At 41.7% G+C, this 267170-nt stretch overlaps 7 protein-coding genes across 14 annotated transcripts; 4 read left to right on the top strand and 3 right to left on the bottom strand.

The window, feature by feature from the left end:
• Window positions 1-25466: 25466 nt before the first annotated feature.
• On the top strand, window positions 25467-25842 carry LOC126938369 (mitochondrial import receptor subunit TOM6 homolog). The gene has a single exon (XM_050762491.1). The coding sequence runs from the start codon at window positions 25487-25489 to the stop codon at window positions 25709-25711; it is 225 nt and encodes a 74-aa protein (XP_050618448.1). The 5' UTR covers window positions 25467-25486; the 3' UTR covers window positions 25712-25842.
• A 6977-nt stretch (window positions 25843-32819) lies between these two features.
• SMURF2 (SMAD specific E3 ubiquitin protein ligase 2) lies at window positions 32820-148678 on the top strand. Of its 2 annotated transcripts, XM_050762418.1 has the most exons (19): window positions 32820-33296; window positions 83219-83257; window positions 91569-91677; window positions 96464-96597; window positions 99450-99515; window positions 104022-104106; window positions 106667-106750; window positions 109632-109834; window positions 112077-112161; window positions 118390-118548; window positions 126177-126372; window positions 128650-128753; window positions 132531-132645; window positions 134574-134752; window positions 135594-135731; window positions 138916-139036; window positions 143161-143362; window positions 144624-144699; window positions 145012-148678. In XM_050762418.1, exons 1-19 carry the CDS (start codon window positions 33245-33247, stop codon window positions 145109-145111), a joined length of 2247 nt encoding a protein of 748 aa, XP_050618375.1. In that variant the 5' UTR covers window positions 32820-33244; the 3' UTR covers window positions 145112-148678. The 2 variants fall into 2 exon arrangements, with proteins under 2 accessions (XP_050618375.1, XP_050618376.1); XM_050762419.1 differs by lacking the exon at window positions 83219-83257 and having other exon boundaries at window positions 33140-33296.
• Window positions 148679-154471: 5793 nt separating this feature from the next.
• On the bottom strand, window positions 154472-182927 carry CEP95 (centrosomal protein 95). Its single transcript, XM_050762379.1, has 18 exons — window positions 182803-182927; window positions 181208-181336; window positions 179676-179783; window positions 176597-176707; window positions 173820-173925; window positions 169023-169221; window positions 166064-166176; window positions 165746-165875; window positions 164689-164842; window positions 162610-162749; window positions 160915-161007; window positions 159940-160072; window positions 158958-159127; window positions 158773-158847; window positions 157250-157402; window positions 155660-155806; window positions 155294-155365; window positions 154472-154806 (listed from the first exon to the last, which is right to left on the bottom strand). The coding sequence occupies exons 1-18, from the start codon at window positions 182819-182821 to the stop codon at window positions 154630-154632; spliced, it is 2229 nt and encodes a 742-aa protein (XP_050618336.1). The 5' UTR covers window positions 182822-182927; the 3' UTR covers window positions 154472-154629.
• Window positions 182928-183018: 91 nt separating this feature from the next.
• On the top strand, window positions 183019-190262 carry DDX5 (DEAD-box helicase 5). 2 transcript variants are annotated; one of them, XM_050762443.1, is made up of 14 exons: window positions 183019-183162; window positions 183683-183869; window positions 185072-185237; window positions 185590-185686; window positions 185795-185928; window positions 186040-186105; window positions 186336-186477; window positions 186559-186719; window positions 186806-186978; window positions 187334-187444; window positions 187657-187718; window positions 187807-187866; window positions 189103-189327; window positions 189556-190262. In XM_050762443.1, exons 2-14 carry the CDS (start codon window positions 183826-183828, stop codon window positions 189957-189959), a joined length of 1845 nt encoding a protein of 614 aa, XP_050618400.1. In that variant the 5' UTR covers window positions 183019-183162; window positions 183683-183825; the 3' UTR covers window positions 189960-190262. The 2 variants fall into 2 exon arrangements, with proteins under 2 accessions (XP_050618400.1, XP_050618401.1); XM_050762444.1 differs by lacking the exon at window positions 183019-183162 and adding an exon at window positions 183264-183431.
• A 2538-nt stretch (window positions 190263-192800) lies between these two features.
• On the top strand, window positions 192801-212231 carry POLG2 (DNA polymerase gamma 2, accessory subunit). Its single transcript, XM_050762457.1, has 8 exons — window positions 192801-193478; window positions 196902-197028; window positions 197151-197256; window positions 198940-199113; window positions 204112-204252; window positions 207057-207137; window positions 209592-209692; window positions 212028-212231. The coding sequence occupies exons 1-8, from the start codon at window positions 192917-192919 to the stop codon at window positions 212191-212193; spliced, it is 1458 nt and encodes a 485-aa protein (XP_050618414.1). The 5' UTR covers window positions 192801-192916; the 3' UTR covers window positions 212194-212231.
• Window positions 197923-198944, bottom strand: LOC126938368 (ATP synthase subunit f, mitochondrial-like). The gene has a single exon (XM_050762490.1). It carries the CDS (start codon window positions 198383-198385, stop codon window positions 198059-198061), a length of 327 nt encoding a protein of 108 aa, XP_050618447.1. The 5' UTR covers window positions 198386-198944; the 3' UTR covers window positions 197923-198058.
• MILR1 (mast cell immunoglobulin like receptor 1) lies at window positions 210880-243480 on the bottom strand. 6 transcript variants are annotated; one of them, XR_007720061.1, is made up of 11 exons: window positions 243301-243480; window positions 243167-243208; window positions 239593-239862; window positions 234785-235069; window positions 231691-231801; window positions 226919-227008; window positions 225973-226029; window positions 225809-225877; window positions 224750-224830; window positions 213175-213233; window positions 212322-212562 (listed from the first exon to the last, which is right to left on the bottom strand). XR_007720061.1 is itself a non-coding variant. In XM_050762478.1 (10 exons), exons 1-9 carry the CDS (start codon window positions 243353-243355, stop codon window positions 224778-224780), a joined length of 1032 nt encoding a protein of 343 aa, XP_050618435.1. In that variant the 5' UTR covers window positions 243356-243480; the 3' UTR covers window positions 210880-212562; window positions 224750-224777. The 6 variants fall into 6 exon arrangements, 5 of the variants coding, with proteins under 5 accessions (XP_050618435.1, XP_050618439.1, XP_050618438.1 ...); XM_050762478.1 differs by lacking the exon at window positions 213175-213233 and having other exon boundaries at window positions 210880-212562; XM_050762482.1 differs by lacking the exon at window positions 213175-213233 and having other exon boundaries at window positions 239593-239782; window positions 243301-243357.
• Between the last annotated feature and the right edge of the window lie 23690 nt (window positions 243481-267170).

Below are 267170 nucleotides of genomic sequence, written 5' to 3' on the forward strand. Positions count from 1 at the left end.
GCAAATTCAAAGTATACTACAGATACATTTAATTCATTTTGTCATGCGCAGCGATGCCTATTAAGGGTATTTGTTGCATTGTTGATTGGTTAGCAAAAGACTGGAAACAACCTACTAAGGGATTGGTTAAGCAAGTTATGATGCATCCAAACAATTTGCAGAAGCTGATTGTGCACAGAAATGGAATAAGAAAGCAACATGCAAAAAAGGGTTTCCATGCAGTAATACTGGCTAGTTGCTAAAATTGTCTCTAAGCAGGAAACTGAGACAGGATTGAGAGGATGTCTTTTCACTGTTACTCCTTTGCATTTTTTTGATTATTCAGTGAAATATATTGCCTATGCATAAAAAAGCAAATCATATTTATGTTTTGCAAATTCAAAACAGAGACTGCCAACGGTGGTACTGATCTTTGAGAAGATGCCCTTGAGTGGTTCTTTGTGGTTAGGTAGACGCAAGGTAAGGGTTACCCCATGTTGTGGAGAAGGGTGAGGCTACACCACCCATTGTCCTTGGAGCATACCACACAAAAGTTGTTGGGGAGGGGTTGGGAAAATCTGCCCTTATGAGGCTTAATGGTATTAGAGTCTCTCTGGTAGACTGAGCTGATCCTCACTGAGGTCATCTGAAGGACATAGGGGCCTGGAGGGGAGACTCATCAGGGTGCACCTGGGAGGGACTGAGGCTGCAACTCCTGGGACTTGCCATTGTGTGGAAATGAGCAGGGGTGCCGTCCTGTGCCCAAGTCACTGACAGCCTCTTCTCAACTGTGACCCTGTGGGAGAGCAACCCAGCAACACCCACTAGTCAGGCCCCTTTGGAGATGGACCCATTTTCTCTTTGGAGAAGCCTCTTGGGATAAAAGGAAGATGTCCCCTGAGTCATATTTCAGTTATTAAGGAGATGGGCCCTGATTTTTGTACCTTTTACTGGAGAAGAAGGAAAAAACAGTGATGCTTAAATAATATTGTGCTTAGAAACTTCCTACCTAGTACCTTCTACATGTGTGTTATTTATTTGAGTCAGGTTCTGAGAAATGGGATAGTGGAACTTAAAAATATAGACATTTTAGGCTGGGCGCAGTGGCTCATGCCGGTCATCCCAGCACTTTGGGAGGCTGAGGTGGGTGGATCATGAGGTCAAGAGATGGAGACCATCCTGGCCAACATGGTGAAAAATTAGCTGTGTGTGGTGGCACATGCCTATAGTCCCAGCTACTCGGGAGGCTGCGGCAGGAGAATTGCTTAAACCCAGGAGGCGGAGGTTGCAGTGAGCCAAGATGGTGCCATTGCACTCCAGCCTGGCGACAGAGCAAGACTCCATCTCAAAAAAAAAAAAATTAAAAAAATTTTAAGAAATTTTATGTGTGACTTTTCCAAAGAGTTGCATAACATTAATATATTTTCAGAAATGTAAAAGATGATGAGTTCTTCCATATGAAAACTTGTACATGAGGCCAGATGCGGTGACTCACATCTGTAATCCCAGCACTTTGGGAGGCTGAGGCAAGTGTATCACTTGAGGTCAGGAATTCAAGACCAGCCTGGCCAACTTGGTGAAACCCTGTCTCTACTAAAAAGACAAAAATTAGCCAGGCATGGTCACAGACCCCTGTAATCCCAGCTACTCGGGAGGCTGAGGTTGGAGAATCACTTGAGATGGCATCACTGCACACCAGCCTGGATGACAAAGTGAGATCATGTCTCAAAAATGTTTTTATCTACATAAGCAGAATAGGCACAAAAAATTATCTAAAATCTTTTTTATTAAATTAAATTAATTTTTTTTTTTTTTTTTTTTAAAGACAGAGTCTTTCTCTTGTTGACCAGGCTGGAGTACAATGATGTGACCTCAGCACACTGCAACCTCTGCTTTCCCAGGTTCAAGCAGTTCTCCTGCCTCAGCTTCCCTAGTAGCTGGGATTGCAGGTACCTGCCACCATGTCGGCTAATTTTTGTACTTTTAGTAGAGGTGGGGTTTCACAATGTTGGCCAGGTTGGTCTTGAACTCTGGACCTCAAGTGATCTGCCTGCCTCAGCCTCCCAAAGTGCTGGGATTACAGGTGTGAGCCACCACGCCTGGCCCTGGGCATCTTTTTAAACTGTAGGCACTGATTCAGTAGGTCTGAGCTGGGGGCTAAGACCTAGCACTTGTCTAATGGGCTTCCTCTGACGCCAGGCTGCAATTCTGCACCATACTCTGAGGAGCAGGTTCAAGACCAATGTATCTTCTGCCATTTCAAACTACTCAAAAATCCTTTCTCCTACCTCAAGGTCTGTCTCAGTGTAATTCCAATTACAGCCCGACCACACTGGTCCTGGCTACTTCCTATAGAACCACATGGAACAAATTTAATTGACTGGAACTTGATAGCCTACCAGGTATGTTAAGGCAGCTAGCTGTTAGGGTTCCCCGAGTTTTCTTTTCTTTTTCTTTCTTTTTTTTGACAGTGTCTCGCTCTGTCACCCAGGCAGGAGTGCAGTGGCACAATTTTGGCTCCCAGGTTCAAGCGATTCTCATGCCTCAGTCTCCCCAGTAACTGGGATTACAGGTGCGCGCCACCACGGCTGGCTAATTTTTGTATTTTTTTAGTAGAGATGGGGTTTTGCATGTTGGCCAGGGTGGTCTCAAACTCCCAACCTCAAGTGATCTGCCCACCAAAGCCTCCCAAAGTGCTGGGATTACAAGCGTGAGCCACCGCTCCCCGCCCCCTGAGTTTTCTTTCTCAGCTTCTCCAAACATTCCTTGTGGTGCATGACTCGAAGTCCCTAAACGCTTTGATTCCTCTCCTCCTTGTCCCATTTACAGTAAAGCACCCAGAACTGAAAGTATTACTTGTGGCGTGGGCTGCTGGGCTGCTGGCAGCAAGTCACCATCATGTCCTTCATCCTCAGTGCAATTCTTTGGCCAAGAGCGCATGTCACTAGAATGACTCATACTGAGCCCATTGTCAACTAAAAGCCTGAAGTCGTTTCCACAGAGGCTGTTCTTGACTCAGACCTCCCTCAACTTCTACTTCAGCAACTGATTCTTTGGATCCAAGTAACCCTAGGAAACTCTGTTAAACTCCAGTTTTCTCACTTGAATTTGGCCTGGGGTTGTTCCTGATGACATCGGAGAGAGGTGCTCTGACCACAGGAAGGGGGCAGTGTTGAGTTAAGGAACCCCTCTACCATTAGGACCAGTATGAAGGTGTCATTGCTACTTGCAAATCACATCTTTATCTGCTTCATTTAGGGATCCTGCTATTGATAATTAGACATCTTTTTTGTTTGTTTGTTTGTTTGTTGTTTTGTTTTATTTTTTGAGATGGAGTCTTGCTCTGTTGCCCAGGCTGGAGTGCAGTGGCACAGTCTCGGCTCACTGCAACCTCCGCCCCTAGGGTTCAAGCAATTCTCCTGTCTCAGCCTCCCGAGTAGCTGGGATTACAGGCACCCACCACCACACCCAGCTAATTTTTGTATTTTCAGTAGAGACGGGATTTCACCTTCTTGGCCAGGCTGGTCTTGAACTCCTGATATCATGATCTACCCACCTCAGCCTCCCAAAGTGCTGGGATTACAGGCATGAGCCACCATGCCCAGCCAACAATTAGACATCTTAAAAAGAAAGACTCTCTAGCAGTTGATGATAACGCAGAAGTTTTTAGTCTTAGTTTATTGAAGTGACCCTTCTAACTCTGTAATCACTTATCTTCCTCTTCCCATTCATCTAATATGGGGTGATATAATATGTGATATTATCAATATAATTCTAATATATGCTTTTTATGGAAAATTCAGAAAACATCAAAGCTAAATGTGAAAATTTGCCAGGGAAGGTGGCTCACCCCTGTAATTCCAGCACTTTGGGAGGCCAAGGCAGGCAGATCACTTGAGGCCAGGAGTTTGAGACCAGCCTGGCCAACATGGCAAAATCCCATCTCTACTAAAAATACAAAACTTAGCCTGGCGTGGTGGTGCACACCTGTGGTCCCAGCTACTTGGAAGGCTGAGTCAAGAGAATCACTTGAACCCAGGAGGCGGAGGTTGCAATGAACCAAGATTATGCCATTGCACTCCAGCCTGGTCGACAGGGCGAGACTCTGTCTCAAAAAACAAACAAACAAACAAACAACAACAACAACAAAAAAAAGAAAGTTGAAAAGGAAAATCTCATATGATGCTATCATCTAGTGGTAACCACTGTTGACATTTGGTACATTTCTTTTATTTATTTTATATTTGCATATTTTATCTTGCTAAAACTCAGTATCTTACCTGTTTTAACAATAGATGTTCATTATAGAAAAAAGTGGAAAATGCAAATATGCCAACGAAGAAATAGAAATCCCCATGGTCCCATTATCTAGAAACAACCTCTAATTAAGTTTTGATGTGTTTCCTTTAAGATGTTTAAATCAGCTGGGTGCAGTGGCTCACGCCTGTAATCCCAGCACTTCGGGAGGCCAAGGCAGGTGGATCACCTGAGGTCAGGAGACCAGTCTGACCAATATGGTGAAATCCTGTCTCTACTAAAAATACAAAAATTAGGGCATGGTGGTGGGCGCTTGTAATCCCAGTTACTTAGGAGAGCCTGAGGCAGGAGAATCGCTTGAACCTGGGAGACAGAGGTTGCAGGGAGCCAAGATCACACCACTGTACTCTAGCCTGGGCGACAGAGTGAGACTCCGTCTCCAAAAAAAGAGTTTAAATCTGCATATATAGTATATTTTTCTGTTAAGAGATGAATTTATACAGTAATACTATATCATGAAGGTTTTTTTCCACTTAACAGCATGTTGGAAGCATGTTTTAGAGAACGTTTAGTGAACTGACTCTATATGTTTTTACATTGTGAAGATTTACTCTATAAGACTATTATTTCGCCTCTATTTAGAGAAAGTTGCTTGTTTTGGCAATCTCTCTTTTGTTATAAGTATTCACATGAGCCAAGTTCCACTTTCAGAAATGCTATGGGCCAAGCTTCCTGCTGTTCATGAATTCATACATAAAGACCATAAATTTCAGCCGGGGGCAATGGCTCATGCCAATAATAGCTACTCAGGAGGCTGAGGAAGGAGGATCATTTGAGGCTAGGAATTAGAGACCAGCCTGGGTAGCACAGCTAGATTCCCTCCGTCTTCTCTTCTAAAAATAAATAAATAAATAAATAAATAACTGTGGTGGCATGTGCCTGTAATCCTAGCTACTAGGAAGCGTGAGGCAGGGAGGATGGCTTGAACCCAGGAGATCGAGGCTGCAGTGACCTATAATTATGTAATTGCACCTCAGCCTTGGCAATAGAGCAAGGCCCCACTCTCTATTTTTTTTAAATGCTGTAAATTTCTGATTGAGTTCATAAGATGAAATACAACTTGCTTGTGTCCACTGCCTTTTCTTAGAAATTAACTCCAAAGGCCAGGCGCGGTGGCTCATGCCTGTAATCCCAGCACTTTGGGAGGCTGAGGTGGGTGGATCACCTGAGGTCAGGAGTTCGAGACCAGCCTGGCCAACATGGTAAAACCCCATCTCTACTAAAAATACAAAAATTAGCCTGGCATGGTAGTGCGTGCCTGTAATCACAGCTACTCAGGAGGCTGAGGCAGGAGAATTGCTTGAACCTGGGAGGCAGAGGTTTCAGCGAGCCAAGATGGTGACACTTCATTCCAGCCTGGGCGACTAAGCTAAACTCCGAATAAAAAAAAAAAAAAAAAAAAAAGAAATTAACTCCAAAGTGTTTTAAATGCCTACATACAGTATTTAAACTGTGTTTTATTTTGTTTTGATTTTTTGAGACAGGGTCGTACTCCTGGTGGCGCAATCTCAGCTTACTGCAGGCTCCACTTCCTGAGCTCTGGTGATCTCCCACCTCTGCCTCCTGGAGTAGCTGGGACCACAGGTATGCACCACCACACTCGGCTAATTTTTTGTATTTTTTGTAGAGATGGGATTTCGCCATGTTGCCTCGGCCTCCCAAAGTGCTAGCATTATAGGCGTGAGTCACCACACCCAGTCTTTAAACTGTTAGTGATAGCAGTGAATGAGTTCAAATGAATTCAGAAAAAAGACATGTAGATTAGACCACAGTGTTTTTGTTTTTGTTTTGAGACGGAGTCTCACTCTGTCGCCCAGGCTGGAGTGCAGTGACCGCAATCTCAGCTTACTGCAACCTCTGCCTCCCGGGCTCAAGCAAGTCTCTGCCTCAGCCTCCTGAGTAGCTGGAATTACAGGCGCCCACCACCATGCCTGGCTAATTTTTGTATTTTTAGTAAAGATGGGGTTTCACCATCTTGGCCAGGCTGGTCTCGAGCTCCTGACCTCATGATCTGTCTGCCTCGGCCTCCCAAAGTGCTGAGATCACAAGAGTGAGCCACCGCGTCCCGCCAGTGCTATATTTTGTACTATCCTGGTACTTTCTTTACTTACAAGATGCTAATCTTTTAAGTAATTATGGAATCTTATAAATAATTGTAAGATTATAATCTTACAAGATTATAATCTTGTAAGTAATTATGGAATCTTGTAAGTAATTTTAAGATTACAATCTTACGAGATTATAATCTTGTAAGTAAAGAAATGCTTATACTGAGGGGAAACCCCCTGGCCCCTATAAAGATATCACAAGTCATTCTGGAGAAGATCTTTAAAGATAGCACCTTGAAAATTAAGAACATTCTATTCGTTTCAAGTTTGATGGGGTTTGGTACAAATATTTACTTTACCAGGATAGTAGAAAATATGGCGCTGGCCAGAAGCGGTGGCTCACGCCTGTGATCTCAGCACTTTGGGAAGCTGAGGCGGGTGGATCACCTGAGGTCAAGAGTTCAAGACCAGCCTGGGCAACATGACGAAACGCCCTCTCTACTAAAAATACAAAAATTAGCCAGGCGTGGTGGCGTGGGCCTGTAATCCTAGCTACTCAGGAGGCTGAGGCATGAGAATCACTTGAACCACGAGGCAGAGGTTGCAGTGAGCCGAGATCGTGTCACTGCACTCCAGCCTGGGCGACAGAGTAAGTCTCCACCTCAAAACAAAACAAAACACACACACATATATATGTATGTATATATTATATATGTATATGTTTGTATATATATGCTTTGGTCTCTTGATTGCCATATGGAATGTGTTTTTTGGTTTTGGGGCAGGCACAAATAGACTTGTTGGAATCTTGTCTTAGGGTTTAAATATTTGGCTTTCAGATGCCCTCTTTGTGCAGCCCTATCCCAGTCTCAATCCATTGACCATGGTGCTGCTTTCTACCTCTCTGTACTGGATCCATGTCCTATCTCTTAGCCTCATCTTCTAGCTCTGGTTAAGAGTACTTGTCCCGGCCGGGTGCGGTGGCTCAAGCCTGTAATCCCAGCACTTTGGGAGGCCGAGATGGGCGGATCACGAGGTCAGGAGATTGAGACCGTCCTGGCTAACACGGTGAAACCCCATCTCTACTAAGAAATACAAAAAACTAGCCAGGCGAGGTGGCGGGCGCCTATAGTCCCAGCTACTCTGGAGGCTGAGGCCAGAGAATGGCGTGAACCCGGGAGGCGGAGCTTGCAGTGAGCTGAGATCCGGCCACTGCACTCCAGCCTGGGCTACAGAGTGAGACTCCGTCTCAAAAAAAAAAAAAAAAAAAAAAAAAGAGTACTTCTCCCTTAGGAGCCTAGGTGATGTTGGCTGGAAACAGACCAACCTATTGAATACCTCCCTGAACTGCAAACATGGGAACAGGGCATTTAACGTTGTTGCATCTGTCTTTCTGTGGAATGAGAAAATAAAATTCCTTTTTAGTTCAGTCCTCATTCAAAAAGTAATTTTTGCTAGATCCAAACAAGGCCTCAAGAGGCCTTAAGCACTTCTTTTTTTTCACTTTTGAGGTGGAGTCTGGCTCTGTCGCCCAGGCTGGAGTGCAGTGGCATGATCTCGGCTCACTGCAACCTCCGCCTCCCGGGTTCAAGTGATTCTCCTGCCTCAGCCTTCTGAGTAGCTGAGATTACAGGCCCACACCACCATGCCTGGCTATTTTTTGTATTTTTAGTAGAGATGGGGTTTCACCATGTTGGTCAGGCTGGTCTCAAACATCTGACCTCAGATGATCCTCCCGCCTCGGCCTCCCAATGTGTTGGGATTACAGGTGTGAACCACCATGTCTGGCCGCCTTCGTTATTTCCCTCCACTCTTGGCACTCTGTCCAGCCTCCACACACACAAGCCCAGCCTAACCTGCTAGAGGGTGAGGGACCATGTGGAACCAGCCCATGTGTCCACCAGGGGCTACCTTAGACCAGCCAGTCCCCAGCTGACCAAAGATGCATGAGTGAGTCCAGCTGAGACCAGAAGCCCAGCCCAAATTGCTGACCCATATAATTGTGAGCTAAATAAATTACTGTGCTTTTACTTGCTCCATTATGGGGTTGCTTGTTCTAGGGAGGCTTGGTGACATCACAGGGTTTTTGTTTGTTTGTTTGCTTTTATTTTTATTTGTTTGAGACAGGGTTTCACCCTGTCACTCAGGCTGGAGTGCAGTGGTGATTATAGCTCACTGCAGACTTGGCCTCCTTGGCTCAAGCAATCCTCCTGCTTCAGCCTCCTGAGTAGCTGGGATTACAGATGCAGATCACTATATCTGGCTAATTTTTAATAGAGACGAGGTGTCACTATGTTGCCCGGGCTGGTCTCTAACTTTTGAGCTCAAGCCATCCTTGCGCCTTGGCCTGCAGAAGTGCTGGTATTACAGGCGTCAGCCACTGTGCCCAGCTTATCTGTTTTTAGAGATGGGGTTTGGCTCTGCTGCCCAAGCTAGAGTGTAGTGGTGTGATCATAGCTCACTGCAGGCTCAAACTCCTGGGCTCATGTGATCCTCCCTCCTCAGCCTCCTGAGTAGCTAGGACTACAGGTGCAAGCCACCGTGTCCAGCAACATCACAGGTTTTATAAGTGGCTCAAGTTTAGCTGAGTTTGAGCAAGCTTTGGAGCTATTCTTTTCTTTCCAGACCTCAGCTTTCCCACCATAGTACTTTAGTGCATTGGTTGAGGGAGTGGGTGCTGTAGTCACAGACCTGGGCCTGCCTGAATCTAGTCTCTTCCATTTAGTAGCTTTCACTTTCCCCTCTCTGACTTATTTTCTTATCTCTAAAACATGGAAACTAGTATCACCTGGTCATGGTACTTGTGTTATGGTCATATCACTTGGTTGCTTATTCAATATCCATTTCTGACCCCCATATTTTCTTCCTACCAGAGCCCTGATTTTCTTCAGATATTCATACAGCCTCTACGGGCACACCCTTCCATCACCCACATCCTCTACATAGCCAAGATCAGTAGAGGATTCCTGATTACTCAACTAATCTTGGAAATTCCATTCCCCTTTCTAATAATTGAGAGTGAGCCCATGATCAAATTCTGACCATTAAGACATGAAAGGAGGGCGGGTGTGGTGCCTCATGCCTGTAATCCCAGCACTTTGGGAAACCGAGGTGGGAGGATCATTTGAGCCCAAAAGTTCAAGACCAGCCTGGTCAACATAGTGAAACCCTGTCTCTAAAAACAATTTTTAAAAATTAGCTGAGTACGGTGGCACATGCCTGTAGTTCCAGCTACTTGGGAGGCTGAGGAAAGAGGATCTCTTGAGCCCAGGAGATCAGGGCTGCAGTGAGCTATGATTATACCACTGCACTCCAGCCTGGGTGACAGAGTGAGACCCTGTCTCAAAAAATAAAAAACTGAAAGGAAACATCGTGGTATGGAGGAGCTTCTGGGAATGATCTCTTCATCTTAAAAAGACAGAGGAATAGATGATCTGTTTCTTCTGAAGACTGTTTGGTCTGGATGTGTGACTTGGAATTGTAGTCACCATTTTGTGGTCATGAGGGGAGTGAATTGAGGGCAAAGCTCAAGCCCCAAGAAAGGAAGAGGCATGAGGTGGAAAGAACCTGTGTCCTTGAACAAATCAGGAAAGCACTGCCACTCCAACCACGGAATCAACCCTATCTTAAAACTACTTGGGGCTGGGCACGGTGGCTCATGCCTGTAATCCCAGTACTGTGGGAGGCCAAAGCAGGTGGATCACCTGAGGTCAGGAGTTCGAGACCAGCCTGGCCAACCTGGTGAAACCCCATGTTTACTAAAAATGCAAAAAAGTTAGCTGGGCGTGGTGGCAGGCGCCTGTAGTCCCAGTTACTTGGGAGGCCGAGGCAGGAGAATGGCGTGAACCCAGTAGGCAGAGCTTGCAGTGAGCCAAGATCGGGCCACTGCACTCCGGTCGGGGCGACAGAATGAGACTCTGTCTCAAAACAAAAACAAAAACAAACAAACAAACAAAAACAAAAACAAACCCAACTACTTGGTATATGAGATGTTCTACGAGATGAAAGCATTCTAAATGATACATCCCTTGGCATAGCCTCTGGCACATAGTAAGCCCTCAAGAAATATGAGCACTTCTTATAATTATATTGGCTTCTTTCTTTCAACTATTAAAGGGTTTCAGATTTTATAGATTTTGGAAAAATACTTATTGAATCTTACTGATCCTTCCAGATTTGGTAGTTTTCTCTTTGCTTATGGCTGTAGTTCTAGAGCAGGGGCGGGCACCATGCCAGTGAACCAAATCTAGCCCACTGCCTGCTTTTGTAAACAAAGTTTTACTAGAACTCAGCCACACCCATTCATATATGGCTGCATCTGCATTTCAGTACCAGAGTTGAGTAGTTGCCACAGAGACTATGGCATACAAAGCCTAAAATATTTATTACCTGGCCCTTTACAGAAAAAGTTTGCTTTTTGGCTGCCCCCGTTCTGGAGCAAATTCTTCACCTCTTCAATGCAGATTCACATGGGAGGCCGGGCACAGTGGCTCATGGCTGTAATCCCAGTACTTTGGGAGGCCGAGGTGGGCTGGTCACTTGAGGTCAGGAGTTTGAGACCAGCCTAGTCAACATGGTGAAACCTTGTCTCTACTAAAAATACAAAAATTAGCAGGGCGTGGTGGTGTGCGCCTGTAATCCCAGCTACTTGGGAGGCTGAGGCAGGAGAATCACTTGAACCCAGGAGGCGGAGTTTGCAGTGAGCTGAGATTGCACCATTACACTCCAGCCTGGGTGACAAAGTGAGACTCTGTCTCAAAAAAAAAAAAAAAAAGATTCACATGGGGATCTAGTTAACAATGCAGATTGCAGCTTCCACCTAGAGATTCTGCTTCACTGGATATATTAATTAGTTCTTCTCTCTCTCTCTCTCTTTTTAGACAGGGTCTCGCTCTGTCACCCAGGCTGGAATGCAGCAGTGCGATCAGGCTCACTGCAGCTTCAACTTCCCATCCTCAAGGGATCCTCTTGCCTCAGCCTCCCAAGTAGCTGGGACTACAAACACGTGCTACCATGCCTGGCTAATTTTTTCTATTTCTTGTAGAGACAGGGTCTTGCTATGTTACCCAGGCTGGTCTTGAACTCCCAGGCTTAAGTGATCCTCCTGTCTTGGCCTCTCAAAGTACTGCAATTACAGGCATGAGCTGCTGTGCCCAGCCTAGTTGAAACTCTTATGGGCTGGTGACTGAAAACCTGACCCAAACTAGGTGGAGGTTTTATGAATGACTTCCTACAGGGCCTCCCATGGGAAAATCAAGATCAGATTTCACTCTATCTCTTGGACCCTCTTGGTCTGTGTTGATGCCAATCTCAAACAGTGTCCGCCACTGAGTGCAATGATCCAGTAGTGTCCGTCCTTCTTCTTCCATGTCCAATAGGAAAGGGGTATAATTTTTGTCTCAACATATTCTTTTTGTTTTTAATTCTTTTTGTTTCAACATTTTCAGTAAAGCTGGAGAATCACTGTGATTGTCAACCTCAGCACTGAAAATGTATCCTAGAAAGCAATGGAAAATTCTCTTCTTACTTTTCGTATTTTATGCATCGTCTCTTTGTTGGTTATCTGTCTTCCTCCACTAAATTCAAGCTCTAAGAACAGCGCTCAGCAACTAGTATATTCCTTTTTTTTTTTTTTTTTTTTTTTTTTTTAAGATGGAGTCTCACTCTGTGGACCAGCCAGGCTGGAGTGCAATGGCGCAATCTTGGTTCACTGCGACCTCCGCCTCCTGGTTCAAGTGATTCTCATGCCTCAGCCTCCCACCACATCTGGCTAATTTTTTTTGTATTTTTAGTAGAGATGGGGCTTTGCCATGTTGGCCAGGCTAGTCTCAAACTGCTGACCTCAGGTGATCCACCCACCTTGGTCTCCCAAAGTGCTCGATTACAGGCATGAGCCACTGTTCCCAGCCCCTACTATATTCCTTTTTTTTTTTTTTTCTGATTTGCATCCCTGTCTAGTCATCTGTCTGTATGTAGATCACTGATGATTACACAAATGAGGATAAGCAGTATTAATTGAGCTCTTTCTCCCTCTAATGTTTCTTATCTCTGTGGTGGAAAAAGGGAAAAAGAGGCTCTGATGGGAAGTTGTCATCATGCCTGAGGAAGCTGAAGGCAGGCCGACTGGAAGAAGGGCATTCTATGTGACACTCCCATACCCTGGCACCCTAGGAATGCATCTCAGTTTTTTTTTTAGACAGAGTCTCACTCTGTCGCCAGGCTGGCATGCAGTGGTGCGATCTCAGCTCACTGCAACCTCTGCCTCCTGGTTCAAGCGATTCTCCTGCCTCAGCCTCACAAGTAGCTAGGATTACAGGTGCCCGCCACCACACCCCCTAGTTTTTGTATTTTTAGTAGAGACGGGGTTTCACCATGTTGGCCAGGATGATCTCGATCTCTTCACCTTGTGATCTGCCCACCTGGGCCTCCCAAAGTGCTGGGATTACAAGCGTGAGCCACTGCAGCCGGCTGCATCTCAGTTTTATAATGCTGGGGATGCCTGTCTACCCTGTACATCAACCCACCCCTGACCCACCCCCAGCAAGAACATCACGGTCTGGGGTGGTCCAGTCTCGTCCCATCTGGTCCACCCAGGCCATCTGGTGGAACTCTCACTGAAGGATTTGAAAGCAGCCTCAACGCGGTTCCCCTGGGGTCACCTCTAAAAGGCCAGCCTGGGGAGGGTGGTGGGACGTGAGAGGGGGCTTCCATCCCAGAGCTCCCTCGAAGGTGACAGGCAGCCGATGAGAGATACTGAGCCAGAGACATCTGCCACAATATGGATCTGGGAACCCATCAGTCCCCATGCGTCTCCCATGGCAGGGCTTGGAAATCCCACCGTGGGAGTCCAGCGCCCCTAGTACATCCTTAATAAACATCATTTTTGAATGAATAAATGTATAGGTATATTTATTTTAAAATTGGAGTTGGGGTCATTCCTCACATATATTTTAGTTTTTTGCTTTTTAAAAAATTATATATGTATATTATTAACATTCCCTTATGTCACTAAATAAATGAAGTATGAAAACCTGTGCAGAAAGAATACATGCCAAATTTGTGTTGGTTCTTTTCTCTAGGAAGTCTAGGAAGAGAGAGAGGGAGGAGAATTCTCTTCTTCTTTTTTTAATATAAAAATATCTGAGAGGCCGGGTGCAGTGGCTCATGCCTGTAATCCTAGCACTTTGGGAGGTTGAGGTGGGAGGATCACTTCCAGCCAGGAGTCTGAGACCAGCCTGGGCAACATAGTGAGAAAGAACATTTGAAAAGTAATAAAATTAGCTGGGCCTGGTGGCACATGCTGGGAGTCCTAGCTACTTGGGAGGCTCAGGAGGGAGGATTCCGTGAGCCCAGGAGTTCGAGGTTACAGTGACCTGTGACCATGCCAGTGTTGTCCAGCCTGGGTGATGGAGTGAGATCTTGTCTCTATTAAAAAACAAACAAACAAATTATATACATATACAAATTATATACATATACATATATATTAACATATATATATATATCTCACACACACACACGAAGAAAAAATGTCTTTGGGAACATTATTTTCAATGATTACATAATAGTTTTTCAGGCCGGGCGCAGTGGCTCACCCCTGTCATCCTAGCACTTTGGGAGGCCGAGGCGGGCAGATCACCTGAAGTCAAGAGTTCAAGACCACCCTCGCCAACGTGGTGAAAATCTCTCTCTATTAAATATACAAAAATTAGCTGGATGTGTCAGCACGCACCTATAATCCCAGCTACTCAGGAGGCTGAGGCAGGAGAATCACTTGAACCCGGGGCGCGGAGGTTGCAGTGAGCCAAGATCACACCATTGCACTCCAGCCTGAGCAACAACAGCAAAACTCCATCTCAAAAACAAACAAACAAACAAACAAAAATATTTTTTTATACAAGTATACCATGTATTTTAAAACCAATCTCCTTTTGTGCATCTAAATTGCTTTCACTTTGTTGTGCTTGTAAACAGTGTTGGATGAATATCCTTATATATGTCTGTATTAGTCTGTTCTCACGCTGCTATAAAGATAGTATCCGAGAGTGGGTAGTTTATAAACAAAGGAACTTTAACTGACTCACAGGTCTGCATGGCTGCGGAGGCCTCAGGAAAGTTACAGTTATGGTGGAAGGGGAAGCAGGCACCTTCTTCACAAGATGGTAGGAGAGAGTGAAAGTGCCATTTATAAAACCATCAGATCTCGTGAGAATTCACTCACTATCACGAGAACAGCATGAGGGAAATAGCTCCCATGATCCAATCACCTCTCTCCCTCCACATGTGGGGATCATGATTCGAGACGAGATTTGGTTGAGGACATGAGGACATGGTTTCATACCAATGTCTTTGTGTAGATCTCTGATTATTTCCTTAGAATAGATTCCTAGGAATGTAACTTTACCATGTGCTTTGATATTTATTTACAAATTCCTTTCCAGTAAGGTTGAAACTAACTCAGTGGATAGGATTTTAAACACACAAGGACAAGTTTTAATAAAGGAATGGCCACTGGGGGTCCAATACCAAAAACGACTACTTAGAAATCTAGAAATTCTAGTCTGAGTGTGTTTATGCACCTCTGTAGGTAAAGGGCCCTTCTTGCTTCATAAATATCTCCACAGTTACAGTATCAGCTTTCCCAGATAATGGATGCAATTAAATATTCTCCTCTGTCATTTGGAAAATATGAAATGACATTGCTTTCTAATGATCTTGACATTCATCGATTCAGCTGTTAGTGAATAGCAGGGGGAGTTTGCTTCTTACTCAATTCTGGAAGTTTCCTGACATGTGGAAGGATATTAATTAATGGAATACTTCTGACCTCTCACCGCCCCTTAGTTCACTCAGGCCTTGGAAAGATAGAACAACTTTCCCCACTGTGGATTTTAGAGTTTCTCTTGGTACCCAGTTGCTTACAGAGCTCTTTGTCTTTTCTTTACTTCCTCCATGCTGTAGGTCTTACCGGGATGAGCCTCCCATGATAGAGGCCCCGGGGAAGTCCAGCCCTACCTCAGGGGAGGCCTGAAGTTTTTATCTGGAATTTGGCGGGGTGCTACCTTAAAGACCCTACTAACGAAGAGGATGTATTCCAATAATTGACTTTATTGTCAGAGTCTGTGATCACAATTATACACACTATAAGAGGCATCTGAGTGTCTTTTCTTTTTTTTTTCTTTCTCTTGAGACAGAATCTCACTCTGTTGCCCAGGCTGGAGTGCAGTGGCACGATCTCTGCTCACTGGAACCTTCACCTTCCAGGTTCAAGTGATTCTCATGTCTCGGCCTCCAGAGTAGTTGGGATTACAGGTGCCCACCAACATGCCCAGCTAATTTTTGTATTTTTAGTAGAGATGGGGTTTCACCATTTCAGCCAGGCTGGTCTCAAACTCCTGACCGACCGCCTCAGCTTCCCAAAGTGCTGGGATTACAGGCGTGAGCCACCATGCCTGGCCCTGTCTTTTTTTTTTTTTTGAGACAGAGTCTCGCTCTGTCACCCAGGCTGGAGTGCAGTGGCGCGATCTTAGCTCACTGCAAGCTCCGCCTCCCGGCTTCACGCCATTCTCCTGCCTCAGCCTCCCAAGTAGCTGGGACTACAGGCACCCGCCATCACGCCCAGCTCCAGTCCTGTCTTTTAAGATGTAAAAAAAAAAAAATAAGCCTAATTTTCTTCATCTAGAGGGAGGTGAACATGGTAGATGATCTCTGGTGGTTCTCCCATTTAAAATTCTATCATTAATTAAAATGAATGAGGCCAGGCACGGTGGCTCACACCTATCATCACAGCACTTTGGGAGGCTGAGGTGGGCGGATCACCTGAGGTCTAGAGTTTGAGACCAGCCTGGCCAATATGGTGAAACCCTGACTCAACTGAAAAAAACAAAACAAAACAAAACAAAAAACACAAAAATCGGCCAGGCATGGCAGCAGGTACCTGTAATCCCAGCTACTTGGGAGGCTGAGGCAGGAGACTCCCTTGAGCCCAGGAAGCAGAGGTTGCAGTGAGCCAAGATCGCACTACTGCACTCCATCCTGGGCAACACAGTGAGACTCTGTTGCAAAAAATAAAATAAAATTAACAGAAACGACAAAACTAAGTAATATATTATCAGACACATTCACACTATAATATAATTTATGAATCAATTAAGTAGTCAATTACATGATGTAAAATACTCATATTATATGCTTTCCTGTTTGGATACGCCAGACAGATGGGAAAGCAGGTGCCTACTTACTGTCTGAGGGTGAGAGGAGAAACTGACCTCGATGAGACAAAAGGAACCTGAAAGATGAGAGCCTTGAGTTCTTTGGTACAGGCAGAGCAGAGGAGAAGGAGGAAATAAGGCTGGAGGTGGGCAGGGGCCCGGCAATGCTGGAAATGCCACACAAAGCTCTTTGGACTGGGTCCTGAGGGCAATGAGCAGCCACTGAGGAATTTTAAGCAATGCTTTGACATTGACCCACGGGCTTACGAGTCATGTTGATCTCATTCTGGCCCATATTCTCTGCATTACCCATAAAGACTGCATCGTACAAATATTTCCACTTCTCCTCCCATCTCGCCCTTAGAGAACTGTGTTGTAGCTACTACAGTTTGTATTTTGAGGATGATTGGATATGACTTTTTTTTTGAGCCTGCTCATGTTGCTCAGTTGTCCAAAGTAGTTGCAGTCGAGTGATGCCCGAGCTCCCTTCCCCCGGGGCCTGGGCTGCTACCTCATCCTGAAAAGATGTGTTGCTTCATGCTATCGTCTTACAGCAAAACATGCATAGATAACTTTTCAAATATTTAATTGTAATACTTCCGTGCTTAAATCACCAAATTGGCTTTGGAAAATATGTAATCTCTTCAAATTACATTCTCTTTTATCTCAGAATTCAAAATATAACAGGCTGGTGTGTATACTTAAAATGGGTGCATAAAATGGCCTAGAGTTACATGATTTTCTATTTTTTTTAAAAAGTACAGCATTATAAGTGCAACAAAAAATGAAAACCAGTTGCACAATGTGTTTTGTTACCTGTATCGTATGTGAAAAAGTATGGAAGAGACTTAGAAGTATTCATTTCCCAGGGCTCCTGAGACAAAGCACCACAAATTGGGTGGTTTAATACATAAAACAACACAGTTCTGAAGGACAGAAGTCCAAAATCAAGGTGTTGGCCAGGCCATGCTCCCTCTGAGACTTTGAGTAGAATCTTAGGTTGACTCTTCCTCGCTTCTGGTGGTGGCTGGCAATCCTTAATATTCGGTTTGCAGCTGCTTCACTCCAGTCTCTGCCTCTGTCATCATATGGCATTCCTTCTGTGTCTCTCTGTCTTCACATGGAATTTTTCTCTTCTTAAAAGGACACAGGGCCAGGCGCGGTGGCTCACGCCTGTTATCCCAACACTTTGGGAGGCCAAGGCAGGCAGATCACTTGAGGCCAGGAGTTTGAGACCAGCCTGGCCAACATGGTGAAACCCTGTCTCTACCAAAAATACAAAAATGAGCTGGGCATGGTGGTGGGCACTTGTAATCCCCGCTACTTGGGAAGCTGTGGCAGGAGAATTGCTTGAACCCGGGAGGCAGAGGTTGCAATGAGCCAAGATCTTACAACTGCACTCCAGCCTGGGCAACAGGGTGAGACTCTGTCAAAAAAAAAAAAAAAAAAAAAAAAAAAAAAAAAAAAAAAAGAATACAGTCATATTGAATTAGGACTCACTCTAAAAGCCTCATCTTAACTTGATTTTAACTCCAAAGGGCCCATTTCCAAATAATGTCACATTCACAAGTACCAGGGATTAAGACTTCCACATATCTTTTTGGAGGTCACAATTTAACCCATAACAGAGGTCATCTAGCCCACCTCTCTACTGCACACATGAATCTGCTGTACAAGCTCTGTCTAGTTTTAAGACTTAGGCACAGGACATGATGGTCAATGTAAGGCAAAACCAGGCAGGTGTGGTAGGGGCTGAAAGAAAATCTTAACACTAGATCGTTTCATTCTCACCAGGGTGAGATAGTTGCTGTTGAACTGACCTCGCCATAGAAAATAATTAGAGAGCTGGGTGGGTAAGGTAAGGCCTGAGGGGTGAGGTAGGCAAAGTCTGATGTTGGGCAGAGTGCAGAGCCTGCCAGTGGCAAATCTAGCTTGTGTGAAACATTCTGAAGGTACATAAGTGAATGGTCATTACCTCTAGGTCACCACAGTCCAAAAGACATATAATGAGAGTCACATTTGTAATTTCAAATTTTCTTGTAGCCATATTGAAAAAAGTAAAAGAAATAGATGAAATGAGCTTTAATTACTATATGTGTGTATGTGTGTGTGTGTGTGTGTGTGTATACATATATATATATGTATGTATTGGATATATATATATATTTGAGACGGAGTCTCACGCTGTACTCTGTTGCCCAGGCTGGAGTGCAGTGGCGAGATCTTGGGTCACTGCAACTTCTGCCTCTCAGGTTCAAGTGATTCTCATGCCTCAGCCTCCCGAGTAGCTGGGATGACAGGCATTCGCCACCACACCTGGCTAATTTTTTATATTTTTAGTAGAGACAGGATTTTACCATGTTGGCCAGGCTAGTCTCAAACTCCTGACCTCAGGTGATCCATCCTGGGCCTCCCAAAGTGCTGAGATTACAGGTGTGAGCCACTGCGCCTGGCCAATATTGTATTTTATTTAGCCCAATACAGGTATATCAAAAATATTATCATTTTAACGTGTCATCAATATAAAAATATTAATAAGATGTTTTGCTTTTTTCTCCATACTGAGTCTTCGAAATCCACTGTGTATTTTACACTTGCAGCCCATCACTAGCCAGGTTTCAAGTGCACACTAGTCATATGTATTAGGCTGCTCTAGATTGTAGAAGGGCCGCACCTTGGTGGTGGGATCCAAGCCATGGGCTGGGTTGCAGGCGACAGTCCAGTTCTGGGGAAGAACATGAGCAGGAGCAAGACAGACAATCAAGGATCTTTGGGGATGAGCTTAGGACAGATCTGAAAAGGAAAAGGGGTTTCAAGTGGAGACAAAATAAATGCAAAGAACAGGGGTCCACTTAAACTTGCTTAAGTAAGGGACAGAATGGTTATTTACTGGGGGCCCTCTCGGAAATGGAGTGTGAGAAGTATGCCTGAGCCAGGAGAACTAGCAGGGAATCTGTTAGTCATTCTCTTTGTCTCCCTCTTGAGAAGTCTCTTAGCTTCTCTCTGTCTGTCTGGTTTGTCAGTCTCCTTCTACGAACTCATTTCCTTTTTTTTTTTTTTTTTTTGGAGACAGGCTCCTGTGATGTTGCCCTGACTGGTCTCGAACTCCTGGTGTCAAGTGATCTTCCCACCTCGGCCTGCCAAAGTGCTGGGATTACAGGCGTGAGTCACCATGCCTGGCCTTCAGTTCATCATTTATTTATCTACTTGGAAAGACCTGGGCCAGGTGCGGTGAAGGGTTGAAGTCCAAAATCAAGATGATGAAATCATCCAATCACCCAATCACAGAAGCTAGGGTCACATTTCCTACCTGTGTCTCTGCAGATCTGGGCTCCCCCGTGCCAGTTGCCAGTTGCCTTCAGCCTTCTCAGGGTGCTGTTTTTTGTTTTTTGTTTTTTTTTTGTTGTTGTTGTTTGTTTGTTTTTTTTTTTTAGACAGAGTCTCAAAAAAAAAGCAGGTAGTCCCTACACACATCCCTTCCTGAGGAAATCTGCCCTTGCTTATAGCTCTAATACGGTGTCCCGGGCTCCATCCCTAGAGATGCTGATTCCATAGGTTGGGGTGGGGCCCATGAATGTGCATTTCTAATGCCACTGGTGCAGAGAACCCACTTTGAGAACCGCTGCCTTACAGCAGGGATAAGCCCGGGTAGCTGTGTTTGTACTAAGGGAGCTTGGCCTCCACTGACTGAGCCAAAGGTGTGTGGCTCACCAAGAAGCCAGTGAAATTTTCTCTCCTTGAAACATGAGATGGGGACACTGGGAGACTGAACTAGACACGAGGAGCTGAGTTGAGAGGTCCTAGAGTTGGCAGCTGAGAAAGCCACTTTAAGACTACAGGCCAGGTGTGGTGGCTCACGCCTGTAATCCCAACACTTTGGGAGGCTGAGGTGGGCGGATCATGAGGCCAGGAATTCAAGACCAGCCTGGCCAACATAGTGAAACCCCATCTCTACTAAAAACACAAAAAATTAGCCGGTGTGGTGGCGGGCACCTGTAGTCCCAGCTACTTGGGAGGCTGAGGCAGGAGAATCGCTTGAACCTGGGAGTCAGAAGTTGCAGGGAGCTGAGATCTCGCCCCTGCACTCCAGCCTGGGCGACACACCGAGACTGTCTCAAACAAAACAAAACAAACAAACAAACAAAAAAACAAAAAGACTACAATAAGGTCTTTTCATTTCTTTCTTTTTTTTTTTTTTTTTGGGAGTCTCAATCTGTCACCCAGGCTGGAGTGCAGTGGTACAGTCTTGGCTCACTGCAACTTCTGCCTCCCAGGTTCAAGCGATTCTCCTGCCTCAGTCTCCAGAGTAGCTGGGATTACAGGTGTCTGCCACCACACCTGGCTAATTTTTGTATTTTTAGTAGAGATGGGATTTCACCATGTTGGCCAGGCTGGTCTTGAACTCCTGGCCTCAAGCAATCTACCCACCTCGGCCTCCCAAAATGCTGGGATTACAGGCGCACATCACCGTGCCTGGCCAAATTAGTGATATTTTCAAAATGAAAGAAAGTTAACTTTTAAGCAGTGGTATAAATTGCTGAGCACTTGATGTTAGCCTCTTCCATGGTGGATAAGCTGTATTAAATTTGAAATTTACACTACAAAAATAGCTTTGCAGGAGTACAATTATTAACATAACCTTACCTCAGACAGATTTATTATTACTGGAGACAACTCTTGTATGTAAAAATATATATTAATGGCTGGAGCAGAAGAAAAAATACCAACCACAGATGGTAAGCATTTTCTTGCAGAGTCACATCACATTTTGACATTAGCCCTGGAAAACAGAAAAATGTTTTAAACAAAAGCTTTGACATATTCTGATAACCATGTGTAGATTTTCACTTATGGTCTCTGACGCTGTCATAAAGAATACAACTTTAAGTGATTAGTAAAATACATTAATGAAAAAGTTTTTTTGGTAGGCTGGGTGCAGTAGCTCATGCCTATAATCCCAGCACTGTGGGAGGCCAAGGCGGGAGGATTGCTTCAGCCCAGGAGTTTGAGACCAGCCTGGGCAACATAGTGAGGCTCTGTCTCTAAAAAAAAAAAAAAAATCAACAGAGTATGTTGCCATATGCCTGTAGTGTCAGCTACTCAGGAAACTGAGGAGGTAGGATTGCTTGAGCCTGGGAGGTTGAGGCTGCAGTGACCCATGAGCACACCACTGCACTCCAGCCCGGGCAACAAACAAAACAAAAACCAAACAAAAACTATTTTCTTAGAAAATGCTATTGAATGAGTTGCTGTTATAGCATTTCAATGGACAGTTCTATTACATTTCATTTATGGCAAAGGATTAATTGTATTGATATAAAATAGGTGGTGTCATATTTGAGACAGATACCTAAAACAATGATTTGATAAAACATGAACAAGTCTCCTGAAAACAAATTAGAAGTCATAAGGGAATAAAAAGGATTTGAAAAGATTTTCTGCAATTTTTATACCCATCAAAGGCATGCGCATGCACAATTTACTTTCGAAGTAGATTTCCATTTTAGGAAGAGAGTAGAGGGTGAATTCCCTAAGAATTGTGTCTCTCCCATTTTTTTTTTCTCAAAAATATATCTATAAGTGTTGCTGTGATAAAGCAATTGGGTGCATTTAATGCTGAAAGTTTAGCTTTCCTTAATACTGTAATTTAGAAGAGTGTAGTTCATTTTGTTGTTGTTGTTGTTGGCTTAGAACAACACACTTTTATTCCCTTTGCAGTTCTGGAGGTCAGAAGTTTGAAAATGGGCTTCAATGGGCTAACATCAAGGTGTCAGCAGGGCTGCCTTCCTTCTGGAGGTTCTAGGGTACAATCTGTTTTCTGCCTTTTCCAGTGTGTAGAGGCCACCTACATTCCTTGACTCATGGCCCCTTATTTCACCTTCAAAGTCAGCAGCGTAGCATCTTAGTAACTTACTTTTTTTTTTTTTTTTTTTTGAGACAGAGTCTTGCTCTGTTGCCCAGGCTGGAGGTGCACTGGTGTGATCTCGGCTCACTGCAACCTCTGACTCCCAGGTTCAAGCAATTCTCCTGCCTCAGCCTCTGGAGTAACTGGGATTATAGGCGCACGCCACCATGCCTGACTAATTTTTGTATTTTTTAAAATAGAGACAGGGTTTCACCATGTTGGCCAGGCTGGTCTTGAACTCCTGACCTCAAGTGATCTGCCCGCCTCGGCTTTCCAAAGTGCTGGGATTCCAGGTGTGAGCCACTACACCCGGACTTCTTTCTTTTTTTCTGGTTTTGAGACAGAGTCTCAGTCTGCTGCCTAGGATGGAATGCAGTGGCATGATCACGGCTCACTGCAACCTTGACCTCCATGGACTCAGGTGATCCTCCTATCTCAGCTTTCCGAGTAGCTGGGCCTATAGGTGCATGCCACCACTCCTGGCTAATTTTTTGTAGATACGGGGTTTTGCCATGTTGCCCAGGCTGGTTTCAAACTCCTGGGCTCAAGTGACTCCTCTGCCTCGGCCTCCCAAAGTGCTAGGATTACAGGCATGAGTCACCATGCCCGGCCCTTGAATGGTTTTAAAGTGTTATTCTTATCTGAATATTTGTTGTAAACAACAGGATTTAAACTTACAGGAAAGCCTAAATATAAACCTCTGCACGTTAACCCTATATACATTTTTCAATGCTGTCACTTACATATTTGAATGTACTGCTTTCAACTTCAAAACAAGCAGTCTCCCCCAGGTCTCCCATCACGTTCTGAAATCCTAACTTCTATTACCTAATACAAGGCTACAAATTATGTTCGTTGGGTGGTTGAGAACAAAGCATGTGCCATAAAAATAAGGCAAATGTGAATGTGTACATTTGCTAAGTTTTGTGCCACTGTCTGGCCTCTTAAATTGTGGTAGCAGCTATCGTTCACATTGATATAGTACATTGATATTGATATTGTTCACATCGTATGGGTCTGGGGGAGAGAGAAAGGGAGGCAAAGGGAGAAAGAGACAGAGAGAGAGAAAGAGTCAGAGAGCGCGTGAGTGCCCAGGAGGCAGGAGAGAGGTGAGTCCTATTGCCCCCAGAAGGAAGCTGGGAGCTTCTAACTGAGGCTGCACCCCCACTCACGTATATATTTGTAGTACAAGGAAGCATTTCTAAGGGACCTTGTTCATTGCTTTGCACAAAATAGCCGCTTAATATTTGAAATCATGCAGACTGTGTTGTCTGATCACAATGGAATCAAACTAGAAATCAGTAACAGAAAGATAGGAAAATATCGAAACACTTGGAAATTAAACAACACACTTCTAAATAATCCAATGGTCAAGGAGGAAGTTTCAAAGAAGAGCAAAAATACAGAATTTGTGGAACATGGCGGAAGGGGAGCTGAGAGGGAAATTTATAGCCATTAAGGTATACATTAGAAATAAATAATCTAATAATAAATAATAAATAATCTAAGCTCCTGCCTTGAGAACCTAGAAAAAGAAGAAAAAAATAAATTCCAGGCGAAAAGAAAAAAGAATATGGTAAAGACAAGTGAATATACCAAATAAACTGAATATAGAACCTAATTCATAAAATCAATACAAAAATTTGATTTTTTTAAAAGGATAAAATAATTGGCAAACCTCTCACAGGGAGAAAGAAAGACACAAATTACTAATGTTACAAAATAAAATGAAATGGACTGGTGCGGTGGCTCACGCCTGTAATCCCAGAACTTTGGGAGACTGAGGCGGGCGGATCACTTGAGGTTAGGAGTTTGAAACCAGCCTAGTCAACAGAGTGAAACTCTGTCTCTACTAAAAATACAAAAATTAGCCGGGCATGGTGGCGGGCACCAGTAATCCCAGCTACTCAGGAGGCCGAGGCAGGAGAATCGCTTGAACCTGGGAGGTGGAGGTTGCAGTGAGCCGAGATTATGCCACTATACTCCAGCCCTGGTGAGAGTGAGACACCGTCTCAAAAGAAAAAAAAGAAGAAGAAGAAATGGGAGATATATATTCTACAGACATTAAAGAGATAATTAGGAAATACTAAAACTAATTCTACATAAATTCAACAACTTAGATGAAATGGACCAATTCCTCAAAAAAATGAAAATAACCTACCACGATTCATCCAAAATATAGTGAATAATAAGAACAGCCCTATGCCTATTAAGAAAATTAAATTTGTACTTAAAAATTCACAAACAAGGAGTTTCCAGACCCAGATGATTTCACTAGAGAATTCTACCAGTTACAAAATAATTAACACCAGCCGAGCACAGTGGCTCACGCCTGTAATCCCAGCACTTTGGGAGTCCGAGGCGGGCGGATCATGAGGTCAGGGGATCGAGACTATCTTGGCTAACATGGTGAAACCCTATCTCTACTAAAATACAAAAAATTAGCTGGGCATGGTGACACTTGCCTGTAATCCCAGCTACTTGGTAGGCTGAGGCAGGGGAATCGCTTGAACCTGGGAGGTGGAGGTTGCAGTGACCTGAGATCGCGCCACTGTACTCCAGCCTGGAGACAGAGTAAGACTCTGTCTCAAAATAAATAAATAAAAAAAAAATAAATAAATAAAAATAATTAAAACTGCTGGGCATGGTGGCTCATGCCTGTAATTCCAGAACTTTGGGAGGCAAAGGTGGGCGGATCACAAGCTCAGATCGAGACCATCCTGGCCAACATGGTTAAACCCCGTCTCTACTAAAAATACAAAAATTAGCTGAGCATGCTGGCACGCGCCTATAATCCCAGCTACTTGGGAGGCTGAGGCAGGAGAATGGCTTGAACCTGGGAGGCAGAGGTTTCAGTGAGCTGAGATCATGCCACTGCACTCTAGCCTGGGCGACAGAGTGAGACTCCATCTAAAAAAATAATAATTATTATTATTGTTGACATCAATTCTACCTAAACTCTTTCAGAAAATAGAAGAGAACATTGCTCGGGTTCCTCCACCCAGGCCCATGCAAAGCTGCCTGCTATGGCTTCCAGCGGGGTCCCGGTGAACGCTGCTGGCTGGGCTAATGAAACTCCGGAAATACTGGACAACGTGGGAGATTGGCTTCGGGGCATCTACCGCTTTGCCACTGATAGGAATGACTTCCGGAGGAACTTGATACTAAATTTGGGACTCTTTGCTGCAGGAGTTTGGCTGGCCAGGAACTTGAGTGACATTGACCTCATGGCACCTCAGCCAGGGGTGTAGCCAAGTAGACAAATGGAATCCAGTGCTGAACCCGAATCTTCCAAAAAACAGCCTACAATCTGTGACCACCACAAGATGTGCCCTGATGGTAGCTGAAGTTTGATTCAGATGGGCACTTTTCTTCCCTCTCCCTGCCTAGTTTCCTTTTGTTCCTTCAGTCCACGCAGAGTTCCATTCTCTGGTCAGCAGACAGGCTTAAGCTAAATTGTTGCCTCTGTTCTATAAAGTTCTGTACATAGTTCCCAAACTTCTGCAGGGGGTGATCTTTGCTCTTGTCCTGAGAAATAACAGTGCTGTTTTAACAAACATTTGAAATAAATACCGCACACAAAGGCAAAAAAAAAAAAAAAAAAAAAAAAAGAAGAGAACATTGCTCAATTATTTTAAGTAGTATTTACTATGACACCAAAACCAAAGAAAACACACACAAAACAGAAGAAAACTGCCAACCAATACACATCATAAAGATGCAAAATCCTTAACAAAATATTAGCAAATATAATTAATCAATATATAAGAATTACACAAATGACAAAGTGGGGTTTATTCCAAGGATGCATAGCTGATTGATATTTGAAAATTAATCAGTGTAGTCTACCATACTAAAAGGCTAAAAAGAAAAAAAAAGAATCATGTCAGTTAATTTCAGAAAAACAGCATTTGACAAAATTCAACACCAATTCATAATAAAATTCAGATAAAATAGGCATATGGAGAGAATTTCCTCAATTTGATTTAAAAAAACTGCCAAAAAATTATAGTTAAAACTATAAAGTGCTGGGATTACAGGTGTGAGCCACTGCACCTGGCCTTCTTTCTTCTTTTTTTTTTTTTGGTTTTCGAGACAGAGTCTCAGTCTGCTGCCCTGAACTGCAGTGGCATTGGAATGTAGTGGCGTGATCACGGCTCACTGAAACCTTGACCTCCGTGGGCTCAGGTGATCCTCCTATCTCAGCTTTCTGAGTAGCTGGGCCTATGGGTGCATGCCACCACTCCTGGCTAATTTTTTGTAGATAGGGGTTTTGCCATGTTGCCCAGGCAGGTTTCAAACTCCTGGGCTCAAGTGATTCCTCTGCCTCGGCCTCCCAAAGTGCTAGGATGAGTCACCATGCCCAGGCCTTGAATGGTTTTACAGTGTTATTCTTATCTGAATATTTGTTTTAAACAACAGGATTTAAACTCACAGGAAAGCCTAAATACGAACATCTGCATGTTAACCCTATATACATTTTTCTATGCTGTCACTTACATTTTTTAATGCACTGCTGTAAACTTCCAAACAAGCAATCTCTGTCTGGGTGCGCTGGCTCATGCCTGTAATCCTAGCACTTTGGGAGAACGAGGCAGGTGGATCATGAGGTCAGGAGTTCAAGACCAGCCTGGCCAAGATGGTGAAACCCTGTCTCTACTAAAAATACAAAAATTAGTTGGGCATGGTGGTAGATGCCTGTAATCCCAGCTACTTGGGAGGCTAAGGCAGGGAATTGCTTGAACCTGGAAGGTGGAGGTTATAGTCAGCTGAGATTTCACCATTGCACTCCAGTCTGGGAAACAGAGCAAGACTCCGTCTGAAAAAAAAAAAAAAAAAAAAAAAAGCAGTCTCCCCCAGGTCTCCCATCATGTTCTGAAATCCTAACTTCTATTACCTAATACAAGGCTACAAATTATGTTAGTTTGGTGGTTGAGAACAAAGAGTGTGCCATAAAAATAAGGTAAATGTGAATGTGTACATCAGTTTGCTAAGTTTTTTTGCCACTGTCTGGCCTCTTAAATTGTGGTAGCAGCTATTGTTCACATTGATATATTACACTGATATTGATATTGTTCATATCATATATATTTCTAGTACAAGGAAGCATTTCTAAAGGACCTTGTTCATTGCTTTGCACAAAATAGCCACTTAATATTTGTTGAATGAATTGCTGGCACTATCTCTGGTGTTTTAATTTTTATTTATTTATGTATTTATTTTTGATATGGAGTCTCACTCTGTCACCCAGGCTGGAGTGCAGTGGCGCCATCTTGGCTCATTCAACCTCTACCTCCTGGGTTCAAGAGATTCTCCTGCCTCAGCCTCCCGAGTAGCTGGGGATACAGGCATGCGCCACCATGCCTGGCTAACTTTTTTATATTTTTTTTAGTACAGACATGGTTTCACCATGTTGGTCAGGCTGGTCTCGAACTCTGACCTCAAATGATCCACCCGCCTCAGCCTCCCAAAAGTGCTGGAATTACAGGTAGGAGCCACCGTGCCTGGCCTATCTGGTATTTTTAGTATGGTGTCAAGAACTTCATATATTTTTTGGATCACTTTAATTGTAAGGTTGTATCCAGACTGATGAAATGCTCTTGGAGGTAACTATCCTGAGAAGCGACTTCACTGATGCATTAAAAGCAGTGACTGGCACGAAATAAGGATTAAAGTATATTAATCCAAAACATGTAAAATTGCATTAATGTTTTAACAAACTAAAGCAAAACTAATAAATCACATAAAAAAATTCTCACACTATTTTCCTTAGTAGTTTACATTGTGCTACATACTTTTGCATGAATATGCACACAACTTTTCTTCTGTTTTTAAACTTTGCATTACATATAAATTCTTTCATATTATATGATCCTCATAAAAATTGTTGGTTAAATGGCTGCATAAAAAACTATGCAGTTGGCCGGATGCAGGGGCTCATGCCTGTAATCCCAGCACTTTGGGAGGCCGAGGCGGGCGGGTCATGAGGTCAAGAGACTGAGACCATCTTGGCCAACATGGTGAAACCCTGCCTCTACTAAAAATATAAAAAATTAGCTGGGCTTTGTGGCACGTGCCTGTAGTCCCAGCTGCTTAGAGGCTGAGGCAGGAGGATCACTTGAACCTAGGAGGCGGAGGTTGCAGTGAGCCGAGAACACGCCACTGCACACCAGCCTGGCAACAGAGGGAGACGCCATTTCAAAAAACAAACAACAACAACAAACCCAAAAAACCATGCAGTTTATGGATCATTATGCTGTTCCCTCATTTCTTTTTTGTTATTAATGGAATTTAGCAAAGAACATCTTCTGTACTATTATTTATTTTTCAAGAATAGGGCCGGGCATGGTGGCTCACGTCTGTTATTCTAGCACTTTGGGAGGCCTAAGCGGGCGGATCACGTGAGGTCAAGAGTTTGAGACTAGCCTGGCTAACGTGGTGAAACCTCGCCTCTACTAAAAATACAAACATTAGCTGGGGGGAGTGGTGGGTGCCTATACTCCCAGCTACTCGAGAGGCTGAGGCAGGAGAATCACGTGAACTTGGAAGGAAGAGGTTGCAGTGAGACAAGATCGCACCACTGCACTCCAGCCTGGGTGACAGAGTGAGACTCCAACTCAAAAAAATAACATAACGTAACGTAACGTAACGTAACGTAACGTAACGTAACATAACATAACATAAAATGGTGGTTGAATGAATCTCATAGTAATATTTTGATGTGTAAAGAATGGTACTGCTGGGCATGGTGGCTCATGCCTGTAATCCCACCACTTTGGGAGGCTGAGGCGGGTGGATCACAAGCTCAGGAGTTCAAGACCAGCCTGACCAACATGGTGAAACCCCCATCTCTACTAAAAAAAAAAAATAATAATAATACAAAAATTAGCCAGGCATGGTGGTGGCTGCCTGTAATCTCAGCTACTCAGGAGGCTGAGGCAGGAATCACTTGAACCCAGGGGGTGGAGGTTGCAGTGAGCCCAGATTGCACCACTGCACTCCAGCCTGGGCAACAGAGTGAGACTCCGTCAAAAAAAAAAAAAGTCCTGTTTTCATGTCCAATGCTATTTTCCTCAAATACTTTTATACCTGAATGTATATAACTGGTTTTACATAAGATTCCCATCCCCTAATGTTCTGCCTTATCTTTCCCAAGTTCCATCTATTAATTTGGTGATTCCCTACATGTTGTCATTATAACTTACATATATACCCCTTTGGGGACATAAACATATCCCCAAGGGAACAGAAACACATAAACTTTTTTTTTCTTTTTTTTTAAGCTTTCTAACCCAGTCATCTCTGAAATCTGAGCCTGGACTAGATAAGGCCACTCACTTAAGAGAGGCCTTCAAAATGACTTTCCTATTAGGAGTATTCTGTTTTTGTGTGTGTTTGTTTTTTTTGAGGTAAGGTCTTACTCTGTTGCCCAGGCTGGAGTGCAATGGCATAATCATGGCTCATTGCAGTCTCGACCTCCTGGGCTCCAGTGATCCTCCCACCTTGGTGTCCCAAAGTGTGGGGATTATAGGCGTTAGCCAGCATGCTCAGCCCCTATTCTGTTTTATTTTTTCAGTTATTTTACTTCATTTTAAACGTTTACTTACTTTTAAAAAAATAAATGTTTACAGTCAATGTCAATGTTTAACATGGCAAGGAAAACAATAAAATGAACATCCATGTACCTGCTTAAAAAAATCATTACCAGTATATTGATTTTCTTTGTATTTTTGTGATAGTCTCAGTCTGCTGCCCAGGGTGGAATGCAGTGGCACTGGAAAACAGTGGCGTGATCACAGCTCACTGCAACCTTGACCTCCGTGGGCTCAGGTGATCCTCCTATCTCAGCCTTCCAAGTAGCTGGGCCTATAGGTGCATGCCACCACTCCTGGCTAATTTTTGTAGATGTGGGGTGTTGCCATATTGCCCTGGCTGGTTTCAAACTCCTGGGCTCAAGTGACTCCTCTGCCTCAGCCTCCCAAAGTGCTAGGATTACAGGCATGAGTCACCATGCCCAGGCCTTGAATGATTTTACAGTGTTATTCTTATCTGAATATTTGTTGTAAACAACAGGATTTAACCTTACAGGAAAGCTTAAATACAAACCTCTGCACATTAACCCTATACACATTTTTCTATGCTGTCACATATTTGAATGTACTGCTTTCAACTTCAAAACAAGCAGTCTTCCCCAGGTCTCCCATCACGTTCTGAAATCCTAACTTCTATTACCTAATACAAGGCTACAAATTATGTTCGTTGGGTGGTTGGGAACAAAGCGTGTGCCATAAAAATAAGGCAAATGTGAATGTGCACATCAGTTTGCTAAGTTTTTTGTCACTGGCCTCTTAAATTGTGGTAGCAGCTATTGTTCACGTTGATTTCTATATGTTTGTAGTACAAGGAAGCATTTCTAAAGGACCTTGTTCATTGCTTTGCACAAAATGACCACTTAATATTTGTTGAATGATTTGCTGCCACTATCTCTGGTATTTTTATTTTTATTTATTTATGTATTTATTTTTGATATGGAGTCTCGCTCTGTCACCCAGGCTGAAGTGCAGTGGTGTGATCTCAGCTCACTGCAACCTCCCATGTTCAAGCGATTCTTGTGCCTCAGCCTTCCTAATTGCTGAGACCACAGGCATGCACCACCACGCCTGGCTAATTTTTATATATATATTTTTTAGTACAGACAGGGTTTCACCATGTTGGCCAGGCTGGTCTCGAACTCCTGACCTCAAATTATCCGCCCTCCTGGGCCTCCCAAAGTGTTGGAATTACAGGCATGAGCTACTGTGACCGGTCTATCTGTGGTATTTTTAGTGTGATATCTAGAACTTCATATACTTTTTTGGATTACTTTTAATTGTATATCTGTATCCAAACTGATGAAATGCTCTTAGAGGTAACTATCTGGAGAAGTGACTTCACTGATGCATTAAAAGAAATAACCGGCATGGAATAAGGATTAAAATATATTAATCCAAAACATTTAAAATTGCATTAATGTTATAATAGCCTAAAGCAAAACTAAGGAATCACATAAAAAATCCCCCACGCTGTTGTCAGTAGTTTACATTGTGCTAGATACTTTCACATGTATATGCATACAACTTCTATTCTGCTTTTAAACTTTGCATTACATATACATTCTTCCATAGTATATGATCTTCATAAAAATAGTTATATGGCTGCATAAAAAACCATGCGGTTCCTGGACCATTATGCTGTTCCCTCATTCCCCTTTTGGTATTAATGGAATATAACAAAGAACATCTTCTGTACGATTATTTGTCAAGAATAGGGCCAGTGAGGTGGCTCAGGTCTGTAATCCCAGCACTTTGGGAGGCCGAGGCGGGCGGATCGCTTGACGTCAGGAGTTCGTGACCAGTCTGGGCAACATGGGAAAACCTAAATGTCTCTACTAAACATGTCTCTACTAAAAATACAAAAATTAGTGGGGCGTAGCGGTGCACACTTTTGGTCCCAGCTAGTCCAGAGGCTCAGGTGGGAGGATCACCTGAACCCGGGAAGTTGAGACTGCGGGGAGCCGTGATCGCACCACTGTAGTCCAGCCTGGATGACAGAGGGAGACCCTGTCCAAAAAAAGAAAAAATATTTCTAGCAGTACAGTTACAAGGTCAAAGGATAAGGCGCACATTTTTAAAAAAAAATTTCTCCTCCTGAGATAACGAAATACAGTAGTGTATTAACAACTCTTCACACATTACTCTCCAAGGTTTATCTTGTTAATCTTTTAAGACGTATCATCGCCCTATCCTTGGCTGCACCTGAAAAGAGCGGGAGTCGGCAGGTAACCCTATCTCCTCCACCAGGTGAGTTCCGGATGGAGGTGTCAACTACAAGACTAGGAGCAGAGCACTCCTGGGGTTTTGCTGGAACCATCGGCGTAGGAATGCGGTCTCTTCCCTCGTCCGAAAGACGCTAAGTTCCCGGGAGGCAGCGGACTCGGTTCTAACCTTCCTCGCCCCAGTCTCTAGGAGCGCCCTGGACGCAGTGGGCGTCTAATAAATGCAGTCGGCGCTGTTGGGACAAAAGCTCTCCCTTAAGTGGACCGGACACTAAATCCCTCCAGGTGTCACAGAGCTGCCGCGCCCGCCGCCACTTTGCTCCCTGCCTGCTCCCTCCCCGCGTTCCTCGTGGGACCCTCCGCGGCAACTTACACCCTTTCTGACAGCCGGTGCCCGCCCGGGGCACCCTGCGCGCGCCCGACGACCCCGCCCTGGCCCCGCCCCGCCCCGCTGGCCCCGCCCCGCCCGCCGGCCCCGCCTCCCGTCTCCTCCCCGCCCCCTGGAGCAGACGAGTGGCGGCGGCGGCCCGAGGTCCCGGGTCCCTCAGACAAGAGGGCGGGTGGAGGAGGAAGCGGCCGAGCCCAGAGTCCTGCTCCGGCGTCGCCGAGCACCGCCCGCCTCAGCCGACCAGCCCCGTCGGCTACTGGGCCTCGCCGAGACGAGAGGAAGGAAAGGCCGCTGCGCCCGCGAGGAGGCGGCGGGGGCGCGGGCGGAGGCGGCGCGGGCGGCCGCGGCTGCCGCTTTGTTGTGCGGCCCGGGCCGAGGAAGGAGAAGTGGGAGGAGGGGGGAGCTCGGCGTCCCGCTCCCTCCGCGGCTCATGGCGACGACGCTCGGCACATCCGGGACCCTCCGGCCGTGGCGGCCGCGGCGCCGGCTGCTCGGGCCCCAGCCCCGGCCGCTGTGGTGACTCCGCCGCGCCTCGCCGTCGCCCCCGTCCCCGTCCCGCCCGCCGCCCCCGCCGCCGGGGACATGTCTAACCCCGGAGGCCGGAGGAACGGGCCCGTCAAGCTGCGCCTGACAGGTGAGGGGGGGCGGCGGGCCGGGCTGGGCAGCCGCGGGGTGGGCGAGCTGGCGGGGGGTGCCTGTGGCCTTAGGAAGGGCCAGGGTCGCGATCAATGGTGAGTTGGGGGTCGGAGGAGTGGGAAGGCCTAGTTCAGGGAGAGTAATTGGAAAACCACTTGCTCCGGCTTGGGCATTCTTTAAAAAGCCGAGGATGACTCGGGGCGGGGGGTGGGGGTGGTCTTTTGTGGAGGGGAGGATACACCGGTTCGCATCGCAGGCGGATTTACAGGTCGGAAAGTCTTGGTCAAGGAGCCCTACGCTGCCTCCCGGGTCTCGGGGAGCAGCCCCTGGGCTACCGCCCAGGTGGGATCGTGAAGGGGATGAAGAGCTCCCGTGGCGAGGATTATTGAATCCGGTTGCTGACTGCGCGCAGTAAACACTCCTTAAAGATGGAGCGCTTAACGGGAGGGTGTGCGTGTGTGTTCCCGGGTTGTTACCTTGCACACCCACTTATGCCCGCATGAAAAACCTTTACTCCCCGCCGCCGGCCACCGCTGCCGGGGCCACACACCTTGAACTCACGTCTCTCTGAGGAGAGGAGACAGGTTGACTTTTCCGGTGTGCCTGTCTGATCCGACGGCTCGGGCTCATTGTACACTGTGTTTTGGAAGTGTTTGATTGTAGGGTGGCATGTTTGGGGTTGTTCCTTGTAGGCCGCAGAACTCGTGTCTCACTTCTAACTCCCGACCTGCTTTAAAAACACACTTTTTTGGGGGGAGGGAGGGGGTACATTTCTAAGTATGTCCTCATACAAACTTTAGAGCAAACTTTGTTACTCTCCCCACCCTCCCCCTTCCTTTTTCTAAATGGAAAAGAATGTCCGGAGGGGTTGTCAGATAGAAGACTACACTTACAAAGTGTTTATGATTCCAGGTGCATGAAATCTTTAATATTACAGGTACGTTTTACTTACAGTGCCATTTTTGGTATTCTTACATGGACATGCCACCCCCGTTTTAGGAGCACTTGTATTTGGTTTGAAAAGGAATTGAAATCACATCGTTATCCTACCTTCACCATTTACCCCTGATAAATTGTCCACGTTTATATTCGGGTGAGTGGTGAGAAAGATAATTTTCCGTAGAGGATTTGTGTGTGCGTGCACGTGTACGAATCAACTGTAATTATGTTTGCCCACACTAGACTTTGAGATTTATTTGGACTAATTTTGTAGTTGAATGCTTGTGTGTCACATCTCAGTCCACTGGCTGAACTTGCTGGGTGAAACCTTGCAGTGAATTTGGTATTTGAGAATTTAGCTTGAATGTATGTTGGCTGCAATTTAAATAATATATTACCTTCATGACAGTTTTCCTTTCCCTAGGGAAAATTGCAAGGAATCATTAACTGAGTGGTTCTTAATGGAAAACCTGGATTGCAGGATACTTGTATTCCCCCTTCTCCCCCGCTCTCCCCCATTCAGTGTCCTTATATTGGGAGGAGACAATGGAAACCTTTATAGGGGATCTTTGTTGCTTTCGAGTTTATCTGTTGCTGTTGCTATCTGGAGTCAGTGATCGTGGAAAGAACATGTGATCCCAGGTGTGCAGAAAGCATCAGAAATTGGCTGTTTCCATTTACTTTCCTCTGGGCTATATAGATGAGGGAAAAAATAGGGATTTTGATTTTCTTCAAATAAAGTTAGTTGAGGTTTTTAGTATGACTCAGTAGATCTTAAAGTGTTTATCTGTGGTTTCCGTACTACCTATGATACGTTATAAAAATTTATAATTAAAGTTTGTTAAGAGGAAAGATTATGCTTATATTTTAGGGGAAGAGGGAATATTGAACTACATTTATAGTGATTTTGTTTCAGGTTTTTCTGAGGAGTTTTAAATACCCTGTGTCCTCTTAATAGTAAAAACAGTTTGAGGTACTCTGAGTTTCTTACAACTATTTGTCTCTGAATCGTTTTCTCTCAAAATTTGACAAATATTAAAAACATTGTCCTTCCTTCTTTGGTTACAGTGGAGTCTCTTCTGTTTTGCCAGGAAAGTTAACATTTTTTTTTTTCCATTTTTGTTCATCATTTACAAATTAGATGGTATAGATTTTAGCAAATAGATCTCAAGAGCTGGATTCAATTAGCAGCTTTTTAGGACATAAACATTAAAGGGTTAGATGGAAAAGATTGTTTTGACTGACTGGATAAATGACGGGGCTGTGTTTGATGTGCGTCCAGGAATTGGTCTGGAGCTGGTGCCCAACTTCTCAGTCCATCTTGAGAAGCCAAATAAAATATTTAACCTAGGCCTCATTTTGTTTAAAAAAAAAGTTGATTCTTTGTTAAGACCTTAAGAAATGTTTGGCGTACCTTTAGACTAAGTGTTTAACAGTTCATTTAGATCTGGGTTCCCTAATAGAGGAAAAAAAATCACTTAAAAAAAGACAGATCTCACAGTGAATTTATATTTGGTTTACAATACCCTTGGGCTATAAGGTGTTTTAAAATTATTATTCTTTGCTTTAAGTTAATACCATATTAGTATTTTAAATTTATAGAGTACCTTTGATTTCAAGATGTTGTATAAACTTTAGTTAGTTGATAATAACCTTATTGTGGAATTGCCCCTTTACTGAAAGGTATAAACATTTCTTACATGGTGACGCGCGCACACACTCACATACACTCACACATACACACACTCACACACTCACTCATACACACACTCTCTTTCTGAACAAGAGGAAATATTTGAACCATGAGATCTCTGCTCACAATTGATATTAGACCTTTCCACATATTATTCTTAAAACCACAATCAGTGAACTGTTTGGTATTTGTCAATGCTAAGAAGGTGGGGCTAATTTAATAATTTGATCCCAAATTTTAGATTCCTCAGGCAACTGGGGGTTAGAATCCGATTTCATCCATCAAGCTACTTCTGTTCTTTTTTTTTTTTTTTTTTTTTTTTTGAGACGGAGTCTCGCTCTGTCACCCAGGCTGGAGTGCAGTGGCCGGATCTCAGCTCACTGCAAGCTCCGCCCCCCGGGTTCACGCCATTCTCCTGCCTCAGCCTCCCGAGTAGCTGGGACTATAGGCGCCCGCCACCTCGCCCGGCTAGTTTTTTGTATTTTTTAGTAGAGACGGGGTTTCACCGTGTTAGCCAGGATGGTCTCGATCTCCTGACCTCGTGATCCGCCCGTCTCGGCCTCCCAAAGTGCTGGGATTACAGGCGTGAGCCACTGCGCCCGGCTGCTACTTCTGTTCTTTATGACACATTAACATACGATCATTGAAATGGGCTGTATGGTAACACTATCAACTTCAACTACTATTTCTATAACAAATTTATTACAAAATGTATAATTTCTGTGTCATACTTATATGACTATCTGATACAGGCTTTTCTTACAATGGTTTGGATAGAAAAATATTCTTTTTTTTCTTTTTTTTTTTTTTTGAGACGGAGTCTCGCTGTGTCGCCCAGGCTGGAGTGCAGTGGCCAGATCTCAGCTCACTGCAAGCTCTGCCTCCCGGGTTTTTACTCCATTCTCCTGCCTCAGCCTCCCGAGTAGCCGGGACTACAGGCGCCCGCCACCTCGCCCGGCTAGTTTTTTGTATTTTTTAGTAGAGACGGGGTTTCACCGTGTTAGCCAGGATGGTCTCGAACTCCTGACCTCGTGATCCGCCCGTCTCGGCCTCCCAAAGTGCTGGGATTACAGGCTTGAGCCACCACGCCTGGCCTATTTTAGCCTTTTTTGGTGAGAGTCTTAAAGATGTAGTATGTCCTCCTCTTTTCAAATAGACCATACTTAGTAGAACTTAATGTTTTATTCATGATTCAATATAAAATGAATATAAATTATTGTTTTGTTGTAATATGTAACGTGAGGATCTCATTAGGGCTTGTAGAGAGAAGTATTTCACCCTGGCTAAATGGTGATAGGTCGTTTGTTTAACTTTGTTCTTACTAGTTTTTCTCTTTGTCTTCACTTTTGTTTACTGATACTTTCTTTGTCTAAGAATGCTGAACCCTTGAAATACGCCATTGTAATCAGCATTGTACATGTTTCTGTGTGATTGACATGTATTGAAAGTTTAAGTGCCAGATGCTGTGTTAAGTTCATATCTATTACCACTTTTAATTTTCATAGTAGCTCTAAGTAGTAGGAGAAACTGAAAGTTGGAGAAGTACATGTCACAACCAAAGTTGTCTAGAAAGCTTATTACAAGTTTATTAGAATTTGTGTGGAAAAATAAAATTGACACATTCTGTTCACTTGGAATCGCCCTCGCCCCTAGCAATACTTGCCCATCTTTTAAGGCTCAACTCAAAGATTACTGTTATCCCTAGAACCTTCCCTGACCTGAGTTGAACTGTCCTCTGTGACTCTAAGAAACTCTTCTTCTAGTATCAGACCTAACCCACTGATGGGCGTTTATTGTTCCTATGCTTTAAGTGCCATGAAGTTAGGATCCTTGTGTGAGCATGGATTAAGACCTTTTTGGCATTTTATTTAATGAATGCTGGAGAGCTATAAAGCGTTCAGAATAGTTCTGCATGTGTTCTTTATGGCTAACGCATTGGGTGTGAGTGGCAAGAGGTGAGGCTCTAGACAGGGACCAACCTAGTTAGGACCTTATTGTAGTTTGCCAAGATGTTTATTTTTTTTAAGGTGGTGGGAACCATTGCAGGATTTTAAGCTTTGATATATATGCTGTTTAGACACAATCTGGGAGCAGTATGGAGGATGGACTGGAATGGGAGCCATGAAGACTGGTTTTAGGATAACTGGTTAAGAAGATTCAACAGCAACAGTCGTTCAGATTTTTTTCTTGTTTGAACATTTATTTCCATATTTTTTATTACAAATAATTACTGTAAACATCTTGGTGTAGGTAACTTTGATTTTTTTAAAAGGATTTTTTTTTTTTTTAGGATGCTTCCATAAAAATAGTATTACTGAGGTCAAGTGTGTGGATATTTTTAAGGTTTCGTGTTTAATTTTTCCTTTAGACTGCTTCTTAAAAGAGTTGGGCCTATTTAGAGCAGCAGTAAATAAAGATGTCCCTTTTTACTATTCTGTTATAAGCATTAGCTAATTGCGTTTTAAATTTTTTGCTAATTTTGTGGCATGTGCCATTTAAACATTCATGAAGCAGAATATTTTCCTGTTTACTAATCATATTTATTTTCATTGACTTGTTTGGCCTTGTCCTAGTTATGTTAGAGCCTTAGTGCTTTTCTTATTGATCTACCTGAGACTTACAAATATATTAATCTGTTGTCATATTTGCTGCAAACATTTCCATGGTGAATTATTTGTCTTTTAATATTGGTCATTGTTTGGATATGTAGAAATGTGTTATCTTAGGATTCAAAATCTGTCCAACTTTTGTTTTGTTTTTCCTGTTCTATACTTGGAAGGCCTTATTTTTCAAGAAGTTTGATAAATAAGTACTTTATATTTAATGTTTTTTAAAAATGGTTTAATAAACTATTTCCCCTTCAATTGCTATTTAGCCATCTTGTCATTATTTATTAACCAATTCTTCCTTTCCACAGTGATGTAGTATCTTTTCAGTTATGTTAATTATGATTGTCAGATATATCTCTTGTTCAGTGCCATACTGTTTTCATTATTGTAGCTTTATAATTTCGTTTAATATTCTCACTAGGCCAGTTTTTTTAAGAGGTGGAATCTCGTTCTGTCACTCAGCCTAGAGCATATTGGTGTGATCTTGGCTAACTGGAGCCTCTGACCCCTGGGTCCAAGTGATTCTCTTGCCTCAACCTCCCTAGTAGCTGGGATTACAGGTGTATGCCACCACTCCCAGCTAAATTTTTTTTGGGTTTTTTTTTGGGTGGAGACGGACTTAACACCATGTTGATCAGATTGGTCTCGAACTCCTGACCTCAAGTGATCTGCCTGCCTTGGCCTCTCAATTTTTTTTTTTTTTTTTTTTTTTTGCTATTTTTATTTTTTTCTTCCACATAAATATTAAACTTGTTAAGCTTAATAAGAAATTTCATTGGAGCCAGGCGTGGTGGCTCACGCTTGTAATCCTTGGACTTTGGGGAGGCTGAGGAAGGTGGATCATCTGAGGTCAGGAGTTCAAGACCAGCCTGGCCAACATGGTGAAACCCTGTCTCTACTAATAATACAAAAATTAGTTGGGCGTGGTGGCACATATTTGTAATCCCAGCTACTGGGGGGGCTGAGTCATGAGAATCGCTTGAACTCAGGAGGTGGAGGTTGCAGGCGAGATCATGCCACTACACTCCAGCCTGGGCGACAGTGAAACTGTGTCTCAAAAAAAAAGACATTTCATGGGGATTATCATTAGAATTGCTTTACTTTGGGAAAAAGAGATATCTAAGTTTGTGTAGTTTTCTCACCCAGGAGCATGCTATGTTTTTACATTTATTTAAGCTTTGGCCCATATTGCTCAGGATAGTTTTATAATTTTCTTCCTGTGTTTGAATTTAATTTCAGATAATTTATATTTGTGTGATTTACATTGTGTTTTCTAATCCTTGTTATTGCTTGTATTTAGGAATGCAGTTATATGTATTTTTGCTTGATTAGAACAATTATGGCTGGGCGTGGTGGCTCATGCCTGTTATTCCAGCATTTTGGGAGGCCAAGGTGGGAGAATCACTTGAGCCCAGGAGTTCGAGACCAGCCTGGGCAACATAGTGAGACCTCATCTCTATATTTATTAATTTATTATTATTATTTTTTGATACTGAGTTTTGCTCTTGTTGCCTAGGCTGGAGTGCAATGGCACCATCTCGGCTCACTGTAACCTCCACCTCCTGGGTTCAAGCGATTCTCCTGCCTCAGCCTCCCGAGCACCTGGGATTACAGACATGTGCCACTACACCCAGCTAATTTTGTATTTTTAGTAGAGACAGGGTTTCTCCATGTTGGTCAGGCTGGTCTCGAACTCCTGACCTTAGGTGACCCACCTGCCTCGGCGTCCCAAAGTGCTGGGATTACAGGCATGAGCCACCGCGCCCAGCTGATGGCTAGTTTTTTAGGTATCAGTGTTTGGTACTTGTTACAGTTGAATGTTAACACTTAAAATTTTTCTTTTCTCTTGGATTTCTATCTAACATATAAGTAGTTGAAGAAAGTGAGCAATTTTATTTCATTAAAATTTTTTTAAATATGAGCAATCTTCTGGACAAGAATAGTTTCAGACCGACTGTTTTAGAATAGCTTCTGATGGCGTTGACTACCTTTTTTTAAAACCACATTTGATATTATATTAAAATGTGTCAAAAGATAATCTTAGGTTTGATTGGCAGTTTGGTTTGGTTTTACACGAAAATTGATAGCAGACATAAAGTTTAAATTTTTAAATAAACCTTGATGATTCATTTTTAGGGAGGAATTACCACATGCATGATTGCAATCATGCAGTGCTCTTTCCATTTCTTCCCAAAAATTTCCTCTTACCTCTTCATCTCCAGTTGTCTTCTTCAGTACCCGGAACTTGTCAACCACTGATCTGTTTTTGGTCACTATAATTTTGCCTTTTCTAGGATTTTGTGTAAATGGAATCGTACCGTCTGCAGTCTTTTGGGTGAGGCTTCTTTTAGCATGATGCTTTTGAGATCCATCCATGCTGAATATCAGTACTTCATTCCTTTTCATTCCTAAGGAATATTGCATTGTACATCAATTTGTTTATCCGTTTGTAAATATCTGCAGACATTTGTTGTTTCCAGTTTTTGGCCATTACTAATAAACATTTGAGTACATGGCTCTTTGTGAACATGTTTTTCTTGCCCTTGGGTAAATGAGTGGAATTGTTGCATCATACGGAAAGTATGCATTTTAACTTTTAAAAAATCTGGGCGGATTGCTTGAGCCCAGGAGTTTGAGACCAGCCTGGGCAACATGGCAGAACTCTGTCTCTACAAAAAATACAGAAATTGGTCAGGTGTGGTGGCCTGTGCCTGTAGTATCAGCTACCCGAGAAGCTGATGGAGGATTGATTGGGCCTGGGAAGTTAAGGCTGCAGTGACCTGTGCTCACACCACTGCATTCTAGCGTGGGTGACCCTGTCTCCAAAAAAAAAAAAAATTTTTTTTTTTCAAAGTTTTACCATTTTGCATTTCTACCAGCATTGTATAAGTTTCAGTAGTTCCCCAACCAGCTTTGTATGAATTTTAGTAGTTCCCCATCCTAGTCAGCACTTGGTATTGTCTGTCTTTGATTTTAGCCATTCTAATTGGTAGGTACAGATATTTCATTGTACTTTAATTTTTACTTCCTTTATAACCTACAGTTTTAAGCATATTTTAATTAACTTATTTATTGTCCATGTAATCATGGGTGAATATCCAAATCTTTTGTTCATGTTTTAAAATTGGATTGTTTTCTTGTTGAGTTTTGAGAATTATTTAATTCTGGTTGTAGGCCTTTTATGAGATGTATACTTTGCAAATATTTTCTCCTAAACCATTGCTCCCCCTGCTCCCCTAAAAGATGTCCCAAAGAGAAGAAGTTTTGAATGCTGATGAAACCATTTTTTCCTTTTGTGGTTTTTGTGGTTTTTCTTTTTTTTTTGAGTCCTAAGTCTTTTTCTAACCCAGAGTTCTAAAGATTTTAGAACTGTGTTTTCTTCCGCATTATTTATAATTTTAACTCATACATTTAAACTTATTTTCAAGTTAATTTTTTAATATGCTGTGAAAAGTAAGGGTCATGATTTTCATATGGATATTCCATTTTTGTAGCACTATTTGTTGAAAATACTTTTGTTTCCTCCATTGAATCGTCTTCGCACCTTGGTAGAAAATCAGTTGACAGGCCAGGTGCTCATGCCTATTCTTTGGGAAGCCGAGGCAGGAGGATCACATGAGGTCAGGAGTTCTAGACCAGCCTGGCCAACATGGTGAAACCTCATCTCTACTAAAAATAAAAAATTAGCCAGGTATGTGGCAGTCGCCTGTAATCCCAGCTACTTGAGAGACTGAGGCAAGAGAATCACTTGAACCCAGGATGTGGAGGTTGCAGTGAGCCGAGATCACGCCACTGCACTCCAGCCTGGGTGACAGAGCACGACTCTGTCTCAAAACAAACAAACAATCAGTTAACAGTATACATAGAATTCTATTTCTGGACTCTCTTCTGTTTTCTTTATGATTCTACCCTTTAAGTTTATTTTTAACACTATGCTGTCTTGATTACTATAGCTTTAAAATAAAGTAGCTTTCAAACAAATTGAGTCTTTGATTTAGGATCTTGTAATACTTTGGAGCCATTGTTTAATTTGTTCAACCAATAAGTATTTATCAATTTTGATCTGTGACAGATATTATGTTTATTATGTGGTACCATGAATGGAGATATAAGAAATCAGAAAAAGCCTAGATTGGGCCCTGTAGTTTTCCTTTCAGAATTTCTGTTATGAACCTTACATTTCTTAATTATTAGTCTTTTTCATCTCTTACTGATGTGATGAAAGAGGATTGCAACAACCAGGACTTAACAAAATTTACCTGTTTACCAGCAGTCCCCTCAAATCATTTTTGGCAAAGGTAGGATATAAAGAATAAACATATCTAAAATGTGGCCACAGAAAAGAAGGGAGGTGATTGGTGTGTTAGTGTGGGTTGGGTTATGAGTATTTATCATTTTTGCTTGTATTAGTATTTTTGTGACAGGGTCTCTGTCACCCAGCCTGCAGTGTAGTGGCATAATCAGAGCTCACTGCAATCTTGAACTGGGCTCAGATGATCCTCCTGCCTCAGCATTCTAAATAGCTGGGTCTGTAAACGTGCACCACTGCGCCCAACTAATTTTTTTATTTTTTAATTTTTTTTTGTAGACATGGGGCCTCACTGTGTTGTCCAGGCTGGTCTTGAACTCCTGGCCTCAAGTGATCCCCTGCCTTGGCCTTCCGAAGTGCTGGATTACAGGCCTGAGTCATTGCTGCACCTGGCCTGTTTTTACTTGCATTATTTTATGTGTGTATTTTTTCTTTTCTTTTCTTTTCTTTCTTTTTTTTTTTTTTTTTTTTTTTTTAGATGGAGTCTTGCCGTCACCCAGGCTGGAATGCAGTAGCAGGATCTTGGCTCACTGCAACCTCCACCTCCCAGGTTCAAGCAGTTCTCCTGCCTCAGCCCCGCAAGTAGCTGGGACTACAGGCACATGCCACCATGCCCATGTAATTTTTATATTTTTAGTAGAGATAGGGTTTCACCATGTTGGCCAGGCTGGTCTTGAACTCCTGACCTCAAATGATCCACCTGCCTCAGCCTCCCAAAGTGCTGGGATTATAGGTGTGAGCCACCACACCCAGCTTTATGTGTATATTTTTTTTCTACAAGGCAAAAGAAAGGAAGAAACTTAATTTTATTGAAATGTAAGCATATGTGTGTGTGTGTATATATATACACACACAAAAATATATATATTTCTGAGACAGAGCCTTGCTCTGTCACCCAGGCTGGAGTGCAATGGTACGATCTCAGCTCACTGCAACCTCCACTTCCCAGTTTCAAGCGATTCTCCTGCTTCACCCTCCCAAGTAGCTGGGATTACAGGTGCCCACCACCACGCCCAGCTAATTTTTGTATTTTTAGTAGGGACGGGGTTTCGCTATGTTGGCCAGGCTGTTCTTGAACTCCTGACCTCAGGTGATCAGCTCATGTTGGCCTCCCAAAGTGCTGGGATTACAAGCATGAGCCACCGCGCCCAGTCAGCAGATTTTTTTTTTTTTTTTTAACCACCGTGCATTCCTGGACACTGTCACAAAGCAGAAATCCATAATGTAGATCTTATTTTCTATGTAAGATATACTTAGTAATTTTTTTTTTTTTTTTGAGACACAGTCTCACTCTATTGCCCAGGCTGGAGTTCTGTGGCGTGATCTCTGCTCACTGCAACCTCAGCCTCCCGGGTTCAAGCAGTTCTCCTGTCTCAGTCTCCCCAGTAGCTGGGATTATAGGGGCCTGTCACTCCACCCAGCTAATTTTTTATTTTGAGTAGAGACGAGGTTTCACCATGTTGGTCAGGCTGGTCACGAACTCCTGACCTCAAGTGATCCACTCACCTTGGCCTCCCAAAGTGCTGGGATTACAGGCATGAGCCACCGTACCTGGTCATTTTATGACAGGTAGTTTTATGAGAGGTAGTCAGAATGTTGTGGAGAGTATAGAATTGGAGGCAGAAAATGTGGGTTCGTATCCTAGTTATGCCACGTATAAGCTTTTTGCGTCTAAACAAATCACTTATTTTCTCTGTGCTTGTCCCTTTAGTTATAAATGCATGCTTAAAATGACAGTGTTAAAACCAGGTGTGAAAATACCCCCAAAAAACCCAAAAAACAAAAACCCAAGTGTGATGGTGTGTGCCTGTAATCCCAGCTATCTAGAAGGCTGAGACTGGAGGATCGCTTGAGCCCAGGAATTCAAGACCAGCCTGGGCAACATAGCTAGACATGGTCTTAAAAAAAAAAAAGGCAAGTCTTATTTATTTTAGCAATATGATGGAAGAATGTACATGAAAGATACTGTTAAAGGTGTAAAGTTTTTTGTAGACATACTTTGTCATTTTTGACCACAGATTTTGTTTTAAAGAAATTGGTCAAAACCAATTATATTTTATAAGAGCAGGTACAGCATTAATAATGATTAATATGTATTTGTTTAAATGATACATGTCTTTTAAAGTAAGCATTTTGGATTGAAATCCTAGCTAGGCAAGAAAAAAAAAAGGCATAAATGTCTTGTATACCTTGGAATATCAGCATATCATGAAGTATTCATATAATGAAATATAATTAGGTATTTATATTTCAATATTTTAATCAAATGTTTTCAATATTTTATTTTTGAGACGGAGTCTCGCTCTGTCACTCAGGCTGGAGTGCAGTGGTGCAATCTCAGCTCACGGCAACTTCTGCCACTCTCGTTTAAGCAATTCTCCCGCCTCAGCCTTCCCAGTAGCTGGGACTACAGGCATGCACCACCATGCTTGGCTAATTTTTTGTATTTTTAGTAGAGACAGGGTTTCACCATGTTGGCCAGGTTGTTTCTCAAACTCCTGATCTTAAGTGATATGCCCGTTCCAGCCTCCCAAAGTGCTGGGATTACAGGCATGAGCCACTGCACCTGGCCTCAATATTTTAAATATTTAAAAATATATTTTTATAAACAATTTTTATCTTAATATGGCAGACATTTAACCGATTAACTGTACTTCTCTGTTCCTTCCATTCCCCAGTGTTTGGTAAGAAGTAGAAGAGCTTTGGGGAATCGTTTGGATGGCTCAGGATTTTGGGAGTTGGGTTGTAGATGGGGGAGCTGTTTGGATGAAGTCTTTATGACTCGATAAATTCCCCTGTAGCATGCTGGCACTTTCAAAAGTAGCCTGTAGCGTCACCTCTTGCCAGTAGATGGGGGTATTTTTGCACTGATAGATGTCAGGGTATGTAAAAACCTGTAAAACTGAAACCCAAAGTTTAAATGAGTGTACTTGGAATAAATGGTGTTGAAGAGTTAGAAACTGAAAATTTGACTCCAATGTCTAATGAAAAATCATACTTTAGTGTGAGCTTTCTTATGTAAACTCTTTAAATGCTACATGTTGTAGGAGTAGATAGTAGAGCTGCAAACATTAGTAATTAGTTCTGTTTTTATTTTTGTGATTTTTGTGTCATCAGGCTTTACATGTAACTTTCTTCCTTCAGTGAAGAAGAAAAGTTCTTCTTTTCTGATTGGTTGGTAAGAGTATTCAGAATTATGTGAATCTAATACCATAAATAAGGTTGATAGAGATTTTTTACAGTTGAACGTGGGGAATTTTTGTAAGGAAAGAAGGATGGAAAAAAAACTTAAAAGTAAAACGGCATTTGATACATTCAAAATACCATCTCTAACATAGTACTGGATACATAGTACTTCAATAAATTGTGTGTGTGTGTTTTGTTTTTTGTTTTTTGTTTTTGTTTTTGTTTGAAACAGGGTCTCACTCTGTCGTTTAGGCTTATGGCTCACTATAGCCTTGACTACCTGGGCTCAAGTGATCCTCCTGCCTCAGCCTCCTGAGTAGCTGATATTATAGGTATGTGGCACCATGCTGGTGTAATTTTTAAATTTTTTGTAGAAATGGAGTCTCATTATGTTGCCCAGGCTGGTCTCAGACTCCTGGCTTCAAACATTCCTCCCATCTTGACCTCCTAGAATGCTGGAGTTACATGTGTGAGCCACTTGTGAATTAAAGAATGATGAAATTGAAAATAGGCTTTCGTGATCCCAGGGACCTCAGTTGAAACAAATAAGATCTCTCTTTGTGATGTCATTATTGAATTAACTAACATTTATACCTTAGTAAGTTCAACAACATTAAGTTATAAAGATACAGAACTGAAGTATCATTTGTCAATATTTGACTTGATGGATAGAACTATTTTACTACACTCTGCAAATTTTGCTTCTTAACAAAATGAAGATCACTAACATTCACTGGAATAAAATCTGTTTCTGGATTATCATCTAAGGAAAGTCACATGTAAGTAGTCTGTCAATGTTAGGAAGATAATTCAACATTTTTTTTCAGAGCTCTATGGTTTTAAGATATTCTCATTTATTGTGTCATTTAATTACTAATGAGATTTTTTTTTTTTGAGAGATAGGGTCTCACTGTGTTGCCCAGGCTGGAGTACAGTGGCATGATCGTAGCTCACTTATAGCCTGGAACTCCTAGGCTCAAGCAGTCTTCCTGCTTCAGCCTCCTGAGTAGCTAGGACAACAGGCACTCACCACTGTGCCCGGCTAATTAAGAAAAAAAGTTTTTAAGGACTGGGTCTCACTGTTGCCCAGGATGGTCTTGAACTCTGGGTTTCAAGCAGTAGTCTCACTTCAGCCTCCCTGGTAGCTGGAATTACAGACATGAGCCACTGTGTCTGCCAAGGTATCTTTGTAGGTAATCTGAACCAGTGAAAGTGAAATGAGCACCTTTTATCTGACAAAATTTGTTCCCTGAATCTTTTTTTTTTTTTTTTTTTAGATGGAGTCTTACTCTCATCTGGGCTGGAGTGCAATGGCGTGATCTTGGCTCACCGCAACCTCCCCTTCCTGGGTTCAAGCGATTCGCCTTCATCAGCCTCCCGAGTAACTGGGATTACAGGTGTCTGCCACCATCACGCTTGGCTAATTGTTGTATTTTTAGCAGAGACAGGGTTTCACCACGTTGGCCAGGCTGGTCTCAAACTCCTGACCTCAGGTGATCCATCTGTCTCAGCCTCCCAAAGTGCTGTGATTACAGGCGTGAGCCACCGTGCCCGGCTACTCAGCATTTTTTTTCCTTTTTTTTGAGACAGAGTCTTGCTCTTGTCACCCAGGCTAGAGTGCAGTGGTTTGATCAGGGCTTACTGCAGCCTGGACCACCCAGGCTCAAGTACTACTCCTGCCTCAACCTCCTGAGTAGTTGGGACTATAGATACATGCCACTATACTTGGCTAATTTTTTTTTAATTTTTATTTTTAGTAGAGATGAGGTTCTGATGTGTTGCCAAGGCTGGTCTCAAAATCCTAAGCTCAATTGATCTTCCTGCCTTAGCTTCCCAAATTGTTGGGAGTACAGGCGTGAGCCACCATGCTTGGTCCTCCACTTTTAAGACATAGCTGAGACTGGGCACAGTGGCTCATGCCTGAAATCCGAGCTCTTTGGAGGCTGAGGCAGGTGGGTTGCCTGAGCAACGTGGCGAAACTCCATCTCTACAAAAACTACAAAAATTAGCCTGGTGTGTGGTGCGTACTTGTAGTCCCAACTACTTGGGAGGCTGAGGCGGAAGGATGGCTTGAGCCCAGCAGGCAGAGGTTGCAGTGTGCCGAGATTGTACCACTGCACTCCAGGAGTTTGAGACCAGCCTGGGCAATATGGTGAAACCCCATCTCCACTAAAAATATAAACATTAGCCAGGCTTGGTGGTGTGCCCCTATAATCCAGCAACTCAGGAGGCTGAGGCAGGAGAATCGCCTGAACCCAGGAGGCAGAGGCTGCAGTGAGCTGAGATCACACCACTGCACTCCAGCCTGGGCCACAGATTGAGATTCAGTCTCAAAAAACAAACAAAAAACGTAGCTGAAGCATTATCTCCTCTGAGAATTCTTCCCAGGCTTCCCCAGGCTGAGTTAGGTGTTCCTCTCTATTAGTATCCTGATAGGAAACAAGTAACACTCTTACTTTAGGTCAAAGAGTGTAATGAAGGGAGTATTTACAATGGTATGGGAAGGGTTACAGGAATCCAGCAAGGAATAGTGCAGCACCTAGGGACTAGCAATGCTAGGAAGTTGCACCATATTTGGCCCAGCAAGGGCAAAGTAAGAGGGTAGTTGTAGGAGTCCAGAGAGACCCTGATTGTTGCTTCTCATTTATTAAACCCAATTTAAAGCCAGAGAACAAAGGAGCCCAGTTTATGTGGTACATGACAGCAGCCTCCTAGGGCATAGGGTAAAGGATGGAGAATAGATCTGGAGGAGTAAATAGAAAACAAAACATCTAGCACACCCTTATTTATTCTCCTATATTACTTTAGCATACTTCTCATTATATTACTTAATATATCGATTTAAAATTCAATTTAAGGCCAGGTGCAGTGGCTCATGCCTGTAATCTCAGCACTTTGGGAGGCCAACACAGGTGGATTGCTTGAACTCAGGAGTTCGAGACCAGCCTGACGAAACTCTGACTCTACCAAAAAAACAAAAATTAGCTGGGCATGGTGGCGTGCCTGTGATCCCAGCTACTTGGGAAGCTGAGATGGGAGGATCACTGGAGCCCAGGAAGTTGAGGCTGCAGTGAACTGTGATGGTGCCACTGTACTCCAGCCCAGGTGATAGAGTGAGAACCTATCTCAAAGTAAAAAATAAAGGGTAAAATTCAACTTAAGCCTGGATAACATGGTGAAACTCCACCTCTACAAAACATACAAAAAAATTAGCCAGGCGTGGTGGTGCATGCCTGTAGTCCCAGCCACCAGGGAGGCTGAGGTGGGAGGATCTCTTAAGCCTGGGAGGCGAAGCTGCAGTAAGTCCTGAGTGTGCCACTGTACTCCAACTAGGGCGACAGAGGAAGGCCCTGTCTCAATAAATAAATAAGTAAAATTCAACTTAAAATTGGTTGGTTAAGGTTTTCCCCATAGCACTGTGAACTTCTTTATAGCTGTAGAATCATTCATACTAATATTTGCATACACACAGTGCTTAATAGATCTGTTAATTAAATGAATAAAAGTTTTAGAAAGGGATGGCTGATAAACATAATTTAAAAGGCCTGTCCTTCTTAGTGGTAATGTTTGATAACTCTTGATTCAAAAGAGAATAAACTTAATTTTTGCTTTGTTTGGTAGTTTTGATGCTTCTGCAATAAATGACTCGCTCATTTTGTTTCAGGAGAAGCCAGGGATTAATTTAGGCCATAATAAATAACTACTGTATTTAGTGGGATTATATGGTGTAAGGCTCTCAGTTGACTACTCAGTGGCCTGATAAATATATTTATCCATTCTCTTTTGCTATGGAAGAATCATGATGCAGGTTTGACTACTCAGTGGCCTGATAAATATATTTATCCATTCTCTTTTGCTATAGAGGAATCATGATGCAGGTAAAGAATCTGTAGAGATTATAAGGCCAATTATGTTGACTTTAGGGAGAATGTACTTTGCTTTCTGTGAGTTATAATATTACATGGCTTTTCCAGATCCCTTAGGTACGTGGAAGCTAGAAAATCGACCTGTATTGCTAACCAAACAGATTCTTCTCCTCCTCCCAATTATTTACATGAATTATCATATATTTGCTAGAAAAGGCTTATTAGAATTGCTGCATAAAAAATGACCCCAGGGCCGGGTGTGGTGGCTCACACCTGTAATCGCAGCACTTTGGGAGGCTGAGGCGGGTGGATTGCCTGAGCTCAGGAGTTTGAGACCAGCCTGTGCAACACGGTGAAACCCTGTCTCTACTAAAATACAAAAAATTAGCCAGGTGTGGCGGCATGCACCTGTAATTCCAGCTACTCAGGAGGCTGAGGCAGGAGAATTGCTTGAATCCGGGAGGTGGAGGTTGCAGTGAGCCGAGATTGGAGATCGTGCTATTGCATTCCATCTGGGGTGAGACTTTAATAGTTTTATTATCTCCTGGTTTCTGTGGGTCAGGGATTTGGCAAGGGGCTTAATTGGGTCGTCATTTTGGCCCAGAGTCTGTTGTGTGTTTATTTAGATGGTGGCTAGAACTGGAATAGCTGGGGGGTGACTTGGCATATCTCTCGCTTCAGGTCATGTCAGAGCCTCCATGTGGTCTCTACATGGACTGGTTTATGGCAGCTTTAGGGCAACTACACTGCTAACATGACTGACTCAGGGCACCAACAGGACTTGTCCAAGGAACTAAGTGAAAGTTACATGTCCCTTTCTGACTTAGCCTAGGAAGTCCTACCTGCATTCTATTGGTTATAAAACAAGGTAGTTACAGGCTATTCTAGATTCAAGGAGAGGGAACATAAACTCCCATATTTTGATAGAAGAAGTTTCAAAGAATTTGCAGTCATTTAAAAAATTGTCACAGGTGTTGGCAGTGGCAGCAGGTGCTGCTACTTTTTGTCTTTTTTGGGGGGGTTGGACTATTTATTCTTTGATATATTAATCTAATGGATAACAATTTTCAGCTTTTATAATTTATTTTGTGTTCTACCTTTGAATTTCCAGGAATTTTATTACAGAGCACTTAACAAATGGCATAAAAATTTTCAACAGCCTCTAGAAGAGTTACGATAGCTTATTAAAGTGTAAACTCCATAAATTATTTTTGTAAAGGATTAGAAAGGTCATAGAGAAGCAGATTGGTAAAAAGAAAGCAGACGCTATCTGAATAAAATAATTTATAGAGCTTAATTCTTTAATTTTCTGGAATTATTTTTGGAATGATTTTTGTATTGAAAAAATATTATAATTCAAGGTTAAGAATAAAAGGATGTTAGTGCTTCCCTGTAGGGTCTGCATTATTTTTCTCTTTTCTTTTTTTTTTTTTTGAGATGGAGTCTCGCTCTTTTGCCAGGCTGGAGTGCTGTGGCACGATCTCGGCTCACTGTAACCTCCGACTCCCTGGTTCAGATGATTCTCCTGCCTCAGCCTCCTGAGTAGCTGGGATTACAGGCACCTGCCACCATGCCCAGCTAATTTTTGTATTTTTAGTACAGATGGGGTTTCACCATGTTGGCCAGGATGGTCTCGGTCTCCTGACCTCGTGATCTGCCTGCCTTGGCCTCCCAAAGTGCTGGGATTACGGGTGTGAGCCACTGCGTCCGGCCTCATTGTTTTTCTTTAACCCGTCTACAATCCATTCTCCACAGTGTAGCTTCATGCATTAAAAAAAAAGTAAACTGGATTATTTTACTTCCTTGCTTTAACCCTCCAGTGTCTTTCCATTATACTTTGAATGAAGTAGACACTATTTATCCAAGACCTTATATAATCTGCCCCGTTGACTGGGCTTTCCTTTGCTCATTATGCTTTGGTCACGTGGATTTTCTTTTAATTTCTTGAAAACCCAATCTCTTTTCCACCTCAGGGTCTTTATATATATACTTTCTTTTGAAGGGATTTTCTTTCTCTTGTTTCTTCTTATTTTTCTGTGTCAGTTGTATTATCTCAGTGTTCCTAGCTAGTCTTTCTAAAGTAGTCTCTACATCCATAATATCATGTTAACTTCTGAGAACCGAACACAATTTCTTTTAATATTCATTTACCTGTTTATTGTCTTTTTAAAAATAAGCTTTTGATTTTAGAATAGTTTTAGATGTATAGAAAAACCTGTAAATCTAAAGATCTGTAAATCTGAAGATAGTATAGAGTTCCTGTATTTCTGCGACCAGTTTTCCCTATTAACTAATCTTACGTTAGTATGGTATATTTGTTATAATTAATGAACCAATATTGTTACACTTTTATTAACTGAAATCCATATTTATTCAGATTAGTTTTTACCTAATGCTGCTCATTGTGTTTTAATCCCTACTAGATGGGGAGCGCCCGCAGGGCAGGCAGGGATTGTGTGCATGTTTCATTTGCCTAATGTAATGCCAAACACTAACGGGTACTTGGGAAGTTATTTCTTGAATGACTGCTGGAAAGAGGTCTTAGAGTTTATAGTCTAGCTTAAACTTCCCCATTTTAGGTGAGAAAATTGCTTAGGGAGGCATATGTGTCTTCTTCGACTCCCATGGGTAGTTCAAGGAATAGCTGGTATTAGACACCACATCTTATGATATCTAGTTGCTATTATCTCTTTGAAACTAATGAACCTTAATTTTTTCTTTTCTTTTTTTTTTTTGAGATGGAGTCTCACTCTGTCACTCAGACTGGAGTGCAATGGTGCGATCTCAACTTACTGCAACCTCCACCTCCAGATTCAAGTGATTCTCCTGCCTCAGCCTCCCAAGTAGCTGGGATTACAGATGTGCACCACCAGGCCTGGCTCATTTTTGTATTTTTAGTAGACGGGGTTTTGCCATGTTGGTCAGGCTGGTCTCTAACTCCTGACCTCAGGTGATCCACCCGCCTCGGCCTCCCAAAGTGCTGGGATTACAGGTGTGACTCACCACGCCCAGCCTGAAGCTTAATTTTCAAGACCCAATCTGAGGGTCTGGAAGGGACCCTAGCAATGTATTTACTTGGTTAATTTTTAAAAAGTTTTATTGGTATATAACATATGAATGAGAAAATTCATAAATTTTATAAGTGTGTAGTTTAAGATTTTTTCAGAAACTGAACACACGTATATAACCAGCATCCAGATCAAGAAACAGAATATTGCCAGTAGGTGGTCACATATCTTTGAAGAATTTGCAAATGTAAGTCGTCTAAACCACAGTCAGCTAAGATTGCTGTCTTTTTACCTGACTTCCCCTTTGTTATACTTTTCCTTATGTTGAGTGGCATTGGAATGGCTGTGAGCACTTTTGTGGTCTGGCTATGGGGAAATTGACTCGCAGATATATTTAGTTGGATTTTTGCAAGATGTGTTTATTGATTCACAGCCTCTTTGTGTATAGTCAAGGTATTACTAGCCATCCCAGTATGGGAATGGTTTCTAGGAATACTCTGTCTGTTGTGCTAACTCATGGGGCATTGTGACATAAACCTGCATAGCTAGAGGTTGTCTAGCAATATGAATGTGTCCCTGTGGCATCTGGCACCCAAAGTGTGTGGTTAATAGAGGAAAAACAAGGTTTGATGTCAAAAGCCAGTATGGGGAAAATTCTTTAAGATTTTATTATAGCTTTATATGAAAGAGACTTGTTAAGAATTTTCCCAGGTTTGACTGCAGTCCTAAAAGTTTATATAACATTATTGATAATGGTCCTGTGCTAAAAGAAAACTCTTCTAAGCCATCAATAACAACAACAGGCTGGGCGTGGTAGCTTACGCCTGTAATCCCAGCACTTTGGGAGGCTGAGGCAGGGAGATCCCTTGAGGTCAGGAGTTTGAGTCCAGCCTGCCCAACATGATGAAACCCTGTCTCCAATAAAAATACAAAAATTGGTCAGGCGCAGTGGCTCACACCTGTAATCCCAACACTTTGAGAAGCCGAGGTGGGTGGATCACTTGAGGTCAGGAATTAGAGACCAGCCTGGCCAGCATGGCAAAACCCCATCTCTATTAAAAGTATAAAAATACGTGGTGGTGTGTTCCTGTAATCCTAGCTACTTGGGAGGTGGAGGCAGGAGAATCACTCGAAACCAGGAGGTGGAGGTTGCAGTGAGCTGAGATCATGCCATTGCACTCCAGCCTGGGCAACAGAATGAGGCTCCGTCTCAAAAAAAAGATAAAGAAAAAAAACTCATGGGAAAGTGTGGTACTGGTATAAAGATTGAGATATATAGATCAATGGAATAGAATTGAAAGTCCGGAAAGAAACTTACAGATTTGTGGTCAGTTGATTTTTTTTTTTTTTTTTTTTTTGACAAGGGTGCCAAAACCATTAAATGGAGAAAGATTAGTCTTTTTAAAAAATGGTGTTGGGGCCGAGTGCTGTGGCTCACACCTGTAATCCCAGCACTTTGGGAGGTCGAGATGAGTGGATTGTTTGAGGCCAGGAATTTGAGACCAGTCTGTCCAACATGAATGAAAGCTCCGTCTCTACTAAAAATACAAAAACTAGGCAGGAATGGTGGCGGGCACCTGTACTTTCACTTACTTGGGGGGCTGAGGCAGGAGAATCTCTTGAACCTGGAAGGCGGAGATTTTATGAGCCAAGATCGTACCACTGCACTCCAGCCTGGGTGACAGAGCAAGACTCTGTCTCAAAAAAAAAAAAAAGGTAGAAACACAAGACTTTGGATTGGATTCTGTCAATTTAAACAAAAATCTTATTTATTTATTTTTGTAAAAATGAGGTCTCACTCTATTGTCCAGACTGGTCTCGAACTCTTGGGCTCAAGAGATCCTCCTGTCTTAGCCTGCCAAAGTGCCAGGATTTCAGGTATTAGTCGCTGCACCTAGCCTAGACTCTATCAAAATTAAAAATATTTGTGTCTAGGCCGGGCGCGGTGGCTCAAGCCTGTAATCCCAGCACTTTGGGAGGCCGAGACGGGCGGATCACGAGGTCAAGAGATCGAGACCATCCTGGCTAACACGGTGAAACCCCGTCTCTACTAAAAATACAAGAAAATTAGCCGGGCGAGGTGGCGGGCGCCTGTAGTCCCAGCCACTCGGGAGGCTGAGGCAGGAGAATGGCGTGAACCCGGGAGGCGGAACTTGCAGTGAGCCGAGATCGCACCACTGCACTCCAGCCTGGGGCACAGAGCAAGACTCCGTCTCAAAAAAAAAAAAAAATTAAAAAATAAAAAAATAAAAATGTTTGTGTCTAAAAGGACACTAACAAGAAAGCTAAAAGATAACTCATAGAATGGGAGAAAATATTTGTAAGTTATACCTGATAAGGGTCTAGTATACAGAATATATAAAGAACTTTTTTTCTTTTCTCTTGTTTGAGATGGAGCCTTGCTCTATTGCCCAGGCAGGAGTGCTGCGGCAGCGTGATCTCAGCTCACTGCAACCTCCACCTCCTGGGTTCAAGTGATTCTTCTGCCTCAGCCTCCCGAGTAGCTGGGACTACAACAGGCGCATGCCACCATGTGCAGCTAATTTTTTTTTTTTTTTTGAGGCGGAGTCTGGCCCTGATGTCCAGGCTGAGTGCAGTGGCATGCAGTCTCGTCTCACTGCAACCTCCACCTCCTGGGTTCAAGCAATTCTCCTGCCTCAGCCTCTCGAGTAGCCAGGATTACGGGTGTGTGCCACCACGTCCGGCTACTGTTTATATTTTTAGTAGAGATGGAGTTTCGCCATGTTGGCCAGGCTGGTCTCGAACTCCTGATCTCAGGTGATCCACCAACCTTGGCCTCCCAAAGTACTGGGATTACAGGTGTGAGCCACCGCACCCAGCCATAAGGAACTCTTAAAACTCAACAGTAAAAGGAGAAACAATCCAGTTAAAAAATGGGTAACTAGCCAGGTGTGTTGACACATGCCTGTACTCTGAGCTACTTGAGAGGCTGAGGTGGGAGGATCCCTTGAGAACAGCCTGGGCAGCATAGTGAGACCACATCTCAAAAAAAAGGGCAAAGGGTTTGAATAGACAGTTCTCCAGAGAAGACATAATGCATGGCCAAAAAACTCATGAAAAGATGCCCAATATCATGAATCATTGGGGAAATGAAAATGAAAACCACAGTGGGATACTACTTCACGCCCACTAGAAGGGCTGTAATAATGGAAAGATGACAGATGTTAGCAAGGATGTGGAGAAATTGGAACCCTCATACATTGTTGGTGGGAATGTAAAGTAGTTCAACCAGTCTGCTAAACAGTTTGGCAGTTTTTCAAAAAGTTAAACATAGTTACTGTATGACTTGGCAATTCCATTCCTAGGTACATACATAAGAGAACTGAAAATATATGTTCACAAAAAATCTTGTACATAGTAGCATTATTCGTAACAGCCAAAATAGTTGGGTGGGAACAACTCAGATGTCTGTCAACTGAATGGATAAACAAAATATGGCATATCTATACAATGGAATATTATTCAGCCATAAAAGGGAATAAAGTGCTGATGATGTATGCTATAGTATGGATAAGCTCAAAAAATTAGGTTGATTGAAAGAAGCCAGACACAAAAAGCCATATTGTATAATTCCACTCTGCAAATCCATAGAGAGACAAAAGGTAGATTTTCAGGTTGCTAGGAGACCGGGAAGTGAAGATGGGGAGTGACTGCTAACAGGTGGTATGGGCATTGTTTTGGGGTGATGGAAATGTTCTGAAATTAGATATTGGTGATGGTTGTACAGCACTGTGACTATGCTAAAAATTATTGAATTATACAGTTTAAAGTGATTTTCCTGTTATATGACTTCTATTTTTTATTTATTTATTTTGAGACCTAGTCTCACTCTGTCGCCCAGGCCAGAGTGCAGTGGTGTGATCTCGGCTCACCGCAACCTCCGCCTCCCTGGTTCAAGCGATTCTTGTGCCTCAGCCTCCCTAATACCTGGGATTACAGCTGTGCACCACCACGCCTGGCTAATTTTTGTATTTTTAATAGAGAGGGAATTTTACCATGTTGGCCCGGTGGGTCTTGGACTTCTGGCCTCAAACGATCCACTCATCCTGGCGTCCCAGAGTGCTGAGATTACAGGTGTGAGCCACCATGCCTGGCCTTATGTGACTTTTATCTGGAAACAAATTGGAAAAAAACTTGTCATAACAAATATTATTATTATTAGGTTATGACGTTTGTAGCTTTTGGCAGTTTGTTAAAATTTATGATTTTATTTTCTCATTCTAAATTGAATATTGGCTGTCAATACCCAATTCTGTGCTCTTAGAGTGGAGCCCCCAGACTCTGTAAACTCCGGGCTTCATGAAATCTGAATGCACCCAGGATATATATTAGCATCAGATAAAAATCATTCAAGGACTGTGTCTTCTTTTTAAGCATGAAAATTTAAGCTTGAATTGAACAAACATGTTTATTTCTGCTCTGTCCCCAAGCCCCGTTCACAGCGGGTAAGGGAATAAAAACAGCATAAATTTATAAGAGCAGAAAGAACAGGAGACAGCAAATAAGTGGTATAAAAAAACTTCAGGGAAATGGAAAGTAGTTGGAGTAGATTAATTAGCTGAGAAAGTGGAATATAAAATATTTGCAGAGGCGGATACCAATTCCTTGCATGATTCTAGCCAGTTCATATCACATATCTCTAGAAAGACTCAGGAATTGAAGGTACCAGGTATCTCTGAGGGTGCAAGCAAGATGTGAAGCTGAAAGCAGGAAATGGTTTAAAGTCAGTGGAAAGTTCTATGCATGCCTCATCCTAGGCAGGCAGATGAGTATTCTTCCCCAACCTCACAAAAAGTCAAAGATTTATCTTGTGGAGAAAGCCAGACTGCCTGCAGACCCAGGTATACCTGGTGCTGTGGAAGGTGGTAAAGAAATGCCCACCTGAAAATGAGGGGATTGGCTACATCTTTAAATGGTGAAGCTCTCAGCCCCTTTGTATTACTTAGCTCCCAGAACGCTAGCAGCCAGTTATTCTTTTTTTTGTTTTGTTTTTGTTTTTTGTTTTGAGACAAGAGTCTCACTGTCACCCAGGCTGGAGTGCAGTGGTGGAATCTCGGCTCGCTGCACCCTCCAGCTTCCAGGTTCAAGTGATTTTCGTGCCTCAGCCTCCCAAGTAGCTGGGATTACAGGCATGCACCACCACACCTGGTGAATTTTTGTATTTTTGAATTTTTGTAGAGACAGGGTTTTGCCATGTTGGCCAGGCTGGTCTCAAGCTCCTGACCTCAGGTGATCTGCCCACCTCAGCTTCCCAAAGTACTGGGATTACAGGCATGAGCCACCACACCCGGCCTATTTAAATTTTATGTTTTTACAGTAACTTCGTATGGAGAGTGTAAAACTCTTCACAACATTTTTTTTGGGGGTGGGAGGCTAATCTCATCGTAGTTGCCTGTGTTTATAAGTCACCTCTAAATAAAGTTTAGAATTGAAAGTTGTTTGGTGTTTTCAGCATATTATTGAAGGCTCAGAATTGTAGGGACCAGAATTTTACTGAGTCTCTAGTACCTCTAATCAACTGAAGTTACTGTAAGATAATTCATGTTATGTGAAAAGCAAACCAGTGATGCTAGTTGAATCCTGGAGTTTAAACTTGCAACCAAGTGAATATGACACATTTAATGGTTATTCTTACTATATTGTATTGTAAATATATGGTAAAGGAATTTATGTAAATATTTATTTTTACCCAGCTAATAAACATTTTCACCTGGGATGGAATGATACTGGGGTGGGTAGGGAGGGTTTAGTGGAAAGGGAGTGTTCTTTCTCTGTTTTTGTTTTTATATTTTGCTTTCTCTTTGAAGTTGTTCTTTCCTCTATTTGATTTTGAGGGACCCTGATTGACTCCCAGTACCTGGATATAGAGGAATCTATAGGTTTTTATATATAGAGGAATCTATCTGTTTTGTTTTGTTTTGTTTTGTTTTTGAAACAGGGTCTTGCTTTGTCACCCAGGATGGAGTACAATGATATGATCATGGCTCCCTGCAGCCTCGGCCTCCTGGGCTCAAGCCTCCCACTTCAGCCTCCCAAGTAGCTGGGACTACAGGTGCGTGCCACCACGCCTGGCTAATTTTTGTGTTTTTGTAGAGACAGGGTCTCCCCAGGTTGTCCAGGTTGGTCTCGAACTTCTGGGCCCAAGCTATCTGCCTGCCTTGGCGTCCCAAAGTGCTAGGATTACAGACTTGAGCCACCACACCCGGCCTCTACCTTCTGTTGTAACAATAAATACTGTGTATCCCTATTTGCAAAGTTTTAAGAAACTCTTTACCTAAGTCATCTCACTTAATCCTCAAAATAATACTCTGAAGTAGGCGAGTACAAATATTATATTGTCATCAGAAAACACTGATCTCAGAGAGGTTAAATCGTTTGTCCAAGGGCTCACAGCCCTTCTCTTAAGTGTGGGAAGCTGGAATTTGAAGCCAGATGTGTTTTATTCCTGTCTCTAAGCTCTGTGTTACATGGTCTTCCTAAATTGTTTAGGTCTCTTGACAGAAGTCTGGAGGCCTTTGAACAAGTTTTTTTTTTCCCCCAAGTGGTTACTTGTCTCATTTTCCCCTTCAGCTGAAAAAAGGATATAGGAAGCATTTGTAACTTCCTTTAAGACCAAGTTTTATGTCAAATAGGCTGAGTATGTGTTTTGAATTAAGAGAAGTCCCCCAATCGCTCTTTCCCACAGCTGCCCTGAACATAAGTCAATTGGAAATGGATTTGGTTTAATCGGCACACATTTCCTGGGAGGGCTGCTATTAGGAGTATGTAGGGGCATGGTCCGTTATTAACCATGTGGTGTGGATTGCACGACACTTTGGCCAGTCTAGCTTTGGACATCTGAGCTAATGGATAAATTAGTGATTGATGTGCCAAGTCAAACTTCTGGAGATTAAAATTTAGCTTTGCTTCCTCCCACCCACCCCTTTTTAAAGAGAGGCGGTGGCTTATGCCTGTAATTCCAGCACTTTGGGAGGCCGAAATGGGCAGATCATTTGAGGTCAGGGGTTCGAGACCAGCCTGGTCAACATAGTGAAACCCCGTCTCTACTAAAAATAAGAAAATTAGCTGGGCGTGGTGGTGGGCGTCTGTAATCCCAGCTACTTGGGAGACTGAGGCAGGAGAATTGCTTGAACCTGGGAGGCAGAGGTTGCAGTGAGCTGAGATTGCAACATTGTACTCCAGCCTGGGTGAGTGAGCCTCTGTCCCACCACCCCCCCACACACAAAAAAGACAGTCTTTAGAATAATACTAGGGTTATGGGTGGTTAATAGATGTTGAGAGGCAGATATGATAGCCACGTGCAGCTTTGCTGACCCTGTGTTGCTGATCCTCTCTGGTGTTTAATGAGCTAATCTATATAACCTGCATAAGCACTACGTCTGAGAAGTAGTAAACGCTTAATGAATATTAATTATTGTGTAAATATTTCTTACATCCAATAAAAAGTGTGAAAATGAGGGCAGAGGTGGAATTAGGGTCATGTCAAATTTCCGGTTTTTGTTTGTTTCATGGTGTTTTGTTTGTTTCATGGTGTTTTGTTTTTTGGGAGGGCATGTCTAAGTGCATTTTGTGTTCTGAGAGAGGAGATTTTAAGAGCTGGGCTGGTTTTCAAAGATGACCAGTCAAGGTGTGTTCCTCATCTGTGAAGGTTAGTTAATTTTCCCCTGTGGACTCTGGAACTTTGTCCTATTAAGTACTCTTTTTATCTTCTTTCAGAATTTAAATATCCACACGCGTCTCTCATCTTTAAAGGCCTTCGTTAGCCCATTTTCTTTAACCCCTGCATTTCTTCATTTCAGGTCTTTTACAAACAGTAGCCTACTCTCATGTGTATCCTTGTTTTCCTCTTTCTCTCTCTCTCTCTCTCCCCCCCCTCCCCCCTCTCCCCCCCAAACCCCCCTCCCCCACTGCCCCTTGCCCCTCTCCACCCTCCCACCCCCGGCCCTCCCTCCCTTTTTTTGACCCAAGTAGCTGGGGCTACAGGCATGAGCCACCAGCTAATTTTAAAATTTTTTGTAGAGATGGGGTCTTGCCATGTTGCCTAGGCTGGTCTTGAACTCCTGGGCTCAAGTGATCCTCCTGCGTTGGTCTCCCAGAGTGCTGGGATTACAGCATGAGCCACTCCACATGGCCTTCACCTTTCATTTGTGCACTAACCCAGCCTTTGCACAGTACTCTTATGAAGCTGCTCTTAGGGAGGATACCAGTGCTCTAACTGATGAAATGGAGACTTTTCTGACTTGACCTCACCACTGCATTTGACTAATAGTTGCATTTTAAGGACTCTTTAGAGATAATTGAGTGCTGGTTGAAAGTAGGGCCTTCAAGGATATGTTTTAAGTTCTCCCCAATCGTATAGTGCTCCCCAGTCATATAAAAGACAGCGCTTAGCTGGAGTCTTCAAGAAGTTTGTATAGCAACTTGTTCTTATCCTTATCAGTTCAACTAATGAGAGGCAAATTCTGAGAGGCAAAATTCTTAAAATTTTCTAAGGATAGTTTTAAAACCTTTTTCTGCTAAGTTTGTTTCAACTCTGGGTGCACTGTCATTTGTCCCCTTGACCCCAGTAGTTGTCCCCAGTAGAGCCTTTAAATTTTAGGTTTCACAATATTATAGTTCTGCCTTACTGCTTACCCCTAACCTGTTGCACCCGTTTGGATGTGATGGCAGGAACTACTTTCTTGTGTTTTGGCCAGTTAGCTGTCTGCACGCTTGTAGAGTAACAGGCTCTTTTTCTTTTGTAGCATTTAATTTGAGTAGGACCTTATATTTTTAGAAATTCCCAGTTAGCTGGTAATATCTCAAATGAAGTGGTTTTTTTACTTGATTAGGGCATGAAGATTTTTAAAAATCAGAAGCCTCTTATAAATAAATCTCTTCTAGGATTTTTGCTAGCCACTTAATTTGAGACAGAGTCTTGCTCTGTTGCCCAGGCTGGAGTGCAGTGGTGCGATCTCAGCTCACCACAACCTGTGCCTCTCGGGTTCAAACGATTCTCCTGCCTCAGCCTGCCAAGTAGCTGGGACTACAGGAGTACACCACCATGCCCGGCTAATTTTTGTATTTTTAGTAGAGGTGGAGTTTCACTATGTTGACCAGGCTGGTCTTGAACTCCTGACCTCGTGATCTGCCACCTTGACCTCCGAAGTACTGGGATTACAGGCGTAAGCCACTGCTCCTGGCCTCCTTTCTTAGTTCTTAAAGGATGGTTACTTTTCTAGTACCTGAATGATTTATGGATTCTACATCCCCCCAGGACAGTTCTTTTCTCTACCAGTCATAGGAGGTATTGTTAGACTTTGAATGAGTTGTTTAATTTGAAGAGACATATGATTTTTAAAAAATTTGTTTAGAGTTCTTGTACAATATTCTGTTGTAATTCATGTAAATAATCTATTTGCCAGTCCACTGACATTCTTCCCACTAATCTATTTCTGGTTTTAATCCATTGAAGGAGGCTGAAAAGGCCATTTAGGTCTGCCTCTAGGTCTATAAAAATATTGCCTAAAAGTTTCTAAAATCTTCTGATTATAAATGACTTTGCTTGCAATTTAGAATTTTGGTGTAATCTACTTTGGTAAGAAAGACTTTGGGGATGGTGTGAAGCAGATACTTTTCCTTCTACTTGTTTTGTTTTAGAGACAGGGTCTGTCTGTTGCCAGGGTGGAGTGCAGTGGTGTGATCGCAGCTCCCTGCAGCCTCAAACTTCTGGGCTCAAGCTATCCTTTTGCCTTAGCCTTCCAGTAGCTCGGACTACAGACACACACCACCACGCCTGGCTAATTAAAAAAAATTTTTTTATAGAGACAGCGTCTCACTATGTTGTTCAAGCTGGTCTCAAACTCCTGGGTTCAAGGGATCCTCCCACCCTCACCTCCCAAAGTGCTGGGATTATAGGTGTACAGACACTTTTCTTAAACTTCCCTCTGATTAGTGATACCTGATCTGCATTAGGGTTCCAACCTGTTTTTTGGAACCATCTTTGACCTTCTTAGGGAAACTAGTAGTCTGTAAGTTTGTGAGGTTCTGGTGGGCATGGGAGTATTAGATATGTAAAAGTTTTCTAAACTCCTCAGAAAACTTTCGGTCTTTTTAGTGGGCGTAGGGATTTTGCCTGAGGCTAGAGTTTAAAAACAGCAGCCTGGCTTTCTTTTGAAGGGTGGGGGTAAGTCCTTAATGGAAATTGTGGGATTATCTGTCCCATACTGCATGGGTGCTCAGTAACAGGGGAGGAGATAGGACCATGATATCTAAGGCAGGAAGATGTGAGGGAGCCTTGTGATGATCAATTGTGAGAGTAGTGTGAGGTCTTCATCTGAAGAGTCAGTACACTGGGATCCTAGCAGATAAGATAAAGGCTGAGCTTTCAAGGCAGGAAGTCACAAAGAGCTACCCTTTCTTTACCTCTTGCTAGGGAATTCTTCAAGGAAGTTAATTTTGAGTTATTGAGCCATTAGTTGTCTTAGTGTGAGAGTTCAAGAATGTAGACTATTGCTTTGGGGGTTTTACCTCCTTTGGTTCTAAGGCATTGTGGGGGTGTAAGCCCTCGTTGAAATTGCAAGTTCCCCAAGGTGGCCACTAATTTACATAATTTACAAACTATCCTTGGTATAATTTTGCCATAGTATTTATTAAACATATATATGAATTTGGAAGCGTATGTCGATGAGCTTTTGAGTTTCTGTAAACCCTTTAAAGTATGTGTATTGTATAAGTACATAGTTTTTCTTAGATTTTCAAAGGAGCGCTTTACCATCACGGTGATGGTAAAGCGCTCCTTTGAGTAAAAACTCATCCCCCTAAAAGTAAACAGCCATTATTTAAGGCTGTGGTTTTCAAAGTCTGGTGCTGAGACCAGCAGCATTGGCATCACTGGGAATTTAGTCATGGGGCCCCCCTCTAGACCTACTGAATTAGGAACTTGAGTTAGGACTCAGCAGTGTGTTTTAACAGGCCCTCTAGGAAGAGATAGGATACTTGCTAAAATTTGAGAACCCTGAGAACCATGACTTTAAGGTGCTACAGTAGATATACACCAATGAATACCAGTTCTACATATGTGGGCCCATAATTTACACTGTGGTAATTTGCTGGTGTCATAAAACAGAGATCTCTGTTGAATACAAAATTGTATATTAGAAGCATGTTCATGTGTTCTTCTCTGCATAGCAATTTTTTGAACACATGTCATTTTTGTTAATATTTAAGATTAGGACTAACATTTGAAAACATTTTAACTTGTAAAATGTTAATGATTTGGGGATTTAACACATTTGCATTTTTGCTTAAGTGTGCTTTTTGGCGTATGACAGTGCTTTGGTAAGCACTGCGGATTCCCTTTATCTTCAGACATTTTTGGTTGCAAGTAACAGGAAAGCGACCCATTCAGACTAACTTAAGCAAAAAGAGAAATTATTGGGAGGATATAGTTTTGGTACCCAAAGGGGAAGGTATGTGGCCTGGCTTTGGAGAGACAGGATCCAGAAACTGGAAAGCCTCAGGAACTGAGATTATTTCCAGTGGCCCCCTAGAGTCAGGAGAACCATCCTCTTTCTAAATGCTTATGCTTCCTTCTGTGTGGAGGCACTGGCTGTCAATGCTAGCCAAGAGAGAGGATCTGACTGGCTCATACTGGATGTGGCAGCTGCTTATATTATTATTATCCAATTAGCAGTGGCCAGTGGGTCAGGATCACATACTACACATGTGGCCACAGATCACTTATCCTCTATGGCTCATACTCTCTATAAATGCTATTTCATTGAGGCAATTATTATTTTCTTTCTTCGTTTCCTTTCCTTTTCTTTCTTTCTTGCCTTGCCCTGGCTGGAGTGCAGTGGCACGAACACACAGCTCACTGCAGCCTTAACCGCCTGTGTTCAAACGATCCTCCCACCTCAGCCTCCTGAGTGCCTGGGACTACAGGCATTTGCCACTACACCTTGCTAATTTTAGAAAGTTTTTTGTAGAGATGAGGTCTCACTATGTTGCCCAGGCTGGTCTTGAACTCCTGGGCTCAAGCAGTCCTCCAGCCTCAGCCTCTTGAGTAGCTGGGACTACAGACATTTGCCACCAAACTTTGCTAGTTTTTAATTTTTTTTTTTTTTTTTGTAGAGGCCTGGTGTGGTGGCATGCGCCTGTAATCCCAGCTACTTGGGAGGCTGAGGCAGGAGAATGACTGGGACCTGGGGGCTGGAGGCTGCAGTGAGCTGAGATTGCACTACTCCACTCCAGTTTGGATGACAGAGCAAGACTCCATCTCAAAAAAAAAAATTTTTTTTTTGTACAGATGAGATCTCACCATGTTGCCCAGGCTGGTCTTGAACTCCTGGGCTCAAGCAGTCCTCCCGCCTCAGCTTCCCAAAGTGCTGGGATTACAGGCATTGGCCTCTGCGCCTCACCTAAGGCAGTATAATTTATAGCACTTTGATATCCTATTAAGATTGAAGTAGAACTCTATTGTAGGATTATCAGACTTGCTTTTTAGTCAGTAGTGAGTCATTTGTTGTAGCTTTCTTTTTGCATGTGGTAACTTTCTCTGAAAAACAAGCCATCACAAATTAGTGAATATTGTATCATAAAGTTGTTTAGTAGAACCACCCCATTATAATTTTAGTTTATTTTGCATATATATGGATAAACTATGGAGGGAACCATGTCTTCACATTATCAAATATATAGAGACAAGACAATTTATGTTTAACTTAAGCTTTTTCCTATCTACATATAGATTTGTCAAGGATTTTGGTAGGTTTTAGATGCTTTGTTTTACATACATACTAACTAGGTGTTTTGAGGGCATTATGTCCAATTTGGTATCAGTAGATTTTTGTCAGTATAATTTTTCTTCTGCTGCTAATGTTGATAAGGATTTGGCATTATGCCTTTCATTTAAACTCTTCATAGCAAGTTAAAAATGGTAATTTCAATAGAACTCGGAAAAGGATGATGTAAATGGCAATATGCCATTATAGAAAGAACCTAGGAAATGTGATGTATATTCCTTTGCACTGGAAATTTTACTGGGGAATACTTAACAAAACTTCTGGCTTGCAATGGAGTAAAAGGGAGGAGCAGTGGAAAAAGGAAACTTTTTGTTTACTGTAAAACAATGCAGTGAATTAGACACAGTGGTGTTAGAACAGGAGTCTAAACATGAGAAATCTAGGCAGATTCCATTGGAATGGTGAGTTATGTTATGACTCAATCTGGAGCCACCTTCTGGAGTCTCATAGTTTCAGTGTTTGTAGTAGTTATTGAATGCCTACTGTACATTTTTTTCTAGACTCTGGGGATACAGTGGAGATCAAAGTTATATTCTTGATGTCATGGAACATAATGATCTAGTGAAGGAAGACCTTAGGAACTGAAGGGTTCACTGGCTTAACTGTTTATATTTGAAAATTTTGGGTCTTTATGGATGTTTAAATTTGATAATTCCTAGGGTTGCTTGGAGAAATGACTAATTCTGAGGCCAGGGTAGGGAACTTAAATGATCCTAGAGCATTTTCCAATATTAGAAAGTTAGAAAGAGCTCTCCCTTTCCCCTAAGTGATGGAAGTATGTCAAAGGAGCACACGAACCAATTGAAAGAGCTCCCAGTGGCCAAAACCGGAAAAATGTGAGCAATAAAATAAAGTAGTATTGGATTTTAACCCAAAGTACAAAACAAATATTTATGAGTCCATACTGATATAAATTATTAGATACAGAATAGACAAATCTCCCATGCAGAATAAGTCCAAACAATTTATGTAGTTATCCCACTCTTAAGGAGGTATAGTATAACTCTCTAGTCCTTACGTGTGGGTTTTGCATAGTGACTTCCTTCCAAAGAGTACAGTATAGAAAGGGGGAAAAAAGAGGAATTTTACAGTGGAAAAACTTGACAAACACTACTTTAGCTAGGTCAAGGTTAGTATCAACAGCGATAAATCATGTTGATAGTATGTACCCTTGATATGATGTTATGAGAATGATACCTTTACCTTTGTAGTCTTCCTCCCAACAACTCCTAAACCCCGTCTAATCATAAGAAGTTAGACAAATCCCAGTTGAGGGGCATTCCACAAAATACCTTACCAATGTTATTCCTCAAAACCGTCAAGGCCATAAATAACAAGTCTGAGAAACAATAAGAAAGCCAGAGAAACTGTTACAGCCACAAGGAGCCTTAGGAGATGTGACTAAATGTGTTACGGTGTTCTACAGTATGTAAAAAGTAAGGAAATCTGAATAAAACATCAATTTTAATTAATAATGTATAATATTAATGTATAATGTATAATAATGTATTCGTTCTTTAATTGTGACAAATGTCCCATATTAATGTTAGATGTTCATAATAGAATGAGTTTGGATATATGGGAACACTGTACTAACTTTGTAACTTTTCTGTAAATCTGAAACTATTCTAAAATAAAAAGTTTATTACATTTATGAATTCCATATTAACCCAGGAATTATTTCAAAAATATGTAGTTATATAGAAGTATTTTCTTACACATTACAGTGCTTTTTATTTTTTAAAATTTATTATTATTATATTTTATTTATCACTTATTTTGGGGACAAGGTCTCACTCTGCCACCCAGGCTGGAGTGCAGTGATGTGATGATGGCTCACTACAGTGCCTTTTATTATTATTATTTTTTTTTATTTTTATTTTTTGAGAGAGAGTCTTACTCTATAGCCCAGGCTGGAATGTAGTGGCGCGATCTCGCTCACTGCTACCTCTGCCTCCTAGGTCCTGGTTCAAGCAATTCTCCTGCCTCAGCCTACTGAGTAGCTGGGTATGGCATGTGCCACTATGCCCAGCTAATTTTTGTATTTTTAGTAGAGATGGGGTTTCACCATATTGGCCAGACTGGTCTTGAACTCCTGACCTTGTGATCCACCCACCTCGGCCTCCCAAAGTGTTGGGATTACAGGCATGAGCCACCACGCCTAGCCTATTATTATTTTTTGAGATGGAGTCTCGCTCTCTCACCCAGGCTGGAGTGCAGTGGTGTGATCTCGGCTCACTCTAACCTCTGACTCCCAGATTCAAGCGATTCTCCTGCCTCAACCTCTCAAGTAGCTGGGACTACAGGTGCATGCCACCACACCTGGCTAATTTTTGTATTTTTAGTAGAGATAGGGTTTTGCCATGTTGGCCAGACTGGTCTCGAACTCCTAACCTCAGGTGATCCACCCACCTCAGCCTCCGAAAGTGCTGGAATTACAGGCGTGAGCCACCGCTCCCAGCCTACAGTGCTTTTTTATAGTTGCAGTTTTCTTTCCTATTTGTGTTTGTGGCCTGTGTTTTCAAATTGAGCCTATTTGGAAAGCTAAATACCTTTGCACTTTGTTCTCTTAGTAGATGGTCAGGTATTTGACTACAGTTTTAGAGTCTGGAAGAATGCAGAAGATATGGAAGCTTATCTTTGTTTACACTGTTGCAGAAACAAGGCAAATATAATTTTAGAACATTGTGGGACAATGTACTTTTCTATTGTGAATGAGAGAGAAGGCTCAGTGAGATCTGTTATTAGGTGAGTAGTTGGGCACTAAGGAATGGATAAGCAGAGTACTTATGAATAGTGAAGGAAGCCATCCTGATTTGAACATAAAGACTTACTAGGTAAGGGGAAGCAAGGAGTGAGCTGCATGTATCCTTTACCTTTTAGTTTGCTTATCCTTATAACTCATCAGTGGTTTTCTGAGAATTTTCTTTGATTCAACAAGTATTTGCATATTATGTTTAAGATATTATATAATAAACTGTAGGAGAGCTTTATAGCTTAATGGGACAGAGGTAAGACATCACATGAATAACAAGCAAAATGAGAAAGCACTATAATAAAACAAGCAGAATCCAAGTGTTGTTGGAGGTTCACGGGAAGGAAGAGATCAAAATCAGACTCAAAAAGAGAGTCAGAAAAGGCTTCACAGACATTTGATGAATGGATAAGATTTTAAGGGCCAGTGATTGGGATAACAGCATTTAAGGCGGGAAGAACATTATGAATAAAGGCAAAGGCAGAAAAGTCCTGGACTTATTTGAGGGAAGAGGATGAGCTTGTCAGTCTAGGGGTTAATGAGTGAGAAAACAGGAATCATTGGCACTGTCTGAGTGAAGGATTTATAGAAAAATAGGATGGAGCCTGAATTCACAATGCCTAAACTCACTTCCTAGGTGGTGCTTAGGGGTGAGCCACAACATTCACTTACAGTTTTTCTGTGGATGTTAGATAACTCACAAGCTTTAGGGATTAAAGAAAATAATATGTGTAGAAGTTTTTGGCACATTGTAAAGTACTCTAGATGTATTATTTAAGTGTGAACACTGGAAATGGAGATAAGCAGAGGTATGTGACAACCTGATATAATCTGGCAACTGCTTTAGATATGTGAGGTGGTCAGAGAGAGGAAGAGAGATAAAGACATTGCTTTCTGAATGGTTGGAAACGTGGTGCAGTTCACAGCACTAGGGAGGTCAAAAGGAAGAAGAGCAGGTTCACTAGGGAATATGATGAATTCCATTTTGAATAAATATAATTTGAAGTGCTGGTGAGGAATCTAAACGGGTATGTGGGTTTGGAGCTTGGGAAAGGAATGAGGCTAGAGAAACAGATTGGGACTCATTTAACAGCATTTACTGAAAGCTTGCTAGTTACATAAGCTTTGCTATGAGTGGAATGTGCGCCCCAGTATTCATATGTTGAAGCCTAACCCGCAATGTGATGGTATTTGAAGGTGAGGCATTCGGGAGGTAATGAGGTCATGAGGGTGGAGCCTTCATGAATAGGATTAGTGCCCCTATAACAAGAGACATGGGAGAGATGATGGGGGTCATGCAAGCATACAGGGAGAAGGTGGGAGTATGCAAACCAGGAAGAGGGCCCTCACCAGACATTGACTCTGCTGGCAACTTGATCTTGGACTTAGCCTCCATTGATTTGTGAGAAACAAATGTTTGCTATTTCAGCCACCTAATCTATGGTATTGGTTTTGGTTAAGGCAAACGTCTTGCCAAATTATATTCTTCCTCTTTTTTTTTTTTGAGACAGAGTCTCACTGTGTTGCCCAGGCTGGAGTGCAGTGGCATGATCTCGGCTCACTGCAACCTCTGCCTGCTGGGTTCAGGCGATTCTCCTGCCTCAGCCTTCCGAGTAGCTGGGACTACAGGTGCCCACCATGACGCCCGGCTAATTTTTTGTGTTTTTAGTAGAGATGGGGTTTCACCATGTTAGTCAGGATGGTCTCAATCTGCTGACCTCATGATCCACCCGCCTCGGCCTCCCAAAGTGCTAGTATTACAGGCGTGAGCCACCATGCCCAGCCGTATTCTTTTTTAATGTGTTTGCAACCTGGTTGGTTAATTTTATTAGAGTTTTTAGAATTGAGTAATAATAGCCAATTGTTTATTGAGCACTTGCTGTGTACCAGGTACTATTCTTGTGTTCTCTGTGTTTCAATTTGTTTAGTCTTTAAAACAACACTATGAGGTGGCTCTTAGTGTCCTCCTGTCCTCATTTTTACAGATGAGGTATCTGAAGCAAAGAGAAGTTAAGTAGTTTTTAGGGTCACAAGTTCGTAAGGGATAGCACCAGGTTCACACCCATGCATTCTGACCCTAATTATTTAACTCTTTTATAGTGCTTATAGCTTAACACACTGTATTACACTGCCCCTATGAGTGTCTCTAGAAAAAGAAGGTAAAGGAGGGAAACTTGGGAGTGGCCAAAAAGTGATACAAATCTTTTTCTACATATAAAATAATGTTCAGGCTTCATTGCAAGTATGTACTTGAACTTTACAATAAGGTCTCTTTCTCTCGGCATCCTTATGAAGAAAGTAAATGTGTGGTTTAATTTAAATATACAATATTCATCTCTTGAACAGCCATCAGTTGTGAGTGGGTCTGTTTGAATGAAGGAGTCCAGTAGAGAAGGTGGAGACTGAGTCTCCAGCAGCAACAGACAGGATAATGTTTGGTCTGCACACAGCATAGGTCTTTAAGTCATGGTGAATTTTTGAATGGAGAATGGTACTTTTATGTATTTTCATCCTTATATAGGAGTAAAGAATTCACAGAAATACTGGTTTAAGATATATAGCTGAAATCCTTTCAGATAGTTTCTCAAACTAATAGCCTTCACAGAGTGCCTGTTGTGTACCAGATACTGAGACCAAGTGCTTTTCTTTTATCTCATACTGAATGTGCTGCTTGGCTTTAGCTGAGCTTTTAAATTATTTATTTATTTATTTATTTATTTTAGAGGCGTGGTCTCACTATATTGCCCAGACTGATCTTTAACTCTTGGGCTCAAGTGATTCTCTCACCTCAGCCTCCCAAAGTGCTAGGATTATTGGCGTACGGCACCGCACCCAGCCCTTTTTTATTTTTAACATGTGAACTTACACCAGAACTTGATTATTATGCTTGTTAAGATAAACTTTACTTTAAAATTACCTCTGATCACTATAAGTAAAAAAATTATAATTGTGACTAGAATAAAATTTATAATTCTGACTAGATTTCTTTAAAATCTGCATTTATTATACCAAAGTAGATCTGTTATTGATAAACTTGCACTCAGTGTCTAAAAAGCTTATTTGTATGCGCTCATCTTGTTTTATTAATTTAAAAAGCACGCATGTTTGTGAGAACTTTTTTACCAAAATCTTCATCTTTGTTGAAAAAAATTTTTAAGTAGTTACTTAAAAGTTGTTTGATATGAGTGGACTAGAAAGATCATTTTAAATTTGTTAACTGAAGCTGGGCGTGGTGGCTCATGCCTGTAATTCTAACAGTCTGGGAGACTGAGGCAGGAGGATTGCTTGAGCCTGGGCACCATGGCAAGACGCCATCTCTGCAAAAAAATTTTAGACATTAGCAAGCATGGTGGTGTGCGTCTGTAGTCCCAGCTACTCAGAGGTTGAGGTGGGAGGATCACTTGAGCCCAGAAAATTTAACTAGAGTCTGCAGTGAGCCATGTTTGCTTCACTCTATTCCAGCCTAAGTGACAGAGTGAGATCATCTCAAAAAAATAAAATATAATAAATTTTCTAACTGAGAACCAATTTTGCCTTGTTGAAATGTTTAAATGCTGATACTGTTCTTAGTAAGGATAATTACCTCAGAACCTGTATCTTTTAATATATCATCAAACATACTAATTAGATTAACTACTTGCCAGATACTGAATATATTAAGTTAAACTTAAGGGCCTAGTTTGTTTTGCAGCATGAATGAAATGAATTACCTAAAATTCCTTGATTAAATGACAAGATATTTAGTTAAAAGCAGGGCTAATATGATTGTTGAGGTAAATTACTATATCTATTGGAAGAGGAGAATTCTTAATCTTTTGTAGAACACCCTTCTGTAACCTAGTTTTCAGTTAACCGTTCTGTGAACCTGTGTCACCAATAACTGCTTTAACTGGACTAAGATTTTATTTTTATTTTATTTTTTTTAGATAAGATCTCACACTGTTGCCCAGGCTGGAGTGCAGTGGTGTGCACATGGCTCACTGCAGCCTCACAGGCTCAGGTGATTCTCCCACCTTAGCCTACTGGGTAGCTGGGACTACAGGCACATACCACCATGCCTGGCTATTTTTTTTTTCTTTTTTTGTAGAGATGGGGTTTTGCCATGTTGCTGAGACTGGTCTTGAACTCCTAGGCTCAAACTGTCAGCCCACCTAGACCTCCCAAACTGTTGGGATTATAGGCATGAGCCACTGTGCCAGCCTAGAGTAAGATTCTTTAAAAAGAAGTACTAGCCTGAGAGAGTATGTTTCACTCTATGTGGTAGTTGAGTTTGGGTTCTAGAATTAATCTACTTGAGTTGGAATCTCAGCCCTAGTTCTTTTTTTTTTTTTTTTTTTTTTTTTTTTTGAAACAGAGTCTCGCACTGTTGTCTGGGCTGGAGTACAGTGGCACAATCTCAGCTCACTGCAACTTCCACCTCCCGGGTTCAAGTGATTTTTCTGTCTCAGCCTCCTGAGTAGCTGGGACTACAGGCACCTGCCACCATACGCAGCTGATTTTTTGTATTTTTAGAAGAGACAGAGTTTCACTATGTTGGCCAGGCAGGTCTCAAACTCCTGACCTCATGATGAGCCCACCTCAGCCTCCCAAAGTGCTGGGATTACAGGCGTGAGCCACCGTGCCTAACCAACTCTAGTTCTTAAAAGCATAATCATTGATAAGTCTCTATGCCTGAATCTTAGTTTCCTCATCTCTAAAATGACGGTAGTACTACTACTTATTTCACAGGGTAGTTGGTGTATACTTGCACATAGTAAATATTTGATAAATGTTATCCAATATGTTTATATTCTTTACTAAAAACATATTTTATTAAATGTACTACATGTAAAAGGACTTTTACTCTTAAAAGTATATTAAGAAAATATTTTCTAAGCTGGATGTGGTGGCTGATGCCTGTAATCCCAGCACTTTGGGAGGCCGAGGCAGGTGGATCACTTGAGGTCAGGAATTTGAGACCAGCCTGGCCAACATGATGAAACCCTGTCTATACTAAAAATACAACAATTAGCTGGGTGTGGTGGCGCATGCCTGTAATCCCAGCTACTTGAGAGGCTGAGGCACGAGAATCGCTTGAACCTGGAAGGCGGAGGTTGCAGTGAGCTGAGATCGCGCCATTGCACTCCAGCCTGGGCAACAGAGCGAGACTGTCAAAAGAAAAAGAAAATATTTTCTTATCCATCAATAAATACATTTACATGATCTTTAATGACTGTAATGTTTCAACATGCTGTTTGGCATCATTTACTTAACTGATCCTTTTTATGCATATAGAATTATATGTGATATATTTGCTCATTTTAACATTTTGTAATAACACCTAGAATGTGAATCTTTGTGTGATACTCTTGTTTCAAGCAACAATAACTAAAACACATACAAAAATTGTGTAGAAGTTTTCTGTAGAACTTAAATTTCATTTTCATCTCATGTTTAGGGGTTGAGATGGAGGCTGTTTCTCAGAGCAGAAAGATGTCATGTGCCACTGGTCAGGAATGGTGTCCATCAGTTGATACTTCTGAAGCACTGGGCCATCTGCTGGGATTTGTATAGGAATGTTATTCTGAACTTCAGTTTTATTTTACAATGATAACATAAGTTTAAAGAACATGCAGAGAAATCTGTGTTCAAAAGCATTTACACTACTTTTGAGTTGCAGAAACAGTATTACAAAATCTTTTTGTGGGGTGAAGGAAGATGGGATGTCTGAGTATTTTTTTTTCTTTCTTTCAAGCAGTCTCATTCCAATCAGCAGTGTAATTGGAATGCAACTCTAATCTGGAGGAGGAAGGGGAATTTTTGGCAAGGATATGCTAAGTAGTTGGGAGCTTTATTCACATTAAGCATAGATAGCCATTCATTATGAATACAACTTAGTAAGAACAAGCATAGCATTCTCTTTCTACAACTGCGATTTACTCTGATACTATTACCTGGTTTGTTGCATATAGATAACTCCTCTCCTATCAGAAAAATAAATTATTGACCTAAATGAAAATGGTAGTATTTATTGCCATCTGTACTTCTGCAAATGGTTTTCTCTAATCGCTGCCTCAAATGAAATACAAGATTTCCATGAAGCTTAAACCATATCTTGAGAAAACAACAATGAAAGGCATTTATGACATGGTATTTGAATTTTACCTGACCTGTGAGCTCTGAGAGCAAAGGATCATGTCTTATTTATCTTTGTATCTACAGAAACTGTCATAGCACTTGGCACAAAGTGAGTGTTCAGGAAATGTTGAATGAGAGAATGAATGATGTAGAAGTATTCCCTTCTCCCTAAGTATCTCAAGATGATCACACCTGCATCCATGTGAAATACAGAAGCTTTATCCAGTATGACTGACGTCAGCTTGTTTTGATCATCTTTGCTAATCATTTCAAACCATCTGTCTGAAAAAGGAGTGAATACAATAGCTAGAACAAGCTAGGTTCTGGGAGTATAGACTTAAGAATGAGAAATGCTTTGAAGAAATTTGAGAAGGGTAGTAACATGATAAAGTTTTATAAGCAGACTTAATCTAGTACAAATATATGGGCTGTTTGAGACATTGTCCCTAGTGGATTCTGTAGCATGGTACTGTGGTGGTATAATGCTACATTTGTAGTTAGCATTAATAAAAATTGACTTGTGCCTGCTAAATATCTGTAGTCTAGTATAATGTTTTGTTTTAACACAAAAATTAGTGAAAAGTAATTGAATTAATTCAAATACTTCAGATTTTTGTGCCTTTCTCTATATAATTTCAATTCCATATATATAAGCTTAGTAAACATTAAAGATATTGAAATATTGATAGCTGTCTAGGACAGGGGCCCTCAACCCTGGGCCATGGCCCACACGGCAGGAGATGAGCCAGTGAAGCATCATCTGTATTTACAACCACTTCCCATCGTGTATTACCACCTGAGCTCTGCCTCCTCTCAGATCAGCAGTGGCAATAGATTCTCATAGGAGTGTTAACCCTGCTGTGAACTGCGCATGCGAGGGATCTAGGTTGCTCCTCCTTATGAGAATCTAATGCCTGATGATCTGTCACTGTCTTTCTTCACTCCCAGATGGGACTGTCTAGTTGCAGGAAAACAAACTCAGGGCTCCCACTGATGTTACATTATGGTGAGTTGTATAATTATTCCATATATATTACGATGTAATAATAATAGAAATAAGTGTAATGAGATTGAATCATTCCCAAAACTCCTTTGCCACCCCCCAACCCCCACACTGGTTCATGGAAAACTTATCTTCCATGAAACCAGTCCCTGGTACCAAAAAGGTTGGGGACTGCTGGTCTAGGAGAAAGTCTGTACCCCATAGCCTTTGTTTTGTCCTCACCCACCTAATAAGATTTCTCTCCTGTTATTCCCTTCCTGCCCAGCATTTCTCAACATTATTTTTACCTATTTTCTTTAAGAAACATTTAGAAAACAAAAATGAAACTTCTCCCACATTGCCGCCCTTCCCTAGTCCCATGAGTCCTAATCTTAGCTCTACTTTCCATAGTTTCTATTACAAAAGATGAGAGATTTTCTTCTAACATAAAATTATAATATTGTATATACATTTTCCAGGAGATTCTGATACCTCCTTAGTTGAGAATTTGCTGTGGTGACATAATCAGGGGTTTGTCATACTGAAATTCATGGATTCTTTGAGCATTTACCAATCTTCTGTGATTAGAACAGAGAATGAAAAGAGCAATGGGCTGTGGTTCTAGTCCCCAAGGTACATTCCTAAGAAACAAGAACAGTGCAGTAAACAGTGCTCCAGGATGTGAAAATAATTTATTTTTACAGATAAATAACATTACCAGTTCTTAGGTCGTGTTTTGACAATCTTCCTTTTAAAAGTTACAGATGAGAGTTTTTGCTTCCAGGGCAGAAAGTCATTTAGACAAGAACTTGCTGAAACTGCTTAGATCCAGCATGAAGCATAGCGGTCTGACTAATCCTGATATTATTTCTTTGTTTTAAGTTAATCTTGTTTCTTCTAGAATGCTAATATTATTTTCCTTAATCTCTTGATTACTAAAATGCAATTTCTCTTCATAAACTTTGGACCTGATTTTAAAGTTCTTTGTTCTTTTGATTTTTCAATTGTTCTTTGAAACTGAATGTTATACATTTTGTGATTTTTTTTAAAGAATTGGTTAAACACGACCGGATAAGTATGTTTTAAGTAAAGAGAAATGATAAAAATAAGATTTTTTTGAGGGGTGGAGGGGGACAATGTCTCACTCTGTTGCCCAGGCTGGAGTGCAGTGGCGTGATCTCAGCTCACTGCAACCTCTGCCTCCCAGGCTCAAGTGATTCTCATGCCTCAACCTCCTGAGTAGCTGAGACTACATGTGTGTGCCACCACACCTGGCTTTTTTTTTTTTTGTATTTTTAGTAGAGATGGGGTTTTGCCATGTTGCCCAAGTCTCAAATTCCTGCCTCAAGTGATCTGCCCACCTTGGCCTCCCAAAGTGCTGCAATTACAGCATAAGCCGCAGTACCTGGCCTAAAATAAGATTTCTTAAATCAAAATTATGATTATGTGAGGATTGGCCATTGTTACATAGTGTAAAAAGCCCTCTTTTCTTTTTTTTGAGACAGAATCTCGCTCTGTCGCCCAGGCTGGGGTGCAGTGGCCGGATCTCAGCTCACTGCAAGCTCCGCCTCCCGGGTTTAGGCCATTCTCCTGCCTCAGCCTCCCGAGTAGCTGGGACTACAGGCGCCCGCCACCTCGCCCGGCTAGTTTTTTTGTATTTTTTTTTTAGTAGAGACGGGGTTTCACCGTGTTAGCCAGGATGGTCTCGATCTCCTGACCTCGTGATCCGCCTGTCTCGGCCTCCCAAAGTGCTGGGATTACAGGCTTGAGCCACCGCGCCCGGCCAAAAGCCCTCTTTTCAATGAAGTTATTTATTTTAGAGTCTATTTCATTCATTCAACAGATATTTATTGAGTACCTATCAAGTGCCAGGCATAGTATGTGTTTGGCGCAGGGGATATGAAGAGATGAGGCAGGCATGATTCGTGCTTTATGGAGTTTATCACCTCCACAATTATAAGCAACATTCCAAACTTAAACGAGAACAATAAAATGTGATAAGTGTTTATGATAAGTATGAGCTTCTGTGAAAATACAAGTGGGGAAGACTTGAGAGAAACATGTTCTAAAAGGCATCCTTCCCTTTTGAGACCAGAAGATGAGTAGGTGAAGAAGCCTAGGAAGAATGTTTCAGGCAGAGAGAATGGCACGTGAAGGCTGTGGGCGAGAGATATACATTTGAGAAAGTAAAGGTTAGTATGGCCGGATCTTAGACTTGAGGGCCTGGAAGGGAGCTGTGGTGATGAAAATGAGGTCAGAGAGGTGAGCAGGAGCCAGGGCTTGAAGGGCATTGAAGGCAATGTAAGTTTGGGCCAGAAGACCTTTGAAATGTTTTAAGGATCTTAGAAGGGGAAGTGGATGGAAAGACTTAATTAGATTTTTAGATCACTTCAGGTCCAGTGTGGAGAACTGGAGGGAAGTGAGGTTTTGAGGCAGGGGAATGTTGTAATTACCTAGATAGTGGATGGCAGACTAAGGTGTTGGCATCGGTAATAGACAGAAGTGGACAGATGAAGGGTATTTCCGGGGTAGAATTGCTGAGAATTGTAATTGTCAGGTTTTCGGGAGGGAAGACAGTGAAGGTTGCTATGGAGATTTCTGACTTGGGTAGTGGAGTGGAAAGGAAGGCTATTGGAAAGAAAGTCAACTGGAGGGAGGAGCAGATTTGCGGGGAAGACGTGATTTTTTGGGGGGAACGCTTGTTTGGTTTGTGGACCTGGAGTTTAGGAGAGACCTAAGGATCGGGTTTTATGAATTTAGGTATCATGATAACCATAAAGTAAATGGTAAAGACCAGAGAGAATATATGGAAAAGTGGCTCTTCGAATTTTATTTTTTGAGAGAGAGGAAGAGTTCTGTCAATCTGTTAAGCTGTGAACTCTCTCCCAGGAAAAATATGGATTCTCTCCCCAGAAAATAAACATATATGTAATAGTTTACATATAATTGCAAGGTTTACAAAAATGGACACTATGATCCTCAGGTTACAGAGTAAAATAAGTTTTTAGCATAGCAAGATCTTGAAGTTCTTCAGGGTTTTGCCCTAGGTTCTCTTATTTTACTCTGTAACCTGAGGATCATAGTGTCCATTTTTGTAAACCTTGCAATTATATGTAAACTATTACATATATGTTTATTTTCTGGGGAGAGAATCCATATTTTTCCTGGACCCTGAAGAACTTCAAGTTTTTAGCATAGCAAGATCTGGCAAAGAGAACTTAGAATGAGTTTTATGCCATGTAGAACCTGGTGAATGTGGTGTTAAACAGAACTGGAAGAGAGAGATTCTGGAAGAGGGAATAATCAATAGTGGCAAATGCCCATGAGGGGGTCAAGTGCCATAAAGAAGGAAAAATATCCATTGTATGGACTTGTTAATTAGGTCTCCAGGGCTTTATAGCAGCGATTCAGAGGCAGTGGTGAGGGAGGAAGCCAGATTGCAGTGGATCAAGGCATTAGTGGGAGGTAAAGAAGTAGAGTCAAAAAGTATAGGCAGTTCTTTTAAAAAAATTTTTAAAATTATACTTTAAGTTCTGGGGTACATGTGCAGAACGTGCAGTTTTGTTACATAGGTATACACGTACCATGGTGGTTTGCTGCACCCAGCAACCCGTCATCTACATTAGGTATTTCTCCTAATGCTATCCCTCCCCTAACCCCCCACCCGCCAACAGGCCCCATTGTGTGATGTTCCCCTCCCTGTGTCCATGTGTTCTCATTGTTCAACTCCCACTTATGAGTGAGAACATGCAGTGTTTGGTTTTCTGTTCTTGTGTTAGTTTGCTGAGAATGATGGTTTCCAGCCTCATCCATGTCCCTGCAAAGGACATGAACTCATCCTTTTTTATGGCTGCATAGTATTCCATGGTGTATATGTGCCACATTTTCTTTATCCAGTCTATCATTGATAGACATTTGGGTTGGTTCCAAGTCTTTGCTATTGTGAATAGTGCCATAGTAAACATACGTGTGCATATGTCTTTATAGTAGAATGATTTATAATCCTTTGGGTATATACCCAGTAATGGAATTACTGGGTCAAATGGTATTTCTGGTTCTAGATCCTTGAGGAATCACCACACTGTCTTCCACAATGGTTGAACTAATTTACACTCTCACCAACAGTGTAAAAGTGTTCCTGTTTCTCCACATCCTCTCCAGCATCTGTTGTTTCCTGACTTTTTGATCGCCATTCTCACTGGCGTGAGATGGTATCTCATTGTGGTTTTGATTTGCATTTCTCTAATGACCAGTGATGATGAGATTTTTTTCATGTTTGTTGGCTGCATGAATGTCTTCTTTTGAGATGTGTCTGTTCATATCCTTTGCCCACTTTTTGATGGGGTTGTTTGTTTGTTTGTTTTGTTTGTTTGTTTGTAAATTTAAGTTCTTTGTAGATTTTGGATATTAACCCTTCGTCAGATGGATAGATTGCAATTTTTTTCTCCCATTCTGTAGGTTGCCTGTTCACTCTGATGAGTTTCTTTTGCTGTGCAGAAGCTCTTTAGTTTAGTTAGATCCCATTTGTCTATTTTGGCTTTTGTTGCCATTGCTTTTGTTTTAGTCATGAAGTCTTTGCCCATGCCTATGTCCTGAATGGTATTGCCTAGGTTTTCTTCTAGGGTTTTTATGGTTTTAGGTCTTAACATTTAAGTCTTTAATCCATCTTGAGTTAATTTTTGTGTAAGGTGTAAGGAAGGAGTCCAGTTTCAGTTTTCTGCATATGGCTAGCCAGTTTTACCAACACCATTTATTACATAGGGAATCTTTTCCCCCATTGCTTGTTTTTGTCAGGTTTGTCAAAGATCAGATGGTTGTAGATGTGTGGTGTTATTTCTGAGGCCTCTGTTCTGTTCCATTGGTCTATATATTTGTTTTCCATTGGTCTATATATATATACACAGTACCATACTGTTTTTGTTACTGTAGCCTTGTAGTATAGTTTGAAGTCAGGTGGTGTGATGCCTCCAGCTTTGTTCTTTTTGCTTAGGATTGTATTGGCTGTGAGGGCTCTTTTTTGGTTCCATATGAAATTTAAAGTAGTTTTTTCCCAATTCTGTGAAGAGAGTCAGTGGTAGCTTGATGGGGATAGCACTGAATCTATAAATTACTTTGGGCAATATGGCCATTTTCACGATATTCATTCTTCCCCTCCATGAGCATGGAATGTTTTTCCATTTATTTGTGTCCTCTTTTATTTCTTTGAGCAGTGGTTTGTAGTTCTCCTTGAAGAGGTCCTTCACATCTCTTGTAAGTTGTATTCCTAGGTATTTTATTGTCTCTGTAGCAATTGGCTCTGTTTGTCTGTTATTGGTGTATAGGAAAGCTTGTGATTTTTGCACATTTATTTTCTTTGAAGAAGTTTCATTATGAGGGGGAAGAGGTAGATGATGGCTGAAGGGAGGCTTGGGTAAGACTTGAGTATGTTTAAATGCTGACAAAGTAGTTAGAAAAGGGGGCAAGATAGAGGATATGTATAACAGCTGTGAAGATCCCCAAGAAAATGGTGTTTTGGATATGAGATAGAGGATAGTCTTAGGAGAGTAGACATTGTCAGTGGAAGGAAGGAAAAAAAGAATGAAAATGTAGGTTTGGTGGCAGTGTGTTGGAGGAGATCTCATGTTTTCTCTTTCTCTGAAGTCGGATGTGAAATCATTTCACTTCATGAATCACAGGATAGTGGTTTGTTTAAAAACATCATCATTACCTCATTAAAACGAAAGATTGTAATTTAGATTTTTTTTGTGTTACATGTGTATTGATCCTAAATATTCTTTTCAATTTATATTATGATAAAAGTTTGGGAGGAGTTCTTCTAAATCCAGTTTGTGATTTGTTATTCTTAGTTATGGCCCTAGTTTTCATCATCAATTGAGTTTTTATGTTTTTAAAAACAAAACTCTAAGACAAGGCCTAAGGGACTCTGCCTAGTATATCAGTATCTTGTGCTTACTTAATAATTTTATTTATTTACTGATGACATCTGTCTTCAAAAGGTTTTTTTATGTGAACCCTTACAGTGATTAGTTATATTTATTTAGACTCATTCCCAAGTTTATGTCAAATGAGCTTTTATACACTAAACTTCCAGTAACTGTAATTCATTTAAACTGTTAGTAGAAGTGGATAGAAATACCAAACATTACATTCATAGGTATTTTATAAACTAAAATTTACATATATGAAAATTGGTGTTTTTCTTTCTCTTGTATCAAGTTTGAGTTAAAGAAGCTTTAAGTTTATGACTCTATAAGCTTGCTTGCTTGCTTGCTTATTTATTTATTTATTTATTTATTTATTTATTTATTTATTTATTTGAGACAGAGTCTTATTCTGTCGCCCAGGCTGGAGTACAGTGGTGCAATCTTGGCTCACTGCAACCTCCACCTCCCAGGTTCAAGTGATTCTCGCACCTCAGCCTCCTGAGTAGCTGGGATTACAAGCGTGCGCCACCACACCCAGCTAATTTTTGTATTTTTACTAGAGACACAGTTTCACCATGTTAGCTAGGCTGGTCTCAAACTCCTGACCTCAAGCGATCCACCCACCTTGGCCTCCCAAAGTGCTGGGATTATAGACATGAGCCACTGTGCCCAGCCTGTAAGCAGTAATTTTAAAATTGGTATGTAACTCATATGCTGTAAAATCTATCCTTTTCTTTTCTTTTTTTTTTTTTTGAGAAAGAGTCTTGCTCTGTAGCCCAGGCTGGCGTGCAGTGTAACCTTGGCTCACTGCAGCCTCCGCCTCCCGGGTTCAAGTGACTCTTCTGCCTCAGTCTCCTGAGTAGCTGGGACTACAGGCGCACACCACCACGCCCAGCTAATTTTTGTATTTTTAATAGAAACGGGGTGTCACCATATTGGCCAGGCTAGTCTTGAACTCCTGACCTCATGATCCGCCGACCTCAGCCTCCCAAAGTGCTGGGATTACAGGTGTGAGTCACTGCGCCCGGCCAAAATTTATCCTTTTTAAAGTGGGCAATTCAGTATTTTTTAGTATGTTCACAAGGTTGTGCATCCATCCATGTAAGTAATTTAATGTATAGTAACTTGGAAAATGTGGATTTGGGATATCTAGTTTTAATATATTAACTTTAAATTCTTCAAAGATATAGTAGACATATCTTGTCATTTAACTGACTATTTAGGATAAGGTAATTTGATTTCTCCTATGAAGTTTCTGTGGCATTTAGATGGAGAACAGAATGTTATTTAAAAAAAAAAAAAATCATCTATATCAGGAAAGCTATATCTTTATTTATGTTCCTCTTCAGTATACAATTATTTCATCCTTAAAATAGATATAACAACCTGACTTTACATATCTCCTTTGAACTATTTTTCCCATTGCCACTGAGTTTCTCAGAGAATAGATCTTGATGGAAGATAGGAATTGAATTTCTGTCTTATTATTAGAATATCAGATTTGTAAACTTTCTTGCTCTCAGTTATTACTGGTGATCATTGCTAAAGTTGCAACCACTGGTTCAACTGTCCTTTGTTTGCTAGTTTGAAAGTTTGTGATCATGTTTCATACCTTGCTATAGTTAGGGTTTAACTATTCACTGCTGTTTTCAGTGTTTTAAAATGTAACAGTACACTCTTAACATTTTAATTTTTCCCATGTATTTTTTGTTTTTTTTTTTTACAGTACTCTGTGCAAAAAACCTGGTGAAAAAGGATTTTTTCCGTAAGTAAATTAACTTTAAATCTTGTGTATTGTATGTAGATCTTTGGGAACAGGATTTTCAGAATTCTCTGGTTTAGGGGTTTCTCTATTCAGAAATATCGTCAGTGTTATTTTATTATGAATGCTTTGGTTCAGAGCCATTTGGCATCATATTTTTTTTAGAAGGTTTTGTGCTTTTTAGCCTTAGCCTTTTCCTTTTAACCTCTCCCATGTATTTATGAGAATGCGTGTATATGCAGGTATGTAGATGCAGATTTGTGTAATGTATATTGAAGGTGTGCATACTACTAGAATCTTAGGAAAGGTTTAAGAGATTATTTTGTGAACACTTTTTTCCTTTTGAAAATTTCATAGGAAGCTGTATTCATTCAGGATTCATTGGAAGGTGGAAAAGTCGTTGAGCCTGCTTGGAATTTCCAGAGTGTAGTAAAGAAATCTCTGCCACACTTGATCCTAGATGCTCTTACGTCTCAGATTCCAAAGCAGATGTTTGGTTCCCATATGTGCATTATATTTACCAGTCTGTTGTGATTTTTTTTTTTTCTGGCTTTATTTAGTACTAAGTTTTGTGAGAGGGGATTGGGAAGTACCCAGCATGTATATTAACAATCTTTATTCTGTTGTAGCTCTAAATTATTGGTTAAAAATGATACAATTTTTAGTAAAAAATAATAATAACAACAAAAAAACACAACTTCAGCCAACAACACTTTGTATGTAAAATATTTGAAATTAGAATAGAGACGATTCATTAAATTTTTAAATTCAAGTCACAGGCTATGTGTACTGTTTGATTTCATGTGATAGTAGATGATTTTTGGGGGTTTGATTAAAAGAAATGAGCTCTCTATATATATTTTTTCTTTTTAGAGACAGAATCTTGCCCTGTCAGCCAGGGTATAGTACAGTGGCATAGTCATTGCTCATTGCAGCCTCAAACTCCTAGGCTCAAGGGATCCTCCTACCTCACCCTCCTGAGTAGCTGGACTGCAGGCACACTTCACCATGCCCAGCTAATTTATTTATTTATTTACTATTCCTTGTAGAGACAGGGTCTTGCTGTGTTGCACAGGCTGGTCTCAAACTCCTGGCCTCAAGTGATCCTCCTCCTACCTCAGCCTCACAAAGTGCTGGGATTACAGGTGTAAGCCACTGTGCCCGGCCAGTATAATTTAAAATTACACTTAATTCATTCCACTTGAAATTTTATTATTTTGAGTTTTTCTAGAGCAGAACTTAAAGTTTATAAAATAACATCTTATAAAACTATATATTTATGAATATTTATGGTTATCTTTCTGCTTACATAAGAAAGCAAATAGGATAATTTGGAACATAGGACGAAAATTATAAGCAGTTTAAATTTGTGTACCATGTGCCTTGTCCCCAGAAGCTTGTCACAGTAGAAGGTCCCAGTGGCCACAGAACTCCCCATCTCTCCCTGTTGCCGCCAATCACTGTTGTCTCTGAGGCTTCTGCTCACTTCCTACCTCATCCCTGTTGCTACTAACTGAGGTGTACTTTTTTTTTTTTTTAAACCTTCTATAAGGTTAATCTAAGGTAGGATTTGTCCTAGTGGGCCTGAAAAGTGGCACATAGGGTTAGACAAGGAGAAAAGGGAGGGAAGTAAGAGGAGCACTTTTTTTTTTTTTTTTTTTTTAAAGATGGAGTCTCACTCTGTCACCCAGGCTGGAGTGCAGTGGCGTGATCTCGGCTCACTGCAAACTCCACCTCTCAGGTTCAAGCGATTCTCCTGCCTCAGCCTCCTGAGTAGCTGGGATTACAGGTGCACGCCAACACGCCTGGCTAATTTTTGTATTTTTAGTAGAGATGGGATTTCACCATGTTGGTCAGGCTGGTCTTGAACTCCTGACCTTGTGATCCTCCTGCCTTGGCCTCCCAAAGTGCTGGGATTATAGGCGTGAGCCACCGCACCCGGCTGAGAAGAGCACTCTTACAACTGCTTCTGTAGCCTCTAAGACATCTGCTCCGGTTTTGAAGATAAAATCTTCAGTTTTGTCTCCCAGCTTTCCTTTTCAAATTTCCTTCCTCTAGAGTCCCAGGACACAGCTTCTCTAATAAAATATCCAGATATCCTTACCTAATTTTTCCTAGGAAATCTAGAGGAATCATATTTTAATGTTTTATAAACCTTAGAGAGCTGATTGTTACCCTTTATGTGATCTTTGTCCTTAAATTGTAAGTGAAAGAAAGAAGGAAATCTTTTCCCTTTTTCATTGGTGTAGGCAGTAAAAATTGATAAAAATTCTAAGAGTGTGAACTTGCTTTAGGGATAAGATTAGGGGAAACAGTGTGATTATCTTTAAAACTTAGAATAGGAGACTCTTGATGGCCTGGAAAGGGAAACAGGAACGGTAATCCTTAGGGCTTCAGAGGGGAGTTAGCCAGGGATGGAAGTTACCTCCCAGGTTCACACTGGCCAAGGTCCCAGGTCCATTCTGTGGTGGATTTACGTGTATACTTACAGAGATTTTTGACCTGTTAAGGGTGGCCCACGTTAATTTCAGAGACAGTAATTCCTAAATTCTTCAATTAAATATAAATGAATGTGCGTTTGTTGATCAGTGCAGTTATTAATAGTAAAATATAGTTAAATTTTTGCTTGTGATTCAATTAAAATTGTATTGAATGAGAAAAGCAAATTTTAATACCAAGTATGACTATAGGGTGATGAAATAGATATATACTTTTCATTGCAGGAAAAAATACACTGCCATGTGTTGTCTTTTGTAATTTGTATGTGAGATAATACTGTTTATTGGGTGCTATCCTTGTTGAGAAAAGTTTTATTAACTCATGTTTTTGAACTGTTTTCAAGCTTATTGGCTTTTAAAAATAAGTCACTTCCCCTTTCCCCCAGAATTTTAGCAGGAAAAATTTCAAACATAAAGCAACAGATAAAAGAATTTTATAGTAAAGATCCACCATCTAGATTCTACCATTAACTTTATCACGTATTTACCCATTTATTCATTATCTGTTTTTTGTTTTTTTGGTTTTTTTGTTTTTCTGATGGAGTCTTGCTCTGTCCCCAGGCTGGAGTGCAGTGGCGATCTTGGCTCACTGCAGCCTCTGCCTCCTGGGTTCAAGCAAGTCTCCTGCCTCAGCCTCCTGAGTAGCTGGGATTATAGGCATGTGCCACCACACCCAGGTAATTTTTGTATTTTTAATAGAGACGGGGTTTCACCATGTTGGCCAGGCTGGTCTCAAACTCCTGACCTCGTGATCCACCTGCCTCGGCCCCCCAAAGTGTTGGGATTACAGGCGTGAGCCACTGTGCCCTGCCTTTGTTATCTGTTTTACGTGTGCTTTTTATATGAAAAGGAGTGTTTTCATTACTGTCAGATTGGTTCTTCTGCAACATTTTAAAAAAGATTTCTGTGTAAGGTAATGTATTAAGGTATTTTATAGGGGGCCAAATTGAAGTCATTTAGAACCAAGATGGGTTGGCTAAATGTTTTTTTTTTTTTCTTGGCCCAATTGAAAATAAAGCTGTTTTCTTTGGAAGGTAACACACTTTTGACTTAAAAATGTTATTTTATTATTATTTGCAGCTTTTCAAGTGCATTTGTGTAGTAAGGAGATTTTTGAGCTTTAGCTGTTTTATATGCCTCAGAAATAATGGAGAATTGAGAAAAAAAATTTTTTTTCCCTTGAGACAGAGTCTGTCTCTGACACCCAGGCTGGAGTGTAGTGGCGCGATCTCGGCTCACTGCAACCTCCGCCTCCCATGTTCAAGCGATTCTCCTGCCTCAGCCTCCCAAGTAGCTGGGAATACAGGCATGTGCTACCACACCCGGCTAATTTTTTGTATTTTAAGTAGAGATGGGATTTCAGTGTGTTAGCCAGGATGGTCTCGATCTCCTGACCTCATGATCCGCCCACTTCAGCCTCCCAAAGTGCTGGCATTACAGGCGTAAGCCGCTGTGCCTGGCCGAGAAATTTTTTAAAATGCAGAAAGTTCTCTAGCCACTTTGTATCTACCACTAGATGTCTCACTAACTTCAGAAAACCTGATAGCTTTTGACCATATTAGAGTAACTTGGCTCTCAAGTTAAATTTTTGTAGAATAATATAATCAGGTTAAGTTGAAACCTATGTATTTTTTAATTAAGGTATTGAACTTGTATTTTTGTTTATTGTGTTATTTAACAGAAAGAGAACATAAAAAGCTGTGACTTTCCTACTGAATTAAGGATCTGGAAGCCACATTTTGTATGGAAAAAGTTGTTTTTCTTTTATTATTTTTTTAATTTGAATAGGTTTTGGGGGAACAGATGGTGTTTGATTACATGAATAAGGACTTTAGTGGTGATTTCTGAAATTTTGGTGGACCCATCACCCAAGCAGTGTACACTGTACCCAGTGTGTAGTCTTTTATCCCTCGCTACCCCCAACCCTTTCCCCCAGTCCCCATAGTCCAGTGTATCATTCTTATGCCTTTGCATTCTCATAGCTTAGCTCCCACATGTGATTGAGAACATACGGTGTTAGGTTTTCCATTCTTGAGTTACTTCACTTAGAATAATAGTCTCCAGTTTTATCCAGGTTGCTGTGAATGTAATTATTTCTTTTTAATGACTAAGTAGTATTCCATGGTGTATATATGTATATGTGTGTTTGTGTGTGTATATGTATATATACATACACACACCACATTTTCTTTATCCACTCATTAGTTGATAGGTATTTGAGCTGCTTCAATATTTTTGCAATTGTGAATTGTGCTGCTACAAATGTGTGTGCAAGTATCTTTTTCGTATAATGACTTCTTTTCTTCTGGTTTAATACCTAGTAGTGGGATTGCTGGATCAAACGGTAGATCTACTTTTAGTTCTTTAAGGAATCTCCATACTGTTTTCCGTAGTGGTTGTACTAGTTTACATTGCCACCAGTAGTGTAAAAGTGTTCCCTTTTCACTGCATCCATGCCAACATCTGTTATTTTTAAATTTTTTGATTATGGCCATTCTTGCAAGAGTGAGGTGGCATCGCATTGTAGTTTTGATTTGCATTTCCTTGATATTTAGTGATGTTGAGCATTTTTCGATCTACTTGTTGGCCTATCTTGTTGGTATATCTTTTTTGAGAATTGTCTATTCATGTCCTTAACCCACTTTTTGATGGGATTGTTTTTTTCTTGCTGCTTTGTTTGAGTACTTTGTAGATTCTGGATATTAGTCCTTTGTTAGATGTTGTTTTTCTTAATCCTTAATTTTTTTTTCCCCCCTGAGATAGGGTCTTGCTCTGTCAACCAGGGTGGAGTGCAGTGGCATGATCATGGCTCACTGCAGCCTCGGCCTCCCAGGCTCAAGTGATCCTCCCACCTTAGTCTCCTGAGTAGCTGAGACTACAGATATATGCCACCATGCTTGGCTAACTTTTAAATTATTTTGTGGGGAGTGTCGGGGGTGGTCTTACTATGTTGCCCAGGCTGGTCTCAGAAACTCCTGGGCTCAAGTGATCCTTTCGCCTCAGCCTCCCAAAGTGCTGGAATTACAGGCGTGAGCCACTGTGCCTGGCCAATCCTTAATTCTTTTTAATTTTATTTTTTTAAAAAAGCAAGAAACCAGCAGAGACTTAATTCTTCGACTAGTTTAATAACACTCAAAGGGAAAGTTTAGAAATGTGATTTTTTTTGTTTTTGCTTATAAACATACATTTATATGTTTATTTATTTAAATAGTAGAGTGAAAATAACAAGATAGAGTGAATTCTTCCCAGGAGGAAATACTTCATGTATTGAGGGTGGAGGTAAAAACTTTCTTCCATTGAACACATTTATAAATGGTTAGGTGTTATTGAAATATTGTGCATAGTACTCAGCTTCAAGAATGATATAGTTAAATAGATTTAATACCCTAACTTACCCAGTTTCTTTGAAACTTAACCCTTAGGTTTTGGTCCTCCTTTAATATTTGAAGGCGATAGATCACAGAGTCATAGAATTGGGAAACTGATAGGTGATTTGTCTGTCCTTGAAACTTGGCAGATTAGTATCTTAAAAAAATTAGCATTGATACCAACATGCAAAATTTCTCCAGTCACCAACAGTTAACGCTGTTTTGTTCTAGTATTTTCAGCTGTCCACAGGAAATCTACTCTATCCCAATATGTCTAACACGTGAAGTGTCATTTTTGTCTCTCTAGCATTTTTAGTTCCACCTTTTAAATTTTTGTCAAAAGAATCATTTCCGTTATTGCTTTGGGCCGAAAACTGTATTGTCATCTTTGATACAAGTTTCTTATTAATTTGTATTAGATCTTTCAAAATAGCTATCTTAATTGTCATTTCCTTTCCCTTTCCATATGACTTCCCTCATTCAGGGTCTTTTCATCCTACTGTTGGATAATTACAACTGCTTCATGTATGGTCTGCCTCTAGTCTTTCCTTCTTCTAGTGGACCCTGAATACCACTGAAAGAAAAATACGACTGTAGTTCCAGCCATGCTCAAGAATCTGAAATGACTCCCTGTTATCTACCTCAGTCAGTCCAAGCCCTGTTGTCTGACTTTTAAGCCTCTCTTTTTTTTTTTTTTTTTTTATTTGAGACAGAGTTTTGCTCTTTTTGCCCAGGCTGGAGTGCAATGGCGCAATCTCGGCTCACCGCAACCTCCGCCTCCCGGGTTCAAGCGATTCTCCTGCCTCAGCCTCCCGAGTAGCTGGGATTACAGGCATGTGCCACCACCCCGGCTAATTTTGTATTTTTAGTAGAGACGGGGTTTCTCCATGTTGGTAAGGCTGGTCTTGAACTCCCGACCTCAGGTGATCCACCTGCCTCGGCCTCCCAAAGTGCTGGGATTACAAGCGTGAGCCACCGCGCCAGCCTTTTTAAGCCTCTCTTAACTTGATCAGTCATATTTCCAACAGTACTTACTTTTACACCTTAGCACAAGCTCTTTGGTTAGATTCTTCAAAGTCTTTAAAATATTGTATTGTCATACCCTCCTTGGCACTCTTCTTATTGCTAGGAAAGTCCTCCTTCTCCTGTATGTCCTTTAAAGCAGCAGCCCCCAACCTTTGGCACAGAGACATGTTTCGTTCTAGACAATTTTTCCAAGGACATGGGGAGCAGGGGATGTGTTGGGTAGAAACTATTCCATCTCAGATCATCAAGCATTAGATTCTCATAAGAAGCACACAATCTAGATCCCTTGCACGCACAGTTCACAATAGGGTTCGAGCTCCTGTGAGCATCTAATGCTGCCGCTGATCTGACAGAAGGTGGAGCTCAGGCCATGATGCTTACTCTCCTGCTGCTCACCTTCGGCTGTAACAGGCCACGAACCTGTACTGGCCCATGGCCCAGAGATTGGAGACCCCTGCCTTAAAACCCAGATGAGTTCCCCACTCCTCAAAGCCCTTTCTTTACTGTTCAGATTCAAATTGTTCTCCTGTTTTTCTGAGCTCTTACTTGTACTCACTGTTGGACCATGTGGTAAATAAGAGGTAAAATACAGCATAGTGGTTCAGAGCATGAAGTCGAGAACCAGACATGGGTTTAGAATCTACACTTTTAGATTCTGGCTCTGCCATTTACTACTCTGTGACCTTGGCCTAGTTAATTGACCGCCTTGTGCCTTAGTTTCCTCATCAGTAAAATAGGGATAATAACCGTATCTACCTCATAGGGTTACTGTAAGGATTAAGGATGAATGTATTTAGAGTAGTACCTAACGTAATGATATAAGTGTTTGCATTATAATCAGTATCACTAAGCACTTGTTTATTCTCAGGTATTTTTGTTTTTTTGTTTTTCATGTATAGTATTTTTATTTTTCCAATTAGATAGTAAGCTCTTTTAAGGCAGAGTGTTACATCTTTTGTTTCAGTCTCATTTTTCCTGGTAGTTATTCAGCAAAACCCATTTGCTAATTTGATTTCTCTGTAGCCTGCGTTCCTGTATAAAAACCTTTAATAAGCTCTTTCTTTGAATGAGCTACTGAGGGAGACATTTGGAAAGAAAAATCCATGAATAGTTACAAGAATTCACCTTCCTGGGGTCAGAGGGCTGGTAACAACCTATAACAACTTCCACATTATGAGGTAACCTCTAGATTTTAGTTTAAACTGGGAATATTTTGAGACAGAAACGAGGAAAATATAGTTTTGGGTTTTATGTAGAAGTAACTTTAGTCTTTTTTTTTAAAAATGGACTCTTCATTTATAGCTAAATGTTAAGCTTTTTTTAAAAGAAAGGAATAATCTTTTGTAGCAAATGGAATGTTTGTATAATTAATCTTCTATCTTAAATGTCAAATTATTAATTTTTAAAAATCTTTTTTCACAGGACTTCCTGATCCATTTGCTAAGGTGGTGGTTGATGGATCTGGGCAATGCCATTCTACAGATACTGTGAAGAATACACTCGATCCAAAGTGGAATCAGCATTATGACCTGTAGGTTTAAACAATTAGTTTGAAATGAAACATATAATTAATGTTACTTAATATAGTCTTTGAAACGAATCATGGGAAATGATCTGAGTTTCATCTGTGGTATAATCTGGTCTTCACAAAAGGCGTAAAGAAAAGCCCGGTGGGAATGTGCTTCGGCTTACAGACAGGTTCTGAAAGATGAAGCATCCCTTAAATTCTATGAAGAACAAAATGAAACTGGCTCACAGCAGTCCCCCACCTCTTTTTTCAATTAAATAAAGGTATTAATTCACCACTTTAGACCAATTATAAAACCAGAAATAAGAATTTGGGTTGCACTGAATAGGCATTCTCTCTGCCTTTATATGGATGGTTTCTTTCTTTTAAATTTTATTTTAACCATAGGAACATATGCACCTTTTTAAAAAGGCAAATGATACTATAAAGCTTTTACTGGAAAACAGCAAGTTCCCTGCTCCATTCTCATTCCTGATTCCCATCCTCAAGGTAACTGCTTTAATAACTTTGGCTGTTTGTTCTGGTATTTTCATCTGTTTCTAGATATGCTTTTTATTTTATAGCCTCACAGTTTTCTTTTTTTAGTTTTAGGTAATTTTTTTTTTTTTTTTTTGACAGAGTCTTGCTCTGTCACCCAGGCTAGAGTGCGGTGGCACCATCTCGGCTCACTGCAACCTCTGCCTCCTGGGTTCAAGCATTTCTCCTGTCTCAGCCTCCTGAGTAACTGGGACTCCAGGTGCCCGCCACCACACCCAGCTAAATTTTTTATTTTTATTAGAGATGGGGTTTCACCATGTTGGCCAGGCTGGTCTCGAACTCCTGACCTCAAGTGATACGCCTGCCTCAGCCTCCCAAAGTGCCAGGATAACAGATATGAGCCACCACGCCAAGCCTAGTTTTCGGTATTTTTGAATTTCCTACCTAGACAGCTTTGTTTTTTATTATTAAAAATTCTTTTAAAATTAGAGACAGTCCCACTCTGTTGCTCAGGCCAGAGTGCAGTGGCATAATCATAGCTCACTGCAGCCTCAAACTCCTGGACTCAGCTGATCCTCCCACCTCACCCTCCTGAGTAGCTGGAACTGCAGGTGCATGCCACCATGCCCAGCTAATTTTTTTTTTTTGTAATTTTTTTGTAGAGATGGAGTCTTGCTATATTGCCCAGTCTGGTCTTGAATTCCTGGGCTCAAGAGATTCTTCCTCCTCGGCCTCCCAAAGTATTTGGGTTACAGGCATTGGCTGCGATGCCCAGCCCAGTGGTTCAGCTTTTAAAATTGGTATTCATCATCCCCATTCTCATGCCACTCACAAGCCCCTCCTTTTTTCAGTCTTCCAATATGTTGTATGAACCTTTTTGGTTAAACCATTGTTCCATGTTTACATTATTAGGATTATGTAAATATCCATAGTTGGGTCACATGGGTACAAGAATTATATTTTCTTTCTTGACAGCTTTTGTTTTTTTCTGAAGTTAGGAGCTACTTTCCCCTTTTGTTTAGTTTTCTATTTATCTCCTAGCTAGAAATGCGAAATTATACGTCATGATTCTCAAACTCTCCTACAGAACTAAAGATCTTTTCTCCATATATTCAGTTCTGTCAGTATTCCATTGCCTTTGTTTCTTCTTGGAGATACCTCTCCTGGGAGTCTCTGTTCTCTTTCTTCAGTCTGGTGTGATGGTTCTCTAAGACCTGCTGTGCAGTTGTCCTGGGACTTGCCTGGCAGTTTCCTTTGTCTCGTCTAGGTTTAGTGACTTCTTTTTTTTTTGTTTGATTGTTTACTCTTCTGTTGTGGTGAACTTTATCTTCCATTGTCATTTTGAGAAATAATACAAAGATGGGAAGAAAGTTGAGATCTTAGCAGAAGATATATTTTGACCTCTTTTGATATGGTTTGAGTATAGGCTTCTAGGTGAAATATCACTTTACCTCCAAATGTTGAATACATTGCTCCATTATCTTCTAGGTTTAGATCTGTACTGTTGAGTAGAAATATAATGCAAGGCACAAATGGGAGCTCATCTATAATTTCAAATTTCCTAGCATCTACATTAAGATAAGTAAAAAGAAACAGATGACATTAAGCCGATAAACTGGGCGTGGTGGCTTGCACCTATAATCCAGCTACAACATAACGAGACCCTGTTTCTTAAAATGAAGCATAATAATTTATTTAATTCAATATATCAAAAATACTTTCAACATGTCAATATAAAAATATTGAACTACTTACATATATGTATATATACATATTTACTATGTCTTTTAAAAATCAGCAGTTTTCTCATTTTATGTTAAGAAAAAAAATCAGTGGTTTCTTTGGCTGCTTGCCTCAGTGTGGACTAGCCACGTTTGAAGTACTCAAGGGTCCCGTGTGGTTGGTGGGTACCATTTTGGACAGTGTAGGTTCAGAGTATTGCTGATGGCATCCTGATTTTGATCTGTCTTGACTGTTGTTTTCCACTGGAAGTTTCTTTATTCCTCTGTCACTTGTTATTTTCTTTTAAAAAAAATTGTAGCCACCCTAGTGGGTATGAAGTTGTATCCGGTCATGGTTTTGAGGTGCATTTCTGTCATGACTGATGATGTTGAACATCTTTTCATGTGCTTATTAGGGTTTATCTTACAGTTAATATTAATTGGCTACCAGAGGCTTCTCTCATGATTGTTTCTAAAGTCATTTTGCAAAACCCTTGCCTTTAATTGGCTAACTATACAAACAAAAGTCTAATAATTAAATTTTAGCCCAAAATCCTGAGTATATATTTTGGTCTGTATGGTAACATTATATTCACCTATAGAGGTGTCCCTCTCCCCCTCTCAACAAAACATCCTGAAACTTGTTTATAAATCATGTGTTTGTCAAAATTTTAATAGAAGCTAATAGAGCCCTCTGACTTTCAATTGTAAAAGGATTTACTGTGTATGTTGCCATGTATATTACATGAGGTTTCATTAAAGTGAGAGCATGTACTTCTCAGTGTATAAGAAAAGGTAATATTTCAGATTCATTTCTGGCCCAGGAATATTTGGACAGAATGTTTGTGACATACACCCTTAAGTAATACAATATATTTCATAATTTTTAGTAATTCAGAGTTAGGCTGTCTTCCAGAAGGTCTATAATTAGGAATTTCTTATTATGGTTTAATGTAGAATTTACCAACCTTTTCAAATCATGGTGCACATAAAAAATATGGCACATTGGACTACACAGATGAAGTTGCTTAAGCCAGTGATGCGTTGCCCTGAGGACTGAGGTAATCAATATATGTATTTCAGCATACCTGTAAACCAGGCTTACTAGTTGGACAACTGGTTTAATGTAACTTTTTTTTTTTTTTCCTTTTTTTGAGACGGAGTTTCGCTCTTGTTGCCTGGGCTGGAGTGCAATGACGCGATCTCGGCTCCCCGCAACCTCCGCCTCCCGGGTTCAAGCGACTCTCCTGCCTCAGCCTCCCGAGTGGCTGGGATTACAGGTGCACGCCACCATGCCCGGCTAAGTTTTTTGTATTTTTAGTAGAGACAAAGTTTCTCCATGATGGTCAGGCTGGTCTCAAACTCCCAGCCTCAGGTGATCTGCCTGCCTCAGCCTCCCAAAGTGCTGGAATTACAGGTGTGAGCCACCACGCCCGGCCTAATGTAACTTTAAAAAAAAAATGTTTAGTTTGGGTAATTCAGCTACTTAGTACTTGATTCTGGCTCTGGAATTACATGCCAGTAGATACATGCCAAGACAGATCTGGTAGGTGTATTTGAAAATTGGTACATGCATACTGAACAATATTTTAGTTCAAATTTTTTCATTTGCAAGTAACAGAGACCAAATTCAAATTGTCTTAATTTTTTAAAAGGGAATGTACTGATTTGCGTAATTAAAAGCCCAGGGGTGGGCATTTTTTAGGCACAGCTGGATCCCGGGGCTCAAGTGTACCTTCCATGTCACTTACTTAAAAGCTTTAGTCCTTATTTAAATGGTTTAGGCTTTTCTCTATACTAGGTGAATTTTTCTGATATTGCTAATTTATTGAATGATACTTTAAGATCAAGGTTGCTGGACCAAAAATTTGACCTCTTATTGTCATTGAAATAGAGCTAGGATTCTACTGATATGTTATTTTATTATCTTTTTGCATGGGTTGACGCCATGTTAACTATTGGCTGTGGTAGAGCTTTTACATACTTGCAGGTGTATGCACAGACAAGTACAGTAACGCTTTTCCCTGCTCTGCTTGTCTGCAGGCAGTGAAGTGAAATCTGCAAGAGTCCTGCTCGCTCAAGGCCTGCATACAGGAAAGAAGCAGGGGAAAAGCGTTACAAACAGCTTTTGTTCTACAGCATTTTAAAATATAACAGGTAGGTCAGATTTTTGGTCTGTCAGCCTTGACACTATCGCTTGAAAAGTAGGTCATGTCATCGAAATGTATTTAAAATGTGACTGTGATAAAAGTTTTTAATATTCTTTTTCTTGGGAAGAAGTTATTTAATAAACTCCCTTAGTGTTATTAGACACTAGCTACTAAAATAGCCTTCTTACTGACTAGAATTATAGCCCAGCTTGAGAGTGGCAGATGTGATAAAAATATACTAAAATTTCTTTTTAGATTTTACTTTCAAGATTATTAGAAATTTAAATTCAATCCTGTGGATTAACTCAAGATGTATTTTGCATAATCCAGCCAGACTCTGAAGTGTGTATGTAACTTTAGAGTATAAAAAGAACAAAAGAAAAATTTTACGCCAACTGCCTGTAACTACCAAGTTACTCATGCAGCTGTTTTGTTTTTTAGGTATATTGGAAAGTCTGATTCAGTTACGATCAGTGTATGGAATCACAAGAAGATCCATAAGAAACAAGGTGCTGGATTTCTTGGTTGTGTTCGTCTTCTTTCCAATGCCATCAACCGCCTCAAAGACACTGGTTGTGAGTAGATACGAGTGCTTTTCAAATTAAAAAATATATATGTGTGTATGTGTATATGTATGTGTGCATATACATATATACATGCACTGTATATGTATTCTCAAATATATATTTAAAAATATTTATATTTGGGTATGTTGGTAGGGCTTCAAACACAACTTCCTGTGTACTTCTGAAACACTGGTGAAAATTCCTGATCTAGGCCGGACGCGGTGGCTCAAGCCTGTAATCCCAGCACTTTGGGAGGCCGAGACAGGCAGATCACAAGGTCAGGAGATCGAGACCATCCTGGCTAACACGGTGAAACCCCGTCTCTACTAAAAAATACAAAAAACTAGCCAGGCAAGGTGGCGGGTGCCTGTAGTCCCAGCTACTTGGGAGGCTGAGGCAGGAGAATGGCGTAAACCCGGGAGGCGGAGCTTGCAGTGAGCTGAGATCCGGCCACTGCACCCCAGCCTGGGTGACAGAGCAAGACTCCGTCTCAAAAAAAAAAAAAAAAAAAAAAAAAAAAATTCCTGATCTAAATTTATTTTGTAGACTTAAAAAAAAAAATGAGGCTGGGCGTGCAGTGGCTCTCCTCTAATCCCAGCACTTTTGGGAGTCTGAGGCGGGTGGATCACAAGGTCAGGAGATCGAGACCACCCTGGCTAACACAGTGAAACCCCGTCTCTACTAAAAATACAAAAAATTAGCCAGGCATGGTGGTGTGCGCCTGTAGTCCCAGCTACTCGGGAGGCTGAGGCAGGAGGATGACGTGAATCTGGGAGGCGGAGCTTGCAGTGAGCCCAGATCGTACCACTGCACTCCAGCCTGGGCGACAGAGCAAGACTGTCTCAAAAAAAAAAAAAAAAAAGTTTTAAATATGTGAAACTTACAGCCAAATCAGAGCTGATGCTTCATTTCCAGCTAATTTACAAGTATTAAGAAATGATTGATATCCAGAATGGCAGAAAGAAAGATGTCAGGATGTATATGCCTTTTAAAATTTCTAGTACCCTTTTCTGGTTTTGGTGGATTTGTGGATGAAATGTTTTTATTGAGGCGATTGGAGTGTTTAAGCTGGCAGTTAAAGGGCAATTACAGAAGGGTAAGAACTGCTGTGACAAAATTAAAAGTTAAAGATTAAACGTTATTTTGAGTGTACGACAGCTGTATTAATGACTTAACTGTAGCTCAGTTTATCACCAGCCTGGGGATTTAGAAGATTAGACCAAGATCAAGACATTAGAAGTGGTTTTCATAATGGATTTATAAGTTGACTTAGCATAACCAGGTGAATCTTTTGGATGGATCTTTCCATTGGAACATAAATGAGAATTCCTTTTTCAACAGGTTTTTTTGTGTGTTTGTTTCTATAGAATTCTTTTTTATATAATGTAAAAAATACTGTTAGTCATTGTCATGGGATTTTAGCCCAGATGCATGTGCTAAACAAACTCACATAAGATCTAAGGAAACTAATAAAAAACAGAGTAAATTTAGCATTGAATGTTAAATATATTAAGAGATTGTCTCTTAGTGTAGTATGATACCACAGCATAGGTATCTATTGACTTTGTGAAAAAGAAAAAGGCGGAAAATTGAGCTAGAAGTTCTTAGTCCAAGGTATTTAAAGGCATCTAAGAAAGTCTTATATTTCTGGGCTGACAGTGACAACAGTAGGGAAAAGACATTGGGATTGGAAAAAACGAATTGCATATAAAAATGAACTGTTTTTTTACTCAGCAAACTGAAAAGTTATAGATCAAATGTCTGACATTATCCCATGTGCAATTTACCCAACTTTTATTGAACACCTAATGTGCTACTCTTCTAAACCCTGGCTGTATAAAGGAGAAAAAGGTATGAATCCTGTCCTCTGATAAGCAAGGGCAAAGGCCTCCTGGCAAAGGGAGCGTGCTACATTGGAAGGACTGAATAGGAGAGGAGGAGTTGCTCTGCAGAATCCACTATATAGCCAACTTAGTAGCACCCATTTATTTTGCAAAGAGAAAAGTCTCTGTATTTTTGGTTGGATAACTAGGGACTGTAGTTTAGGGGCATGGATTTTTCTTTGTGTTTCTTGTGACTGTTTCCTTGTATTAATTTGACCTTTTTGATGTGCAGTAGTATTGAATTTATCAAATATTTATTGAGCACCTACCTGATGCAATGTTCTGCCAGATTGGAGTGGAAAATGCAAAGACTAAGATATGGTCTCCTCCTTTTATCAATTCACAGATGAGTAGACAGCGGCATACAGTTGTAAAAGCATTCAGCTATAAGTGCGGTAATCAAAGTAAAACCAGCATCCTTTAAGTGACCTTGTTCCTTACTGTAACTTTCAGGGTCAGGCCAGTGTTATTTCTCGTTTACAGATGAGGCATCTGAGAGAATAAATGAGTTACTTCTAAATGAATGACAGAACTGATGCAAACCCAGATTTTACAGTTTATTCTTGGCTTCTTCTTAATACTTTTTTGTGTCCATGTCATTTGAAATGGTTAGGTAAAAAATGATAATGACAACTAACATTTGTTGGCCACTTATGTTCCAGGCACTATGCTGAGAGTTTTGCGTAATTATCTGATTTAATCCTCAAAAAATATGAAGATTCACATATTGTCATATTTGAGAAAACCAAGGCTCAGGGATAAATTCCTTAAGACTAAAGTGGTCTAAAAGTTTTGGAGAGAATGTGACTGCATGTTGGCAATGTAATACACCAGTGTTTCATGGTTTTTGAAATCTGAACTCTTTAAATGATAGGTTTGATTTCTAATGGATTGTGGAAATTTATTGTCACTCTATAGATGTTAGAATCTCTGATATCAACTAATTTTTTCATTGCTTTCTTTGTTGACTTCAAATAGATCAGAGGTTGGATTTATGCAAACTTGGGCCAAATGACAATGATACAGTTAGAGGACAGATAGTAGGTAAGTGTGGAATTTAAAGTTACATGAATTTTAGTTTCATTCAAACTGACCTTAAAATGTAAAATACCTTTTAAATCAAAGTATAATAACTGTAGCTTCATTGTGTTGGCCTGAATTAAATGAGCCAGGTGAAATGTTACAGTGAATCTAGGATCCAGGTTAACTTAATTTTAAAAACTTATTGTAAAAAAAAGTTTTGTGAAGAACCGTTGATCCTTTAGGAAATAATTCTTTCAAAGTATCCTAATATAGTAGATCACTAAGTTCAGACTTTATAGATGTTATTGAAGTTTACTGAAAATAATTCTCAAACTAGTTTTTTTAGTAAGAAGAGAACATTCTATTGAACTTGTTTTAATGTTTAATGCTTTACAGCTTTAAAATCTATGCTAATTGAAAAAAAAAAATGAGTGATGGTAGTGTAGCACTGGAAAAAGGGAGAAATTGTTACCTTACTCATGAGGTACTTAGTAGTCTTACATGGTATTTAGGGTGTCTTGAATTGACCTGGAGGGAAGGGCTTGATACAAAATTTGCTGAGACCTTTCTTCAGAATTGATATTTGCTCAAGATGCATAGTATGGAAGGACACTGTTCATCTTAGAGGCTTCTTAAATTAAAGAAGAAAAATGTGGCCAGGCGCAGTGGCTCACACCTGTAATCCCAGCACTTTAGGAGGCTGAGGCAGGTGGATCACCTGAGGTCAGGAGTTTGAGACCAGCCTGGCAAACATGGTGAAGCCCTATCTGTACTAAAAATATAAAAAATTAGCCGGGCATGGTGGCGGGTGCCTGTAATCCCAGCTACTCGGGAAACTGAGGCAGGAGAATCGCTTGAACCTGGCAGGCGGAGGTTTCAGTGAGCCAAGATCACACCATTGCACTCCAGCTGGGTGACAAGAGCAAGACCCTGTCTTAAAAAAAAGAAAAGAAAAGAAAAATCCAATAGGAATGTCACACTTCATGATAGAGCAGAACTTAGAATAAGATTATTTTGTTATGAACCCATCAGAGAGGTTTTAGTTACTCAAGGTACTTGAAGGTACTTCATTTTACAAGGCAGTGAATTGGGTTCATAGTTAGAGAACCACCAGAGTAGCCACATAGCAAAGCCCTATTGTGGTTATCCCAGGGAAGTATCTACACCAGTGTACCCCACCATTTTTGGCACCAGGAACCGGTTTCATGGAATACAGTTTTTCCATAGACCAGGTTGGGGGTGGGGGTGATTTCAGGATGATTCAAGTGCATTACTTTTATTGTGGACTTTATTATTATTACATTGTAATATATAATGAACTAATTCTACAACTCACCATCATGTAGAATCAGTGGGAGCCCTGAGCTTGTTTTCCTGCAACTAGGTGGTTCCATCTGTGGGTGATGGGAGACAGTGACAGATCATCAGGCATTAGAGTCTCATAAGGAGTGGGCCTTGTGTATGTGGTTCACAATAGGGTTTGTGCTTCTATGAGAATCTGATGTCGCCACTGATCTGACAGGAGGCAGAGCTCAGGGGTAATGCTCACTCACGCGCTACTCACTCCTGCTGTGCGGCCTGGTTCCTAACAGACCCTGGACCAATACCCCACCCATCCATGGCTTGGGGGTTGGGGATTCCTGATTTGCACTACAGCATTACTGATAATTCCTGTCATTCTTAGATTGAGAAGGGAGCAAAAAAAAAAATCTCAAAAATAAATTCAGTCATACAATATTTTCACATAAAAGTGTTTCTTCTGTATTTGATATGTTACATAATGCTCGTTACCTACTGTCTAGTAGTAACAAAATAGTTTTACTAGGTGTGAATTTGCGTTTATATAAATAGCAGACTTTGTTAGACATTAGAAATATACCTACTGGAGTACACCACATAAAAAACAAATGTTTTACTCTTAAATATGTGTATGCATGTATATATGTATTTATTTAAAGCTCTTGTGTGAATCTGGTGTTCATAACAGGACCATTAGTAAAGAGAGAGGCAGGCTGGACTCAGACATTATGATTGTTTAGTTCTGTCATTCAAAAACAGAATGAGTTCCAGTTCTTTCAGAATGAGCCCTCTAACAAATAATTGTAAGTAGGTATATATACTTTTTGGAAAATGGAGAAAAGGGCACTAGAAGACTAACTTTAAAAACTGTATTCCCGGGTCGGGCATGGTGGCTCATGCCTGTAATCCCAGCACTTTGGGAGGCCAAGGTGGGCAGATCATAAGGTCAGGAGTTCGAAATCAGCCTGGTGAATTTTGTAGAGATGGTGAAACCCCATCTCTACTAAAAAAAATACAAAAATTAGCTGGGCATGGTGGCGTGAGCCAAGATCTCACCACTGCACTCCAGCCTGGGCAACAGAGCGAGACTCCATCTCAAAAAAACAAAAACAAACAAAAAAACTGTATTCCCCTCTAGTATTTTTATATACGTAAATATGTATATAAAATGTATATATTTATGTCTTTAATTCCAGTGAACATTAAATTTTTACTTTGCTTTCTTTCACTTAACGATAATCATTTCTAGTATTTATAATCTTTGTAATTAATGATTTTTAAAGGATGAAATATATAGATATATCACAACTTAATTAAAATTAATTTTTTTGCTATTATAACATTGAAACTTGCAAGCATTTTTGTACACTTTGATTTATTTTTTTTAGAAAAGAATCTCCCAAATTCAGATAATTGATTCAAGGGGTACAAACTTTTTTCCTTGTTTAAAACTGTTATGCCCCAGCTACATTGGGAGGCTGAGGTGGGAGGATTGTTTGAGCATGGAAAGTCTAATGAATCATTATTGTTATCACTTGAATGTATACTTTTTTTATGTTTTTCTTTAAATGAGATAATACTGAATTTTTAAAAACCAGTTTAAATTTATCATAAACCTCTTTTTTTTTTTTTGGACCATAAACACATTTCTATAGCATTGTTACTTGGTTTTTTTTTTTTTTTTTTTTCCCCCTACTTTGCATTAAGGCTTGCAAAATCTGTAGCATTTTTAATGTTGTATGATAGTCTATGGTGGGTATGTAATTCATTTAACCAGTTAATAGCTGTGCTATTAACATAGCATTCTGGAGATGTAAGTTGAAGCCCATGAAACTCTTTAGCTTTAAATCTTACTATTATTCTAAACAATACTAATGAGAAAATACATTGTTTCTACTGAGATTGTATTTTGGTAAGCATTTCACTTATTTTATCTATTTAAAAACTGATTGATATAGTTGTCTAGTACAGTTTTCATATAATGTTTTATTTACATTTGCCAAGTAGGTGTTCATAGTGTTCTCTCCTCTAAATGGGACTTAATATCAAGGAGCTCTGTGTTGCACTGATCTTTCAAAATGTTCACAGAGCTGGAAGATTTCAGAATTTTGAGACCCTTCTTTGAATGAAGGGTCCTTAGATGTAATACTTGTTGTGCTCACCGATTATTTAAGAAGTTGGATTATAGTCAAGTTTGACCGTACTGCCTTCTGTCTTTTGGGAGAGTTACCAGAATTAGAATTGAACAATACTGGAGTAGCACAGAAAGACTTCAGGGATATTATTTAACCTAACTTTTTCATTATTCAGACGGGGATTATCTAAACCTTAAGTATATTAAGTGTTTTGTTCTAGGTTACAGTGCTAAACTGGTTACTAGAGCCTGCTCTAGAATTCACAGCTCTTGCTTCTTTGTTTTTTGTGATGGTTTTATACTACACTGGATAATGGTGTCCTGTTAAAACTCATGGAATCCAAGGATTGCTCTCTTACTGGAATACCAGGATGGCCCTCTTGCTAGAATACAGTGTATTTTTTTTTTTTTTTTTGAAACGGAGTCTCACTCTGTCGCCAGACTGGAGTGCAGTGGTGCAATCACGGCTCACTGCAACCTCTGCCTCCCAGGTTCGTGATTCCTCTGCCTCAGCCTCCCCAGCAGCTGGGACTACAGGTGTGCACACCATACCCATAGTTCCTCACCTGGCTAATTTTTTGTATTTTAGTAGAGACGGGGTTTCACCATGTTTTCCAGGCTGGTCTCGATCTCCTGACCTCATGATCCACCTGCCTTGGCCTCCCAAAGTGCTGGGATTACAGGTGTAAGCCACTGCGCCCAGCCCAGTGTATTTTTTAGATGGTCAGATGATCAAGTATTAAAGTCACATTAATGTGGACTTTTCAAACTCATTTGTACATGAATATACCCTTAATATGTTATGCCTCTTCTTAAGTACAGCAGTAACTCTGCTATGCACCATTACTATGGTGAAAAAGGAATTAGGCTTCTTCCATGAACATGTTAAAGTGTAGAAAACCTTAGAAGTCTAATATTACTCCTAAAGAGAAAAATCTATGGGAAAAGAAATTGTAAATTTTAGTAGAAACCAAAGAATTCATTCTAAAGTATTAAAATAAGCTAAGCCAGATGTCTTCTAAAGATAGAAATTTTTGATTATAATAGTTCTTTCTAGTTGTACAAATCTTAGTAATATTTCTGTCATTTAATAGTAAGTCTTCAGTCCAGAGACCGAATAGGCACAGGAGGACAAGTTGTGGACTGCAGTCGTTTATTTGATAATGATTTACCAGACGGGTAAGCTAACATCACTGAAATCATTAGAGAAATATATAGATAATATTCTTAAAAGAATATAAATAAGTTGGTGTTTATTTTATATTAAATGGTGTTTATTGTATATTGAATGTAGATTTTCCTTGTAATGGTAAAATTAATGGAAGATCTTGTCACAACAAATTTATAAAATAAGCCACAAATTAGATGTGTTAAATTTGGTTATTAAGAGTTTTGACTAGGAGACAAATGAAATTTATTGACAAATATAAGTCTCTTGTAGATATTATCTAGTTTAAAAAAGTTACTTGATTAAATTATTCAAAACAGGCCCTGCAAGTGCTAAATTAGAAACATTGCTGTATTTAAGAGGGATGGGATGGATAATTTGTGTGATAGTAATTAAAATAACATAGTAACATTTATTTGAGCATGTATATGTCAGATACTGTTACAAGCGCTTTATGTACATATCATTTAATTCTCATAGCATCTTGGAAGGTAGTATATAGCCATGCTTCTGAAATCAGACCACCTGAATTCTAATCCTTACTCTTCTGTGTACTGGCTTTATGACCTTACTTTATTTAACTTCCATGTGCTTTGGTTTATATTTATTTACAAAAGAGTATGAGTGATAATAGCGTACTCCATAAAATGTTGAGAGGATTAAATGAAATAATTCAGGTAAAGCACTTTAGCACAGTGTCTTGCATAAAATAAGTGCTTAGTAAATAATTAGCTACTATTATTTCTATTGCTATTACTGTTGTTACCCTCAAAAACTAAGAGTTAGATAAGTAATTTGTTTAAGGCCACATAGTAAGTGGCAGAGCCAAAACACACAAACCTGTCTTGATTCTAAAGTCATGATTTTTATCATTGGTCTCTTTAATACTAGTTCTGACTCTTTTCTGATTTTATTTTTAACATTCAAAGTATTTTTAATTAACTTCAATGAGATATAACTTACATGTAATAAATTGCATCCATTTAAGTATATAAATGGTTAAATTTTAACTCCAATTACGTTTTATACAAAATTTTATACCCAGGTTACGGTATATGCTCATTTTTTAAACTGTTAAAAATCACTATACTTAACTGTTCATAGATCACTTTAGCTTCCAGATATGTCTGTTAGCTCTTTTGTAGATATGAGGTAGATTATGATATTTTTGAAAAGGAAATTTAGGATGAAATAACTAATCAATATTGAGAGAGTACCAGCAGTAATAAGGCTTATTGTTCTGAACTTGCCCTACATTAATGTACTATAATTGTAATCAGAGGGGGAAAAATACCCTAGCATCTCTTCATTTTCTGTCTTTTAGAGCCCTTCAACCTCTGCCAATATCTTTGTAGAAATATTAGAATTATCACATTTCTATAGCCATTTGGCTCTTTTTCATTAAATGAATTATGATAAAGAGTTGATAGAAAGTAGCAGTCTTGGCCGGGCATGGTGGCTCACACCTGTAATCCCAGCACTTCGGGAGGCTGAGGAGGAAGGATCACGAGGTGAAGAGATCGAGACCATCCTGGCCAACATGGTGAAACCCCATCTCTGCTAAAAATACAAAAAGTAGCCAGGTGTGGTGGCGTGCACCTGTAGTCCCAGCTACTCAGGAGGCTGAGGCAGGAGAATTGCTTGAACCCGGGAGGCGGAGGTTGCAGTGAGCTGAGATCACACCACTGCATTCCAGCCAGGTGAAGGAGCAAGACTCCATCTCAAAAACAAAAACAAAAACAAAAAAAAAGGCTGTTTTGATTTTTTTTTTTTTTTTTTTTTTTTTTTTTTTTGAGAAGGAATTTCACTTTTGTCACCCTGGCTGGAGTGCAGTGGCACCATCTTGGCTCACTGCAACCTCTGCCTCCCGGGTTCAAGCAATTCTCCTGCCTCAGCCTCCCTAGTAGCTGGAATTACAGGTGCGCACCACCACGCCCAGCTAATTTTTGTATTTTTAATAGAGACGGGGTTTCACCATGTTGGCCAGGCTGGTTTGGAACTCCTAACCTCAGGTGATCCGCCTACCTTGGTCTCCCAAAACGCTAGCCTCCCAAAATGCTGGAATTACAGGCATGAGACACCGTGCCGGCCAGCAGTCTTGACTGTTAAAAAATTAGTTTGGGCAGGCTAAATGCTTTGAAAAGCTTTCGGCTGGGCACTTTGACTCATGCCTGTAATCCTAGCACTTTGGGAGGCCAGGCAGGTGGATCACGAAGTCAAGAGACCTCGTGATTTTATGACTAAATATATTTTTAGTATAGCCGTTTTCCATATTCTAGAGTAATTAGTATGAATTTAATTGTGCATTGTTGACATTAAAAATTCTCAGAGTTTGGCTGATGGAAAATATTTGATACACCTCAGCGTAAATACTTTAGAAGCTTCAGAATCCCATAAAATATATTATGTAGTTCTAAAATAAGTTGAAAAAATTCTGTATTCTGTGAATTGATACTTCAGGTTGGCATTCCTGATTTGTAACAGATATCTTACTGGCTTGCTTGTTGCACTGAAAACATTCTGTGTCCAAGTTTCCTGTTAATGCCTTATCACTCAATATTTTTATTTAAGCTGGGAAGAAAGGAGAACCGCCTCTGGAAGAATCCAGTATCTAAACCATATAACAAGAACTACACAATGGGAGCGCCCAACACGGTAAGTACGTACAAATATTTTCCCATAGTCTATGCTGGCCACCCTCCTGAAGTCCTTTTCTATGTATCTGTCAGCTTTACTAGATTTTGTTTTGTCGGTTTATGCTGTTGTAGATCAGTACATCTTACAACAGGTGCCATTGTTATTTTTTTAAAGTGATCTTCAACAGTTTGTTTGACAGGTCATGCTGTCATTGTAGCTCCAGAGCCTGCAGTGGTACTCAATAAATATTTATTGAATGAGGCTGGGTGTGGTGGCTCAAGCCTGTAATCCCTGCACTTTGGGAGGCCGAGACGAGCAGATCACTTGAGTTCAGGAATTTGAGACCTACTCAAGAGAGGGAAAAACAGGCAAAACAAAACATTGCACAAGATGGCAAATTTTGTTCTCACTTAAAAGTGTGGGTACCCCTTCAAGAGATGGAGCGTGGCCACTCAGGAAAGCAGAGGGGTCCCGGAAAGGAGGAAGCCGTACGACATCCAGGAACCTCCAAGGAGCCAGCTGCGGGAGACCGCAAGGGGGACGCTCTCTACCAAAAAAATTAGCCAGGCATGGCCGGGTGCAGTGGCTCACACCTGTAATCCCAGCAATTTGGGAGGCCAAGGTGGGCAGATCTTGAGGTCAGGAGATCGAGACCATCCTGGCCAACACGGTGAAACCCCATCTCTACTAAAAAAAAAAATACAAAAAAGAAATTAGCTGGGCGTGGTGGTGGGCGCCTTTTGTCCCAGCTACTCGGGAGGCTGAGACAGGAGAATGGCGTGAACCCAGGAGGCAGAGCTTGCAGTGAGCTGGGCAACAGAGCGAGACTCTGGTCTCAAAAAAAAAAAAAAATTTGCTGGGCATGTGGCATGTACTTGTGGTCCCAGCTACTTGGGATGTTGAGATGGGAGGATTTTTTGAACACGAGTAGTGGAGGTTGCAGTGAGCCGAGACTGTGCCAGTGTACTGTAGCCTGAGTGACAGAATGAGACTCCATCTCAAAAAGAAAAAAAAAAAATTGCCCGGGCATGGTGGCTCACGCCTGTAATCCCAACACTTCGGGAGTCCAGGGTGGGCGGATCACTTGAGGTCAGGAGTTTGAGACCAGCCTGGCCAACATGGAGAAACCCCGTCTCTACTAAAAATACAAAAATTAGCTGGGCGTGTTGGTGGGTGCCTGTAATCCCAGCTACTCAGGAGGCTGAGGCAGGAGAACTGCTTGAACCCAGGAGGTGGAGGTTGCAGTGAGCCGAGATTGTACCACTGTACTCCAGCCTGGGCAATAGAGCGAGACTCAGTCTCAAAAATATAAAATAAAATTATTGAATGAATTAAATTGATAAGCAGAGGAATCTCTGAACTAAATCTTGAAGAGTGTATAGTCACTTCATGGAGCTTACTGTATAAAGACATTGGGATGCAAGATAATTTTGGAAACTGCAAAGAGGTGCTTTTGAAGTAACCAAAAACAAATAGTCTACTTGGCTGAATCCCCTTCTCCCCACTCTTTTAAGTGAGAACAAAATTTGCCATCTTGTGCAATGTTTTGTTTTGCCTGTTTTTCCCCCTCTTGAGCAGGACTGGCACGAGACATAAAATACCAAATTCTTTTCATTAGCTGCACCTACTTTTATTTATACACAACTAATTGCTTAACTCATTGGATCACAAAATTTTCTTGTTAACATTATGATTCTCAGGTAAAAGCCAGCTCATGTTGCCAAGCTGCATTTCTAGTATTAAACTGCCAAGGAATTTATTGAAGTACCCATTTTTATTATATGTGAGCACAAATGAATATGTACTTGTGTCAGTGTTCAGGGTTTCACTTGAACACCCATTTCCTTCCGACTCATTTAACCAGTAAAATTAACTTTAATTTCTACGTGTATGTAAGGATGATTGTTGTTTTAAATGCTAATTTTTTTTTTTTTTTGAGACAGTCCTGCTCTGTTGCCTAGGCTGGAGTGCAGTGGTGTGATCTCAGCTTACTGCAACCTCTGTCCACTGCAACCTCTGCCTCCCAGGTTCAAGCAGTTCTCGTGCCTCAGCCTCCCAAGTAGCTGGGACTACAGGCGCCTGCCCCCACGCCTGGCTAATTTTTGTATTTTTAGCAGAGATGGGGTTTCACTATGTTGGCCAGGCTGGTCTCAAACTCCTGACCCCAAGTGATCCGCTCGCCTCGGTCTCCCAAAGTGCTGGGATTACACGTGTGAGCCACCATACCCGTTCATGTTAATTTAAGAATGAACCCTTGATTATTTTTTATTTTGGAAGATCTGCAATAGTAGACTGGAAGCTCCTTAAAGAGACAAACTGTCTTCTTCCCTTTTGTGATGTGTTGTCAAAGGACTGAGTGACTTTTTTAGATTGGGAGGTCCGAGGGACCTCTTAGGAGGCAATAATAAACTGATTTGAATGACAAAAAAGAGCCAGGCCTGGGGAGAGTGGGAGAAAAGAATATGCCAGGTGGAAGGAAGAGCAACTGCTCTCAGGTGGAATGACCTCGGCAAGTTCAAGGAACAGAACGATATGAGTGTGGCAGAAGCAGAGTGGGAGGGAGAATGGTGGGAAGTCAGATCTGAGAGAGAGGCTGTAGCTAGATCTAGCAGTAGTTTGTAAACCAGTCTCACATCCACAGATATATGTGGATTTTATATCAAATGTCATTAAAATAAAGTCATTTAAATACATAGTTGACGTGCTTATCATTTGTGTTTCTTTGGTGCTTAGAGACTTCAGATTTGCTTTTACTCAGTTCTTGAAGTCGTTACACTTGTATTAGTCATTGTGTTTTCAGATATGATAAGTGATTGTTACTGCAGTATATATATTGTCTAGAGAACTCTACTTTCGATATCTAAATTGATAATGTCTTTTCCTTGTTAATTTTCAATAGACCGGCATCCGAATATTCTAGCCCTGGCAGACCTCTTAGCTGCTTTGTTGATGAGAACACTCCAATTAGTGGAACAAATGGTGCAACGTGTGGACAGTCTTCAGATCCCAGGCTGGCAGAGAGGAGAGTCAGGTCACAACGACATAGAAATTACATGAGCAGGACACATTTACATACTCCTCCAGACCTACCAGAAGGCTATGGTACGACAACTAGCAAAGGAAAAATAAAATGTGGTTTACTGATTTCAGCTTGCTGAGGAAGTCAGAAAATATATTTTGAAAAAGTTATTAATCTGGGCTTAGGGATTCTGCATGAAAATAAATATAAAACCTCCCAACTTTGAAAAGTCTTTGAAGTGGTAGATGACTACCCAGCCAACAGTTTGACCTTGCACTCGTCATTCAGCCTCAGCGTTTGTGCTCTTTTATCATGAAGTGAGATGACTAGTTTATAACAAAGGTAGTGTGAGAAGCATACGAGATGAAGTGAGACTATTTTGTAAATAGGCACTGAATAGAAAGGTAAGATGGTATTGTTACTGATAACAGTAATCTGAAGTTCAACCTACGATGTAATTTTTTAGACATATATTTAGAAATAATTTCAAAGGCATATTTCTGATCATATATTTATATTGTCTATAATTTTGGATTATCTGAGTGGATTGTTATAAATGATTGAGTTACTTCTATGTTTGTATAAAATGATTACAATCTTATATAAAATCCTAGATTATAAAATTTCATGTGGAAGATAACATGAGTCTTCTCCTAATAGAATACAGAAGTTTTCTAAATTAATACCATCTTGTGAATACTTGTATATAGTCTAAACTTGACTTCCTCTCCTTGCTTGCCAAAAGCTCACCAAGGTTACTTACATCCTTGCCCTCTTAACAGACTGTAGATAAACCACTTTGGATTGATGTTGACACCTAATAACCAACATTGCGAATTGCCACACCTAAGTTTTATTTTACTCAAGGATATTTTTAAAAACTCTTCCACAAATGCATGATTCTCATTTTAGTTTTAAATGTATTTTAGCTCTTTAATTTGAAAAATTTGTCCATTAACTGTGCTATGACTCAGAGGTTAACTTTTAGCACAATCATTAAATTACAGGCTTGAAAGACCTAGGACCTAGGTTCATATCCTGGTGTTGCCATGTAACACTGAACACATCATTTAACCTCTTTGAGCCTCAGTTTTATCCTCCATAGGGGAAAATAATAGCATCAACCATCTAAGTTTGTTGCAAGAAATCAATGATACCTAATCTCATGTGAAACACTGGCACAGTGTTTGGCACGGTAGATTTTAACTGTAATTATCAGTGTTCAGACCTGAGAAGAAATTTTCTCCTGCCATTTCTCTTGGAGATTAGAAGGCAAGCTCTTTAGAGTGGGAGTGGTTATACTTTTACAATATTTCTGTGATTTGAATTTTAAAAATTGTACAACCACAACATAAAAATAAAATAGATACCAAGGCTGAAATTATTATGGCTGTCCTCTATAATAATATGATTTTGTTTATAATTTGTGAAAGTTTAAAGTTTAAATTTATTGACTTTATATGTTTATAAACAAATTAGATTTATACTAATAAATATTAGTAATAGTTTTATTGTTTTATGTATTGAAGTTTCTCATTAGATTTTATTTAAAGAAAAGTGGTTCTGTTGTTTTAAAAAAAAAGACAAAACAAAACCCACCATAAAGAAATGCTTTTATAGGTTGTTCTCTTCACCCTGGCCTTTCCTCTGTCTTTCCAAGGGCTTTGAGTTCATTTTGTCCTTGACTTTTTTCTCCCCAGTGTGCATGCTTGCTCTTTCTAATTTGGCTATTTTTCCATCTCTATCTGTTTATGACATAGAATGTCTTCCTAGTATCTCACTGTTTTGCTTCTCTTTGAGCTCAAATGTAATCTTGAGAATACACCTTTGTCTAGCAAAGAGAAAACGTAAGTTTTGGTATAAAATTAGGCATAGTAAGCGTTATCAACCTCCAGACTCTTTGAAAATTTCCGTAAGTTCTTCCTCAGATCTTCCCAATGTTGGCCAGCCTCTTTCTCAGAGCCTTTTATACCTCATTTAAAATCTTTTAATTATTAGTATTGTGACAATCTTGATTTGTTTTCCATTGCAACATATTTAGTATTTGAGCCACGTTATAAGTTTAGTTTGCTTTTAGAGAGCTGACCCATGGCCCTTATCATTTGTAAAATTGTTTCCAAGAGACAGAACAAATGATTTGTAAAGCCCTTTTTTGATAATAAATAAAATAGAACAAATGATTTGTAAAGCCCTTTTTTGATAATAAATAAAATAGATTGGTAATTTGGAGATTTTTTCCTACTAGTGTATCATCTTAGTGTATATAACTGTCTTTGATCCGGACATTCTGAATGTTTTTGTTATCAGTGTTTATTAATTTTACAGAACAGAGGACAACACAACAAGGTCAGGTGTATTTCTTACATACGCAGACTGGTGTGAGCACATGGCATGATCCAAGAGTGCCCAGGTAAGTACATATTTTAAGTACTCTTTAGACTATCAAAGAGCCATTTCACCTAGGATTTCTTTGATTTTTAAGAAATTTTTACCTTTTAAAAATAGTTAATGTTAAAGTTTGACTCTTCTGATAGTTATTGCAGTTTCGACATTTAGCAGAAAGTCTCGCCTACTTCTCTGCAATCCCACCTCAGTTCTCCCCTCCCTCACCAGTTCCTAGCCATCCTCCCCTGCTTCCCCTTAGAAAAAGTAGAATAGGCCAGGCGTGGTGGCTCACACCTGTAATCCCAGCACTTTGGGAGGCCGAGGTGGGCAAATCACGAGGTCAAGAGATCAAAACCATCCTGGCCAACATGGTGAAACCCCATCTCTACTAAAACTACAAAACTTAGGTGGGCATGGTGGCGCGTGCCTATAGTCCCAGCTACTCAGGTGGCTGAGGCAGGAGAATTGCTTGAACCCAGGGAGGTGGAGGTTGCAGCGAGCTGAGATCATGTCACAGCTCTCCAGCCTGGTCACAGAGCGAGACTCTGTCTCAAAAAAAAAAAAAGAGTGGAATAAAAACATGGATCTTTTAGGAGTTTGAAACTTGTCCTAGGGCACCAAGCAGAGCAGAGTGGCTCTCACCTATATTCCCAACACTTCAGGAGGCTGAGGCATAAGGATCACTTGAGCCCCAGGAGTTTGAGACCAGTCCTAGCAACATACACCCGGTCTCTACCAAAAATTAAAAATCAGCCATATGTGGTGGAGCACATCTGTGGTCCCAGTTGCTTGGGAGGCTGAGGCAAGAGGATTGCTTGAGCTGTGGATGTTGAAGTGACAGTGAGCCTTGGTCGCACTATAGTACTCCAGCCTGGGTGACAGAGCAAGACCCCATTTCAAAAAAAGAGAAAGAAAATTTGTGTAGTCCCAGCTGCTTGCGAAGCTAAGGTGGGAGGCGGAGGTTGCAGTGAGCCGAGATCACACCACTGCACTCTAGTCTGGGTGACAGAGCGAGACCTTTCTCAAAAAAACAAACAAACAAACAAAAAAAACGGATAGAAAAAGAAAATTGACCTGGGGAGAAACATAGAACACGTACCCTTTAAAAAAGCGTAGTAGGTTGATACTCTTAATATGGTTCAGCTTAAAAAAAAAAAAAACCTTTAAAAAATTTAACCTCATAAATGTATTCAATGTTCCTTTATGTGTTCCTTATTAAAATTTCATTTTTAGAAAACAACATAATTTAATTAATGTTTTTGAGACGGAGTCTCATTCTGTTGCCCAGGCTGGAGTGCAGTGGTGCAATGTTGGCTTACTGCAACCTCCGCCTCCCGGGTTCAAGTGATTCTCCTGCCTCAGCCTCCTGAGTAGCTGGGATTACAGACACCTGCCACCACACCCAGCTAATTTTTGTATTTTTAGTAGAGATGGGGTTTTGCCATGTTGTCCAGGCTTGTCATGAACACCTAACCTCAGGTGATTCTCTCGCTTCGACCTATCAAAGTGCTGGGATTATAGGCACGAGCCACTCTGCCTGGCCCTAATTTAATTTAAATATCCAGACTTTTGTATTTCAGCTGCAGATACTGCATTTACTAACCAAAATGTCAATTACTTTTAACTTCAAAAAGATGAAATGACACACAAGTGAATTTAGTGATTTACCATAATTTTTGGAACATTGTTTTCTTCCTCCCTCCCTTCTTCCCTCCCTTTTTTTGAGACAGGATCTGGCTCTGCTGTCCAGGCTGGAGAGCAGTAGTGCAGTCCTGGCTCACTGCAACCTCTGCCTCCTGGGTTCAAGCCATCCTCCCACGTCAGCCTCTTGAGTAACTGGGACTACAGGCATGCGCCACAATACCCCACTAATTTTTGTATTTTTATTAGAAATGGGGTTACGCCATGTTGCCCAGGCTAGTCTCAAACTCCTGAGCTCAAGCAATCTGCACACCTCAGCCTCCCAGAGTGCTGGGATTACAGGCATAAGCCACCATACTTGGCCCTATTTTGAGTTGTTTTTTAATGAATAGATGCAAAGTACCAAGTAGTCCAGTTGAAACTGGAAAAAAGCTTGAATTCTAAATTAAATTCGAAATCAACTCTGTATGTTGCACATACAAAGGATTTGTAGGTTGTGGGTATTTTATGTTAAGCACAGCAGCCCCCCTCCTCCAAAACAAAACAAACCTCCCAAAACAACCCACAGAGGGTTTTTTTCTGCCTAAAGCTTATACTCAGGACTCTATTGTGTATTTGAATCAAAAACAGATGTGACGGCCGGGTGCGGTGGCTCAATCCTGTAATCCCAGCACTTTGGGAGGCCGAGACGGGCGGATCACGAGGTCAGGAGATCGAGACCATCCTGGCAAACACGATGAAACCCCGTCTGTACTAAAAAAATACAAAAAAACTAGCCCGGCGAGGTGGCAGGCGCCTGTAGTCCCAGCTACTCAGGAGGCTGAGGCAGGAGAATGGCGCGAACCCGGGAGGCAGAGCTTGCAGTGAGCCGAGATCACGCCACTGTATTCCAGCCTGGGCAACAGAGCGAGACTCCGTCTCAAAAGAAAAAAAAAGGAAAAAAAAACCAGATGTGACTAGCTTGTCTTGAGTTGCTTTGATGCTCTCTATTTATAAATAAAACTACAATTATGAAAATGTCTTACTTTGTGTTATAGAGCTCAGAATCCTTTGAGGGTGGCAACCAAGGGAATGTGCTATTACTCATTACTTTATCAAGGTTGCCATTTCCATGTCTTGACAATATAAGCTGTTAGTTTTTAAAAAGTAGTGGGGGCTGAGCACGGTGGCTCACACCTGTAATCCCAGCACTTTGGGAGGCTGAGGCGGGAGGATCACTTGAGGTCAGGAGTTCAAGACCAGCCTGGCCAACATGGTGAAAACCCGTCTCTACTAAAAATACAAAATTAGACAGGCATGGTGGCATGTGCCTGTAATCCCAGCTACTCAGGAGGCTGAGACAGAAGAATCGCTTGAACCTGGGAGGTGGAGGTTGTGGTGAGCCAAGATCACATGATGGCACTCCAGCCTGGGCAACAGAGCAAGACTCCATATCTAAATAAATAAAAAGTAGTGGGGAGGAAATTTTACTTTTTTTTTTTTTTTAAGCTTACTAAAAAAAAATCCAACGGCCTAACTTTTCAAAATCAGTTTTATTATATAAATTATGAAAAGCTTTTTGGATTTGGTTTATCTAGTTGAAGGTCAATAATAAGCTTTTCTTTAAAATAATTAGAAATTATTTGTAGGAAATGTATAGAATAAAAATAATCTTTTTTTTTTTTTTATGTATTTTTAGTAGAGACGGGGTTTCACTCTGTTAGCCAGGATGGTCTCGATCTCCTGACCTCATGATCCACCTGCCTCAGCCTCCCAAAGTGCTGGGATTACAGGTGTGAGCCACCGCCCCTGGCCGATTATGTTTTTTTAACTAAATGATTTACAATAGTGAGAAAGTTGACCTTGAGTTATATGTTGAAAGAATAGTATGTAATCTGGCAACAGAAATTGAAATTGAGACAGATTTCAGCACCACTGTTGGTAATAGGCTTTTATTTCAGAGGAAACATGTCAGTTTTTTATTAATGAGTAAAGGATTTCAGCAAAGCTTTAAGAATATCTCATGTTGAGTATCGACATGTAGTTTGAATGATGATTTTATGAAATAACACTTGGGATTATTTTTCTTATTTTGTATCCCCCAAATTGCCTTAAAAACTTGTGTCTTTTGTTTTGGAGGATCCTTTAGCAAACATGCCTTTTGTATGGAGGATCTTTTATGAAAGTATACTATAAATATTTAGATTCTATTAGAATATCACTATTCAAAGATATTTATAAAATTGCAAAGTCAGACTCTTTAAAACAAACTTTATTTAAAGATATCCAGGATACCTAGATTTATCCAAGAAATCTCGTTTCATCATGTTTTGCATTTCTCTTTAAAACAATGACTAATGCCTTGTTATTTGTTACATTGCATACTGACTGACTGTAGTCCTGAAATACAGATCTGTATTACTTTGTATGACTGTATAACATTCCATTTTTCTTTAACCAGCTCCCAATGAGACACAAAGATTATTTCTAGTTTTTTGCTCATTTAATCAGTGCTTTAGCGCTCTCCCATGTATGACTGTAGATTTATAAAATTCTAAATAAAATGACATGAAATGAAATTCTGCATTTTATCAGTAGAATTGTTCATTTTTTTAATTTTTTTTTTTTTTTAACTTTTAAGTTCAGGGGTACATGTGCAGGTTTGTTATAGGTAAACTTGTGTCATGGGGGTTTGTTGTATAGATGATTTTGTCACCCAGCTACTAAGCGTAGTACCCATTAGTTATTTTTGCTGATCCTCTCCCTTATGGTAGGCCACAGTACCTGTTGTTCCTCTCTATGTGTCCGTGCGTTCTCCTCATTTAGCTCCTACTTATAAGTGAAAACATGCAGTATTTGGTTTTCTATTGCTGCTTTAGTTTGCTAAGGATAATGGCCTCCAGCTCCTGTTTTTCATTTCTAAACTATTAAAAAATCTATCTGGGACCGGCACAGTGGCTCACGCCTATAATCCCAGCACTTTGGGAGGCTGAATTTGGGAGGCTGAACTCCCTCTTTGAATTCTCAGCTTGGGGAGGAAGCTTCAGGTTTCCTATCGCAGTCTTGCTGCTGGCCTGCCCCTCTGCCTACCTGCCACTCAGGTACCAGCTTCACTCAGTCCCCCAAACTCCCCCCCTTTTTTTTAATTTGAGGAGGATTCTTGGAACTTTCCCTTGCCTCTTTTGAGACTAGCAGTGTTTCAAATAGTGTTTTTTCCTACACTTTAGCTGTTCTGTAGCAAGAGTCTCTTGGAGCACCTATAGTAGAAGTCAGAATCATTGCTTCGGCAAACCTAGGTCCCTGTGTGCCCATCACTGGTTTCACCCTGACTAAGGAGAGGTCATCTCAGGAAAAACATTTTTCTAGTTTAACTTTTAAAATGTGATTTTGATGAAATTTGTCATTACTTATAATTATCTGTTACAATTTCAATTTACATTAAACATGGTGCTTTTTTCTTTTTCTTTTTTTTTTTTAATAATAAAAAGAGAACCACAGGAACAGTTTTGCTGTCTAGATGCTTGAGTTTGCTTGGTCACTTTTAGAGTATGTCATTTCTTTGGTATTTACAGATGGCTCTGGTAGCCTAAAGTATTCATTTAAGGCTGGAAATGACCTGAGCATATCCTACATTGTTACATGCAATCTCAGTTATGTCACCAAAGGCAGTGACTTTTCTGGTGGATGACAAACAGCAATTTCAACACTTTGGAAGCTTCACTGAAAGATTTTTTTCTAACAGTGTAGATAAGAATTTGCAGTACTATTGCCAGTTTATTATAGAGAATACAACTCTGGAACAGCCAAATGGAAGCAATGCTTAGGGCACAGTATGCGGGGAGGGCAAGGAGCTACCATGCCCTCTCTGGTCAGACCACTATCCCGGTACCTCAGTGTGTTCACCAACCTGGAAGCTGCTTAACTCATTCTTTAAGACGCTATAAATCCTTGTCTATATATACTAGTATTTTAAGAATGTGTAATATAATAACAATAGTCTTTGGTCCATTAAAAATCTTAGCTTTTCTTATTGCAGTGGTAACCCTTAGAGCACTCTTGGTAATGTATCTTAAACAGGTTCTTCATTGACTAACTACAGATTTTAGAATTGCAGCTTATTTAAAAATATGCTGTGATTTTTTTCAGGATCATAATTTCAGTAACATTTCCAGTTTTGCTTTGTTGGAGAGCTTAAAATTAATCATGGGATGGACATTTTATGCAAATTTTATGGTATAGTAAAGAAATGAAGGGAAATTTTAGAGAGCATTTAATTCTTGATATCACTGACACTTGTAAAATTATTTCCTGTCAAACACGTATTGAAATACAGTTTATGTTGGCAAATATTGTGATTGATTTTATATTAGTTTAAATCTGTATTACATTAAAGCCTAGGAACTTACTAAAAAATGTAGGCTATGTGATAAGTTTTTCTGAGCCATTTATGGATTGGGCTTTGAAGATGCGAGTTTGTTAAACCATTGGGAATTAAAGATTCCAGTTGAACATCTCAAGTTTCTGAAACAATACATTTTCTCAGACTTTGTGGAATTGTTCTGTGTCATTTACACTTGCTTGGTTGAGGAGGGCCAGCAATGAGGTATTTTTTATTTTATATTTGTTTTTGCAGGGATCTTAGCAACATCAATTGTGAAGAGCTTGGTCCATTGCCTCCTGGATGGGAGATCCGTAATACGGCAACAGGCAGAGTTTATTTCGTTGACCATAACAACAGAACAACACAATTTACAGATCCTCGGCTCTCTGCTAACTTGCATTTAGTTTTAAAGTAAGTTTTTGAAACAATACATGTTAAAATGGGAAGATCAAACAGATAGATGCTTTCAATAATAAATGTGAGGCTGGGTGCAGTAGCTCATGCCTTTAATCCCAGTGCTTTGGAAGTCCGAGGCAGCAGGACCACTTGAGGCCAGGGGTTTGAGACTAGCCTGGTCAACATAGTGAGACCTCGTCTCTATTAAAAAAAAAAAGTTTTTTAAATTAAAAAATTAGCTGGATGTGGTGGTACGTGCCTGCAGTCCTAGCTATTTGGGAAACTGAGGCAGGAGAATCTCCTGAGCCCAGGAGTTTGAGGCTGCAGTGAACTATGATCACACCACTCCAACTCCAGCCTGGGTGACAGATGGAGACCCTGTCTCTTTAAAAAAAAAAAAGAAAGAAAGAACATCTTCTTTCATCAATTGTAATTTACTTTTGTTGAGCAAAATTTATGTAAGAGTGTGACAAGGTTTACTCTGATATGAGTTTTTTAAACCTACTATGCTTTTAAGTAGGAACCTATCTTGGAATGTTAGGAAAAGGGTTATCAGAGGTGCCCCAGGTGGTCTTTTACAGAGGCAGTATCTTGACAGCAGAAGTAGGGGTTGAACAGGCTAATTCTGTGTTGCCATTGTAAAACAAAATTATTAATAATTTATATTAATGGCTAACACTTCAGTAGCACTTATTGTGTGCCAAGCATTGTTTTTTATACTTTACATGTGTTAGTAAGGCCAGGCATGTCGATCATGTTGTAATCCCGGCACTTTGAGAGGCTGAGGTTGGAGGATCACTTGAGCCTAGGAGTTCAAGACCAACCTGGGCAACATAGTGAGTCCTCTTCTTTCAAAAGAAAATTTAAAAATTAGCTGGTCATGATGGTGCGCACCTGTGGTCCCAGCTACTCAGGACACCTAGGTGGGAGGATCTCTTGAGCTCAGGAGGTCATGGCTGCAGTGAGCTGTGATTGCGCCAGTTCATTCCAGCTTGGGCAACAGAGTGAGACTCTGTCTTTAAAAAGCAAACAAACAAACAAAAAAACTCCACAAATTAGTAATTTCATCCTCAGAAAAACTCCGTGAGTTAGCTACTGCCGTTTTTACAGATGAGGAAACTGAGGCATAGAGGTTACATGACTACATATGTTGCCAGTGGTGAAGTCTGGGGTCAAACCCAGATGCTCTGGCTTCAGCTGCCTGTGAGGCACTCTCCTGAACATTGTGTGTGTATTTGCATCCTTTGCTTTTCTTTTCTCTCTAGCTGCCTCATTTCTTCTAATTCTGTTTATTAGCATTGCCTTCTGAAGAATGGGGGCAAGAGGAGGAAAAGAGAGAAGAGGAAACTTCATTACTAAGCAAAGTAGCAAAGTGTCTTTTTTAATGCTTCTGGCAAAAACACTGAGAGTGGTATAGCAACAAGGATTTTAGGCTAAGAATACTTCATTTTAGCTTCTCTAAATGAATGGTGACGTTCATTACCTGCTTGGTCTTCCTCATTCACCTTTTGTAAAGTTCTTATTATGTGTGTTAAAATGTTAAAAACACAACAAAACAATAATATTCTTTAAAATGACTTCGAAAATGTCCTTGTTTCATTAATTTTTGGAGTTAGGTTAATAAAGCAAAAAATTTAAATGAGAACTGGCTACCAATTTTTGTAGGATAATAGGAGAAAACATTTAAAATGTGTATCTTTGGTTCCTCCTTTGAAATATGTATAATTATCCTGGCAGTCTCATTATGTCAGTAGATCTTACCTTACTGTAGATAGAAGATTCTAAAACCTTGCTTACAAATGAAGGTCGCAGGTATTTGAAAGCCCTAATGTAAAAGTATCTGAAGAAATAGAGAAGTATGCACTGTTTTTGTGCATTAGGATCTGTATAGCCTAGAGAGCAAAATAAGTGTCATCTGCAGTCCACCCTTTGAGTAACACTGCTCTAGGGTGCTTGCCTGGTGGTGGAATTGCTATGTCATAGAATATTTCTGTCTTCAACGTTAATATATAAAGGCAACTTTTCTAAAGTGGCTATGCCAGTTTAGTCTTTTACCAGCAATATGTGAGTTCCTGTTGCTGCAGAAGCTTGCTGGTACTTATTGTTGTTGGACTTCGAAATTTTTGCCGTTCTGATGATGTTTAATGGTTTCCCATTGTAACTTTAACTTGAATTTGCCTAATTGCTGATGAGGTTGCGCACCTTTTTATAGGTTTATTGACTATTTGGATTTCCTGTTTTTGTGAAGGTCCTCTTCACAATTTTTTGCCATTGTCTGTTGAGCTTGAACAGTTTTTCTTTGGCCTATTGACCAGCTGCATCAACTGTTTTGTGAATATGTATCTTTTTGCCCATTTTTCTAATGTAATCTTTATCTTTTAAAATTTGAACTATAAGTAAATGTTTTTAATACATTTATAGTTTTGTCTTTTACAGTGAAGTCATTAATCCATGTGGACTTTACTTTTGTGTATGGAATTTTTTTTTTTTTTTGAGATGGAGTTTCCCTGTTGTCACCCAGGCTGGAGTGCGATGGCACGATCTCAACTCACTGCACCCTCCACGTCCTGAGTTCAAGCAATTCTTCTGCCTCAGCCTCCCAAGTAGCTGGGATTACAGGCACCCACCACCACACCTGGCTAATTTTTGTATTTTTAGTAGAGACGAGGTTTCACTGTGTTAGCCAGGCTGGTCTCCAACTCTTGACCTTAAGTGATCCTCCTGCCTCGGCCTCCCAAAGTGCTGGGGTTACAGGTGTCAGCCTCCGTGCCCGGCCTAGGTTTTTTTAAAGGGCATATAGGGACAACAAATTGGATTTTGGGGAGATGATAAGGAATAAAAGATGTTGGAGCACTCTGCAGAGGGCTTTTGTTTTACTTTTGTATCATAATTGTTTGTTACCTTTCTGCTTCCCCTACTGGACTTTGAATTCCTTAAGAAGACCCGTATCCCATTTATTTTTGCTGCTTTAGTATGTAACATACCCAAAGTACTTGACAAATATACAATGATAATGAAGAGCCAGTATGGCTCTCTCAGAGGCCCAGGAAAGCTCCAAGAGATGGTTGTGCTTTATTTACCTCCTGCCTCCACGATCATCCCTTTAGGTCAAGCTTGTCCGACCCACGGCCCTTAGGCTGGGTCCAGGACAGCTTTCAGTGCAGCCCAACACAAACTGGTAAACCTTCTTAAAAACCATTATGTGGGCTGGGTGTGGTGGCTCAACGCCTGTAATCCCAGCACTTTGGTAGGCTGAGGCAGGCGGATTGCCTAAGGTCAGGAGTTCGAGACCAGCCTGGCCAACATGGTGAAACCGCATCTCTACTAAAAATACAAAAATTAGGCCAGGCGCAGTGACCCACGCCTGTAATCCCAGCACTTTGGGAGTCTGAGGCGGGTGGATCACAAGGTCAGGAGATCGAGACCACCCTGGCTAACACAGTGAAACCCCGTCTCTACTAAAAATACAAAAAATTAGCCAGGTGCGGTGGTGGGCGCCTGTAGTCCCAGCTACTCAGGAGGCTGAGGCAGGAGAATGGCGTGAACCTGGGAGGCGGAGCTTGCAGTGAGCCGAGATCGCGTCACTGCACTCCAGCCTGGGCAACAGAGCGAGACTCCGTCTCAAAAAAAAAAAAAAAGATTCATAAGGTGCTAATTTTAAATTCTAACTGTTAATTTATTAATCTTTACATATCAGGATATGTTAGAACATTTTTTCTATTAATGTTTTATTTCTATTTTTTAAACATTTTTAAATTTGGGGGTTTTTGTTTAAATGAGTGTTAACGGAGTTTTGAATCTAGGTCTCTGAGCCATCAAATATATTATTACCTCATTTGGTAGATCTATTATGGTTTTTATTGTTTTCCTCTCTTGGAAATTTTTTGGCAAAAATGTCATTAGAATATAGATTATTGTTATTAGGCTAATTCTGAAGTGATGAAATTAGTTTAACCCTTATTTTGGATTTTAGGGTGCTATGATGTTTGGATTATATTGTTATATAACCTAAAATATTTTTAGATGACTTTTTTTAGCTAGTTTTTTGTTTTGTTTTGTTTTGTTTTTACTGTTTCAGCATTTAGGAAATGAGAAAGGCAGTACTGCATTATAATCAGGAGGAACTGGGCACAGTTGCTCACGCCTGTAATCCCAGTGCTTTGGGAGGCTGGGTAGGAGGATCCTTTGAGCCCAAGAGTTGGAGGTTACAGTGAGCTATGATCGTGACACTGCACTTCACTTCATCCTAGGCAACAGATTGTGACCCTGCTTATCTGAGCCAGATAAAATGTTGTGGGACAAATCGTGTTTTAGAGAGGAACGTGGTATTTAAGCTGAGAAGAATTGAGAATTAATATTTTAGGAGGAAGCAACAAAAGAAGTTACCTCTTCGAAGTGTATCCTGGTCCTGTTATATATAAATGTACGTTTTTAGGATATCTGGTTTGACTTAAAGCCTTTCTTATACAGACGCATTAATCTTCCTTAGCCCCTTTTTTTTTTTTTTACAAATCCCTCCTGCAATATTACTGCCATTATTCTCTTCCAAGGGAGTCATTTTACATGTTCTAAAGATTGCGTAGTTTCTGTGAAACCTCAGTATCTAATCTGTCAGTGACAGGATACAGTGTTGTTAAACTATTGCAAAACATTGTCATTGGAGTTTAGTAAATAACTTTGCCAAGGAAGCATATTCTTCTTAGAAAGCATTTTAGTCCGTTTTTTTTTTTTTTTTTTTTCATTTCCTTTGCTTGAAAAGCATGTTTTTCTAACTCAGTAACTGCCTTAATAGTAGCTATAGTAACTGACATTTTTTTTGCACTACCATGCTCTGAGTGCCCACGTCATCTGCATTGCAATCCTGGGCTACTTCCTTCTCGCCAGTGAGAAAAATGGAGTGTCAAGCAGTTATAAAACTTGTCCAGAGGTACATAAAAGGTGCTGGAGCTGGGATTTGAACCACCCAGTCTGACTATGGAGGGTTTTTTTTTTCCCTTCCTATTTTGATTCCTGTAACACTAATTACTTATTTCCCTTCCTTTGACTGGCATTGCATGAAGATATTCTGCCCTATACCCTTAAAGGAAGCTTTTCTTTTTAAAGAAAAAGATGGCTTATGGGCAAGGGGATTACAATTTGAGTCTTTTCCCTGCTTATCAGATTTACTTGATTTCAAGAAAATCATTTGCTTGTTTGATAAAGTCTTTAGACATTGGCAGAGGCCCAAAAGGATAGCAGACCAGCACCCCCACTGTTTCCTGGCCTGCACTCTCGCATCAGCCCTTACAGAACTGTCCCTTGCACCCTAGTACACCTGAAGAGACAGGCTGCTTTATTCATTAGTTAAATTTTTTTTTCCTGAGTGCATCAGGAACAATAGTTCCAGGCTAGCTGCCCTCATCCCAAAAGGATTTTCTTCTGTGTCAGTTTTATCCTTCAGCTCTAAGCCACCTTTCCATTTGCATGGCTTAGTCTTTCACAGGAGGCTTTGTGAAGAGGCTTGATGTCCACTGGATTTTTGAAAACCAGCCTCATTGAAATATATTGACATACAATAAACTGAATATTTAAAGTGTACAGTTTAAGTTTTGACATACACCATGAAACCATGACCACAGTGAAGATGGTGAACATATTCACCACCCCCAAAAGTTTTCTCTTGCCCTTTTGTGATTCCTTTTTCTGTCCTTCCCTGTGGTACTTCCACCCTGTGTTAGTTTCCCAGGGCTGCTGTAACAAAATACCATGAACTGGGTGGCTTAAAACGACAGAAATTCATTCTCTCACAATTCTGGAGGCAGAACTACAGGGTAAGGGGCTGACTCTGTAATAAGTGATAATGAGTTCCTTCCGGAGGCTTTGAGAGAGAATCTTTTCCATGCCTCTCTCCTAACTTCCAGTGGTTTCTGGAAACTTTGGTGTTACTTGGCTTATAGACAAATTGCTCCAATCTTTGTTTTCTGTCTTCCCATAGTCTTCTTTCCTGTATGTATGTATCCTAATTTCTCTCTTTTTATATAAAGGCATCAGTTTTTGGATTTAAGGCCATCCTAATCCAGTATGATCTTACCTTACCTTGATTATATCTGCAGAGACCTTATTTCCAAATAAGGTCAAATCCATAGGTTGACCAGATGTTGAGACTTCAGCGTATCTTTTTGGGAGACACACAGCTCAACCCATAACACCCCATCTCCAGCCAACTACTGCCCTGCTTTCTGTCAGTGTATTAGTTTGCATTTTCTAGATAAATGGAATCGTGCAGTATGATTTCTTTTACTCACACAATCTTGAGATTCATCGCTGTCATTGCATATATAGTTCATTTCTTTTTATTGGTGCTGGTATTCCATTGTATGGGTATTCCACAGTTTATTCATTTCTCTACTGATGGACATTTGGGTTGTTTTCCAGTGTTTCACTTTGACAGATAAAAGTATTATGAACACGTATGTGCAAGTCTTTGTGTGGACATATGCTGTCATTTCTCTTGGTTAAATAAATAACCTAGGAGTAAAATGGCTTCTTTGGTGGAATCTTTTGCCATGTCCCCAGCCCTCCCAAATCGAGCAGCTCAGATTTTTGTTGAGTTTTGAGTTTCTTTAGATATTTACATATCAGATATATGCTTCCAAAAGTCTTCTCCTAGTCTGTGACTTGACTAGTCTTTTAGTTTTCCTAAACAGTGTCTTTTGAAGAGCAGCAATTTTCTTTAAGCCAGGGGTGGTGTTGTGTGCCTGTAGTTCTGGCTACCAGGAGGCTGAGACAGGAGGATCACTTGAGCCAGGAGTTCAGGGCCAGCCTAGGCAAGACCCTGCCTCTTTAAAAAAAAAAATTAAAAATGGATGTTCTGTTTATCCATTTGTTCTTTCATGGATTGTGCTTTTGGTGTTATCTCTAAGAAATCATTAATTGACTAATGTATGTCATAAATTTTCTCCTGTGTTTAGAAGTTTTATGGCTTTAGATTTTACATTGATGTCTGCAATCCATTTTGAGTTACTTTTTGTATCTGATGTGAAATATACCCAAGTTCATTTTAAAAAATAAAATTATACAGTTTATGGAATGCATTTATGTACATAATCTATTTTGCTTTTGTGTGTATATTTAAAAAATCTTTATTATAGTATTTGTAACGGTAGGTAATATTGACTTGGCATTTTTAACAAAGCTATATTTTCTCTGTATGGTCATATGTTTTAGGTATAATATTTGGCCTGGTGTATAAAAAAGAAGGGATCCCTGCCAAGTTGCCATTCAGACTCCTGTTTGGCTCTTCCGGAAAGACAGCTTCTAGATAACAAGCCGTGTTTGGCACATGCCTGAGTTTTAAAGTGGGTGAAGGTTAACTCTGTAGGGGAAAATGGAAGCTATATTGGAAAAATTTGTCTTCAGAAGCTATATAAAGCTTTATGGATAAAATTCCATTATCCAATTCTATCAGTTTATGTGGACTATGAGAAATAAACTTTGTAGCTGGTTTATTGCTGCCAAAAAATGTCAAGCCGAGTATATGTTCTACTAAGGCTTGGAAAATGATATAGCTAGACTTGCTTTATAATATGATGCTATTTTAAATCTATAATTGCAATGTTTAAAATTTGAAATACTTTAATAATAACATCTGTGTTTACTTCTAGTCGGCAGAACCAATTGAAAGACCAACAGCAACAGCAAGTGGTATCGTTATGTCCTGATGACACAGAATGCCTGACAGTCCCAAGGTACAAGCGAGACCTGGTTCAGAAACTAAAAATTTTGCGGCAAGAACTTTCCCAGCAACAGCCTCAGGCAGGTCACTGCCGCATCGAGGTTTCCAGGGAAGAGATTTTTGAGGTAAATTTACAGCCTTATTTTGTTTTATTATTTTTTTTCCAGAAACCCATTGTTTGCTAATACAAACCTTATTTTAAATTAGAGAGAAATTGTCCGGGCGCAGTGGTTCACGCCTGTAATCCCAGCACTTTGGGAGGCCGAGTTGGGTGGATCACCTGAATTTGCGAGTTTGAGACCAGCCTGACATGGAGAAACCCTGTCTCTACTAAAAATACAAAATTAGCTGGGTGTGGTGGCACATGCCTATAATCCCAGCTACTCGGGAGGCTGAGGCAGGAGAACTGCTTGAACCTGGGAGGCAGAGGTTGTGGTGAGCCGAGATTATACCATTGTACTCCAGCCTGGGCAATGAGAATGAAATTCCGTCTCAAAAAAAAAAAAAAAAAAAAAAGAAATTAAATTTATTTTATGCTCTTTTCCAAGAATACTGAGAGTACCCCTTCCCTTCCCTTCCCTTCCCTTCCCTCCCCCCTCCCCTCCCCTCCCCTCCCCCCCTCCCCCATCCTCCACCTCCCCTACCCCTTCCCCATCCTCCACCTCCCCTACCCCTTCCCCATCCACCCCCTCCCCTCCCCTCCCCCTCCCCTCCCCCTCCCCTCCCCCCTCCTCTCCCCTTCCCCTCCCCCCCCCCTCCCCCCCCCTCCCCTCCCCTCCCCTCCCCCCCCCCCCCCCCCCCCCCTCCTCCCCCCTCCCCCCCCCCCTTTCCCTTCCCTCCCTTCCTCCTCCCCCCTCCCCTCCCCCATCCTCCCCCTCCCCTCCCCCATCCTCCCCCCCCTCCCCCATCCTCCCCCTCCCCCCCCCCCCCCATCCCCCCCTCCCCTCCCCCATCCTCCCCCCCCCCTCCCCCATCCTCCCCCCCCTCCCCCCTCCCCCTCCCCCCTCCCCCCCCCCCCCATCCCCCTCCCCTCCCCCTCCCCCCCCCCTCCCCCCCCTCCCATCCCCCTCCCTCCCCCCCCCCCCCCTCCCCCTCCCCCCCCCCCCTCCCCCTCCCCCCCTCCCCCTCCCCCTCCCCCCCCCTCCTCCCCTCCCCCTCCTCCCCCTCCCCCTCCCCTCCCCCCATCCTCCCCATCCTCCCCCTCCCCTCCCCTTCCCTCCCCCTTCCCCTCCCCTCCCCTTCCCTCCCCCTTCCCCTCCCCTCCCCTTCCCTCCCCCCTCCCCTCCCCTCCCCTCCCCTCCCCTTCCCTTCCCTTCCCCTCCCCTCCCCGTTCCCTCCCCTCCCCCTTCCCCTCCCCTTCCCCTCCCCCTCCCTCCCCCTTCCCCCCCCCTCCCCTCCCCCTTCCCCTCCCCCTTCCCCTCCCCTCCCCTCCCCCCCCCCCCCCTTCCCCTCCCCTCCTCCTTCCCCTCCCCTCCCCTTCCCCTTCCCTTCCCTCCCCTTCCCTCCCCTTCCCTCCCCTTCCCTTCCCCTTCCCTTCCCCTTCCCTCCCCTTCCCTTCCCCTTCCCTCCCCTTCCCTTCCCCTTCCCCTCCCCTCCCCCTTCCCCCCCTCTCCTCCTCCCTCCCTTCCCTTCCCTTCCCTTCCCTCCCTTTTCCTCCCTTTTCCTCCCCTCTCTCTCTCTCTCTCTTTCTCTCATTTCTCTTTCTCTTTTTGAGACAGAGTCTGTTGCCAGGCTGGAGTACAATGGCACAATCTCAGCTCACTGCAGCTTCCACCTCCCAGGTTCAAGCGATTCTTCTGCCTCAGCCTCCTGAGTAGCTGGGACTACAGGCACATGCTTACTGTGCCCAGCTAATTTTTGTATTTTTAGTAGAGATGGGGTTTCACCGTGTTGGTCAGGATGGTCTCGATCTGTTGAGCTCGCAATCTGCCCGCCTCAGCCTCCCAAAGTGCTGGGATTACAGGCATGAGCCACTGTGCCAGGCCGCCTCTTTTTCTTTTTTTAAAAGAGACAAGGTCTTGCTCTGTCACCCAGGCTGGAGTGCAGTGGCATGATCATAGTTCACTGTAGCCTTGAACTCCTGGGCTCAAGCAGTCCTCCCACCTTAGCCTCCCAAGTAGCTAGGACTACAGGCGCGTGCCACCATGCCCAGCTATTTAAGAAAATTTTTTTGTGTGCAGATAGTTTCACTATATTGCCCAGGCTGGTCTAGAATTCCTAGCCTCAGGTGATCCTCCTGCCTCAGCCTCCCACAGTGTTGGGATTACAGGTATGAGCTACTGCACCTGGCCAAATTTCACCTTATTTAGACTTGAGTTTTTTGAGTGGATTGGCAGGAAGAGATTAAGTAATAGGCTAAAAGGAACTAATAGTAATATTGTATTAAAAAAATTTTTTTTCAGGAATCATATCGACAGGTCATGAAAATGAGACCAAAAGATCTCTGGAAGCGATTAATGATAAAATTTCGTGGAGAAGAAGGCCTTGACTATGGAGGGGTTGCCAGGTAAGGACTTGCTTGCCAGCTTATGACATATGGATCTTTGTACTTACCAATTTAAGATACTTCCTGTGGTGTAACTTTCTCATTGACATTTATTTTTTGGTATTATATTCCCTAATGTTTGTATTACTGAGGATATCCTAACAGATATATTCATAATGAGGTTAGGGTAATACTGCTACCGGACAAGTATTTTACAACTCCCCAGTAGATCATCTGAGTCCAGTGAGACTACAGGCCCTGTGTTTTCTCTATCTCTCTCCTTCAGCATGTTATTGCCTCTGCTTTACATTGTCAGGAACAGTTTTGAGATTTAAATGATATATAACCTGAACTGAATACTGGTTCTCTTTGCTTCCATTGATATGCCTTTTTACCTTGTTAAATGAATGTGTATGCATGCATGTGTTTATACACATGTACGTATCATGATGGTCCTCAGAATGCTTCAGTACAGAAAGTATAATGCTTCTGCTACATTTGTAACTCACAGGTCAAGTTAAATTGATTTTCTTTTTGTTTTTTGGAGACAGGGTCTCTCTCTGTCACCCAGGCTGGAGTGTAGTGGCGCGATCTCGGCTCACTGCAACCTCCCCATCCTGGGCTCATGAGATCCTCCCACCTCAGCCTCCTGAATAGCTAGGACTACAGGTACAAGCCACCACACCCGGCTAATTTTTGTATTTTTTTTGTAGAGATGGGGTTTTGCCATGTTGCCCAGTCTGGTCTCGAACTCCTGAGCTCAAGCAATCTGTCTGCCCCAGCCTCCCAAAGTGCTGGGATTACAGGTGTGAGCCACCACACCCAGCCAGTGATTTGTTTCTGATACTATATTTACTACAAGAATTCTTTACTAAGTGTGAAAATTTGTTTTATATAAATACAGGAGAAACACTGTAGCTCTGTATTGAAATGTTCTAAGGATCATTATGATAATTCTGCTTTCCTTAATCTTAAATCCAACCAAAATTATGTTTTCAATAATTCCCGTTGTTATTTAGCATTACATGTATTTATAGACTTATTTTCATTCGTCACCTCTTAAACTTATGGATGGATAGTTTCTTTAGTGTGTATTTTAAAAAATAATCCGTTCCACATCATACTTAGGACTTGATAGTTTCTGTGGAATTTGTATTGCTTACTCATAACTAGAGTGAACGTTTATTGGGAAAACTTCATCGTCATCATCTAGTGGTGGCATCTGAGTACTGTAATTATATGTGTAGATCAATTAAGTAGTTTATTTTATTTAGTTAGTTTTTTAGAGACAAGGTCTCGCTCTGTCACCCAGGCTCCATGGATTGCAGTGATGTGATCATGGCTCACTGCAGCCTCGAACTCCTAGGTACAAGTGATCTTCCTGCCTCAGCCTCCTAAAGAGCTGGGACTATAGGCACATGCTTCCATGCCTAATAAAAAAAAATTTTTTTTGGCCAAGTACAGTGGCTCATGCTTGTAATCCCAGCACTTTGGGAGGCCAAGGTGGGCAGATCACAAAGTCAAGAGATCGAGACCATCCTGGACAACATGATGAAACCCTGTCTCTACTAAAAATTTAAAAAAAAAAAAAAATTAGCTGGGTGTGGTGGCACACACCTGTAGTCCCAGCTATTTAGGAGGCTGAGGCAGGGGAATCACTTGAACCCACAAGGTAGAGGTTGCAGTGAGCCGAGATTATGCCACTGCACTCCAGCCTGGCGACAGAGCGTGACTCCATCTCAAACTTTTTTTTTTTTTGGTAGAAACAGCGTCTGTGTTGCCCAGGCTGGTCTCAAACTCCTGGCCTCAAGTGATCCTCCTGCGTCAGCCTCCCCAAGTGCTGGAATCACAGGCGTGAGCCACCATGCCTGCCTAGTAGTCAGTTTTTGTTGTTGTTGTTTTTGAGATGGAATCTCACTCTGTCACCAGGCTGGAGTGCAGTGGCGCAGTCTTGGCTCCCTGCAACCTCTGCCTCGCGGGTTCAAGCGATTCTCCAACCTCAGCCTCCCGAGTAGCTGGGACTACAGGCGCGTACAACCACGCCCAGCTAATTTTTGTATTTTTAATAGAGACGGGGTTTCACCATGTTGGCCGTGCTAGTCTCTATCTCCTGACCTCGTGATCTGCCCTCTTTGGCCTCCCAAAGTGCTGGGATTATGGGCATGAGCCACTGCACCCAGCCCAGTTTTTTGTTTTTTAACCTTACTACTGTCAGGGTTTGAGCAGAATAAATGGAATGTGACAGTGATCTGGTTTTTCTGAAATTTATTCCATAGTAGAATCTCAAAGTAGTTGAGTTCTGTGCTTATTTGTGTTCTAAATACTTGGTAAAACAAAACAAAAATTCAGATTTTCTTTTTAAAAAACATACACACACCAAAACCACAAGACACATCAGATGAGTGTTATGTTGAGAAGGCTGCTTATGTGGAGATGTCACTTCTTTTTTTAATCTCTAGAGTAGTTTTTCAAATGTTACATAATGGTAGTAATTTGATTTAGACTCCATCACATAGACTTTGGAAACATTTTCCCTTAACTAGTTTTAATACTATTCTGTATTTGCTCAAAAATATTATTCAATCTGTTTAATCCATAATACCAAAATATATCATTTAAATAACCTTCCCTAGCTGAGGAATGACAATAATTAAGACTAGAACTACATCTCTTAAATCATAGACTAGTGAATTTCCAAAGTGAGTAACAAATTATCTTTTATACTTTGAAAAATGTGAAGGATTTAATAAATTCAAGGTGGTAGTACTTTTTATTCCAGGTTTTAAAAACATTGATTTACATTTGAAGTCAAGAAGTGGTATGAAACATACCCAAAGAATGCAGGTTTGCCCTTGAGTCCATACCTACACCAAATGCCTTCAATCTTTGCCCACTTATATTTTTATCATGGTATGTTTTAGGGTTTATACAGTGAAAGATAATGAAATGGATAATGAAGTGTCCTTACTAATACTACAACAAAATATACCCTTGTCCAAAATGAAGAGTAAATCAATACTATATTATATGTCTATATAAACTGGTATAAATCTGCCGTGATAGTAGACCAGGATAGTATAGATGACGTGGACTTTTTTTTTTTTTTTTTTTTTCCCCTTTGAGACAGGGTCTCACTCTGTCACCCAGGCTGGGGTGCAGTGGTGTGATCTCAGCTCACTGCAGCCTCGACCTCCGGGGCTCAAGCAGTCCTCCCACTTCTGCCTCCCAAGTAGCTGGGACTGTGGGCACGTGCTATCAACCTGGCTGATTTTTGTATTTTTTTGTAGAGATGGGGTTTTGTCTTGTTGCCCAGGCCGGTCACAAACTCCTGAGCTCAAGCGAACCACCTGTCTTGGCCTCCCAAAGTGCTGGGATTACAGGTGTGAGCCACCGTCCCCAGCCTCACATGGACATTTTGAAATAAAACCCCGTATTCTTCCTTTTGTTTTATGTTTATTATGGATTACAAATTTATTTGGCAATTAAAAGTAACAGACCACTGGACTATATCATCTCGTGAGTAGCTGAGCTGTTGGATAATACTTTTATACTCTTTGATGCTAAAATACAATAAAATTTCCTAAATTTTGAGTGAGATGTTACTTCAATATAAGAGAGTTTTTATTTGCTGTTTGGGCATGGTAGATTTTTCCAATGTGATCTTATATAACTACAGTTAATGCTTTTTTGCCTTTTATTAATTTAAAAAATTATTTGCTAAAATGATGAATTAATGGCATATCTTAATAAAAATGTATACATTAACAAAAAAATTCCTTGGTCATATCTGTTTTCTAGGGAATGGTTGTATCTGTTGTCACATGAAATGCTGAATCCATACTATGGCCTCTTCCAATATTCAAGAGATGATATCTATACATTGCAGATCAATCCTGATTCTGCAGTTAATCCGGTATGATTTGAAGTTATGATGTGAATTGTGACCTGTAATGCTTTTCATGTTTACATATTAATGTAGTTTATTATATAGAAATTATTTGTCCTTGTCTTAGTTGTACCCTTTGACTTAGCAATTCCTCTTCTACAAAATTTTCCCAAGCAGATGATTACAGATACATGCACCAATTTGGAAACAGGGATGTTTATTGTTTATAGTAGCACTCAACTGAGAACAATATAGTTGTCTTCAAGAGTGGGGACTGATTAAATTATGACATGAAGCAGAATCACACAAATGATTAAAGGCATAGGTTCTGGAATTAGAAAGACATGTCGTGGTCTCATCACTTTCTAGCTTTGTGACCTTTCAGGGCAAGTTCATGGACTTAAGCTTCAGTTTTGTCATTGCTGATAAATAAATGTGTACCTCAAAGAGGGGTTATGAGAATTAAATGGGGACTGGCACATTAAGCATTTAGCACAGTGCTGTATGTTATTAACTGTACAACTCTTATCAATTACATTATTAAGCACTCAACAGAAGTCAGCAGTTATTACTAATGTATTGTTCTTATATTGTCTTTCCATAGAAGGGCACACTATACAGCCACTAAAATGATCATGTGGGATAATAGTTAATGATTTGGAAATTTGGTGTTTATGATGTGTTAAGGGAAAAGAAGGTTATCAAATAGTATAATGCAACTTTGGTAAATATATATGTGTGTGTGCGTGTGTGTGTGTGTGTGTGTGTGTGTGTGTGTGTGTTTTATTACTTTTAAAAAAGAAACAAAGAGGTTTAAAGACGAACTTAAAAGATTACTTAGTTTTGGCTGGGCGCGGTGGCTCAAGCCTATAATCCCAGCACTTTGGGAGGCCGAGACGGGCAGATCACGAGGTCAGGAGATTGAGACCATCCTGGCTAACACAGTGAAACCCCTTCTCTACTTACAAAAAAAAAAAATACAAAAAAAAATTAGCCAGGCATGGTGGTGGGCGCCTGTAGTCCCAGCTACTCGGGAGGCTGAGGCAGGAGAATGGTGTGAACCCGGGAGGCGGAGCTTGCAGTGAGCCGAGATCGCGCCACTGCACTCCAGCCTGGGTGACAGAGCGAGACTCTGTCTCAAAAAAAAAAAAAAAGAATTTAAAAATACAAACATCTAACAAAATAATCTGTGATGAAAGACGAAATATATATAAAAGGGTAGAAATGTTAGATTTGTTTCAGGAAATTATTTAGGGAGGATTTTGAGGTGAAGGTTCTTTTTGGAGGGCGCACTGCTGCCCCTGTAGTAACAATAGCCCACATTCATTGAGGGCTTACAGCATGCCAGGTCCAGTTCCATGGGTTTCAAACATCACCTCATTTTACTCCTCATAGAGATGCTTTTTAGATACTGTAATTATCCTCATATTTCCAGATGTGGACAGTTAGTCCTACAGGGGTTAATTTGTCCATACGCCAGTGACTAGCAGAATCATGATTCTAATTCAAGCCTGACACCAAGTCTGTGCTCTTAAATCTATGGTGTTTTGATGTTTAATTTCTGGTTAGGTCAAGGAGGCGGGGAGATTTAGAATTGAAAGATTTTTTTTCATGACAAAGGGCTCAGCACGGAAGTGAGAGAAGGAAGAGAAAAGAATCTGCAAGTAGTTGAATGAAGCTCTGGGACCATAGTTTGGACTTAATTTCTAAAAGATAAAATTTACAGAATGACTGACCCCTGTGAGAAGGGCATATTACCCTGTGTAATATGCTGTTCCGGAGTGATCTAAAGACTCCTGAGCATGCCCTAGAGAAATACTCCCTCCTGACTATATTGAAGAGTACAAATTTTATGCTTATTCTCAAAAAAATTAATGTTGCTGAAATATTTCATTTTTATTAAAATTTTCCTGGGTAGTTTCTAACTTGAGTATATACACTCTTTTCAATTTCAGGAACATTTATCCTATTTCCACTTTGTTGGACGAATAATGGGAATGGCTGTGTTTCATGGACATTATATTGATGGTGGTTTCACTTTGCCTTTTTATAAGCAATTGCTTGGGAAGTCGATTACTTTGGATGACATGGAGTTAGTAGATCCAGATCTTCATAACAGTTTAGTGTGGATACTGTATGTATTGAGTCTTCTGTCTCTTCATTATAGTTAAACTCTTGAACTTTTAAAAAAAAAGTTTCAAAACCGATGTACTTAAAAAAAATTACACAGAAAATATTGAGTGGTTGAGTGATAGGATCTCATATGATTTCCCCCTTTCTGTAGCTTCTTTATATATTTCAAATTCCTTAAACTTAGCAAGTGTTACTACTTTAAAAAGAAAAAAAAAAACTAGTATATTCTATTTTTAAAAGTACTTTATATGATTATTTCCTCAATGTGATGTAAATTCTGTTCCAAACCTGCATGTGTTAGAATAGCAAATTCTTGCTGCCATTGCTTTTAATGAAGTGGCGATTGTTGGAACCATACTTTTAGATAAGAACTAATTGTTGAATTTAAGCTAAGAACTGATTCTGTTTTGCAAGAGGTCGTTATTTTTATGAAGATACACTGGAAATGTTTATTTTTTATAAAGTATACAGTGGCTTTCTCAACTAGGGATACACAGGCACTTGGCCCCTTGGAGTACAGTACCGAGTAGGGCTCTTCAGAATGCCAAATATAACTGAAATTGTCCTATATTGGTGGTTCTAGCAAGTCCCAGCTTTGACCAGGGCTCTTTCTCATCACTCAGGAAGTTAAATGTTTCCTGTGTTTATGAAGGTTAAAGCTCTTTGACTTTTCTGTCCAGAAAGAACTAGGTAGTGTGGTAGTTTAAGAGTTCATACGCTGAATCTGACCTCACATTTGTCATATTATAAAATGATCTTAGTTTTATCTCACCAGTTAATACATCTATAGGGTCTGTATTTTAGGTTTCCCAGTTACCTATCTCTTCCTCTTTCCTTTCCAGTGAGAATGATATTACAGGTGTTTTGGACCATACCTTCTGTGTTGAACATAATGCATATGGTGAAATTATTCAGCATGAACTTAAACCAAATGGCAAAAGTATCCCTGTTAATGAAGAAAATAAAAAAGAATATGTCAGGTAAACACTCCTGTGTTCTCAAGGCTGAATTTTTTTTAAATGTTCTAGGATGTTAGTATGAACAAACTTAAATATTTAGATAGTATTACTTAGTGTTACAAAATCCGCTTCAGCAGAATTTAGTGGCTTATTAAGAACAGCCATTTTATTATTTCTCACAATTCCAAGGGTCAGGAAATTGGGCAAAAGAACAACATGGATGACACACTGCTGTTCCACAAGATGTCAGCTAGGCCTGCAACACCAAGATGGCCTCTTCACTCATAACTAGGATAACTCAAATGGCCGAGGGCTAGCTGGCATGGCTGTCGACTGGGGTCACTGGCTGGGTCCTAGTTCTCATTGTTGGCTGAGTTCCTTGATTCTCCCTCTGTGATATCAAAGGCCATTCCCTCTCTCCATGACCACTCCCTCTCCCCATAGCCACTCTTTCTCCCTGAAAAGTTTGTCCCTTCATTGTAATGAAGGTTAATCATGTTACCCACTGTATTGATAGACTTCTTATGGGGTGGCCAGCTTTCCAAAGCTCAAAAGCAGAAGCTGCTAGATCTTTTTAAGGCCTAAGCCTGGTCCTGGCCAACATGACTTCTGTCTACTTCTGGTTAAACTGAGACAGCCAGCCCAGTTTCATCATGGAAGAGGAGCTGTACAAAGATGTGAATACCAGGAGATGTGGGCAATGGGGCCATGTGTGGTGTAGCTATCACAGGTGGCAATTCAGAAGGGCTTTTGTGCTGTATATTACTAACATTTAGCCTGTTTATAAACAAGCACATTGTGAGTTTAGGGATAAATGTAAATAAATGTTTTTCAGATTTCATAAAGTAAATTTGAGGAATTTTTATGTATTGGGCTAATTTGGCTTATGAGAAATAAAAAGTCTACCAAACAAACTGTGGTAATCAGCTTTGGAAGTTTGAACTTGAACTTTACTGTATGTACACAGAAACTTGCATGCTATACTTTTTTTGTATAGATCATGTTCTCAAATCTTACTAACATTGTTCCTAGTTTAAAAATGAGGTCCACTTGATTGGAGTGAACACTGGCATAGCTTTTCTGGAAAGCGGTTTGATACCAGCAGTACATGCCCTTTAGCAGCTCTGTGTTTAGGACTCTTCTGCAGAAACACACATGTAATTGAAGAAGTACAGGAAAGGATGGTCAATTAAATACTACTTGTAAAAATTACACTACTAAAATCTTTTTAGAGAAGAATGATTATATTATACATTCAACAGAATATTATGTGGATATTTAAAAGAAAGACTGCATAAGCTGTCAAATTTTAAAACTAAATCTTACAAGAATTATGTAGGAACAAAGTCTATGTTTTTTGTTTTGTTTTGTTTTTTGTTTTCTTTTGTTTTTCTTTGAGACAGAGTCTCACTCTGTTGCCCAGGCTGGAGTGCAGTGGCACAATCTTGGCTCACTGCAACCTCTGCCTCCCAGGTTCAAGTGATTCTCCTGCCTCAGCCTCCCGAGTAGCTGGGAGTACAGGTGCGCACCACCACACCCGGCGAATTTTTGTATTATTGGCAGAGATGGGGTTTCACCATATTGACCATGCTGTTCTCAAACTCCTGACCTCATGATCTGCTTGCCTTGGCCTCCCAAACTGTTGGGATTACAGTGTGAGCCACCGTGCCTGGCTGTTTTTTTTTTTTTTTTATAATTATACTGAAGATGTTCAGGAGGCTGCAGTCAAATAAAGTTTTTGCCTAGGATGAGGGAGTGGAGGTGATGGGACTGGAAATAGGGAGGAGAAAGAGGGTAAAAGAATGGACTTTCATATTTTACTGTCTCCATAGTTAATGTTTGTTTTTTTGTTACATGCATAAAAAGTATGTATTACATTTCTACTTTAAAAAATGAAAGAACAGGCTGGGTGTGGTGGCTCATGCCTGTAATCCCAGCATTTTGGGAGGCCAGAGTGGGTGGATCACCTGAGGTCAAGAGTTTGAGACCAGCCTAGCTAACATGGTGAAACCTTGTCTCTACTAAAAATACAAAAATTAGCCAAGTGTGTTGGCAGGCACCTGTAATCCTAGCTGCTTTGAAGGCTGAGGCAGGAGAACCACTTGAACCTGGGAGGTGGAGGTTGCAGTGAGCTGAGATCACACCACTGCACTCCAGCCTGGGCGACAGAGCGAAACTCTATCTAATATAAATTTAAAATAATAAAAAAAGAAAGAACAAATGAGAATTTCCTAAGTCTTAGCAGTATCTCCTTTTCAAGACCTCGTGTGTCCTACTCAGTCCCTGGATCCCACTCTCCAGGGTTCAGTCGTGTTTACAGCACACGGTACTAATCTCTTGCCAGCTACAGTTTTGAGATTAAAAATTACAAAGAAAAATTTTTACAGTTGTACAGTTTTTCTGTCCCCTTAGCCCAGCAAACAAAAATATGGTCCTCCAAAGGATGTATTGTTAAGTAACTTCTCTCTTGAAGTGGAGAACCATTTCTCCAGATTTGGAAATGTTAACAAATTTGACAGATGAGTAAGTTCTGTGATGTGTGAGATGGAGAGGTCTTCTTGGGTAGGTAGATAAATAAAAGCAATTCACTTATAAATCATACAGTCACACAGTAGATGTAGTTTAGTGCATTTTTTATTGGTAAAATTACATCTTCCAGAATTTTTATATCCTCTAGAGAACAATGATTATTTAATCAAAAAGCACTTGCTATTGGCTTTTACTGTTTCTTCTCATTTTTGGTTTGAGGATTATCTACCTCCTCTTCTCCCACAGACCTCCCTCAAATAGAAACAAAACACCCAACACATTCAAATTACATTTACAAGTAAAATCAGAAAAAATAGTCATTTTTGAGTGAAAGAGCTCTTTATTCTAGTTATTGGCATGTATGCTGTAAGTTTAGAAAGAAATTTCATCAAGACTCAAGTAGACGTCCTGTTTCCTGGGAGCTTCTCTGATTCGAAGGGTTGCTGTGCTGATGCTGCTGCTGTTAGTAGAAGTTTACCACTTTTCATCAACACTGAACTGTGTCACACCTCAGGGATCATTTATCCCCATTAGTCTGAGATTTATTTTTAGACTTTAGGCTAAATTATTAATGTTAGATGCTTGTAAAATGCAATGTTGCTAAAGTAGAGATTTATAATAATTACCAGATCTGAAAATATATGTGATTATACCCAATCCTGCCTAATGTTTACAGGCTCTATGTGAACTGGAGATTTTTACGAGGCATTGAGGCTCAATTCCTGGCTCTGCAGAAAGGATTTAATGAAGTAATTCCACAACATTTGCTGAAGACATTTGATGAGAAGGAGTTAGAGGTTAGTGCATTAGTATTATAACATCACTAGTATAACAAGAAAGGATTGGGAATTATTTTGTTACTTAATTTTATAGGAAAGTCATATTTCTGGTACTTTCTAAGTTTCATGGTTCTATGCTTGAGAATTCTTATTCACAGGAAAAGTCTTTCATGCTTTTGAAGGCCTTTCATCCTTTGGAATTTCTGTGAGTGAACAATCTCTCTCTCTCTCTCTCTCTCTCTTATTTTTTCTGAGACAGGGTCTCACTCCGTCACCCAGGCTGGGGTGCAGTGGTGCAGTCATGGCTCACTGCAGCCTTGGCCTCGTGGACTCAAATGATCCTTCCACCTCAGCCCCCCAAGTAGCTGGGACTACAAGCATGCACCAGCATGCCTGGCTAATTTTCTTGTTTTTTTTTTTTTTGGTAGAGACAAAGTTTTGCCATGTTTCCCAGGCTGATCTCAAACTCCTGAGCTCAAGTGATCTGCCTGCCTTGGCCTCCCAAAGTGCTAGGATTATAGGCTTGAGCCACCATGCCCGGCTGTGAGCAATCTCTCTTATATTGTGAACATTTAAAATTTATTTTTCTATCCTGTACTTTCTTATTTTAAACAGATTTCATGACTTATATGTACATTCTTCCAATATATATTTATTCCTTAACTTAGTAGTTACTGATTTAGTTAAGTAAAACCTCATTAATCTACCATATTGAAATGAATTTGGGTAAGAGCCTACTCTCAGTTGGTTTTACACTAAGCTTGCAAGAAAGCATTTGATAGACAAGATCATTGAGAAAATAACTAAAACACCTAGGAGAAATTGTATCTTTTTTTTTTTTTTTTCTTTTGAGACAGAATCGCCCAGGCTGGAGAGCAGTGGCATGATCTAGGCTCACTGCAACCTCCACCTCCTGGGTTCAAGTGATTCTCCTGCCTCAGCCTCCCAAGTAGCTGGGACTACAGGCACCCGCAACCACGCCCGGCTGATTTTTATATTAGTAGAAACAGGGTTTCACCACATTGGCCAGGCTGGTCTGGGACTCCTGACCTCAAATGATCCACCCACTCTGGCCTTCCAAAGTGCTCAGATTACAGGTGTAAGCCACCATACCTGGCCTCTAAATGTCTTTAGATTAACAGCCATACAAAACAGTTAATAGTTTTTTGTTTCCTTTTAAAGCTGTCCCTTAAACACCTCAGGTCTGGTTTTGTAATTAAGACCTTTGACAAATACATCTGAATTTCCTACTGAACTACTAAGAAACATGAGGTTTAATTCTATTCAGGCTCCCACATGTATTTAGTAGTTAGGGATAACACAAATATTTGAAGTCTACTAATAATTTGAAACATGATTTTATTCACTGCCTTCAATGTCCTTTCTAACTAAATCTGTTAATAGACCTGTTAGCAAACAAATCTAAAAAGGTTGGTCTTACTTAATACTCTCCCCATTCCTTTTGTGATTGAATTGTTCATAGTAAAATAGCCAGAAGGAAGTAGTTGGAGGAGAACGCAGCAGGAATGCCGATAAGGTTGCAATATAATGCATTTTCATCTCTTTACACAATAAACGAGGATTTGGCCTTCTAACTGCCATTCCTCTGAGGAAAAGAATTTAGGAGGAGTCTTTTATGTCATTAAACACACCCATAATCCTTTTCGGATAACCTCCTCCCTGTTCAGTGTGGTGTTAACTCAGTGAACCCTGTAGAAGCTTTGTTGGAGATTTTATTTCAGAACCCTATGGAAGCCTTACTGGAGACTTTATTTGGTAGGGTTAGGGTTTTGAATATAGTTTCTACTGCTAATGAGTCATTATACTTTTTCTTTTTCTTTTTTTTTTTTTTTTTTTTTTGTGGAGACAGAATCTCACTCTGTCGCCCAGGCTGGAGTGCAGTGGTGCAATCTCTGCTTACCGCAACCTCCGCCTCCCGGGTTCAAGCGATTCTCCTGCCTCAGTCTCCCGAGTAACTGGAACTTCAGGTGTGCACGACCATGCCTGGCTAATTTTTGTAGTTTTAGTAGAGAGGGGGTTTCACCATGTTGCCCAGGCCGGTCTCAAACTCCTGAGCTCAGGCAGTCCACCTGCCTCTGCCTCCCAAAGTGTTAGGATTACAGGCATGAGCCATCGCACCGGGCCTGAATCATTAAACTTTGTATTTTTATTTTTGAGATAGAGTCTCACTCTGTTGCCCAGGCTGGAGTGCAGTAGCATGATCCTAGCTCACGGTTAACTCCTATGCTGAAGTGATCCTCCCACCTCAGCCTCCCTGGTAACTGGGACTACAGGTGTGCACCACCACACCTGGCTAACAGTTTTTTGGGGTTTTTGTTTTTTTTTTTTTTTTTTTTTGGAGAGACAGTCTTACTTTGTCCCCCAGGCTGACAGGATCTCGGCTCCCTACAACCTCCACTTCCCAGGTTCAAGTATTCTCATGCCTTGGGATTACAGGTGCTCACCACCACGCCCGGCTACCTTTTTGTATTTTTAGTAGATACAGGGTTTCACCATGTTGGCCAGGCTGGTCTTGAACTCCTGACCTCAAGTGATCTGCATGCCTTGTCCCCCCAAAGTGCTGGGCTTACAGGCGTGAGCCACCACACCCTACCCGTTTTTAAAGACGATATGTATAACATTTATTTTAGCGGTGTATACATTAATCTTGGGTTTAATTAATTCTATAAAATCTAGGATTTGCAAGTTATGTTTTATAGTACACATGGAATTCGCTATTATAAACATGTTAGATTAGTATGGTGAGTTAGTCTTGGACCCTAGGGAGATGTATTAGTAATATCAAAATGATTTGGATATAGTTCATCTGTGTGACCCTCCCATCAGGATGTGTTTAGCAGAGGTCTGTATCAATGTGCTCATGTATTTTGTGCTTTAATATCAGTTTAAGATTATTAAGCAAGGCCGGGCGCGGTGGCTCAAGCCTGTAATCCCAGCACTTTGGGAGGCCGAGACGGGCGGATCACGAGGTCAGGAGATCGAGACCATCCTGGTTAACACGGTGAAACCCCGTCTCTACTAAAAAATACAAAAAATTAGCCGGGCGCGGTGGTGGGCGCCTGTAGTCCCAGCTACTCAGGAGGCTGAGGCAGGAGAATGGCGTGAACCCGGGAGGCGGAGCTTGCAGTGAGCTGAGATCCGGCCACTGCACTCCAGCCCGGGCGACAGAGCGAGACTCTGTCTCAAAAAAAAAAAAAAAAAAAAAAAACAAGATTATTAAGCAAATGTAGACCAGGCGTGGTGGCTCACACCTGTAATCCTAACACTTTGGGAGGCTGAGGCAGGTGGATCACTTGAGGCCAGGAGTTGGAGACCAGCCTGGCCAACATGGCAGAATCCTGTCTCTACTGAAAAATACAAAAATTAGCTGGGCATTGTGGCGCATGCCTGTAATCCCAGCTACTCAGGAGGTTGAGGCAGGAGAATCACTTGAACCCAGGAGGCAGAGGTTGCAGTGAGCCTAGATCATGCCATTGCACACCAGCCTAGGAGACAGAGCGAAACTCTGTCTTTAAAAAAAAAAAAAAAAATTAAGCAAATTGTATGAATCACTTATTCAACACCCATTTCTAAAGTTTCTGTGCATTATCGGTTCCTTCCACAGGATGTAGTGAAATGGATGTTACTGCCATATTACAGCAGAGGACATTGATTGAATTGCTCTCAATCAACAAAGCTAATAGATATTGAAACTAGTAGATGATACAGGTCCAAATAAGGCACATATCAACTGTATTTACTCTTTGGATCTCAATTGCTGTCCATTTTCTTAAAGTTTTATAATTTTATTATGAACTTATAAAACAGTCACAATTTTTTACCTGGTCAAGTCTATCACAGCTGTGGTTCTCAGACCCTGGGGAGGGAGTTTCAATGAGTAGATACCTCTGGAACTTTTAAAAATATAGATCCCAACTGTCACCCCAGATGCACAGAATTAAAATCTCTGAGCCTAGAACCTGGTATGTCAATTTGAAAAGCTTTTCAGATGATTCTGATGTGCAACTTCGATTAGGAACCACCAAATGAGAGCCAGCAGTACAAATCTGAAGTTCTCTTTTGAGGAATTTTTGACCTGGCTATGGTTTCCACAGGTTCATTACTGTGTACTATTTTCACAGCTTATTATTTGTGGACTTGGAAAGATAGATGTTAGTGACTGGAAGGTAAACACCCGGTTAAAACACTGTACACCAGACAGCAACATTGTCAAATGGTTCTGGAAAGCTGTGGAGTTTTTTGATGAAGAGCGACGAGCACGATTGCTTCAGTTTGTGACAGGGTCCTCTCGAGTGCCTCTGCAGGGCTTCAAAGCATTGCAAGGTAACAGCCTGAGGGGCAGGCAAGCTGGGCGGCAGGTGGACCAGGGGTGGAGGCCAGGTCTGTCAGTATGGGGTCTGTGTAGATATTTTATAAACCGTGTGCTTAGAGATTCTCTTTTCACTTCTTACCTGTGACTCTCACATTGTGATACCTTCTCCTTCCTTTCTCTTGTTCCCCTCCCAAGAGCCTTTTGTGTGGGCTTCTCTGATTGTAGTGAGTGCCGCATGCTAGAGACCGTACGTAGTGATGCTCTGCCTTTTGTTTTCTGGTCACCTTACTTTTAATTCTGTTGCACATTCCTGTAAGGGAAGTCATTCACTTTCATGTTCACATCTCGACCTGGTGAAAATGTTTACCTGCCTGGGATGCCTCTCCCCTTACTTTTCAGTTCTTTATTAGACAGAAGCAGCATGGGTCATGGAAACCATCTGTTCGGTCAGAACATTTTAATTACTGCATGGCATCAGACCATTTGTTTACAACCATATTCCTTTTTAAAGAATGGTTTTCCGTGGAATCAGCTGGTTAATTTTGGGATGAGCTTGTAATATTGCTAATGATTGTGGCGCTTCACTGGGTGGCAGTTGCTTCCTTTACCTCTTAAGCACTTCATTGTCAAAGCTGCTGGTGATGACTAAGGACATACAGAGCGAGACTGGTACATAATTCGGCAGTGCTGCCCACAGCGCATGCTCTGAAATCCCTGGGGCGAACCTGCTTTCAGCTGTGCAGCCCTTCTCTGTAAGGAGAGCTCCTCAGCATCACACTGCCCAGATGCATAAAGTGAGGTTGTATTTCTGCTACGTGTATTTATATGGGGTGTCTGTGCGAACTGAAATGGATTCTATAGACGGCTCTTTTGCGCTCAGCCCAGTTTGAGTCATGAAATCTAAATTCGCATTAGGTCATCTTTTTGAATGTGTGCCTATGTATTTTACCTTGGATTTTCCTGATTACTTTTCTTCTCATGCTTTTGGGATATTGATTTTCTCTAAAATATAGAAATTGGGAAAGAGATTTCAATCTCGAGTTTTTTCTCAAATGGAAATACAAAGGTATTATGGAATCTAAGCCTTATCCAAGGTTAATTCTGGCTCTCAAAACCCAGATGCTTTTCCTGCTGCCCTTTGGTAGTACGTGCGGATTCATTAGCATTCCTCTATCCCCAGATCCTGTGGTTTACGTGCCAGTTTTATTCTAAGATTGTGGCGACGAATGCACGCACCTGCAGTGATTTCACCCACATTTCCTTCATTTGCAGGTGCTGCAGGCCCGAGACTCTTTACCATACACCAGATTGATGCCTGCACAGACAACCTGCCGAAAGCCCACACTTGGTAAGGTATTTTTGTAGCTTTATTCCCCATTCCATGTACATAGGTGTTAGTTCCGAACAGATTGGACTTTTTCTTTATTGTACTTACTAGTGTTGAATGAGCCCTTAAAGGGAATGATAAGCAGCTTAAGCGATTTAAAGTTAAGATTATTCGAAAACTGGTAGGAAAACTCAAAAGTGGTCACCTCTGTTTTAGAGAAATACCTTTTAGTTTTCTGTGTGACAGAGTGTTGTGGCTATATTGGTATACACTTGCTGGGCCAGTTTACTTATTATGAATGAACTGTGTAAAATTTGATTTGCTTATTCACAGCTTCAATCGAATAGACATTCCGCCCTATGAAAGCTATGAAAAGCTATATGAAAAGCTGCTAACAGCCATTGAAGAAACATGTGGATTTGCTGTGGAATGACGAGCTTCAAGGATTTGCCCAGGACTCTATTTATACAACCCTGACTGACAGTCTCCTTTCAGCAGAGTTTCAAAGAATGCTGAAATACAGGAAAACAACCCCCCCCCTTTTTTTTTTTTTTTTTTTTTTTTACATTTTAGGACACTGTGAGGGGAAAGGACAATTTTGAAATTCCTTTTCAAGGAAAAAAAGGTCTTTATGCTTTGCCATGAGGCCACATTCAGCTGCTATTTAAACTTAATATCTTGAACCTAAAGAATGCTGACTTTTCCTACATTTCCAGAGTTAGGCAGTATTCTACACTTAAAGACTACTACTATTTTTATAAAAGGTAATCTATTCAAATTGCTTCACAGATTTTAAGTCTCTCAAACATCAAGACAACTTCAGCAGTCGGTACAAGTCACATTTCATTTTGATTGAATACATAATTTTGAACAGCTCCTGTACTTGCTCTTTGTAAAAAATAAAAATAAAAAATTATTTTGAACTATTCTACCTTTGTAAACAGTTGGCTAAAAGAATCATCTTTAAGAAATTAAGCCATTTACATGTTTGTGTTTTTCTATGGCAGAGCATTATATTTTGCATTATATGTTTCAGCTTAGTCTAAGTGGGTCTTTTTTACATTTTTCAAGAACGAATTTCCTGGAATACAGCTATATAATTTTGGTTGTCAAATTCCTAATGCAAACGTTTAGTCTAAACTTAGTCATTTATTTGCGACAATAAGATGTGTTCAGGGGCTCCCTGTTTTTAAGAGACTCTTTAAAAACAAACAAACAAAAAAAACTAATGTTTTTATCTTGAATCAATGAGATTAGTATTTTGGATTTACTTTTAATCTTAAAATACTGCATTTTTATAGCTTCTCACAGCATGTGGATGGGATGGGATTTTCATTATTTTGCTGGGTCAGCTTATCTTTAATATATGTACTATTCCTATAAACCAAAGTCTCTGACAAGTGCACCTAATTTATATTGTATTTTGACTACAGTATAAGTTTCCATTAACAAAACTATCCTAAAGTGTTAACTGCTCATAATTTTAATTGGGTAAAATTATGAAAAAGGAAGAATTTTGCTTAAAGATTATTAATAAGCTTAGAAAATCCTGCTTTTACCTAACAGAATGAAGTGGGGTTGAGGGGCAGTAGTATGAACAGTGATTCTAACTCGATGGCATAAATTACTTTGAAACTAAAGAGTTCATTTTGGAAGGGAATCCCACTTCCCTTCGTGTTGAAGATTTGCATTTGATTTTGAAACGTCCAGATTTAGCTTTCAAGGTGTGTGGCATGTTGTATGATCCAGAAGCAATGAAAACTCTGGGGTGAGGGATTGAAAAAATCTGAAATCGCAATTGGATTTTTAAATTCAATCATCAGAAATATGCACTATTCAAGGGTTTTTTTTACATTGATGTGAAATAAGCAAATTTTCATGAGATAATTAAGCTGCAGAATTTAAAGTTATGAAGTAAATAGGTCCTCTGTTCTGTTTCATGTGATGGAGTGGGTTTCAGTCTGTGTTCTTGGCGCCAAAGAGTTCCTCAGAGGTGCTTCAGGAGTAATGGTTTAAGAGAAGAGGGGCAAAGAGAGGGAGCGAGGGGGAAGGCCTAGTTGGTATTTAGCAGGGGCCTCAGGCTTCATATCCCCACCCCCTTTACCCAGAACAGTCTGTTTTTCTCTTATGTATATTGGAATTTCAAGTAAGCTTTCATGGGGTGCAGCGGGGCGGGGAGGAATGGATGGGATAAAAGAAGTGGAGATTTTGCTGCTCTAAAAAAGTTGAGAACTACTTGTGTAGTTTTTAAGTACTTCAGTGTATTTCATTTGGCCACATTCAACTGCTACAAGTAAGCTAGTCATAGTTGTAACTGTGCAGTGGTAATATGCTTATGTCTGCCTTTTTCCTCTCAAACAATTTGTTTTTTTACATTGCATTCTGAGTACCGAAGAGCATCTTGAAATGTATGGAAGGTGGTTTCTATGCTATTTGATAATCAGTAATGTTCAGCTGTCATGGTAGTACCCTATTGGTTGCAGGCCCATCTCTTTTATATTAAAGCACTAGTGCAGTTTATAATTGTGCCTACTTTTAAAATCTTTCAGTAAAAAATAAGTACATAATGAATATATAAATCATAACTGACAGGGATGCAGTAATAATGAAATGCTACTATCACTTATTTTAATATACAATATAAAGCAGGCAAATACCATTGTTTTTTGAGTGCCTTTTTAACTTTATGCTAATGACTTAATAGAGCTTTAAAAGAAAGAAATTGGCAGGGCACCATGGCTCACGCCTGTAATCCCAGCACTTTGGGAGGCCAAGGCAGGCGGATCACCTGAGGTTGGGAGTTCAAGAGCAGCCTGGCCAAGATGGTGAAACCCCATCTCTACTGAAAATACAAAATTAGCCAGGCGTGGTGGCGCACTCCTGTAATCTCAGCTACTTGGGAGGCTGAGGCAGGAGAATTGCTTGAATCTGGGAGGCAGAGACTGCAGTGAGCCAAGATCACACCACTGCACTCCAGCCTGGGCGACAAGAGTGAGACTCCATCCCCCCTACTCCCCCCAAAAATAAATAAATTACTCTCTGTAAGAGTCTATGCTATCACCATCATCTATATAAACACGATTTAGATTTCCATTTCAAAGTTACATTACCCGATTACTTCCAAATAGGTGCTAAGCAGAAACCCCCAATGTGTTACTGAACCATGGGCTCGCACCTCATGTTTAATGTGAATCTTTATTTCCGTGTCCCTCTTAACTGGTTTCTTCTTGTCTTCCCCCTGGCTGTATTGTTATTTCAGATATGTGATACCTGTTTTCATACTCTTGCCTTTCCATCATGAATGCTTAGTTATGAACAGAGATTCCTTCGTAGAGCTCACAGGCAGTACAGAGGTGAGTCTTGTCTCAGAGGGCCTTGTATCTTGGTGTACTTTTTAAATAGTGCTGTGTATAGTGTACATTTTGTTTTGCACATAGTTTGTTGCCCCGAATGGGTTTTTTACCAAGCCTTTTTTTCTTTCATGTATTTACAGTCCGGAGCACAAGATGCTCTTCTTTCAAATACAGTGTAATTCGCTTTACAACACTAATCTGGGCTTTGAACTTCCAGTGCATAGGACTGATTGCATTGTTGGGAGTTAGAGGCTGTTCCAGCCATCCTTAGTTTGGTAGAGCAGCGCCTTCTGCTTGTTTTCTAAGCGTACAGTCAACGGGTGCCATTTGTGGTATTTAACATGTTAGGATGATTGTTCCAAATGCTGAGTTGTTTTATTTCTAGATGTAATTAGTTCACTTTATGTAATATTCTTCTCTCAAACTGACTTTAAAAACAAAGTTTTATCATTTTCATTGTATTTGTATTTATTACAGAGTGTTTTAGCTTTGATATTCTTTGTATTTTCACTCATTTGTTACATGAGCTTTATCAATAACATCTGTATAAATGGTTTTTAAAAATTAACTATGTATGTGCCCATGCCGAAGTCGAGCAATAAAATCAATGCTGTTTGCACTGTCACAGCATCAACGTTTTTAAAGAATATTGGGTTTGTAATTGTTTTGAAAACATTTATGATTGGCTCTATGGAGGGTGACAACATGAGTCACAAAATGAAAAGTTCAAGAACACATGCCATCCTGAGTTTGTGCCTCTGTCATGTTGCAGAGCTCAGGCCTCCTTTCTGTCTCCCGGCAGAGCGGAGGAGGCGCCCATTTTCTCCGGCCGTGGTGACTGCCCGGTTGGCAGTACCTATTGGGGTCTGCACGTAGGTGGATTTCTGAGGGGGTCAGGGGTTAGTGGGGAAGAGCATCTTGGTCCTGTCACCAGTCTGCATCCATCTTTGCTGTAATACATCTCTGCTCCGGAGGGCAGGCCTGTGATAGGGACTCACATTTGCCAGCTCTACCTTGGTATGTCGAGCAGTAAAATTCTCAAAATGAAAAGGAGAAATCAATTGTATTTTTTCTAGAAGCCGTGGATTTTATTTTTTTATTTTTTTTTTTATTTTTTTTTTTTTTTTTTTTTTTTTTTTTTTTTGAGACGGAGTCTCGCTCTGTCGCCCAGGCTGGAGTGCAGTGGCGCGATCTCGGCTCACTGCAAGCTCCGCCTCCCGGGTTCACGCCATTCTCCTGCCTCAGCCTCCCGAGTAGCTGGGACTACAGGCGCCCACAACCGCGCCCAGCTAATTTTTTGTATTTTTAGTAGAGACGGGGTTTCATCGTGGTCTCGATCTCCTGACCTTGTGATCCGCCTGCCTCGGCCTCCCAAAGTGCTGGGATTACAGGCGTGAGCCACCGCGCCCGGCCGAAGCCGTGGATTTTAATAATGATAGTGGACTAAAGTCCAGCTAACTCCATGGATAGAAAAGGAATGAATATGGTCTGTGTAAGTCTACACAGCATAGGGTACAACAGAAGGGAAAACCTGGGCAACATGTAAGTAGTAGCAGTGTATTAAAGTTCAAAGGGTGAGCATGCTTTTGTTTATATACTTTTATATTCTTTTGAATATTTTTATTTTGCTTTGTCCCTCATTGCTGTGTTTACTGGTTTTATCTAAAATTTGTAAAGTTTTACTATATTGAAGATTTTTGGCTGGGCACAGTGGCTCACACCCATAATCCCAGCACTCTGGGAGGCCGAGGTGGGCAGATCACGAGGTCAGGAGTTCGAGACTAGCCTGGCCAACATGGTGAAACCCCGCCTCTTTACTAAAAACACAAAGATTAGCCAGGTGTGGTAGCAGACGCCTGTAATCCCAGCTACTCAGGAGGCTGAGGCAGGAGAATTGCTTGAACCTAGGAGGCAGAGGTTGCAGTGAGCTGAAATTGCACCACTGCACGCCAGCCTGGACAACAGAGCAAGACTCCGTCTCAGAAAAAAAAAAAATTCAGGCCGGGTGCTGTGGCTTGCACTTGTAATCCCAGCACTTTGGGAAGCCAAAGCAGGTGAATCTCTTGAGCCTAGCTTGAGACCAGTCTGGGCAACATGGCGAAACCCCATCTCTACAAACAATACAAAAACCGGCTGGGCATAGGGGCACATGCCTGATAGTCCCAGCTGCTGGAGGTGGGGCTGAGATGGGGGGATCGTTTGAGCCCTGGAGGCCAAGGCTGCAGTGAGCCGTGATTGAGCCACTGTACTCCAACCTGGGCAACAGACTTGAGACCCTGACTCAAAAACAACTTATTTATTTTCGTATTATAATAGTCTACAAATTATCCAAAAGTTTGATTTGACTAATGATCAGAAGTTTAACCTGAAAAGTTTGTCCCTTCATTGTAATGAAGGTTAACCATGTTACCCACTATTGATTTGTACTTCATATACCAAATGCTTACAATACATGTATATACAATAGGATATATGCAACAGAACAAGAGCCTAGTTACAGGTTAGAGGAGGTAATTACACAGGAAAAGTGTTACTTTACATTCCTATGTTAACATTCGTAGCAAACTAGACAGACCAGATTTTAAATTTTACTTAAAAGGTATCTGCCCTAAATGTGACTTGTCTGCTGCTCATTCAACAAATATTTACTGTGCTCCTACTATGTGCCAGGCTCTGTACTAGCTGATAGTCATATAGCTTTGCATGAACTTCCAAAGTAATGCTAGCCTATGTCTCACTGTAGGCTAAGTTCAGACTTAAGCGTTCAAAACTCAATTTATGTACAGCAAAGCAGTCAGTCATGACGGGAGCACATGAATCAATACCCCACCTCAGCAAGGCCCTGAATCCCAGACTTGGCTATTTGTTTGTGGTCTCACTGTGTTGCCCAGGCTGGAGTGCAGTAGCTATTTCACTGGCACAGTCATGGTGCACTGTAGCCTCAAACTACTGGTCTCCCAAGTAGCTGGGACTACAGGTGGGTACCACCATGCCATGGTGCAGTCTATGGGATGGGCGGGGGAACCTAAGATGTTTCTCCTGCCCACTTAAGTATTCTTAATGCTTTTTTTTTTTTTTTTTTGTAAGAGTCTTGCTCCGTTGCCCAGGCTGGAGTGCAGTGGTACAATAGCTCACTGCAACCTCCACCTCCAGGTTCAAGCAATTCTCGTGCCTCAGCCTCCCAAGTAGCTGGGATTACAGGGTGTGCACCACCATGCCCAGGTAATTTTTGTATTTTTAGTAGAGATGGGGTTTCACTATGTTGGCCAGGCTGGGCTTTTCATTAACTGTAAATACTGTCTGGTTAGTCCCTTATGATAGATGAGGCATTTAGTTCTAATATGAAGCACCTCACTCTGTAACATCCCCCACAGGACTTTCCAAATGCACGATTGTGATGAGCCTTTCCTGGGCTGCTCCAGGCTGACTGGCTTGATGCACATGATCCACAGCACTTGAATCGCACCGTCCTCTGCTTGTTAAGCTAGTCTGGTGAAGTGATCTTTATTTGCTTTTCATTTTTCAAAAATATGTTGTCTCCTATTTTCTGACCTTTGCTGACCAATTCTCTCATAAATTTTTTTTTTTTTTTTTTTTTTTTTTTTTGGTTATTCCTAGTTACTTTTTAGCTTGGTAAAGAGCACCAGTTCCCACCAGTCACCAGAACTAGCAACTTAATCTTCCTAAAATATTTTACATTTAAAAAAAAAGTATAATAAAAGCATTGTTAGGCTTGTGCTAACAGATCTAATGGTATTACATAATCTACCGCTCAGAGTCACACCTGCTATGCTTCTGGATCTTTTCTGAGTGCTATGCTTCTAGATCTTTTCTGTATTGTATTTACATTATATTGCATCATATGTATAATACCCGTTCACACCGTGGTTTTTTCTATAAAACTGCATATTTTGTAGTCTAAAATTTTTTTACTCAATATTTTATGGCTATCTAGATCTACTTTATCCTCTAACACTTTTTAGAACTTATGTTCCAGCTCTTGCATATCTAGCCTTATTGTGGGGAAAAGAGAGATCAACTGTTACTGTGTCTATGTAGAAAGTAGAAGACATGAGACTCCATTTTGTTCTATACTAAGAAAAATTCTTCTGCCTTGAGATGCTGTTAATCTGTAACCATAGCCCCAACGCTGTGCTTGCAGAGACATGTGCTGTGTTGACTCAAGGTTTAATAGACTTAGGGCTGTGCAAGATGTGCTTTGTTAAAAAAAAAAAAAAAAGTGCTTGAAGGCAGTATGCTTGGTAGAAGTCATCACCATTCTCTAATCTCGAGTACCCAGGGACACAATGCACTGCGGAAGGCAGCAGGGACCTCTGCCTAGGAAAGCCAGGTATTGTCCAAGGTTTCTCCCCAGTGATAGCCTGAAATATGGCCTTGTAGGAAGGGAAAGACCTGACCGTCCCCCAGCCTGACACCCGTAAAGGGTCTGTGCTGAGGATTAGTAAAAGGGGAAGGCCTCTTTGCAGTTGAGATAAGAGGAAGGCCTCTGTCTCTTGCTCGTCCCTGGGAATGGAATGTCTCGGTGTAAAACGCGATCGTATGTTCTATTTACTGATAGGAGAAAACTGCCTCATGGCTGGAGGTGAGACATGCTGGCGGCAATACTGCTCCTTAATGCACCGAGATGTTTGTGTAAAGTCAAACATAAATCTGGCCTACGTGCACATTAAGGCACAGCACCTTTCCTTTAACTTATTTATGACAGAGATCTTTGCTCACATTTTCCCACTGACCCTCTCCCCACCATTACCCTATAGTCCTGCCACATCCCCCTCTCCGAGATGGTAGAGATAGTGATCAATAGTGAGGGAACTCAGGGACCAGTGCCAGCGCACGTCCTCCATATGCTGAGTGCTGCTTTGTCTCTGTGTCTTCTTTCTTTTCCCAGTCTCTCGTCCCACCTGACTAGAAAAGCCCACAGGTGCGGAGGGGCAGGCCATCCCTTCACCTTATCTTGGGCATTTCCTGTCCTTTCCATTCACCTGTGCTTGCTGAATTGTCACAACCCATCACAGGTGTCCGCATGTCACTTACCATGCTCCAAACACACCCAGTCCATTAAGCCTTTCCCTGCTGGAAGCTCTCGCCTGCCTGGTGGCCCACCCTTCTGACAGTTTCCATTCCAAGAGCTCAGCACTTAGAACCACAGCAGTTGATCAGATGTCTTTTCTCTCTAGGTCAGGTTTCACTGCTTCATGCCTCCTGGCCTCTCATCATGCATACACTCATCCCCACAGCACTCTCTCTGCCACTCCTGGGCTTCCATCCAAGTCCCCATATCCTCAACTGCTCTGAAGCTTCCTCTAGCTTAAGTGTAGCTTTTCTTCTCCATTGAAAACACCATCCCCAAGTGGTTTTTTTCCCTCATATTCTTCCATACCAGAGATGAGGCTGGTACACTCTTGCCCACTTGAAGCCCATCATGCCTTCTTCCCACCTGCAGTCACTAATGCATCTTTGAATGACAGCCTGGCTTTCCACCCTTTATCTCTCTCACTGCTATCTTCTGCCAACCAACAGAAACCAGAATGCATTTTATTTATTTATTTATTTTATTTTTTTTTTTTTTTTTGAGACGGAGTCCCGCTCTGTCGCCCAGGCTGGAGTGCAGTGGCCGGATCTCAGCTCACTGCAAGCTCCGCCTCCCGGGTCACGCCATTCTCCTGCCTCAGCCTCCTGAGTAGCTGGGACTACAGGCGCCCGGCACCTCGCCCGGCTAGTTTTTTGTATTTTTTAGTGGAGACGGGGTTTCGCCATGTTAGCCCATGTTGGGATGGTCTCGATCTGCTGACCTCGTGATCCGCCTGTCTTGGCCTCCCAAAGTGCTGGGATTACAGGCTTGAGCTACCGCGCCCGGCCTATTTTTTATTTTTTTGAGAAAGAGTTTCACTTTTGTTGCCCAGGCTGGAGTGCAGTGGTGCGATCTCAGCTCACTGCAACTTCCACCTCCCAAGTTCAAGCGATTCTTGTGCCTCAGCCAGGTGCCACCATGCCTAGCTAATTTTTGTACTTTTAGTACAGATGGCGTTTCACCATGCTGGCCAGGCTGGTCTCGAACTCCTGACCTCAAGTGATCCACCTGCCTCAGTCTCCCAAAGTGCTGGGATTATAGGCGTGAGCCACTGCGCCCAACTGCCATAATGCATATTCCCTCATCTTCCAGCCACGTTATGAAAAGTCTACACATACACGGTACTGTCAAGGTTCTCCAAGGCCCACCTCTGATAACCACCCACCTTTCTTCTCTAACGTATGTACTTTTTTGTCAAGTGCTAATTCTTAATTATTTTTATTGACTTAAAGCAACAAACTTCAGGAGCTGGCTGCTCAAACAAGGCTTGTTAATTGCTTTAGCACAAATACGACTAATGAAGATCCCCCCTTTTCAGATGTTAGGTCATAAATTCAAAATAATAAGCTTTTAGAAAACAATTTTTATTTTAAAATTCATAAAAAGTACTGGAAATATAGGTAAAGCATTTGAAAATGATTTTTCTGGCTTATCTGTTTACTGGCTCAATTCTAGCTCTGTCCCGGTAAAGGCCTCCAGAACCTTCACCTATGATCAAGTCTGGCCTCACAGGGAGGGACTTTTACTGTACTGAAAGGAAGCCAGCTGAAGCCGAGATCTGAAGCGCTCAGCTTCCAGTTCCCGGAAGAAAACATCATCATCATTCTGTGTTATCATGTCCTGCAGCTGTTGAATTTCCTTCTCCATCTTAGATCTCAGCTCCCGCTTCACCTTATGTAATGTCTGAAAAAAGAAGGCATGTCATCCTGCTGTTCACAGCATTTATCCAGGCCCTCATCTATTGTTCCCTCTTCATCTTCCAGCTAATCAAACTCCTCCAAAATTTTTAATAATCTAGCAGCAGCTCTTACAGAGACCTAACTAAAGTTAAAATCATAGGATAAAAATGTCTTGGGTCATAGATGGAGTGCCTTATTAGTCTTCTCTCCATTCCCTTTACGTTTGTTTTCTACTTCCTAAACTGTAAATAAATGTAAAATGTAAATAAATGTGTCACCTAATGATGGAGATATGTTCCAAGAAATGCAGCAAGTGTTTTGTTATTGTGCAAAATGTCAGTGTACTTACACAAACCCAGATGGTACTGTCTACTGCACACCGGGGCTATATGGTATAGCCTATTGCTCCAACCACCAATGTACGAGGTCCCTTGCTGAAGGAAACATTGCCATGCAGTGCATGACTTTGCTTCTATCTTGTTAATTATTACCTGGGCCTGAGATTTCTCTCTGGCTTTAAGTTCTTGATGTTCCTGTGATATGGCTTCTGCCAGCAATGAAAACTGTTTATAGAAAGAAAAAAACAAATATTATATTTAATGTTTGTAGTCCAAATGTAACATTTCTTAATGTTCATAGGCTTAAAATAATTTTAATGGAAATAGGACAATATACTGTACTATGGTCAAGTATTATTTGATCTTAAATTTCAATCTTGAAAATGGGGTCCTCTAATCTGTAGAGTGCAAACTTTAGTTAACACAAGGAGGTTTACTGTCAACAGACTAAGCAAATTTTCCACAAGGGCAAGTGGTCAGGACTAAGCACAACAGCGTAATCAAGTGCCAGGAGCCCACCTGGTCCTTATAGTAGTTCTCCATGGAGTCCAGTTCATCCTGGTGGCGTCTCCTTTGTTCATCTCGCTTTTCTTTGGCATAGTTTCTTAGGTCTCGTAATCTTTGCTTTTGAATGTTTAAACCTTCTTCAAACAGTTTCTTAAATATCTGTCATTTAATCGTAAAAATAAAGTCACTGAGGAATATAATCATTTTGGCCAACTAGAGGTATATACTGATTATATTTCACAAAGGTTTTTTTTTTTTTTTTTGAAATACTAGTTTTATTCAGATATTTTGACATACCATAAAATTTACCTCCTTTTCTTTGAGACAGGTTATCGCTCTGTCACCCAGGCTGGAGTGTAGTGGTGCAGTCACAGCTCACTGCAGCCTTGACCTCCCAGGCTCAAGCAATTCTCCCACCTTGGCTGCCTGAGTAGCTGGGACTACAGACATGTGCCACCACACCTGGCTAAATTTTTAATTTTTTGGAGAAATGAGGTCTCACTATGTTGCCCAGGCTGGTCCCAAGCAATCCTTGCACCTTAGCTTCCCAAAGTGCTGGGATTACAGGTGTGAGCCACTGAGCCCAGCCTTACCCTTTTAAAGTAAATAACTCAGTATGCCTTATTATACTTAGTTGTGCAACCATCACCACTACAGAACATTTTTACCACCCCAAAAAGAAACCCTATATTGGTCCCATCCTTAGCCCCTGACAGTCACCAGTCTACTTTCTATCTCCATGGATTTGCATATTCTGGACACTTCCTAAAAATGGAATCATGTAATTTGTGGCCTTTCATATTTGGTTTCTTTCACTCCGCATGTTTTCAAGGTTCATCTATACTGCAGTATATATGAATTCTTCATTCATTTTTATTGCCAAGTAACAGCCTACTGTATGAATAAATGCACACTGTTTATCCATTCATTAACTGATGGGCACTTTGGGTTGTTTCTCCTTTTAGGCTATTACAAGTAAAGCTATGAACATTTGTGTTTTTTGTGTGATTATATAGCTAGGGGTGAAATTGCTGGGTAACCTTCTGAAGAACTGCTAGATTGTTCTCCAAAGCAGCTGCACCATTTTACATTTTACCATTGTAGTTAACTACAATTACTAAAATATTTTACAGATGAAATTTCTTGCTAGCCTGGGATCTCAAAAGGTTAATCATTTCAGCCTGATAAGGATGACATAGCAAATACCTTGTGGAAAACCTCTCACAGTACAGCTGTTTTGACACTATCCCTGATTTTATGTGGAATACAAGGTCATGTTATCACACCTTAAATTCCTGTCTCTCACAACATGTTCCCAAAACCTCTAAAGTAGTTTTACTGGAGACGTACCTGTTATGTGTAAGAGGCAGGGAGGAAGTAAGACTTCACATTAAGATGAGAGACACAGACTGAGAATGGACGGGAATGCACAATGGAGTAAGAAAATGAAGTGCGGCCAAGCAGAACTCAGGGCCAGCACTATAGGACTTCGATTTAGATTTTAGATTCAAATTTGGACAAGACTCACGAACAAAGAAGGTGGTCCTGAAAGGTAACAAAGTTCACCTTCTTAACAGGGCTGGACAGAAAAGCCAGACTTACCATTTCTTCCCGGGTCCTCATTCTCATCATTTTTGCATGCAACTGAACTCTATAATCATCATAATATTTTCGAGCACGAACGATTTGCTGTCGATTTTCTTTTATCTTTGATTGGGTCAACCTTTGCCTACGAATGCAGTCCTTGAAGTCTTGCTAAGAAAGGGAAAGGGGAGGGAAGAGAAGAGTAAGGACAAGAGGAATGCAGACTCCAGCGTTCTCATCTGCCCCACTCCCCATCACGATGTCTTCAGGCAGTATGCCAGGTGTGAGGTGCCAGTGGCCCCAGAAGCCCTTCAGCCTTTGGCAGCTTCATCACCTCAATCTGAAGAGCAGCTCCAACAACCCCCTGCCGCAGCAGAGGGCAGCAGTGATCCTGGGCACTCCTGCGGAACTGAGGGCTCACTTCCCATGCCACCAGGAGGCTGCTAACAAGGCTGGCCCATATGCCAGCTCACAAGGAGTAGGAAAATGGCACATCCAGACTTTCAAGCAGAGCCTGGGCTGCCAGGAGTATTTAATTAGGCAAAAACTAAGGAAATTAGACAATATCTGACAAAGGAGTGAAGATGAAATGGGGTCACCTACAGACTCTTATGTAGGTGTTTCAGATATTAGTGTTTTTCCCCCCCATAGGAAAGTACCATCTGCAGTTCCTGAGATCTTTCTGGAACTGTTTAGTATTATAGTTCTCATGGCTTATCTCTACTCCACACTCAGGCAAAGATTTTCAAATCTCTTCCTTTGGCAGATTGTTTCTGACCTCCATCCTCTCCCTTCATAATTCTCTAAGTACAATTTCTCATCAAAATTGTAACGGAGGCTGATAAATCCCGGAGCTCTCTACTTGGGACCTGAGGATGGGAGATGGCAAACAGCACTAAGTTCAGCCACTTGGCACCTAGACGGATCCATGGAGGTCCACAGACAGAACTGGATTAAAATCTCAGCTGTGTCCCTCGCTTATCAGTGAGACCCAGGGCAAGTTACTTAATACCTCAAAGCTTCAGGGTTTTCATTTCATAGAAAACATCTGTAATATATTACTATAAAGACTAACTGCAACTGTGTACATAAAGTACCTAGCTCTTCCCCTGCCCATTCTGGGTTTGTTTTGTTGTTGAGACAGGGTCTCACTTTGGCACGCAGGCTGGAGTGCAGTGGCAAGATCACAGCTCACTGCAGCCTTGCCCTCCCACGCTTCCCACTTCTGCCTCCCAAGTAGCTGGGACCACAGGCAAATGCCACCATGCCAGGCTCATTTTTTCCATACCCATATATATATTTTTTAAGACAGGGTCCCACTATGTTGCTGAGGCTGGTCTCAAGTGATCCTCTCACCTCAGCTTCCCAAAGTGCTGGGATTACAGGCATGGGCTATCAATTTTGGTTAAAGACCTAAGCAACACTTCCACATGCAGGTGTTAGAGGTGAAGGGTCTGTGGGACTGTTGCCCAGCTAGCACACATAAAGGGAATGAATATAACAAATTCAAAATTATAATATCCAACTTGCTCTTGACATACCAGTCTCTTGTTATGTTCATACTCTTTCCTGACAAGGGTAGTAAGGAGGTCATGCCTTCTTAGGGCTTCTTCTATCTTGAAGGGGGACACGAAATCAAGTAGGTTAATAATGCTGTTCACTCAATTCTCAAGGATAAGCTCTTCTCTCATTTAAATTTCTATGCTTAAGACTGACAGTAACTTACTTCATCTTGCAGTTTCTTCTTTGATCGATTTTCTCTACATGCCTCTTTCTTAAGCTGTTCAACCTGTGCAATTTGCTGTTTCCACATTTTGCTTAGTGTTGGGCCAGAAACATAGAGAAATGGAAACTGCTCCAGCATAAGGGGCAGGAGACTGTGTTCACTTACTTTCACTGCAAGGTAAAAGAAGATGTTCTTAATCTGAGACTTGTGGACAAGAACTGTCATCCAACATCCCTGGTAGATCAAAGCTTATGTAAGTGATGTGGTTTTGATTCTGTAAAGAACAATTCTAAATGTACTTATAATAATTTGCATTCCTCCTCTGATTGGAGTAAGCCAACTACTGATAAGGATAAAAATACATTCTGACTGATGCCATGCTGGTCCTGGGAAGTCCATCCTAATTGCTCAGCTGCTTCAGTGCCTGCGGGTAGATTCTCTACGTATGGTAAAATAGAAGACTCCTCAACCCTCCTGGTAGGCAAGTGCTTAGAAGAAACGTTTCTGGTCTAAAGGATATAGTAGGAGGGCCAGCAATCTTTGGGGTATAACAGGAAGCCTGGCATTTCTCATGGCTTTGTTTCCTTGTAACAAGACTCTACACTCATTGGCACTGTCAATATACAGGAGGTGGACAGGTCATCTGCTTGCCTTGGAGCATCCCCTTCATTCTACCAACTTCCCAGAAACAGACAAAAAGGCATCCAAAGTGAGTAAGCACAGGAGTGAGGCTAATGGTGGCGCAGCAGGTGGCAGTCCTGGCATTCCTTGGGTGCCAATATATAGGCCTCCCTAAGGTACTTCCTTATTGAAGAGTTTTAGCCCTCTATAGAAAACCAGCCACATGGCAGTGGAAAGAAAAAAAAAACAACTTTCTTCAGCTAACTGGTGGATGTTAGCTTTCAGTGCTGTGTCCCTGGAATGCTGCACTTGCTTTCAAAGGCTGCCAGTTTTCCATAAAGTACAATTCTGTGGTTCTTACTTGGAACTGCTTTGTTTGGCTTTGGGAGGCCACCTCTTGGACTCTGAGTTGTGGTTTTTCTAGAGTAAATCTTCCAGGGCTGACTACATTCTGGAGTTTCTTTAAGAACAGCTTCTCCTCTGTATATTTTTTCCTTAGAAGCAGATACAAAACAATAAAAATAAAAGGTCTAATAGTTCTTTCATGCATCATCTTAAATATTACATATTGACAAAAATAGCTAACTACTTCCCACCTTACTTCAAATTTGTAAAATCTGGTTAATAATTCACTCACTCTAAACTAAAGGCATCTTTTGGCCTCTGGCATCCCTTGGAATTTGAAAAAGCACTGAATCTTTTTCAAGTTTCAGTCACCATAGTCCCACACCCTAAATACAACCACTATTAATCTTTTTTTTTTTTAACCTATTGTTTCGATGTACTTCTCTTTTTCCATGTAGATTTAAAAAAATTCTCAAGCAACTATGCAGTATGCTTAGTTGTAACCATACTGTACTTTATATCCTGTTTTGTTCACTAATATTTTAGCATAAGCATTTTCCCCATGATTTCATTTCGTTTCTGTAACCATTCTTTTGAAAGGCAATGAAAACTTCGGTTTTGAGTTTCTTACAACCAGGTCTAGATCAACTAGGATGTTCTGTCTTCTCTTACTCTTCTTTAATTTTGTCAGCCTAGACTAGTTTTTAAGACCCTGAACTGCTAAGTCAAATACCCTTATAAAAACTGATGGTAAGTTTTAAGTAGGGGAAAAAAACGCTAGTTTTCTTTGGTACCACGTCTTGTCATATTTTAGCAACCTGAATGCCTTATTAAGAAGTAAAAGTCCTGTATCATGACATGAAATCCTGCCTTTTCCTAAAGAGCTCATGATTAAGGCCCTGTTGGCCCCTTCTTCTTTTAAAAAGATCATCTTTGTACTTCCCCCTCATCTGATCAAATGGCATTTATTACAGTGTAGACTTTTACCCACTGTTTCCTCCTCCTTCTCATGTATTCTTAGAGGTCCAATATTCTCTTGAACTTTATGTCTTCTTAGTTCCCTTTCAAATGCTTCAGTAAATGCCTATAGGGGAAAAGGTCATATGATAGTACAGTTGTTAAAAACATATATAACGGGCAGCACCATGGCTTAGTTGGGTAAAGCACCCGTCTAGTAAACAGGAGATCCAGGGTTTGAATCCCAGCGGTGCCTCAACTGAGCATCCAAGCTTAGTCGCATGCAGTGAGGCTGAGCCAGGTGGATCACCTGAGGTCGGGAGTTCAAGACCAGCCTGACCAACATGGAGAAACCCCATCTCTACTAAAAATACAAAATTAGCTAGGCGTGGTGGTGCATGCCTGTAATCTCAGCTACTCAGGAAGCTGAGGCAGGAGAATCACTTGTACCCGGGAAGCAGAGGTTGAGGTAAGCCGAGATCACGCCACTGCACTCCAGCCTGGGCAACAAGAGTGAAACTCCGCCTTGAGAAAAAAAAAAAAAAAAATCCTGCCACCGCGCCCAGCTAACTTTTTTTTTTGTATTTTTAGTAGAGACGGTGTTTCACCGTGATCTCAATCTCCTGACCTTGTGATCTGCCCACCTTGGCCTCCCAAAGGGTTGGGATTACAGGCATGAGCCACCGCGCCCAGCCGCTCATTCACTTTTTAAAAAATTCCTTTCAGACTCTGTATCACAAAATGTATGGGTTTTTTTGTTTTGCTTTTTGAGGCAGAGTCTCACTCTTGCCTAGGCGGGAGTCAGTGGCACAAACTCGGCTCACTGCAACTTCCACTTCCCGAGTTCAAGTGATTCTCCTGCCTCAGCCTCCCGAGTAGCTGGGACTACAGGCGTGCACTGCCATGCCCGGCTAATTTTTGTATTTTTAGTAGAGATGGGGTTTCACCATGTTGGCCGGGCTGGTCTCAAACTCCCGACCTCAGGTGATCCACCTGTCTCAGCCTCCCAATGTGCTGGGCCACTGCACCCGGCTCACAAATCTACATTACTTTAACATATATAATTGGGACATAAAATGAAATTTTACATCACGCATTTTTTCTGTTCTCAAGTTTTTGCAATTATTTTGATACTCTCCTGAGTGGAAGTTACATGCTGAGTTACAAATGAGTGTGAGACGTCTGAATTAGTTTTAGTTTTTCACCATCATAAATCCTACTGCATTATAAAACCTACTACTGTAAACAACTTAAGTGTTCTAAATCCATGCTACATTTCAAAATCCACATTCCACAGGGGAAAGTCTTCCTAGGTAATCATACCAGTCTCGTTGTTGTTGAATCCCAACCACCTCCTCTCATTCCTGTCTTGGGTACTTGATCTCATCTTCTCTGTAACTCAAGTGGCCTGTCACTTTAATCCACCTCAAATTCCCCTCATCTCTGAAGCTCACTCACTCTGAAAATAACAACTCACGCTGATCTCCTCTTTCTTAATCTACTGGAACACCAAGCTATGTCTGGCCAGGTTATTTTTCTTAAGTTTCATGAGTATAATTTTATGCTAATGGAGACATAAGCTATGCCACGTAGCTCTCTATCATCCATTCCGCTCAAGAATATTAAATGCATTTTAAGCCTTAAATCAACAGCATGTTCATGGTAGCATCTGGCTGAGGGGAAATGGTATTGGCTGCTGCTTAATGGTAGTCAAGAGATGGGGAAGCACCTGTGCTCGGAATTGGTGGGTATCTGTTTCTCTTGGTTTGCGCTGCCTTTTTCTCTCCGTGTGGAACTGTTTGCATTTGTTAGCTGGAGATGGAGAGAGCGAATGGGATCTGTAGGGTGGCTTTCTATGCATGGAAAGTCCTGCAACAGAGAAAAGACACATAACATTAGTTCCTGATAGCCAGAATGTTATGCTGGAAACCAAAGTTGGTTTTTACTAAATCCAGAGAGACTGATGAGTGAAATGTGCTAAAGGGACTGTCTTCTGTAACTAACTTGTATTGGTATGGTAACACCAAGTAACAGACAAATGCATACGAATGTGTACTGTCTCAAACACTTAGCTTCTACATTCAACTTTGGATATTCAACATGTGGAATGCCTCCTATGCACAAAGGACTATGGAGAGTGCTCTTGGTGATGGGGGAGATGGGAAAAGAGAAAAGGTAAATTATCTGAGCTGCGCATCTGCTTGGGTCCTGAGGAGGTGGGATGTAAGCATACATATCTATCTTATTATATATGCTTACAGGCAAAGTTAACATGTTAAGCATTGTCTAAGCGGTCCCAATTTTTCCCTACTTAGCAATCTAGCCCTCCTAATTGCACACTGCCAAAGAGATCTAACAAACCATTTCTTTCTACAAACCTTTTTATCCCATTGTCTATAGGTGTGTCTGGGCATCTGCTAGTTGTGAAGAGGGTGACTCCAGTGGGAAAAGCACTTCAAGAGAGCCTTAAGACCAAGGAAGCTAGTTTTGGTACCTTTATAAATAAATTTTCCCTGAGCTTGTTATTTTTTTCACATGCTTTTAATTCAAATCTTTCACATTTCAAATTCTAAGATGTATTTTTAAAAACTGACTTGCATAATCTATTTTGAATGATAGCTGCTCATGATGCATGATGTATTCTTCTCCAGAAACTGAAGACGCACCTGAAATAATATTTTAATTTATAACCTGTTTTCACAACAGGATACCATGTGTATGTACATAATAAGGGAAAGGAAGAGGTTCCTGGATGAGGGTGCCTAGAAATTGGCTGAGTCCTTTTAAAGGGAAGAGAGATGAAACAGTCAAGAGAAGGAAAGAGCATTCTTGAAGGAGTAAAACACAACTGAAAAAGTTAAGGAAGTTGGGTCAGAAAAAGGCTATTTCTGAAGAAACAATGGATGACCAAAGTAGATAAAACTAAATATAAAATATGCAGGATTTTAGTTGGTGGACGACAGGATAATTGGATTTGAACAATGGCATATCAAACAGTAGGAAGTGTCTGCAAAGACGTGGCAAACCAGAAACTGCTGATATGAGTATAAAGCAGTGCAATCACTTTGGTGGGCAAGCTGGCAGTGGTGAAGAAATGTAGGCCTTACGATCCAGCAATCCTACTAGATGGAGATATCACAGAAACTCTTGCACATATTCTAGGCTGTTCATTGCAGATTTTTTATAGTAATGAAAACTGGAAACAATCAACATGTCCAGCAATAGGGGAAATGTATAGTGCTATACATATATATATACACACACCCACACAAAAGTGACACACTGTAAGAACTCACAAAAGTGACACACTATAAGAACTCAGTTACACTGCAGTTAAAATGAATGAGCTGGATCTATAAGTATCAACAGCAATAGATTTCTAAGACAATGTCAGAAAAAAATGCAAGTTGCAAAATAATATATACAGTACGTAAATTTCTAAACGACATAAAACAATAGTATGTTTAGACAAGTAATGTAAGAGCTGTTAAGAAAGTATAAAAACAAGGATCAGAAGAAAAGACGCCAACTTTAAGATAGTGGTTGCACTGAGGGTGGGGAAGAGATCTGTGGGGAGAGCAGAGGGGGTTTCTACTGTTTTACTTAAACACAAAGGGGCTAAAGCAAATATAACTGTTAACACCAGCTACTTCTAGCCGGGGAAGATCCAGGTGTTTGATATTACTTCTGATCCTTTTATATATTTCTCAACTATTTAAAATTAGAATCTAAGTTATTAAGAACAGATGGAACTGCCTAAGTAGTTCACATGGCTGTCCCCCTTTCTCAGTCTCTCTGGGGTAAGTACCTGGCCTTGTCTTCTTTGGCCCATACTCCACGATGCCATCACTGTGCTGAGACAGTGTCTCCTCAGTTCCATCCTCTACCTCTTCATTTCCAGTATCTTCTTCTTTATGGTCAGTCTTTTCTTTAATCCGATCACCCAGGGCACTTTTTAACATCTATTGAGAAAACTTTTTTCAACATCTTTCACTGACTTCACCAGAATGTAAATTCGCAGGAGTAGGCAGACCTTTAAAAAAGCTTCCTTTGACAGTCACTAATAACAAGTTTTCAGATGCTTATGCATGTTTAATTATTCACTTTTGAGACAGGATCCCGTTCTGTCACCCAGGCTGGAGTGCAGTGGTGCTAGCTGGGCTCACTGCAACCTCCGCCTGCTGGGTTCAAGTGATCCCCCATCTCAGCCACTTGAGTAGCTGGGATTACAGGCATATGCCACCAAGCCCAGCTAATTTTTTACTTTTTGTAGAGATAGGGTTTCACCATGTTGCCCGGGCTGGTCTCAAACTCCTGGGCTTAAGCGATCCGCCTGCCTCAGCCTCTCAAAGTGCTGGAATTGCAGGTGTGAGCCACCGCACCTGGCATACATGTTTAGTTTTAAAAAGGTGTAGATCAGTGCTATGGATCACCAAGTTTCAATAAACTTTTGACTAAGTCACATAGGGATTTAAAACATTCATTCAATGATACCTTAAAACTGTAATACTGTATTTTGTGAGAATCAGTGATCCATCCAATTTCATACCAGATCTGTCTTTTGCAGCAAAGGGGAACTATATAGATATATCTAAAAAAAATGGCTTAACACAATCATTTATGTTAAATGATTTAGTTTTCATCAAAATTCAGTAACATTTGGATAAATCTGCACTAAATTTAGTTAGATCATGAAAGGCTGAGAGATCACTTCCTGTTCCATCTGCTTGATTTACAGAACATTTTCACAGTAACTATTAATAAGACACAACTATATTTCTAATACCTCACTTTCAACTGAGAGATTATTTAAATGTTCACTTAAGCCATGGGAATCTCAATATAGATGAAAAAACAAGACTTGCCCAATCTAGTTCAGAGAGCCGCTGAGAGAGTTTCTCTGACACATCATGTAATTCTTGTTCTGTTAATCTCTTTCTTGGCCTCTGGGGAAAAGGTGAATTGCAGGATGAGGCTGTAGCTCTGTTTTCATTTCTGTAATTAAGTGACCATCTGACAGTTAAAATAGCTAGGTGTCTATTATTTAGTTTAAAATAACTGTAATACATACTTTAACAAATATTTCATTCTGGTCTTCACAGCTAAATTTGGAGATTATGCCCCTGCATTTTCAAATTTCTTTGCAAACAGACTGTAAACACTTAAGTCTGCAGTAATGTTACCTTTTTCCTTTGGGAGGCTTCCTTGTCCTAGGCCCTTGGACCTGAGCTGGGTACACTTCCTCTTTGCTGTCTTTCGGCAACTTGGAAGTTAAGAAAACTCTGTCATCTAGATCCTATTAAAAACAGAAAAAAAGTTGATTTGAAAAAGCTACAAATAAGAAACATGAACTTTCTGGGGGTGAGGAAGGGAGGAACTGTGGCACAAAGCTATGTGCCTTCAACCTCCGTTTTGAAGTGCATTTGTCAAAAGACCCTATTGACACTCAATGCACCAAAGAACTGGAGCAATGTCTAGAAATCTGCGCTCAGAGAAAAAATGTGGCTCAGGATGCCATTCAAATAAAAAGACAGGCCAGGTGTTCTCTAAATAAGAAATTTCAGGGATTACCACTATGCCTGGGCAACAAAAAAATTACCACTAGTACAGAGTATTCAAGTGGTTATCTTTTGTATTGACGTCAATAAAGGCTGTCCAAAATTGAAACAGTTAAAACAAAGACAATACCTCCCAAAATATGAATATAAACCCTTAACATTTTAAATTTCTTTTTTTTTTTTTTTTTTTTGAGTTTTGTTCTGTTGCCTAGGCTGGAGTGCAAAGGCTCGATCCGCCTCCCAGGTTCAAGTGATTCTCCTGCCTCAGCCTCCCTAGTAGCTGGGATTACAGGCATGTGCCACAACACCCGGCTAATTTTTTTTTTACTTTTAGTAAAGACAGTGTTTCACATATTGGCCAGGCTGGTCTCGAACTCCCGACCTCAGGTGATCCACCTGCCTCAGCCTTCCAAAGTGCTGGGATTACATGCATGAGCTACCGTGTCCAGCTAAATTTATTTCTTAGTCTTAGAGATCATCTTTTAGAAGATACTTCTTGTGATGAAGAAACATTTAATGTTTTTTTGGTTTGTTTGTTTTTGAGATGGAGTCTCACTCTGTCACCCAGGCTGGAGTGCAGTGGTGCGATCTCGGCTCGCTGCAACCTCCACCTCCTGGGTTCAAGCAATTCTTCTGCCTCAGCCTCCACAGTAGCTGGCATTACAGGCGCCGGCCACTGTGCTTGGCTAATTTTTGTATTTTCAGTAGAGATAGGGTTTCACCATCTTGGCCAGGCTGGTCTTGAACTCCTGACCTCGTGATCCACCCACCTCAGCCTCCCAAAGTGCTGGGATTACAGGCGTGAGCCACTGCACCTGGCCACTTATTTAATGTTTAATGATATCTTTAATTTCAACTTCATTATCTTTTTCTATTAGAGTAAAATTAAATACCTTTTAGTAGGCTGGGTGTGGTGGTTCATGCCTATAATCTCAGCACTCTGGGAGGCACAGGCAGGCGGATGAGGCCAGGAGTTTGAGACCAGCCTGGCCAACATGGCAAAACCCTGTCTCTACTAAAAAAAAAAAAAAAAAAAAAAATCAGCCAGGTGTGGTGGCATGTGCGCCTGTAGTCCCAGCTACTCGGGAGGCTGAGGCAGGAGAACTGCTTGAACCTGGGAAGTAGAGGTTGCAGTGGGTGCAGATTACACCACTACACTCCAGCCTGGGCGACAGAGCGACACTCTGTCTCAAAAAAAAATAAAACAAACAACATAATCTTATTTTTATGAAACTTTTAAAATAAAGTATTTCTAGCTTAATTATTTCAAAATAAATACTCCTATTTAACTGCCACTCAGGTCAAGAAACAGAATATTACCAGCTCAGAACCATCTCCAAAACTCCCACTATGATTCTCCGAAAAGTAAACATTATCTTATGACTCTATTTTAACCCCTCTTTTATCCACTCTACTTTTTAGATGCATAGAATGTTGAGAATGTGGTCACCTAATGTTAATAATGCTTATTTCATCTCTGTACTTTTAATGCATTGCTTGAATGTTTAAATAATGAGAATGTATCACTGTTTATATGTCTACCTTGTGTATATACCTGCCTGTTGTTTTCTTATTTTATTTTTTTCTTTTTGAGATAGCGTCTTGCTCTGCTGCCCAGGCTAGAATGCAGTGGTGTGGTCACAGCTCACTGCAGTTCCTGGGCTCAAGGAATTCCTGCCTCAGCCTACCAAGTAGCTAAGATCACAGGCATGCACCACCACTCCAGGCTAATTTTCTATTTTTAGTAGAGACAAGGTCTCACTATGTTTCCCAGGATGGTCTCAAACTCTGGTGCTCACGTGAGCCTCCCAAAGTGCTGGGATTACGGGTGTGAGCCACCAAACCCAGTCCTGTTCTTTTTAAAAAGATAGGGACAGGATGACTAAATAAAAAGGGTTTTCTTTCTTTCTTTCTTTGAGATGAAGTCTCACTCTGTCACCCTGGCTGGAGTGCAGTGGCACGATCTCAGCTCACTGCAATTGAAGCAAATAAGCCAGTATGGTATGAACAGTGGTTCATGCTGGATAATGGGAATATGCATGGATGGTTATTTTCTTTTCCACTCTGTGTTTTCTAAATTTGAAATTATTAAATTATGGACACAATATGGACTCTGAAGCCAGAATGCCCAAGTTCAAATCCTGACTCTGTAACTGCTATGTAACCTTACCCTGTCTATATCAGCTTCCCCACAATAAATATCGTAGCTACTCCAGAGTTGTTATGGGCAGTAAATTATTCAACACCCCTAAAGTATCCAGAACTGCGCCTGCCACAAAATAAACATTCACTGTGTGTTGACTCTTATTATTTCCCTTTATATACATTCATCTTTCTCCTATCTTCCTAGAACAAGAATGTGCAGGTGTATACAGAGGCAAATTTTAAGGAGTACAATGCTTTGACTAGTGCAATATGCTTGACAATTCTAGCAGAGACTTCTTTAAATATAGGGGCTTCCCTGACAAAGAATAAAGACTTCACCAATACACACACACACACACGGGCTTCTAATCAATTACCAACACAGAGACACACATACACGTGTACTTCTAGCCAACTGAAAGTAAGCTTTTCCACTTACCCCAGAAAATTCCATATGCTCTTGAGTAGAATTTACAGCTGGGGGGCAGTGACTTGAATGCAAGTATTCTTTTCCTATGGGGCAGGGTGCTCGAGGCTCTGAAGGGTGGTAGGGTGGATGTAAAGGAATAGCTGCTCGGATAGGCTCCCCTAGCTTCCTCGCATTTGGAATCCTACTCACAGAAAGGGTTTCTGCTAGTAAGACAAATTAAAGTGGATATTACGATGCAATTCTAAGAAATAAACCATTTTATATAAATACATACATACGTATATAAATACATACATACGTATATAAACATGTTCAAACACATTAGAAATATTTTTTAAACTTAAGAACATAAAAAAATAATTAAACCAGAGACGTAGCCTCAGCACAGAGGGATCTAACTAAATTAGAATGTAATTTTCTTTTGTAATTGCTTTAGTTTTAAAAGAAGTAGAGAGGAGGTCTCACTATGTTGTCCAGGCTGGTCTCGAACTCCTAGGCTCAAGTGATCCTCCTGCCTCAGACTCCCAAAGTGCTGCTCCTAGGAAATAGAAATATTAAATAATGCTGAAAGAAGTAATGTTGGTCCAATTGCTCAAAATACCAATTGTTATTATTTTTTTCAGACCAGAGTTTCCCTCTTGTCGCCAGGCTGGAGTGTAATGGCACCATCTCGGCGCGCTGCAACCTCCGCCTTCCAGGTTCAAGCAATTCTCCTGCCTCAGCCTCCGGAGTAGCTGGGACTACAGGCACCTGCTACCATGCCTGCCTATTTTTTGTATTGTTAGTAGTGACAGGGTTTCACTATGTTGGCCAGGCTGGTCTCGAACTCCTGACCTCAAGTGATCCGCCCGCCTCAGACTCCCAAGTACTGGGATTACAGGCATGAGCCACTGTGACCGGCCATAATATCAATTATTTTTAATTGCTATCAGAAAGATGCCCTTTTGTAATCCAGAAACATTTATGCAATTTAAAAGCAAAGTTTTATATAATGTTTTATTATTTTGCTTTACAAAAATAGGTGCCAGGGTTATGGAAATGCTGGCTGTTTTATGGGCACGTCTTGGTATGAACAGATACCAGTTAGGGTCTTAGCTAGTACCACAAACAATGACTCATGGTCCAGGCCAGGCGCAGTGGCTCACACCTGTAATCTCAGTACTTTGGGAGGCCAAGGCAGGCAGATCACTTGAGGTTAGAAGTTCAAGACCAGCCTAGCCAAAAAGGCGAAACCCCATCTCTACTAAAAATACAAAAATCAGTCAGGCATGTGGCACATACTTGTAATCCCCGCTGCTTGGGAGGCTGAGGCAGAGGTTGCAGTGGGCCGAGACTGCACCACCGCACTCCACCCTGGGTGACAGAGCAAGACTCGGTGTCAAAAAAAAGACTATGGTCCATATATTGAAGCCTAAATTAGATGCCTGTGAATGTATATGATAGCTATCACTTTAAATCTAAATATGAAAGGAAGCTGCCATAAGTCCTTTTATCACATCAAACCCAAACACCTTGGCCAGGCATCTCTCTCAATCTTTCTTCCTTTGCCTTAACTGCATTATTCTTAAACACAATTCCCCTCTCTACTTATAATGTTAAAATAAGTAATTCATTTTACAGTAACATCTTTTTTACACGGCACTTGACATCACAGAACCTGCTTCTGCAATCACCATCCCTTCCATTCCCAGTCAATCCATCTGATTCTCTTCCTTCAAGAAGCATTCCTGCAATATCCACGCTTGACTCTGGTCCTTCTGTTACTGTGCCTATCCCAATGGCAAGCGTAGCTTTTTGGTCTACTGGAGGGTGAGTTTGCCAGGAACCAAAAGGAAGGGAGAATATTCCAAGACTTATGGTCCATACACTGGTTTAGTAATTTATGAAGCCAAGGGGGGCAGGATGGCAATAGGCTATTGGAAATCTTGCCTGAAGCCTAGAAAAAAAACTGCCACTGCGTGTAACTCAGGGCCCAGTCTGACCAGAGGGCCCTTACGCTGAGGACCTGGACAGCTGCTGGGTGCAGAAAAAGGAAAAGACTCTCCCTTTTGCTGCTTAGCATGTCTTGCTGCTTATGTTTTGTTTTGACTGATACATGAATGATGGAAATAGCTGTATATAAAGTGTCAATGATTAAATGTATAGGAGAACAGCAAATACTGGTGACTCTAGGGTGCGGGAGTGAAGGGGGTGGGATGCTAATTTTGCATTAAATATCCTTCAATTGTTTCACTTTTGCACTTATTTTATTATTTTAAAAATCTTATGGAAAGTTCATCAGGCCGGGTGTGGTGGCTCACACCTGTAATCCCAGCACTTTGGGAGGCAGGCATAGGTGGATCGCCTGAGGTCAGGAGTTCACGACCAGCTTGGCCAACATAGTGAAACCCCACCTCTACTAAAAATACAAAAAATTAGCTGGACGTGGCGGTAGGCGCCAATAATCCCAGCTACTCTGGAGACTGAGGCAGGAAATTGCTTGAACCTGGGAGGCAGAGGTTGCAGTGAGCCAAGATTGCACCATTGCACTCCAGCCTGGGCGACTAGAGCGAAACTCTGTCTCAAAAAAAAAGAAAAGAAAAGATGTTCATCTTATGATGGTCTCCTTTGAGACATGTTTTTTACAATGTACGAGACCTAAAAAAGAAGGCACTGCCTGTGCTCTTCGAACCATGACAAACTCTATTTAAAAAAAAAAAAAAATGAGAATCATTTAAAAGAAAGACATAGCATTATGTTCAACCTCTAATGAACAAGAAGTGCAATCAAACCTGTCATGACAATATATTTTTGTCTATGAAATAAGCACAAGCTTAAAAACTGTGAAAATGATCAATGATACTGGCTCATGAGGGTCCTGTAACCCAGCATTTCTATACTGTTGGTAAATGTACAGTCATGGCCTTTTTGGAAAACAATCTGGCAACTTGTTATTAGCCTTAAAACATCTATACTGTTTTACTCTGAATCTAGCCTCAAAATATAAGGAGAAAAAAGGAATAAACATTAAGTATCACGTTTTTGATAATATTTTTTAAAACCCTGTACTTCAGAAGAATGGTTTAGTAATTTATGACGTATCCACACGAATGATGTTATACAGTGATTAAAAATTATTATACAGAATTTAGACTGGGCGCGATGGCTCACGCCTGTAATCCCAGCACTTTAGGAGGCTGAGACAGGCGGATCACGAGGTCAGGAGATCGAGACCATCCTTGCTAACACGGTGAAACCCTGTCTCTACTAAAAATACAAAAAAACTAGCCGGGCGTAGTGGCAGATGCCTGTAGTCCCAGCTACTCGCGAGGCTGAGGCAGGAGAATGGCATGAATCCGGGAGGCAGAGCTTGCAGTGAGCCGAGATCACGCCACTGCACTCCAGCCTGGGCGACTGAGCAAGACTCTGTCTCAAAAAAAAAAAAAAAAAAAAAAGAATTTAACAACTTGAGGCCAGGCGCAGCGGCTCATGCCTGTAATCCCACTTTGGGAGACTGAGGCGGGCGCATCACTTGAGGTCAGGCGTTCAAGACCGGCCTTGCCAACATGGTGAAACCTCGTCTTTACTAAAGATACAAACATTAGCCAGCTGTGGCAGCATGTGCCTGTAGTCCCAGCTACTCAGGAGGCTGAGGCACAAGAATCACTTGAAACCGGGAGGCAGAGGTTGCAGTGAGCTGAGATCGCGCCACAGCACACTCCAGCCTATGTGACACAGCAAGACTCTGTCTCAAAAAAAAAAAAAAAAAGAATTTAACAATTTGAGAACACTTAATGTGAAGTTTAAGAATGCAGGAAACGAGCCTGGTGAGGTGGGTCATGCCTATAATCCCAGCACTTTGGGAGGCTGCAGCAGGAGGATTGCTTGAGGCCAGGAATTCAAGACCAGCCTGGTCAACATAGCAAGACGCCATTTCTGTTTTTAAAAAAAAATGAGAAAAATTAGCCAGGTGTGGTGGTGCACACCTGTGGTCCCAGCTACTTGGGCTTAAGCCCAGGAGTTCAAGGCTACAGTGAACTCTGACCACGCCACTGTACTCCACCCTGGGTGTCAGAGCAAGACTCTGTCTCTTTATTAAAAAAGCAGGGGTGAGGGGCAGGCAACAAAATTATATAGACATATGACTAAATCCAAAAAAGAAAAAAACATAGTAAAAAGGACTAAAAAATTTAACAAAATGTCAACAGCAGTTATTTAGTTCGGAATAGATTTTTTTTTCCTGCTTTTTCTATTTTGCAAGTTTTTTGCAAAGATGATGACCTACTTTGACGATTAAGAGAAAAACAGGGCCTGGGCGCAGTGGCTCACGCCTGTAATCCCAACACCTTGGGAGGCCAAAGCAGGTGGATCACCTGAGGTCAGGAGTTCAAGACCAGCCTGACCAACATGGTGAAACCCCAACTCTACTAAAAACATAAAAATTAGCCAGGCATAGTGGCGCATGCCTGTAGTCCCAGCTACTCAGGAGGCTAAGGCAGGAGAATCGCTTGAACCTGGGAAGCAGAGTTTACAGTGAATCGAGATCATGCCACTGCACTCCAGCCTGGGAGACAGAATGAGACTCCGTCTCAAAAAAAAAAAAAAAAAAAAAATTTAAAAATGAGTAGGTAGTTAATACTGAGATTTAGGTATTATATATAACTCAAGGTTCTTAAAACTCCCTCAGGAAGGTTTAAAATATGAGAAGCTAGTAGAAGTTTCACATTAGCTTTTTTTCGTGCCATCTTGGTATATTATGTGCAATTTTAATTCTTAGTCCAAAAAGTGTAACTTGTATTCATTAAATTCAGAGACACTGAATGCTACCTCCCAAAAGAAACTCTTTTCCATGATGATTTAGATTCTTTAGTACTTTCTGGCTCTTCCAAAGGTTCTCCTCGATCGGATTCTTTAAAATATTGTTGAGTTTCACCTGTTCAGAACAGATAAAAACAATACCAAAAAACCCCTAAGTGAATACTACTTTTTCTATGTAAGAGGCAGGGAGAGGTAAGGACAGTGAGGCACCCCTAATTTGCCATGGTAAACAGGGTTCTTGTGAAAGTACAATCAGAAAGAACCAAATCTTCACCTATAATGAGCATGTATTATTCGAGTAACAAAGAAACAAGAATGTTGCTTTAAAAATAGGGCATAGAGTTGTATGAACAATGTTTTATTTCTTAAGTTGGTAGCACGTCCATTTAATATTCTTATACCTCTCCATCTGTAAGGTATGTCTGAGGTATATCAAGATAACACAAAACATGATTGCGTCAACGTAATGCAAGCTCCAAGATAATCATGCCTTAGGCTGAGTCAGGCTGCATCAGGGCTTGGATGAAATTTTTCTTAATACCATCAGTCCTTTTTTCCATCCCACCATACTTGAAGAATACATACTTTCACCAGTGGCTATAACTCACTAGGGAAATGATTTCAAAATATAGGTAGGTGAAACCTCCCATGATTCAGATTTACCCCTTTGGATATTTTCATGTCCATGTCTAGAGATTCACTATTCAAACACCCACCTTTTTTTTCTATTTCCATATTCACCAAGCAACATTTCAATAACATCAATTAACATTTACTATGCATTTACTCTGAGCTAGGCTGTGTGCTCAACTGTTTACACATATCTACTTACTTAACTTTCACAACTACTATGAAAGAACTTCAGCTGAGAAAACAGGCTTAGAGAGCTGCCGTCAGATAGTGAGAGGCAGAACCCAGCACTGAACCCACGGTCTTCCTTTCAACCCCTCCTCCTTCAGTGGTAAATGATAATGCTAGCTCAGGTCCCAGGTAGAAGCTGCCCTGCACAGCTGATACGATTAGTGATAATAAAGATTTGTTCCCCATTACTGTTAACAGGCATTTTGAAGAATCTAATCAGCTCTAAGTAATACTGCCAGGTAAGTATATTTTAGACCTCCAAAGATGAGAAGCAGACTAAGAAAATGCTGTCCAGCTAAGGTACTGTCATATAGGGAAGCCTATCTGAGCAACTTCCCCAGTAGCTCACCACATACTGCCGATCTCCCCTGGAAATATCCTTCAGTCTTTCATCACCACCAGACTCACATAAAAGTATCCCTCAGCTGTGTCCTCCTCTATTCATCCCCACTGCCGTATCATTAGCCAGGCACTACCATCCCTCCCCTTCCTGCGAGCAAGCACTAAACTGTAAAAAACTGCTGCTCTCTTTACATTTCAAATTAATCTCTCTTTACTTAGAGGTAATTTTCTACCTCTTAACCCTATTGCTAAAAAGACTAAAAAGGTACACACCATACAAATACCTACTGGTAGCCTTGAATTAGGTGAGTTCCACCTGTCAATACTCTCCCCTAGTTCTAATTCCCCCTTTATGCTTTTAATGTACGTATTTATGGCTGTCTCCCTGACTAAAGTACAGGTTTGAGAGCATCAACATGACACGCAGCTTGGAATCCTCCCAGAGTACTCAGGCGCATATAAAACACTCAATTTTTGAAACAAAGCAAGGTCCAGTGTGGCAGACTTTTCAATTTTCCCTCCCAGCTTTTAAATAGTTTAGCAACAATGATTAAAGGTAGGAAACTATCTCTAACCAAAGACTTTAAGATTAATTTCAAATGTTATAATCACAGGTCTCACTAAGTGAGAATGAAGTGAGAATGAAGGAGGATGAGCCTACCCCAATTTTTTGTCTTAATTTGTATTCGAATTTATGTAAATTGTGGTTACTGCTGAAAATTTATTTTGGGTAACTTTTCAATATAAGAACAGGTAATATATTACTCCATTCATGACCAACAGCATTATTTACTTAATCTCAAATTATTAAGACAGTTAAGTTCTTTTACTTTTTGCAATGATAAACATTTGAAATATTTAGGCTGTCACAAATATAAGTGCAAGCTAAAGACAGAAATGCACCAGTTCTTCCTGTTGATGCCTCAGTAACATCCAAATTTTTAGCATAAATGGCAGTTCAGAAACACAAAATTTTGGAGTAGGACATTTTATGCAATCATAGGACAATAAATAATTTAGCCAGAAATTTACCTTTCTAGTATAAATTAGTTTTAAAGTAATTTATAAGCAACATGCAAGCTGATAAAGAACATGACAGTTGGCCAGGCGCGGTGGCTCAAGCCTGTAATCCCAGCACTTTGGGAGGCCGAGACGGGCGGATCACGAGGTCAGGAGATTGAGACCATCCTGGCTAACACGGTGAAACCCCGTCTCTACTAAAAAATACAAAAAACTAGCCGGGCGAAGTGGCGGGCACCTGTAGTCCCAGCTACTTGGGAGGCTGAGGCAGGAGAATGGCATGTACCCGGGAGGCGGAGCTTGCAGTGAGCTGAGATCCGGCCACTGCACTCCAGCCTGGGCGACAGAGCATGACTCCGTCTCAAAAAAAAAAAAAAGAACATGACAGTCTAAGAGTTTCCAACCAGCTAGAACAGTAAGAATTTGAAATTTACAACTAAAGTTATCAGATATACTGTATTAGTGAATCTGCTTCCTATGAAGAAAAATATACAAAAAGATAAAAGGCAAAAGGGACATATCATAAAAGGTAAACCAAACCAAATTTCCATTCTTCAACTTACTTTTCTCATGAGATGTTTCACTGATGCGTTCTGTAAGATACTCCAACAAACCATCAAATATTTCCAGGAGATTCTTAATAGATTCTTTATCTCCTTTCACTATATTTTCTCCTGGAGACAGAATATAGAGCCATTAAAAAATTTAACCATGAAATCTGAAAGCTTCATAATCTTGAAACTTGGATATAACATTGTGAAAATGCCACTTAAGAATACAGGCGATATAGCAACTTACAGTTCCTTGGAGATTAAATAAAAAAAAGAATACACACGAAACAATTATATTATAAATATTAAAAACACCAATTTCCTGCTGCCTGATTATGTTTGAAGAAAAAAAGGGGAAAGATTTAAATATGGTATCTAATAATTGGGGGGGGGGGGGGGGGGGGGGGGGGGGGGGGGGGGGGGGGGGGGGGGGGGGGGGGGGGGGGGGGGGGGGGGGGGGGGGGGGGGGGGGGGGGCACTGGCATATTCCTTCCTTTTTTGGAGAAGCAAAATAATTGGACTTAAGAAAACATCTCTAGTAAGATTTGTACAAAAATATAATGCAGCAAAACAGGACTTTACCAGATTGGTGGAAAAAAATGGCAAGAGAGAACACTTTCAGACTGTGGTATCCTATTCTAAATGGTGGTTTGTTCAGAAGATTACAGCAGCAGAGTAACATCAAAACAACAACAACAAAAAAAACAATAAACTTGTTGGGATACTTTCCTCGGGAATTCCTGAGTTCTCCACCATAACCCCCCATATTTGTTAACTCCTCATTTTGTGTATATCATACCATTTTTCTGATTAAATTCCTTTCCCTGACTCCCTTCTGAAATATAAGCACTGCATATAAAACCTTTTAAAATCTCACCCCATCTTCAGCATCTCCAGCTACATCTCCTGCCATATCCACTTCACACTCAGATTATAACACAGTCCCTAGCACAGTACCTGCTCCATAACAGATTTTTAACATGAATGTTTAGGTTGAAATGTTGACTAGAAATGGGTTGGCAAAAAGCATGAAAACTTGACATATTTAATGTCACCTGAAATGGACTCCAAGTCAACCTCAGGTATAGATGGAACTTAACTCTTGTGATACTCTGTCCTTTGGGAGATCATGCCTGGCATTCTCATGAGTTCACACCAATATGGGAGAAGCAGTGTAGAAACTTGATATTTGGGAGAATCTAGCCAATCGTAACCTCAGCCATGATGCACAACAAACCTTAACCAGAAATGTGACGTTTTATACTACTACTAGTAACGACAATATTTGATAGTTTTTTCGTTTAAAACAATGAACCAGAAATCTTGGTTTTGGATGTGTTTTTCTGGCTTAAAAATACCTAAGTATATCCCAAGAGTATCCTCAAAACTTTTCAGTTTCTAGGATGGTGAGTATACTGACAACCTAGCAACTAAGATTGCCAGCCAGAATGCAGTGCTTCATGCTGCAGGAGAAACTGTTTTACAATTTTTCATGGGGTGGGTGTAATCTGTCAAAGACAGCTCTGCATTAAAAAGTTTTACAAACATATATGTTAACAACCCTGCTATAGTATGTTTAACAAGCACAAATACCAGAACTTGTCCTACTTGGGTGATAAAGCAATTACAAATAGCAAAAAAAGAAGGAAACTATGGGACTATCTCTCAAATTATCTCCAAACTGATTTACCCATTGACTCACCTAGAAGTGCATTAAAAAACTTAAGACAGAGAAGTATTTTATTCTCTTTGCAAAAAATTTGTTCTTGTCAGTACCAAATTAAGAGATGTAAATCGGGACTTATCTTGATTAACATTTATCTCCTTTTACAACTATCAAAGAATAAATCAACAGTATAAATCCTCTTTTTGTGATTATAGTTTCACATCGTCAATATTCCCTCTATTCATAAGCTTGAAATAACTTACTGGAATAATCTTTCATTTCTAAACATAAATGAAATACACATAATATAGTGATTTGTAAATATATTTTGTATGCTTGGTTTTAGAATACAGCATAATATACTTTATTTTGGAGATTTAATTACAGTAAAAAAATTTTGAATAGATAATATGGTTCAAAATTCAGAAAGTGCAAAAAGTATACAGTGAGAGTTCTTGTCCCTTTCTCCTGCAACCCTAAGGTTCCCTTTGTTGGAGGCAATCAGTATTACGAGTTTCTTGTATATGCTTCTAGACAGTCCTTCTGATTGCAAACAACTGCAAATATCTTCTCCACACCTTTGTTTTTACAAACACTAGCATACTACTCTGCACATTACCATTATAATTGTACTACATTTTTCTCACATCACAGATGCTACAGATTGTTCCCCTAACCTGGAACATGGTGCACAGAGTATATTCAATCATCTTTTATAGCCACAGAGCAGTCCACTGTATGCAACTATCATGATTTATTTAACCAGTCCCTACTAATGGACATTTAGGTGTTTCTAATTTTTAGCTATCACAAACAAGAAGCATTAGTATGCTTTAAAATAAAACAACACGGCCAGGCACAGTGGTTCAGGCCTGTAATCCCAGCAATTTCACAAGCGGAGCCAGGGGGATTGCCTGAGCCTAGGAATTCCAAATCAGCCTGGGCAAATGGCGAAACTCTGTCTTTACAAAAAATAGAAAAAATTAGCCAGGCATGGTGGTGCACAGCTGTAGTCCCAGCTACCTGGGAGGCTGAAGTGAGAGGATCACCTGAGCTTAGGAGGTTGAGGCTACAGTGAGCTGTGACTGCACCACTGCACTCCAGCCTGGGCAACAGAGTGAGACTCTGAATCAAAAAAAATACAAATAAACAAAACAACATAACATAAAAACAAAAAACATACCTCAAATTACCAGCTAGGATACTCACGTTTCAGACCCAGATCAATCGCAAAATCGATGTTCAGCTCTCCTGGAAAAGTTCTCATGCATGGGCCTGACCTCTAATCAGTTGACTGCCTTAGCTCAATCTTACAATTTGGTCTACTCCATAAGCTCAATCATTTGGTTAAGTAAACAATGTCTACGGTTCTAACAATTATTTTACTAAAATGCATAATTATGTGATAGTTAAATATATACCAACCTGTTATGTGAGACAAGCTGACCTGTAAGTAATCCAAGGCCAGCGAATCAATTACTGCTTGTACATTGTGTGCATCATCCTCTTGACTCCTAGGAATAGCTATGAGGTCTGTGGGGGAAAAAAAAATCACATAATTTTGTATCCATGAGAGACCAAGTTTTCATCTCATTGTCTCTCACTAGGCTACTGAATATGCTCAATTGCTATGAAAGCTCTGCCCAAACAGAACATGCTGTAAAGTACAGACTAAAATTAATAAATCCTGAACTCTACACAACAGAATCTTTATTGGTTATTTATAGATTGAACCGATTTATCAATTTTGGATATTGACTGAATATTTATTACACCATTTATATATACATATATATATGAACATGCTTTACAAGCACCACCATGTTAAGGAAGATAAAGTGGTCCCTACATTCAAAGAGAGCTAATAGTCTAGTAAGGGAGCCAAGACATGATACTTTAACCCATAACTATGGGCTGCTTTCTACAAGAGGAAAAAAAAAAACAACACAGCAGGCATTGGAAGATTATTTTATATATATGTATGTTTGTTTATTTATTGAGACAGGGTCTCGTTCTGTTGTCCAGGCTGGAATGCAGTGGCGTGATCTTGGCTCACTACAACCTCTGCCTCCCCGGCTCAAGCAATTCTCTTGCCTCAGCCTCCCAAGTAGCTGGGATTATAGGCGTGCACCACTATGCCTGGCTAATCTTTGTATTTTTAGCAGAGACGGGGTTTTGCCATGTTGGCCAGGCTGGTCTTGAACTCCTAGCCTCAGGTGATCCACCTGCCTCAAATGATCAGCCTCCCAAAGTGCTGGGATTACAGGCGTGAGCCACCACGCCCGGCCCTTATATGTCCTTTTGAGTAGCCAACTGGAATTATTGGCATAAAGATTTAAAATGTCAGTACAGGGTGGGCATGGTGGCTCATGCCTGTAATCCTATCACTTTGGGAGGCAGACAGGGGAGAATCACTTAAGCTGAGTTGGTACCACCCTGTTCTTGAACATAGTGAGATGGGGAGCAAGATGAAAGGACATATGCGCTTATTAACTGTCTTGGTAAATTAGGTTCATCAAGTACAAATATCAATTCTTACCCCTAACACTGGTTAAGTAACAGGATCCAATAAATTCCCAAGTTCCACTCAATTTTACAACCTTTGAAGGTACATTTTCAGAAAGGATGCAACTTTCACAAGGCATTAGCCATGATTGGATTAACCAGTGATTATCAGGAGCCCTCAAACTGATCTGCTCAAGGCCATTATTGAGTGGATTCCACAGGGTATTCCTTAAGGAATATAATATTATAATTAGACAATATGCAATATTAAATACCATTTAATATACGATATTTAAATATTGTATATTAATACATAATTTAATATGCAATATTAAAAAATATATAGGCAAAGAGAAAATGAAATGTTATAAATACCAAAGCATCTAACTAAAGGACCAAAAACTTCTGACCTAAGATATAGGCAAAATTACTCCTGCTTTTAGTAGTCTTACCTGGTACCTTTTCTCCCAAAATAGACTGATAAAGGGCAATAAAAACATTAGCATCACAGTCTTGAAGTTCATGTATTCTCAGATGTATATGACACTTAAAAAGAAGGCTATTGGCAATGGTTACCCACTCTGTTGGGAAAAAGGGGGAAAGATCAGTCTTAAATACCACCAGAAAAAAATCACACACCCATTCAAAAAATCCAACAACCTCCCCACCCAGAAAAAAAAAAAGACACTGAACTTTGTAGAAGATAGGGAATTTGATTGTTATAGAATTTCAAAGACCCGTTAGGCATGATTTTTAAAAAGATGTATTTAATTTCTTGGGATGATTTCCAGAATGCTGTAATTTCTATACAGTCAAAACTATACTGCAAATTCAACTGTTACTGTTGCAGCCTAAAATCTTAAGTTACTTACTTATATAAGCCTTACGTGGGTGTTTTTAGTTAAAACATATTTACAAGTAAACAGGAATATTATGTCATAAGCAACAGTTTAATAATAATCTGAAGTTACTAGACAGTCATTACTAAAATATGTTGCTTCAAACTCCCAACAGTATTGGTCATGTGTTTACCCAATTATCTTGTGCAAGTCAGGATTTCTCTGGTGCCCAAATAAGTGGTGATTAAACTTAGGCTGTTAAGAACTGGCATAATGACAACATCAACACTAATGCATTTGTTAGTTTTTCTTTTTTATTATATTGATCTACATGAAACAAAATATTGGAAGTACATGAAGCTCAGAATTATCAATACTGTTGACGTTTCCTGCATACCACATTCTCCTCTCCCCTAGATATTGCTGGGATTTGCGAAGTTTAACAGTTTCTCTACCAAAAGCAACTTAGCTTAAAATACTTGTTCCTTGAAATGCCTGACGATTGGTAGGAAAGCACTGGCAATCGATATTAGAAACAAACATCTCCACTATGTTCTGGACACATGACGTTCTGGAAACGAATGAGAGTGTATCTTCCAGGCACATAATCCCCCTCTCCAAGCCCATTTCTCACAACTGGCCAAACCATGACAACTGGTTTGTACGCAGTCCTAGTGAAAAGGATGAAAGCGTCCTAGACAACCAAATTAATTCGCTCTTCAAAAGCGGTGCTAGACAAAGCCCATGACTCTAGAGGGCACTGAAGAGAAAAAAGCACCACTATTCTTCTGTGGCAGGGGCATGAATAAACCTTAAGAGTGCCGTTCCTTTAAAGACCACTACAAAAGGAGGTACGACCTCAGGGCCCATAGTGCAAGGGAGGAGGGCACATGGACAGCGGCTAGACGCCCCACAGAAAGACAAGTCCGAGGACGACCCTTCTGACTGCTCTTTTTGCAGCCAGGACCCGAGCGTCCTACCGGCCTCGCCCCAGTGCCTCTCTCCCACCTCATACTGCTGTTCCACGGCCTCAAAGCGAAGAGGGGGTGAAGCTGAGAGACCCTATCCAGAGAACCCGCCACCGCGACGCAGCGTCTGACAGTAACGAGCCCCGCCGACATCCCAGACCCAGTCCGGGCTAGCCCGAGGCCTCCCTGAAGGTGGACAGTTTCAGTAAACACACACCGCGACCCCAGGGAAACACTCACCAGCCTCCGAGCGGGCCATGTCTCGGAAGCAGGTCGCCGCCGGACTCCGACGCTGCCAGACCGGCGACGGTGTCCTGCAAGGACCGAACGCAGACCAGACGCTGGGGGGCGGGCGCACGAACTAAAGCGCGGGGAAGGAGGCGTGAAAGAGGGAGGGACGTTAAAAGAACTTCTCGCCGCTGATTGGTCATCAGAGGAGCACTTCCTTTCACAGCACGTGCCACGGAAGCGGTTTGGGAAGTTTAGAGACCATTCTCCGCCGGCCAAAACCCGTCACAGGATTGTCAGACCCGTGGGTCGGACGGTCCAAGTCAGCCGGCAGCTGGGGGCGGGTCCCGGGGTGCCGGCAGCGCACTTCCGGTGAGCTATTTCGTTATGTATCCCTCCGCCGACGTCAACGGGGAAGTAGTGCGGACCCCTGTCCTGGTGGGCGGTGGGGGGGTAACGTCACGTGACAACGCCAGGCCCCCGCCTTCCCTCTCATTTGGTTACAGGCGTGAGGGCTCTTTGGAGACGTAAACACCTCCGAGTGGGGAGGGTGGGCGGGCTTGGGCTGGCTGTTTTATCGTCTGGCTAGGCTTGGGAAAGGGCAGGGTGGCTTTCTTGAGGTGTGGAAAGACGAGAAGAAGGTGAGGTCAAGAGAGTGGAGAATGAGGCATTTCAATGGTGGGTGGGCCCCGACCTGAGAGAGCGGCACGGGGTGGGGTGGAAGCGCGGCGATCGCGGAACGCCGGCGGGCGTTGCGGCCTCTGCGCGAGGGGCGGGGCGATTAGGTCATAGAGCGGCTCCCAGCGTGCCTTGCGGCGTAGGAGGAGGTCCAGACTATAAAAGCGGCTGCCGGAAAGCGGCCGGCACCTCATTCATTTCCACCGGTCTCTAGGTGTGCAGCTTTGGCTGGTGTCATCGCCGTCACTCCTCCGCTGCCGCCCCCGCAAGGCTTCGCCGTCGCCGAAGCCATTTCCAGCGACTCGTCGCACCCTTTTCTATCTACTTCGTTCCCCGCCAACCGCAACCATTGACGCTATGTCGGGTTATTCGAGTGACCGAGACCGCGGCCGGGATCGAGGGTGAGTGTGGGAGCCGAGTTCTCAGGGCTGGCGGGTGGGGGATGGGAGGGCGGGTCAGGGTGGCGGCGGGCCGGGGCTTTGCGGCTTGGACTCGGCCTTTCCGGGCTATCTTGGGGCCTCCTTTCCCGAAGGCTTGCGCCATTTTGATATTCACGTAACAGTGAGTGGGAGAGATTTGACGGGATAGTGTCTTCATCCTCGCTTTTTGTGTGGGGGTCGGGGAGCAGTCGGGGCGGCTGCCATTTGGTAGCTGTTGAGGGAATTCAGAGGGAGCGCATTGTTCGGATGAAAGCGCGACGCTTCGAGGCAGACGAAGGAACAGCTGTTAGGTGCGGCCTTTCGGGAGGTGTTTTTGGGATGGTCGGGCATTCTGTGGGAGCGAAGGGACCACCTCCAAAGCCACTGGTGCTGTGGGGGTAGGAGGGCGGCCGGCATCAGCCATGTGGCTGAGTCGCGGGTATAAAATGCCGGCCTCGGACATGGCGGCGGCGCCTTTGTTACTCCGCCCGGCGGAGGAGCTCAAAATGGCAGCGTCGAGAAAATGTGGCGCAGAGAGAAATGCGAGACAAAGGGGGAAGCGCCGCCCCAGCGGGAACGCCGCCCGGCCGGCTCCGCCCGGGCCGGGACTCCTCCCCCGGTAGTCGCCGGCTCCTCCTTTTCTTTTTTCCTGCGTTATATAATTTTGATTCGTTGATCCGGAGCTCTACCGCGGCGTCCCCCCAGCTCGGTTTGCTAGCAGAAGTGTTTCTAAACCGTTGTTTCGTTTTCGTTGTCTGTGCTGTCTAGATTGTTGACATCAAAGCTCTTTGGCTTGAAAACGGCCATATGAGTAACATCGTTGTGATGCTCTTCGGTTCATGTAGGCTTGTTATCACTGATAATGAATTGCTAGACTGGTGAGAAAGATAATAGTAACCATAAGAAGTGGTGTGTAATACTAAATTCTGGCATCTGGGTGACAAGTTTTCGATATAGTAAATCCCAGGCTGTTTACGTGGCCTAAGTTGTGTGTACTTGGGACTACGGGAAACGTTAACTGTGGCTGTTGAGAGAGAGATTATCACTAAGGACAGTGCTAGGTTTACCTCTCGAAGTCGGCTTTCAGTGATCTTTAGCTTGTGCCAAGGGATGGTAAACAAATCTGTCTAGAAACCTAGGTGTAGCCATTTGAAAATGTAAATAACTTTTTTTTTTCATTCCAGGTTTGGTGCACCTCGATTTGGAGGAAGTAGGGCGGGGCCCTTATCTGGAAAGAAGTTTGGAAACCCTGGGGAGAAACTAGTTAAAAAGAAGTGGAATCTTGATGAGCTGCCCAAGTTTGAGAAGAATTTCTATCAAGAGCACCCTGATTTGGCTAGGCGGACAGCAGTGAGTAAATTCCTGTGGCTTCATCAGGCTGTAACTCAATGGAGTCTAGTAAATGAAATTCTGACAGGTGTTTTGCAAATAACTCAATTTTGGTAGAGTTACGTTTTCTGACTTCATAATTGGGAAAGGTGTGACTCACTTTTGCAAATAGGTGGCTTTGGGAATTTTTTTTTTTTAGATTGAGTATAGCAGAATAAACGGTTTGTCATATAGGGTTTTCATACGCGGTTCCAGATTAAAATGAAGCTACTTTAAACTAGTTACTAAGTTATGAAGTTAGGGGCTTGCCAATTACGTATTTAGTTAGGGGTGGTTGTCATGAGCTTTAAGACTGTTATAATTTGTTTTGCAGCAAGAGGTGGAAACATACAGAAGAAGCAAGGAAATTACAGTTAGAGGTCACAACTGCCCGAAGCCAGTTCTAAATTTTTATGAAGCTAATTTCCCTGGTGAGTGCTACTTTTCAGTTCTACCCTACCCCTGTGTTTTTGTTTCCACCTACCTTCTCCTTTCCTTGGCATCACTAATTTTTGTTAAATATCTGTCACTAATTATAGCAAATGTCATGGATGTTATTGCAAGACAGAATTTCACTGAACCCACTGCTATTCAAGCTCAGGGATGGCCAGTTGCTCTAAGTGGATTGGATATGGTTGGAGTGGCACAGACTGGATCTGGGAAAACATTGTCTGTAAGTTTGAGAGAACTCTTGATGTAATATGTGCAGGAAAACAGAATGGTAATTTAAAAACAAGAGTATTTTAACGTGATTTCTGTTTGTCCCCGTCTTCACCCCAAATAGTATTTGCTTCCTGCCATTGTCCACATCAATCATCAGCCATTCCTAGAGAGAGGCGATGGGCCCATTGTAAGTATATATTTTTAACTTTTTATTAGAAGTGTAATATATAGATTTTTAGACTACATAGTAAAAGATGTAATTATTTGTGGTGGTTTTATACAGAGGTTAGCTCACCTTATTCAGCTGGAGTTGCTTTGGGTATTGGACAACACATGAAGAAAGGATCTGCCATCATAACTAATAAGTTAATAGTTTAGTATCCAGGTTTGTGCTGAAAGCTGTTTCTCTTTCCTTAGTGTTTGGTGCTGGCACCAACTCGGGAACTGGCCCAACAGGTGCAGCAAGTAGCTGCTGAATATTGTAGAGCATGTCGCTTGAAGTCTACTTGTATCTATGGTGGTGCTCCCAAGGGACCCCAAATACGTGATTTGGAGAGAGGTCTGTAATGAAAAGAGTTTTATTTGTTATTGGTGCTAAATATTTTAGGTATTATAGTTACACTTACGTGTTTAATTAAAGGTGTGGAAATTTGTATTGCAACTCCTGGAAGACTGATTGACTTTTTAGAGTGTGGGAAAACCAATCTGAGAAGAACAACCTATCTTGTCCTTGATGAAGCAGACAGAATGCTTGATATGGGTTTTGAACCCCAAATAAGGAAGATTGTGGATCAAATAAGAGTAAGTGTCCTTTGAAATATGTGATCAAATTCAATTCTATTTTCACTTTTAGTCTGACACTAATTTTTCCCTCCAAAATCCATTAGCCTGATAGGCAAACTCTAATGTGGAGTGCGACTTGGCCAAAAGAAGTAAGACAGCTTGCTGAAGATTTCTTGAAAGACTATATCCATATAAACATTGGTGCACTTGAACTGAGTGCAAACCACAACATTCTTCAGATTGTGGATGTGTGTCATGACGTAGAAAAGGATGAAAAGTAAGTTTTATTAACTCTGTTATATTCGTTTCCTAACCTTGCTAAAATTGAGGGATCATTGTTATTTCAGTTGGTGTGATTTCGTTTAGTTAGCCTATTAATCCTTCTGAAAATATCTTGAATTCTTCAAATAATGATTATCACCGTTTATAGTTTTCCTATAGAAGGAATTCACGTGTCCCCTGGTTGACTTAAGGACCAAGGGTCGAACTACTACATAAGTGGGTTAGCAGGTGTTTCCTCTTTGACTTCCAGCCGTGTAAATTGAACTTAATGTTTTGCTGACCATAAATGTGGGGCCCTACCAATGGTCTTTTAAAACTCAGGATTTTTCCTTTCTCTTTCCCATTATTAGACTTATTCGTTTAATGGAAGAGATCATGAGTGAGAAGGAGAATAAAACCATTGTTTTTGTGGAAACCAAAAGAAGATGTGATGAGCTTACCAGAAAAATGAGGAGAGATGGGTATGTGTGGGCTCCTCCATTGAAGCAGATTTTTTTGTAACTGAGCTTAGGAAAGGGCAAACTTGGATCAGGAGCAGTGGATATCTGATAATATAAGTGAATTTAATTCTTTTTAATTTCTGGTGAAATTAAAGAGATCTGTGACAAGACGTGGTTAAGCACTGGAGTCTGAGGTTTTCAATGTGAGTTTTATGATACAACTTGTCTTTTAGGTGGCCTGCCATGGGTATCCATGGTGACAAGAGTCAACAAGAGCGTGACTGGGTTCTAAATGGTAAATATTTCAAATGAAGTTTTTTTCCCCCCTTACTTAGCTAGAATTCTGCTCAGATAATTGATCATGTATATGCCTTCCTTTGTAGAATTCAAACATGGAAAAGCTCCTATTCTGATTGCTACAGATGTGGCCTCCAGAGGGCTAGGTTAGTACAAACTCGCATTCATGGCTTGGTTTCCCAGAAGATCTCCATTTAACTTTTTTAAAGAAAGTTTATTGCTTTCTTTAACCTCTGCATTTTTTCTAAGTTTTTTTCACATAAAGGTGCTGTCTTTGTGGCAAGGCCTAGGCATGACAATCGGAGGACTCGAGGGGGATGGAGGACTAGTGATCGGCTGGCTGCTTCCAGTCGATTAGAGAGGTGAAAAAGCTGAACGTGTGCCAGTAATCTTCAAAAGGCAGAACATATCACCTCTGCCCCGTAAACTGTTCTCTCCGAGGGAAAAAATGGAAGTTATCCTCACAGTTCACTGCCGTGGTATTTCTTCTGTCCCATGCTTTGCATGACTGCCATGGTACAGCCTTGTTTCAAACTGTTCACTGTGATCTGTGGGTCTTTGAGTTTCAGTGAGTTTGCTGAAATGTCGAAGAAATATTTCCAAACTTCAATGTTCAATGAAATTTTTGTTCAAGTTTGAAATGGAGAGAGCAGCTTTAAAAGGTACTAAGCCTTTTACAAATTGGTGAGTACTGGCACATGAGATCTAGAGCAGGAGCAACTTCTCACACATAGTCAGTGGGAAAAGAAAGTGCTTTGAAAGTTCCTCCCTCACCTACACAGTAGTCGTCATGTCGAGACCTGCCAGAGAGAGACACATTCTCAAGTGAATCCTGGCTTCTTGGAAGCGCTTGCCTAGACGAGACACAGTGCATAAAAACAACTTTTGGGGGACAGGTATGTTTTCTTGCAGCTGCGGTTGTAAGGTCTTGGCAAGACAAGCAGTGTGGCCAGAAGTTTGAACTTCTGATGAATGTGTAATGCAAAGGACCTTGTACATTTTTTTGTTTCAAGGTCCTCAAAATGAGCACATGAAGAGGTTGCTGTGAAACTTTAAGTGGCCCTACTGCGCAGAAGCATTCAGATGTCACTTGATGATCTGTAAGGGAACTTGCTGATTTGGGAATGTGCTAGGGAATACACATTCCTTTTGACAGGGTCTGTCACTGGGTGGGTGATAACTTATACAGATGACATGTGCTTTTTTTTCTTTTTTCAACCTCAATGGTATTCCTACAGGGAATGGATAACCATTTTAACTGTATTTTTTGCAGCCCGTACCTTCTTGGGAATACAATTGTCTAACTTTTTATTTTTGGTCTGGCTGTTGTGGTGTGCAAAACTCCGTACATTGCTATTTTGCCACACTGCAACACCTTACAGATGTGGAAGATGTGAAATTTGTCATCAATTATGACTACCCTAACTCCTCAGAGGATTATATTCATCGAATTGGAAGAACTGCTCGCAGTACCAAAACAGGCACAGCATACACTTTCTTTACACCTAATAACATAAAGCAAGTGAGCGACCTTATCTCTGTGCTTCGTGAAGCTAATCAAGCAATTAATCCCAAGTTGCTTCAGTTGGTCGAAGACAGAGGTTCAGGTAAGGATGACTGATAGGAAATGTTGGTAGTTGTGAGTCACATCGTTGTCTACAAATCCATTTAAATGGTATTGGAGGGTGAGTAAAACCTTGAACGGAAAACTTACGTTGAAAAACTGTAAAACAATTTCACGCCTGCAATGAATAGATCTAATTCTTTCTGTCCACAATGATTTGTGTCATAGACATAATTGATCAATTTGCAATTTTTTTTTTTTTTTTTGACAGGTCGTTCCAGGGGTAGAGGAGGCATGAAGGATGACCGTCGGGACAGATACTCTGCGGGCAAAAGGGGTGGATTTAATACCTTTAGAGACAGGGAAAATTATGACAGAGGTTACTCTAGCCTGCTAAAAAGAGATTTTGGGGCAAAAACTCAGAATGGTGTTTACAGTGCTGCAAATTACACTAATGGGAGCTTTGGAAGTAATTTTGTGTCTGCTGGTATACAGACCAGTTTTAGGACTGGTAATCCAACAGGGACTTACCAGAATGGTTATGATAGCACTCAGCAATACGGAAGTAATGTTCCAAATATGCACAATGGTATGAACCAACAGGCATATGCATATCCTGCTACTGCAGCCGCACCTATGATTGGTTATCCAATGCCAACAGGATATTCTCAATAAGACTTTAGAAGTATATGTAAATGTCTGTTTTTCATAATTGCTCTTTATATTGTGTGTTATCTGACAAGATAGTTATTTAAGAAACATGGGAATTGCAGAAATGACTGCAGTGCAGCAGTAATTATGGTGCACTTTTTCGCTATTTAAGTTGGATATTTCTCTACATTCCTGAAACAATTTTTAGGTTTTTTTTGTACTAGAAAATGCAGGCAGTGTTTTCACAAAAGTAAATGTACAGTGATTTGAAATACAATAAATGAAGGCAATGCATGGCCTTCCAATAAAAAATATTTGAAGACTGAATTAAGTGGAAATTGTACTTTATTTTATATATATAATGTCATGTAAAACTTTGCTTAGATGGTCTGGGTTTTTTTTGTTTTGTTTCGTTTTTAATCATGAAAACAAATGACTGCTTTTTATTTAATTTGGGAGGCAGGGGGAATCAGAAGGCCCTTTACAATGAACTATTATATTGCAAGAGTCAATGAACTGATTTAGGTGAATTTTTAGTTATAGGCTACATTGCATAAAAGCTTTGTCAGCTCCCAACATCAGGGGAGTCATTTAATAGCCTTTTACTTATTTGCTAGTATGGTTAAATGAGAGAATAGTAAAATAGATACAAAGTCATCTATGTAATGTGAGAATGTGGATGACTTTGGCAAAATTTATAATTTAAAAAGCTCCAAATAACTGGTTTTTTTCAAGAGATTTATTCTCATGCTCTTGGCTATACTGTGAATTACTGAAATGTTGAACAAACCTGTGAAAGACATACATTCGCTCTTTAAGATGGCCAGGAGATAAACTTGAGTCTCCTTAACTGATTGAATTTGCACAACGTTCTCAGTGCAGGTTACTTGTAGATTCTAGTCTTCACAGGCTCCCTGGGGCTCTTAACTGTAGTCACACTGGGAGTCATGAATGTCTTTCCAATAATTCAGGGAATTCTAGAGATCTTCAAACTGTAAGGTCTATTCATACTCAACACAAGGAAAAAACCTCATTAAAATTAATGACTAATCAGGAGGCAACATAACCAAAAGCACAGTGAATAAAAGTTTTCATGGTAGGTTCAACATGGGTTTATTGCTAGAAAGATCCAGGGGATAGCTTTAGGTTTAACTTTGGCTCACCAACCTAACTTTCTAATCATTTATTTCAGTAATAGCTAGAAGTGGGTCTGAATGTTTTCCCAGAGTTTGATACATGGTTTTGCCAGAAGAGAAGTCTTCAGGAGACTTCATTTAAATTCTGATTATTAAACTGAGGCTTTAATCGATGTTAATGCCTTATGTCAAATGTAAACTTAGAATTTGCTAGGGCTGGGGTAGGGAGTGGTATTTCTAGGACTCAGACATTGAAAACTCATTCAGCCTCTAGTAACCTGGATGGTTTTCAGTGGCATGGTTAGTCAAATTCATGGTTTTAAACTTAGAAGCAGCTTTCAGGGGAGAGGGTAGGTTGGAGCATTTATTACGTATTTTACTGTTTAATGTCTTAACCGTGGGCCTTTTAATTTGTACTTAATGAAATGATTGTGGGGCTGTGGAAAACATTTACCTATTTACCTTGGAAGTTTTAAAAGACAGTCCACTTTTTAGCATGTGTGTTGTGTCCAGCCTGTGGTTGTCTTTAACTAATAAATGTGATTTTTCTCCCCATTCTCTCTATTTATTTATTTGCGTATAGGCCTCTTACCTGGTGTGAATTCCTGAATGTGGAAAACACCTGGCAGTAGTAGTACCCAGCTTTGCAGTTAATTACTAGATTTGCTTTTCAGCAATACTGTTGCACTTTGTAGCTGGCTTTTTTTTAAACACTTGTAAAGAACTATTTCCTGAACCTGGTACAGCACTTTTATTAATGATAAAAAAAAGTTCTAAGTTACATTAACTCAATTGCTGGTACCCACGCTTAATCCAGTGGTAGTTTGGTAGTATCACAGTGAAATGCAGATTGTTCAACTGAGTGAAGCTGGTGTAAGAAATCATGGACTTTGGAATCAGACTTCCTCAGTCTGGGTATACCACTTTTCCACTTTCTGGGAGGTTCTTAAGGTGTCGACCTATTTAAATAGAAATTATAAAATCAGAAACCTGCGATGTGATCATGAGTCTCTTAAAACAGTCACAAGTCTCGTTTTGATGAACCCATAGAAGGGTCCCCTAGAAGAAATCGCACATACGTAGTTTTCTGTCTCACCAGGAGGGTTTAAGACGTGTCAGGGCCCCTTGGTTTATTTCTAGTGCATTCCTAGGTGAGGCGGATGCTGCTGGCTGAGGACTGCCCTTTGGAAGCCACTGCAATATTTAAAATGACTGTACCACTACTTCAGTCACAAAGTCCCATCGCACCCCCGGGAGCTTAAGCGTCAAGACAACGGCTCTGGGGTTAGGCCTAGGCCACCTGGCGGCAGCATTTGCCTACAGTTAAGGCCTGGGCTTAACTACCGTAAAGGACTAAAACCCTTTAAATGGGAACCAAATGACAAATCTGGTGTTATCCAAATCACCATCTATCTACACCTCAGTCTAAAAGTGTTTGAGGTGTATATAGAAGGTGATTTGGATAATACTTAAGTATTTTAATTTTCTGGGCTGCCAAACAGTGGCAGAAAGAAGTGACTCAAGTGGCTACAGCACGGTTATAACTAGGTGGGAATAACCTTTATAGGTGCTTACGAGGAAAAAAAAAGATGGATGTGAGGGGAGGGGCGCGAGACGAACTGCAAGCTAGTAAAGAACCATCCTAGCCGGCGTCCGCCATGGTGTGCGGGGGAAGGCAGCCGCCGGAACGCAGAGATGCGCTTCCGGGGTGGGGCCTGCCGCCCGCAAGCACGCTCACCTCCGTTGCGCCTGCGCCCTGGCCTGCCCGGATTCTGTTAACGGTGGTGGCGGCTTGTTGGGATACGCTGAGTGATGGGAGAGCGTGCTCTTTAACTTCGGAGGGAGATGCGCGCTCGTGTTGCCGTCAGGGCCTGCCATAAGGTCTGCAGGTGCCTGTTGTCTGGATTTGGGGGTCGAGTAGATGCGGGGCAGCCGGAGCTGTTGACGGAAAGGAGTAGCCCCCAAGGAGGACACCTGAGGTCGCACGCGGAGCTCGAGGGGAACGGCGAGCACCCAGAAGCCCCCGGGTCTGGAGAGGGAAGCGAGGCGCTGTTAGAGATCTGTCAGAGAAGGTATTTCCTAAGTGGAAGCAAGCAGCAGCTTAGCCGGGATTCTCTTCTGAGTGGGTGCCACCCCGGCTTTGGACCCTTGGGCGTAGAGTTGCGGAAGAACCTCGCCGCAGAATGGTGGACCTCGGTGGTGGTGTTCAGGGAGCAGGTATTCCCGGTGGACGCTCTCCACCACGAACCAGGCCCTTTGCTACCCGGGGACAGTGCCTTCAGGTTAGTTTCTGCAGAAACTCTACGCGAAATCTTGCAAGACAAAGAGCTGAGTAAGGAACAGCTAGTAGCATTTCTTGAGAACGTATTAAAAACTTCTGGGAAACTACGAGAGAACCTTCTTCACGGTATGCTTCACGATTTCATGCTTCAAAACAGGTGTGGGGTGGAAAGGCGAGGCAGTCTTGCTGGATCTTGGGGATTGCAACTGGCCCTTTATTCCCATGCAAAGGAAGTTAGCTAGTTCTCATCTTTTTGAAGTAATCGAGTATATTAACAGTGCTCTACCCTGGAGAAAACTGGTCCTTGGAATCATTGCTGTTCCTTAAAGAATCTGTCCGAAGGACCTGGAAACGCTCTCAATTTCACGGGGCAACTTTTGAACACAGTGCTGTCATTTAGTGCAGTGTAGTCTAAGTGCATAAGGAACTACAAAGACATTTTGAACTTTTCTTAGATTTATTCCAAGTAGAAATGTTGAAATTATAATTCTGAAACTATTTCATGTGTATCACAGGATAAATCCAGGCCGGGCGCAGTGGCTCACGCCTGTAATCCCAGCATTTTGGAAGGCTGAGCCGGGTGGATCACCTGAGGTCAGGAGTTGGAGACCAGCCTGGCCAACATGGTGAAACCCCATCTCTACTAAAAAGACAAAAATTAGCCGGCCGTGATGGCGAACTAAATAAAAATAAAAATATTTTTATTTTTAGAAGATGCATGCTGCAGTATTGGGAGTGAACAAGCTACTTGGGAAGTTGAGGCAGGAGAATCCCTTGAACCCAGGAGGCCGAGGTTGCAGTGAGCCGAGATCACACCACTGCACTCCAGCTTGGGTGACAAGAGCAAAACTCCGTCTCAAAAAAAAAAATAGTTGGGTTAGTTGTTATTAGGAACCAAGATTTTCATTGTAAAAAAAGAGATAATATGTAAAAGAAGGTACGTATAAACTAATGTTAAATATGAATTGGTAAATTAAAATTGAATATGAGTAAATTAAAATCGAATATGGGTCTCACTCTGTCACCTAGACTTGAGTGCAGTAGTGCAGTGGTGTGATCATGGCTCACTGCAGCGTCAACCTCTGAGGCTCAAGTGAACCTCCCACCTCAGCCTCCCAAGTAGCTGGGACTACAGGCGCATGCCACCACACCCAGCTAATTTTTGTGTTTTTCGTAGAGATGAGGTTTTGCCATGTTGTCCAGGCTGGTCTTGAACTCCTGAGCTCAAGCAATCTGCCCGTCTTGGCCTCCCAAAGTGCTGGGATTACAAGTGTGAGCCACACTGCCTAACCTTATGGTTTTTAAAAATATATTTCCTAACTTTCTTCATTGAATGTTCCTAGAAGCAATGTCCCTCCGTAGCAATGAGCACACCTAGTGCCCAGATCTTGTCTAAGGTGAACCAGTACTGGGAGAAATGGCTGATTCCAGTTCTGGGGTTAGGGGAAGTACAAGGTGAGTTTGAAACACTTTATGGTGCTAAAAAGCAAAGAATTGCTTGAAGACTAATGGGTCATATCAAAAGGTCACAGATGCTGACTTGAGAAGGGTTGTCACTGGCTACGTCTAGGACAAATTGAACATTAAGATACATATTAATGATAATGGATCATAACACATTGATTAAAATCTAAGAGTCCATAGTATTAATCAAAAACAAATAATTGAGCCTAGAGGTCGGGAGTGTGGGGAAGAGGTAGAGAAAGCTTGTGTTTTTACAGAAGCTATGGAATAAATGTAGAAGGAAAGATACATTAGAAAATTCACCATTTCTTAATATTGCAATCCCTGATACAATTGATTCAAGCAACAGTCATCAATGGATTCTAAAATATTGGGTGAAATACTGTTGGGGAGCAGGATATTATTGGGGAGTGGATATTTACTACCTTAACCAAGTAATCAAATTTGGTGTCATCAGTAGTGGAATAACTTGATAACATGTTCCTCCTGTTATTATGCAATAAGATACACACATCTACTATGTAGTATTTTGCTAAAAATGATTAGCAGAAATTAAATCATAAGGAAACAATCACACAAATTCCAAATGTGGGATAATCTGTGACTAAACTGGACTCAAAAGTTAGTGTCATTAATAGCAAAATTAAGGGGGAAAGGAGTCAGGGGAAATGTTCTAGATTCAAAGAGATGAAAGAAACCTACTCAGAATGCCATACATGAATCTTAATTGGAAAGAAACAGAACAGTAAAAGATATTTGGGGTGAAAATTGGAACAAATATCTGCCATATGTTAGATTATATTGTGGTATTATGGTTTACATTTTATGGTGGTATAATGGTATATAGGAAATATTTTTATTTTTAGAAGATGCATGCTGCAGTATTTGGGAGTGAACAAGAAAAAAAATGTAGCAAAATATTGATAATTGATGAATCTAGGTAAAGGGTATACAAGTGTTCACTCTATATGGATGTTTATTATTTTTTCAACTTTCTTGTAGATTTGAAAATCTTCGCTGGGCAAGGTGGCTCATGCCTGTAATCCCAACACTTTGGGAGGCTGAGGTGGGCAGATCACGAGGTCAGGAGATGGAGCCCATCCTGGCTAACACGGTGAAACCCCGTCTCTACTAAAAATACAAAAAAAATTAGCTGGGCATGGTGGCGGGCGCCTGTAGTCCCAGCTACTAGGGAGGCTGAGGCAGGAGAATGGCATGAACCCGGAAGGCGGAGGCTGCAATGAGCCGAGACCACGCCACTGCACTCCAGCCTGGGCGACAGAGCGAGACTCCATCTCAGAAAAAAAAAAAGAAAAGAAAACTTCAAACTAAAAAGTCGGGGCCGGGCGCGGTGGCTCAAGCCTGTAATCCCAGCACTTTGGGAGGTCGAGACGGGCGGATCACGAGGTCAGGAGATCGAGACCATCCTGGCTAACCCGGTGAAACCCCGTCTCTACTAAAAAATACAAAAAACTAGCCGGGCGAGGTGGCGGGCGCCTGTAGTCCCAGCTGCTCGGGAGGCTGAGGCAGGAGAATGGCGTGAACCCGGGAGGCGGAGCTTGCAGTGAGCTGAGATCCGGCCACTGCACTCCAGCCTGGGCGACAGAGCGAGACTCTGTCTCTGAAAAAAAAAAAAAAAAAGTCGGGGTGAAACTACCTAGAATTAAGTGGTGATCGACAGGGTCTCACTCTGTTACTCAGGCTGGAGCACAGTGGCACCATCCCAGCTCACGGCAACCTTGGCCTCCCAGGCTAAAGTGATCCACCTACCAGCTTTCCGAGTAGCTGGAACTACAAGGCACACACCATCATGCCTGGCTTATTTTTGTATATTTTTAGAGATGAGGTTTTGCTGTGTTGCCCAGTCTGGTCTCAGAACTCCTGAGCTCAAGCAATCTGCCCACCTCGACCTCCCAGAGTGCTGGGATTATAGGCATGAGCCACCGAGCCCGGCCAAGATCTGTCTTTATAGCTCCATGATACTTGTACAGCTGTGTTAACATTATTACTACTATTGATGTATCTATTGACAAAAGTGATTTGGGTTTGTGGACTAGATGTATACAATGATTTATGTTTTGACAGGTGCCTTGGAACACTATGTTAATTGCCTGGATCTGGTAAACAAGAGGCTACCTTATGGCCTTGCTCAGATTGGAGTGTGTTTTCATCCTGTTTTTGACACTAAGCAGATACCAAATGGTGTTAAAAGGTATAAAAAGTGGCAAATAACTTGGCCTTGTATTTAAATAGTCAAAAACCAGTCATTTCCACTTGGGATAGATTATATAATTTTCAGATAAGCTAACTTCGTGATATTTTTTATATCTAAAGAATTGGTGAGAAGACTGAAGCTTCATTAGTATGGTTTACTCCTGCGAGAACTTCAAACCAATGGCTTGATTTCTGGTTACGTCATCGACTCCAGTGGTGGAGAAAGGTACTGCAACAATAAACTTTAATAGTTAATAAACTGTCATAATGTATCAGTGGTAATTCTTCTGACATACATGAAATTTTATTTGATGTATGTAGCTATTAATATGTTATACAAATAAAAAACCTCTTTGTAATGGTTTTCATTGTTCCAGATTACAAAGTTACTTTAGTAAAAACATTTGTTGGACTCAGATGTGTTTGTTGATTAGCCTTTCTGTATAAGGTGAAATTCAAAGCCCTCACCTAGCATTTCTGGCTGATGTAGAGTTTGACTCTTGACCATTGTCACAGCTTCAGCTTTTCCTACCTACCTCCATGAACTTTCCATATTAGTCAAAATGGCTCTGTAATTGATAATCAAGTTTTAGTACTCACTGAAGAAAAGAGTTGAAGTAAGCATTTTTATCTCGCCATGTGTTATGTTACCATTTCCCGACTCAAACATCCCCAAATACCCATTTAAACTGTATGGAATAATCACGAGTCATCAAGAACTTCACAGAAGGGTGAGAATGAGGACTGGACTATCTGTTACTTTCTTCTTTATCCCAGTTTAGTTCATAGTTAACATCCCCTCTTCCTCATTGGCCATAAAAAGGCTGGATAACATCAACAGTTTTTTCTCTGTAGTTCTTTCCTACTAAAAAACAATACTTTAAGCAATATACTCAGTATTTTCACTTTTATTTTTGTTGTCTGTTTTTGTTATTGTTTTTTTTTCCACAAGTACCAGTCATCTTATATTTGGAGGTTAATTCCCATTAGGATATGAAAGGATTCAGCAACAATTGAGATTGTGTTCCTTATGGAGGGGCTCTGGCCAAGAAGGTTGTTGGGGGAGTACAGAGTGTGTCTTCTTCAGGGTACTTGCGTAGCCACTCGTGCTTGAGCTCATTGTAGGAAAGGCAGTAGATGAAGAGCATGTAGGCTGCCAGCACCGTGGTAAACCCTGAGATGCTCCCCTTCTTCATGTTGATGTACTTGTTGTAGTACCAGTAGTAACCTCTTCGAAACGCTCCAGCAGTGCCACTAGGGCTGAAGTCCCACATCAAGATCCACCTTGGCAGCTCCCCTAGTTTGACCTCCAGAAGTGTCTCATCCTTCACTGGTACAACTGACGCCATCTTCATTTTTTTAGAGACATAATCTCACTCTTTGGCCCAGGCTGGAGTGCAGTTGCACAGTCACAACTCACTGCAACTTCTTTTATTATTTGTAGAGATGAAGTCTTGCTCTGTTGCCCAGGCTGGTCTTGAAGTCCTAAGCTCAAGTGATCCCCCTGCCTTGGCCTCCCAAAGAGCTGGGATAACAGGTGTGAGCCACTGCGCCCAGCCAGTATTTTCACTTTTTAAAAATTAAATTTCAGCAACCTGTGGTCCCAGCTACTCTGAATCCTAAGGCAGGAGGATTGCTTGAGGCCAGCAGTAGGAGGCAGCAGTGAGCTATGATTGCACCTGTGAATAGCCACTGCACTCTCTAACCTGGGCAACAGAATGAGACACATCTCAAAAAAAAAAAAAAACTAAATTAGAATATGTTTTAAAATTTGTTTTCAGTACTTGACTAGTTTCACACATTTGCTGAATTAAAAAGTATCAATTTAAATTCTTACAGATAATTATGGGAGTAGGGTTAAATTAGCATGTATTTATATGTTAAGACAAACTTAAATTTTCTTTTCCAGTTTGCCATGAGTCCATCTAACTTCAGCAGCAGTGACTGTCAGGATGAAGAAGGCAGGAAAGGAAACAAACTTTACTACAGTTTTCCCTGGGGAAAGGAGCCGATAGAAACCCTGTGGAACCTAGGAGATCAAGAACTTTTACACATGTATCCTGGCAACGTATCTAAATTACATGTATGTTTTACCTCGAGCTCCTATGTATTTTTTACCCAGATTCTCTATAATCATTTCTGAACCATTTGAGAATAAGGTGCAAACATGGTGTTCCATGACCCCTTAATACTTCATTGTATATTTTTCAGATGCAGAGACACTCACCTACATAACTACAATCCAACCATCAAAATCAGGAAATTAACAGTAATCCACTATTGCCACCGAGCCCTACAAATTGAACTGATTATCTCAATAATGGCCTTTGTAGGTCCAAGATCTTATCTTTCATGTAGTTGTCATATGCCTTTACTCTCCTTCAAATGAACAGTTCCTCTTGTCCTGCGTGACCTTGACATTTTTGAAGAGTACAGTCTAGTTAGTCTGTAGAATATGCCTTGACTGGGATCTGTCTGCTGTTTCCACGTGATTTATATATTTTTGTCGGGAGTACTACAGAAGTGGTGCTGCTGTCTTCTCAGTGTGTCATGAGGAGTGTTACTGGTGATGTTAACTTTTATCATTTAGTTAAGATTGTGTCTACCAGATTTCTCCAATGTAAAGTTAATAAATATTTTGTACTTATGAATTAACTAATGGCCAGGCGCGGTGGCTCATGCCTGTAATCCCAGCACTTTGGGAGGCTGAAGTGGGAGGATCACAAGGTCAAGAGATTGAGACCATCCTGGCCAACATGGTGAAACCCCGTCTCTACTGAAAATACAAAAATTAGCTGGGTGTGGTGGCGTGCCCTTATAGTCCCAGCTACTTGGGAGGCTGAGATAGGAGAATCGCTTGAACCCGGGAGGTGGAGGTTGTAGTGAGCCAAGATCGTGCCACTGTACTCCAGCCTGGCGACAGAGTGAGACTCCATCTAAAAAAAAAAAAAAAAATTAGTAATTAATTAAGTGTCTTGGGCAGATACTTTAAGATGATGTAGATAATTTCTTTGTCACCAAATTTTGCCTTACTGGTTGCAGCATCCATTGATGATTCTTGCCTAGATCAGTTATTACTGTGAGGTTTGCCAAATGGTGATTTTTTTTTTTTTTTTTTTTTTTCTTTAAAGGGTTTTTTTTGAGACAGGATTTCACTGTATTGGTCAGGCTGAAACACAGTGGTGTGGTGATAGCTCACTGCAACCTCAAACTCTTGAGCTCAAGCAATCCTGTCTCAGCCTCCCAAGTAGCTAGGACTACAAGCATGTATCACCGCACCTGACTAATTGTTTAATATTTGTAGAGATGGGGTCTAGCTTTGTTTCCTGGGCTGGTCTCAAACTCCTGGGATGAAGCAATCCTCCTGCCTCAGCCTCCCAAAATGCTTGGATTATAGGAATGAGTCACCATGTTTGGCCATGTCACCAAATTTTGTCTTACTGATTGCAGCATCCCTTGATGATTCTTGCTGAAATCAGTTAGTACTATGAGATTTGCCAATGGTGTTTTTTTCCCCTTTCGTTTTTTTTTTTTGTTTTTTTTTTTGTTTTTTCAAACCAAATTCCATCATTCCTTCTAGATTTACTGGTCAGCAATATACTGTAGAGTAGAGCTTTTCCTTCTCCCCCATTTTTTTTTTATATTGGTGTGGATTCACAGATTACTTTCTCAGTAGGTTACAGTGTGTTACTGTCATTATTTATTTTGATGGTCAAATTGTCCTAGACTTGGCCAGTGTCCTTTTGACATATCTCCATCATTGTCTTGACGAGCACTTCCTTACCTTTTGTAGCAATATATTGTTCCAGGATCATCAGTGAGCCAAGACTGTGCTACTGCACTCCAGCCTGTACAACAGGATGAGACCATGTCTCAACAAAAAAAAGAAAAAATACATAGCAAAAATATAGGAGTTTATATATAATGAGTAGAAAGTAGATTAATTTTTATTTTTTTATTTTTTGAGACGGCGTCTCACTCTGTTGCCCAGGCCAGAGTGCAGTGTCGCGATTCCCAGGTTCAAGTGGTTCTTCTGCCTCAGCCTCCTGAGTAGCTGGGACTACAGGCACGCGCCACCACGCCCGGGTAATTTTTGTATGTTTAGTAGAGACAGGGTTTCACCATATTGACCAGGCTGGAGTTTTTAAATATGAATAACTAATGAAAAACTAGAAGGCTTAACTGGTGAACATTTTCCTTTAACTCCACCACCATCACACTTTATTTTGTGGTATTCAGCTCTCAAATGAAACTTATTGGTTAATTATCATAGTTAAAGAACAGCTCAACCTTGTGCCTAGGGATTTAAAGATGATTTTTGTATTGTCACTATTAGTCTCTTATTTTGTTCTTTTTTTTTTCTTTCTTTTGTATGAAGAATGGGGTCTCACTAGGTTGCCCAGTCTGGTCTTGAACTCCTGGGCTCAAGCCGTCCTCCTGCCTCTGCCTTTCTAAGTGCTAAGATTACATGTGTAGCCACCAAGCCCAGATTATTTTGTTCTTTTATTGGTATCATTTTCACTAATGAAGAGTTTTCCTATTGCAGAAATTTTTTCTTCCATGACACTGTTCCTTTTCTGTTTCCAAAGTTCACAAAATTATTCATCATTAGTTGACCATGTTATAAAATATTAAGTAGAACTTCTGTCATTTAGTACGCTTTCTTGAAATGTTTCTCAGGCCATTTCTTTCTAAAAATTATTTAATAGAGACGGGGTCTCACTGTGTTGCTCAGGCTGGTCTTGAACTCCTGGGTTCAAGCGATCCTCCTGCCTCAGCCTCCCAAAGTGCTGAGATTATAGGCGTGAACCATTGCACCCAGCCTCTTAGGCCGTTTTGTATATGTTTTTAGTTGATTTTATAGTTAATGTCCAAATATATTTTTTAGAGAACAGTGAAGCAGACCAATAAAGGCTGAACAACAGTTAGGATAGAAAATAATTTCTTCTGGATGGTGTGAGAAATCAGATATTGATAGAAGAGTTGCCACCAGATATCCTGACATTGTTGGATATCCAATTTTCAAAAAAGTAGAAAACATTAAACAGTTTTTTGTTTGTTTGTTTTAAATAGAGATGGGATCTTGCCATGTTGCCCAGGCTGGTCTCAAACTCCTGGGCTCAAGTGATCCTCCTGCCCTGGCCTCCCAGAGTGCTGGGATTATAGGAGTGAGTCACTGTGCCCAGCCTAAAGCATTCTTCATACTTAAAGATTCAGATTTAGATTTTGTTTGATTCATATCACACCACAGAATCTGTCAATACTTGAGTTTGTCTTTTTTTTTTTTTTTTTTTTTTTTTTTTGAGATGGAGTCTCACTCTGTCACTCAGGCTGGAGTATAGTGGCACAATATCTGCTCACTGCAACCTTTACCTCCTGGGTTCAAGTGATTCTCATGCCTCAGCCTGCCGAGTAGCTGGGACTACAAGCATGCACCACCACGCCCAGCTAATTTTTGTCTTTTTAGTAGAGATAGGGTTTCACCATGTTGGCCAGGCTGGTCTCGAACTCCTGAACTCAAGTGATTCGTCCACCGTGGCCTCCCAAAGTGCTGGGATTACAGACATGAGCCACTGCTCCCAGCCCAGTTTATCTTATTAACTATCAGTTCTGTAACTGTGTGAAATATAACTGGTAGAATAGAGTCCCAGGTATCAGAAAGTTTATTGCCTTTGAGGGCAAATTCTTGTGAATCTTTAAAGTATCATATGCAATTCAAATACGTTTAAAATGTCAGTATATATATGTATTAATGAAGACTGGCTGATCATGAATAATTAACAGAAGCTGAGGATTTAAATTTGTTGGCTTTTCTCTTTTTCTTTTCTTTTTTTTTTTTTTTTGTTCTGTGACTCTAGCCAAAGGTGGTTATTTAAGTATTTTTAAAAATTACATGAATATCCAGGTGAATAATGATTTACAAAAAAAGAAAGATGAAAGTGCAACTGTTTTTATCCAAAACTTAAAAAATTTCTAGGATTGAAATTTTTAAGAAATTTGAAATGATTCCTCTTTAATTTAGAGAAGTAAGTCTGTTTATCAATACTTAATTCATATCATGTACTATGATGTAGTTTATTTTCATAATTATGGCTTTAATGCAAAAAGTAAGTTTTTAAAAGATTTTTTTTATGAAAATAACTTTACATTTCAGAAAATTATACTCCAAATCCCTTTCCCTAAAGCACACCATTTTTTTCCCTAAGGCCTCTTCTGAACTTTATGAATAATCAGGGAACAATTTTTACTTGTAGTGTTACCTTTCTAGGCCGGGCACAGTGGTTCACGCCTGTAATCCCAGCACTTTGGGAGGCTGAGGTGGGTGGATCACCTGAGCTGAGGAGTTTGAGAATAACCTGGCCGATATGGTGAAACCCTGTCTCTACTAAAAATAGAAAAAAAATTAGCCGGACATGGTGGTTTGCGCCTGTAGTCCTAGCTGCTCAGGAGACTGAGGCAAGAGAATCACTTGAAACCGGGTGGCGGAGGTTGGCAGTGAAGTGAGATCACGCCATTGCACTCCAGCCTGGGTGACAGAGCAAGACTCCGGCTGTATTTAAAAAAAAAAAAAAAAAAAAAAAAGGGTTACCTTTCTGAATACTAACTCTTACCTCAGAAGCATTAAATAAATAGTCTGTAGGGCTGTTGAAAAAAATTGATGCCTAGGTCCCACTTCAGTTGAGTTCGTTCAGAATCTCTGGGATAGAGCCCAACCAAGCACCATAGTTTTAAAATTCACATTTGGGCCTCGCTGATGAAACACTGGACTCACTGAGAGCAGAGAATGCATCTTTATCATCTTCTTGGGCCCAGTGCCTACCACGGGCCTGGTACAGAGTGGGTGCTTTGTAAAATGAAACTTTACTTTTGTATTCCGATTGTGTAAGTCTAAAATATGTACTCGGGAGGCTGAGGCAGGAGAATCACTTGAACCTGGGAGGTGGACGTTGCAGTGAGCTGAGATTGCACCACTGCACTCCAGCCTGGCCAGGCAACAGAGTGAGACTCCGTCTCAGGAAAAAAAAAAAAAAAAAAAGTTCTGTGAAATGATTCTTTATTTTTCTTCTGTTTTTCTGTGAAGGGCCGAGATGGACGAAAAAATGTGGTTCCTTGTGTACTGTCTGTAAATGGGGATCTAGACCGAGGCATGCTGGCCTACCTCTATGATGCTCTCCAGCTGACGGAGAACTCCTTTACAAGAAAGAAAAATCTTCATAGAAAGGTGCTGTTGATGTTTTAGAGATAGGCTTGGGAAACTAAAAATATGGGTGGTTGTTGTTTTTTTCTTAATGTTAGTGTGCTTGGTTTCTAACATAAACTGTGAATAATAAATTTAGTGCATGTAGTCTAAGTATTTTTTAGTTTTTTTAGAATCTGGCCACAGGAATAAGAATCAGGTTCTCACAGAATAGAACAAGGCATCCCTAATAAGTATTCCCAAAGGCATTTCTGTTTAATTGTGAACAGACAGCTGTCTCTGTGACTCCTAGCCCCTGAACCTTTCCATTGGTGGCTTCCATTTGTATCAGAAGCTGAAGCATTGGTACATAGGAGGAAGAAAGACCCGGATCAGGGACACCAGTGCTGTTGACCTCTCTGCCCCCGGGTATCTGGCTTCTGGTCTCGTGACACATGGCTGGTCGCTGGATCAGAGGAGCTAGATGTGGGCCTGGAAAGGCTGATTTTAGTGCATGAACGTGCACTTGGAGCATTTTTATGGATCAAAGAAAATTGAGAGGAGAAGTTGAAGTTACAGGAGAGAAAATAAATGACTAATGGGGCAAGATGAAGGAAACAGGAGGGGTCAGGATGGGATCAAGAGCCCAAGTAGAGGAATGTGTCTTGAAAAGGAGTTATTTGAAACAGCAGGGAAGAAAAAAAGGATAGTGAGATAATAAAAAGGCTACTGGGCTTTTTGGCCTTTGAAGGACATTTTACTGATACCCTCTATTTTCTCAGGGATTTAGGAGGCACTATTAGTTTAAAGGTGGAAGAGTGTGGGGGTTTAAATGGCACGAGTGGGGAATAGTCATATACCCTTTGAAGATAAAAGGAAGCTGCCCCAAATCAAAAGTTTTAACAAGTAATGTTGAGTTTAGTGTTCAGCTGGGATTGGAAACCATGAGTTTGTAGGAAACCACTCTGCTTAGTTAAGTAATTTATACAGTGTTCATTTAGCCTGCTATAGCCATGGAGAAGTCTGATTATAGAAATTGTTCTGGGGGATGGGTATGTAGCTAATAAAGAAAGGAATCCTTTATTTTTCTTATACTCCACTTCCAAACCGTCAGCAAATCCTGTTTGACTCTAACTTCAAAACATATCCTGAGTCTGACCACTTCCTAGCCTGTCCCCTGCTACCACCCTGCTATAAGCCACCGCCACCCCTCCTCTCCCGATAGAGTGGCTCTGTTCAAAGGTGCATGTTGTGTTGCTCCTCTGCTCAGAGCCCTCCGGGAAAGCTTCTCATCTCACTCAGGAAAAACCGAAGCCCTCTTTTTGATCCGCTATTCTCCACCTCACTCAGTCTGCTCCAACAGCACTGACCTTGCTATTTCTAGAACATGCCAGAGATGCTGCCAGCTCAGAGCCCTGTCATTTGTATTCCCCATTGCCTAGAGTGCTCTTTCTCCATCATCCACGTCTTGTCCCCCCACCTCCTTTCAAGTGTCCTCTCAAGTGTCACCATAGGAAAAGGACCTTCTCTGACCACCTTAAAGTTGCTGAAAACCTCCCCCAGCCTGCCCCTTGCCAGCATGTTCCATCTTCTTCCTTTTTTAGCACCTACCACCTTCACATATATTATTTACTTCTTTTTATTGTCTGTTTCTCCCTGCCACGAGAGACAGAGATTTTTGCCCCTAGCACCTGGAACTGTTCCTGGTATCAGAGGCATTAAAATGTTTGTTGGATGAATTAATGAATGAGAAGAGCAGGCTGGGCTGAATGGCTCACGCCTGTAATCCCAGCACTTTGGGAAGCCAAGGTGGGTGGATCATTCAGGTCAGGAGTTGGAGACCAGTCTGTCTGGGCAACATGGCAAAACTTTGTCTCTACAAAAAAAAATACTAAAAACTAGCTGGGCATGGTGGTGTGCACCTGTAGTCCCTGCTACTTAGGAGGCTGAAGTGGGAGGACGGCTTGAGCCCAGAGACGGGGGTTGCAGTGAGGCAGTGAGTGGAGCATTCTAGCCTGGGCAACAGAGCCAGACCCTGTCTGGAAAAAAAAAAATTAATTTTTTAATTGAAAAAAAAATATATAAAAAGAGAGGAACAGTAGGTTTTGACAAGAGAGAGAAAGTTGAAATGCTAACCCACGTGGCCCTGGCTGGTAGGGTCCAAAGTGATGCTTGGAAGAAGCATTTTGACTGAGGGAGTTGTCAGAAAATGGGAGGGTCTCAAGTTAATTTCTTTGTGGTTTTTTGTTTTGTTTTTTGTTTTTTTTTGTTTTTTTTTTTTTGTTTTTTGTTTTTGAGACAGGATCTCACTCTGTCCCCCAGACTGGAATGCAGTGGCACCATCTTGGACTCACTGCAACCTTGACCTCCCAGGTCAAGCATTCTTCCCACCTTACCCACCTGAGTTGCTGGGACTACTGGTGTGTGCCACACCCAGATAATTTTTTTTTGTTTTTTTGGTAGAGAGAAGCTTTCACCGTGTTGCCCAGGCTGGTCTCGAACTCCTGAGCTCAAGAAATGCACCTGCCTCAGCCTCCCAAAGTGTGGCGTTACAGGCATGCACCACCATGCCTGGCCAATTTAATTTCTTTCTGTCAAACATCTAAGTGGAGAGATCTGGAGGGCAGCTGAGTGTGTTATTACATGGTGTTTTTATGACCTCAGCTGAGTGTGTTATTACATGGTGTTTTTATGACCTCAGCTAACTTCTGTTTTCACACACAAAATTGTAACTGTTAAGAAACTGTGTTTGTTAATACTTGTGTTATATTTAAACTTTTGTTATATTTAAACAAACTATGCTTTTTCCCCCTTTCCTGTCTTCTCCTTCCCCCATTTAATTGCCTTAGGTACTTAAACTTCACCCTTGTTTAGCCCCTATTAAGGTTGCTTTGGATGTAGGAAGAGGCCCCACATTGGAACTAAGACAGGTGAGTTAAATGAGTTTAAATGTCATGATTTTAATTACAGGTTGAGTATTACCCAAAACACTTTGGACCAGGACCGTTTTGGATCTCGGATTTTTTTGGTATGTTTGCATCTCTAATCCAAAAATCCAAAATCTTAAATGTTCTGATGAGCATTTCCTTTGAACTCAAGGTTTCAGGTTTTGGAGCATTTTGGATTTTGGGTTTTCTGATTAGGGATGCTCAACCTAACCATTACTCTAAACTTGATAGCTTGCCATTTAAAATTTTATTTTGATTCATTTGCTTTTTAAAATGTTTTAGGCCGCGTGCAGTGGCTTACGCCTGTAATCCCAGCACTTGGGGAGGCCAAAGCGGGCGGATCACGAGGTCAGGAGATGGAGACCATCCTGGCCAAGGTGGTGAAACCCCATCTACTAAAAATACAAAAATTAGCTGGGTGTAGTGGCGCTCACCTGTAATCCCAGCTACTCAGGAGGCTAAGGCAGGAGAATCACTTGAACCCGGGTGGCAGAGGATGCAGTAAGCTGAGATCACACCACTGCTCTCCAGCCTGGGCAACAGACTCCGTCTCAAAAAAAAAAAAAAAAAGTTTTAATTTGCCTGGCCAACATGGCAAAACCTGGTCTCTACTAAAAATACAAAAATTAGCTGGGCATAGTGGTGTGTGCCTGTAATTCCAGCTATTCAGGAGGCTGAGGCACAAGAATCACTTGAACCCGGGAGGTGGAGGTTGCAGTGAGCTGAGATCGCACCACTGCACGCCAGCCTGGGTGACAGAGCAAGACCCTGTTTCAGGGAAAAAAACAAAAAACCTTTAATTAAATAATGAACTGTGGGTAAGTACTGTGATTATATATAATTTTGAAGTGTGTTAAAGAAGCTGAATATAATTCAGTGGGTTTGCTGTTCATGTCCATAGTTTCATTTTTTTAGTGCGTGAGTAGACATAGTAATTAAAATATTTGTACAGATGTTAGTGAATTATTTCTTTCCTCTTTGAACTTTTTTTTTTTGAGACAGAGTCTTGCTCTGTCACCCAGGCTGGAGTGCAGTGGCACGATCTCGGCTCACTGCAAACTCTGCCTCCCAGGTTCAAGCAATTCTCCTGCCTCAGCCTCCCTAGTAGATAGGATTACAGGTGACCACACCTGGCTAATTTTTTAGTATTTTTAGTAGAGACAGGGTTTCATCATGTTGGCCAGGCTGGTCTCTAACTCCTGACTTCAAGTGATCCACCCACCTCGGCCTCCCAACGTGCTGGGATTACAGGCGTGAGCCACCATGCCTAGCCTTTCCCCTTTGAACTTAACACTTTTGATAACTGACTATATTCAAATATTCTAGATATATAATTTGATTTTTCTAATTTGTTCTGATGATTAAATACTCTTAAGAAAAGCCATGGGGGATGGCTTTCATTTCGTTCCACAGACTTCTTCAGCAGTCATCATTTCTGTCTGGGTAATTGAGACCCAGTCCAGACGTGAACGTGGACACTAAAACGATTTAAAGACTTTGAGAGTCCCTCAGCTTTCTGACCCTGGCTTCTGTGGAGAGGTCTGGGAAGATGGGAGATAGTGAACTCAAAGAAGATACTGGCTTATGTCCCACATTTTCTCCCAGGGTATGGCAGCCTCCCTAATACACTTACAGCTAGGAAACTCCTAGGGTGATGTAGCTCAGTCACCATTTAGTAATGTCTGGAGAGATTTGTGGTTGTCCTAAGAGTGGGAGGGTGCTGCGGGCCTCTCCTGGAGGCCAGGAATGCTGCTAAACACCCTGGGTCAGCAGTGCCAGGGTAAGGAACCCTGCTCTGGACTGTTGGTGCTAGACTGTTAAGGGGGTTTTAAATTATGCTTTGTTTTGCTTCCCTATTGCTTGTTAAGAAAACAGTAAAGTTTACTATGTCATTTATTCATCATTACTTCTGTATTTCCAGTCAAGCTTTTGTCTCCAGCATTCATGTGAAATTGGTTGATCAGTCTCGAAACATTTTCCATGGTTGGCTTCTGGAGTACTCCTCTCCTTTTCCTCATCCTTTTTCTTTCCTGGCTCTTCTTCCTCTTCCTGACTTGGTGGTATAACCTAGGGCTCAGGTCTTACCTCTCAGATAAGGGCTCTGAGTTCATACAGCCCTTTGCATCTCCTGGTTTTTTTTCTGACAGAATCTGTTTTGATTTTGTGTTTTGAATGATGATAATAAAAATTCTTATTTGGCATACAGATTTCTCAGAAGATTGGCATTTAGTACTCAGCTTTGCAATGCTTACTTCATTTTCAGAAGTATACAATTTATGAAGTATATGATATGGAAGTTATAAACATTAACATCACATAAAGAAACATACCCATTTTAGAGATTGAAGAGGGTGATCTGTGGCTTCACAAAAATAGGATAATCACTCTAACTACCATTATTTCTTTCATATTTGAAGTTTTTCTATTTCTTTCTAGGTTTGTCAAGGGCTGTTTAATGAGTTACTAGAAAATGGAATTTCTGTGTGGCCTGGTTATTTGGAAACTATGCAGTCCTCATTGGAACAACTTTATTCAAAGTAAGAATTGTATTATCATTAAAGAGTGTATTTCTTCAACAGTTTTTGATTATGTTTCTTTATGAATTACAGAAACAAATCTCTTCTAAATTTATATATAAAATATAATTTTAAATTATTCCTCACTTCCCTTTTTACAGAACTATGTATACTTAGTTCATTGCTACAGCAGGGAACAGGATTCAGCAAAGTGTGTTTGAGCACATGCCATGTGCAGTTCCAAGACTTAATGGCATGAAGTTTGTATACCTCAGCTTATCCACTTATGGATGAAAGTATGTATGTAGACAGCATGTGTTGAATCAAGACTAAAGGAATATGAGTGGAATGCCTGTCTTTGCTGGCATTGTGGTCCATTCTGAGACTGAGTGGAAAGGAATTCTATTCTGGAGGGATAGTCTATTCTAGTCTTCTAAGGGATTGGCACCTCTGTTCACCCAATTGCTCAAGACAGAGAAACTGGCTGTCATCCTTAACTCCTCCCTCTTCCTTATACTCTATATCTAGTCCATCACCAAATGCTGTAAGCTTGCCTTCTAAATGTATCTCAAATCCATCTCTGTCTTCGCTGCCACTACCCAAGCTAGAGTCAACAATATCTCTTGCCTGGATTATTGAAATCATCTCCTAATTGAGCTCTCTGTGTCTAGTCTCACCCCATGCTATCTCATTAATTGTTGTTTTTAAATAATCCATTCTTGTTATATTTTTAAAACTTTTTGCGTTGAATGTGTATCTTTTGGGTGAAAAGTTGTGAAGCATGGTGTTTTGATCTTAAGTTCTCTGAAAATTTGTTAAAATACACCTTCCAGGCCAGGCATAGTGGCTCACACCTGTAATCCCAGCACTTTGGGAGGTCGAGGTGGGCGGATCACCTGAGGTCAGGAGTTCAAGACCAACCTGGCCAACATAGCGAAACACCGTCTCTACTAAAAATACAAAAAATTACCCAACGATGGTGGCTTGTGCCTGTAGTCCTAGCTACTTGGGAGGCTGAGGCAGGAGAATTGCTTGAACCTAGGAGGCAGAGGTTGCAGTGAGCTGAGATCGAGCCACTGCACTCCATCCTGTGCAACAGAGCAAGACTCCTTCTCAAAAAAGAAAAAAAAATACACCTTTCAGATGATGTCCAAAGAAAAGATGATTATAGATGCTCTATAATTAGAGCATCTAATGGTTTTATTATGTATAAAATGAAGGGGCAGCACTTGAACTTTCTTGTCCTCTCAAGTTCTAAAATCTTATACTTTGAGCCATGTGGACATTATCAAGTTGCAGTTGTTCTTTATATGGTAAAGGTTTTATTGTCCGAGGATATTTTTATGAAAATATTATTAAGCACCTACTATATTTTATGCACTTTGATATAGTAGTGAACAAGATAGAAAAATTTACTATTCTTTTTTTTTTTTTTTTTTTTTAGACAGAGTCTCACACTGTCTCCCGGGCTGGAGTGCAATGGTGTGATCTCGGCTCACTGCAACCTCTGCCTCCCGGGTTCAAGCGATTCTCCTGCCTCAGCCTCCCTAGTAGCTGAGATTACAGGCACCCCATGCCCAGCTAATTTTTTGTAGTTTTAATAGAGATGGGGTTTCACTATGTTGGCCAGGCTGGTCTCGAACTCCTGACCTCGTGATCCGCCCACCTCGGCCTCCCAAAGTGCTGAGATTACAGGCATGAGCCACCACGCCTGGCCATACTATTCTTGTTAAGCTTATGTTCTAGGAGGACAAAATAGACAATAAACAAACAGAGAAATAAAAAGTTTCTGATGAAGTCCTACAAAAGAAATAAAGAGTAATGAGATAGTGTGACTTGGTAAGCATACAGAAGGTCACCCGTGCGTCTGTCTGTTTGGTTATTACTGAACTGGAAGCTATAAGCTAGCATACTCAGTAATAAATGAAACATGATTTTGATATAATTTGTTATACCAAATTGCATCTTTATTATAATATTGTTTATTGTAAGAGACTTCCGTCTAAAATAATTGTTCTAGGATTGCGTCCAAGAACCAAAAGGCGGAGATTATGAGGTTCATCTGTGTTATCACCCCAGATGCCCAAATGATGTGTTGAGGTACCAGTGTTTATTCTCAGATTTGATTTTATTTTATGACTTTTCAGCTCTAGCAATAAGTTAGAAACTGTCTGAAAATTTTACTTTAAATACGATTCAGAACTTTACAAATGTTGGGTTTTTTTGATCACCCTCAAGCCCTGACTGAGTTTGTGACTCTTGAGAGTGCATGGACACTGGCATGACAGCTGGCAACGTGGAGGAATTTATCATTTACATTTGTGCTCATGTGTCTGTTTAACTACTTTGTTCTTAGGTATGATGAAATGAGTATCCTCTTCACAGTTTTGATCACTGAAACTACTTTGGAGAATGGATTAATACATCTGAGAAGCAGAGACACGACAATGAAGGAAATGATGCATATATCCAAATTAAAAGACTTTTTGATTAAGTATATATCATCAGCTAAGAATGTATAGATTTTTATATTTGTATAATAAATATTCTTCTTTCCTAATTTGGTTGTCTTATGTTCACTCAGATTCATTTCTAGCCCCTTTGCACTTATGAAGTGGACATTTGTGGTGCTTGCTTTCATTCAGTGTTTATATTTTTGATGTCTTTCATTGTATCAGGAATATGTTCAGCTACAAGAAACAAAAATCTATACTGGATTAAGCAAATTGGGGTTTGTTTTTCTCATATACAAGAACTCTACAGGGTAGACTGTCCAAAGCGAGTATTACTGTTCCTATAGTTAGGGACCCAGGCACTTCCTTTCTGTTCTGCCATCTTTTCGTACGCTGGTGTTTATAATTGTCGCTTCAGGATCATAGGTGGCTGTGTATCTAGTTAGGAGAAAAGTTAAAGAGACAAGAGCTAGTCAGCCAAGACTCTTCCCTTTTAAATTAGGAAAGTAAGAACTTTTCCAGACATCCCAGTTGGAAGATGTCTTTACATCTCTTTGGTCAGAACTAAGTCAAATGATGATTTCTAGACAAATCACTATCCAAGGGAATGAAAATGATTTAGATCAAACAATTTATTCCTTGAGGCTGCGATAGTATCTTCCTCTCTCAGAAATGGGCTTTGTTACCAGGAAGGGAAAGGTCTCTATGGAATCTGCCACATCTATACTGTCAGGTATCAAAAATTAACCTAAAAATAAACTTTTAAAACTTAGAGTATTTATGGATTTTTGAAAAGCAAACTAAAATATATGTTAGATGTCATCTATTGCGGTTTGTTTCCTGTCTAGTATCTATGTTTATAAGAAAACTTTTCTGTGTTGATATGATTGTGTAAAATATCCCATTGTTACCAACTTGACAAAAATTCCAACTGACAGTGCCTGTAAAATATTTCAAAAGTTTGGCTAACTTATCTTAATTGATTTTACTTGGTAGGTTTTTCTCTTTTTTATTTTTAACTTTAATTTTTTTGTAGAGACACAGTCTCACCATGTTGGCTAAGCTGGTCTTGCGCTCCAAGCCTCAAGCAGTCCTCCCGCCTTGACCTCCTAAAGTGGTAGGATAACAATTGTGAGCCACTGCACCCAGCCTGTTTTTGGTTATTTTATGCTTTTTTTTTTTTTTTATGGAGAATTTTAAAAACAGACATATAATTAATAGTACTAATCCCGTGTACTGATTATCTAGCACCAACAATAGCCAACCTTTGGCCAGTCCCACCTCATCCACCAATACCGCCCTTCCATATTATTTCAGTTATTTATTTAAATTTATTTAGCACCAACAACAGCCAACCTTTGGCCAGTCCCACCTCATCCACTAATACCGCCCTTCCATATTATTTCAGTTATTTATTTAAATTGATTTATTAATATACAAGACAGGGTCTCACTATGTGGCCCAGGCTGCTCTCAAACTCCCAGGCTCAAGTGGTCCTCCTGTCTCAGCCTCCCAAAATATGGGAATTATAGGCATGAACCACCTCGCCTGGCCTCCTTGAATATTATTGCAAGGCAGAGAGCAGATACCATTTAATCTGGAAATATTTTATTTAAGGATCTTTTGTTAATAACCACACCATTATCACATTAAAAAAATAACACTACATGATATCAAGGAGTTATTTACAATTTTCTTGGGTGTGATAATGGTGTTTATATTTTTCTTTTTAAAAAAATCCTTCTCTGACAGATACATAAGTTTATGGTATCTGAGACTTGGTTTATAATTCTCCTGTTTAGAAAAAACTTTAAGTGGTAAGAGATGAAATAATAGCACTGAGTTGGCCAGGCATGGTGGCTCACACTTGTAATCCCAGCCCTTTGGGAAGCCAAGGCAGGTGGATTACCTGAGGTCAGGAGTTCGAGACCAGCCTGGCCAACACCGTGAAACGCTGTCTCTACTAAAAATACAAAAAATTAGCTGGGTGTGGTGGTGGGTGCCTGTAATCCCAGCTACTCGGGAGGCTGAGGCAGGAGAATCGCTTCAACCCAGGAGGCAGAGGTTGCAGTGAGCCGAGATTGCGCCATTGTACTCCAGTCTGGGTGACAGAGTGGGACGCCGTCTCAAAAAAAAAAAAAAAAAAAAAAAAAAAAAAGGAAGTGGTAGTAGTGAGTGTCTGGTTATTTCTTTTTTGGAGTTGCCAGCAACCACTGATTAATAATACCTCAAGTGGTAAGTTCATTAAAGCTTGCAAAATGGTGATTTTCTCTCTTCCTCCTTTGTTTGCTAGAGTACTTTTTTGGGGTTTTTTTTGTTGTTTTGTTTTTTGAGATGGAGTTTCGCTCTTGTTGCCCAGGCTGGAGTACAATGGCGCGATCTCGGCTCATTGCAACCTCTGCCTCCCAGGTTCAAGTGATTTTCCTGCCTCAGCCTTCTGAGTAGCTGGGATTACAGGCGTGCGCCACCATGCCTGGCTAATTTTGTATTTTTTGTAGAGACAGGGTTTCTTCATGTTGGTCAGGCTGGTCTCGAACTCCCGACATCAGGTGATCCGCCTGCCTCGGCCTCCCAAAGTGCTGGGATTACAGGCGTGAGTCACCGCACCCAGCTGTTTGCTAGAGTACTTCTATGAAGAAAAGCTTCTCACCGAGTATTTGCTTACGTAGAGGTATGGGAAAGGTAGGATAAATGCTGGATTCTTTAAAGTTATTCCTTTTGATGCTCAGATTGTCCCATCTTTGGCCAATGGGAGCCTCTTCAAGCTGGCCTCAAGTCTTTTTTTTTTTTTTTTTGGAAACAGTCTTGCTCTGTCACATGGTCTGGAGTGCAATGGTACGATCTTGGCCTACTGCAACCTCTGCCTCCCGGGTTCAAGCCTCCCTGCCTCAGCCTCCTGAGTAGCTGGGATTACAGGCGCCTGCTACCACACCCGGTTAATTTTTTGTATTTTTAGTAAAGTTTCACCATATTGGCCATGCTGGTCTCGAACTCCTGACCTCAGGGTGATCTGCCCACCTCAGCCTCCGAAAGTGCTGGAATTACAAGTGTGAGCCACTGCGCCTGGCCAGCCTCAAGTCTTTTTGACACACCTTACTAGTCTTTGATAATTTCCTTGCTGTCTAATAACTACCGTAGAGATTGTATATTTCCATGTTATTCCAAGGAGCTCTGGGTTTTTTTTAATTGGAAAAAAGTGGACACCATACTTTGGGTACTAGGAATGCTAATTGATAGAAAACAATCTTTGTTTCTAGGCCTTTCCAGTATTAACAGCTAGCAAATATAGGAGAGTGTGTATTTCCTCCCTGGGAAAAAAAAAAAAAAATTGGCCAGATGTGGCCAATGTGGTGGCTCATACCTAATCCCAATACTTTGGGAGGCTGAGGCAGGAGGATCACTTGAGCCCTAGAGTTTGAGATCAGCCTGGGCAACATAGACCACATCTCTAAAAAAAACTTTGAAAATTAGCCAGGCATAGTGGCTCAGGCCTGTAGTCCCAGCTACTCGGGGAGCTGATGGGGGTGGATGGCTTGAGCCCGGGGGATCAAAGCTGCAGGGAGCCTGGATCACACCACTGTACTCCTGCCTGGGCAACAGAGCAAGACCCTGTCTCAAAAGAAAATAAAATATAAGGCCGGTCGGAGTGGCTCACGCCTGTAATCCCAGCATTTTGGGAGACCAAGGCAGGTGGATCATTTGAGGTCAGGAGTTCGAGACCAGCCTGGCCAACACGGTGAAACCCCGTTTCTACTACAAATGCAAAAATTAGCCAGGCGTGGTGGCAGGTGCCTGTAATCCCAGCTACTTGGGAGGCTGAAGCAGGAGAATTGCTTGAATCTGGGAGGCGGAGGTTGCAGTGAGCCGAGATCACGCCACTGCACTCCAGCCTGGGCAACAGAGTGAGACTCCATCTCCAAAATAATAATAATAATAAATAAAATTAAATAAAATAAAAAATAAATTCATCATGAGTTCACACCAATATTTTCCATTCAAATTCAGGACTGCAGAGGGTCTGGGGTTTGTATGTGTGTTTTAATCAGTTTCATTAAGATACAATTTACATACAATAAATTTACCTCTTTTAAATGTACAAATTAATGAGTATTGACAAATGTATAACCATCTCTACAAAGGCAATGTAGAAAATTTGCATCACCCCATAAAGTCCTCCTGTGCTTTTTTTGAGACTGCCTCAGTAGTAACCACTTCTAAATTTAGCAGAGAACTGCACACCTGGATTGTATTTTGACAGAACTTCCTTCCAACCCAATTGCTTTTAATAATTTTTTAATGATAAATTTTTACCAAAAATTTTATAGAATTTATTTACAAAATTTCATAAGTTGTATTTCACTTACTGGTGTGGTATTATGCTAAGGAAACAGGTCTGGAGTCATGAAATCCTTAGGTGTCTAATTTTTCTAACCTCTAAGTTTCTGTGCTACTGCAGATCTCAGTTACTGTCTCTGGTGGTGGGTGTGTGCTGTGGAAGAGTCAGAGATAAGGCACTAGTCCGTTTCCTTCCAGGACAGTTAAGGAGAAAGAAGGAAATGAGCTCCAGGCATCACAAATCCACTGTTGATCATTCCTCTGGTCAGGTCTCCCCTTTAAATCCTTGAGAAGAAGCAACACTGAGAAAAGACAACTTCTTTAGGTCATGATTCGCCATCCCTGAGAGTAGAAGAGGCAGAAAGCCAAAAGGTCGACCACACATGTTTGCAACTCCTCATCCCAGCAAGATTTCTGTGCTGCCCTGGTGTTACCCTGCAGATGCCACCTTTTCCCAGTTTTCTACTGGTTTATTGGTCTTTCTCTTAATGATTTGTAAAAGCTCATAATATTATAAAACTTCATACAGTATCTGAGACCTGGGCTCAAAATACAGTCATGCATCGCTTAACGGTGTAGGTCACTGTTTGAACATCATAGCGTGTACTCACACAAACTTAGATGGCATAGTCTGCTACATGCCTAGGGTGTATGGGATAGTCTGTTCCTCCTAGGGATAAACCTGTACAGCATGCAACTGAACACTAGGCAATTGTAGCACAATGGTAAATATTTGTGTATCTAAATGTGTCTAAACATAGAAAAGATACAGTAAAAACATGGTATTATAGTTTTATGGGACCCCTGTTTTATATTTGGTCCATGAATGACTGAAATGTTATTATGCAACACATCATGGTGTTTTCTCCCTATTCTTTTTTTTTTTTTTTTTTTTTTTTTTTGAGATGGAGTCTTGCTCTGTCGCCCAGGATGGAATGCAGTGGCACTATCTTGCCGCACCGCAACCTCCACCTCCCAGGTTCAAGCAATTCTTATGCTTCAGTCTCCCCAGTAGCAGGGACTACAGGCATGCACCACCACACCCAGCTAATTTTTGTATTTTTAGTAGAGACAGGATTTCACCGTGTTGGCCAGGCTGGTCTCAAACTCCCGACCTCAGGTGATCACCTGCCTCGTGGGATTACAGATGGAAGCCACTGCGGCCGGTCCCTAGTTATTCTTTGGATTTAGTTTATGATTTCTAAATGTAATTTTTAAATGTCTCATCTAATTAAATGTTTTATCTAATTAAATTTAACAATCTTTTATGTCTTCTGGGTTGTGAGTCATACCCATAAAAGTCTTCCCCACCTCAAGATTATTTTTAAATCCCCCGCATATTCTTCTAGCACTTCTGTGACCACATCTATCTGAATTAATTTTGTTGTAAAGAATGAGGTAGGGGACCAACTTTTTTAATATGGTTCTCAAGTTTTTACAATATATTGAATAATCCATCTTTTCCCCATTGATTTAAGATGCCATATTTATCCTATACTAAGTTACTGTATATATTTAGAACTATATCTGGACTTTTTGTTCCATTGTTCTACTTGTTCAATTATGTACCAATACCTCATATACCAATACTATGCTTTTTTTTTTTTTTTTTTTTGACACAGGGTCTTGCTCTGTCACCCCAGCTGGACTGCAGTGGTGCAGTCTCAGCTCACTGCAGCCTCTGCTTCCTAGGCTCAAGTGATCCTCATACCTCAGCCTTCTTGACTTGTGATTGGCATCTGAGTTGGGGGGCAGTCTTGTAGGACTGAGCCCTTAACCTATGGGGTCTGATAGTACTCCTGATAGTTAATGTCGGGATTGAATTATTGGTGTCCAGAGAGTTGGAGAATTGGTTTTCGGTGTGGAAAAAAACCCACACATTTGGTGTCAGAAGTGCGAATGGAGAAAGCTTACCTTTAAAATGTTAAATATTATTTCAAGGCTATGATATTTTATTTCTTTTGTCAGAACTCTCTTGGAGTCAAGATTCTGCCACCTGGCTGGGTGCGGTGGCTCACACCTGTAATCCCAGCACTTTGGGAGGCCAAGGTGAGTGGATCACTTGAGGTCAAGATTTCAAGACCAGTCTGGCCAACATGGTGAAAGCTCATCTCTATCAAAAACACAAAAATTAGCCGGGTGTGGTGGTGCATGCCTGTAATCCCAGCTATTCAGGAGGCTGAGGTAGGGGAATCGCTTGAACCTGGGAGGCAGAGGTTGCAGTGAGCCGAGATCACGCCACTGCACTCTCCAACCTGGGCGACAGAGCGAGACTCTGTCTCAAAAAAAAAAAAAAGATTCTACCACCTGGCCAGGGCCTGTGTGTGCCAACATGCGTTCTTGTGCCTACCTGGATGTCCCCTGGCCTCACACAATCATGAATCCTGCCCACAGGCCTGAACACTCACACAATCTACCTCCTTGTCCATAACCATTGCCCATGCCCAGCCCTCCTCTGCATGCATTTTTCAGATGCAGTCACATACTGCCTAGCAACGTTTCAGTCAACCACGAACCAGGTATGTGACAGTGGCCCCTAAAATCATACCATATTTTTACTGCAGCTTTTCTATGTTTAGATACAAAAATACCATTGTGCTGCAATTGCCTCCAGTATTCAGTACAGTAACATGGCTTCAGGTGTGTAGACTAGAAGCAATAGGTTACCGTATAGCCAGGTGTGGAGTAGTGGATACCATCTGGGTTTGTGTAAATACACTGGTGTGCACACAGTGGAATTGCCTAATGACACGCATTTGTCAGAACCTATCTCTGTCATTAAGCAACGCATGACGGTGCTTCCTTCTGCCTGTTTGGGTGATCTCTCCCACTTTCCTCCCATTGGCTTTGCCACTTGACAAAGGGGCATCTTCAGGGAGCATGTGTGAGCCCCAGGTCCCTGCATCCTTGCTGATCTTGATAATTCTGATCTGATGAGTTTTCTGATCCGATAAGCCCTCAATATCCAGTTGTCCATCCTGGAATGTTAACAAGGTAGTGGTTGGAAGTGTGGGCTTGGCCCGGCGTGGTGGCTCATACCTGTAATCTCAACACTTTGGGAGGCTGAGATGGGAGGATTACTTGAGCCCAGTAGCTTAAGCCTGGGCTTAAGGCTGAAGTGGGAGGATTGCTTGAGCCCAGCCTGGCCAACGTGGCAAAACCCCGTCTCTAAAAAAATACAAAAATTAGCCAGGCGTAGTGGCATGCATCTGTGGCCCCAGGTACCCAGGAGGCTGAGGTGGGAGAATTACTTGAGCCAGGAAGGTCAAGACTGCAGTGAGCTGTGATCCCATCATTGTACTGCAGCCTGGGCAAGAGAGTGAGCCCCTGTCTCCAAAAAAAAAAAAAAAAGAAGAAGAAGAAGAAGAAAAGAAGTGTGGGCTCTGGTGTCACTCAGATCTGAGTTCCTTTCCTGTTTCCAACAGGTGTTAGCTGAATGAACTTGTGAGTCAGTTTCTTTTTGTATGAAAAGAGGGAAATAAGAGTACCTGCCCCAGGCCAGGCACGGTGGCTCACACCTGTAATCCCAGCACTTTGGTAGGCTGAGGCAGGTGGATCTCCTGAGATCAGGAGTTCGAGACCAGCCTGGCCAACATGGTGAAACCCCATCTCTACTAAAAATACAAAATTAGCCAGGTGTGGTGTCATGTCCCAGCTGCTCAGGAGGCTGAGGCAAGAGAATCACTTGAACTCGGGAGGCAGAGGTTGCAGTGAGCCAAGATCACGCCATTTCACTCCAGCCTGGGGAACAAGAGCAAAACTCCGTCTCAAAAAAAAAAGAAAAAGAAAAAAAGTACCTGCCCCAAAGAGGTATTGTGGGACTATATGAGGACAGGCACATAAAGCACTTAGTAATAGTACCTGGAACATGCTATAAGCTCAATACATATATTATTGTTGTCATTTTTAATTAATTAATGTATTTATTTACCTACTGAGACAGGGCCTCACTCTCTTGCCTAGGCTGGAGTGCAGTGGTACACTGTAGCCTTGACCTCCCAGGCTCAAGCAGTCCTCCCAGCTCAGCCTCCTGAGTAGCTGGGCCTACAGACATGCTAATTTTAGTGGCAGTGATGCCTGGCTAATTTTTGTATTGTTTGTAGAGGCAGGATTTTACCACATTGCCCAGGCTAGTCTTGAATTCCTGGGCTCAAGCAATCCTTCTGCCTTGGCCTCCCAGGGTATTGGGATTATAGGCGTGAGCCACCACACCCAGCCCTATTGTTGCCATTGTTGTAGTTGTTGTGATAGAGGAAATGTTGGGAGGTGGTGTATCAGCCACCTCTGTGTCCTGCGTCATATCCCTGGGCCTTCCCTCTGACCCAGCTACATCTGAGGGTCTACTCACTTTGCACTGATAGCTTCTTGCTTCAACTGCATAATACACATGTTCACTTTCTGTCCTGGGGTGTTTGCAGTGCCTGGGGTGAGACACTGAGGGAAGCCTGCTTGGAATACCCACATGCTAGTCTAGAAGTGGGGGAGGTGTCACTTCCTGGGATGATCCTCAACCAATGAGGGCTGGACACCAATGGATAAATACCTCTCACTATCAATCCTCAAGTGGACAATACTGAGAAGAGGCTCTTGGACTCTTCAGAAGATTCCAGTGGACTTACATCCAGCTGCCCACCACAGTGCCCAACTCAGCAAAACACCCTGTACTGGCTTTTCCTGTGGCGCACTGGGCTTGCTTCCTAGGGCCACCTCCTACGTAAATGATTTTCACAAAAGGCCTTATTTCAGGCTCTGCTTTCAGGTCTAGTCCAGGATAAAAGACAGGACCAGAAGGCCCTAGAAAGCAGCCTCAGGGAACAAATGAACCCCTAGGAATGGATGGCAACAAGGACTCCCTTGCTGGTGATAGGTAGGCAGTGAGAACCCTTAGCACACCACAGCTCCACAGTTCCTAAAACCTTCCCTTGCCATGTGGAATGAGGTTTAGAAAGAAAAGAGGCAGTGAATGCCAGCATTCCAGCACTTGAAAAGTTTGGGGCAATGCTAATTATGTGGATTGTGAAGCTAGTTGGCTTCTCTTAGCTGCCTTAGAAGCTTTGCAAGGAGAAAATGAGAGGCTACCAGTTCAGGGCAAGCTGTGAAACCCCAAGGATAGGGTTTAAGCCACCCTCATTTATCACAGCCAGCTGGAAGACTGTGCTGAAAGCCAGTTCCAGGATCTGATCAAAATGGTGGGGCAACCAAGGAGGAGATGGAATGAGCACGTCTAGCAGTTCTGTTCTGCTAACTTCTGACACTGACAGGGGCTGGGTAGGCCTTGGGATGTGGACATTTGAGAATATGAAACTCCCAAAGCCCGCAAGCTCTCTTGAGAAGGAGAACAGCCCCTCTTCTTAGAAGACCTCACATGAGGCAGGCGCCTCACAATATTTTTTAAATTATTGTGGTAAGTTATACCTAACATAAAATTTACCATTTTAACCAATTTTAGGTGTGTAATTCAATGGGATTAAAAACATTCATTCATATTGACCGGCACAATAGCTCACACCTGTAATCCCAGCACTTTGGAAGGCCGAGGCAGGCAAATCACTTGAGGTCAGCAGTTTGAGACCAGCCTGGCCAACATGGTGAAACCTCATCTCTACTAAAAATACAAAAATTAACTGGGTGTGGTGGTGGTGCCTGTAATCCCAGCTACTCGGGAGGCTGAGGCACAAGAATCACTTGAACCTGGAAGGCAGAGGTTGCAGTGAGCCTAGGTCATACCACTGCACTCCAGCCTGGGCGACAGAGAGAGACTCTGTCTCAAAAAAACAACACAAACAAAACTCATATTATTGTGCAACCATCACCACTTTCCATCTTTTTTCCAGAACTTTTTTGTCTTCCCAAACTGAAACGCTGTACCCGTTAGCCAGTCACTCCTAATTGTCCCTGGACCCCAGCCCCTGGGAACCACCATTTTATTTGCTTCACTATATTTTGCTTGTCTTCTTTAAGATCCACCCCTGTCTCCCTTATAGCTTAATAACCAGGGTCGGGTCTCAGCGGAGCCTGACGGGGGAAGGGCAGTTCCTGATGCTAAGCCACACAAAGACTGCAGCATCTGCGGGTGCACTCCTCCAGGAGCCAGGGGAGCCTACAGCAGCCTGGGTCTGAGCGTGCTAAGGCGGTGAATGTGGATTTAAGACTACATCAGGAAATGGAGGGCCAGGCAAGGTGGCTCACGCCTGTAATCCCAGCACTTTGGGAGGCCGAGGTGGGCGGATCACTTGAGGTCAGGAGTTGAAGACCAGCCTGGCCAACATGGCGAAACCCTGTCTCTACTAAAAATACAAAAATTAGCCGGGGATGGTGGCACATGCTTGTAATGCCAGCTACTTGAGAGGCTGAGGCAGGAGAATCGCTTGAACCTGAGAGGCGGAGGTCACAGTGAGCCAAGATCGCACCATTGCACTCCAGCCTGGGCGACAGAGTCAGACTCCGTCTCCAAAAAAGAAAAAGGAAATGGAGGTTTAGCGTCATGTCAAGGACACCTGGAACTGGTCCTAAACATGCATGATGGGTCTCCTTGAAGCTTGAATCCCACAGGACTCTACAGCTGAGTGGTTTAATACGAGATCCACAGCAAACCAGAGGCAATACTACATTCTGAGGGAAATAGGGTAGTTGTACTTGTTAAAATGATAGGATTTTTGGATATGCTGGGTTAAATAAAATATATTATTCCAATTCATTTCGCCTGTTTCTCTTCTTTTCTTCTTTTCTTCCTTCCTTCCTTTCTTTTTTTTTTTTTTTTTTCTTCTTTTCTTTCATTTCTTTTTTTAACACAGGTCTCACTCTGTTGCCCAGGCTGGAGTGCTGTGGTGCAATCTCGGCTCACTGCAACCTCCGCCTCCCAGGTTTGAGCAATTCTTGTGCGTCAGCCTCCTAAGTAGATGGAATTACAAGCACCCACCACTACGCCCAGCTAATTTTTTTGTATTTTTAGTAGAGATGGGGTTTCACCATGATGGCCAAGCTGCTCTTGAACTCCTGACCTCAAGTGATCCACCCACCTCAGCCTCCCAAAGTGCTGGGATTATAGGCGTGAGCCACCATGCCCGGCCATCTTTTCATTTTTTTATTGTGTCTACTAGAAAGAGTGAAAAGTGTGCCCATGTGGCTGACATTATATTTCTATTGGACAGTGGTGACCAGTGGAAAATATCATGGAGATGCCAGACAGGTGTGAGAATACTGAAGAGTCAGAAGGCTCAGAGAAGGATGCATGTTCAGATGAATTTATTCTGGGAGACCCTTTCTTTACTAAAGCATTTCAGGGCCGGGCACATTGGCTCACACTTGTAATTCCAGCACTTTGGGAGGCCGGGGTAGGCGGATCATCAGAGGTCAGGAGTTCGAGACCAGCCTGGCCACTATGGTGAAACCCCATCTCTACTAAAAACACAAAAATTAGCCGGGTGTGGTGGTGGGTGCCTGTAATCCCAGCTACTTGGGAGGCTGAGGCATGAGAATCACTTGAATCAGGAAGGTGGAGATTGAATTGAGCTGAGATCGTGCCACTGAACTCCAGCCTGGGCAACAGAGTGAGAATCCATCTCAAAAAAAAAAAAAAAAAAAGAAGAAGAAGAAGAGAGAGAGAGACAAGAGAGAACATAAAAGGCCATGTGAAGACAGAGGCAGAAGTTGAAGTGAGGCAACCACAAGCAATGTCTGGAGCCCCAGAAGCTGGAAGAGGCAAGGAGGCTCCCCACGAGAAATTTTGGATGGAGCACAGCTCTACAGACACCTTGGTTTTGGACTTCTAGCCTCCAGAACTGTGAAATGGTTGCTCTAAGCCACCAATTTGTGGTCATTTGTGGCAGCAGCCCTAGGGGACTAAAACATTCTCCCTCCCCACAACTCAACAACGTGGACTCTCTCCCTGGAACGTGACCAGGAAAGGCAGCACATCAAGGCACACCTTTGGCATTAGTTAAATCGGGAGGGTGAGCTAAATCATGAACATTAATGAACATCTTTTTTTTTTTTTTTTTTGAGATGGAGTCTCATCTTGTCGCCTAGGCTGTAGTGCAGTGGCACGATCTTGGCTCACTGCAACCTCTGCCTCCCAGGCTCAAGTGATTCTCCTGCCTCAACCTCCTGAGTAGCTGGGACTACACACACGCACCACCACACCCGACTAATTTTTGTATTTTTAGTAGAGACCAGGTTTTTGCCATGTTGGCCAGGCTCATCTCGAACTCCTGACCTCAAGTAATCCACCTGCCTCAGCCTCAAGTTTGCTTTTTGTTCATGGAAATCAGCTTCATAAAAACCATCTTACCCTAAGATGTAGTTTGTTTCTGTAAATTTCAGAAGTTGAGTTCGGAATAGACATATCCAGGTTTATAAGAATCACAGGCTTCTGAAATATAAGAGGGAAAATAATTTCCTTAGGATATGTGACAGGCGAGGCTGTTTTTAAAAATCCTATTTCTAGTAGCTGGGTGGCCTGACAGAACCAGGTATTAACTAATTTTTTCCTGGACTGTGTTAAATAATTTATTCTTGAAAATGTTAGCTGGGCATAATGCCTCATGCTTGTAATCCCAACACTTTGGGAGGCTGAAGCAGGAAGATTGGTCAAGCCCAGGAGTTCCAGACCAGCTTGGGCAATATAGCAAGATACCTGTCTCTACCAAAAAAAAAAAAATTAGTCAGACATGATGGTGCACACCTGTAGTCCCACTACTCAGGAGCTTGAGGTGGGTTGATTGCTTCAGCCCAAGAGGTAGAGGGTGCAGTGAGCTGAAATCGTGCCACTGCACTCTGGCCTGGGTGACAGAGTGAGAGTCTCAAAAAAAAAGAAGAAAGGCAGGAAAGAAAGAAAGAAAAGAAAGAAAAAGGAAAGAAAGAAAGAAAGAGAGAGAGAGGAAAGGAAAGGAAAGGAAAGGGAGGGGAGGGGAGGGGAGGGGAGGTAAAAGAAAGACAGGAAGGAAGGAATGAAGGAAGGAAGAAAGGAAGGAAAAAGACAGGAAGGAAGGAAGGAAGGAGGGAAGGAAGGAAGGAGGGAAGGAGGGAGGGAGGGAGGGAGGAAAGAAGTGGGGAGGGAAGGAGGGAGGAAAGGAAGGAAATGTTTGAGTAATGATCCTGCATCCTTTTCTCTGGATTTTTTCTATGACATTCCCCCACCACATCTTTCCCTCTTCCCCACCCTCCATCCGCTGATGAGATTTTTTAGGAGCTAGGGTGCTGGTTGCCATTGGTTCCTTATGGTGTGCCTGCATTGCTCGCATCCACCCCATTCTCAGGCTCCTGAAGCCCCTGAGTATTGTGACATCACAGGGACTACCTGTCTCTAGTCACCAGCACCTCTTATCTCTTATCCCAAGCTGTGGCTCACCTTGCTGTCTTGGTGCCACCTCCTGGAACACGGGGGTGGCATACTGTAGCTCCTGGGAATGTTCGGCCTCTGGGCAAAAGATAAGAAATAGGAGTTATTGGGCCAATTATCTGAATTTCTAAGCACATGAGGGCAGTGGGATAGACACTGCAGAACATGCTCACCATCTTGGGCTGTGGAAACACATGGTCTGGATCCCACTTCTGGGACAGATCCCTCCTCTGTAAAATGAGAATGACATAAATTGGGGGTTGGTAGTATTTGTGTTAGAAAAGGTGGATAAATTACTCAGCACTGCGTCTGGAATGTGGTCATGTTGGCTGAGATTGTTCCATTGTCAGCTGATGATAGGGTTTGGCTGTGTCCTCACCCAAATCACATCTTGAATTGTAGTCCCCACAAACCCCACGTGTCATGGGAGGGACCAGGTGGAGATAATTAAATCATGGGGGTGGTTTCTGTCATACTGTTCTAGTGATAGTGAGTTAGTTCTCACAAGATCTGATGGTTTCGTAAGGTTTTTCCCCCTTCCCTTGGCTCTCATTCTTCTCTCTCCTGCTGCCTTGTGAAGAAGGATGTGTTTGCTTCCCCTTCTACCATGATTGTAAGTTTCCTGAGGCCTCCCAAGCCCTGTGGAACTGAGAGTCAATTAAACCTCTTTCCTTTATAAATTACCCCATCTCAGGTATGTCCTTATAATAGCAAGAAAATGGACTAATACATCAGCCAAGGCGTTGGGTCTTGTTTACTGCAAAGCAATGTGCAGTGCCTGCTTTGAGAGGTGACCATGAAAGACTGTGAAACACAGTGCGGATCATTCTGAACAGATGTGAAAAATCTTCAAGATATGGAAAAAAAAAAATCAAGGTGTAGAAAGTCATACCTACAATATGCTACAATTGCTACCATTTGTTTATTATACACATAGAATATCTGTGGAAGGATTTTTAAAAAACTAGTTTTTACCCCTAGAAAGTGGGACTGGGCATCAATAGACATTGAACTCTATCCCTTTTGCTCCACCCCCCACTCCCATATGTCTGTCAACCTTAACAAAATCAAAAGACAAAAACCTGAAACCACCCAAAACACACAACAAAGTTCTCTTACTTGCTTGTTTTCCATGGATATTTGCATAGATTCCAACTTCCACAGCTGTGTCTCCACAGTCCCTGGGCACATTATTTCTCATAGCTTTTCCTACATAAATCAGTACAGAATCATTAAATTAAACCAATTCAGCCACATTTCTCTCATCTCCTCAGCCAAGGAGCAGAACTCCCCAAAGTTCTGAAACAAGGAGTGACTTGTTCCAACGGCCCAAACTGTTGTCTAACAAAGGAATACTATAGACTCAGCAGGGAGTCTAGACAAGGCTTCACCAAGCCAGGGGCTGTTCTGATTTATTTTCCTGGCTTTCAGAGGAACATGCTTTACCTATCAGATTATGCCTGAACTAGCCAGACTTATTTTCTTTCCTTCGCTGAAGAGAATATTCTGTGGAAGCTTTGTAATATCTTCAAGAGAGTGTAAATGGCCTACCAAATTCTTTTTTTTTTTTTTTTTTTAAGACAGAGTCTCGCTTTGTGGCCCAGGCTGGAGTGTCATGGTGCAATCTCCACTCACCACAACCTCCGCCTCCTGGTTTCGAGCAATTCTCCTGCCTCAGCCTCCCGAGTAGCTGGGATTACAGGCATGTGCCACCATGCCCAGCTAATTTTTTGTATTTTTAGTAGAGGTGGGGCTTCACTGTGTTGCCCAGGCTGGTCTCAAACTCCTGACTTCAGGTGATCAAAATGCTGGGATTATAGGCATGAGCCACTGTGCCCGGCCAGCCTTGCTGAATTCTATTGTTAGCTCCAGCCAGTAATCAAAAATATTAATGCCACTTTTGCAATAACCTGGACTTTTTATAGGAAGGAGAAACATGTTTTTAAGACATATGAGATGTGGGCCAGGGTGCAGTGGCTCACGCCTGTAATTCCAGTGCTTTGGGAAGCTGAGGTGGGAGGATCACTTGAGGCCAGGAATTTAAGACCAGCCTGGGGAACATAGTGAGACATTGTCTCTAAAAAGAATTTTGTAATTAAAAAAAAAAAATACTGTAATCCCAGCACTTTGGGAGGCTGAGGCAGGAGGATGATTTGAGTCCAGGAGTTCAAGACTAGCCTGGGCAACATGGTGAAACCTACAAAAAAAAAAAAAAAATTAGCCGGGAATGGTGCGCGCCTGTGGTCCCAGCTACTCAGGTAGCTGAGGCAGGAGGGGGCCTGGGAGGTCGAGGTTGCAGTGAGCCATGATTGCACCACTGCACTCCAGCCTTGGGTGATGGAAGTGAGATCCTATCTCAAAAAAATATATATATAGATAGATAGATAGATAGATAGATAGATAGATAGATAGATAGATAAACACACACACACACACATACACACACACATATATATACACATATACATATATATACACACATGTATGGGATTACAGCTGGGGCTGTAATACAGCTCCAGCACTTTGGGTGGCCAAGATAGGCAGATCACGAGGTCAGGAGTTCAAGACCAGCCTGGCCAACATAGTGAAACCCCGTCTCTACTAAAAATACAAAAATTAGCCGAGCATGGTGGTGGGCACCTGTAATCCCAGCTACTTGGGATGCTGAGGCAGGAGAATTGCTTGAACCTGGGAGGTGGAGGTTGCAGTGAGTGGAGATTGTGCCACTGCACTTTAGCCTGGGCAACAGAGTGAGGCCCCATCTCTTAAAAAATGAAATGAAATAAAATAAAATCTTAAAGATGCATCAGATGTATAACTCGTGAACTCTGTGGTCAAGTTTTATGTCAGCTGAGTCCCTGACTTCTCTGAGTTGTGACTCTCTGGAGATGGTTCCCAATTGGTTCTCTTGCCAGTTCTGACAATATCTCCATGGCCCATTCCACAAGTCAGAACACCAAGGCTCAGAAGCAACAGCCTGAGGGGCTTGTCCAATAGCCCTCAGCTTGCTGATGGGCACCAGTGCTGAGACACAAACTGTCTTTTGTGTAAATCTTCATATTCTTCCACACTCATGTGCCAAATGAAAAAACCACTTTGAAGTCTTAACCAGCGGTGGCCATAAGACGTGAGGAATGAAAAGCAGTAAGTGGGCTGAGTACAGTGGCTCATGCCTGTAATCCCAGCACTTTGGGAGGCTGAGGTGGGAGGATCGCCTGAGTCCAGGAGTTCAAGACCAGCCTAGGCAACATAGTGAGACCCCTGTCTCTAAAAAACATTTTTTTTAAAAAAAAAAGCTATAACTGATTCTTCTAATAACATTGACAAGTTTTCTGCTGGATGAAGCACTTAAGGTGGGGAAGAGAGAAATGATGCTTTTTTGTTTCTGTTTTTGTTTTTTTTGAGTCTGGTGTGTTTAATAAGGTTTTTTTTAAAAAAAAAACAAATCTTATAGTAGAATAGATTATACTTTTACATTGAAAATCTAGAAAGCATAGAAATGTAGAAAGAAAAAATATATATATATTAGGTTGGTGCAAAAGTAATTATGGGCCGGGCATAATGGCTCACGTCTGTAATCCCAGCACTCTGGGAGGCTGAGGCAGGCAGATCACCTGAGGTCAGGAGTTCAAGACCAACCTGATTAATATGGTGAAACCCCGTCTTTACTAAAAATACATGGTGATGGGTGCCTGTAATCCCAGCTACTCAGGAGGCTGAGGCAGGAGAATCGCTTGAACCAGGGAGACAGAGGCTGCTGTGAGCCGAGACTGCACCACTGCACTCCAGCCTGGGCAACAGAGCAAGACTCCATTTCAAAAAAAAAGAAAAAAAAGTAATTGCGGGTTTTGCCATAAATGTAATGGCAAAAATTGCAATTACTTATGCACCAACCTAATATTTTTAATACTTCCAGCCCCAAACAATTGTAAACCTTTTGAAGGTGTCTTTTGTGCTAATGGGATGACGCTTGCTTGTCCTCATGCACTGAGCCTCCCCTACGTATGTGGCAGATCTAGAGTCGCACGAGGCAAAGCTCTTGCTTGAGGTACTTGCAGTCAGGAGCAGCCGCACCACTCGCAGCGCCCAGGGAGAAACGAACATTGTTCACATGCCTAAAACTTGTGTTTAATTAAGAACACAAGTTCTTGGCCCGGCACAGTGGCTGACGCCTGTAATCCCAACACTTTGGGAGGCCGAGGCGGGAGGATTGCTTGAGCCCAAGAGTTCGAGACCAGCCTGAGCAACATAGTGAGGCCCCGTCTCTATTTAATATAGAATAAAAAAATAAGAGAGAGAGAGAGAGAGAGAAAGGAACACAAGTTCTTAAAGTCATGGCCAAGTACGTCTTTCACAAGAAGTCATACAAAGAAGAGAAAAGGGCCTCTTGTTTAAAAACATTAATAATTGCACACCCACGTTCCTAGCATTATTAAACAATAGACAAAAGGTGGAAGCAACACGGGCACCCATGAGGGATAAATGGATAAACAAGGTGTGGCGTACTTATGTACAATGGGGCATTCTTCAGCCTTATCAAGGAAGGAAATTCTGACACATACGACAACATGGATGAACCTTGAGGACATTAATCAAAGTGAAATAAGCCAGTTATGAAAGGACAAATGCTTCCACTTCTATGAGGTGCCTGGAAGAGTCAAACTAATAGAGATAGAAAGCAGAATAGTGGTTGTCAGAGCCTGGGGGAAGAAGGGATAGGGAGCTAGTGCGTAATGGGCACAGAGTTTCAGTTTGGGAAGATGAAAAAGTTCTGGACGTGGATGGTGGAGAAGGGTGCATGACAATGGGAACGTGCTTAATGCCACTGAACTATACATTTATTTATTTATTTATTTATTTTTATTTATTTTTTTTTTTGAGACGGAGTCTCGCTCTGTCGCCCAGGCTGGAGTGCAGTGGCCAGATCTCAGCTCACTGCAAGCTCCGCCTCCCGGGTTCCCGCCATTCTCCTGCCTCAGCCTCCTGAGTAGCTGGGACCACAGGCGCCACCACCTCGCCCGGCTAATTTTTTGTGTTTTTAGTAGAGATGGGGTTTCGCCGTGTTAGCCAGGATGGTCTCGATCTCCTGACCTTGTGATCCGCCCGTCTCGGCCTCCCAAAGTGCTGGGATTACAGGCTTGAGCCACCGCGCCCGGCCTGAACTATACATTTAAACATGGTTTAAAGTGGCCAGTTTAGTGTTATGTATATTTTACCACCATTAACAATTTTTAAAAGAGTACCAAAAAATCATTAAGAATTTCAAGATGCGGCCGGGAGCAGTGGCTCATGACTGTAATCCCAGCGCTTTGGGAAGCTGAGGCGGGCGGGTCACCTGAGGCCGGGAGCTCGAGACCAGCCTGGCTCACATGGTGAAACCCTGTCTCTGCTAAAAAAAACAAAAAATTAGCTGGGTGTGGTGGCAGATACCTGTAATCCCAGCTTCTTGGGAGGCTGAGGCAGGAGAATTGCTTGAACCCAGGAGGCGGAAGCTGCAGTGAGCTGAGATCGCACCACTGCACTCCAGCCTGGGCAACAAGAGCAAAACTCTGTCTCAAAAATAAATAAACAAACAAACAAATAAATAAATACTAAATGTGGAGTTCTTCTTGGCACAGGGCCCTGTGTGACTGCACAGGCTGCACGTCTGTGAAGCCAGCTCTGCTCGCCCTCAATCAGAAAAGGCTTTCCCTGGATAAAGAATTACCCTCTGCATGAACCGTTCAGGAAGTCTGTTCCATTCCCGCTCCCCTTTCTCATCTTTTCCTCCTGTTTTCATTTTCTCCCTATTCTATTTCCAATCCCCTTTTCTCTTTCTCCTCACCCTCTGCCCTGCTGTCTGTAACCCAAACCCATGGGAAAACGGTGGTAAAGCGACTAAAAGAACTTACTTGCTTTGTATTTGGGCAGTATCCAAAAAGCCAGAATTAGGATTATCACCAGCAGCAGCAGTAATAATCCTGGAAGCAGTAGCTTCAGACAGAAAGGACAGCTGTCTCCGCCTGGAAGAAGACAGCATCCACTGGTGACCATAGCATTTTCTTTGCCAACGACGTTAAGCCAGCAAGTGTTTTAGAAAAGGTGATGTCTCCCAATTTAACCAATGTACTATGCACCCAGGTTCCCAAATGGTCATGACATCTGCCACTTATGGGACTTACTAGTCAATAAACTTATTGACTGGGCGTGGTGGCTCACACCTGTAATCCCAGCACTTTCGGAGATCAAGGACGGAGGATCGCCTGAGTCCAGGAGTTTGAGACCAGCCTGGGCAACATAGTGAGGCCCTTGTTTCTACAAAATAAATAAATACATAAAAATTAGCCAGGTGTGATGGCATGTGCCTATGATCCCAGCTACTCAGGAGGCTGAGGCAGGGGGAATCGCTTGACCCCAGGAGGTGGAGGCTGCAGTGAGCTACGACTGTGCCACTGTACTCCAGCCTGAGTGACAAAACCAGACCCTGTCTCAATAAATAAATAAGTTAAGAAATAAATAAAAATAGCCCGGGCGCAGTGGCTCACACCTGTAATCCTAGCACTTTGGGAGGCCAAGGCGGGTAGATCACCCGAGGTCAGGAGTTTGAGACCAGCCTGGCCAACATGGTGAAACCCCGTCTCTACCCAAAATACAAAAATTAGCTGGGCCTGGTGGCATGTGCCTGTAGTTCCAGCTACTTGGGAGACTGAGGCATGAGAATCACTTGAACCCGGGAGGCAGAGGTTGCAGTGAGCCGAGATCGTGCCGTTGCACTCCAGACTGGGTGCGACTCCATCTCAAAATAAATAAATAAATACATAATAAAATAAGTAAAAATAATAAAGTTTAAAAAGTTATGAGCAAGCACATCTTCCACAGTGGTCATCCAAAGAAGAGAAAAGCAACGTTTCTGGGGTCATAAGCACCAGAAAAGCCTGGGTGTTTACTGGGCGAGGCCCTGAGCCCTGGCAGCACATTTCGTGTCATCCAAACAGCTGCCAGTTTTTGAGTTTTAGCCGCAGGCCAGGCACGGTGTTAGGCACTTAGCCTGTGTTGTCTGACTTATCCTGTTGGCATCATTCTCATTTTATAGATGAAGTGAGTAAGGCTCAGGGAGGTGAAATGACTTTCCTAAGGTCACACAGCCAGTGAATGGAAGGGCTGTGACTCATAGCCAAATGCCTGACTCCAGCAGGCTGCCTCACTTGTTAGACCACCCTCACTGAATACCAGGGCGTAGGTTCTGTTCTGAGGATGTGGCTGGCTGGAGTGGTCAATGTCCAAGCATGCCTTGTGCCTTTGCTAACCTAGTTTTTCTTTTCTTTCTTTTTCTTTTTTCTTTCAGACAGGGTCTCGCTCTGTTGTGCAGGCTGGAGTGCAGGGCACGAGGATCATAGCTCACTGCAGCCTCCACCTCTCAGGCTCAAGCAATCCTCCTACCTCATCCTCCCAGTAGCTGAGACCACAGGCGTGCACCACCACACCCGGCTAATTTTTTTTTATTTTCTGTAGAGACAGGGGTTTTGCCATGTTGCCCAGGCTGGTCTCAAACTCCTGGGCTCAAGTGATCTGCCAGTCACAGCCTTCCAAAGTGCTGGGATTACAGGTGTGAGTCACTGCACACGATCTAGTTTTCCTTCTATCCTTCTACCTTGATAAATGCACCCTCAGAAGGACCTGGAAGGTCAGGTTTGAATCTGGAATTCTCAGGCTTTCCAGAGTTTGGCATCAGGACGTGGCAGCATGGACCGAACCCACGGAAGTCCCAGGCTGCCCCACTTCCCACCTGGGCTCTGACCTGCACCCTAAGGGGCTTTGCATGCGCGTGGACGCCCCAGCCCACATGTGCAAACACCATCCACACCCCCCATAAACAGCTCCCTTGGCTCAGGTCCAGGGATGCTCATACCCTCACTGTGGGCCACCCTCGGGAGGATGAGCTGGGGGAGAGACTGGTACAGGCCCTGGAAATGGGTTCTGATCTGATTGGGCAGGGGATCTAGGTCCAGGTACCCAGAGTGTGGAGCAGAAAAGTGGGAGTATAAGGTCCAGGTGGGTGCATCCCCATGGCTCCCTGAACCCCTCAGCCTAGGGGAAGGTACATAGCCCGGAGGTACCAGACCAGAGTCCTCCAAACACAGAGCTTGGCCGGGGGCACCTCTTGCCCTGAGCCAAGGGTGGTGCAGGAGTCTGGACTCACCATTGTTAGCAGTGGAGCAACAAACAGCCAAGCAGGAAGGCATGGGTATTAGAAATCAGTACAAGACAGCCAGGCGCAGTGGCTCACGCCTGTTATCCCAGCACTTTGGGAGGCCGAGGTGGGCAGATCACTTGAGGCCAGGAGTTTGAGACCAGCCTGGCCAACATGGTGAAAACCCATCTCTACTGAAAATACAGAAATTAACCAAGCGTGGTGGCGGGTGCCTGTAGTCCCAGCTACTCAGGAGGCGGAGGCACGAGAATCTCTAGAATCTGCGAGGCAGAGGTTGCAATGAGCCGAGATTGCAGCGTTGCACTCCAGCCTGGGCAACAGAGTGACATTCTGTCTCAAAGAAAAAAAAAAATAAAAGAAAAAGAAAGGAAGGAAGGAAGGAAGGAAGGAAGGAAGGAAGGAAGGAAGGAAGGAAGGAAGGCAGGCAGGCAGGCAGGCAGGCAGGCAGGCAGGCAGGCAGGCAGGCAGGCAGCCAGGCAGGCAGGCAGGCAGGCAGACAACATGACAAAAAAAACAAAAACAAAGAAAACCGACCTGGCAGTTCCAAGAGAGGTGCAAACTGGAAGAGGAGGGCAGAAAGTTTCGCCATAAGTCCCCCTCCTGCTCCAGCTTCTAGGCTTTTCTATGGTTCCTTTATGGCAGAAAGCAACCCCATGAGAGTTTACGTGGACTCTATCATAGGGACCCTCCATGTGGAAGCAGGTGACCACGGTGGGAAATGGGCGGGCAGAGGAGCAGCTGCAGTTTCTGGAAGCGAGTTCAGACCTGGCTGAAAGACCTCAGGTCGCTCTTACCTGTTGAGGGCATGGTGACAGTTTGACTGTAGGCTGCATAGTCAGGCAATCTGTTTTTAGCTTCACACCTATACTCTTCCTCTTCTCCAGGATTCTTCCTGGTTAACTTAAATTCAGCAGACTCCCTGTCGTACTTGGAAATAGCTGGTGATATGGCAATATGCTTTTCAAAGAAAGTGTAATTGATGGGCAGCGAGCCATTGACTGAGAGGCAATGTAATGTTATATGTCGGTGTGTTTCTGTTTGAATGACCGTAATGTTCAGCACTGGGGCAGTCACCGGGTCTGGAAGAATGAAAGTGAACATGAAAAGGATAAACAGACTGGGCATGCTCACTCAGACCACAAATATGGGTGGAACCCTTACTCCATTCCAGGCTGTGGAACCAAGATGAACGACCCCCTTCCTGAGAAGTCAAGAAGCTCACGGCCCACTGGGAAAGGCCAATGGGCCTGTGGCCAACCCCGTGCAGTGTGGGGTTAGCCGAGGTTCTCAGCCCAGTGCTGAGAAAGCCAGAGAGTGGAGGGTATCTCTCTGCTTTGAGGAACTGGGGTACAAGGTTGCCCTTCCTAGAATTCACAATCTATTTATTGTTAATAATGAATATAATTTTGTCAATGATCCAGTTCTAAGTATGAAGTTGAGAAGTGGTTTTTTATGTTTATTTTTTATAGACATAGGGTCTTACCATGTTGGCCAGGTCGGTCTTGAACTCCTGGTCTCAAGTGATCCTCCCACCTTGAATTCCCAAAGTGCTGGGGTTATAGGCAGAAGCCACCACACTTGGCCCAAGATGTGCTTTTATTCTCATTCCTTGTAAATTTAGAGCGGGATTTTTTAATCCAAAAATATCATTTTCTTTTCAATGTATTTATTTATTCGGAGACAGGGTCTTGCTCTGTCAACCATGCTGGAGTGAAGTGGCACAATTATAGCTCACTGTAACCTCAAACTCCTGGGCTCAAGTGATCCTCCTGCCTCAGCCTCCCCTGGAGCTGGGACTACAGGTGCACACTGCTGGCTAATTTTTAAATGTTTTGTGGAGACAGGGTCTCGCTATGTTGCCCGGGCTGGTCTCAAACTCTTGGCTTCAAGTGATTTTCCCACCTCAGCCTCCCAAAGTGCTGGGATTTCAGGTGTGAGCCACCACGCCCAGCCCCAAAAATATCGTTTCCTCTAACGGTACTTTTATTTATAGAACTCAGCTGCACAATTATCTTTCACTTCCTCTGAAGAGCAGGAGTAACCCTGCTAGCTAGATTCAAGAGAAACTCTCAACAGGAAATGGGTCTGCTACACTCTGTTAGATCATAGCCTATTCTATAACCTAACAGAAAAACCCAGCTATACATTTTATTATATATGTATTAATAAGACAGTATTATAGGAAAGGAAGAAAAGTTGTTAAGTATCTATCATGTGCCAGGCATGCCATTCACATGATCTCATTTGACCTTCACGACAGTCCTACAGTGTGGATAGTATCATACCCATTCCACAGATGAACCAACTGTGCTTCAGAGAGATTGAGAAATTTGCCCAACGTCACACAGCTAGTAAATGGCTCAGTCAGCACTGACTTCAAGAGTCCATACTTAAAAACAATTTTTTTTTAAAAAATGTACTTTCTTTTTTGTTTTGAGACGGAGTCTCACTCTGTTGTCTAGGCTGGAGTGCAGTGGCACGATCTCGGCTCATTGCAACCTCTACCTCCCAGGTTCAAGCAACTCTCCTGCCTCAGCCTCCCAAGTAGCTGGGGATTACAGGTGCCCACCACCATGCCTGGCTAATTTTTGTATTTTTAGTACAGACAGGGTTTCACCATGTTGGCCAGACTGGTCTTGAACTACTGACCTCAAGTGATCTGACCCCACTCAACCTCCCAAAGTGCTGGGATTACAGGCGTGAGCCACCGCAGCCGGCCCTGTGTTCTCTTTAAACATTTGATGAGTGAGCACTTTGGGAGGCCGAGGCGGGCGGTTCACGAGGTCAGGAGATTGAGACCATCCTGGCTAACATGGTGAAACCCCGTCTCCAGTAAAAATACAAAAAAAAAAAAATTAGCCGGGCGTGGTAGCGGGTGCCTATAGTCCCAGCTACTAGGGAGGCTGAGGCAGGAGAATGGCGTGAACTCGGGAGGCGGGGCTTGCAGTGAGCTGAGATGGCACCACTGCACTCCAGCCTGGGCGACAGAGCAAGACTCTGTCTCAAAAAAAAAAATAAAAATAAAAAATTGATGAGTGAATCAGTGGTTAATGAATTTGTGTTTATGGCTCATAGTTTCAACCTTGACTGGGTTGGGGACAACACTGTGTTTTAGGCCTCATTAAAAACCCAGTAGCACAATTGCTTGCACAGAGTAGGTACTCAGTAGTGCCTGTTGATCTGCCCTAACTGAAGATAATACAGTTTTATAATCTACCAAGATAGTTTTATTACCGGACTGTGTAATTACCCTAACAAATTGCAGGAAGGTCGTGCACAGAAAACATATGAACCGATGGGCTTATCGCCCAGCGCAGCAGGAGTCTGACCACTAGAGAATACCATCAGCTATGTTCCTGCCCTCACATATCCATCGTGTTCCAGTACCATGTTTGCAGGGATTTTCCCCCTCCTTCTTCCTTTTCCTTTCACAAGGAATATACTCAGTTTATGTCCAAAGATCATTGGGATTTTTTTTTTTTTTTCTTGAGACAGGGTGTCTCTCTGTCACCCAGGCTGGTGTGCAGTGGTGCAATCACGGCTCACTGCAGCCTTCAACTCCTGAGCTGAGGCAATCCTCCCAACTCAGCCTCCTGAGTAGTTGGCACTATAGGCATGCCACCATGCTCAGCTACATATATATATATATTTTAACTTTTTGTAGACACATGGTCTCCATATAATGCTCAGGCTGGTCTCAAACTCCTGGGCTCGGGTGATCCTCCTGCCTCAGTCTCCCAAAGTGCTGAGATTACACCTGTGAGCCACTGCACCTGGCCAAGATACTGGGTTCTAACCTGGAGTCTGTAGCATCCTCTAAAACCTTATGCAGAAATTTGTATCTGCAGTTTTATGAATATTTCTCTGGAGAAGGTATTCATTGCTATCATTAGATTATTAAGACAGTTATAACCTAAAAAGCTAAGAATCACTGAGCTACAGCAATGTCACCCAGCAGAACTTTCTGTGATGATGGGAATGGTCTACATCTGTGTTGTCCAATGTGGTGGCCACCAGCTACAGGTGTGGCTACCAAAGCCTTGAAATGTAACTAATGAGACTGTGGAGTGAAATTTTTTATTTCATCTAATTTTCATTAACTTGATTTCAATTATGACATGTGCTTGTAATCCCAGCTATTCAGGATGCTGAGGTGGGAGGATCTCTTAAGAACAGGAGTTTGAGACTGCGGTGGACTTTGATTTCCTGTGAGTAGCCTCTGCACTCCAGCCTGGGTGACATAGGCTATTAAATTAATAAATTTTGGCCAGGAGCGGTGGCACACGCCTGTAATCCCAGCACTTTGGGAGGCTGAGGCGGTGGATCACCTAAGGTCAGGAGTTCAAGACCAGCCTGGTCAACATGGTGAAACCCCATCTCTATTAAAAATACAAAAATTAGCTGGACGTGGTGGTACGTGCCTGTAATCCCAGCCACTTGGGAGGCTGAGGTGGGAGAATTACTTGAACTGAAAGGCAGAGGTTGCAGGGAGCTGAGATCATGCCACTGCACTCCAGCCTGGGTGACAGGGCGAGATTCCATCTCAAAAAAAGAAAGAAAGAAAGAAAGAAAGAAAGAAAAAAAAACAAAATAAACAAATTTAAACAGTATCATACTGGATAGCACAGACACAGAGGACCACTCAAGAGTTCTCAGGAAGTCAGGGTCCCTGTGCTTTGAAGACTCCAGGTGTAACATACATGTGTTTCCTAGAAGACTTTCTCCTCTCCCAGGAGTCCATTATCAAGGTCACCTTCACAGATGAGGCCCTTAATGCTAGGCAGTAACGAGCTTGGGATGGGAAAATGGGACAGAAAAACATAGCAGTGAGTGCTAGCAAAGGGGCCCCGGACACTAAGGAAGCGGTGGGAAAGGCCTGGGGCTTTGAAGACCCTCTCCATGGGGCCCAAGGCTTCAGAAAAAAAAAAAAAAAAGTGATTTTTGCCCACACAATGGGAATCACAGAATAAAGTTCCTAGAAAAGACCTCAACAATTATTGTTGAGATATAAGACTTTTGCCTAAAGATATAAGACTATTACCTGACATGGTCGAAAGTCTTTGAAAGAGAAGGTGAAATGGAATTATTAAGAATAGAGAACTCACTGGGCGCAGTGGCTCACCCCTGTAATCCCAGCACTTTGGGAGGCTGAGACAGGCGGATCACCTGATGTCAGGACTTCGAGATCAGCCTGACCAACATGGTGAAACCTCGTCTCAAGTAAAAATACAAAAATTAGCCAGGTGTGGTGATGGGTGCCTATAATCCCAGCTACTTGAGAGGCTGAGGTAGGAGAATGTCTTAAACCCGGGAGGTGGAGTTTGCAGTGGACCAAGATTGTACCACTGTACTCCAGCCTGGGCAACAGAGTGAGACTCTGTTTCAAAAAAAAAATAAAGAATACAGATCTCAAAAATTAAAAAATTAAAAATACTTCCTGTTGACCAGGTCTAAAAATAAATAAAAAATAAAAAAAGAATAAAGATCGCAGTAACATACTTTCCAGGTTGTTAAGTGTTCACAAGGTTCATGGAGAGCCCCTCATAGAACCAGAAAAGACCCTATAAATTATAGGGCTCCAAGGAACAGGTGCTCTACTTACCGACAATTGTGAAGTTGAAGTCACGGCTGTATTTTGAACAGCTGTAAACTTGGGCTTTGCATTTGTAGGGTCCTGATTCATGGGCTTCTGTGATGCTTAGGTTAAAAATTGCAGGTTCACCTTTTCCATTCTGGGTTCCCAGGTGTGTCTTATGTCGAAACAATGAATAGGTGATCTGCAGTGATTTGTTCTTATGGGAGCAAAACATAGATACATTTTGACCCTTCATAACCACATTAGTCTTCGAGTCCAAACATGGAGAAGGGAATTCTGAAAAACCAAATGACACAAGAAAAAGTCCTTGTTAAGATCCCGGCTGGGCAAGGTGGCTCACGCCTGTAATCCCAGCACTTTGGGAGGCTAAGGCAGGTGGATCACTTGAGGCCATGAGTTTGAGACCAGCCTGGGCAACATGGCAAAACCCTGTCTCTACTAAAAATACAAAAATTAGCCAGCACGGTGGCGGGCACCTGTAATCCCAGCTACTCAGGAGGCTGAGGCAGGAGAATTGCTTGAACCCGGAAGGTGGAGGTTGCAGTGAGCCAAGATCATGCCACTGCACTCCAGCCTGGGCGACAGAGTAATACTATTTCAAAAAATAAAAAATAAACAAAAAGTTATTGAAGCTGGGTGTGGTGGTTCACGCCTATAATCCTAGCACTTTGGAAGGCTGTGGTGGGAGGATCGCTTGAGGTCAGGGGTTCAAGAACAGCCTGGGCAACATAGAGAGCCCTCATCTCTAATTTTTAGAAAGCAAAACAGAACAAACAAAACATAGCTGGGACCAGTGGATGGCTTGGGTGGAAGACAGATTTAGACTCTTCAAAAATGCTTTTAAAAATGCAATAAACTCTTCTCCCACTCTTTGATCTGGACAATTAACATTTTCTCAGTCTTACATAAACTCAACCTTTTTTTTTTTTTTTTTTTTTTTTGGGAGACAGAATCTCACTCCGTTGCCCAGGCTGCAGTGCAGTGGCATGATCTTGACTTACCACAGCCTTGAATTTCCAGGCTCAACTGATCCTCCTGCCTCAGCCTCCTGAGCAGCTGGGACGATAGGCACACGTCACCATGCCCAGCTAAGTTTTGTAGTTTTGGTAGAGACAGTGTTTCACCATGTTGGCCAGGCTGGTCTTGAACTCCTGACCTCAAGTGACTGCCTGCCTCAGCCTCCCACAGTGCCGGGATTACAGGTGTGAGTCACTGTGCCCCGCCATATAAACTCAACTTTAAGACAAGACTTAAACTACTTTTCCAACCAAATAGCCAACCCTAAGTTTTTTCTAATATAGGAACGCTAGAGCGTTTGTGGCCAGTAAACATGAAAAAAGATGCTCAACTTCACAAGTGATGAGGCAACTACAAATTAAAACAACACTGAGATATCATGTTTTGCTCATCAGATTGGCATAAATTTTAAAAATGATTGGCCAGGCACGGTGGCTCACGCCTGTAATCCCAGCAATCTGGGAGGCCGAGGCGGGCAGATCTCTTGAGTCCAGGAGTTCGAGACCAGCCTGGGTAAATGGTGAAACCCTGCCTCTACTAAAAATACAAAAATTAGCTGGGCATGGTGGCGCACACCTGTATGGCACTACTTGGGAGGCAGCGGAAGCGGGAGGATCAATTGAGCTTGCAAGGTCAAGGCTGCAGAAAGCTGAGATCGCACCACTGCACTCCAATCTGGGCGACAGAGCAGAGACTCTGTCTCAGAGAAAGAAAGGAAGAAAAAAAAAAACCCTAAATAAAATTAAAAAGTAAAAGTGATTATATCCACCGTTGGGGAGTGGGTGTCACCGTTGGTGACAGATAGGATACGATCAGCCTTGTTGGGAGGGCAACTTAGCAGGGTCTGTAACAATTTAAATGTGTATGCCCTCTGACCTTGCAATTTCAATTCTAGAATTTCATTCTACAGAGATGCTTTCAAGCTCTCAAGCATCCATAAAGGATGTTTTGTACAAGGATGTTTACTGTAGCATTGTTTATATTGCCCCCAAAAAGTGGAACAATAAATAAGGATGGTTGAAAGAATCATGGCTGAGTCTTAAAACACCATGCAGCTGTTGAAAAAGAGGAACTGAGGCCGGGTGTAGTAGCTCATGCCTGTAACCCCAGCACTTTGGGAGGCCGAGGCGGGAGGATCACGAGGTCAAGAGTTCAAGAACAGCTTTGCCAACATGGTGAAACCCCGTCTCTACCAAAAAAAAAATACAAAAATTAGTCAGGCATGGTGGCACCTGTAATCCCAGCTACTCGAGAGGCTGAGGCAGGAGGATCCCTTGAAACCAGGAGGCAGAGGTCACAGTGAGCTGAGATTGCACCACTGTACTCCAGCCTGGGCAACAAGGTGAAACTCTGTCTCAAACAAACAAACAAACAAAAAAAAAAAAAGAAAGAAAAAGATGAGCTAAATCGATATATACTACTTAGAAAAGATGTCTATAATATATTAAGTTAAAAGAAAGTCACAGACGAGTTTATTTACTATGATACCAAATACAAAATGACTGTTGATAGCAGTTGCTTCTGGAAGTAGGAGGGGGAGAAGGATTGGAGGAGGATTGTAATGGAACTTTTACATTTTATACAGTAACAACAACCATTTTGACTATCACTTATGGATGGTTTACCATATGCCTGGCACTGTGACGAGGAGCAGGGATTGTCTCATTTGAGCTGCACACTAGCCTACCAGGTAGGTGCTTTTTTATTAGCCCACTTCACAGATGAAAGAAATTACGGTGTCTCACGCCTGTAATCCCAGCACTCTGGGAGTCCGAGGAGGACGGATCATGAGGTCAGGAGATCGAGACCATCCTGGCTAACAAGGTGAAACCCCATCTCTACTAAAAATATAAAAAAGTAGCCGGGCTTGGTGACATATGCCTATAGTCCCAGCTACTCGGGAGGCTGAGGCAGGAGAATCGCTTGAACCCAGGAGGCAGAGGTTGCAGTGAGCCGAGATTGCGCCACTGACTCCAGCCTGGGCAACAGAGCAAGACTCCGTCTAAAAAAAAAAAAAAAAGAAATTAAGGTCAAAGTCGGTATGTCATGAGCTCAGGCTGCTGGCTAGTAACTAGTAGAACCAGAGTTAGACCACTTCCCAATGTATATTTCTAGTGTTGCTTGAATTATTTCACAATAATTCTGTGGGGTTTTTTTGGTTTTTTTTAAAGAAATGAGGTCTCACTATGTTGTTCAGGCTGGCTTCGAACTCCTGAGCTCAAGCAATCCTACCCCATTAGCCTCCCAAAGTGCTGGGATTACGGGCCTGAGGCACCACGCCCAGTCTGTGTGTTGGCTTTATAGTTAAAACACAACAACCATAAAACAATAACAAGGAAAGTTAGGAAACTTTCATTGTGAAAACGATTTCAATATTTTGTCACTGAGTCTCAGCGCTGCAATCCCCTCCCTAAAATCATTTTAAGTAATAGATAATTGAAAAGACCATTCTTTGGTTGTTCATAAAAGTTCAGAAACACTTTTGAATGGACGCTCATGTTGCAATCAGACTGTCTCACCACTTCAACGAAAATGGTTTCAGTAAGAAAGAAGTGAAACTTACCATCTGTTTTCATTGCCTCACAATCCAATACAGCTTTTCTACCTGAAAGAGAGAAAAGGAACACGATTAAGCTCACTTTCCACATGACGCGTTGGCTTAGAGGTTTGAGCCTCAAAATAATAAGGGGAGCTTACATGTGACAGAAGAAAATACGCTCCAGAGAAGGAGCCTGTTCAAATGTCTCCACATTCTCCCAGATGAAGTCCAAGACGGGGTCAGAAGATATAGTAGCACCACAGTAGTGAGTCACTCGGAGAACTTCCTCTTTTTCTTGGCCAAGTTAAGGAAATCAGAGGGTTTGGACGAGCTTTGCATAATATGACTGGTTCGTTCGACCAATCTGTTTTCCTCTATGAGTTCCTGTAAGAAGAGAGATATTTGGTAGACTGTCACCCGCCCCCCACACCCCCTGCCACCCGGTCCCACGCTGGCTGGGAAAGAGAAAAGGAGGTAAATCTGACTGTTACATTGTCTATGTAAACCCACCTGATCTCCTTGCTCTGGACTCAGTCTATGCTGAAAGGAGTTTAGTGGAAGTTCGGTTTAGTCTTTGGAAGCAAACTGACTGTCTTAAGCAGATAATACAAATATTGTATCAAAAATGCCTGCTTTTTTTTTTTTTTTTTTTTTTTTTGAGACTGGCCTCACTCCGTCACCCAGATTGGAGTGGAGTGCTGTGATCATAGCTCATTGCAGCCTCAAACTCCTGGGCTCAGGTGATCCTCCCACTTCAGCCTCCTGAGTAGCTGGGCCCACAGGTGTGCACCACCATGCCTGGCTAATCATTTTTATTTGTAGAGACAGGGGTCTAGTTGCCCAGGCTGATGTTAAACTCCTGAGCTCAAGTGATCCTCCCACCTCTGCCTCCCGAAGTGCTGGGATTACAGGTGTGAGCTACTGTGCCTAGCCAAAAATGCCTGCTTTCATTCACTATTGATTCCTAGACCCCACTCCAGACTGAACGGGTTTGAAGTCTGGGACTCTGATTTTTTTTTTTTTTTTTTGAGACGGAGTCTCGCTCTGTCACCCAGGCTGGAGTGCAGTGGCCGGATCTCAGCTCACTGCAAGCTCCGCCTCCCGGGTTCACGCCATTCTCCTGCCTCAGCCTCCCGAGTAGCTGGGACTACAGGCGCCCGCCACCTCGCCCGGCTAGTTTTTTGGATTTTTTAGTAGAGACGGGGTTTCACCGTGTTAACCAGGATGGTCTCGATCTCCCGACCTCGTGATCCGCCCGTCTCGGCCTCCCAAAGTGCTGGGATTACAGGCTTGAGCCACCGCGTCCGGCCTTTTTTTTTTTTTTTAAACAAGGGCCCCAAGCAATTCTTACACATAGTGAAGTCTGAGAAATATTTGTACAAGATGCTGCTGCCTCAGTGATTTCTGAATCAAGGGAGCCTTGGGGACTTGTTATTACGGCGAGCCCTCCAGTGTCAGGAGATCTGAGGTAGGAGTTAACTTAGATCAGCCTTTAAAATAAAACATGCAGGCCAGGTGTGGTGGCTCATGCCTGTAATCCTAGCACTTTGGGAGGCCGAGGCGGACGGATCACCTGAGATCAAGCGTTTGAGACCAGCCTGGCCAACACCGCAAAACCCCATCTCTAGTAAAAATACAAAAAAATTAGCTGGGCATGGTGGCACGTGCCTATAATCCCAGCTACTTGGGGGGCTGAGGCAGGAGAATTGCTTGAACCCAGGAGGTGGAGGTTGCAGTGAGCCGAGATTGCACCACTGCACTCCAGCCTGGGTGATAGAGTGAAACTCCATCTCAAAAAAAAAAAAAAAAAAAAAAAAGTCAATTGAAATAAGATGTGCAGAGCCACTTCTTGATGGAGTGGAGATCACCAAAAGGATAGAAAGGTATGACTATGGGGCTAGGTGGGCAAGACAGCTGGTCGACACATGCAAGAATTGACAGGTCCACCAAGAGAGGAAGCAAGGAGCTGAATGGCAGGGGTGGCCTTGAGCTGGAACATTCATCTCTGTGCCTTAGTTCCCAAGGTGTAACCAAATCCCTCCTTATTGACTTAGGGTCACCTAGCTAGGGGGTTTGACAGAGTCTCGCTCTGTCTCCCAAGCTGGAGTGTAGTGGTACCATCTTGGCTCACTGCAACCTCCACTTCCCAGAATCAAACTATCCTTCCACCTCAGCCTCTCTAGTAGCTGGGACCACAGGCACAAACCACCATACACTACTAAGTTTTTAACTTTTTTGTAGAGACAAAGTCTCACTATATTGCCCAGGCTGGTTTTGAACTCCTGGGCTCAAGCGATCCTCGTGCGTGTGGCCTCCCAAAATGCTGGGATTACAGGCATGAGCCACTATGTCCAACCCTTACTACAACAGCTTTACAGCACTTTGTAAAAGTTTGCATGGGTGAACTGTCAGACACATGTGCAAAATTCCATCAACTTTTTCTTTTCTTCACATCTGCAATGTTTTTCATCAGCATCCTGTCACTTTTCAGCTACCACTGCTGGCCAGCTGGAAAAGAGCAGACAACCATAGGATCATTCCCCGCATCCACATTTTCTTTCTCTTTCTTTTTTTGAGATGGAGTCTCTCTCTGTTGCCCAGGCTGGAGTGCAGTGGCCCTATCTTGGCTCACTGCAACCTCCACCTCCTGGGTTCAAGGGATTCTCCTGCCTCGGCCTTCCAAGTAACTGGGATTACAAGTGTGTGCCACCACGCCTGGCCAATTTTTTGTATTTTTAGTAGAGACAGGGTTTCACCATGTTAGCCAGGATGGTCTCGATTTCCCAACCTCGTGATCCACCCGCCTCGGCCTCCCAAAGTGCTGGGATTACAGGTGTGAGCCACGGCGCCTGGCCCCCCTTTTTTTTTTTTTTTTTTTTTCTGAGATGGGGTCTTTCAAAAGTACAGTTCTGAATCAAGGGAGCCTTGGGGTCTTGCTATTATGGTGAGCTCTGCAGTGCCAGGAGAACTGAGGTAGGAGTAAACTTAGATCAGCCTTTGAAATAGAATGTGTGAGGCCGGGTGCAGTGGCTTATGCCTGTAATCACAGCACTTTGGGAGACTGAGGTGGGTGGATCACTTGAGATCAGGAATTTGAGACCAGCCTGGTCAACACGGCGAAACCTTGTCTCTAGTAAAAATTTAAAAAATTAGCTGAGTGTGGTGGCAAGTGCCTGTAATCTCAGCCACTTGGGAACCTGGGAACCGGAGGTTGCAGTGGCCTGAGATCGTGCTACTGCAGCTATTACTCAAGTCTAAAAATACTAGAAGTTGCCTATATATATATATTTTTTTTTTCGTTGCCAGACATGTCTGCAATTTGTGCTGGATCTGATAGAGAAACCATTTCCATGGGTCTATACAAAAATGTGGAGCCAGGGGTGGTGGCTCACTGGTAATCCCAGCACTTTGGGAGTGCCACTGCACTCCAGCCCGGGCGACAGAGTGAGACTCCGTCTCAAAAAAGAAAAAAAAATTTTTTTTTTTTTTTTTGAGACGGAGTCTGGCTCTGTCGCCCGGGCTGGAGTGCAGTGGCCGGATCTCAGCTCACTGCAAGCTCCGCCCCCCGGGTTTATGCCATTCTCCTGCCTCAGCCTCCCGAGTAGCTGGGACTACAGGCGCCCGCCGCCTCGCCCGGCTAGTTTTTTGTATTTTTTTTAGTAGAGACGGGGTTTCACCGTGTTCGCCAGGATGGTCTCGATCTCCTGACCTCGTGATCCGCCCGTCTCGGCCTCCCAAAGTGCTGGGATTACAGGCTTGAGCCACCGTGCCCGGCCAAAAATATTTTTTTTTAATGGTGATATAGAAGAACATTTCATGATGTGGTAAGAGAACCACAATATACTTAAGAAAAGAGAAAAGCTATTATTAACAGTTGTAATAACATAAATCATTTTTCTAAATAAGAAAGTGCATGATTTATATTCATAGAAAAACTCTCTGGAGTCCAGGTACAGTGGCTCATGCCTGTATTCCCAGCACTTTGGGAGACTAAGATAGGTGGATCACTTGAGCCCAGGAGTTTGAGACCAGCCTGAGCAATGTAATGAGACCTTGTCTCTAAATTTAAAAAGAAAAGGAAAAGAAAGGAAAGGAAGAAAGAAAGAGAAAAACTATCTGGAAGGATATTTTCTCAAAATGTTAACAATAGCCATATCTGGAGAGTAGAATATTTTTATTTTCTTTTTTTTATTATTATACTTTAAGTTCTAGGGTACATGTGCACAACGTGCAGGTTTGATACATATGTATACACGTGCCATGTTGGTTTGCTGCACCCATCAACTCATCATCTACATTAGGTATTTCTCCTAATGCTATCCCTCCCCTAACCCCCCACCCCCTGACACGCCCCGGTGTGTGATGTTCCCCTCCCTGTATCCAAGTGATCTCATTGTTCAATTCCCACCGATGAGTGAGAACATGCGGTGTTTGGTTTTCTGTCCTTGTGATAGTTTGCTGAGAATGGTGGTTTCCAGCTTCATCCATGTCCCTGCAAAGGACGTGACTCATCCTTTTTAATGACTGCATAGTATTCCATGGTGTGTATGTGCCACATTTTCTTAATCCAGTCTATGATTGATGGGCATTTGGGTTGGTTCCAAGTCTTTGCTATTGTGAATAGTGCCACAATAAACATACATGTGCATGTATCTTTATAGTAGCATGATTTATAATCCTTTGGGTATATACCCAGTAATGGGATTGCTGGGTCAAATGGTATTTCTAGTTCTAGATCTTTGAGGAATCGCCATACTGTCTTCCACAATGGTTGAACTAATTTACCAGCTTTTATTTTCTTATTCTAGCTCCTCTTTCTTTTCTTTTCTTTTCTTTCCTTTTTTTTTTTTTTTTTGAGACGACGTCTCGCTCTTGTCCCCCAAGCTAGAGTGCAATGGCACGATCTTGGCTCACTGCAACCTCCACCTTCTGGGTTCAAGCAATTCTCCTGCCTCGGCTTCCCAAGTAGCTGTAACTACACGCGCCTGCCACCACGCCCGGCTAAATTTTGTATTTTTAGTAGAGACGGGGTGTCACCACATTGGCCAGGCTGGTCTCGAACTCCTAACCTCAGGTGATCCGCCCTCCTTGGCCTCCCAAAGTGCTGGGATTACAGTCATGAGCCACCGCGCCCGGCCGCTCCTCTTTCAATTATTTCTTTCCACATTAATATTCTTATTATGGAGAAGGAGGAAAGATGGGATAATAACAGACCTTGACACGTTTCCTTGGTCCTCCATAAGGAGAAAGAGCCTCCTCTAAGCCTGACAGCACGGTGCACTGAGTGAGGACAGGAGGTTGGGACATTTCCCAGAGGCTTGGGTTCAAAACCACTGAGGTATTGGGAAACATAAAGTAACTTTTACATGGAAGGTAAAAACAAGATCCTTTCCTCAAAAGACCCACCTGGAGCCCATACTTGCGCTCAGGCAACCCACAGGCTTGCAACAACAGGGTCTTTTTTTTTTTTTTTTTTTTTGAGATGGAATCTTGTTCTGTCACTCAGGCTTGAGTACAGTGGCACAATCTCGGCTCACTGCAGCTTCTACCTCTCAGGTTCAAGTAATTCTCCTGCCTCAGCCTCCCAAGTAGCTGGGATTACAGGTGCCAACCATAATGCCCAGCTAATTTTTGTATTTTTTTTTTTTAAACAGAATTTCACTCTTGTTGCCCAGGCTGGAGTGCAATGGCATGATCTTGGCTCACTGCAACCTCCGCCTCCCAGGTTCAAGTGACTCTCCTGCCTCAGCCTCCTGATTAGCTGGGATTACAGGTGCCCATCACCATGCCCAGCTAATTTTTGTATTTTTAGTAGTGATGGGGTTTCATCATGTGGCTGAGGCTGGTCTTGAACTCCTGACCTCAGGTGATCCCCCCACCTTGGCCTCCCAAAGTGCTGGGATTACAAGTGTGAGCCACCATGCCCAGCCTAAACCTCTTTTCTTTATATATTACCCAGTCTTAGGTAGTCCTTTATAGCAGTGTGAAAATGGACTAATACACCATATATATATAATATAGAGATTTTATATGTTTATAGATATTTATATATATTATTTATATATATAATATTTAATAGTTCTCAATAACAAAAATTATCTAATTCATTGGTTTAACTTTATTCTTCCATAAAACTTTAATAAATACCATCTGGTGAAGGTGTAATTGCCTGATGAGTTCTTCTTGCCTGCTGCACAAACAAAAATCAATTCACTGAGATGATAGCATTGCAAAAAGAGAGTTTACTTGGCATGCAATCAGCCACACCACATGGGGAATGAAATTTATTACTCTCATCAATGTCCCTGAAGGCTATGATGTTAAGGGTTTTGTGGAAAATTTGGTGGGCAGGGGACTCGGGAGTGGGTGTTACCGATTGGTTGAGGATGAAATCACAGGGGTGTAGAAAACAGTCTTCTTGAGCTGAGTCCACCTCTGCGTGGAGCCACAGGATCAGCTGACTCATGAGTCATGGGTCCAGGTGGGGTCAGTCCGAAAGATCTCCAAAACACCAATTGTAGGTTTTACAATAGTGATGTTATCTACGGTGTTTCCAGAAAGGGGTTCTGATCCAGACCCCAAGAAAGGGTTCTTGGATCTCACACAAGAAAGAATTCAGGGTGCGTCCACAGAGTAGAGTGAGCACAAGTTTATTAGAGAAGTAAAGAAGCAAAAGAATGGCTACTCCATAGCCAAGGTTATTTCTTGATCATATGCTAAACAAGGGTTTGATTACTCCTAAATTTTCTGGGAAAGGGGCGAGGAGTTCCCAGAACTAATGGTTCCTCCCCATTTTAGACCACATAGGGTAACTTCTGGATGTTGCCATGGCATTTGTATACTGTCATGGTGCTGGTGGGAGTGTCTTTTAGCATGCTAATGCATTATATTAGCATAATGAGCAGTGAAGATGGTCAGAGGTCACTTTTGTTGCCATCTTGGATTTAATGGGTTTGGGCTGGTTTCTTTACTGCATCCTGTTTTATCAGTGGGTTCTTTGTGACCTGTATCTTGTGTCAACCTCCTATCTCATCCTGTGACTAAAAATCCACAACCTCCTGAGAATGCAGCCCAGCAGGTCTCAACCTTATTTTACCCAGCCCCTGTTCAAGATGGAGTCGGTCTGGTTCCAACACCTCTGACACACTTCCCCCTGCCTTTTACAAGGGGACGAAGTGTTGTAGAGGGATGAAGATCCATCATCAGTAACTTCTTTGGGCTGAATAGGGGTGGTGATATTCCTGCCTAACTATTAGGGTCTCTTTTATTCAGGGTAGAGAGGAGCTCAGTCAGAAAGCGTTAGTATGGTGATGGCCATTCATAACTCTGAGTTCTGACAAAAGGTGGTGTCTGGAAGATTAAAAAGTGTTCAATTTAAGAAAATGTTGGCCGGGCACAGTGGCTCATGCCTGTAATCTCAGGGCTTTGGGAGGCCAAGGCAGGCAGATCACCTGAGATCAGGAGTTCAAGACCAGCCTGACCAACATAGAGAAACCCCATCTCTACTAAAAATACAAAATTAGCCAGGTGTGGTGGCACATGTCTGTAATCCCAGCTGCTCGAGAGGCTGAGGCAGGAGAATCGCTTACAGTGAGCCAAGATTGCACCACTGCACTCCAGCCTGAGCAACAAGAGCAAAACTCCATCTCAAAAAAAAAAAAAAAGAAAATGTTGAGTGAGTTTATCCTGCATTCCTATACAAAGAGTACAACAGTCATATATTCCATAATAGTAAAACAAAATAGATAAAATAATTCCAAGTAAACTAAATAGGAAGGCTTTCCATGAACTGGGCAATGGTTAGAACCAAGCTGATACGGAGTTGCTAGCCAATCCCAATACATGCCCAGAATTATAAACTGATTCCACATTTTTACATTGCCCATTCCTCCTGTTTCTGCTGAGCAGCAGACAGAGATCATTGGTTGGTTCATAAAAATAATCAGGGTCAGTCTAAATAGCAGAAAAGGTCGGGTGTGATGGCTCATGCCTGTAATTCCAACATTTTGGGAGGCCGAGGAAGGTGGATCACTTAAGGCCAGGAGTTTAAGACCAGAGTACCCCACATGGTAAAACCCCATCTGTACTAAAAATACGAAAATTACCTGGGTATGGTGGTGGGTGTCTGTAATCCCAGCTACTCGGGAGGTCAAGGCATGAGAATCACTTGAACCCAGCAGATGGAGGTTGCAGTGAGCCGAGATCATGTTGCTGCACTCCAGCCTGGGTAACAAAGTGAGATTCTGTCTCAAAAAATAGCCGGACGCAGTGGCAGGCACCTGTAGTCCCAGCTACTCGGGAGGCTGAGGCAGGAGAATGGTGTGAACCCCTGGAGGCAGAGCTTGCAGTGAGCCGAGATCGTGCCACTGCACTCCAGCCTGGGCGACAGAGTGAGACTTCATCTCAAAATAAATAAATAAAAATAAAATTTAAAAAGCAGAAAAAACTCAAAAACAATGGATGAGACAAGACTCTAATAACAGATATGTATCAGTTCATTTTCACACTGCTGATAAGGATATATCGGAGACTGGGCAATTTACAAAAGAAAGAGAGGTTTAATGGACTTACAGTTCCACATGGCTGGAGAGGCCTCGCAATCACGATGGAAGGCAAGGAGCAGCAAGTCACATCTTACATGAATGGCAGCAGGCAAAGAGAGAGCTTGTGCAGGGAAACCCCCACTTATAAAACCATCAGCTTTCATGAGACTTATTCACTATCATGAGAATAGCGTGGGAAAGGCCTGCCCCCATGATTCAATTCCTTCACACCAGGTCCCTTCCACAACATGTGGGAATTCAAGATGAGATTTGGGTGGGGACACAGCCAAACCATATCAAGGTATACCATAGTTTTTGATACATAATTTTTTCTCTCTCTCATCTCCCATTTTTATTAAATTAAAAAAAATCATGGTAGGACTGATTTGTTTGCAAAACAAGCTTTAGTCTTATGAGACTTGGCATATTGTTCACATAATGTGCAGCAAGAATAATTATTTGCTATACAGGCTTCTTTTAAATTTGGCTTTGATTGCCAGGTGTGATGACTCACACCTGTAATCGCAGAACTTTGGGAGGCTGAGGCAGGTGGATCACCTGAAGTCAGGAGTTCAAGACCAGCTTGACCAATATGGAGAAACCCCATCTGTACTAAAAATACAAAATTAACTGGGTATGGTGGTGCATGCCTGTAATCCCAGCTACTTGGGAACCTGAGGCAGGAGAATTGCTTGAACCCAGGAGGCGGAGGTTGCGGCGAGCAGAGATCACGGCATTGCACTCCAGCCTGGGCAACAAGAGCAAAACTCCATCTCAAAATAATAACAATAATAATAATAATAGAAAAATAAAATTGGCTTTGATGGAACTTTTTTCTATAAGGACTCTTAGATTAGAGTTTTTAAGGCCTTGAGCCCAGCCACTGATTAACCTGTGCCTGCAAATACCTATATGAGTTGGGTAAATTTCTCTCTTCTTGAGGTCCCAAGATAACTTGAGGCTTCTGGGCCTGTCAGAAAGTGACATTCTTTATTTGCCACAGGTCAGAAACCCTGTACAGGGATTGTGTAGACAAGGTATGATGGCAGTTTTCCTAAGGGGCTTTTATTGGCTCGATATGTCAACTTTGATTCCTTTAAAGCAGTCTGTTTGTATTTGAAAGCACTCCAGGTAAAATAACCTGATACAAAAGAAAAACAGAGGCCGGGCGCGGTGGCTCAAGCCTGTAATCCCAGCACTTTGGGAGGCCGAGGCAGGTGGATCACGAGGTCAGGAGATCGAGACTATCCTGGCTAACATGGTGAAACCCCGTCTCTACTAAAAATACAAAAAACTAGCCGGGCGTGGTGGCGGGCGCCTGTAGTCTCAGCTACATGGGAGGCTGAGGCAGGAGAATGGCGTGAACCCGGGAGGCGGAGCTTGCAGTGAGCTGAGATCACGCCACTGCACTCCAGCCTGGGAGACACAGCGAGACTCCGTCTCAAAAAAAAAAGAAAAACAGATTCTTATTGCACTTATGCAAATAGCTATATTGCCATAAGTTAAGAATACTAGGCCAGATGTGGTGGCTCACACCAGCAATCCCAGCACTTTGGGGGGCTGATGTGGGAGGATCACTTGTGCCCAGGAGTTTGAGACCAGCTTGGCCAACATAGTGAGACCTCAACTCTACAAACAAATAAAACAAAATTAGCTGGGCGTGGTGATACACAATTGTAACCCCAGGTACTTGGGAGGCTGAGGTGAGTGGATCACTTGAGCCTGTGAGGCCGAGGCTATAGTGAGCTGTGATGATTGTGACCATGCCACTGAACTTCAGCCTGGATGAGAGAGAAAGGCCCTGTCCAAACAAACAAATAAAATACCAACCAACCAAACAAACAAAAAACACTGATGAATACTCACAAATAGTTTCCAGATTCTGGAAAAATCAAGTAGAGAGAAAGGAATATGCTCCAAATTTTGCTCATAGGAGTATACTTTACTCAATTGTTAAAAGCTGTAAATAATTCAAAAGAAGAGTTTTCTTGACTCTGAAAAACAAGAGAGGATCAGCAATGTTTGAAGCAAAAAGTCATAAGAAGATTATTTTTGTCTTTTATTAATTTAGTCTATGCAATTAATTCCTGTTTTGCTTGATATTTATGAACACATTAGTTTTCCAAGAGAGTCTTGGAAATTTTTCCCCTCTACTTTAATGGCACACTTTCAAAAGTTAGCAGAGACCTGGATTTAAGAGTCAGAGTCCTATAGCTAATTATAAAACATCTTTTGAACAGGATCAAAACAAGACAACAATTGTCTGTGGATGACAAAAGGTCTTAGGGAAGCCATATTCAAAGACACAATTGACAAGGAAATTTGGTCACTTCTGTGGTATACAACAATTTTACATAAAAATTATAATTTTTTTTTTTTTTTTTTTTTGAGACTGAGTCTGGCTCTGTCGCCCAGGCTGGAGTGCAGTGGCCAGATCTCAGCTCACTGCAAGCTCCACCTCCCGGGTTTACGCCATTCTCCTGCCTCAGCCTCCCGAGTAGCTGGGACCACAGGCGCCCGCCACTTCGCCCGGCTAGTTTTTTGTATTTTTTAGTAGAGATGGGGTTTCACCGTGTTAGCCAGGATGGTCTCGATCTCCTGACCTCGTGATCCGCCCGTCTCGGCCTCCCAAAGTGCTGGGATTACAGGCTTGAGCCACCGCGCCCGGCCCCAAAATTATAATTATTACTGATAACTTACACTAACTCATATCAGAACTATAGGAGTTTCCCATAATTTTGTACTATGTATCAATAACATACTTATACAGATAAATCCCAAAGAAAGCCAAACACCATTTCATATTTGACAGTGCTTCCAGTATGATTTTAATATACCACATAGGTCAAATCTGTTTTCTTTTTTCTTTTTTTTTTTTTTTTTGAGACAGTCTCACTCTGTCCCCCAGGCTGGAATGCAGTGACGTAGTCTCACTCTGTCCACCAGGCTGGAATGCAGTACATAATCTCGGCTCACTGCAGTCTTCACCTCCCATGTTCAAGTGATTCTTGTGCCTCAGCCTCCTGAGTATCTGGGACTATAAGCACACACCACCATGACTGGCTAATTTTTGTATTTTTAGTAGAGATGGGGTTTTGCCATGTTGGCCAGGCTTGTCTCAAACTACTGGCCTGAAGTGATCCACTGGCCTCGGCCTCCCAAAGTGCTAGGATTACAGGCATGAGCCACTGCACCTGGTCCAAATATGCCATTTTTGGATTTTACAGGACTTAATATCTAAAAGGATTAATCAGGTCAGAAAAAGACATAATTTAAAATTTGATTTTGGAAAGTTTATCAAATATCAAAGATTTAAAATACTGATATTATAAAATAAAATCCTAGATCAACATAAGTCATTTATTTAGCCAAAATCATAACTCAAAGATTTTTAAAAGACAAAAACCTTTACTCACTGATAGAGGAAGATGTAGCTTTCCAAAAAAAAGTCTTTTTAATTTCCTTTCTTTTTCCTGTAGTTTATTCAAAAGGCAAGCAAAAATCTTTCATTATCTTTTAATATTACGTGAAAATTTTGTTCAAGAGAGAAAGCCAAATTTCACCTTTGCATTAGTGTACTATTAATGTCAAACCCAATTCCTAATAGAAGCTGTAGACAAATTTATTTAATTTTAATTAGTTTGACCATAAGGTAAGATTCTCATAAGCCTTTTATAGCCCTTTACAATTTTCTGTTAAGGATCAAATTGGCCAGGCATGATGACTCATGCCTGTAATCCCAGCACTTTGGGAGACTGAGCTGGGCGGATCACTTGAGGTCAGGAGTTTGAGACCAGCCTGGCCAACATGGTGAAACCCCATCTCTACTAAAATTACAAAAATTAGCCAGGCATAGTGGTACACACTTGTAATCCCAGCTACTTGGGAGGCTGAGGCATGAGAATCGCTTGAACCTGGGAGGTGGAGGTTGTAGTGAGCCCAGATTGCACCACTGTATTCCAGCCTGGGCAACAGAGTGAGACTCTGTGTCAAAAAAAAAAAAAAAAAAAAAAAAAAAGGATCAAATCAATGCCCTAAGAAAACCCTGTTGTGGTTTTATTTCAATGTTCAATTTATGGAAAAACTGAATAATACCCCTTTAACTTAGACAATATGTTCACACATAGAATTTGTTTTATAAGATTAATCTTTCACAAACCTTTCACAACTTACTCAAAACTTTAACTTTATCCTGTCGAATTTAAAACAATCCTTTAACTCTCTAAATTAGGCCAAAAAACCTACATTCCCATATTTCTTTACCAAAAACACATTCTACTTTCCTTACATACTTTGCATGTAAAACTGTTTCTCCAGTACTCTCAATTATATATGTTACAATATTACCTCTTAGTTACTTTTATTCTTGGTGAAAAACCTGGCAAGTAAGAGATTTTATTTATGTACCAGGTGTGGAGTCTAGAACACCAGCTAAGAAGTACAGATAAGGTCTAACTCTTCTCAGCATAGCTAGGGGGCATAGCTAACTCCACTTCCTCAGCCCTTTGCTCCAAAGCAGGTAAGTTGAACAATTATCACATTAAAGAAGCCATTTATGACATTAAACCATTTAGCAAATGTGTCAGAGGTGCTGCAACCAGAGCAACTATTCTTTTGAATAGGAGCTGGGTAAAATGAGGCTAAGACCTTCTGAATTGCATTCCCAGGTTAGGCATTCTTAGTCACAGAACAGGAGATCAGCACAAGATATAGGTCACAAAGACTCAAGTGATAAAACAGGATGCAATAAAGAAACCAGTCAAAACATGCCAAAACCGAGATGACAAGTGACCTCTGGAATGTCTTCATTGCTCATTATATGCTAATTATAATGGATTAGCATGCTAAAAGACACTCCCACCAGTGCCATGATAGTTTACAATACCATGGCAACGTCTGAAAGTTATATGGACTGCCTCAGTTTCAAGATTTCCTTCCCCTTTCCCAGAAAACTCATGAATAATCCACCCGTTGTTTAGCATACGATCAGGACATAACCAGAAAAACAGCCAACAGCAGCGCTCGGGGCTGCTATGCCTCTTGAGTAACCATTCTTCTGTTTCTTTACTTCTCTAATAAACGTGTCTTCACTGTACTCTGTGGACACATCCTGAATTCTTGCTTGTGTGAAATCCAAGAACCCTCTCTTGGGGTCTGTATCGGGACCCTTTTCCAGGAACATCTTCCTGGCAAACCACAAAAAGACATTACCAGAGAGACCCTTGGCCCAAAGGATAATCATCTGTGCAGCACTAATTGACCGACTTTGGGTAAGTAGCGGGTACATTTTATCCCGATTAAGGGACAAAAATTTGGGTTAGAAGCCCAACTTCAAAGGGTTAGATTCCCCCCCAAGACATAGGGGGTTAGAGGTCCCCCTCAGTAAGGCCCCTCTTAGTTAAAAATGGATCTAGTGGCCAGGCGCAGTGGCTCAAAGTAATCCCAGCACTTTGGGAGGCTGAGGCAGGTAGATCACTTGAGGTCAGGAGTTCGAGACCAGCCTAGCCAACATCGTGAAACCCCGTCTCTACTAAAAATACAAACATTAGCCAGGCATGGTGGTGTGCACCTGTAATCCTAGCTACTGAGGAGGCTGAGGTAGGAGAATCACTTGAACCTGGGGGGTGGAGGTTGCAGTGAGCCGAGATAGTGCTACTGTACTCCAGCCTGGGCAACAGAACGAGACTGTCTCAAAAAAAAAAAAAAAAAAAGGATTTGGCACTATGGGATGCTAAAAGCTATTCTCTTTGGATTAATCCACCTTGCGTTCTTTGCTGATGACTGCGGGGTTTTTTCCCTCCATCAAAGGGGAAAATTGAGATCTGATGGGACTCCTGGAAAAGATCCCTTCGTTACTGACAAGCAGTCACCTGAACTTTTGTTTCAGTGTTGCTTTGATGGTGGGTCTTTCTATGGCTTCCCGGTGCTTCTCATCTCCCCTTCTCTGCCACAGGCAATGCTTTACTCCTTCCACTTTCCTCTCTCTGTCTTCCTTTCCTTTCCCTTTTCTATCTTTTCTGTCACACAGGGTGACTGACCACTCTTCTGTCTTGCTCAGAGACCACATGTTGAAACACCTGGTTTGGAGATCCTTCCACCCCACTTTGAGTAGATCAAAGATGACAGGGGCCAACAGGGGCAAGTTTGAGCCTTGCCAGGTTGATATTGGGTGCTCAGCGGGGTGGCTAGTGTCTATGTTTTGTCACATGTATTTTGCTCCAGCCAGAATGAAAAATGTTAATTTGATTTCTCCATGCAGCATCTTGGGCAGCATCTTGCAAAATTGAGAGGCTTTTGCTTATGGTTCCGTGAAACAGAAAAAGATGATTTTCTTTTGTCACATGGCTTGGCCCCCATAGCTATGGCACAGCAAGCAGGGCCACCAAAGTCACACAGAGAAAGGGAACCGAGAAACTTGGCATACTGGCAAAAGGTGAAGGATTTCTTACCAGTCAGAGACCAGGTGCAGTGACTCACACCTGTAATCCCAGCACTTTGGGAGGCTGAGGTGGGAGGATCACCTGAGATTGGGAGTTTGAGACCAGCCTGGGCAACATAGTGAAACCCCCATCTCTACAAAAAGAACTACAAAAATTAGTTGGGTGTGGTGGTACACACCTGTAGTCCCAGCTATTTGGAGGGCTGAGGTGGAAGGATCACTTGAACTAGGGAGGTGGAGGTTGCAGTGGGCAGAGATCTTGCCACTGCACCCCAGCCTAGGTGACAGAGAGATACCCTGTCTTAAAAAAAAAAAAAAAAAAAAATTCTTACCAGTCAAGCTTCTGGCCTCTCTCTGTGTGCAAACTGGTTGAATAAATGGTTAAAAAAAAATACTGTTTCCTCTGCAAGGTTTTGATTAATAGGAAAAATTATTTGTGAGGCTAGTCTTAGGCTGTAGTGAATCTGGTGTACCTTGTGTCATGAATTTGTCTTTCTGTGTTGCTCCGTCATGAAGAGAGGGGTACCACAGGATAGAATGTGGACTTGGGACCCCTATAAGCCCACTATTCAAGCTGGCCCATCAGATTTCCAGTCTTGAATTTTCCTTTCTTAGAGCTACCTTTGGAGATTCCAGATCTTATAAAAAACGCTCACCACCTCTTTGAAAATACCTCCTATGCCCATGATTAAGTCATAACTTTAGTTAAGTCTCATTGGTTTCACCTAGGAGATTACCGTTGGTAAAGTTCAAAAGCCAGAAATACTGTTTGTTTGTCCTGGCTAGAGTCTGGTAATAAGAGACTTGGTTAAAACTCAGCTTAGTTAAAAGTGGATATTCAAGCTATGCATCTGTCTGTCTGTCTGTCTGTCTATCTATCTATCTATCTATCTATCTATCCATCCATCCATCTATCTATCTATCTATCTACTTATTATTTGAGATGACATCTCCCTCTGTTGCCGAGACTGGAGTGTAGTGGCAAGATCTCTGCTCACTGCAACCTCTACCTCTTGGATTCAAGCAATTCTCCTGCCTCAGCTGGGATTACAGGCATCTGCCACCATGCCCGGCTGATTTTTGTATTTTTAGTAGAGACGGGGTTTCACTGTGTTGACCAGGTTGGTCTCGAACTCCTGACCTCAAGTGATCCACCTGCCTCCAGCTCCCAGAGTGCTGGGATTACAGGCCTGAGCCACCTCGCTCAGCCAAAGCTATGCATCTATTTAAAAGGCCTTTACAGTTTCTTTCTCTTCTTAAATCAAGTATTTCTTTAAAAAAAGTTTTTTCTTCTCAGTCAACTGAATCGTTTTTCCCCATTTTGTCTTCTTGTCACTCTTGATGCCCACATGAGGGGACCTGAGATAATTTCTAAGAGCCTGAGACAGACCCCGTTTTGGGAAAAACCTATTTTCCTTATGGAATCCTAGAAGTTGAAAGCGGAGAGATCCCTCTCAAGATCTAAGGCTCTGCTCTGTTGTGCATTGCATTACTTGATGTTTTTGACTTTTGGGGGTATCAGAAATGACTTTGCATTATGAGAGAGCTTTTAGTATTGGTATGTAATAACTTGGTGGGAAATATACGTTTAGGGATGGCTAATGGCAGCAATAGGGGATACTCGGCTCTTTCCATGTTTGGATCAGAGTCATCTTCTTGGAAGTTGCATGCTTTCCTGACCCTGTTCCTCAAAGGGCTCCAACCTGAAGCTAGTAATCCAGTTAAGAAACTTAAAAACTGGGCCAAGTGGCTCACGCCTACAATCCCAGCACTTTGGGAGGCTGAGGGGGGTGGATCGCCTGAGGACAGGAGTTCGAGACCAGCCTGGGCAACATGGTAAAACCCCATCTCTACTAAAAATACAATTAGCCGGGCCTGGTGGCAGGTGCCTGTAATCCCAGCTACTCGGGAAGCTGAGGTACGAGAACTGCTTGACCCTGGGAGGTCGAGGCTGTAGTGAGCCAAGATCATGGTACTACACTCCAGCCTAGAGACCCGTCTTAAAAAAAAAAAAAAAAAAAAAAAAGCTCTTCTTCTGTGTGCGTATTTATATGTGTTGTGTGTATAATGTTTATATAAAAGATCTCTAGTTAATTTGTTTAAAGAAAAATAAGCACTTAAGTATTTCTCAGAAAAGTAGAAACTTTAATGCCTTTTAGTTTACATGACTTAAATAATCTTTGGGAGATAGATAGTTTTAAAGATTATTGGTAAAATAAAAAATGTCTTCAAAATTTAAACATTTGGGCCGGGCGCGGTGGCTCACGCCTGTAATCCCAGCACTTTGGGAGGCCGAGGCGGGCGGATCACAAGGTCAGGAGATCGAGACCACGGTGAAACCCCGTCTCTACTAAAAATTACAAAAAATTAGCCGGGCGCGGTTGTGGGCGCCTGTAGTCCCAGCTACTCGGGAGGCTGAGGCAGGAGAATGGCGTGAACCCGGGAGGCAGAGCTTGCAGTGAGCCGAGATCGCGCCACTGCACTCCAGCCTGGGCTGGGCGACAGAGCGAGACTCCGTCTCAAAAAAAAAAAAAAAAAAAAAAAAAAAAAAAATTTAAACATTTGGTCTAAGTTAGGCAGGTCAGATATTGTGTATACTAAACTACACAAACTGCTTCTATGACTTTTGGAACCATTAGAGTCTAGGGAAGGCCTGGGGATATGTGAGGGTAGCCATGCCCCTTGGCCATGCTGGAAAGAGTTAGACCTTATCTGCACTACTGCCTACTGTCCTAGGCTCCACACCCGGTACTTGCCAAGTTTTTCACCAAAAATAAAAGTTGCTAAGACTTAACACTGGGACATATGCATACAAGGTGTGTAAGAAAAGTACAATGTTTTTGGTAAAAGATTACACGAAGGCATGGGAATGTGGATTTTTTGGCCTGGTTTGGAGGGTTAAAAGATTGTTTTGGCTGGGCGCAGTGGCTCACACCTATACATCCCAACACTTTGAGAGGCTGAGGCAGGTTACTTGACCATTTGAGTCCAGGAGTTCAAGACCAGACTGGGCAATATGGCAAAACCATGTCTCTACTAAAAATACAAAACTTAGCCAAGCGTGGTGGCGCAGGCCTATAATCCCAGCTACTCGCGAGGCTAAGGCACGAAAATCTCTTGAATCCAGGATACAGAGTTTGCAGTGAGCCTAGATTATACCACTGCACTCCAGCCTGGGCAACGAAGCAATTCTGTCTCAAAAAGAAAAACGGAGGAAAAAAAAAAAAAAAGGACTGTAAAATTTAAATAGGATAAAGCTGAGGTTTGAGCAAGTTGTAGACGGTTGTGAAAGGTTAATCTCATAAAAGAAATTCTATGTGTGAACATATTGGCTAAAGTTAAAGGGGGTATTATTCAGTTTTTTCAATAAATGAAACACTGAAATAAAAGCACAACAGTTTTCCTTGGAACATTGATCTGTTCTTTTTAAAAAAAAAAATAGAGAAAGCAAAAATCTTGTAAAAGGTTTATGAGAATCTTACCTGATGGTGAATCATTGAGATTGTATAGATTTGTCTGTAAGGTTTTATTAAGAATCGGGTTTGACATTAATAGTACATTAATGCAAAAGTGAAATTTGGCTTTCTTTCTTGAACAACATTTTCACATAATATTAAAAGACAATGAAAGATTTTTGTTCGCTTTTAAATAAGCTACAGGAAAAAGAAGGGAGGAAAAAGAGACATTGTTTGGAAAGCTGTTTTCCTGCTATGAATGAGTAAAGGTTTTTTGCCTTTTAAAAACCTTTGAGTTATCAATTTGACTAAATAAATGACTTTTGGTGACCTGGGATTTTATTTTATAATATCAAGTGTTTTAAATCTTTGATATTTGACAAACTTTCCAAAATCAAATTCTAAATGATGTCTTTTTCTGACCTGATTAATCATTTTAGATGTTAAGTTCCATAAGTTCAAAATGAAATGTTTGGCCTATTTGGTATATTAAAATCATACAGGAAGCATTGTCAAATATAAAACAGTGTTTGGCTTTCTTTGGATTTTATTTGTATGAATGTGTTGTTGATTTTATGCTCCAAAATTATGGGAACCTCCTGTAATTCTGACATGACGTGTTATCAGTATGCTATCAGTAATTATAACTGTTATGTAAAATTGTTGCATGCCACAGAAATAACCAAAATTTCTAGTCAATTGTGTCTTTAACCGTGGCTGCCCTAAGACTTTTTGTCATTGTTAACTAAAAGTATCTGAGACAGGTCTCAATCAATTTAGAAAGTTTATTTTCAAGGTTAAGGACATGTGCCCAGGAGACTGTGCCATTCTCCAAAGATTTTGAGGGCTTCAATATTTAAAAGGGGAAGGATGGATATTGGGGGAAGAGGAAGAAATTTTTAAAATGTCTGGGTAGATAAGAGACAAATGGTTGCATCTTTCTGAGACTTTGCTGAGCCTTTCACTGAATACACAGTTTACATAAGGCAGGGGAGTAGATGAATAGTTACTTATGCCATTGTCTGACTCAGTGAATCTGCATTTTTACATATGATAATGTAAACAGTAGGGCAGAGGAAGCAATCAGATATGCATTTGTCTCAGGTGAGCAGAGGGATGACTGAGTTCTATTCTTTGTCCTGCACCTGTGAAAATAAGCTATCAATTTACACTGCCAGGGTGAAATTCAACAGAACAGTTCTAAGGTAAAGATCTTGAGACCCCCAAGGAATTTACTTGTGGGCAAATTGTAAGGGAGGTAGATGGCTTTTTTTTTTTTTTTTTTTTTATTCTTTGTAGCTATCTTATTTAAAAATGGGAGGCAGGTTTGCCTGATGCAGTTCCCAGCGTGACTTTTCCATTTTGCTTAGTGATTTCAGAGTCCCAAGATTTATTTTCCTTTCACATCATCTACAGACAATTATCTTGTTTTGATCCTCTTCAAAAGGTGGTTTATAATCAGCTATAGAACTCTGACAAGTACTCTTAAATGCAAGTTTATGATAACTTTGGAAAGTGTGCCGTTAAAATGGAGAGGAAAGAACTTCCAAGACTCTGTTGGAAAACTAATGAGTCTATAAGCATTCAGCAAAACAGGAACTAACTGCATAGACTGAACTAATCAAAAGCCAAAAAATCTTCTTAGTTTTTTCTGCAATTTAAACTGACCCTGCTTATTCCTGTGAACCAACCAGCGATTTCTGGCTGCTGCTCAGAAAAAGAGAGGAATGAGTAACATAAAAATCTGGATCAATATCTAATTCTGGGCGCAGATGGAATTGGCTAGCCACTCCATATCAGCTTGGTTCCAACACAGTTGTCTAATTGATGGAAAGCCTCCTTATTTAGTTTACTTTGGATAATTTCTTAAATTGAACACTTATTAATCTTCTAAATATCACCTTTTGTCAGAACTCAGAGTTATGAATGGCCCTGACCATACCGACGCTCTCTGATTAAGCTCCTCTCTATCCTGAATATAAGATAACCTAATAGTTATGCAGGAATGCCATCACCCGTATTTCTCCTAAAGAAATTACAGAGGATGGATCCTCATCGCTCTACAACACTTAGGATGAAAAGTCCCCTTGTAAAAGGGAGAGGGAGTGTGTCAGAGGCATTGGAACAAGAATGACTCCATCTTGAGTAGGAGCTGGGTAAAGTGAGGCTGAGACCTGCTGGGCTGCATTCCTAGGAGGTTAGGCATTGTCTAGAAACTAATAGGGCTTATTTAGAATCGAATGGCTCCAAAGCAGGTAAGTTGAACAATTATCAAATTAAAGAAACGTCCTGGCCAACATGGTGAAACCCTGAGTTTACTAAAAAAATACAAAAATTAGCCAGGCGTAGTGGCACATACCTGTAGTTCCAGCTACTTGGGAGGCTGAGGCAGGAGAATCGCTTGAACCCAGGAAGTGGAGGCTGCAGTGAGCCGAGATCGAGCCACTGCATTCCAGCCTGGGTGACGGAGCGAGACTCCAGTCTCAAAAAAAAGAAAAAGAAAAAGTTAAAGCAGTTTATGATATTAAAGCATTTAGCAAGGCTGGGTGCGTTAGCTCACGCTTGTAATCCCAGCACTTTGGGAGGCCAAGGTGGGCGGATCACCTGAGGTCGGGAGTTTGAGATCAGCCTGACCAACGTGGAGAAACCTCGTCTCTACTGAAAATACAAAAAATTAGCCGGGCGTGGTGGTGCATGCCTGTAATTCTAGCTACTTGGGAGGCTGAGGCAGGAGAATCGCTTGAATTCGGGAGGTGGAGGTTGCAGTGAGCCGAGATTGTGCCATTGTACTCCAGCCTGGGCAACAAGAAACTCCGTCTCAAAAAAAAAAAAAAAAAAAGCATTTAGCAAATGTTTCAGAGGCATTCGGACCAGAGCAACTCCCTCTTGAATAGGGGCTATGTAGAATGAGGCTGAGACCTGCTTGGCTGCACTCCCAGATTAGACATTCTTAGTCACAGGACAAAAGATCAGCACAAGATACAGGTCACAAAGACCCAGCTGATAAAACAGGATGCAGTAAGAAGCTGCCAAAACCCACCAAAATCAAGATGGCAAGGAAAGTTGCCTCTGGCTGTCCTTGCTGCTCATTATATGCTAATTATAATACATTAGCATGCTAAAAGACATTCCCACCAGTGCCATGAGAGCTTACAAATGGCATGGCAATGTCTGGAAGTTAACCTATACGGTCCATAAGGAAGAGAAATCATCAGTTCCAGGAATTCCTTGCCCCTTTCCCAGAAAGCTCATGAATAATCCATCCTTTGTTTAGCATATATTTAAGAAATATCCAAAAATAACCAACCAGCAGCCCTGGGGGCTGCTCTGCCTATGGAGTAGCCATTGTTTTCTTTACTTTTCTAATAAAAACTTGCTTTCACTTTACTCTGTGGACTCACCTTGAATTACCTCGTGTGAGATCCACGAACCCTCTCTTGAGGTCTAGATTGAGACCCCTTTCCAATAACAAATCTATATTTTACTCAAACCGAGGAAAAGGGTGTGAATAACTGCAGTTAAGACTGCAACAGCTCGGCTAGGCGCGGCGGCTCATACCTGTAATCCCAGCACTTTGGGAGGCTGAGGCAGGCAGATCACGAGGTCAGGAGATGGAGACCATCCTGGCTAACATGGTGAAACCCCATCTCTATTAAAAAAAAAAAAAATACAAAAAGTTAGCCAGGCGTGGTGGCAGGCGCCTGTAGTCCCAGCTACTCAGGAGGCTGAGGCAGGAGAATGGGGTGAACCCAGGATGTGGAGCTTGCAGTGAGCCGAGATCGCGCCACTGAACTCCAGCCTGGGCAACAGAGCAAGACTCCGTCTCAAAAAAAAAAAAAAAAAAAAAAAAAGAGACTGTAACAGCTCAACGGGTTCACCTTGCCCACTGACTAGACAGACTGATTTATTAAGAGAGGAGAATTGCAATAGAGAAAGAGCAATTCACACAGGGCCGGCTTTGCAGGAGAATGGAGTTTTATTGTTACTCAAATCAGTCTCCCCAAGCATTCAGGGAGCAGAGTTTTTAAGGGCAACTTGGTGGGTGGGGGGAAGCCAGGAAGCCAGGAGTACTGATTGGTCAGGAATGAAATCCGCAGGGAGTAGAAGTTGTCTTCTTGAACTGAGTTCCTGGGTGGAGACCACAAGATCAGATGAGTCAGTTTATCCACCTGGGTGGTGCCAGCTGATCCATCAAGAGCAGGGTCTGCAAAATATCTCAGGCACTGATCTTAGCAGCAGTTTAGGGAGGATCAGAATCTTGCAGCTTCCAGTTGCATGACTCTTAAACCATAATTTCTAATCTTGTGGCTAATGTTAGTCCTACAAAGGCAATCTAGTCCCCAGGTAAGAAAGAGGTCTGCTTTGGGAAAGGGCTGTTAATGTCTCTGTTTGTTTGTTTTTGAGATGGGGTCTTCACTCTGTTGCCCAGGCTGGAGTGCAGTGGTGGGATCTCAGTTCACTGCAACCTCCACCTCCCAGGTTCAAGCAATTGTCTTGTGTCAGCCTCCCGAGTAGCTGGGCCTACAGGTGCCCATCATTACACCCATCTAAGTTTTGTATTTTTAGTAGAGACAGGGTTTCACCATATTGGTCAGGCTGGTCTCAAACTCCTAACCTCAGGTGATCCACTTGATTCAGCCTCCCAAAGTGCTGGGATTACAGGCCTGAGCCACCTCACCCAGCCACCACCGCACCCAGCTTGTCTTTATTTTAAACTATAAACTAAGTTTCTCCCAAAGTTAGTTCAGCCCGTCCAGGAATGGACAAGGACAGCTTGGAGGTTAGAAGCAAAATAAATGGAGTTGATTAATTTAGATTTTTTTCACTGTCTCAGTCATTTTGCAAAGGCGGTTTCAAGATGGCCAGGAAAATCTTACACATGGAGAGTTCTTTAAAGTCGTAAGTTAAGGCTGGGTGCGGTGGCTCACGCCTGTAATCCCAGCATTTTGGGAGGTTGAGGTGGGCAGATCACCTGAGGTCAAGAATTTGAAACCAGCCTGGCCAACATGTCAAAACCCTATCTCTAATTTTGTAAAAATACAAAAGTTAGCCAGATGTGGTGGCACACACCTGTACTACTCTGGAGGCTGAGGCAGGAGAATCACTTGAGGCTGGGAGGCAGAGGTTGCAGTGAGCCGAAATCGTGCCATTGCACTCCAGCCTGGGCGACAGAGCAAGACTCTGTCTCAAAACAAAAAAAAAGGACTTAAGTTAATTACTGGCTTTAGGGTGGAGCCTTTTAAGGAACAGGGCCAGGAAAGTATGCAGTTTCCAGGGACTAATAAGCAGGCTTGGATCCCTAAATAAAGGGAATCCGGCTATCCCTTATAGGAGTCTTATCTCTCAGGGGGTGAGGGGATAGATATGTTTCCATACCTTCTAGGTGGTCAAGAGCATGGTTCTCTGATCCAAACATGCAAAGAACCGAGTATTCCCCCATAACTGCCATTAGCCATCTCTTGAAGTATATTTCCTACCTAGCTATTACACATTAAGGCTAAAAGCTCTCTCATAATGTAATTTCTGATACCCTAAAAGTAAAAAAAAAAAAAAAAAAAAAAAAAAAAAAAAAAAAATCAGGTAACACAATG

This window comes from Macaca thibetana, chromosome 16 (genome assembly GCF_024542745.1).
Source record: "Macaca thibetana thibetana isolate TM-01 chromosome 16, ASM2454274v1, whole genome shotgun sequence".
NCBI classification, from domain to species: Eukaryota; Metazoa; Chordata; class Mammalia; order Primates; family Cercopithecidae; genus Macaca; species Macaca thibetana.

Excerpts from the sequence above, each read along its gene's own strand:
- LOC126938369 (XM_050762491.1), top strand. The coding sequence starts at position 25,487 with ATGGCTTCCAGCGGGGTCCCGGTGAACGCTGCTGGCTGGGCTAATGAA.
- SMURF2 (XM_050762418.1), top strand. The coding sequence starts at position 33,245 with ATGTCTAACCCCGGAGGCCGGAGGAACGGGCCCGTCAAGCTGCGCCTG. Across the intron at positions 99,516-104,021 it reads AGTTAGAGGACAGATAGTAG|TAAGTCTTCAGTCCAGAGAC; the intron begins GTAAGTGTGGAA and ends GTCATTTAATAG. Across the intron at positions 139,037-143,160 it reads TTGATGAGAAGGAGTTAGAG|CTTATTATTTGTGGACTTGG; the intron begins GTTAGTGCATTA and ends CTATTTTCACAG.
- CEP95 (XM_050762379.1), bottom strand. Across the intron at positions 169,222-173,819 it reads AAAAGAGTTTCTTTTGGGAG|ACTAGCAGAAACCCTTTCTG; the intron begins GTAGCATTCAGT and ends TTAATTTGTCTT. Across the intron at positions 155,366-155,659 it reads AGAACTACTATAAGGACCAG|TTTTCATTGCTGGCAGAAGC; the intron begins GTGGGCTCCTGG and ends TTCTATAAACAG.
- DDX5 (XM_050762443.1), top strand. The coding sequence starts at position 183,826 with ATGTCGGGTTATTCGAGTGACCGAGACCGCGGCCGGGATCGAGG. Across the intron at positions 186,979-187,333 it reads GACGTAGAAAAGGATGAAAA|ACTTATTCGTTTAATGGAAG; the intron begins GTAAGTTTTATT and ends TCCCATTATTAG. Across the intron at positions 187,719-187,806 it reads GCGTGACTGGGTTCTAAATG|AATTCAAACATGGAAAAGCT; the intron begins GTAAATATTTCA and ends CTTCCTTTGTAG.
- POLG2 (XM_050762457.1), top strand. The coding sequence starts at position 192,917 with ATGCGCGCTCGTGTTGCCGTCAGGGCCTGCCATAAGGTCTGCAGGTGC. Across the intron at positions 193,479-196,901 it reads ACGAGAGAACCTTCTTCACG|GTGCCTTGGAACACTATGTT; the intron begins GTATGCTTCACG and ends ATGTTTTGACAG. Across the intron at positions 209,693-212,027 it reads TTGGAACAACTTTATTCAAA|GTATGATGAAATGAGTATCC; the intron begins GTAAGAATTGTA and ends CTTTGTTCTTAG.
- LOC126938368 (XM_050762490.1), bottom strand. The coding sequence starts at position 198,385 with ATGAAGATGGCGTCAGTTGTACCAGTGAAGGATGAGACACTTCTGGAG.
- MILR1 (XM_050762478.1), bottom strand. The coding sequence starts at position 243,355 with ATGTGGAGACATTTGAACAGGCTCCTTCTCTGGAGCGTATTTTCTTCT. Across the intron at positions 239,863-243,166 it reads TGAGGCAATGAAAACAGATG|AATTCCCTTCTCCATGTTTG; the intron begins GTAAGTTTCACT and ends TTGGTTTTTCAG. Across the intron at positions 227,009-231,690 it reads ACTGCCCAAATACAAAGCAA|GAAAAGCTATGAGAAATAAT; the intron begins GTAAGTTCTTTT and ends TGATTTATGTAG.